General features: G+C 39.7%; 1 protein-coding gene and 1 long non-coding RNA gene across 5 annotated transcripts; both read left to right on the plus strand.

Moving 5' to 3' along the window:
- Positions 1 to 7,866: 7,866 nt before the first annotated feature.
- On the plus strand, positions 7,867 to 41,106 carry DIRAS2 (DIRAS family GTPase 2). Of its 3 annotated transcripts, XM_055091789.2 has the most exons (3): positions 7,867 to 8,224; positions 24,788 to 24,905; positions 37,079 to 41,106. In XM_055091789.2, exon 3 carries the CDS (start codon positions 37,115 to 37,117, stop codon positions 37,712 to 37,714), a length of 600 nt encoding a protein of 199 aa, XP_054947764.1. In that variant the 5' UTR covers positions 7,867 to 8,224; positions 24,788 to 24,905; positions 37,079 to 37,114; the 3' UTR covers positions 37,715 to 41,106. The 3 variants fall into 3 exon arrangements, with proteins under 3 accessions (XP_054947764.1, XP_003808404.1, XP_034823578.1); XM_003808356.6 differs by lacking the exon at positions 24,788 to 24,905 and having other exon boundaries at positions 7,870 to 8,224; XM_034967687.3 differs by lacking the exons at positions 7,867 to 8,224; positions 24,788 to 24,905 and adding an exon at positions 8,342 to 8,360.
- Positions 41,107 to 67,100: 25,994 nt separating this feature from the next.
- LOC117981740 (uncharacterized) lies at positions 67,101 to 188,469 on the plus strand. 2 transcript variants are annotated; one of them, XR_010109029.1, is made up of 8 exons: positions 67,101 to 68,375; positions 69,252 to 70,502; positions 114,252 to 114,410; positions 138,029 to 138,136; positions 141,983 to 142,125; positions 143,583 to 143,665; positions 149,137 to 149,329; positions 187,103 to 188,469. It is a non-coding gene; the product is annotated as an uncharacterized LOC117981740 (long non-coding RNA). The 2 variants fall into 2 exon arrangements; XR_008619672.1 differs by lacking the exon at positions 114,252 to 114,410.
- The last annotated feature ends 99,889 nt before the right edge of the window (positions 188,470 to 288,358 follow it).

Consider the following 288,358-nt stretch of genomic DNA (forward strand, 5'->3'; position numbering starts at 1 on the left):
ATCTCTTTACTGACATTCTAATTTCATTCATATATCATTTTTTTTCTGATTTCCTTTAGTTCTTTGTCCAGGTTTTCTTTGGCTCTTTGAGCATATATAGAACAGTCTTTGTCTAGTAAGTTTTTGTCTAGTAAGTTTGAAGCCAGTGTTTCTTTAGAATCTGTTTTTATAGATTTATTTTGTTCCTCTGAATGGACCATATTTTCCTGTTTCATTGTATCCTTTGTGAATTTTTGTTGAAAATTGGGCATTTAAATAAAAACAGCCACACTGCAGACTTTGCAGACTGCCTCTGTGCAGGATAGATCCTTATTAATCAGCTTGGCATGGCGATGTAAGGTGTTCTGTGGCTCTTCTGGGGATGCATCTTCCCTAGGACTGTGTATGTACCGTTTTCCCAGTACCCCTATATACATGACTATTTTTACATGTCCTAATTTTCCTAGGGGTTTCACCCCTTCTTCTTCCCTGGCCTTAGTTGTCATATTGTGGTCCTCTGCCTGTAATATCTTCCTTCCAGATATCTATGGGCCTGAAGTTCCCCTGTAGTTTTCAGGCATTCCAACACACATCGCTGCTTTCAATATCCCCTGACCTACTATCCAAACTTCCATTATTCTTGTGTGATTGCTGAGTCAGGAAAGACAGAAACCCCTTCCTTGGACGGTCCCCAGACAAGCTAGAACACTGCAAACAAGTTCTACTCTTTTACTTCTTTCCGAAGAAAGATCCCAGGAATTGAGTGGCTTCCTTTGGCACTCTGCTAGGGAGGGACTGGGGCAAGGTGAGCACAAACACATTGCCATTTTCTACTATTTAGAGTTTGCTTTTTCTTGATTGGGCATTCACTTGGTTGCTACAGATCCTTGACTGGTTTCTAGAACTTTCACTGAGCTGTTCTCTCAGTCTGTTATTGCTTGATATTTCTACATGGAACAAGAAACTGGAGTTCCTAGTTTGCCATCTTGCTCAAGTATTTTGATTCCTGTATATTAGTGTGTATATTCTTTATTGCTTTAGAATCTAGGTAGTGAGGGAGGTAGCAGTTATGTACATCCTCCCTCAATTTTTTTTTTCAACCTGACATGCTGAAGAAATGATGAGAGAGACTCATGGTGTCTAACTTCATATAGCTTATAGAATAAAGGGGAAGACAAAAATCAGCATATAAATGATGAATATACAAAAATAAAGATATCATAACCTAGACTATAAAGGAAGCAGAAACTAGGGACTGCATGATCGAAAGTGTCCTGGGCAGTCCAGGCTGCTATAACAGAATACTATAGACTGTGGATTAAACAACAGAAATTTAAACCTCACATTTCTGGAAGCATGAAACTCCAAGATCAATGTGCCATGAGATCTGGTGTTTGGTGAGGGCTCTCTTCTAGGTTTGCACATAGCCACCTTCCTGCTGTGTCCTCATGTGGTTGAGAGAGAGTGTGCTGGTGTCTCTCCTCATATGAGGCTCTCCCATCATTGTCTAATTCCCTTCCAAAGTCCCTATCTCTAAATACTATCATATTGGGCAATTAGGCTTCAAATATATGAATTCGGGGGAGGGTTACAAATATTTAGTTCATATCAGGAAGTATATTCGTTTGCTAGGGCATCTGTAACAAAGTACCAAAACTGGATGGTTTAAAAAAGGTAGAGGTATTGTCTCACAGTTCTAGAAGGTTGAAGTCCAAAACCAAGGTTTCAGCCTTGTTCCTTTTAAAGCTTTGGGGAAAAATCCTTCCTCACTTCTCCCAGCTCCTGGTGTTTGCTGGCAATCTTTGGCATTCTTTGGCTTGTAGATGCATTGCTCCAGCCTTTACCTCCATTGTCACATGATGGTTTTCTCTCTGTGTGTCTCTTTGTCTCTTCTCATAAGAACATCAGTCATGTGTTCTATAAGGTGCGTTCCCTGTAGCGGCACATCCTACTCCAGTATAACCTCTTCTTAACCTATTCTATCTGTAACAGCCCTGTTTCCAAATAATGTCACATTTTGGGTTACTGGGGGTTAGTATTTTATATATCTTTTTTTGGAGGACACAATTCAATCCAAAGCAGAAGGTGATGCAACTTTAAACAAGGTGATCAAAGAATGCCTCTCTGTGGACAAGATTTTTAGGGGTATATTGGAGGCAAGGAATCCAGTGAAACAGCCATGGCCATAACAGCACACAGAGCCAAGTAATGGTATGTGCAGCAGCCCCAGTAGGAGGAGGGGGCAGGGTGAATTTTGAGAATTGAAAGAAAGCCAGGCTCGTTGGCACCTGTGAGTAGGGGAGATGACCTGAGATAAAACTGGAGATGTAGCAAGCAACTGGATCATGAGAGCTTTATAAACCAGATGAAGGTTTGGGCTTGATTCTCAAAGCTCTAGAATGTCCTGCTCTGCTCATCCTGGCTGCTACGGGAACAGACTGGAGATCACATAGGTCGGGGAGACCACTTAGGAAACTGATACTTACCTGGTAATTCCTTCAATCTTTTTGATTTTTCAGAGGGGACAAATGAGTGAGAGAGACAGAAAATGTTTTTGCTACCTCTTATAAAAATGGAGAAGATCTAACAGTGAGAAGTGAGGGTGTGGAAGAGACAGACACTTAGAAAGAAGAGATCCTGAGCACAGGGGAGACATAGGCCTGCTGAAGAGGAGGCATAGCTATGTGACTGGACTGGAATTAGGATGCTTGAAACCCATATTCTATTGTGATGCCAGGGAGCAGGATATGACTATTGGTGGGACAGCTGGACTGTGGTGCAGGAAATGTCAATGAGGAAAAGGAGAACCATGACAATAGAGGCCAGACATGGGGCGAATCTTTCAGGAAGCCAGGTAGAGAGGAAGACCACCAGGCCAAAAGGATGGCAGATGCTGACAGGATGAAGGGAAGAGAATGACATCATCCAAAAAGATGCAAGATTTTGCAGCTGAGAGGGGAAGATATGGCCCAGAAAAGATCATGTATCCAGAGGAAGGAGAACTTCTGCTTGAGAAGTGACCAGAAGCAGGGACCTGGAGAACAGTCCTTCCCCAAAGAAGTTTAAATTTCCAAGGAATTTGATGAATAGGACATAGGCATTCCAGAGGATATAGTGGAAGGTCTGGGGAGGAGGGAAGGAGAGGAGTGAGATGGGTTGGATCCAGGAATGCACAGAGCAATGTTAGTGCACAGAGTTACATTTTATGCATATAATCATCTGTTCGTGCTCACTAATATTTTGAGTAGGCCAGGAAAACTAGGTCAACCTCATATAAGGCAGGGATGAGAAACTCTCTGAGATTACAGAGAACAGATGTCAGCTTTAGCATCTGTGTAGCTTGGGTAAGCTGAAAAGATTAAGAACACATAGAAAGCATGGTGCCTCATTCTTAATGGGGCACACATAGTATCAAAGGAAGGAAGGAAGAAGAATGGTGAAACCTTGTTAAACTTAAGAGCACCTAGTACAGTTGGATGGTACAGCCTGAAGGGATGATTAAAAATAGAGAATCAGGATTGAAACCAATGGAATAACACTAGCTTTATCTGCTGCAAAGAAGACCTACCTCTGAGATTCTTTATTTGCAACAAAATGACACCATCCTCTAAAAGTCACTCTTGGGGACTCTGGGGGATGCCATAGGGCACCACCTTATCCATCACGCAGGACTGAAGCTTTTATTGCACCAGTGGCAATACAATAGAAATACACATTTCAGTCCCACTCCGGACCTACTGATTCAGAAACTCTGAAGGTGCAGCTCAGCACTCTGCTTTTTAGCAAACAATCCAGGTGATTCTGATGCACAGAAGAGTTTGAAACTCATTGCACTAAAATTAGTTTATAAATATATCACACATCTATACTTTTGGAATATCACTGCTGAAGGCTCTCAGGTAACTCCCTTCCTTGACATTACCTTCTACCAAAGACAGCCAACTTGCCCAAGATTACATTCCTAAGGAGTGAGGAGAGACAGCACACAAAAAATGACTGATCCAGAGTGGCTTTCTTGCCTCAATGTGGACTATCTTTGAAGGGCCACCCCAACTTCAGAGCTCTTATGTTTGGACCAGTAAACTCATGGACAAGAATGAAAGGAAAATTTTATTTTCTTCTTCCGTTTTGGGGGGAAGCCTTTATGTGCTTCCTTTCTCCACAATCTGCAGAGCATTTTGCACTTCAGGGCTGTGACCTTAGTTTCCAGGATTTGGCTCCTCCAGAGATTAGGATGGAGTGACCCTGTTGAGGAGGGCAGGGTGACTGGGGCTTGAAGTACAGAGAGACCTAGGCCAGTCCTGGAGGTGGACATCCTGGCTGGTGCCAAGACTGCTGGGAAATGGAGTGTCCTCTGGGCAGCAGAAGAGTGTGCCCCACCCTTGCATGGTAGAACTTTAGAAGGGACAGCTGGGAAGAAACCAATGTTGTGATGTCAGGAAAATCTGCTGAGTCTTCACTACCAGAAACATCACAGCGGATGGGGTGCATTGTTCCCTTGAGCACATTCTACCAGCATGGTAACTTTTCAAGAATTTTACAGGAGATATGTTGATAGGGCATTTGCTAAACATATAATTTAAAAAAATTGTAGTGCAATGAGTTTCAAACTCTGCTGTGCACCAGAATCACCTGGAATGTTTGCTAAAAAGCAGATAGCTGGGCTCCACCTTCAGAGTTTCTGAATCAATAGGTCCAGGGTGGAGCTGACATGTGTATTTATAACAACTTACCAGAATTGCTGATACTGCTGGTCCCCAGAACCACTGTCTTAGGGAGAACAGGATAAAAGTAAGACAAAGAAACCATGGAGAACATAGTCCAAAGGTGTGTATTTTCATTCACTGCATGCTTGCTTGCTCAGCACCTGATCAGTGCATCTGCTGCCTTCTCCCTTAGTTTGTGTCCCCGGTGTCAGAATTTGGCTCTTCCTCTTTGTTGGCAGTGTCTGGCACTCTGTGGACCAAGGTCATAAATGAAGCTATGAGGCATCACACAGACCATGCTGGCCTGGTAGGGGAGCAGAGCTGATGTGTACCTTGAGGGATGTGCAGTTTGTATAACATTCAAGGTGACCAGCAGAGGGTGAGAGTGGCCTGGGGCTCAGCAGGTGCATCCCTCACCCAGCTGGGTATCCAGAGTGTCTGCACCTGTCCAGGAAGTTCTTTGCACAAAGGGTCTTCTGCCCCTCAAGCCACGCACTGTCTGAGCAGAGGGAAGGGTTGTGTCCACCAAGAGAGGGGACATCTTCTCATTTGCACAAGGGCCAAGTGTAAGCTTGCAGAGTCCTAAGCTGTGAGAGCAAAGCAGGAACTCAGCTGAAGAGGCTCTTTTTACAGCCACCTAAAGACTCTGGGGAAAGTGCACCGTGAGACTGTGGAGAAGGATGGGGCTTCCCCAAAAGGAGTGACACTGGATTGATTTACTTTACAAAATGGAGGGCTGTTATGTTTCTTCCACCTGAGGATTGAATAGCCCACCACCATTTGCTGCTGGTCTCTGCATGACCTGAGTGGCATAGCTCATCTGGATTCCTGCTCTAAGCAGCATCAGCATTACCAGGGACCCCACCCTGGACCTACAGAATCAGAAAACCAGGCCATGGCCCAGCTGGAAGTGTTTTAACAAGCCCCCTCCTCCAAGGTGATTCTGATATATTGAAGCATTTGAGGTACTCTGGCTTGGAGCTTCTCCACTTCTAACAAACTTGGGAATCTCTTGGAGATTTTATTAAAGTCAGAATCTGAGATTGAAGTTCTGGAGTGGGGATTGAAAGTCTGTATTCTTAATAAGTTGCTTGGTAATGTGGATGCTGCAGATCCACGAATTCACGTTGAGTAACAAAGGTTTATATTAGATTAATGGTTCTTGACCTTAACCTCTGTTTTACTCTTGGCTGTTATTAAAAAACAAACAAACATAGACTGGGTAGCCTATAAAAAACCAAAATTTATAGCTTACAGTTCTGGAGGCTGGAAAGTCCAAGATCAAGGCAGATTTGGTGTCTAATGAGCGTCTACTTCCTGGTTCATAGACGATGGCTTAGCTCTCTGGGCCCTCTTTTATAAGGGCACTAATCCCATTCATGAGAGCTCTGTGCAGAGGTCCCACCTCTTCAAGTTGGTAACTAGAATGTCAGCATATGAATTTTTGGGGGACACGAACAGCAACGTCGCATAAACACGTTGAAATATATGGATGTTTGCGTCCCATCCACGGAGGTCCTGTGCCAGTTGTGGCATGAGCTGGACTGGAAATTGGACCTTGTTTTAAAATGTATTTATAGCTCCCCTGCTGATTCTAATGTGCAGGCAGATATCAGGAGCCCCTAGCCTAGAAGCAAATGGGTCAGGCTCTTAGAAGGATGTATGTTAAGGGGAAGTTAAAGGAGGAATTTGAGAGCAATCTGCTCCTTCTGGCTGATGAAAGTCTAGGGATTGTGGGGAGTGCCAAAGGGGCCAGAGACATCATAGTAAGTGAGTTGCTCCTTGTTTAAATGAGGTCTTTGGGCCTCTGCTTCACATTCTCAGAACAAATAATGATGGCATGCGGCAAAAGGCAGGCTTCTTCTGCATTGTGGGATATTCAGCATAGAACTGGCTCTCTTTATCAGCTCCTGATTTGCTCTCCCTGCTTCCATGCTAGCACTGGATTTTTGCTTATTTAATCTTTTTACCCTCCTTTGTTTAGTTCTTAAATTCCATTTTGTCATTTAACCTGATAACCTACATTTTGGTTGTCATGGAAAACAACACCCTGACTTGTAAAATTGGAAGGTTGTTTCAGGACCCAGAAACTGCATCAGGCAGTGCTCAGAATCCACTGTCATCATATTTGGAGCCTCCTCTGGGATGGGTTTCTGAGTGGCCATATATTCCTTTGTAATGAAGAGGAGACTGTGGAGGACAGGGTGACCACTCTGCTTTTAGACATCATTAGTGTAGGGGCAGGTTTGTTGAAGTAGCCTTAAATGACTTTAGTAAAAAGAGTGTATTTTTATTTTTATATTCCAATGGCTGTAGGATCAAGGCCAGAATTAGGATGAACTGGGGAATAAAATAAGTTTTCTTGACTATAAGTTGTAAAATGCGTAGTTTTTAAGTATGATTTTAAAAATGCATATTTCCTGTGAATAGCAGGGCAGAATTTTACTTTGGAAATGAACTTCAAAGGTTAACATGTTTTAGTTATTTAGAAAGTGAAGACGGGATTAAAACGGATAAATAGGATTCTACAACAAAAATCAAATGTAAAGCCAACTACAGAATATTAATTTTGCTCAAGTCTTTTAGCATATTTGGTATTACAAAAGAATGAGTAATATAACCAAGAGAAGAAATCTTCCTTCAGTCTGTAGTTTAAATTTAACATGGATCAGTGTTATACTCAAGCACTTTTAAAAATGCCTGCACAGAATTGTTAGCCATTAATCTTTTTTCTTGCTGATTCACCTGTTTTTTAATCAACGCATCTTTGACAAAATTGTTTATCAATGTCAGAAAATAAACGTGGTCATTTGCTTGAAATGCTAATGTGAAACCACTCAGTGAAAAAGCAATTCTAATCCAAGCTTGCCAATGGCGGTGTTGTCATAGGATCCTATTAAATTAGAATATATTAATCTACGCTGTGTGGTTGGCTATGGTATGGGGCAGGGCATTTCTTCTGCCTTTAAATGAGTCGGTTTTTAAAAGTTAAAATCTGGAAATGGAAAAAAAAGTCTATATGGTTAGTAGCGATTATAGTTGGCAATGCGAACAAAAGAATCTGGTTCCCTTTCAATGGAATTATTTTAATTCATTAAATTATCAGAAAATTCCAGTCCTCGCCATCTATTCCAAGAGCATGCAGTAGGTGGCACCTAAAAGCTCTTTGGAGGCGAGCAGGCGCCATTTAAGCAGGAGCAGCAGCCTCTGCAGCAGTTGGCACATCTGAGAAGGCAGAGATTGAAGAGAGTAGGAGGAGCGTGCAGCGGCGGTTACAGTGCCAGGCCGGCGCGGCTCAGGCCAGCGCAGGTGCAGGGGCTGCGAGCGGGTGGAGCGCGAGGGCGCTGGGGGCAGGGAGCACGGCCGGCGGGCGGTGCAGGGCGCACGGCGGGCGAGCAGCTGACAGCATCGTCACGGCGGCGGGAGGGAGTGCGCTGCGCCTGCCTCCGGGAGGAGCCGCATCCACACACCCTGCGCTGCCCTGTCCTGCGCGAGTGGAGCTCTGAAGAAGCTCTGAGCGGAGTTGTGTTCTTCCCCAGGTAACCGATTTCCCCCTTCTGCCGTGGCTTCGCTGCGTCCGCATTGGGGCACGGGCGGCTTTGGCATGATTGTTTGCCAGCCCCTGGAAAGGGATTACCGCTCTCAGGGAGGGCGAGTCAGCGTGTACTGGAGTTGGTAAGAGGGGAAGAAATCTGCATTTCTGTATCCTTGTTAGGGAGGGTGAGCATCATGCTGCCCTTGTCTAAAACATGTTCTTTTTAAAAAATCTGTATCTTACGTATTATTAGGGATTCCTTCCAAAACAGGATTTACCGTTTTGGAAAATTCTACTGTGCAGGTGTTTCTGTTAATGTGGAAGTTTAATGGATTTAGGAAAAGAGTAAGAAGATGTGGTCTAAAGTGAGAAAAAAGCCAAGCACGCTAGAGACTGCCGTTTGGTTCGGCATGCTTTCATCCTCGACTGCTTCACTTCATGCGCTTGGCTGAGACCTGTCTAAATCTTTTGTTTGTCTTCTTAAAGAATGTGTTTCATGATATCTACATGTGCTCCTTTCCGCTTCCTTGTTGTAAGAGCAGAAGATGGGCAAGGGGCTGCATCCAGTCCTTAGTTGTAAGACTGTGGTTTCCCATCAGATGACAATGACTGCTGACAGCACCCAGGCTCGCCTGAAAAGCAGTGCTGGCTTCTGGCGGTGTGGGAAACTGCCTCTCTCCTTCTCTCTTGAAAAATGCTGTTTTTCCTCTTTAAAACTCCAATTCACATTCTATGTGGGTTTGGGAGACTTTTAAACTAGAAGCTCTGTGAATCATCTGTTACATCCATTGAATGCTGGAATACAACATTGTGGTGGAATTCAGTTTCTTCCTACTGTGCAGAGACACAGCTTGCCTTCCCTAGGAATTTATTTTACATATTTGCCCTTGTTATCTTTTAAATGGATCCCTTCAGATGTGAGAAGCTAGTCCAGCATATCAGAACTTTTCTGCTTCAAACTAAAAATTTTCAAAAATATTATTTTTGAGGAAGATTTTCTAGGTAACGCTAAAAGTCTGGAGCATTTTACATTTCAAATCAGTCACAATGCGCTCCATTTCCAGTGACATTTGGATTTGAGGAGGTGGAGGGGGAGGGAGAGAAAAGGGGAGGATAAAATTAGAATAAATTTAACAAATTTGTAGGGGAATCATACTTTTTTTTCTTCTTGGTTGTTGCCTGAAATTGAAAATTGTCCACAATTTTATCTATCTCTGGAAATGCAGGAGGCTTTGTGGGCTGGGGACAGGAAGACACATAGTTCATTTTATAGAAATAAAAGATACAGTGGCAAGGAAACATTTTCATCCCATTTAACATATGGCATTTAATTTGGTAATAGTCCCGGGCAGGCACAGGGAAAGGAAGGAGAAAGGAGGGGGTATTGCTGTCTATACCAAGGCACAGAACTGCTGCTCACACTTCAGTGATCCCTGCAGATGGGAAGTATGTGTTCGTGGTTATTGTAGAAACCTCCAGAATCTTTCTTTGTTACAGCTTTAATAGAATTGTTCCTAAGAGGCGACTCAGAAAACATACAGATTGAATGCCAAGTTGTGGAAGTCACTTTTCAGCTTGTGTCTAACAACCCAGCATTCTCAGCAAAGCAGTTTCCTCATGAGAAGAGTGGAGGAGACCTTTTTTTAAAAAAAATTATTTATTGTATGTTGTTCGTATCCTATACACCACACACGACTTTTACTGTATTGGAAATGTATTATTTCAGTGGTAAATACTGCATATCTTACTGAAAAATTAAAACCTTTTAAGAAACAACTGGGGTGCTTTTGTCAAAAAGAGAGTGTATCTGTGATAACAAAAAGTATTGTTCATTCTTCTTCTAATTTGGAGACCAGAGTTGATATGTTGAAAATTAACCTATTTATTTATGCAAAATCATCATTTCCCTATGACAAATGCCATACATTTTTCCACCAGAGAATTTCTTTGTGAGAGGAGCATTCGGTTGTCTGGGGTGGAGTGGTTGCCTGCCAGCTGTTTTAAGTAAAAAAAGTGTTTGGTGTTGATCTGCAACTTTCAATTCAGATAACAACCATCCCCAATTCTCACTCATATGGTGGATTGCCTCTATCTATCATCAGTCTATCTACCTGGTATAAGTATTGACAGTGGACAGATGTCTTTTTAAGAGCAGAACTGATTTGTAGGACACTGATTTTGGTTATGATTTTTCCAGGAAAACAGCTGCTCAATCAAAAGGGAATACGATGGTTCTTATGTTGTCAAAATTGCTGATGGCTTTTTAAGAGTTAAATTTACTAATTCATACATATTTAAACATGAACTGAAAGTTATTTAACTGGTGTCAAATAATGCTTTAGTTTTCATTATATGATATGGCTTGCAAGCCTCTCCTCACTGACGGGGAAAGGACTCTATGAAGTAATAAAAACAAATGCTCCCTCATTCTCTCCTTCTTTGCTCTCAGCCACTGGCAAATTTAGGAAAGAGATTCCTTATAGCTGTCTCCTAAATGCAGTGAAGTGTTTTCTTATAAATCAGTACTGTACAATAGAATTGAAATGTGTGAGTCATGTGCACAGTTTAAAATGTCCTAATGGTCATAATGGAAAAGAGAAACAGCTGAAATTAATTTTAATGATATACTTAAGCCAGCATATAAAAAATGACCATTTAGATATAATCCATACAAAATACTAGTAAGATATTTTACCTTTTTAAATGCCTGCTGACGACTTACAAGACATCTCAATTTGGATTAGCTGTGCTTCCAGTGCTCAATAGCCCATGCGGCTGATGGCTACTGTATTGTCCAGCGCAGCTATAGATCATTACTCAATTGACGGTAATTTAAAAGCTAAAATGTTCGGCGCCATCACCAACTAAGCGCTATCAAAAATAAATATACAAATGATCTCAGATTGCTGTGAGTTATGTGTCCTTCTCTTTCCTGCCATTAACTGTGGTGCTGTCTTGAACATATTACTTAGTTCTTTATCAGAAAGACAAAAGGATTAGATCAAATAATTCCTGTGATTCTATGAAAAATAACCAGTGAGTAGATATGGGGGATCCAACTCACACGCAGCCTAGGGGTTTATTGTGGCAGAAACAAAGGAAACAGGTATGCCTGATGGGCATCATCATTTTGCACCGCTACTAACTTCTATCCCAAGAAGTACTGCACCCCCCGGTTTGCTTCAACCTTATTCTTGATTGCAGAGGTCAGCAACTTAGCCCGCAAGTCCCATTATGGGTCATTCAATTCTCATATAATTTCTTTTACTGAACAAGCAGCAGCAAACCCATTATAAAACTAATGAACAGCTAGTGGGCTATTCTGTACTATGCAATAAAATATATTTCACAGATCTTTTAGTATTATGCTTTACTGGTATGAGTATTTTCAATGTTTGTCTCTATTTGACACCATTAGATAAAGTTTAGGGTGAAATCTCATGCTTTATAATTGACCCATGAATACCGGATTCTTGAAACACAGAAATTAATGACCTTAATGAAAATATGTCCATTTCTTTATCTAGTCCCTGAACACCTCCATGATCAGTGAGTGCTCGTGGGGTGGGTACAATTTCCATCACATGGTTCTCTGTCTCAGAAATTATGATAGGAGACTTAAAGAGGGCAGCGTTTTGTATGAGAGGATCTGGGGCAATATTTTTCTAAAGCTAATTAATGTCTGCAAAGTGATTATTTTTCTGAGAAAATAAGAACGCAAGAACTTTCCATTAGGCCTTCCCATAATAAACACACATACGCCCTTCCTCCTTTACCATCTTTAGATAATCATCAGAGCTCAGACAAAGGAGCCTTTGAAGGAGGAAGATTTCCTTCCTCTGTCATCCTTACACTCTGTTTTATCGGAGCACTTTTGTGCCTTTTGAGTTTGGGAGTTTTTCTCTAGAAGATGCGGAACAAAAAGGAAAAGTGATCAGAATCCAGGTTTCTTCATCGAGGGCAAATCCAGGTGGAGTCCACTCAGCTCTCTATTTGCATAAAAAAATCCAGCTTAGTGCCATTTTTGAACAAACTTAGACTCATCTCCCCAGCCTTATCACCCAGCTACCTACCACCCCAATTACATGCATACACACACACACACACACATACACATGATCAATGGAGTATTTCATTGCCTCCTTGCCTATAAAACAATCATCTGACACTTAAAAAGGGATTGACTAAGCCTTTTGCTTCCTTCTCTTTACCTTTGTGCTTCTCTCTTGGGACCTCTTTGGCCTTCACTGGGTTCTTATTACAGAAGGAATAGTAGCAGACCACAAAATGTAAAACTGACATTAGCTTTTGAGTAAGGTCTGTGTCAATGTTTGCAAGCCAAGAAGAGATAGAACTACTGGATAATAGAAATGGCTGGGTAACCTAGATTTTGAAAAGAACTTAAATTTCTCTGAATATCATGAAAACCATGTGCTTATCTATTTTTTTAATTTTGCCAGATTTACATATAATGCTTTGTGCCTCTCTTTTTTGTTCTTCCATTCTTTAAATGCTAGTTTAAATTCCTCCACATACATAATAGTTTCAAGATGCAGAAATAAATCAAGTTGTTGTAACAAATATTTAAACATAAACAATGAAGAGGTAAATATGGGAGAATTTTTAGTGGTTTCAGGGTAGGGGAGGACTTTTTAAGGATGAACTCAAACTGAAATACTAAAAAGGAAAAGTTTGTTAAATTGGATATACAGAAATTTTAAATTTCTGTCCAGAAGACAATAAAAAATAGATAACATCAAAGGAAAGATATTTGCGACATATTTCAGATGAGGCCTAATTTTTTAAAATACAGTGGTTCTCAAATTTTGTAAGCATCAGAATCACCTGATGGCCTTGCTAAGCCTGAGATTGCTGACTTCAAACCCATGCGACTCTGATTCAGCTGATCTGACTCAACGGGGAACAGGCATTTCTAACAAGGTCCCAGTGAAGGGGACAGTGCTGCTCTTTCGAGCACAGCTGGAGAGCCACGGCCTTAATCTAAGATAATACCATCCCTGCAAACTACTAAAAACCGAGCAAAGAACAAGAACACACCGGTTTCAAAGATACAAATACCAATCACTTTTAACAGAAAAGATGCTCAATGTCACCCAAATTAAGTAAATGCAATTAATTCAGTAATGAGAAACAGACATCTTGTTTCAATGGAAGGGATCAAAGAGTTTGATAATACACCATATTATGCAAGCTTTGGGGAAATAGCACTCATACACCTTCATGGGACAGGTGATGGAGAACTTGATAGTAATTTTCAACAGCAACAGGCCATCTCTACCCAATTTGAAGTGTACCTACCGTTTGATTCTGCAGTTCCATTTACAGGAGTTTTCTCTACAGATAGGCTCAGAAACATGAAATATTTAAGTATAAGGTTTTCATTGAGCAAAAGACTGAAAATAGCAAGAAAGTGGTTAATAAATGATAGCTTATCCCTCAGCAGAGTCTTCTGAAGCTGTTAAAAAACACAATCTGGCTCTATATATACTAATATGAACAAATCTGTAGATGGCTCCTAACTTGCAATGCTTCAATGTATGATGTTTTGACTTTACAATGGTGGGACTACTACATACATTCAGTAGAAACTGTACTTCAATTTTTGATATTTTCCTGGGCTGGTGATATGCAGTGATATATTTTATGATATTCTCTCACTGTGCTGGGCAGTGGCAGTGAGCCATAGCTGTTAGTTATCCCCATGATCACCAAGGGAAACAACTGATACTCTATAATTGACTATGATGCCAGAAGACTTTGCCCAACTGTAGGCTAATGAAGGTGTTCTGTGCACGTTTAAGGCAGGCAAGGCTAAGCTATGGTATACAGTAGGTTAGTTGTATTAAATGCATTTTTGACATGATATTTTCAACTTATGAGGGGTTTATCAGAATGTAGCCACATGGTAAGTTGAGGAGCAACTGTACATGAAACACTGTGTATACCATGCTTCCATGTATTTGTCTATCTCTCTGACTAAATAGCTATCAATTGATATCTGTCTCTCTTTGACTATGTACCATTTTGTTAACACTTGATCACAATGCTGCTCCCTTAGCAATGACTACTCAAATCATTTAGTCACATGCTAAATGTTCCACTACCATTCAGTTTATGCTTTTGACAAGAGACCATTTCTGGTGACTGAGAAAAAAATCATGTTGAGTAAGTTGCCATTGTGAGTTAATGTGAAACAATGAGCCAATGAAGTTACCACATTGTAGAAATATTCAAGTTTGTCATATTTTGTTGCATTTCAAACAAAATATTGTTGATTTTTGCGTGGTAACTTTTTGGTGATATGTTTATTCTTACAGAGGCATTCTGTAAGAATATTCAGGGCCGGGCACCATAATTGCAAACCATCTTATCCACACACTTGGCTTCCATCCCTACCTCAATGCAGGTAGCTCACGCCTATAATCCCAGCACTTTGGGAGGCCGAGGCGGGTGGATCACGAGGTCAGGAGATCGAGACCATCCTGGCTAACACCGTGAAACCCCATCTCTACTAAAAAATACAGAAAATTAGCCGGGTGTGGTGGCGGGCGCCTGTAGTCCCAGCTACTCAGTAGGCTGAGGCAGGAGAATGGTGTGAACCCGGGAGGCGGAGCTTGCAGTGAGCCAAGATCGCACCACTGCACTCCAGCCTGGGTGACGGAGCGAGACTCCGTCTCAAAAAAAAAAAAAAAAAAAAAGAATATTCAGTTGTATTCTCTATCCTTTAGGACAATTCCAGATTCCACTGAATTGTTCCACTTCCATTATGTAAACAGAAGCTATGTTCGGGGCAGAAGGGTCTTGCCCTGGAATCCTGAGACTGCAGATGGAACCCAGACCTCTTGGTTGTAGCACTCGTACTAAATAGGAAACTTATACTAATTAGAAACTGTGAGTCTTTTACCCCAGCATTGAAAGACATGTAAATACTAAATATTATCTTGTCTTCCATTACCTTCTCTTAAGACCGGCAAAGACTGACAAATGAGACTCCTTATTCTGACTCTAGTCTCCCATGGCCTGGGCCTTCTCTGATCAGGCTTATGAGGACACTTTTGCTCCTAGTGTTAAGGCTACATCCAAATCATGAGTTAAATATCCCATGATGTAAGTATAACCCATGTTTTCCTCCAAACATGTGTTTTCTTGACCTCGTGGTGTAGTTGTTCAGAGTTCAGCTTTTGGTGTGGACCTTACATGAAGCATGTAGAGCATTTCTGATGTGTCAGAAAACATACACAGTTATCCATTATAAGCTGCCTAACATTATCATTGCATTTTTAAATGAATATTTTATGAGTTTCAAAGTTGCTTCGCAATATTTTAGGTTAGTCTGAAAGGCTTCCTTCTGCAACAGTTTAGAATCCAGCGCTCCTTGTTCAGTTCTTACTAATTTGGGTTGGTTTGAGTGCTTTCCCAGATTAGCTATGATTACTATGCTTAGGTGCACTAAAACATTAATGAAGATTCTGTCCCCAGATACCTGCATGGCGTGAAATGTTCATCCAGAGCTTCCTTGTTTTAACCGAAGCCTAGACCACGTTTCTGGTCCCCTAGGCTCTTGTGATTGTCTGCTCCTCTTCCATGTGTGTTTGGACTTACCTAAACTTGAGTTCAAATGTGGATTCTGTCACTAGTTGTGCAACAATTCTCTGTGACTTTAACCATCCAGAGCCTCAGTTCTCTTATCTGTAAAACGGGGCTACTAAGAGCTAAGTAAGTCAAAAGGTGTCTTAAAGATGAAACTTGCCTAGAACCTCTGGATTCTAGCTAGGTAATAAGGATTCAGGCTGTTTGGGTCGTTGCTATCTGATGAATATTTGAGTGTTTCTTCTTTCTCAGTGTCTCAGGTTTATTCCTCTCTTTCACAAGTTGGCACGAAGCCCATTGTCTTAGAGTTGTACTTTATTTCTGGATGGAATTCTGGCTTCAGCTTCAGCCCTTTCTAATTTACCAGAGCTCACACTCTCAAATGAATGTTAAAATGTTCCCTTTTCTCCTATACATCTTTCTGTTTTCATTGGACCAACTGGGACTCTATTTTTTATCTGGTTAAATCCACTTTCCTCCTTTTGCCAATGTTCCTTTCCTCTGTTGACTAGACCCATCTCCCCATAGGAGTTCCTGACTCTGAATTCATATGGTTTTGGATATGAAAGAACATGTCTTGGTTGATATTCTTGTTTTTCTAGCCTTGAGATGTTCATCTGTGTAAAGATCCTGGGCATCCTGGCCTTGACTGGAAGCCTGCCAAGAGCTCCTCAGGTATTAGGACTGTATGAGGTTATTGATCATTGGATTCTAGACACATTGGTAACTATTCCCTCCTATTGCTAACCTGCCTGGTCACCATGGAGCAGACACAAATAAATTTTCATTGATTAATGGCTCCTAGGTCCTTACTGTATGCCGTTGCTCTCTTCTGACCTCCTGGAAATTGCTCTTCACTCAGCAAGGGTGTGGGCCCCTGGTTCATTGTCTTCCTTCTGACCTCATGTTCAGATATCATCCAAGGTCACTTCACTCTTTTTCCATCACTCTTCTTATGCTCCACAGGCACAGGAGGACCTTTTCAGGACTGGACACCCTTGCATTTCTAGGGGGACCAGAGGGAGCCTCCCCACTCTGACCATAGCACTTCCTTTTGACCCTCAGCAGGAACTTACATTTGATCTTGCTAGTAAATTCAGCTGTTACCTTCTCTTTAAAATGTATACACGTCTATATATCTGTATTTGAAAATTAATTTTTAAAAACTTAACAAATCAAAACTGTGTACCATGTAGCCACCAATTCAAATCTTTCCTTTGATTCACAACCAAAGTCTCAGGAAGTGTTTCTGAGCTGCCTATCTCAGTTTCTATGTTTTACGCTTACTTCTCAATCCACTGCAATCTTCTTCTACCCTGTGGTGCCATTGAAGCGCCTCTTGCCAGGCTCACCAGTGACTTGCATTGCTTTGCATCCAGTGGGCACTCGCCAGTTCTCATTTGACTTCACTTCTTAGTGCCATTTCACAAAAGCAGATCCACTGCTTTTACCAAACATCAAATTATGGAGTCTCTTGAGGCTGTGTCCAAGTCATCCACTCCTTTCTCTTTGTTCTTGCAAACGATCTCATCCACACACTTGGCTTCCATCCGTACCTCAATGCAGGTAGCTCCCAAATGTGCATTCCTATCCCAGATGCTATAGCTAGCCCTGGACATGTATCCACCTGTCTACCTGATGTGAGCCCCTGACTGTCCCAAAGGCACTTGGAGGGCTGCATCCTGAAAATTAAGCCAATGATTCCTCCCATAAAACCTGTCTTTTGTCCAGGATTCTCTCAGCAAATCATCTCATCCTAGCTATGCAGTTCTGTAAGTTGGAAACCTTAGGAATTTTCTCTGATGCTTCCTTCTCCTCCAGTCTACCTCAACCCCTTTTCCCACCGACCCATCACTAGTTGCTGTTGATGTCACCATAATTGTTTTCTGCCTCCTCTGCTCTCACCTTAGCCCAAGCTGCCTTTGTTTTTGACCAAATTGTCCACTTGACAGGGAAGCCAGGGCCCCTTCAGTGGCTGCCCTCTGCCCTCTACAAGCCGCATGTGATGTCAGCATGGCCTCTTTTCCAGACTCGCCTCACATGGCTTTCCCCTGGCAACCCACGGTGGCACTCTCCTTCCAGTATGTGAAAGGGTCCGTGCTGTCTCCTTCCCTAGGGCCTGCCTGGGGCACGTGGTCTTGGTCTGGCTTTATTAATCCGTCTACAACAGAGAGCCATGGATATCACCAAGTAGCAGCACTGCCCTGTCAGTGAAATAGCCGCATGTTCTGCACTAGTGTTCTGTGGTTGCAGCCTGGAAGCCCCATCTGAGATCCTGCCCAGCCCACAGAAACACATGTTACAGCAAAGTAGAGGTGAAGCCAGAGATCTTTGCTTACGTTGTTCTGGCCTAAGGCAAGTCGCTTAGCCTGCCCTTCCCAGTGTGCTCATTAGAAGCAAAACACAGATTCATGCATGGACTGAACAAATGCTTCTTGCACGCTTCTTATGGGCCAGGCAGTATTCAAGTACTGGGAGACAGGAATGAATGGAACAGACAAAAAGCCCTTAAGGAGTTTTTAATATAGTGGAATTAAACACAAATTTTTTAAAAAAGGAAATTGCATACTATGTTCTAAAGCAAATGTATGCTGGAGAAAATAAAGTGGGAAGATGCCACAGACTACTGGGTTGAAGATAGGGTTGAAAATTGAGATAGGGTGGTCAGGGAAATTCTCACTGAGCCAGTGATATTTTAACACAGGCCTGTGGGAGGCAAGAGAGTGAGGCCTTTGATTACCTGGGGCAAGAGGGTCTGGGTAGTGGAAGCAGCCAGGGCAAAGGTCCTGAGGCAGAAGCATGCCAGGTGAGTCCAGGAGCAAGGATAAAGTGTGGCTGGAATTGAGTGAGCTGGGGCATAATGGTGGGAATGAGGGTAAGGTGTGGAGCAGAGCCCCTTAGCTGTTACTGTCAGGGAGACAGGGCCAATGATGGAGGGTTTTGAGCATAGGAATGACGTGTCCTGCAGCCTGAGTAGAGGATTGACTGGAGTGGCTCAGGGCCTGAGGCAAACTGATCACCCGGCAGGCTGCTGCAGTCATGCAGGTAAGTGATGATAATGCCTGGAGAGCCTGCTAACAATGGAGAAAGTGATTCATGGTGGAGTCTGGAAGAGTTTGGAAGATATCACTGACAAATGTTGCTGATGGAGTGGACTTGAAGTATAAGAGAACAAGAGGAGGTAAGGAGGACTTCAAGGTTCTTGGCCTGGGTGACTGGAGGGATAATGTTGCTACTGACTGAGGCAAAGAAAACTATAGGGGAGCAGTTTCGGGTGTTACAGGGTGTTTAGACTTGCACATGTCCTATTTGGGATGTGTGCATGGCACCCAGGGGGAGATGTTGAGACAGGAGAGGGGTATATGAGCCGGCAGTTTTAGGGAGAGGTCCTGGCCATGGGTTTGCAGTTGAGGGTGCAGGTATATGAATGATATGGCATCTCAGATGCCCCCACTGACTGAGTGAGTTGAGTAGCAGCGAAGGAAGAGTAGCAAAGCTAGGGTGTGGGCTCTCTCACGGGCGAGCTAGTTGCAGTGATGGTGCTGATCTACCTCTCCTGCTGCCTCTACCCTGGTACAAGCCACCCTTGGCATGTATCAAGATTGTTGCTGGAGACTTCTGACTGGAATCGTGCCTCCGCTCCCGACCCTTGGCCTGCAGGCCCTCAAAGGGGTACTTTTACAATGGAGGTCCCACCCTATCACTTCTCTGCTCAAAACCCTCCAGCTGTCTCCTGTTCTTCTTAGAATAAAAGTTGACCTTTTCCCTGTGCTTACAAAGCTCTACATGACCTGCCTGTCCCGGCCCCTTTACTTTGCTGACCTCATCTGCTTTTCTCTCTCCATTCAAGAATTTATCCGTGTGTCTTGAGCATGTTGGACAAGCGTCTGTGTTTGCACCTGCTGCTGTCTCTGCCAGAAGAACCCCACCACCCACACACAGATTTCCACAGAGTTCATGCCATTACCTCTCTCAAATTTTTACTAACATATCAACTTTTCAGGGAGTCCTTCCCTGGTCTCTCATCAACTTTGATGCTCACTACATATTTTTGATATGTAATAAAAATATATTTTATTCATGTATTTTTGTCAAATGGTTCCACACTCAAGGAAATCCTGCATTTGGACAGCCTTTAAAATTAATTTATAAATTTGATTTTCAGGTTCTTAATTGTGCTGATTGGAGAGTTAATTTTAAGAACACATTTACATTGCTGTGGGCTATCTCATGTAAGGGTGGAATCATTTTTATATGTCCCTTTCCAAAATGCTGTCTCTATAGGATGATTAGGTTTCCAAAGCAGGTACTGTGTCTCTCACCTTTAAATTACGGGGATGAAGAAAGTATGCATATTTTTGGAAAATACCTGCTCTGCTATATAGTATGCTACTGAAGACCTACCTAGCAGAAAACATCAATAAACTTAAAACAGCGCTTTTTGTATAAAAGAAAAATACTCACCTTGATACTAGTTCTGCAACTTTTTTTTTTTTTTTTTTTTTTTGCTACAGAGTAACTAGCAAACCATTGTGTGATAGAAAATACTTTCATGGTTGCTGCACATCTCCATGTAAAGTATTGGAAAGACTCTATTGTATTTTAAAAGTCTGATTTTTATAAATGAAAAATAACATATCCAAGTGCATGCTATCCAGTAGCTCCTGCCTACTTTTGGCTTCAAGATCTTTTCTGCAATAGTGTAGTGATAAATGATGCAGTAAACTCACCTCTATCATGTTATCACATATCTTTGTGTAAGTTTTTATTTCAATTGCCGTTGCCAACCTTTGAGTGGTTTTAAGCAGAGTTTTTCAAAACACTTTATTTACTTTTTTATAGTTGAATTCTCTTCGCTGCTACAACTTTCCTTTGTTGGATCACACACACAAAAATGTATTTCCACAGCAAATAGTCAATATGTGCTGAGTGTTTCTGACGTACCTGACATTGGGCTAGAGGCATGGAAGTGCTGGAGAATGAACCAAAAGTCCCTGCCTTCCTGTTGCTATTGACTGAGACAAAGATATTGATATTCGAGTAGGGAGTAGGAGAGAGAGAGAAAAAAAGAACAGAGATAAGCGCATAAATAAGCACTGAAAGAAGAATATATGTATCAAAGTATCTTATTGTTGAAAGAGAATCATTCTAGCAAATAATAAATGAGCTGAGGTTTATTGGGAACATTTGTACTTTTGCCTAACTATTTAGCAAAGCTCTGTGTGTAACTTCTAATAGGGTTGGCCCCTCTGTATCTGTGGCATCCGCATCTGCAGATTCAATCAGTTGAAAAAAAAAAATGGGAATAAAAGATGGTTGTGCCCGTACTGAAGATGTAGACTTTCTTTCTCATGTCATTATTTCCTAAATGATGCAGCATAACAGCTATTTACATAGCATTTAAGTTGTATTAGGTATGATAAGTAACCTAGAAATGGTTTAAAGTATCCAAGAGGATGTGCATAGGTTATAGGCAAGTACTACTCCATTACATATAAGAGACTTGAGTGTCACAAAGTTTGGTATTCACAGGTGTCCTGGAAACGATCCCTCACAGATACAAAGGAACAACTGTATTGCTTTTTTTCACACCGTCAGCAGTTTTTTTTTTTTTTTCTATATGTCTTCCCATAAGATTTTGAGAAAGAAGTGAATTTTAGTTTGTACCATACATTCCGGTGGATTATTGTATATATTTTACCACAGCGGGAAAATGTTTTTCCAGTGGCTCGTGGATTTTTGCCTTTCACTATTAATAGAAAACCTCAAAAGAGGATTCTAAGCATTTTTTTAAAAATCAAGCTTATTTAAATTTTGTAACACATTGGATTAAGCATTATGTGTTATTAAACTGTGCTGGAAAAAGTGTAGAGATTTGTTTTTATGTTCTCCAGCAGTACCGATCGTGTGAACCACATATGTAATTTTGTATTTGTAGTAACCACATTTTAAAAAGTAAAAAGGTGAAATTAATTTTAAGTAATATGTTTTTGGCCAGGCGTGGTGGCTCACGCCTGTAATCCTAGCACTTTGCGAGGCTGAGGCGGGCAGATCACGAGGTCAGGAGATCCAGACCATCCTGGCTTACAGGGTGAAACCCCGTCTCTACTAAAAATACAAAAATTAGCCGGGCGTGGTGGCAGGAGCCCGTAGTCCCAGCTACTCGGGAGGCTGAAGCAGGAGAATGGCGTGAACCCGGGAGGCGGAGCTTGCAGTGAGCCGAGATCGCGCCACTGCACTCCAGCCTGGGCGACAGAGCGAGACTCCGTCTCAAAAAAAAAAAAAAGTAATATATTTTTAGGCTGGGCAAGGTGGCTCACACTTGTAATCCCACTACTTTGGGAGGCCGAGGGAAGTGGATTGCTTGAGCCCAGCATTTCGAGACCAGACTGGACAACATGATGAAACCCTGTCTCTACAAAAAATACAAAAAGTTAGCCAGGTGTGGTGGCATGAGCCTGTAGTCCCAGCTACTGTGGATGCTAAGGTGGGAGGATCACCTGAGCCCGGGAGATTGAGGCTATAGTGAGCCATGAGTGAGGCACTGCACTCCAGCCTAGGCAACAGAGTGAGACCTTGTCTCAAAAAAAATACGTGTGTGTGTGTGTGTATAAATTTTGTTTTATTTTGCATTTCATATATTATCCAGTTTTACATTCTCACAGGATCAGCAATGACAATGGCCACCTAGTCTCCCCAGTCTGAAATGGCAAGATGATCACAGCTGTGGGTGGCAGTAAAGTACTGATATACTCACAAATCTATGAAAGATGATCATTTCAACTTGTAATCAATATCAGAATTTATGAATGAGGTTAAAAACAATTTTTTATTCTAAGTTTTCAAAATCCAGGGCAGCACATTTCAGTTCAGCCAGCTGCATTTCAAGGGGCCAGTGGCACTGTGTGGGCAGCACAGGTCTAGGGGCTGAGTGTTAGATGCCGTGGCTAATAGTGATGGCTTCACACAGTCAGTAATACAGTAGGAACTTAAGGCCAGCATGAAGGTGTGCATTTTAATTGGTCTTCTCAAGACATTAGTTTTGTTTTGTTCATCTTGTTGGATTAGATGAGACCTTTGCTATTTTTTTTTCTTTTTCTTTTTTTTAAATTTTACTTTAAATTCTGGGTTACTTATGCAGAATGTGCAGGTTTGCTACATAGGTATACACGTGCCATGGTGGTTTGCTGCACCTATCAACCTGCCATCCAGGTGTTAAGCCCGGCATGCATTAGATATTTGTCCTAATGCTCTCCCTCCCCTTGCCCCACAACCCCTGACCCTTGCTGTTTTTACTGTATAGTGTGGATGAATAAGGAGGAGCTGTCTGCCTAGCTAATACTGCCAATTATGTTCGTTATGGACATTATCTTTAATTCATGGTTCGGTTATTGCTAAAAATGTTTATACATACAGTCATATCTTTTTATTATGGTAAAATATATATAACATACAATTTTCCGTTTAAATCATTTTCAAGCACGTAATTAATTCAGTGGCAGTAAGTAAATTCACATTGTTATGCAACCATCACCACCATCCATCTCTAAGAATCTTTTCATCTCACAAAACCCAAACTCCATACTCATGAAACAACAACTCTCCTTCTTCCATTCACTTAGCCCCTGGCAACTCCCATTCTTATTTCTCTCTGTGAATTTGACTGCTATATGTACCCGCTATAAGTGAAGTCATACAGTATTTGTCTTTTTTGACTGGCTTATTTCACTTAGCATAATGTCCTCAAGGTTCATCCGTGTTGTAGCATGTGCTAGAGTTTCCTTCCCATTTAAGGCTGAATAATATTTCAGTTGCCATAGTCCATTCTTGCATTGCTATAAAGAAATCCCGGAGACTTCATAATTTATAAGAAAAGAGGCTTAGTTGGCTCATGGTTCTGCAGGCTGTACAGGAATCATAGCGGTGTCTGCTTCTGGGGAGGCCTCAGGAGGCGTACAATCATGGCAGAAGACAAAAAGGGAGCAGGCACTTCACATGGTGAAAGCAGAAGAAATAGAGAGTTGCAGGTTGGGGGTGTGGGGAGAAGGAATGCCACACAATTTTAAATGACCAGATCTTGCGAGAACTTACTCACCTTTGCAAAGACAGCACCAAGCCGTAAGGGATCTGCCCCCATGATCCAAACACCTCCCACCGGGCCCCACCTCCAGCATTGGGGCTTACAATTCAACACAAAATGTGGGCAGGGACAAATATCCAAACTATATCACCTGTCTATGTATACTGCATTTTGTTTATTCATTCATCTTTTCTATGGACATTTGGGTTGCTTCCACCTTCGGGCTATTGTGAGTAATACTGCTGTGTGAACACGGGCACACAAATATCTATTAGAGTCCCCGCTTTCGTTTCTTTTTCCAGCAAAAATGGAATTGCTGGATCATACAGTAATTCTATCTTTGATTTCTTCCGCAGATTTTCTACCATTTTAGATTACCACCAGCAATGCACAAGGGTTTCAGTTTCTCTCTATCTTTGCTAACACTTTTTATTTTCTGTTTTTTAAAAATAGCCATTCTAGTGGGTGTGAAGCGGTACTTCATTGTGGTACTTCATTGATTTACATTTCCCTAATAACTAATGATGTTGACATCTTTTTATGTGCTTGTTGGCCATTTGTATGTATTCTATAGAGAAATATCTATTCAAGTTTCTTGTCTTTTTTTTTTTTTAAGAAATGGGGTCTTGCTATGGTGCCCAGGCTGGACACGAACTCCTGGCCCAAACCAGCTTCCTGCCTCAGTCTCTCTGGTAGTTTGGACTATAGGCATGTGCCACTGCACCCAACTTCTTTGTTTGTTTTTTAGTTGGCTTGTTTGTATTTTTGTTGTTCAGTTGTAAGCTTTTCTTTATATATTCTGTATACTACATCCTTTTCAGATATATGTTTCCTCCCATTCCATAGGATCTCTCTATTTTTTTTTTTTTTTGACAGAGTCTCGTGCTGTCACCCAGGCTGGAGTATAGAGGCACAATCTCGGCTCACTGCAACCTCTGCCTCCTGGGTTCAAGCGATTCTCCTGCCTCAGCCTCCTGCGTAGCTGGGATTACAGGCACGTACCACCACGCCTGGCTAATTTTTTGTATTTTTAGTAGAGATGGGGTTTCACCATTTTAGCCAGGATGGTCTCGATCTCCTGACCTCATGATCCATCCACCCCAGTCTTCCAAAGTGCTGGGATTACAGACGTGAGTCCCCGCACCCGGCCAAGAAGGATCTCTTTTAATTTTCTTGGTAATGCCCTTTCCTGTACAAATTTTTAAAATTTTGATGAAGCCTAATTTATCTATTTGTATGGAATTACAAGGGGCCTCATATAGATAAAAGATCTTGAAAAAGAAGTACGAAGTTGAAGACTCATACTTCTCAATTTCAAAATCTACTACAAAGTTACAGTAAACAAAATTGGGTGGTGCTGGCATATGCACAGACATATAGAGCAATGGGATAGAATTGAAAGTCCAGAAATAAACTCACCTTTATAGTTGACTGATTTTTGACAAGGGGACTTAGACCATTCAATGGGGGAAGAATTATCTCTTCAACAAATGGTGGTGGGATAAATGGATATCTACATGTAAAATAATGAAGTTGGACACCTACCTCACACCATATATAAGAATTAACTCAAATAGATCAATGACCTAAACATAAGAACTGAAACCATAAAACTGTTAAGAGAAACATAGGAGTAAATCTTCATGACCTTGGATTCAGTAATGGATTCTCAAATGACACCAAAAGCATGAGAAACAAAATAATTCATGATTGTTTGAAAGAATCATTTTTTGTACCTTGCCAATTTTGTAAACTTTTAGGTGGCTAACGCTAGAAATTCACCTAACCAAGAATACATAGGTAGCCCACGGGCTGACAGTGAATTAAATAGTCTGAGCTGCACACAGTAGTGCATCAAGCCCTCATAACTGGCATCAAATACTTTATTTTCCATACACGCAGATTCGTGTGCTCCAGTTGACTTTATCTTTGTGTAACTATTTCCCTGCAGAGGTTAGCATGCTGCGTTGGTCATTGGTCACCAGTCCCTTGACCAAGACAACAATCTTGTTTGTTATTCACATGATTTTCCTTTTTGTTTTCCTTACTCACATAGAAAATGAATAGATCAGAAAATGCCCAAAATGTAGTTAGGCTTTGGGCAGTCTTAAAAGTGTCATTAAGCGGCCAGGCGTGGGGGCTCACGCCTATAATCCCAACACTTTGGGAGGCCAAGGCAGGTGGTGGTGCCTGCCTGTAGTCCCAGCTACGGGAGGCCGAAGAGGTTGCAGGGAGCCGAGATCGCGCCATTGCACTCCAACCTGGTGACAGAGTGAGACTCCATCTCAAAAAAAAAAAAATGTGTCATTAAGTATGTTTTATTTGGCTCTTTGGAGTTTTTGGCCATCATATGTTCCCCAAATGAAATTGTTCTAGACAAATATAAGTGAAACTTATTTGTATACTTAAGCTGTGGGCTTATTGGCCTCTTGGATATGAAACCTTAAAAATAATTTATGCTATCCCCACCATTCCAAGAAGTGCCCCATTTATCTCCACTGACTTCATTCTTGCAGGTAGTATGCATCTTGAAATGAGCAGCTGAGGCCCTCTGGATTTGTCTCTTGCTTCCGTACCTGCCCCACTGCCAGGGAAGATGTCTTTATAACACTACAATACAAGATTCCTGGAAAAGCATTCTGCTTTTCTGGATAAAGTTGAGCCATGGATGTTTAAGTCTCTTTTATGATCAAACATTTCCCACTAACAAATCTATCATTTTTTAGATTCAGCTAAGAAGGAATATAAAGTAAACATTTATTTAAATCAAGATTCTAAAAATATATAAAAGTACACTTTCCTACCTAAAGAATTTACATTTTGTCGATTGTTGTTTCTTAATGACCATTATTCACCTTGTATTATTAAGAGTTTTAAGGGGCTCCCATGTACCAACTTCAAATATAAGATTTGTTTAAAGCTAATAACATTTCACAGAAACCAAGTCAGTAATTGAGCAGAGACAATCTGTATAAACCTTTTAGCTTCGTAAACCTTTTAGCTTTGTAAACCTTTTAGCTTAGGCTGTAGATAGAACATTTAGGGCAGAATAGTACACTAAATTGTCAACCTTTTCCAAACATTTACTCTTAAAGATCCGAATTCTTCCAATCTATAATTTTCCCTCTAGTTTTGACTGTTTGTTTAGACAGGGTCTCATTGTATCACCCAAGTTGGTCTTGAGCAGCTGGGTTGAAGCGATCCTCCTGCCTCAGCCTCCCAAGTAGCTGGAGTTACAGGTGTGTGTCACCATGCCCAGCTCCATAACTGTGTTTTCAAGCAGGATTAATTTAGCGTATAATACAGATAAAGGCTGTGGGTTTGTTTTGCCTGAGATCATGCTTCTATCTCATTCACAAGAATTCAAGTTTCTTCTAAAATATTATTGAATGGGAAACTTGTGTCACTCAGCAAATCAAAATGCATTTTCCCTGAATCTAGGCCCAATAGGCCTAATACTGATTTTCACTGCCTAGGAGGTCTCATTTTGAATTCTTGACATATATTTTTGTATTTTATGCACTTTGGGATGGATTTTTTTTTATTTTCTTAATCCTTTCCTTCCTCTGTCTATGTATAAGCTTTTTTGGAGTATAAGGGAGTGTTGAGACAGTTTAGCTCAACCAAGTTCAAGAAAAGGAAAATAACAGGGGTGTGTATCAAGTCATCCCAGACTTCCCATTCAGGGGATGGCCTGTCGATAAACAGAACTGCACATCTTCAAGAGTACTCACACTCCAGCTACCTCTCCCAGCCAATGTGATGATTCTTTCATAAATCAAATGGAAAACCACAGACCAGCAGACATTTGGGGAAACGAGCAGATGAAAAAAAAGGATTAAAATGAGCAAACAGAGACACAGAGAGCTCAGATAAGCGAGGAGAACAGCCACAACCAATGACAATGAGCATTCTCGTTGAAATTCAGCATGGTATCACAGTTCCTAAGATAAGAAACTACTTCTATGAAAAAGGGAAAATCAGAGTACAAGAAAGGTTATTAAAAATAGAAGATGCTGGAGAAATCGAGAATAGGTACAATCAATCCATCATCTAATAGAAGCTTCAGAAAGAGAAAAGATATAGGGGTTGGAATGTTGTAATTTTTTAAAATAGAAGAAAGTGTCCCCAGGCTTTGGGAAAAATTGGGTTTTTATCCCATCTCTCCCCGCCCAGCCCTCAAAAAGCAATTTCGAATGGATCCTTGTGAATCTTCATAAATCCAAGGTTAGATAGAAAACTCTAACTCTTCCAAAGAGAAAGGAAAAACACAAATTTCTTACAAAGGAAAGATAATCATACTGGCTTTGGATTTTACATTAACAAGCCTGGATGCTAAACTTAAAAATGAAATAACGTCTGAAGAAGAAAGAATTTGAACTTGGGCTGCATTCAGGACTCTATCAATCAAGTGAGAGGCCATGAATTCAGAAATTTTAATACCATCTAAAATAATTTATTAGTATTGTTTATACCAGCACATGAAATGGCTGAAAGGAGACAAATTGAAATATCAAAATTGGCAGCTAAGAGTTAGAGGAAAAAAAAAAAAACTCCAGAAAAAAGTAAGATCCAAATGTTACTGACAGAAAATTATTCTTCAATTAGCAAAGTTTGATGAAAGAAGATTATCCTTCTCTCAGTGGGTCCAGTCCTACTACCTACTCCTGCAGTGAAAAATAGTTACAGAATCCTATTAATGTTCTTTATTGATAGGGTATGTATGTATGTATGTATGAATGTATGTATGTACGTATTTATTTATTTATTTATTTATTTATTTGAGACAGGGTTTTGCTCTGCTGCCCAGGCTGGAGTGCAGTGGTGTGATCACAGCTCACTGCAACCTCACATTCCTGGGCTGAAGAGATCCTCCTGCCCCAACATCCTGAGTAGCTACTATCACAAGTGTGTGCTATCACGCCTAGCTTACTTTTGTATTTTTTGTACATATGGTGTCTTGTTATGTTTCCCAGGCTGATCTCGAACTCCTGACCTCAAGCAATCCTCCTGCCTCAGCCTCCTAAATGCTGGAATTATAGGCATGAGCCACTGCACCCGGCCTTTTGGTAGGATTTAGAAACAGGCTGTGGCAAAGCACAGAACACATATATATTTTGAACAAACTATAAATAACATAGCTGGAAATCTTAAATGCTGATGCAAACTTTATTTTTCTTATAACAAAAATCAGGGTAGTGGAGGAAGGAATGTCATTGTGTTAATTTTGTAGATAGATATGGTCCAAAGTCAGTAAGTCAAGATGCAAAGATCTGTTATTCAAACAATAAGTGCCTGATTTAAAATTATAGTTGTGGACATCAGAAGATGATGACTAAGTTCTCATTCTTTTAAACCGTTGTTATTTCTGAAAAGAGAAACTGGGGGGCTCCTGAATGAAGGGGACTGACTATGCATAAAAGAACATTTTATAATCTCCTTACATTTTTTAACCAAATACATACATTGTGTCAATTTTTTTTTGTTTTAAAGTGTACTTTTATAAAAAATTATTAAAATGCAATCAGGCTTTCTCGTGCTCTCTTTGTGAGTTGAGTGATTTGGCTTGGTCTGGGCAGCTTTAATTTGCGCTTCTGAACTAACACCTGCCCTCTCTTCTCTCTTTCCTCCCCTCCTTGAAGACGGACCTGCTATTTGCATCCTAGACCCCGGTGACTCCTGCTTCCTTAAGATTTGCTCTATCAGTTATCCATCACCAGATCTATACAGAATCTTTCCTACCTCTCTAACCCTGCATTACCTTATACTAGTCATTCTTTCTCCTTTCCTTAATCTCCACATTTATTTCAAGAGAAATCTACATTTCTTGTCTTTCTAGCCATCTCTTCCATTTCCATCATTCCCAGGCCTGTTGTAACATAACTTCTACTCCCTTCACACCCCCCAATGTCAGTTAACTAAAATTTTCTCAGTCTTTATTTAACCTCTGCTTTGTGAAATCAAAGATTTACTTTCTATTTCTATCATACTTGATCTCACAACACTCTTATTCCTCTAACTGGGATCTGAAAATGTATCCTATTGGATTTTTGAGTTTTCAAAGATTCTTTAAATTTGAAATTTTATTTTCATGATAATTTTAAATGAATAAGATAGGATAATCTAGATAATGGTCATATAACAACAATGTTAACATCTGTGTAACCACCACCCACATCAAGATATGTAATATTTCCAGCACCCAGCAGGCCACCGTCAGGTTCAAAGAGGTTGTTGCATGTATCATTTTTTGTATTGTTTTCTCTTTTTTTCTTTCCTTTCTTTTTTTTTTTTTTTTTTGAGACAGCAGAGTCTTACTCTGTCACAGAGGCTGGAGTGCAGTGGCGTGATCTCTGCTCCTGGGTTCAAGCAATTCTCATGCCTCAGTCACCCGAATAACTGGGATTACAGGCACACACCACAAGGCCTGGGTAATTTTTTGTATTTTTACTAGAGACGGGTTTCACCATGTTGTGCAGGCTGTTCTCGAACTCCTGGTCTCAAGTGATCCACCTGCCTCAGCCTCCCAAAATGTTGGGATTACAGGCATGAGCCACCGTGCCCAGCCTGTATTGCTTTTTCTTAAGGTATTAATATGTTAATTTAGGGTACTGCTTTTCATGGTATGAATATTTCAGGGTTTGTTCATCTTCTACTGTGAATATTTGGGATATTTCAATTACTTGCCTAGTAGGAATAAAGCTGAGGTCTGTTACCTTTAACAGGTTATTTCTCATACTGGGGTCTGTGACCTGATGCTCTATATGTGTGAATCATTTTCAGTAGATAATGGACTATATGCAGTGGATTACTGGCCCTCCTCATGTCTGTTTTTAAGTAAAAGCTTTACTGAGATATAATTCCCGCATTAAAGTGTACATTTCAGCGGTTTTTAGTACATTTGCAGGGTTTTACAGTACAGCCATTACCACTGTTTTAGAACACTTCATTTCCCCCAAAGAAACCTTGTACCTATTATCAGTTACTTCTTGTTTCCCCCCAGTCCCTACCCCACCCCATCCCTAGGCAACCACAAATACCCTTTCTGTATATTTGCAATTCTGAATGTTTCATATAATGGAACCATACAGTATGTGTGGTCTTTTGCTACTGGCTTCTTTTACTTGCCATAATATTTTCAGGATTTATCCATGTTGCAGTACGTACCAGTTCCTTTTTCTTGATGAATAATATTTCATGGAATGGATAGATCACATTTTACTTATCCATTCATTAGTTACAAACATTTGTGCTGTTTCCACTTTTTGGCTATTATGCTTAATATTGCTATGAGTATCATTGTATAAATTTTTGTATGGCTATGTGTTTTTATTTATCATGGGTATATACAAAGGAGGGGAATTGCTGGGTCATATTATAATTCTGTTTAACCTTTTGAGGAACTGCTAGAATTTTTTCCAAAACAGCAATATCATTTTACATTTTTGCCAGCAATGCACAATGCACAAGGGTTCAAATGTTCCTACAGCCTTGTCAACATTTGTTATTTTCTGGGTTTGTTTTTTGTTGTTGTTGATTATAACCATCCAAGTGGGTATGAAGCGGTACTTTATAGTTTTGTTTTGTTTTGTTTTGTTTTTGAGATGGAGTTTCACTCTTGTCACCCAGGCTGTAGTGAAATGGCGCGATCTTGGCACACTGCAACCTCTGCCTCCTGGGTTCAAGCGATTCTCCTGCCTCAGCCTCCCGAGTAACTGGGATTACAGGCGCCTGCCACCATATCTGGCTAATTTTTTTTGTATTTTCAGTAGAGACGGGGTTTCACCATGTTGGCCAGGCTGGTCTTGAACTCCTGACTTCAGGTGATCCACCTGCTTCGATCTCCCAATATGCTGGGATTACTGGCATGAGCCACCGCCCCCAGCCTTTGTTTTGTTTTTTGAGACGAGTCAGAGTCTCACTCTGTTGCTAGGCTGGAGTGCAGTGGTGCGATCTTGGCTCACTGCAACCTCTGCCCCCCAGGTTCAAGCAATTCTCCTGCCTCAGCCTCCTGAGTAGCTGGGACTATAAGCATGCGCCACCATGCCCAGCTAATTTTTGTATTTTTAGAGACAAGATTTCATCTTGTTGGCTAGGATGGTCTTGATCTCTTGATCTTGTGATCTGCCTGCCTTGGCCTCCCAAGTGATGGGATTACAGACTTGTTATAGTTTTGATTTGCACTTCCCTGGTGACTATTACGTTGAGTATCTTTTCATGTTATTGACTTATTATTGACTATTTGTATATCTTCTTATTGGCTATTAAATATAGTCAATAAATTCATATATCTTCTTTTGAGAAATGTCTTTTTAAGTCTTTTGCCCATTTCTAATTGAGTTGTTTTGTTGTTGTTGAATTGTAGAAGTTCTTTGTATATACTAGAACTAGTCCCTTATCAGATATATGATTTATAACAATACTCACTTATTCTGTGGGTTACTTCTTTCTTGATTATGTCCTTTAGTTTTGATGAAGTCAGATTTACCTAGTTTTAATCTTGTTGCTCATACTTTTGGTGTCACATCTAAGAAAACACTGTTTACTCCAAGGTCATCAAGGTTTATACCTATGTTTTCTTCTAAGAGTTTTATAGTTTTAGCTCTTATATTTAGGTATTTGATCTATTTTGAGTCAGTTTTGTGTATGGTGTGAGAGAGAGGTGCTCCCCTTATTCTTTTACCAGTTTCAGCATCATTTGTTGAAAAGACTATTCCTTCTGCCTTTTGAATTGAATTTTATTGGCACCCTTGTCAAAAAACAATTGACTGTAAATATGAGGGTTTATTTCTGGACTCTGAATTCTATTCTGTTCATCTATCTGTGTATCCTGTGTCAGTACCACAATTTCTTGATGTATTATATCCTTGTCGTGAGTTTGAAATCAGGAAGTATGGTCTGCCAGCTTTTTCACTTTTAATTTTTCAACATTGTTTTGACTATTCTGGGTCTCTTGAATTTTTATATAAATTTTGGGATCGGTTTGTCAGTTTCTGCAGAGTCGCTAGTGGGATGCTTTTAAGAATTGCATTGAATCTGTAGGTGATTCCTGGAAATACTGCTATCTTAGCAGTAAAATTCCTCTGATACATGACATGGGGTGTTTTTCCATTTATTCGTGTCTTCAATTTCTTTCAACCATGTCTGTAATTTCCAGATATGTTTTGCATCTTTTGTTAAATTTATTCCTAAGTATCTTACTCTTTTGGATGCTATTATAAATTGAGTTATTTTCTTAAATTTCATTTTCAGATTGTTCATTGCAAGTGTATAGAAATACAGTTGGTTCTTTATATGAATGTTGTATTCTGAAATCTTATTGAATGAGTTTAATAGCTAGTTGCCCTCCTGTGAGTTTTTCTCCTTGTCCATCATACTGCTCCTTTATGAACCCCTCATCTGCATGGTCCTTCTTGAATGTAGCCAAAAAACCATGTGCTGAGAGCTGTTCAAGTGCTTGATTGCATTGTGTTACTCCCCACATTAGTCTCATAAACAACGTGGCATTATTATATCCATTTCCTAGCTAAGGCAACTCAAATGCAGAAAGTTTAAGTAACTTGCCAAGTTCTCTCAATAGCATATAACAGATTGGGCATGTGGTATTCTCCTTTCATTCTACCTGCTTTCTCCCTGGAGAATTTTTGTTTATTATAGTGCTGTTTGTGTATGAATGGTATCCATATATTTATCACTAGATGAGTCCTCTCTGCTGAGCTTTCACACTAAATCCCAATCACCTACCAGACATCTCCCCCATTTGTCCCATAAACCTGACCCAGTCACAGCTCCTTTCTCCTTGTTGTTTACTGTCATTTCTCTAAAGCTGCTTCTCTCTTCTGCCTTTTATCTTGATTGATGGTGAGTGCCACCACTCACTTACTCCCCCAAATTCACTCCTGGATGCCAGTTTACACAAGCTGTCTACCATGGCATGAGCATTAGCTCTATTTCCTCCATTTATTCCTTCTTATGAAGTTCTTTCTTCTGACTAACACGCCTTTCATCACTTCGCCATCTGGCAAGTTCCAGCCCTCTGTGAAATGCTTCCTGAGGGCTCCAGGCAGAGCTAGATTCCCCACTAGGTTCTTATCCTGCCTTTGTTGATAACTAGATCACAGCATCTGCGAAGTGGGGCGTAATGTATACTTTCCTATGCTTGTCCCCCCTCTAATGCTATGAGTGCTGTTGGGTAAGCACTGAGTTTGCACAGTATCTAGAAGACATTTTATAAATGCTTGTGAAATAAACGAATGGTTCTGACATGGAAGAAAATAGTTTACAATTTTTTTTTTTTTTTTGAGATGGAGTCTTGCTCTGTCACCCAGGCTGGAGTGCGGTGGCATGATCTCAGCTCACTGCCACCTGCACCTCCCAGGTTCAAGTGATTCTCTACAGTCTGGGTTTTTGTTAGTGAGTTGAAGATCACTATGGAGTTATTGCCCCAGGCCTATCTCATAAATGCACATTGAACTTTATACCCCTTCAACTTTCTGACTCCTGTTCATCTTTCAGATTCATGCTTCCATGCCACCTCCTTAGTGAAATTCTTCCTGATATCTCAAATTTCATGAAATTCCTTCAGACCTCTCTTTTGCAGCACTTGCTATGATATAATTTATTAAATATTTATGAAGTTATCTTTTGGATTGATGTCTGCTTTACTTGATTCTGAGTTTCATGAGAATAGAGATCCTTCCTTAAGTCTGTCCTCTGCACAGTTGTTTTCTGGCCGCTTGTCCACAGCCTGGTTTAGTGGAAGCTCAGTGGATATTTCTCTGGGTAAATGAATAATTGTAGCCATGAATACTTTATTTTATGTTTAGCATTTACTTCCTATGTGTTCGTTGCCAGTTTAATAATGGAGACACCTTAACATAGCTGACCACATATTCAGCAAACTCATAAAGAGTGTATGTGCTGTGAACCAAGAGATCTTTGAGATACATTGGGATGCAGAACTTGTTAAGATATGTTCTCTTCCAGCTAGATGCTTATGCTCCAGTCTGGAGCTACATAACCATAATACAAGGTAAAAGGAGTGAGGAAACTCCCTTCTAAGCAAAAAGAGAGCTTCATTCTGAGGATGTAGAAAGAAGCTTAAGTTTAGATTCCATCGGCCATTTTCTATGGTTTAAATGTGTTCCCTAAAAGTGCATGTGTTAGAAATGTAATCCTCAAATGTGTATGTTCATGGTATTTGGAAGTGGGGCTTTTAGGAATAGATGAGGTCATGAGGAGGCTGGGCAATGCCTGTCATGGCATCAGTGGCTTTATAAGACAAGGAGAGAGACCCTAGCTGACATGCTTGCTCTGTCTTATCATGCCATGCCCTCCAGTATGTTATGAGGCAACAAAAGGCTCTCACCAGATCCAGCTTCTTCATATTGGACTTACCATCCTCCAGAACTGTAAGAAATAGATTGCTTTTAAAATTATTTCATCTGAGGTATTCTGTTATAGCGACAGAAAACAAACTAAGACACGATTGAGTTTTTTTTTAAAAATTGTGGAAAAATTTATCACAATGCTTCACCCTTGAATTAATCATAATTATCTCATAAGCATTGAATAAACTTCATCAAACTCCAAAGCAGACTCTTCTACCATCTTTTGGTGTTAATGAACTTCCTAACAGTCTTTTATATTTTCTGTTAGCACTGATGTTTCCTTAGCTTCTTGGAGGGTTTGGGATTCCAAAGTGCATGCAAGAACAGCTGAGTATTGAATCGAGCAGATTTGTAGGCAGACGCACGAGGCAAAATGAGAAGGTGGAATACCTCAGTCCAGGGCTTTGACCTGATGTTCTGTCTGTCAGGAGAACATGTTCACTGCACAAATGCATTTCCTTCCATTGGTAGTTATGTTTAATATTTTTACTGGACTCTAAAACTCATTTTCTTCAGTAAAGCTTTTTATTGTTTTTCCAAAGTTGCCCTAAAACTAGAAAGGTGAAAAGTCAGCACAATGCCTGCTTGCTGAGAAGAATGAATTCCATGCTTCACATTACCATGTTACTTATCAACTTCAGTTTTAAAAATGTATCCAAATTGTGTAATTCTCTATTTTATTTGGTGTTATATGTCCTTCCTTACCAAAGAAGGTACAGAATGAACAAATTTTGATAGGTTGTAAATTAAGAAGGCACATCTACACATCCCTGAATAAAAATAAATATTAAACTAGGGGTGAAGTTTGTGATGAAGAGTTGCTGCGTTCTCCTCATTTTTAATGACCCTTAAAAGGTAGTTTATGCTACTATCCTGGTAATATCTGATTCCTTATGTTTCTTAAAAATAAAGCTTATATAATCATCTTAATTTTGATGAATGAAATGACTATCCACACTTATTAGTTAACTCTTCATGCTTAATGGAGACAATCTATACTATGGCCTGAGTAACGCCCAAGTCACTGGGACCAGCTCTGTCTACAGACAGCCTTTGGGATGGGCATTGACATCCACAATGCTTTGGTTGTATCCTAGCCCTCCCTCTTATTGCTGTGTAACATCAGAGACATTCCATTCCCGATCTCTTCCTTGTTTCCAGTTTCATCATTGTACAACAGAGCTAATGGCACCAACTTCTGCAGAGTGGTGAGGATTTCATGAGTTAATATAAACACTGAATAAATATTAGAACATCCTTTTCCCTCACTCATCTCCCTCTCCCAGTATTTGTTCACACACACACACACACACACACACACACACACACACACATTATGATGACCAGTATATTGGGTACTCAGTACTTCAGGTAAAACAGCAAAGATATGCTGCTGTTGATGATGGTGATGTGTGTGTGCATATGTGTGTCTGTGTTTTTTTGGGGGTAGTTAATTTATCTTCTCATTGCCTTTCCTTGGTGCTGCCTCTCGGGCTCACTTTGCATCTTTTCCCTGGGCTTAGGGCCTATGTGGGAGCAAAGATGCTCATTGTCATGGTCCAATAAAGAGAAACAGGTGGGCTCCAGTGAGCCCCTGAGTAGATCGTCTGTCCTTTTGAAAACGGCGGATTGACCAAATTTATTGGATTTAGAATTGTTGCTATTTTAAATGTTATCACCTCCCATTTTTAAGCTATCAAAAGAGGGTAGAGTTATCCTTATTAATGTTTTTATATTTTAATTATTAATTCTCTCAAACATCTGGTTCCTTTGCTAGGTGCGTCCTGGCTGAGAGTTGGAGCTCTCCAGCAACATGCCTGAGCAGAGTAACGATTACCGGGTGGCCGTGTTTGGGGCTGGCGGTGTTGGCAAGAGCTCCCTGGTGTTGAGGTTTGTGAAAGGCACATTCCGGGAGAGCTACATCCCGACGGTGGAAGACACCTACCGGCAAGTGATCAGCTGCGACAAGAGCATATGCACATTGCAGATCACTGACACGACGGGGAGCCACCAGTTCCCGGCCATGCAGCGGCTGTCCATCTCCAAAGGGCACGCCTTCATCCTGGTGTACTCCATTACCAGCCGGCAGTCCTTGGAGGAGCTCAAGCCCATCTACGAACAAATCTGCGAGATCAAAGGGGACGTGGAGAGCATCCCCATCATGCTGGTGGGGAACAAGTGTGACGAGAGCCCCAGCCGCGAGGTGCAGAGCAGCGAGGCGGAGGCCTTGGCCCGCACATGGAAGTGTGCCTTCATGGAGACCTCAGCCAAGCTCAACCATAACGTGAAGGAGCTTTTCCAGGAGCTGCTCAACCTGGAGAAGCGCAGGACCGTGAGTCTCCAGATCGACGGGAAAAAGAGCAAGCAGCAGAAAAGGAAAGAGAAGCTCAAAGGCAAGTGCGTGATCATGTGAAGGCCCTTCCTGCGGGAGGAGCAGCTGTGTGTCCCCAGCACCTCACTCCCCCGAAATGACACCCACCGTCGTCAGGGTAGCATGTATAATGCCCACGTGTTAAACATTGCATTTAATCGAGATGCGTCCTATTGTCCTTAAGAGGGCGTTTCACACCACCAACAGTAAGCCACCCACTCTGGAGTCACAGAATCTGCCAGGCGGTTCAAGTGAAAACCAACACGCTCAGCATCCCCGGGAACTGAGAGGTGCCAGCAATTGCTGAAGGTGGCGATGAACACCCGAAGGTGGGAGGGAGGACTGGTACCCACAAAGCAACATGTACCGAGAGTACTAAACGTCATCTACGTGCATGTGAGAGCGTGTTAACCTAGAGTTACCTGCACCAACCCCAGACAGAAGCCAATCACATCTTTGGGGGAGGGGAGGGGCAGGAAGAGGTGAGAAGATCAGATGGTCCAAAGTGGACCACACTTGGTCCATCTTACACTTTTTTAAAGGGGATTAAAAAACACAGCCTCTGCCCCAAAGGGTGTCCGTTCTTAATTCCCACCTGGCCTGTTAGGAGCCTTGCTACCCTGAGAGGATGTGTTCACCTTACCTAGACCTAGTTAGGAAGTATCATTTTAAGTTATTAGAGTATTTATCTTCATGTGCAGGGATAAGTGCACTAATAGTGTGCTGCTCTGTCGGAAGTTCTTCAGTTTTTAAGTGAGGATATCGTGACAGTATTAAAACATCGCAATAATGTTCCTGTGTGTTATACATCGAGGGTTTTAGAAATGTGATTTTCTTCTTTTGACCTGTGAGGAGTATAACTTCTTTCAGCCCTCAGATTTTAAATACAAGCAAATAAACTCACTATTTTTAGACTTTTTTTCCTCCAAGGTGGTTTTCTTCTCTTAAATAACTCGATCTGTACCCAGCTGGGTAGCAGCCAGCAAAGGCCATCAGACAACCAGAAGCACATCCATTTTTGTAGTGTCACAAACATGTATATGCCACACTTTGCACCTTAATGAAATACTTTGAAACAGAAGTTATTCACTGTGTTTTTGATGAACTATCTGTATTGGAAATATGTTCCTGGAAAATGCATTTAAATAATAGTAAATTCTCTTGCATGTTCCATTATACGTGTCTTCTAAGAGCTGTTCAATACAGTATTCACTCTAGAAACAATTATCTTTTTCTCTTAATGATTTTGTGTGCATCTTTAATCTTTCAAGCCAAATTACAGCTATTTCAGGTTTCCTGTGTTAGCTTGGGGATAGGATGGTGGCTGGAGACAGGCAGGCTTCTCTGCCCTGGGAAGAGCCCACTCAGCTTAATTGCTCTGCCATCGTAGAGCCTGGTTGTACTTGGCTTCCTGAAAACTCCCACTGATAGTGCCTGTTAGATCTCCTGTTTGTTTCAGTTGGCAGAACATTTACTGGCCCCAACTGTGGCATCATCCTCTCAGCAATCTTCCTGTCACCCGCCTGGCAGGCAGAAGAAGCTGCAGTCCCACGTGGGCCTGCCTGAGGCGGGGGGGTGCTGCATGGCTGTTGGGTGGCAGTGTCAGCACAGGGAGGGCTTAAGTTGGGGATGTTTGACCAGGCCACCTCCTGCAACTGCTGTTTCTCCTGTCCCTCCTATGCAGGGCTTGCAGCAGCAGCAGTGTGGCCATCTCCATCCCCCAAAGCACACTTGCTCTCTCAATATGTCCTAGTTTTCTTCAGCCTTTTCTGGTTCAGTTCCCTTGTCCTGATCTCATCCTCTCTGGTCTCCCAATAACTCACCCTTGGGATGTGTTTAGAGCATGGGAGGTGCCTTTGAGAACTGCTTGACTCCATGATCTCCTAGAACAAAACCGCCCTGACTTTACAGGGGGAACACTCATGCTGAGCTGAGAAAGCAGAGAAGTGGCGTGGGAGCCAGCTGGGGGTGCAGAGCATTTGGGCCAGTCCCGTGGCCCCCTTCAGATTCCTCAAGCAGGATTGTTCTGTTCTAGAAAGCTGTTGCACAGCATTCGCAATGAGATCTTTAGTTGGCGGATTTTCTGGAACATTTGTTTTTCAACTCGTCCCGACATTTTTTTTCTGTTTCTATTCTGAGAGAGAGATGATCAAGTTTTAATTTGGGTATAGGTTAAATGGAAGAAGAAACAGAACTTCATGGCCAAAGTAGTCCTATAGATTTTGATTGGGTTCTTTGTTAACAGTAGAATGTGATCTTTGCCACTGACTGTAGTATTAATAAGGTTTTAATGTGAGATATTCCTGCAAACCATCCCATTTCTACTGATTGTAAGTCAGAATTTCTTTTATCCCTTTCAAATCAGTTTCTACATGTTTAAGTGTTTAGGGCTTCATCAGCATGAGAAGTTTGTAATTACTGAAAGTCTGATTTCATTCAGGACACATTTTTTTCCTTCATATTTTTTCTGTGAATTTACAGGCTAGGAAGGCTATTGAAGCCTCAATTATGGGTCTTCATTTTGAGATCGTTTTCTATGAGCTGAACTGAGGATATCAATGGTTATCTCAAAATCGTCTTTTAGGAGATCCCCAATTGACTCAGAGTTTGAGGAGTTAGTATCACAGAATCAGATTTTTTTAAAGCATTTGTATGTTTCCATTCCCAAATATGTAGCTGTGGTTCTTGAAAACACATCCTACATTGCATATGGGCACAGCAGTTTTTGACCCAGGCAGAATAGGTTAATATTTAATTAAATATTGCTTTGAAGATGGCGCTCTGGGCATGAGCATGGGGCTCCATGACTTCCCTTCTATCCCCATGAGCCCCTCCTCCATCCAGCGACAAGCCATGGGCATGCATACAATGCAGCAAGACCAACACAAGAGCAATATTGAATTGTTCATTCTATCTAAAATTACATGTATATAAAATATATAATTTATCTTCCTGCATTTTTGAAGTATAAAGTCATAAATTGTACATATCTGTAAGCTAGTATATTTGTTTCACTGTTTGTAATATTTAAGAAATGCTCATTCTTTGTAGAACAAAAATGTATTAAATATTTTAAAAATTGCTCTGTGATACTTAATTTTTTTCCCCAAAATTTGTAATGTGTTGCTTCTACATAAGTTCTCTGGAAATATCTACAACTAATAGGACACATGTAAATCCTTGAAGACACATCCTGGAATTCATACCCCACAAGGACAGTGTGTATATATTTGCAGAGCATGACTTTTATATGTGTGGGATATCAATGTGTATATTTATATTTAAAGTGTATTTATTGTTACAAGTCTATTCTCTATTATATTTTATTTACTCTGCGGTTATAAAAATCACCCTTGCATACAAGTTTCTAGTTGCCAGTGATGTTCTGGAAATAATGGGAGATATTACAATAAAGCTACAGTTATGACACCCTGGCTGGAAGGTGGTGCTATTTCTTAAGGGGTTAGCTGGTCTAGGATGACCTTGACTTGGTGACCCCTCAGCGGCTGTTATGTGCTTATGACCACAATAGGAGGATATCAGGCTCTGTGCAGAACTAGCAATAGGCAACAATAACTCACCCTGGGGTGTCCCGTGAAACTTTCCCATTGCTCCCTGTCTTTGGGTGGAAATGAAGCAGAAGATCCAGACAGGTTAAGGTGAGAGAGGGAAGGAGTAGGGCAGGGCCTTACTTGTGTCAAAATAGAAGAAGTGAAGACAAACTCCATTCTCTTTTTTTTTAATCCTGCTTTCCTCCACAACCCCAGGCTATTAAATTGTAAACCAAATATAAAATTCTAAGTCCCCCAACTGACTGATGGATGCTTCCCTTGGCCAAGGGCATTCCAAAGTTAACTCAAAAACTAGTTCAGGCCATGATGAGAAGTGGGGATCAGACATGCCTCATTATATCCTACTCCTGTTGGAATTCAGGCACAACTGACCAGCATTAACATTAAAACATCTGAAGAATGATAGACTGTTTGGGTCTGGTAGGAGGAATTTCCTACTATTGATTCTTTCTGCATAATAGGAACCTTGGTTTCCATAAGCCCTTATCTTAATCCAGACATTCCCTTCTACTGATTCCAGTCTTTAGATAATAATCTAACTCTTTCAACCAATTGCCAATTAGAAAATTCTTGAATCTACCTATGACCTGGAAGCCCCCACTTTGAGTTATCCCACCTTTCTGGACCAAACCAGTGTACATCTTACATGTATTGATTGATGTCTTATGTCTTGCTAAAATGTAGAAAATGAAGCTGTAGCCAGATCACCTTGGGCACATGTTCTCAGGATCTCCTGGGGTTGTGTCTAGGGTCATCAGTCACTCATATTAGGCTCAGAATAAATGTCTTCAAAAATTTTATAGAGTGATTCTTTTCATTGACAAAATGATGGTGTTAAGTCTGGGACAAGCCAATGCCTGAGACATGGGGTTGCAGCAGAGCAAGAGGTTTAATTGTAGGGTCACCCAATGAGGAGATAGGAGGAAACCTCAAATCCATCTCCCAGAGGGCTGTGGGGCTAGTGATTTTAAGGGTTTTGGAGTGGGCCACAGCATGAAGTGTGGAAATCATTGATTGGTCAAAGAGTTTGGGGTGAAGTCGTGGGATGAGGATGAAGAAGCTGCAATCTCATGCTGATTCCGTCCTTCTGTGGGGTCTTCAAATTGGGTGCTGGAATTTACGGGCTGAAAAAATCTTAAGTGATCCTTAAACAAAAACCTTATGACTCTAATGTCAGAGGTCCTGTCTATGGGAACAACAGGGATGCAGATCAATTCTTAAACCATCTTATAACCTTAATGCCAGAAATCTTATCTACAGGAACAAAGAGATACAAATGGTCAGGATCTAGTGCTACGTGACTTTTAGCAACAAGGAGGTGGGACAAAGTGCAGCCTGATTAATGTTTAATTATTATTCTATTTCTATCCAGAACCTGGCATGCCATTCTTGTCAACCCTGTGGGGACAGTTTCTGCCCTAGCATTGTTGCTGAGTACTGCTTCTGTTTGGTCCTTATTTCTCTTTTTCCACACTAATTGTGAAATAAAGCTTAATTTTGATGATGCAGGGAAAATCCATCAAACACTAAAAACGAAATCCTCACTCTGCCACGGAATGGCTAAGTGACACTGGGGAGGTTCTTGCCCTCTTAGTGCTTCTGCAAAGTGGGAATGATTAACGTCTGCAGGGTGGTGGCCCTGAGGGTTAATTTAATGATAAGCACAAAGCACAGAGCTGGCTTGTCATATATTGAGCTTTCAGAGGAAATATACAAAAATCTGCTGACTACGTAGCATTCTATCTGGAAGGTTGGCGGCAAAGTGAAAATCAAACTACCCAAGTACAAAAACCACCAGAAACTTCCGCTTCTTCCAGCCTCTTTATCAACAGCTTTCCAGGTCTTGCTGTCTGCATGCCCCTCCCTACTCCAACCCTCCGCCCAGCTTCAGGTCATTATTGCAACATTAGTCAGGGCTCCAATTTACGGAGATAATGACAATCAGCCGACCCTATTAGGTACCATTAAAGGGTATTCTGGTGCTTATCAAACTTTAATGTGCAAATGAAGTACTTCAGGGTCTTGTGATTCCATAGCCTCTGAGGCAGCAGGGCCGAGTGGGGCCCGGGAGTCTGCATTTCTATCCGGCTCCTAGGTGATGTCCCTGCTTCTGGTCCGAGACCACACTTTGACATGCAAGGCTGTAATCTACTTGCTCTTTAGTTTTGTTGCACATGAGAATCGCTTGGTAAAGGAGTTTTGCAAACTATTGATAACCAGACCGCCTACCCCTCACAGAAACTGTGTGTTAGTAGGTAATTTTGATATGGAATTGAATTTAAGAATCACTGCTGTTAGCCAAGTTTAATTGGGAATGCCTGCCAGCTCCCTAAGTCTTGGGGCGGGATGGAGATGGGAGTAGGCTTTGTTAAATCAAGTTCCCCTTTAGTGACTTTCTTCAGTCAGTGGTATTGAGGGTCTCGGCTTTCTCTATGTAGAACATTTTCCAAGGTTAGCATTGAGAGAAAATTGTAATTCAGGTATAGAGCATCTGCCCACATGCTCTACCCTGGGGAGTTCCATCAGGGCTACGTGGGCAGTGATGTCCCTGGTTGTGGGTCTGAGCCCCAGCAGCCATCTGGAGCACCCCTCCTTGCCCTCCTGATCTAAGCATGGCACACTCTCTATTCTTAACAACTCCTCAATCTTCTTCAATGCCTGCAAATACTGAAGACAGGTGCCCCTAAAACCATCTTTGCAAAAATTATGACAGTGAGAAAAATCTGACATAGGAAAATTATGAGCGAAAGAAATCTGACCTAAGAGACTCCATCTTGCTTCTAACCTCCAAGCTGCCCTTATTTATTCCTGGGCTTAGGCCAAACTAACTTTGGGATGAATTTATAGTTTAACTTTGAAACATAGATAATAATAGCTCCTCCTTGAGCAAACTTCTCCTTGCCTGGAGACCAGACTTTTGCAAAACTAACAAATTAACCACAAGATTAGAAATTATTATCATTATTATTATTATTATTTGAGACAGAGTCTCGCTCTATTGCCCAGGCTGGAGTGCAATGGCATCATCTTGGCTCACTGCAACCTCTGCCTCCCAGGTTCAAGCAATTCTCCTAACTCAGCCTACCGATTAGCTGGGATTATAGGCATGCACCACCACACCCGGATAATTTTTTTATTTTTAGTAGAGTCAGGGTTTCACCGTGTTGGCCAGGCTGGTCTCAAACTCCTGACCTCAGGTGATCCACCCACCTCAGCCTCCCAAAGTGCCAGAAGATTCGAAATTATTATGGCTCAGAAATCATGCAGCCAAAGGCCACAAGATTTCTAACCTCTCCAATTTTTCCTATATATAATAATTATACTGTAAAACCTAAGATTGATGTTCAAGATATTTTTCAGACCCTGCATTCCCATGGACCAGCTGGTGCCACCCAGACTGGTAAACTGGCTCATCTGGTCTTGTGGACCAGCGCAAGAGGACAGCCTTGACTCCCTGTAATGCCATTCCTAACCCAACCCATGAGTACTTCCCATTCTCCAGCACCCTGTCCACCAAACTACCTTTTAAAAACCGTACCCTCTGAATTTTCAGGGAGGCTCATTTGAGGAATAATAAAACCTCCAGTCTACCGCTTAGCCATCTCTATGTGTATTAAGCTCTTTCTCTATTGCAACTGCCCTCCCTTGATAAATCGGCTGTCCCTGGGCAGAGGGCAAGATGAACCTGTCAGGAGGTTATGCCCCCATCAATTCTGCCTTGGCTTGGCCGACTTGCTGTTGCCCCAGATACTTTGAATGTGGGGTCCGTGGCCGCAGTTCCTTGCATTCAGCACTCCATGGCTGCTGCTGCAGCCACATCCACAGGATTCCTTTAACCCACGGCACTGGCTCTGCCCTGCCAAGGTTGCTGCTTCAGATCTGGGCATGAACTCTCATGCTTTCATTTTTTCACATCTGTGGATTGTCCTCATTCACTTTTCCATTTCCATTTACCTTTCTTAACTACAAGGGGTCTTTGCCTATCCTAGTCTATCACAAGTCACTGAGGGGCCCAAAGAGGCAGGCATCTGCCTAAGACATTTTAACATAAATTCTATTGTCACAATGATAATAATTATCATTATTGTTGCTATTATTTGTTTGCTCTTCTAACTCACAGTCCGCCTCAAACAACATGGAGTTAGCTTAGGTGAGGGAAAACAAAGGAAACCACCATACTCCAACTTAACTTCTATAAGGAGAGATGGGGAGCTCAGAAAAAAAACCTAGTGGAGATAGAGCTGTTTGTCATGAATGTAAGATGAAAGTTACGCAGTTTCTTTGTTAGGGGGCAACACAGTAGATTGAAATGTGTTATTTGCCCTTGCCAAAAATCAAGACTATATCTTTTGCAGTCCTTTTAATAAAAAGTACACATTAGCTTTCAAGAAGTACCTCTCCAAATGTTCTTGTGCGCACACGCGCACACACACACGACATGCACACACCCCAACAGAAATAAAACAGCCCCCAAAGTTAGATACTACAAATATCTCAAATATCCCCATTTCAATCTTAGCATAAGGATAAGGAACTCAGAGTGGGCTGGAGAATGGGCTTTAAGATATCATTGTCACTGTAAAACTGGCAACACGTAATTACAGAGTGAATGTGTCAAAATGTACTGCTTTGATTATGTTATTTCCTCTGCTTGGAAATCCCTTCTTTCTGTCTCCCTGTCCATCCCTGCATATGAACATCTTTCCTATACTAAGGCTGCCCTCAAATGGCCCCCTCTATGCTTTTCCCAGTCATTTAAGTAAAAAAAAAGGATTTTCTCTCTCTTTGAAATGTTTCTTCGGTCTTGCTTTCTTGACCTTTCTGGCTTGTAGGACGTTTTGTTATACAGAAATGATTTCTTCATAATTCTGAGTTGTTTGAAATTTAACCCAAGTTCATTTTTTTTTTTTTTTTTTTTTTTGAGATGGAGTCTCACTCTGTCGCCCAGGCTGGAGTGCAGTGGCGCAATCTCGGCTCACTGCAAGCTCCGCCTCCCGGGTTCCTGCCATTCTCCTGCCTCAGCCCCCCGAGTAGCTGGGACTACAGGTGCCCACCACCACGCCCGGCTAATTTTTTGTATTTTTAGTGGAGATGGGGTTTCACTGTGTTAGCCAGGATGGTCTCAATCTCCTGACCTCGTGATCCGCCTGCCTCGGCCTCCCAAAGTGCTGGGATTACAGGCGTGAGCCATAGTGCCCGGCTCCCAAGTTCATTATTGAACCCTCTCAACAACCTGAACTATGCTTTGGACCAATAAGTATCCCATGCACATTTGCTAGATTGAGCAGCAAAACCCACCTGACTGCTCGCGGTGAGAATCACCTGTGCAGTTCTCTGGGTCTTCCCATTCTTCCCCATTCTGGGCACAGAGTAAGATTGCACTTCCTGGCCCTCTTGTTGGTGAGATTTGACCATTTCTGCCATGGAGTTGTGAGTGAAGGAGGCCCCTGATTTTAGGCTGGAGCATTTCATTGCCCTCTCCCCAAGGAACAGGCAGTGTTCCAGAGAGGGGTTGCTCTCCTGACTTGCTTTTCAGAGTGAGGGCAAAGCTGAGATGGGAGCAGAGGTCCCTGCTAACCTGCGATAGATTTAAAGTCTATGGGAGAAATATACCTTTGTTGTTTTAAGCCTTCAAGATTCTGGAGTTGTTTGTTACTGGGGCATAACCCAACCCATCTTGACTAATGTGTTACCTCTGTTTATAGTCTCAGAGATTAGCATTTCCTTCTTGTCAACTTTTTCCTTCTAAGATTCAAATAAGAAGTTGCTAAAATCTGTACAATGTAAATACAGTACAATGGAGGTTGAAGTTCTTAAGAAATTTAAGAAATGCCAGAAACTCATAAAGTGTTTTTTTTTTCCCATTCCTTTTAGCAGGTTATAAAAAAAGAATATTGTCAAATTTAGGCTGACTAGTGTTAGCAAGAAATAAATTAGACTACAGAAATTATGCAACAAAGTCAATTGGATAAAAAGTACTCAGGTATTCTACACTTTTTTGTCTTTGCCTGGTAAGTCTGTATTGTTCAAGATATTCGGCAATTGAGTAGTCTGTAAGGATTTACATAGTTTCCAAGGAAAATGTAGTGAAGTTTGTTTCTTCCTATAAATTTAAAGATGTGAAATATAAAACTAATTGACATTTATCAAAATTCCATTGAGTCCCTAACAGTAGTGTTGACAACAGCATTTGCAGAGACAGTGGGACCTTTGTCATGTCATTGAGGCAGATACTGTATTAACATTGTGCATTTCATCTTGGCTAGTATATGGCAGGCTTACCTGACAGAAATAATTTTTTTTCTTTTTATTTTTCCTTTTTTTTTTTTTTTTTGAGATAGAGTCTCACTCTGTCTCCCGGGTTGGAGTGCAGTGGCACAATCTTGGCTCACTGCAGCCTCCATCTCCCAGGTTCAAGCTATTTTCCTGCCTCAGTCTCCCAAGTAGCTGGGTTTACAGGCGTGTGCCACTACACCTGGCCATTTTTTTGTATTTTTAGTAGAGACAGGGTTTCACCATATTGGCCAGGCTGATATCGAACTCCTGACCTCAAATAATCCACCCGCCTCAGTCTCCCAAAGTGCTGGAATTATAGGCGTGAGCCACTGCGCCCAGCCTGACAGCAGTAATTTAAGAAATGAAGGTTGTCATATGGAGGTTGCTGAGGAAAGGTGCCCAGTGAGGGTGCTCAATCAACTGCATGCTTTTTGCCAGTGATTGTGGTTCTCCTGTTCAGCCCACCACCACCGGACTGTCCCTGTATTTAAAATTCCCCCAAAAATACCCTATGTCTCATTTGCTGGCTCTAGGTCTCTTTGGTCTCTTGAACCTGGTGCCATCCCTACTGAAGTGAGCAGGGTTTTGACATGACAGCTAGTGTATTTTCATGTTTGTTGCATGTACTTTCTTATGTTTGTTAAACTGCATTTTTCCTTTATATTCCTAACTCATGGTTCAGTGAATCATGAAGGTCGAGATAAAATAGTAGCAAAATACTAAACTTATAATGTCATAAAGCACCGTGAAGCTTTCTGTGCCTACAGTCCATCTGTCAGTCTGTAAGTATGATAATTTTCTAAGTCAAAAAAATGTAAACTAGTACATGACCACAGTGGAAAACAGTGTGGAGATTCCCTAAAGAACAAAAAGTAGATCTACCATTTGATCCAGCAATCCCACTTCTGGGTATCTACCCAGAGGAAAAGAAGTCATTATACAAAAAAGATACCTGCACATGCATATTTATAGCAGCACAATTTGCAATTGCAAAAATATGGAACCAGCCCAAATGCTTATCAATCAATTAGTCGATAAAGAAAATGTGGTATGTGTATGTGTGTGTGTGTGTGTATACGTATATATGTATATGTGTATATATATATATGTATATACATACACCATGAAATACTACTCAGTCATAAAAAGGAACAAAATAATGGCATTTGCAGCAACCCGGATAGAATTGGAGACCATTATGCTATGTGAAGTAACTTAAGAATGGAAAACCAGACATTTTATGTTCTCACTCTTAAGTGGGAGCTAAGCTATGAGGACCCAAAAGCATAAGAATGACACAGTAGACTTTGGGGACTCAGGGGATAGGGTGGAAGGGGGTTAAAGGATAAAAGACTACACATTGGGTACAGTGGATACTGCTTAGGGTGATGGGTATACCAAAATTTCAGAAATTACCACTAAAGAACTTATTCTTCTAACCAAACACCATCTGTTCCCCCAAAACCTATTGAAATAAAAATTTAGAAAAATTTTAAATGTCCCCCATGCCAAAAAAAAAGTGTGTATAGGAGATAAGACACAAATATCTGAAGATTTGATATTTTGGGTCTGGATTCCTCATGACAATGCATTGATCTTTATGAAAGTTTATCAATTCATTAAACTTCTACCACTACTGGTACACCAATCAAGATCTTATTTCTTAACAGAACAAATGCAAAGTAATACTGTGCAAAATTTGAAATAAATGAGTTTTTAAAAGAAGATAAATAACCCAAGTTATACATTTTGTAGCAGTGTGAAATAAATGAGTTTTTAAAAGAGAAAAATAACCCAAAGTTATATATTTTGTAGCAGAAAGAGACATAAGTAATATAACAGAGACCTATGAAACCAAACTCAAAGTTTTTTGCAAAATTTCTCAGAGAGAAAGAACAATTGGTCTTTGGTTAAAATTCCTTTCCTTATTGTTGGATATCATGTAACATTAAAAGCACACAATGTGGAAGAGCACAGCAATAGGGTGTTAGCTGATTCTGTTTCATGCTTGGATCAGCTCATCATATGCTGGTGGACATATGCAGTCAACAGAGAATCCACGCCGTATAAGATGTTCCGTTATTGTTATTTGTTTAATTAGTGTTTATTTTTTAATAGAGGATATGGGCTGAGAAAGTACACTGGGGTCAAGTCCAGTGGGGACTCATGATGACTGGCATGAAAAGGGAGGATTTTACTTAAATGCCAGATCACATGCTGCTTTATTTTGCAGAGCAATTGCTGATTAACAATATGCCTCCTGCCCTTGATGTATTATTTCTTGTTCAAGGAAATAGTGAAAGTTGTGAACATAACTAAATCATGTCCACCAACATGTTGTGGTCTGCTATTTTTAGCAAAACAGGTGGAGGGGCAGAGGATTGATTGAGCACCCTGATTTTCAGCACTGAGCATGATGACCCTTGAAGGGAAAGGCACTTACCATGGTTTTGATGTTACAGATGGGTAAAACTGTTTTCTTTTAGTTATTGATAATATCAGTAGCATGATCAAATGACATATTTTTGAGACACAATGAGTACCTTGACAGACAGGTATTATGGTTTTTCTTCTGTTAAGGATAGTGCATTATCTGTGATGAAGTCTAGCTGAGTACAACAGAAAAACATCAAATAATAGTTACTTAAAAAACAGATTTTCATTATTTGTTCCATGAAAGGAGTCCATGGTTCCACGAAATCATGAGCTATCCGGATTATTTAGATAATTCATCTTCCCCATGCTAGATAGTTCTAGGATGTGAGTGTGGGCTGCATCCTAATGGCCCATGATGACTGCTGGAACCCCAGCCATCAAATCCTCTGCAGCTAAAGGAGGCACTCAGAAGAAAGCATGCATCCTCCACAGCACTTTGGAGAGCACTGTAAGCAAGCAGCTGACCTGATTCACGTGGCCACTGCTAATAGCCAGGGAGAATCAGCAAAGGCTCGGTCTTTTTTTTATCTTGGAGGCCATACGCTTATCTAGAAGTTGGGGATTTTTTATTAAGAAGAGAAATATGGGTATTGAGAGCAACTGGATGTTTTAAAATGTAGGTTTTAGTATTATTCAGGTATGGTGAAACCAACAGATCAGGAGAGGGCTACCTTTGAAAAGTTAGCTGTTACAGTTCCTAATAGGAGGAGGCATGCAATGCCAGGTGGGGCCACCCGGGGAAGTACAAGTCTCAGTGAGGAGGCTGAGAGAGGAGGGGAGAAACCTGCACAAGAGCCTTTATCATGTGGCTTCTGCAGGAAAGGCAAGGCAAGTCAGGGCAAGCAGGTTTAGGATTGGCTATCTTGGATAATTTCAGCTGGCTCTGGGACAGGAGGGCTATCTCTGGACATCTGGTGCCTGGCCCTGGAATGATTAGGGAAGGAAGATGGTGGCCTAGATGGTGAGAACCTGAGAGAGAAGGTGGGGGAGGAGGTGGGCGCTAGGATGGTGGTTTGCATACATGAGGTGTGCTCACAGGGAGTCATTTACTGCTTTTAAAAGTAGGCTAATCTGCATAGGATGCCTCCAGGGTCATCCAGATATCAAAGCATCAGAAATACAGAAAATAAAAAAGCATGATTAGTAAACTGCCAATCTCTGTCTTAGATAGGACATCAAGATTTCATGAGAAGGTAAAATGGTTCAATCATCAGCATTTCCCTAATATTTTACGATTTTTCTAAATTTGTTAGAGAAATAAAACAATGCCATATTGTGAATAATTTAAGAGTGTATCCAAACGCTGAAAAAAAGAGCATGAGGAGACACTTTCTAAAGCCAAATGAAATAAGTGACTAGAGTAAGAATCCATTTGCTGCCATCTTTTCATTGCAATTTTAACCTCTGGCTTTTGGGTATGTCATGCTCTTTGGCTACCATTAGGTAAACACTGAAAATAGGGTCCACTGAGAAGTCTTTCCCCCTCTCTGGGTCCATTTTTAATCATAGTGCCCAGAACTGCCTGCCAAAATAATCAACCACTGACTGTCACTCATAATGAGCCATTCTTCCTTTGACTTAGGAGCTTCTAATTTGGTAGGCATATATTAATAGGACCAATAAAAGACTGTGACTAGGCAATGAGATGTGACAACCTTATGAAAAGATGAGAGCACATGCTAGTGTCTGGGGACACTGCTACCCCCAAGCATATGACATTTTCCCGTGGGGTCAGTTCAATTGTCCCATGGTTGAGAGACCACAAGGGCATCCAGGTCCCGAGACCTCTGTTTAGGGGGCCTTTAAGTGTCCAGACTGTTGCATGGTACTAGTGGAGGAAGGCAGCACACCACATCCAAGGATGCATATTTCACTGTCCCTCCCAGTGGTACCCTGGTCCCTTGCAGTCAGTATGTTCTAGAGGACAGTTCCTACTGGGTCACAAACCCAAAGGTGCGCAGTTTTTCAACTGCATCCTGTGACTTGAAGTGGGGTATAGCAGGACTATTTCCACCTTGGCCAATGCTACAAATCAGGGTTCTCCTTTTCTTCTCTGGAGAACTGGTTGTTAAGATTTCACCAGCACACCGTTGCTTGCAACGCACAAAGCATGTAACTCCTCCCCTTTGAGATGCCGTCATTCTTCATATCCTTCCTCTCCTGGTTCGGTGCTATCCATCTTCATCGTCCTCTCACAAGAACCTTCCTTGCAGATCTCCCAGCTTCTCAGTTACCAGCTGATTATTAAATTCATCCTTAGGAATTATATTTGAAGAGTTTTAAAGAATTATAACCTGGAAACAATGTGGTAAAAATTTGTGCTGCATTTTGGGAACATTTTTGGAAGCATTAAAAAAAAATTATAACCCTGTTGGCCCAGCATCCACTTTAGGCATATCTGAAACTAATGTGAAATATAAAAGAAATAATCTTACACTCAGGGATGCTCTTTGTAGCCTTAATTAGTAGAAGAGCGGAAAAAACCTAACAGTCGGATACAGCACAGAGTGGTGAGAAGCGATTGTCAGTGTAGCCACCCTGAGGCACTGTCAGTGACTTAATTATCAAAAAAGTTTAAATCAGGTTCACTAAGTCAAGAAAGTGCGTGTTTTATATACTTTAAAAAATGCATTTTAATGGGAATTTTTTTTTCCGGTTAGTGCTCAATTAAGCCAGGAAATTAGATTACTCAGATCCCTCAATTAATTGAAGACTCCTCTAATTGAGATTTTTACAATCACATTTAAAACAAAAAGCCTTGTAGTGTCTTTAGAGTAGGGCTGTTTGTTTCTGCTGCAGGCGATGCAGCTTTTTTAGGTAGATAGAAAATAGCAATGTCAAAAGTCATCGAGAGCTATGATTGGGGGCAGATCCACACCCCAGTTTCCTCAACTGTCACTGGGAATTATGGTAATATCTCTTAAGGTTAAATGAAACCACACACAGGTAAAAGACTTGGCACAGTGTTGTCAATGGTAAACACTCACGTGTAACAGACATGATTATATTCACTCAGTGAGAGCTGCTCCCAGGCAGGATGCACAAGATAGTATCCAGCACCTTGCCTGATTCTAACCTGAGCACTATTTCTTTATGTCTTTATTTATTTTTCTGATTGTAACATCATGCTTTCTAATAATCAACGAGAATTGAAATATGTAGTTTAGAACGACTTTGCTATAGTTTTTCTTCCTTAGGTTACGTTTTCACTGTTTCTGTTCACATTCTCTTTTAAAATCTGCTGTTACTTTCTTTCACCCAGAACTCAAACTGGTGCTAAATACAGGTAATTTGAAATAGCTATTTTTACCCTTTCCTTTAAGGTTCCCTTTCCTTCTGAGTTCTTTGAAAAGAGGTGTGCGGTGGGCTCCTGCTCACTCTTCCTGATGGAGACCAGGTGGCCCCTCCTGAGGTCAACAGACCTCCTTCCTCCTCCTCCGCTGCGGGACTGGCCAGGGGCTCCTGGTCACCTTGCTGTGGGCCAAGGTCTTCATGATAGGCCCTGTCCTCCCCATGACGCGGCACCTGATGGGTGTGATGCATGACAAGCAGGGGTGCCCTTCTCCTGAAGGCTTGTGCTCAGTTGCATCTGAAAGAAACCCCCAATGACAGTGGCTTGAGCACAGTTTTCCTCTTGAGTCATAAGGAAGTCTGCAGGAAGCATCCAGGGGTCCTCAGGATTTCTCTAGGCTTCTCCATCCTGGTTACTTGCAAATGGCTGCAGCAGCACCAATTGCTATGCCATATTCTAGGTGGCCAGCGGGAGGAAAGGCAAAGGGGAAAAGAGATCCTGCCAGCCAAGTCAAACTCCTCTGCTTTCTGGAGCTTTCTGGAAGCCCCACCTAACAACCTCCACTCATCCTTCACTGCCCAGCACTGTCTCACAGGGCCACCCACCTACCGGTCTATTTATAAGACTATAAATAATCTTATACTCAGAGATACTCTTTGTAGCCTTAATTTGTAGAGGAATGGGAAGGGAGAGGGTCAGCTGTGAGCTGAGCACATTGCCACAGCTTGTGAAATTGGTATTCTGGCAGGAAAGGGGAAGGGGCCACCACTGCCTTGTCCCTTCATTGTTGACATAATCCCTGACACAACTGTGTGTTTTGATTCCATATCAGACATTATTGAACAATTGGGGCAACTAAAGGAGATTGTTTCATAGAAAGCGTCCTCATTTCCTAGCCTGGCTTGGTTGCTGCCTTTGTCAGAATGTCTCCGTCAACTCTTCATGAAACCCCACCCCATCCACAGAAGGAGGCTTGCCTCTGGACTTCACCCCCTTATTCCCTTACCCTCAGCAGCTGCCCAGTATCTGAAATATTTCCTCCCAAACAGCACTTCTCTACTTTGAGTAATGAACTGGTAACTTTGGAAAAAAAAAAAAAGATCGTGAACCTTGGGTGGAGATCTATATTACGTGTACTTAATGTTACTTAGTATGTCCAAATGCAGCGCTTGCTGAACTTCTTCAGCTTATAGTTTTATGCAACTTTAACACAAAAACAAAATTCCACAGAAGCTTCAAGTAAAACCGTTCAATCAATTAATATAAAATTAACATAATTAGTCTAGTGGGAAATAGATATTTTTCCCTCCATGGCTGCTCTTGGTCAAATACAGCACCAATGGGTCTGATTCTGCAATTGTGCGGTGGCTACAGCAGATTATGCTATGTGCTAGCTCAATTATTCCAGCATATTTCTGTCTGCAAGTCACTGCAAAAAGCATTATTGCAAAGTGTATCAGATGCCATTTGGGCCCCATCTCTTTCTCACTCATGATAAAGAAAGTTAGTTTTCCTTGGTTCAAAGGGTATCATAGCTACAAGGAAGCTTCAAGGTGGGATGCCACATTAGGTGATCCTCCAGTCCTGGCCAACTGTGCTCAACTCCTTCTGTCTTCCCTCCATTTCCCCACCAAAATTTCCCCTAGGCACTACCCAACATTAGAAACTTCCTAAGTACATGAAAACCTGGGAAAATTTAACTCTTGGTTTGATTAGGCTCTCAGTTAAGACCATCATCTACCAAGAATGGGGATGAAGTAGAGAAGCAGGGGAGTGGGGGAGGCCTTAGAGATTAGCAGCTACATGTCACTCATATTTTTGAGAATGAGACAACTCAATTGGGATATCCCAGTGCCTTGGGCCTTGGACATTAATTTAGCATCTGTGATGGTTAATACTGAGAGTCAACTTCATTGGATTGAAAGATACAAAGTATTGGTCCTGGGTGTGTCTGTGAGGGTGTTGCCAAAAGAGATTAACATTTGAATTAGTGGGCTGGGAAAGGCAGACCCACCCTTAATCTGAGTGGGCACCATCTAATCAGCTGCCAGCAAGGCTAGAATATAAGTGGGCAGAAAAACTTGAAAAGAGAGACTGACCTAGCCTTCCAGCCTGCATCTTTCTCCTGTGCTGGGTGCTTCCTGCACTTGAACATTGGACTTCAAGTTCTTTGGTTTTGGAACACAGACTGGCTCTCCTTGCTCCTCAGCCTGCAGATAGCCTATTGTGGGATCTTGAGATCATGTGACTTAATAATTAATAAACTCCCCTTTATATTATATATATATATATATATTCCATTTGTTCTGTCCCTGTATAAACCCTAACTGATTCATCATCTTAATTGTGTATGAAGTATGAGCAAAGCATGGCATAAGTGATCTGAGAAGGAAAAAAAGCCTATTCACTTATCAAGAGTGAAGTCTCAGGAGAGTTTAAGAGAGTTTAGCACACTGGAAAATCTGACCCTATGTATGGCAGTAAGGAACTTATCAGTCTCTTAGTAGAAGTACATTTTTACTATTTTGCTATATAATTTAACACCAAAATTTATTGACTCAAGTGGAGAAAATAATGGCCACACAGCATCCCAGCATTCTATCTGGGTTTATAGTCTCCATTAAGCAGCAACAGGGGACAGCAGGGGAAATGTTGTAGGTGTTGTTTCAGAATTATCTGTGCCATTTTTTGGTCAAATTGAATAGATTCCATTTGAATTCTGATAGGAATCAAACTTCTCTCATCCTCCAGGAAGAAATGAGACTCTAGCTGAGGATCACTGGACCCATGAGTGCCATGAGCCACAAGGCACTGTTTAGGCCTTGGCTGCCCCACTTCATGTAACTGTAATGTGGAGTTGTTCTTGCCTTTAAATGTGACTTGGATGAATTCCTTCTCCTGGCCTCTCCTCTGCTCATTAAATGTAACTAACTCTACCTAGTGTCAGAAAACAATTCTGGAAGTAAGTCTGAAAATAGTTCTGAAGAACTGAACTTCTTTATCATACCAGTCAGCATAGGCTATGTTATATAGTGATAACAAACAGCCCCAAATATCAGTGCCTAAAAACAACAAAATTTCATTTCTTGTCCTGCTGCTTTTCCTCTGTTCCTTAGCTGGGGCACTCCTCCAACAGGATCTAAGATGCTAATGTAGCCTTTATTCTCTGGAATGAAATGACACACATTGTTTCTGTCCGTAAGTAATTGGCCAGAATTAGTCACATGTCTTTGCGCAAGCTCAAAGGAGCCAGAAAATACAGTCCCGCCATGTTCCTAGAGGGAGGAAGCCAGTGAAGAAGGAAATAGCTATGATTAGCACTAATGATCACCCAAACATCCAGCATTCTAGCTGGATACAGGGTCTCCATTGAAAGTCAGTGAAAATACAATGGGAAACTGGAATTAATCCTTCTATTGGTGGATTCCATCCTCATAGAATTTGTAGTTTTTACTGAGAATATGCACTTTCAAAGGAGGACAAAAAACCCTCTCTACTGAGAGTAGAAAATGAGACCATGTACCATTTGGGTAAGATGCTGTCTGCATAGCCAATCACCCCTGCCATTTTGGTCTACATTCACCAGTTATTTTGTTCAATTATGTTCAATTTCATGCAGCATCCAACTGGCTGTGTATTTAGATAAGATCATAATCAAAGTCTCATCAGAAGAGCTTGCTGAAGGAAGTCCCATTGCATAAGATTTTGGAGGCAGAAATATCCCTATATGAGTTAGATAGAGGAAAGATATTTTAATTTCCTGTTAATAAAAGCACCAGCTAAGGTGGGAAAGGTGAGGCAAGGGTAGGTGGTTTTAATGAGGTCCCAGGGTGCATCCAAGGCTGGAGCAGCATCCAGGCGGAGAGTGAATTCTAGATATTGGAACTTGTTGCCATGGTGATTGGTTGGAGGAAGGGGGGACCATTTTTAAGAAAAAGAATTCTAGATCATCTGAATGAAAAGAGACTTACTTAGACTCCACATTGTCTAACTCTATGGGGAAACATAATTAGATGACATTTGAAATTATGTACATCATATCTACTTTATTATGCAGTATCAAGAAAAAAACATGAATGCAGTTAGCAGCCATGGAAACCCTGGCAAAATTTGACAATACTTGTATTTCTACCTCTTGCAACCTCCAAAACAAACAAACAAAAAAATAAAAAGTGGGAAATGGAAACCAGTCAGAAATCAAGTACAGAAAAAAGAAACTTGATTTAAAAATAGAATGGTACTAGTGATACATTGTATTGCATACAGTCATCCTCTGCAAGCTGCAAAAACACGCTCAACCATGGCAATAGTACCCACACTTCTTCATAAATGCAAGTTCCACCTATGTGGAAAAAACAGGTAGATAGGTGAAACAAAATACCAAAATAATCCGCCCAGTTTGAAAGATATTAATAACATGGTGGACTGATAGCACCATGAATATCTGACTGGAAATTCCTTATTAATATTAGTTTCTTATAGAATGTAGTCAATAAATGTGATAGGAATTGGTGAGCTCCTTGAGAAATATGATATGGCTGCAAAGGTGAAAAGCAAGCTTCAGCTATAGTAGTTAGGAAGTTTCAATGGCAAGTGAAAACCACCTTTGAGTTTTATAGAAAATGAATTTTTCTTTTTACATCACTCAAAATGAGTATCTTCTCTTTCTATTTCAAAGAAGTTGTAGTAAATACAAATAATAATAATAATAAGGGAATGACAACAGGTAGGCAACAGAGGAACCTAGAGAAAATAGAGAGGAGTTGTTTGTGAACTTTGAATCTTCGCTTCACCAAATTCTGTGGATCTAGTTAAGAAATGGATCTATGGGCATCTGTCCCATTCTACACACAGTTTAGGTGGAGGAACCCCCAGGGTTAGAGTGGATGATGCCCGTGTTATGAATGAAAGGCAAGAAGATTGAGTCTTGGTTGGGCATGGCAACTCATCCCTGTAATCCCAACACTGAGAGGCAGAGGCAGGTGGATAGCTTGAGCTCTGGAGTTTGAGATAAGTCTGGGCAACATAGTCACACTCCATCTCTACAAAAAATGCAAAACTTAGCTGGGCATGGTGATGCATGCCTGTAGTGTCAGCTACTCAGGGGGCTGAGGTGGGAGGATTGCTTGAGCCAGGGAGGTTGAGGCTGCGGTGAGCTGTGTTCATGCCACTGCACTATAGTCTGGGTGACAAAGTGAGACCCTGTCTCAAAAAAAATAAAAATATAAATAAAAAATAGAAGACTGAATCTGGGTTCCTGTGGTCAGAAGGGATGAAGGAGGGTGCTGGGGGAGGTGGTGGCACTGAGGCATAACCAGGATGTAAAGGCTAAGAATTACCGTAGTTTCTGGTCCTATAAACAGGGTCCCCGCATGAGCACTGGTGAAGCCCAGCTTAAAAAGGTTGGTGCCATCCAGACTTTGTTTCCAGCCATTTAAAAAAAAATAAGAGCAAAAAGATAAGTCTCATTTATTTCCCCAGGAGAAACCCATCAGATTGAACCTGATGGAGTCAGGATGCATTGAGTAATGAGACCCTCCACAGACCTGAGGCCACCTGCAGGAAAGAAGGCTTACAGTCTCACAAAATATGAGAGCATCTTCTTTGTGTCAAGCGGAGACTGATGGGCTTTTCAGCCTTATTTCTGAAAGCATATATGCAACAATCCCTATTTCAACAAGGAGAAAACTCTTCCCTCTCTTTGTTTCTTTCCCTGTCCTCCCACCAACACCAAACACCTTGTTAGAAGGGAGGGGAAGACCCTCTCTGTAAAGTCTATGGATGCGGATAAAAACTTCATACCTTATGGAGAGGTGCCAACGTGCATCCTAAAACAAAGATATTTCTTTATTGCATCTTTTTGAGTTTACCTTGTGAAGACCTGGTGCCAGCAACATATATGAAATTTTTTATATGCTAAAGAATATGAAATAGACTTCCCCTAAGACCCAGCAATTGCACTTTTGGGAATTATCACAGCGAACTGAAAACTTACTTTTATGCAGACACTTGTACACAAATAAACAGAACAGCTCTATTTGTAATAGCCCCACACCGAAAATTACTCAAATGTCCTCCAGGGGATAAATGGTTAAACAAAATGTTCTACTGAGTTGCTGCAAAAGTAATTGCTTTTTTCCTGACTTGCAGTGGCAGAAATTGCAATTACTTTTGCACCAACCTAATACATCCATACCATGAAATACTACCCGGCAATAGAAAGAAACAGGTGAATGATACAATAGCTGAGATGGACCTCAAGGAAATTATGCTGAGTGATGAAAGCCAATCTCAAAAGGATATACAGAGGTGATTCCTTTTAGATAACATTCATAACATAACCATGGACATTGAGAATAGGTTAGTGGCAGCCCAATATTAGAGATAGGGAGGAGGGGTTGTTGTGACTATCAGATTGAGTAGGTTTTTTGTGGCGGTAGTTACGTTAATCTACACATGTTGATAACATTGCACAAAGCTACACACACACCCAGACTCATGTGCGTGGTGCATATATACTTTGTGAAATCTGAATAAATCCCAAGGATTGTACCAATGTCAACAAGTTTTAGTATTGTATTATAATTGCAAAAGATGGGGGAGCCTGGGTGAAGAGTGTTCAGAATGTCTTGGCATATTTCTTTGCAACTTCCCTTATATCTATAATTATGTTTTTAAAAAATGTTAAAGGCAGTGTGAAGTTAACTAATCCAATTGCTGCTGCTCATTTGGTGCTATTTTTCTGTGAAGATGTCTGAGGAGCCTCAAATTCCTGTCATTTTAAAACGTAATAGCGATAATATTTTAGAACACCATGTGAATACAGCTATCCCATGTAAATAACATTAAAAGTTACAATAGAAAATTTAACAGATATCCAAATGTTAAACAATCACTATTATTGAAACTATTGGTGAACCACTAGCCCTTGTCCAACAGACTCAGCTTCAAAATGAAATAAAAATTGTGCCCAGTGTACATTAAAATAAGAACATCTATGATTCAAATAATTACAAATACTTTAGGACGTGATGTGATGTATTGTAAACCTTCTGAAATGTTTCCAACCTTAATTCTTTAAGAACAGTAGTCATAACACTCCGGTGAACTTGACAATACAACTTGGTCCAAAAGTGCAGACTGTGCTGTGGGGGGCAATGGGGGGCAGGTGCAGTTTCATGTTTAAGGTTTTTCTGAGGATGTTGGTACCATCTCATTCAATACCAGAGCACAGTGTACGTCCATGAAATATTCTGGGTGTTAATCTACTGAAGAGAGAGAAATGAGTTCAATAACTTTTTAAGAATGCTAGAGACAGAAGCAAAATTTCCCAAGAACCACCGTATATCCCAGATACAAAAGAGAAATGAGAATAAAAGTATTATTCCTGCAAAGATAAAACATTACTATTTATCTTTAGTGTTGAAGAACAGAAAGAAGGAAATATAATAATTTACATTTGACTTTGGAAAATGGCAAATTCTTTTTTTACATTCTATTTTTATAGTCTTGCATATTTGACATCTTTAATGGAAATTAATATATTTTACTAATTAAAATGATATGTTTCATTATATAACAGAATTTTATTGATATGCTTGTCTCAGAAAGAAGTTAAAATTTGTTTTGTATTCTGAACTTGTTCCCAAATGATCTACTCTATTTCAGCATTAAAAACTCTTACTTTCCAGAATGATGGAATTCATTAAATTAAGAATTATGCCTCTAGCATGATATAAGCAATTTAGAAAGCTGTAACAAATCAGGAAAAGGCACAAGAGACTGTACGTTATTTTAGATAAAAATTTTCTTTTTGTCTTAGGACTACACTTTGAATCCATGTTCATGAATATTTATTGGTTGATATCTTGATGTGCCACACTGTTCGCATGAGTTTCTGCACCATCGTTCCCTTCCCACTGTAACTCAGCCTCCTGCCACATCATTATTCTCTTCCTACCAGTGCCTCTTTCTACCAAACATTTTCCTTCCTTCATTCTGCTTTGCACATCACAGTGGGCAAAACTTTATTTCATATTGGGTAGGTTTTTGAGGAACTGTTCAATTTTGACTAAGTTTAATTTACACCCGTAGGGTTGTTGATGGTGTTCCTTTATTATTCTTTTAATGTCTGTGGGGTCTGTAGTGATATCCACTCACTCCTTCTTGTGTTGGTAATTTGTGTCTTCTCTCTCTCTTTCTCATCAGCTCTTCCAGAAATTTACCAGTTTTATAGTTGCAAAGATCACTGTTTGGTTCAATTAATTTTCCCTATATCTGATTTTGATTTTCATTGATTTCTGCTTTGATCTTTATTAATTCCTTCCTTCTTCTTCACTGGGGTATTTGGGTTTATTTCTCTCTTACTTTTCTGTTTCATAAGGTGGAAGCTTATTATTGACTTGATGCCTTTCTTCTTCTGTAATATAAGCCTTATGTTTATAAATGTCTTTCTAAACACTACTCTTGTTACATCTCACAAATGTTGATGTTGTATTTTCACATGCATTTTATTCAAAACATTATCTTATTTCTCCCTTTAAACATTTTCATAAGGATTGGAAAACTCACTTGGCACCCATGGTAGGCTGAATAATGGCCCCCAAAGATGTCCACATCCTAATCCCTGGAATCTGTGAATGCTAGTTTACATGGTAAAAGGGACTTTGCAGTTGTGCTTAAGATGCGGAGGTTATTCTGGATTATCCAGTAGGGCCCAGCGTAAACACAGGGTTATTAGAAGAGAGAGACAAACAGGAAATGTGATGAGGAAGGGGTGACAAGCAAGGAGAAGCAGGAAACTGCGAGAAGATGGATCTCTCCTTGAGCCTCCAGAAGGAGGGCAGCTCTGCCAACACCTTAGTCTTAGCCCATAAAACCCATTTTGAACTTCTGATCTCCAGAACTGTAAGATAATGAATGTGTTGTTTTAAGCCACTTAGTTTGTGGTAGTGTGTTACAGTAGTCATAGGAAATGAATACACCAACTTTTATTTTGAAAAATGTCAGGTCTCCTGATTAGCTGCAAGAATAGTATAATGCACACCCATGGGCCCTTCCCCTGCATTAACGTCCTGCTGGGTTTGAAACCCTCCATACACATGTTCTGCTGGATTATTTGGACATGAGTTGTACACATCATCATGTTGACCCTGACTATTTCAGCTTGAATTGAAGACAATCACCTCTCCTTTATAAACAGTAAACTGATGACATTCAGGTGATTTAAAGTTGCCGCATACTTTACCTACCACAGAGTTCATGTCCACATTTCCCCTTTTATGCCAACAATGTCTCTTACTACTGGGCTTTTCCCCAATACAAGACCCATCAAGCATCCCACGTTGCATGCAGTGTCGTGTCTCCATATTTAGTCTCCTAAATCGGAGTAGTTCTCAGCCTTTTTGCTTATTTCCCTCCAATGGTATTGACGATTTTGCAGAATCTGGACTGGTTGTTTTGTAGAATGTCTTGCAATATGAGCTGTTTCCTCATGACTAGATTCCTGTTCAACATTTTTTGGAAGGTTTATTACATAACGATATTATGAACTTTTCAGGGTCTTACTTCAGGAGACATTGATACTTTTTTTTATGTATGTGACTTTACATTTTATTTTTCAAAATGTATCATGTAGTGACATTTTTTGGCATATAGTTCTATGAATTTGAACACATGCATAGATTCCTGTAATCCCCATAACAATTGGGACACAGTATAGTTCCATCCCCACAAAATCTCCCAGGCCCAACTCTGCAGCTACTTTGCCAGAATCTGCACCTTAACAGGATCCCCAGGGGATCCTCAAGCACAGTAAGTCTGAGAAGCACTGGTTTAGAGGACTTGAGATAATGTTTGCAAGTTTCATGGCACATAGCAGACTACCACATAGCAGACTATCAATTAATTATGGCTATTTTAAATTATTCTCTTTTATGATTAGAAGGCTTCCAAGCTCATACATTCACGTTCCATTATGTGAGAAAGATCAACAAATTTACGGTTTCAATAAAGAAAATTATACTGTGGTCAAAGCCAGGCACAGTCTTACTGTAATCACAGTACTATATCACTTTAGTGGTCATTAAATAGTCTCCTCTTCACTGTGGTAACTTCAGAAAACTTTCATGAGTTGAGATTGTTGACACCTGCTCCCTATGTGCATGTGGTTGTGCACTAGACCCACAACCCCGTGCACACACACAGACATTCACACCTTAACTAAGGTTACTAGAAATAGCCTTTTGCTTTTCCTTATGGAAGATACTGCTATAAAAGTTAATTCTCCACTTGAGCCTTTTACTGAGAAGAACATTCTGCTGAAACTGAGAAGGCTGCGTGGAATGTCCTGGGTCCTCTGCCCATCGTCACTTCTCCTGTAGGTGATTTTAAAAGGATGGTGTAAAATGGCCTGCTGAGGGTGGGCTGGGCAGGGCTAGGTCATGGTTCATGTCACTAGCCTTTGCATAATTATCTAGAGCCCAGTGTCCTTGACTTACTCTTTCCTAAATCTTGCTCAATTAGGGACTAAGACTCCCACATCTTGAGAGGGCCTGAAAAACATAGGGCATATAAGATTCATGGTCCCTCTAATGTCATATTAATGACCAATTTCAAGATCATTTTAATACGTCAGTCCATTAAACCAAAGTGAGTATTCACATATTTGTGTGCTGTCATATTAATGGTAGGGTTCACAGTCCTCAAATGTCAGCTGTCCAGTCCCCAAAACAGACCACTCTCAAAATTCCTGTTGATCAAGCAAAGCTAATTTTGTTAGATTTATTGCAGTATGGGAAACCACCACCCCGAGAGTCACAGTGTCTCCAAAGGGGGAAGTAAGGGCAAGAGGTTTATTGAGTTTTACAGACTAGGCTGGGTGACTTAAAGGCAGTATTTCAGAAGAGGAACTGGTTGGGGTTGGACAGAGGTTATGACCAATAAGTTGGATTGGTGTGCATAGCCAGGTAAGGGTCCAGAAGAAAGTATTGATATTATAAGAGGCTGGTATTGATAGCTAACTATTTCATCGCTCAAGCAACTACTTTGTACAGCAAGTAGCCATGTTAATTTTGCCTGATCCCAGTATTATTTAGCACAGAAATGAGAAAGTATCTTTGTGCTAGAAATGTTTGGCAGAAAAACAAGAAAATATGTTTGATCCAAAATTATATAGGAACACGGAGAGGAAAGTTGTTGGTTTCAATACTAGCAAGCAACATCTTGCATCCTGGATCAGTATAGAGCAGTCCTGGGCCTCTGCAGTCATCTAAGATCTGAGAGTGATGGGACACTACTGATGTTCTGCCATCCTGCTGAGAAGTACACATGTACATCTGTCAGGGGTGTGTGGATGCCAGGCCAAACAGGGGCATCCCTCTCAATGCTATCCTCCATGCTCTCTCATCTGTGCTTTGCTTTGTTGCTTTGTGGGGCTGTTTTTACGGCTTTGCAAAAACTTGAACTGAACAGCACATCAGAGTGGGGACTTACTGTGTAGACTAGGAAAAGAAAAAAAATTCTATGAGATGAAATATATGAATTGTGAGAAGAATCGAGGCAACATTTAGCATAAATCACTGACAATTTTTGACTACAGTTGCATTTTCCACTTTGAGTTTCATAGAGTGCTATGTCTTTAAAAGAAGGCTTCTGTGGACCAGAGGCCTGGAGATATGGCCTGCATACTCTTGAAAGATCCTTAGTGCTACTCAGCATCTTGCCCCTAAAGGTTCTCTTAGGGAGCCACTGGTGACCCTTGCTTGCTAGTGATGCTCAAATGTATGACCACTAAGTACTTTTAACATTTAACGAATACTCTAGTCCTTCAGAAACCCATTTTAGTAAATGCTGAGCCATATTGATTGCAGAAAGTAGACAAAAGTATCTTTGTAGACCAGAAAGACAGTGAAAAGAGAAAAAAAGGTAAAAAATGAAAGGGAAATGGACGTGATGATGAGTCAACAAATGAGGACTTGTGAATAACTTTGACATTTAGGAATCAGGTTTCCAGCACCACAAGGGCCCTTTTGCTTTACTTTATTTTTTTATATTCAATAATCTTTATTTGAAAAATAGTACCTAAAATAGTACAATTCTAATGCTACCTATCAAGCTTCAACAAGAGCAATTTCAGCATCAACTAATGAACAGTAGCTAAACTAACAATAGGTCAATCAAAAGTGCTTTAAAGGGGGCAGCACCAGCTGATGTTCTGCGGTGTCTCTGGGCGTTCAGGACCTGGCTACAGGGAAAAGAGAATCAAACGGGCAGGTGCTCTGGACCCAAGCCTTCCCATCATGACCTGCCTCCTTCCTGGGGCTCCTGGCAGCCCACTGTCCCCCTGGCACTTCTGGACCCCTGCGGGCTGCAGACAGAACCTCGGGAGCCAAAGGACCTTTCAGGAAAGATTGGAACTTGGCCTCACAGTCAGCTGGCTTCAGCCTGTTGGGGTAATTTTCTTTCTAGAGCACCTGGAGTGCTCTTTCAGGGGATGTGGCCACCATCCATCCTTCCTGGGCCCTTTTCTCTTGGAAGAGGATCACCTTCTGAAAACTACAAGTGTCTTTCTTTGATTACCTGGACCAGGTATTGGGCCATCTTCTTGTAGCAGTTGTGAGTCTTGACACACACAGTTCAAGTACCCGCGCACCTTGGGAAGTCTTTGCTTGAGGTCCAGGCAGTAGGCGTCCTCCCACTGAGGCCCCATCATGCATTCTCAGTGTAGTTCAGGCAGAGCGGGAAGCCTCAGCTGCAGCTTCAGGAGCTCCCTCCATGGCTGTGCCCTTGTCCTGCAGAGAGGCCTGCTCTGGTCAGACTTTGGTCTTGTGTTACGCGTTCTTTACTCCTTGTTAATTCTTCCCACAATTGTACATCTGCTGTTCCAATCTCCCCTTCAGGACATTTGAAGGATGGACCTAAGTCACCATTGTCATCCATACTCTTCAGAGGGACTTGTGGCTGGGACGCTGGGGAACCAGTATGTTCTGCTTTCCTGTTCCCCTCCACTGCTAAGTCCTCATCCTCCACGTGGTCTCTACTGCCCTGGAGCAGATGCAGGACGCTCATCGGGGTGTGGGCTGGGGAAGTCAGTTACCTCACTGCAACATTTGTGGCCTGTTTGATTCCTGCCTTGCCCTGCTCTGGCCTTTCCGCCTTCTCCTTCTTTGACTGCAAGCGTTGCTTCAGTCTCGCTATTTCTTGGTTAAGCAGCTCTGCAGTTTGCTGACAGTCAGTGTGGTCATTCATATCATTTGTTCTTTGCTCCTAAAGATCTTCTCCACCGTGTGGTGAAGGGTGTAGGATGTGCCTTGCATCAGTTGCGCATGGGAGTTCAGGAGGCCTGCTTTTTCATGCTCTTTTCAGAAGCTCTCCTAGATGGGAAGACCATCTTATTGGGATGGGAAGACCTGCTTATTTCCTTTACAACCCTGAAGCAGAGGGTTTGGGGTGATCAATGACTGGCTTCTAGCCTGGGTGACATGAGGCCAGCACCAGCCTGGGGTGCTGGCTGCATCTTGGCTCTGGTCTTTTCATGGACCTCGCCCTGGGCTGAATCCCTTTGTGCTAGCTCCTCCCTTATTCTCACTGAGTGTCCTCTCCTGACCACAAAGGCCACCACGGCAGTGCATACCTGGACCACCCAGGGTATCCACAGGGTCGCTGGCACTAGTCCCAGGATTCTGTACATCACTGTCACTGCTGCCCACAGGGGGGCCAGCAGCAGCTGAACAGGCATTGTGTGGTGGGCAGCAGGCCCTCCATGGCTCCCAAGGGCTCCGCAGCACTGCCTCCACTCGCTAGTGGCCTGTGGGCCACAACTGACCACTTGGAACCCTGCGGAGAGTTCCGTGCCTAACAGAAACAAGGGCCCACCAACAGGGTAGATCGTCCGTTGGGCTGGGGGAAGGGGAGGCATCCCGTGTGTTAGAAAAGTGTGTCCCTGATTTCGCTGTGCAAATTGAAAGTGGCATTACTTTTGCAGGGCCTTAGGGGAGTGAAAAGAGCTCCTGGCAGCCCTTAGCTCAGGGCACTCCAGGCCCCACCCGGCCCTACAGCACAGCTGAGGGATCAAAGTAGCGCCATGTCTAGCCCTAAGTCCGCACACGATCCTCTCAGGGCAGCGTGGTGGCCCATCCCTGGTGGGGCTCATTACCCCAATTTTAAGTTTCCTTCTGCAGCAGGGAAGCCTGGTCCTGCCTGCAAAGAGTTTGTCTCCCTTGCTAGATGGAGCTCCTTGAAGAAGGGGTTGTTTTCTTCATCTACTCTGACTTGGGACTTGTCACTTTCCCCTCTTGACCTCCATATTCAGATCCGTGAATAGGAGTAAGTGGGTAAAGGCCCCTCTAGCTTTAAAACCCCTCCAATACAGAGAGAACTCTGAAACCAGAACCAGAAGCTGAGGCGCGGTGAATGGAGCATTTTCCCTGGCATGATGGATGGGACCTACGGATCTGGCTGTGAAGGCGGTATCTTGTCACTGGAATGCCTCTGCAGACTCGGACCCTTGCAACACACAGTTTGCAAACCCATTGCAAACCCATAGTTTGCAAATCAAACTCAAGAATGATCTTCAGTATTGGTGGTTTTGTGTGGGTTTTGTTTGTTATTTTTATTTGTTTTTGAGACTTCGTTATTGGCACAACAGCTTCTGGAAATCTGTTTCACGGAGAGTATGGGGGCTTCTTTGGCCAAATGGAGTGGGTACTTATGAGCTCGGTCAGTGCCTGAGGGAGCACTCACTTCCTTGCCTGGTCATATTTTCATTGGTGTAGGCTCCGTCTGCTTGGCAGCCACTGTTTGGGCCACAGCCTGTCCGTAGGGTCCTGCTCCTCTCTAATTTGTTCAGACATTGTGGTGTGTCTGGCCATATCATTTGTCATAGGTGTAAAAACAATCACAACCAAAGCCTAAAGCTGTTGGGATGAGCAGCTGCCTGGGAATCACGCTCCTTCCTGCTCTTTCCAAAAAGCCAGGTGCCGCCGGCCAGCATCCCGCTCCCTTTGACCCGCAGTCTGTGCGGGAAGCAGGAGGTGGCCTTAGAAAGGCGGAGACCCAAGGAGCAGAGTGAGTCGGCCTCCAGCTCCACCTGAAAGCGCCATCTTGTCGCCACTTCCCTCAGGAGCAGGTGAGCTCTTCCCCGGGACCCGCTTCGCAGCTTCCTTTTTCCCCCAGTACCACTGGGCAGAGGCCGCGGCCTCTCTGGCCCTGCAGGGGACAGGGCCCAGGGAGGGGAGCCGCAGCCTACGGGCCTGAGGCGGGCAGACGGCCTGCGGCCTCCGGGCGCTGCCTGCTCCAGCCCAGGAGCCTCCTGGATCCGCCCTCGGCCGCCCAGGGCCTCCGTCTTTCACTTTATTGGTGTCTATGAGGCTTTAGAGATGCAACCGTTACAAACACAGCCAAGTACAATAGACCAGAGCGCTTTCCTGTATGAACACCCCCTGGGGCAGATGTCCTGGTTTCATTTAGCGTCTAACACAACATCTTTAGTACCATGGCAAACACTGGAACGCTACAGGCTCTTCGAATTCATAGTTAAATAACTATATATGAATAAACAGGCTTATGAGCTACATTTCCTTGTATTGAATGCCTTTTTAGTAAAAGTGTATTCAAATGATAAAATACACACCATTACATATTATAATAGTACAGATTACGTCATCTCCAATCTTCTCCAATCCCATTCTTCAATTCATTATAGGTGTATATTCTTTTAAACTTAAAAAATATTTATGTGTATTCTCAATATTTTTCTTTAGTCTTAAAGAGATAAAGAAAAAACAGTAATTCATTAAAATCTTAAATTGCCTTTCTCTAATTTAATGAGATCTTTGGTCAGCTAGTATATTTCATTTTATGATGTAAGTTGTTATTCTGAAAAGTATTTTATCAATATTGTTATTTTGAGTCATAATATTAAGATGTTCTCTCTGTGTTTATGATTGACTTTTGTCATTGAGTGACTTATTTTAAACAGTACTTCACTGTTATTTTCCATTAGAAACAGAAAAGAAAGAAGTCAGTTTTGCTGTATTTGATTGAGTCTGAGGATGATGATGGTCTGTAAGGAGGACACTGGTATAAGGAACCTCAAGAAGTTTTTACTCAATGCTATGGCTTGAATGTTTGTTCCCTCCAAAACTCATGTTGAAATTTAATTGCCATTGTAATAGTATTAAGAGATGATGCCCTTAAAAGGTGATTAGGTCAAGAGGGGTGCAGCCCCACAGGTGGAATTAATGCCATTGTAAGAGGATGCATTCAGGCCTTTCTTGCCTCAGCCATGAGATGACGTAGCATAAAGGTCCTTGCCAGATGCCAGCCCCTCAATCTTGAATTTTCCAGCTTCCAAAACAATGAGTCAATACATTTCTATTTACTATAAATTACCCAGTCAGGCATTTTGTTATTGCAGCAAAAACAAACTAAGGCACCCAATATGAGAATTTTATTTCTTTTCTTTTTTCTTTCATAGAGACGGAGTGTTGCTCTGTCACCCAGGCTGGAGTGCGGTGGCATGATAGTAGCTCACTATAGCTCACTACAGCCTCATACTCCTGGGGTCAAGGGATCCCCCCACCTCAGCCTCCCAGGCATGTGCCACCATGCCTGGCTAATTTTTAAATTCTTTTTGTGGAGATAGGGTCCCACTGTGTAGCCCAGGATGTTCTCAAATTCCTGGCCTCATGTGATCCTCTCACCTTTGCCGCCCAAAGCACTGAGATTAAAGGTGTGAGCCACCACACCCAGCCTAAGAATTTTATTTCTTCATAATGTGCCTGTTTTTCATTATGTTAAGCTCTAGTTGGCAGCCTCTAAAATGGCTCCCTGTGATCTCCACTTCCCAGTACTCACACTCTGTGTGATCCTCACCCCTGAGTGAGGACTGGATCACATGACTTGCTTCTGACTAACAAAATATGGCCATAATGATAGGAAGCCACTTCTGACAGCAGCAGCAGGAGACTCTAACCTCTGTCTTGCTTAGATGCTCTCCATGGCTCTTTTCTCTTGCCCACACTGATGAGCCCCAGGCTGCTGGTGTGACTGTCCTAAAGAGAGGCCCATGTGGCAAGGAACTGAGGGATGCTTCCAGCCAACAGCAAGTGAGAAACAAAGGCCATTAATCCAACAGCCTGAAAGGCATGAATCCTGTGAACAACCGGGCCAGAGACTTTAGAAACAGAACCTGAGATGGCCACAGCCCAGACCAACACCTTGACTGCAGCTTCCGGAGGAGCCCTGAGACACAGTGAGTCATGATTGGGTTTTTGAACCATAGAAACTGGGAGATAATAAATATTATAATCCACTCAATTTTGGAGAAGGTGGTTATGTAGCAACAGATAATTAAATACTGGCTAATTGTCCACTGATTGCATATTCTACAATGTGTAGATCTCTCTTTAGTTCACATGTGTTTTTTCCAAACAGTACAGTTGTTTTCTTTTCTTTTTTTTTTTTTTCTTTCTTGTCAAAAAAGTCCAGTTTGGGTCTGACAGTATTTTTGACATGGGGAAAATGGTACAGATGCAAAAGCATCTCTTTGTGCTTTACTACTTGAGATGTTCTGTATACAATTATTAGCTTTGAAAAGACAGGCCTGTGGTTTATCTCTGTAATTCTGAGAACTTTTAGTTCTGGTTGCCCTAGTCAGGCTAATGTAGTTAAAGGCCATGTGCTGTAGTCAAAAAAGTGGCAGGAAAGGCCCTCTACCCTCTGGCTTTAAAAATAGAGCCTAAAACCACTATCCCTAGAACAAGTAATTTAAATTACTCCAAGCTAAAAATGATTGATAGAGGAAAATTTATGAGACTGAATGTGGTAGAAGGAGACTCTGTGGATGCTCTAGATTCTAGAAAAAGAGGCAGAAAAGAAGGGCAGGAGAGTTGAGTAAAGAAATCGCCTTAAAGAAAACTGGCTCCTCTTCAAAATTGTCTCAGGCTTGGGCTGCTGGGTTTGGCAGGGCTATTGTTTAGGGGATCACCTTAGCTGTGTGTCTAGACAAAATGATTTTTCATTTTGTGCTGCGGTCTTGAACTTCAGAATCCATGACCAACTTCTTGAATCAGCTTAGCAGTCCTAAGTGAGCCTTTCCCTTAAAACACACAATTGCTTCTGACAGCAAAAGTCCAATTACAAACAAAAGGGTACATCATGTGAGAATGTTTAGGAATCTTAAGTGACTTGCTTTTCATGATAATAACTGCCTTGTATATTGCAAAATGTCCTCTGGACCCCGTGAGAGCTCTACAGAAAATATTGTAGAAAACCTAAGCATCGTGTCCAATGCTCACAGTGGGGTATAACCAACTATCAATTTAATTACAACTTTATTACTTACTATTCAATTTGGTTCCTACAGAGTGTATGTTCCTTCCGGGAATACAAAAAAATTATGTTCTAATTAAAGTATAATTATCCATCCAGTGCAGAAGGGCAGGTGTCACAATCTCTCTGCATCCTCATTACATCTGAGTATTCATGAAGATACCTCACATTTACATTCAGGCCCCATCACCGGACATTACATGTGGATTTCCAGGAAATACAAGGCTTTAACCAAACTCTTTTATTTCAAGTTAAAGAAAGTACAATTTAAAAAAAAAATCCATAGTAAATGAAATACGGTAAGATTTACAGTGACTTCAAACCCTTTACATTTTTCATTGAAATGCATACTTTCTAGGTTAACATATATTGATTGTTACAATCCTGAAATCAGTGTAATGCAGTTGATAAGATCCAGAGTTTATTACCAACACACACAGGTATCGTTTTCACCTTTTTGTCTCCTAGTGTCCAAACTATTTTTAACGATGAGCATGTCTCAGACTTTCTGTATTCCCTATGCCCTGCTTCACTCTCCCATTTCCTAACCAGTCCTAAGATTTGTGGACATATTTTTATCTTATTGAGCAGTGTCTCTATAGTTTATTCTTTTGTTTTGGTTTTGCTTCTATGTTTTCACTTGGTGTTTGGTAGCTAATAAACAGGTGGACTAAGATTCACAGGCAGATTTTTGGTGTCAAGAATGTGACAAGGTGACATTGCTTGTGAGTTCAGTCAGTGCCTGAGGGAGCACTCACTTCCTTGCCTGGTCATATTTTCATTGGTTATATGTGCTAGAGCTAAGCTTACTTTCTAATTCATTTTTAATTGAAGTGAAAATCACCACCAATTGCCTGGACATTAAAGTGTTAAAGTGTGAGAAAACAGGATGCAACTCTGTGAAAGAGAAATGCCTTACAATACACAGGTTTCCCCAGGGGTCTGTGTCTACTCAGGGAAGTAAGAAAATACAAATGACTGCTGCCACATCCTCAAGTATGTTAGTGGAAATGAGGCGTCTACAAATATTTCTGCTGTTTCACTCATTTTTCACCTGATAGTCATGCCGAGAAATATTCTACACACCTGTTTTTCTCTTGTGCTTAGGAGTTTTAGAACACAACAGACCATGGCCCCTTAAATAGCCTCCAGGGGCTGGATTTGGGGAAAGAGCAGGTTTGCAGATTGTACATGGTGTCTGTGGGGCAGAGACTCCACTCACAGAGACTGACTCTAATGAGCACAGAAAGAGTGGAGTTAAAGGAGGAAGAGAAGGGCAAATCCAAAAACAGGAAAAAAAAAAATGCCCTCAGGGTGTTCCGTCCTTCCCTCTGTCAAGCTTCTGAGCTCTTCCCCTGGGCAACGCAGCGCAGAGGCCATGCATGAAACAGAGGGGAGGCACAGAAAGAAGAACGTGTTTCAGGGGTGCCAGTCTAGGATATGAGATGGATCTCAGAGGGAGAAAGCTGAATATTTATAGCAAAAGCAATGCTAAATGAATTATAGGCCTAGTTTAAAGAAAGAGGCAAAACTATAGATCTAAATGGCAGCTGAATTCTAGGCAAAATTAATTAACTATAAATGAACACAGAAAACTTGAATGTATTTTTCTTTCAAGAATAAAAATTACATTAACAAGCAAAAAAGATTTTCTGTAAAGAAATGGATATCAGGTTTGTCTCAGAATTTTATTGTATGAATTTTAGTGTATAGAAATCAAAATGAAATACCTAACCCATGTAAGTTTTATTATTTACATCCTGCAATAGTGTATTCTAGTTAGTACTCGGCTGGTCAGCAAATAATTCTAATAGAAAAATCAAGAATGGTGAAGATGAAGTTAAACAAACTGATGATAAGTAGGAATAAAGCTCAAAAGATACTATTTCATTTCTTATATTTTTAATAGAAAAACTCTACAAAAATGTTTTCTTTTTGTTTGTTTGCTTTTTTGTTTTTTGGTGTTTTTTTTGAGACAGAGTCTCGCTGTGTTGCCCAGGCTGGAGTGCAGTGGCGCGATCTCGGCTCGCTTCAAGCTCCACATCCCGGGTTCATGCCATTCTCCTGCCTCAGCCTCCCAAGTAGCTGGGACTACAGGCACCCATCACCACTCCCGACTAATTTGTTTTTATTTTTAGTAGAGACACGGTCTCACCATGTTAGCCAGGATGGTCTTGATCTCCTGACCTCGTGATCCCCCTGCCTCGACCTCCCAAAGTGCTGGGATCACAAGCATGAGCCACCACGCCTGGCCTACAAAAATGTTTATGTTTAAAAAAAGAGACTCAAAAAATCAATAGTAATTAAAGTAGCTTCTCATTTATAAGAATAAACCACAAATCATCAGACATTTAAGGAAATAAAAGATTTATGATAAATTAACAAAATAAAGCAAACAAAACCAAACTTTTGCTGAAGGAATAATCCAGAAAAAAAAAGAAAAAAAAATTTAACTAATTTGAATTAGAATCTTCACAGAGTTTTAAGAGGTCTGGTATTACTATTAAAATAATACAAGTTTGCCATGGAAAGAGAACAGCAGGAGAATAAATAGTAAAGTATGTTTGGAGATTAAAATATTGCCAGAATGAAAACATTTGTAAAGGGGCTGCATGAATAAGAGAAAACAGCCAGAGATAGAATCAATAATTGGGAAGATGTTGAGAAACTCTTCAAAGGTGTTAAAGGAAAAAGGAAGAATGAGACAGTAAGGGTGAAAAGCTTAGGAATGTAGATACCCTCATCCAGGAATCCCAGAGTTTATCTAAGAGGATTTCTAGATGGAGAAAACAAAACAAAACAAAAATGAAAGAAAAATTGTAAGAATAATAACAATGTCAAAAATAATAAAGTAAAACATTATCTGATATGTAAAAAGTAACTGTTTACCTGTGAACCTTGTATGAATTAAAAATTGTTGAGACAGCATTAAGGTTAAAAAAAGGAGAGACAATATAAACAATATAACAGTGTAAAAGATTTAGTTAAGGAAGAAGTGAAATAAAGCTAAAAGGAATTTTTTTAAAGGATTTATTTTAATTAGGAAAGAGACAAAACATTGTTTCTTTTCATATCCCTCAAACAATACTATGTAGTTCTACATAAATATTTCTACAGTGTTGATATTGTGATTGCCATGTTTTAGTTTTTCATTCTTATAACTAATCTATAGGCAAATTTTTCAAGAAATAAGTATAGTTTCAAAATGGAATGTATATGTTGGAAACTTTAAAACATAGTAAACAATAAAACCAACAAAAATTGGGATGGCAGGAGAGAGAAAAGGAAGAAAACAGTCAAATATGCTGGAAGGAAATGATTTAATCACATTAGAAAGCTAATAAGTCAGTAAATATAGCTATATGTAATGTATATATACATATCTGTATACATATATTTTTTAAATAAAAATTTTAATAAACATCATCTCAAGGGTACATATTATCAACATGACGTCACTATTGATGTTCACTTTGACCACGTGGCTGAGTAGCATTGGTGAGGTTTCTCCGCTCTAAAGTTATGTTGTTTTTTTTTCTCTCCATTTTCCATATTGTACCCTTTGGAAGGGAGTCACTGTATGCTGCCCACACTTAAATGCAGAGTAATGCTTTATTACCCTGGGGGTGGCCATCTATATACATTATTTGAAATTCTTCTGCATAGAATATTTATCTATTCTGCATGTATTTATTATCCCATCATTTATTCATATTAGAATGGACATGTGGATATTTATTTTATACATTGTGCTATAAGCCAACATCACTTTATTTACTTATTTTTGCTCAAATTGTTCCAGTTTTGGCCACTGGGAGTTTTCAGTTGACTTTAAGATTCATGGACATACTCCTGTCATTTTGTTTTGTTTTTGAGCACTTTCTTACTTGTTTGTACTACAAGATGCTCCAGGCTTGTCTTGTATATTTTCTGTCCTAGTCCTAGGATCAGCCATTTCTCCAAGGATCCCTGTTTTCTTTTATTGAGAATGGTATTAGAAACCAAGATCTGGGCACTATATGTATTCATTGCTACTGGGGTTTGTTGCTTCTAGACCCTCTCAGCTGACAAAGCAAGAAAATACATGTGTGTGTATGATCCAATCTATATATACACATCTGTGAATATTTCTATTTGTAACCATCTGTATTTATGTTAGGCAGAACATAATTTCTGCCTAACATATGCTATATGCCTAACATTTCTGCCTAATATTTATGCTGTGTCCACAACTCTAATGCATTATCAACGAAACATCATTCTAACCTCCTTCTCTTACTTATCTGTAACTCATGGCCCCCAGTTGTGAGCAACCTGGCTCCAGTTGTCTTCTATCCATTTGCTTAATTGTCCCATTGCAGCACACATGTATAGTAGTATCAGCATTGATAATCTGCACCCGTGTGAGAAAAAACTTTATCAGCCACAGTACAGTGTTATGCACAGTGGTTTTTTTTTTTTGCCTTTAGTCTTACAGACTCTATTTTTTTCCCCCAAAGTTACTTAGGTTAAAACTTTTCCCCTAATTCCCTTCAGTGACATTTCCTCATATATTTGTGATAGACTTAGATTTTGGGGGGTCAGATTCTGTATTCTCTCCAGGATCAGATTGAATAAAATTTTAAATTCATAAATCCACTCAGAAGAAACACTAAAAATAAGAATAATATTACCATACAAAAAAATGAGGGTGTCTGGGAAGAAGAGAAAGGATGAAGTAGTAGATAAGCTAAATTTCTCTTTGGTTAGTTATTATTTCTCTTGTTTTATTATTTTATTGCATATTATTAATTATATATATTTCAAACAGGAAAATACAAAAAAAAGTATTTTGATAAACACTATTACCCACCACTTAGATTTAAAAATTGTTAACCTTTAGATATACTTTCTTTAAAACTTTAAAAATTCTTATTACAAAAAAATATAAACATATAAAATAGAAAGCCTCCATATACCCATCACCCACCTTCAAAAATTATCAATTCATGGACAACCTTACTTCATCTATATTCCCACCCATTTCTCTCACCCTGTATTATTTCGAAGCAAATTCAAGGTATCATGTCATTTCAGGTATAACTACTTCCGAACATTTAAAGATAAGGATGGCTAAAAACATAGTGAAAATAATATGATCACAACAAAAAGTGAACAATAATTTATTAATATGATTAAAATTCAATTTGCATTCACATTTTCTATTCTTTCATAAATGTCATCATTATCTAGATTTTTCTTACCATGTTTGAGTCAGGATCCAAATAAAATGCACCCATTGGTCTTGATGATAGGCCCTTTACATATTTTTTATCCTTGATCTTCTTCTCATTTTCTCCCCCTTCCAATTCGTTGTTGAAAAAATCGACCCATTTGTTCAATACCTTCCCACGTTCTGGATTCTGATTATTGTCTTTGGGTGGTGTCAAATTTAACATTTTTCCTGTCCTCTCTACTTATAAATTGTAGTTGGATCTAGAGACTTGAAAAGATTCAGGTTATTTATTTTGACAGACTACTTTACAGTTGCTGATGGACTTTTCCATCAGAAGCCACATACTCTCTGATTGTCTTCTTTTGTGATATTGGCTGTTCTGATGTTTAATGTCTAAATAATTATTAGGATTATAAAATGGCACCATTCTAATTTTATCTTTCCTTCTCACTCATTAGCTGGAATATACACGTAAGGAGAAACTCTGACTCATCTACTCCTTGGCTAGCCAGCGGTAGACTCCGTATAAGAAATGAATGATTTTTCCCCTTTACTTACCAGTTTTCAAAATAGTGACTTAATTTATTTATATGCCACATGTCTTATCCTTAATAATAGCCCTATCTGAAGTTTAAACAAGAAATAACAGAATGTGTATATTGTATTTTATTGAGTTATAGGGATCAACACCAAAAAACTGAAGATAGAAAATGTTGATAGTGGTTGTCTCTGGAGACAGAGGTTGTGAATGGCAGGAAAGAGGCTATTACTTTTTATTCGGGTCCTTTTTTAACATGTGTGTTTTTAAAAGCATATGCAAATTTTACTACTACTACTATTGTTAATAATAATGACAATAATACTTTTATCAGGAATTTTTAATTATGTGGGAAAATACTCATTTATACTATTTAAATGAAAAAGATATATATAATATATAAACTCACGTAATTGCATTAAGATAGGCAATGAATCCAGCTCAACAGAGAAAAAAGAGACAGTTAGAAGGTAATTATAACAAAACTAATGGCCAAGAGCTTTGAGCACAAGATCGAGTTCAGGTCTTACAACAGCTCTATAGCTTAGTATTATAAAAACATTCTCAGGAGTTTAATAATTTGCCCAATATCACCTAGTCTGGCTCAACTTTTAATCTGTATACTCTTGCTACTTGTACAAAGTGTGGGCCACAGACCAGCAGTGACAGCATCACCTGGGAGCCTGTTGGAAATGCAGAACCTTGGGCCTGCCCTAGACCTACTCACTCAGAATCTGATTTTTAACAGAATCCCTCATTAATTCATAAGCACATCAAAGCTTGACAAGCTCTGCTTTATAGTCTACTTATTAGTGAGTAGGGTGAAGGGTGGGACCCTAATTGTCTATTTCTCTGTCTATGTATCTATTTGTCTATCGATCTATCTATCTATCTATCCATCCATCCATCTCCTTTTATCTGTATCTGTGCATCCATCCACCCAGTGTTCAAATTGTAAATTGTCTTACAAATGTGGTTCTCTTACAGTTTGATTCTTTGAAATGGGATCCAAATAATGTCCATTGCAGCTTCCTCCTCCAGTTTTTATTTCTTGTATCTTTTGATATTTATGTGTGCATGAATCTGGATTGTTTCCTGATTGTCTGGGATATCATTTAATATGTTTCTCTGTCCTATGCATTTCCTGTATTAGATAATTGAGTATGGAGGCTAGATCAGATTCGGGTTTGATTTTCTCAGAAAGACTATTTCCTAGCGAGTGGTGTTTGCTCTCTCTCTCCTCTCTTCCTCCCTTCCTCTTTATGTATGTACATATCTTGTTCCAGTATCTACCTAATGAAATAATGGCTGTATTTCAAAAGATTAATAATAGGTATTACAAGAAACACTTTCAAATTGTTTTCCTAAAAATAAATAAAATTTAAAAAGCACTGGTTCAGTGCAAGTTAATATAATATTTGAAGAATCACTTTCAAGTAGTAATGTGAGCAATAGAGCAAGGAGGTCATGTTAGGATAAGAAACTGAAAAAATAAGGCCACAGATTACACCTGGCAGCTTTGCCTCAGCAAAGCTTCACATAGTTCATAACAGCCTCTTCTCCTCTCTCTAACTGAAGATCAAAGAATCATATATTTAAATGCCACATGGCAGAAAATGGACACCATTTAAACCAACAAAGCAACAACAGCATCAGCCCCGGAGTGGAAGAGGCTGAGAATGGTGACGCACACCTCCCTTGCCTTCAGCGCACCTCACAGAGGAATGTAGAGCAGGGACACAGAGGTGGTGTGGCCTGTGACCTGACCTGAAGACCCACCGGGATCATTGGTGTGTGTGTGTTTATGAGAAACCAGGGCAACGTTTATGCAGCTTTCTACCTATTAGGGGGCACATTTTCTTCGAAGTTGTAGAGGAAACTTGTGAAGTTAAATGTAACATGACCTCATTATCATGAGGCAGAAATTCTAATGATTGAAGTGTGGGTGACCCAAATTCTCCTCTCTCCTTCTGTATTTGTTCTCTATTGTTGCTGTAACAAATTGCCACAAACTTAGTAGCTTAAAACAATATAAATTTATTCTTGTACTGTTCTGGAGATCAGAAGTCCAAAATGAGCTTCACTGGGCTGAAATTGGCAAGGCTGGCGCATTCCGGAGGCCATGAGGGAGAATCTGTTTCCCTGCCTCTTTCAGCTGCAAGAGGCCACCTGCATTCCTTGGCTTGAGACCCTTCCTCTCATCACAACAGCTTTTTCTTCTGTTGTAGCATTTCCTAGTAATCACTCTGATCCCATGTGTCCTTTCTATAAGGACTCTTGTGATTACATCAGGCCCAACTGCATAATCCAGGATAGCCTCCCCATATCAAACTCTTTTATTTGAATCACACTTGTAAGTCTGGTCCTTCTTCATTCATCCCACATGGCTGTGCCAGCTGACCTGTTCCTGTGGGCACTGCGAGATGAAAAGGAGTACGCTCACTGACAAACTGCTTTCATGGCAGGGAAAGCATGAAAGAGGATTGATGCCCATTAATAGTGGAATGGGTAGATACAATGTGCTGTACTCCTATGATGTGATAGGATAGAGTAGTTAAAAGGAATACATTATACAAATGCATAAGGATAAATACATAGAACTCAAAAGCCATGATACATAAAAATGTAAGTTGCAGAACAGTATTAGTTATGTATATTATTTTATGACAAAAACATACATATCTTCATACATATGCAGACATAATAATATCATAATAGATTAGGAGGATGAATAATAAACTCATATTAGTGCTTGCCTGTGTGGAGTGAGGGAGATGGATCTGGGAAGAATTGACAAAGGATACAACAGCATTATTTATCATATTTTATTACCTTTAAAAAAGTCAGATATGTGGAAGTACAACATCTCTACAAAACAGATACAATTCATTAAATGTATTGCTCAATGGATTATCACAAAATTAACCCAACTGGTTACAACCAGATCAAGAAATAGAACATTTTTAGACTCCAGAAGGCTTCATCTTACTCCTTCTAATCATGACCCCTTCCTCCTGCTCTGTAATGCCAGAAATTTGATTTGCCTAATTTTGAACAATGTATAAATGGAAATAAAGTCATAGGATATATAGTCTTTTACATCAGGCTTCTGTCACTTAACATTATGTCTGTGAGACTCATCCCTGCCAGTCCTCATGACAGTATTCATTAATTTGCAGTGCTGAGTAGTATTTCTGTACATAAATATCTCACAACCTATTTATTCATTTGTCCTCATAGCCATGTGCTGCTTCCAGATTTTGGCTACTAGGAAGATTTTGTATGCACCTTTTGGTGCACACATGTATACATTTCTTTTAGATATGTGCTTAAAAATGGAATTTCTTGATTATAGGGTGTGCATATGTTTGGTGTCAGTTATTTCCAACATTGTTGTACCAGCTATCATGCTCACTAGTAATGTGTGTGTGCATATAAATACATATATTACATATATACATTTTTTTTCTTAAAGTGAAACAATAAAGAGCGGATACAATGGAGGCAGAAAATTCCTTTAAGAAATGTTGCTGAAATTGGGAACAGATAATTTTTCATCAGGGAAATAATGAATGGATAACATTTCTCTGCTGAGAGAAATGATACAATGAAGGGAGAGAGATGACAATGCAGGCAGAAAGGCCATCTGCAGTAAAAAGTCCTTCAACAGTTAGAGATAGGACCCACAACACAACTGGTGGAAGTTTGCTCTGATGGGAGGAGGGACACTTTCATCACTTCACAAGTGGTTAGCCCTAAAACATGCGTTCAGATTTGGTGAGGCAAAGGGGTTGACTTGCTGGTTCCTGCTTCTCTTTCCTCAATGAATTATGAGAGGAAGTCAAGGAAAAGGTGGTGTTGGCTTGAGGCCAATGGGGAAGACACTTGATTTAATTAAAGTAACACCAGCTGCTGTGACAAAAATAAATGCAATGAGAAAATAAATAATTTCCCTTGTAACAAGAAGTTAGGCAATACACGTTTATATTTTGTTCAGAATTAATACACCTGTTTCTGGGGAGGCTCTGCTCCACACAGGGATTCAGGGACCCAGGCTCGTATGCCTTACTGACCTACAATCCTAAGCACATGTCCTTTCAGGTCACTGAAGAAGAAGAAGTATGGCATCCCACACATGGGGGCTTGGGAAGCATGAGCCTCTGTTAACATTCACAGGGCTTCTCCTGATACCAAGGGAAGTGCCGTGTGAACTCGGTAAAGAGGAAAGAGATGCAGTTGAGCAGATCAGGCTCAACTTCAGCTGTGTCTTCTGGTTTTCCTCCACACAAACACACACTCACCCCTCTCCAAAGTCAAGAGCCAACAGCCCCTTTCTGCTTTCATTTCAGGTTTGCAGCCTAATTCCTGCTCGTACAATTTGAGAAGGCTAAGAGGTATTTTAAAGCTTGAATGATCAAAAACTTCAACAGTCAAATGCTTTTTACATTTTGCCTCCTTTTTCAAAATTTAATTTCCTCTGGAACCAAATAGGCCTTTGAGCTATGTTTTTTTGGGCAGAATTATATATCACACATATCAATAGGTTTCCTAAGCATAATTCCCAGGTCTCTTTTATTTTTCTGTTTCCTCAGCCCTACATCCTTTTTCTTTTTTTCCAAACTAACAGTAGCTACCTGGAGGACGTCCAAAACAATGAGCTTGAGTAGGATGAGAGGCTCTTAATTGGGTCTTTGTCACAAAGTGGAATTGCTTTATGTAATGGAAGAATCATAATGGGCCTGTTTTGTTCAGTGCACTTTACAGTCTACTTTTTGAAATTTGAGTTGAAAAAATAGTTTATTCTCCCTATGTTTCAAGGACCTAGCTTTCTAGATTCTTTCTATTGTAAACTGAATAATCCTTTCCTAAGTCCATTTCTTCCTCAATGTAACTTGCTAAATGCAGAAAATAAAAGTTAATGCATTCTGTCGGCGTGACGCTTCCAAACATGTTGCTGAAGGTCCGAGCTTGATGGATGGCTTTTTAGGAGCCGTACCTGAAAGGGGTGCACATCACCTGCTCATGTTCAATTTGCAGAAGCTCAACCACACGGTTGCATCTAAGTGCAAACCCTTCAGCCTTACAAACACAGAATTTCAGGGTTGCTAGCATGAAAATGAGGCTGCTGTTTGGGTGGGAGAGGTCTGGGGGTGATAAGGGGGGATGGGAGATGGGTTCTGCTCTCAGTTTCCCTATAAGCAGTAGCTTCTAACTGTTGACCTCCTTATTGATTACCTAAGAAGCAAGCAATTTTTCTAAGTGGGCATTACTTTTTCCCAGGAAAAACACAGCTTAGTTGTATACGTGGAAAACATTTTCTTGTTTATATAACTTTGAACTTGTTTCTTGTGAAAAAAGGAACTCTGACATTATTATTATTACTATCGTTAATTATTTGAGGCAGGGTCCTACTCGGTTGCCCAGGCTGGAGTGCAGTATTGCAATCATATCTCAGTGCAGCTTTGACCTCCCTGGCTCAAGCAATCCTCCTGCCTCAGCATCCTAAGTAGCTAGGAAGGTTAGTCTGACTCTCTTCTCAAAAGAAGGAATGTATGCTGTGCACCTCAATCCTGTTTGTGCTGTGGTATTATCTCAGCAAGAAGAAAGGCAGGTTTACAGAGAAACGTGGTATATAGTCATGTGGTATTGGGAGCTCCTTTGAGATTTGTGTTTGTGGGATTCAAAGTGATTGTGTGATTTTCTTTCCAACCTTTCTGTTGTTGGGTTTCAGGCATGGAGAAAGTAGAGAGTTAAGTGTAACCAGTGTTGGGATCTTGGCCAAATGAGTCTAACAAGGTTTCAAGATGGCAATGATGTTGAGTGTCTTAGATTGGTGAGTATACTGATGAATGGAGGAATCCAAGTAGAGAAAGGAGCGAAATGAAGGCGGGAAAGGTGAATAGATTGTGAGTAAACAGTGTGGTTAACCAACTGGGAGTATTAATGGGGTTGAAGAATGATTGCGTGGAGGTGCAGTTATTGAGCACGTGACCAGGGAGTACAGGCAGTGATGGTTTGCGAGTTCTGAGTTGTTGCAGCCACGATGGACCATAGGGAAGAGACAGAAGTACAGGTTTGTTTTGTTGCAAGTAAGACAGGAAATAGAGAGGCCATGATATCAAATGCACCCTCCACATGGAAGCTAAATATCCAAGTTTGTTGGGGTTGAGAGGATTCCTATGAGCCTGGTAGGAGCAGGGAACAGTGGTCATATGAAATTCTATTGACACCGATGACCAGGAGGAGGGGACAATGTTATTTCCAGTGAAACAGGCTTCCAATACGCAGGCAGGTTTGTTGTTTAGTTGTTATTGTTGTTTTGTTTTCAGGAAGAAGAAGAGATTTTGGAGTAGCAGTGGAATAATGACTGGAGACTGCAAGAGGTAAACTGAAGGGAGCTAACAAGAAACAGGACACAGCGGGCACGGTGGCTTACACCTGTAATCTCAGCACTTTGGGAGGCTGAGGCGGGCAGATTGCCTGAGCTCAGGAGTTTGAGACCAGCCTGCCCAACATGGTGAAACCCTGTCTCTACTAAAACTACAAAAGATTAGCCAGGCGTGATGGTGGGTGCCTGTAATCCCAGCTACTCAAGAGGCTGAGGCAGGAGAATTGCTTGGACCCAGGAGGCGGAGGTTGCAGTGAGCTGAGATTGTGCCATTGCACTCCAGCCTGGGTGACAAGAGCAAAACTTCATCTCAAAAAAAAAAAAAAAAAGCAGGACAGCAGGTCTTAGCCAAAAGAAGGAGAGGGCCACTTTCTGAGAAGGCGTTGAAGACGCAGGGTCATTTCTTAAACATAGAGTGCAAATTCCAATGTGGACAGCAGAAAGAGGTGAGGGAAGGCAGGAGGCCTGGGTGGGGTGAGGTGCTGGCTTGGTGGGTAGGCAGAACCCAGATTATGCTGGAGGGGGTCAGGCCTGGAAAACTGGTGGTTACTCATGCAGATGAGTATTATCCCCGAGGTTCTCTTCCCAGTGGGTGGGTAAATGTTCCAGCATATTTCTGCAGTATTATCTTTAAGCCACCTTATCTGAAGTACCATCATGTTCTCTTGGGAAACTTTCCCTTCCTGCTAGAAGAAGTTCTACTCTTCAGCTTTATAAGCAGGAGATTTCAGTGTTGCTAGCATGAGAATGAGGCTGATCTCTGGGTGAGAGAGTTTTGGGGGTGGTGATGGGGGAGGGGAGATGGGTTCTGCTCTCAGTTTCCCTATAAGCAGCAGCTTCTGACCATTGACTTCCTTGTTAATTACCTAAGAAGCAAGCAGTTTTTCTAAGTGGGCATTGCTTTTTCCCAGGGAAAACACAGCTTAGTTGTACATGTGGAAAACATTCTTGTTCATGTGACTTCAAACTTGCTTCTTGTGAAAAAAAAAAAACTCTGACATTATAGTTATTATTATTATTGGAGACAGGGTCCAACTCTGTTGCCCAGGCTGGAGAGTAGTGTTGCAATCATAGCTCACTGCAGCCTTGACCTCCCTGACTCAAGTGATCCTCCCACCTTGGCCTACTAAGTAGCTGGGGCTACAGACACGGACCATCACATTCAGTTAACTTTCTTAAAATTTTTGTAGAGATGAGGTCTCACTATGTTGCCCAGGCTGGCCTCCAACTCCTGGGCTCAAGCAAACTCTGACATTATTATGTCATGAAATGTTTTATTTTTCTTCAGCTTAATTCAAGTTATGAGAAAAATGTATGCACTCCTACCCACTCTTTTTGGCCCATCTTAGATGAGTGATACCAACCTGAACTAAATTCTTATTCTTAAATTGCACCTGTGGTAGGTAGCTTCTGAAATGGCCATCAGTGGTCCTCACCTCCTGGTATTCACGTACTGTATAATCCTGTATAATATGAGTTGGCCTTGGTGACTTGATCGTAATGGACAGTAGTGATGGGATGTCGCTTTGAGATTAGAGTATAAAAGACCGGCTCTGTCTGTGGTTCTTTCTGGGGAAGCCAGCTGCCATGTCATGAGGCTATCCTGGGAGAGGCCCATGTGGCTCAGGACTGAGGCTGAGGCTGGCCTACTGGGTGCAAGTCAGCCAGGAGATGGCTCTGTATGACAGCTGCACTGCACCATCAGGAGAAACCCTGGGCCAGAGGCATCCAGCTGGGCCATGGCCAGATTCCTGACTTATGGAAGCAGACAGATAATGAATAACCATTCAATATTACTTTGTTGAGTGCTAGGTAATTTGTTTTGTCCCAAGAGAGAATTAATATACCATATCTGATACAAAGGGATTCAGTGGAGTAGGGAAGGGGAGAAGGAGGAGGGAGGAGAGTGGCACATACCATAACAATACTAAGAAAGTTAAATGATAAGTGAAATGCCGGTCAAAGTTTAACTTTTAGTATATAATCAGAGGGTCTCATGACTGGAAGTTTCCCCATGGTCATAATACTAAAGGATTATTTATGCAGAGTAAAACGATGCTCCAGGAAGTCTCCATGGAACACAGAGGTTTACTTTGACCCTAATTCCGACCTTTGCTGTTTCCTGTCATTGTAAAGAACTGTTTTTTTCCAAAAAATATTTGGAGCACCTATATTGTGCATGTACTGTGCTAAGCTCTAGTTATCAAAAAAAAAAAACAAAACTTGATATGGACACTTTCTTTGGAGAACTAAAGGTCTAGTGTGAAAGATGGAAATTAATTAAACAAACCCCAAATTAAATGTAAAATTACAACTATATGCTGTGTTAGAAAGGAGAGAGCCATGGCATTCCAAAGAGCTTGAAATGAGGGGAGTTGGGAGAATGGAGCATGTGCAAAGGCCCTGAGATAGCTGTATGACATGGAAGGAAATGATGGCATGCAACAATGACACAGAGAAGAAAATAATTAATTAAATAGAAGGGGCCTGAGAATTGGAGGGGGCATGCAATTTGAGGTCTTGTGGCTTACAGTATGGGACATAGGTTTATCTGAGTTTTTTTATTCCATTGCAGATTAAACAGCCTTTGGAAAAGTATAACAGTAAGATAAATCTGACAGAGCTGACTCCATCTTGCCTCTAGCCTCACAGGCTGGCTGTCTTTGCTCATTTCTGGGCATGGGCCAAGCTCACTTTGGGAAAAGTTTCATTTATGGTTTAAATGATAATAGCTCTTCCCCAAACCTAAACTGCTCTTGTAAAACTAATGAAAGACCATCAAGTAAGGAGGATGAGAGGGGCTTGAGTTCTAAATAATTACCAGCCATTTTTCCAGAGTTAATAATATTTGCAACTTCCCCAATCACTCTTGCAGATTACATTACTTTTATAGAACCTAAGATTGGCCTTTTGAGATGCCTTTTCAGGCTTTTGCATTTCTGACAACCAGATGACCCCACCTGGACCTACCAACCAGTCCTATCATCCCCACCCAGGAACTGACTCAGCACAAGAGGACAGCTTCAATTCCCTATAATTTCATCTCTGACCCAAAAATTCAGCATGCCTCCTACCTTAGCCCCCTGCCCTCCAAACTATCTTTGAAAAACCCCTAACCTCCCAGCCTTCAGAAAGATTGATTTGAGTAATAACTCTGTCTCCTGTGTGGCATGGCTGGGCTCGCATCAACTAAACTCTTTCTTTACTGCAATGCCATGGTCTTGGTGAGTTGATTTTGTTTGTGCAGTGGACAGAAAGAACCTATTGGGTGGGTGGTTACACAGAGGTGGGAGCAGGGAGTGACTTGGCCAGATTTGCATTTCAGAAATACCACTGACAACAATGTGGAGAATGCATTTGAGAGGGGATAGTCAATGCCTGTGGGCGAGTTGCATCATAAAGCACTCGACTCTCTGGTAGCATAAAGCAGCAACAATTTTCTTATGTCCATGCATAAGATGGACCCACGGAAGTGGGTCAGGAATTCAGATAAGGCAGAGTGGGCATGGTTCGTCCTATCTGTCCCCCATAGGTGGTTGGAGATGGAGATAAGGGTGGTTTGGGTATAGGCCTACAAAAATAAAACAGTTGGAATAGGTAACGGATTTGCTGTGAAGGGGCATGGAGGGAGATTAAGAGATTGCTGGTTTGCATGGCTGGATGATTGGTGATAACATTCATTAGGATGTAGAACACTAGAGAACAGGGTTTTAGTAGGAATGGAGGATGGTTATCAAGAATTTGGTTTTGGGTAAGTTTTAGCTATCCAAGTTGGCGGAGAATGATAGCTAAATGGCTGACCCCCTGGGTTTTGAGCTTGTAGATTGTGGGCATTTAAATATAGCATTGTGGTTCATTTCCATTAAGATGAAAACTGCAGTTATGAGTGTGAATATGATTGACTAAGAAAGTAGAGTAGGATGAGAAGCCAAGAGATTCATAGGCCTATTATTGGGAAAATCCAGTATTTAGTCGACAGGTAAATAATGAGCCTGGGAAGATATGTCCAGAGTGTCAGGAGGAAAACCAGGGTAGCATAAATCACAGATGCCAAAATAAGAGAGGCTTACTCAAAGGAGGACGTGGTCAACTGTGCTGCCATTTTGTAAAAGCACAAAGAAGATGACCTTTGAAACAAGGAAAGTTAGGCTTACCAGTGTTGTTCCATTGGCCTGGTGGAGGCAAGTGAGATTGCAGATGGCGGAGGAGTGCACATGAGGGGAGGAGCTGGAGGCACTGAGTATGAACACTCAGGAGAAATTTGGTGCAAAGGGAAAGAGAGAGTAGGCTGGCAGAAAAGGAAGATCGAGGGATTTTATTCTAGATGTTTGTTGTCTAAAAATTCAACAGAGCTTCATTTAAAAGCTATTTTAAAATTTTGGGAAAATATATTGCAAATATTAGAGAGAAACAAGACAATGATAAAATGATAGTTGAGAAGGGAGGGAGAGAAGAAGGAGGAGAGGAAGGAGAAGGAGAGAGAAAGATGGGCCTTATGTAGAAAGGAGCAGCTGCTGCAAAATTAAAGAGGGAGGGAGGACTGGATGAGGTTGAGGGCCGTGTGAGTGACAGCAGGCTCTGGAGACATTGCCTTGCACACTCTCTTGGGCACTGAAGGCAGTGATACCCACCCATTACTGATGGTACAGCCACCTGCCCCCACTGAAAATGTCAGGTCGTTTAGGTGTGGCTTCAATGTCCCATTGTCATGATCCCTCACCTCTGGCAGTTGACCAGTCATGTGCTGCTGTGGCCAAATATTTGGAAATATTTGTTAGGCAGAGAATGATTCACCTGGCAAATCCAGTCTGAGCAAGAATAAACTTTGATTAATAATGCTTTAATTAGATACGGCAAACTCTGAAAGGAGCCGCAAAGATGGTTAGAGAAGCAGATGCTGGGTCCATGTGCTAAACAGGGAAACTGGTTTGATCTTTATCTGAAAGTAATGCATCTGAAATATCATTTTGCAAGCAGTATGGAGGATTGATCAGCTGGCCATGGCATCCTAAACCTGAGACAATATAGGATATGAAAGACGAATATATGATATAAGTGGGAAAGCTGTGAAGCCTTGAAATTAAGAGATGAGAATCATCGTTGAGGAAGTATTATTTGTAAAGAAGTAGAATAGAATATATATATATATAATCATGTGGAGGGTGAGTAAAATGAGAGAGTTTGGATGAGCTAATTGATCTGGCGAACACACAGGTGCATAACCTTCACAGTGATGGGGAATATAGGTAAGGCGGTAGGTTTGGAGGGGGAAGGATGAAAGGACTTAAGTTTTAGGTGTGTTGGGTGTGATCCCCTTGAAGTCTTCCATGATGGACTGGGCAGTTTGGTCTGTGGATCTAGGGCTTTGTGGTAAGATCTGGGCTAGAGGTACGTCAAGGATTATGGACAGCGGATGTGTTCATTTCCTATTACTACTGTAAAAAATTACCACAACATTAGTGGCTTAAAAACAAGACACATTTATTCTCTTGCAGCTCTGGAGGAGGAAGTCCAAAATGGGTTTCACTAGGCTAACATCAACATGTTAGCAATATTGGGTTCCTTCTGGAAGCCATAGGAGACGATCCATTTCCTTGCCTTTCCCTGCTTCTAGAGGGTGTCCATGTGCCTTGGCTCATGGTGCCCCATCACTACTGTGTCTCCAATTCTATTGCCACGTGTCCTTCTCCAGCCACTCTGACCCTCTTACTTCTCTCCTATGTCTGTGATGACATTAATACTCTCCCAACCTCAAGGTTCTTATCTTGATCTGCAAAATATTCTTCTACCATGTAAACTAACATATTACCAGGTGCTAAAAATTAGGATGAGGACACCTTTGGAGACCATTACTTTGCTTGGGATTCAGTACTACAAGATGTGCATTTTATGCCTGATACACTGTAACCCTGAGTGACCCTTATTTTCAATTAGCCTCCAGTTTTTCATATGCAAAATAGAGATGACATTTATATTTGTTACACTTCTTTCGACAGATCAAAAGGACCTAATGAAATGTTTGTGGAACCTGTGTAAAACATGCTGCACAAAGATGTAAATAAATAAACCCATGAACTCCTAGTACCCTGACCGCAGCATATGTAAGATCAATAAATAGCTGTTGTCATGAATGCCACCTGTCGAGAGTTGAATCTAACATTCAAGTGAAACAGATCACATGATACAAGATAGTTTCTTGAAGCCAGCACTTGGCATCAAATTGAGGAAAATGGACGTGATGACACAGAGCCTCTGAGGCTGTGTCCCTATTTGCTGGTTATTTTCTGCCATCAACACTGAGGAGTTGGGTGCACATTTGCCTGTGAAGAGCCTCGTGTGACAACTTGCACCCTTTCCGGTTCTTCTAAGTAGAAAATGTCTCCATGTCCAAATGCAGATGTCATCTTATCCTCAATGAAAAGAAAAGATAAGCATGCTGGAGGCCCAACCACAAGCCAAGCATGGAGACAACGTGGCAAGAGAGGACACACTGAACATCCTGGGGTGGACACGTGCAGAGACGGGTGTGGACACTTGCAGTCCTTATTCTGTTTCTGGAGACACATTGAGATTCTTTCTCCTGGTCCCTTTCGACCCTCTAAAAAAGCAGGCCATATCAGGAAGAATTTTTTTTTAAAAAAAGACCCACCACTACTTTATTTTATTTTTATTTCAATAGTTTTGGGGGAACGGGTGGTGTTTGGTTGCATGGATAAGTTCTTTACTGTGATTTCTGAGATTTTGGTGCACCCGTCATGTGAGCAGTGTGACCTGTACCCAGTGTGTAATCTTTTACCCCTCACCCACTTCCCACACTTTCCCCTGAGTCCCTAAAGTCCTTTATATCATTCTTATGCCTTTGCTAGGAAAGACATTTTTGATGCAATTTCTTTTAGATTTTTACCAAAATCATATTCCTAACAATTTGAATTCTCACTCATTTGGGAAGTGCGATAGGCAGATAATGGGCCCTAAAGATGTCCGTATCATCATGTCTGGAAGCTGTGAATATGTGGCCTTGCATGGTAAAAGACTTTGGGGATGTGATTAAGGTAGGAGCCTGGAGATGGGGAGAGGATCCTGGCTTATCCAGGTAGGCCCAATCCAATTATCAGTGTCCTTAAAAGAGGAGAACATTTCCTGGCTGTGGTCAGAAAGAGATGTGACTATGAAAGAACAGTGCAGGAGATGCAACATTGCTGCCTTTGACGACAAAGGACCAGGCCATGAGCCAAGGAATGCTGGGGCCTCTGGCTGCAGGAAATGGATTCTCCCCTAGAGCCTTGGGAAAGTACGAAGACCTGTTGAACCTTGATTTTAGCCCAGTGGGAGCCTTGTCAGACACCTAATCTACAAAACTGTAAAACAATAAATGTGTGTGGTTTTAAGCACTAAGTTCGTGGTAACATGTTACAGTATCAATAGAGAAGATACGCTGGATGAACAGCTCCGCCCATCCCTGCTCTGGGTGGGGCCTCTGACCACCTCCCTGAAGTCCATGCCCAAGCTCTAGCAGTGAAGCCTGAGTTCAGCTTTACCTTAGCATTTCTCAGTCCTATTTCTCAACACTTAGGACTCTTGGTGAGGCATCACCTCTCATCTTAATAGCTCTCCATCCTGATTCTCTATTTGAGTGCTTTCTTTTCGTTTCACTAAAATGCTCTCTGACAGAAATATACTTCCATGCTTTCACTCCATTACCCAGTGTTCATCTCCTCTGCCTTGTGGACCTCCCAACTAAAGGACATGTTCAGCAGGGCAGGGCCATAGGGGAGGGATCCTGGTGGGATGCAGGCCAGGTCTTGGTGGGCAGAGATCCCACCTGTGTGCAGCACTGTAGGGGAGGTGGCAGGGAAGTGGTCTTCTGGCTAGCGCTGACATGCACAGGGTTGGCGTTGGGCCCTACCCTGCCACCACCTGCAGGTTCACTCACTGTGAAATGGTGGAGAACGCCAGCTCACCTAGGCTAGCTGAGGTTTTCCATTCCAGGAGCCTTCCTTCCAGCTCCAGCCAGTCTCCCGTGGGCAAGGGCAGCCCCCTGACCCCCAGCCACCCTCTTCACTCACAGTTCCTTAGGCAGGGCCCTCCCACAGCCCACCCCCGGACCATGCCCGGTTAGGGGACCTGGGACCCCATGCACATCCATGGTTTTCCTATGCTCTTTCCTTTCAGAGTCATGTACAACCCATCACAACTATCTGCACACTTCCCCTTTGGATTTCACAGCCATTCCTCCTTTCCTCTTCCCGCCTGGTCAGGATGGCCACACTCCCGTAGGTGGGATTTATAACCACAATGCAGCAGAGCATGTTCAAATTCATTACATTTAAAAAATTTTCCCTGAAAACTATCAAAGTGATGAAAGAGTCCGCAGTTTCATCTTTGCCACCCCCATCTCTCTCTTCTGATGTTGATCTAGGCTGTTCCTGAATCCAAAATTAGATGGGGAGAGATAGGAGTTTCAACCACACTGAACAAACTTAGCTAAAATCTTGAAGTGAGAAACTTGCAGCATTCAGTGCATCCGGAGGAAATAAACTAACTTACTCTGTCATCTTGCCAGCTTTTTATCACTCCTCTGTCAAAATACTGCAATTATTGCCAGAGTAGAATGAAATAAAACTGAAAATCTCATAAGAAAACTCTGTAACAAGAAATTATTTTCATGGTGCTATTATTCATGTTAACTAATAAAATGACTCTAAATTACTTAAACAATAAAATATTCTCTGCAATATATGACAACCTTTTGCTAGAACCAAATAGATACCCAGAATCTATCCAGGCCCTGCACTGCATTCTGCCCAGCAAAGTAAATGGATGTGACAATTTTTAGAATTTATTTCTATTCCATCTAGTTTTATTGCCAAATGGATGTACAGTAGCTCTTTCTCTCTCTTTCCATCTCTCTCTCTATATATATATGTATATATACATACATATATATATATACATACATTCACAAGTAGACACATTAAAAAAGCAAAATGACACTCAATCATACAATATCATCCATAAAGATGTGTGACTTCCAACAGGATATCTTTAATAACTAGATGATTTTTTTTAGCAATTATTATTCCACATTATAAGCTTATTTGTGTCACCGAAGGTTTAAAAAATAAAAATGAGATCTCTGTGGAAATCATATGTTTGAAAACTGTGCTGAAATTGGTATTGGAACTTCTAAATTCCTGTCATGAGAAAGAGGTAAAGTCAATTACCTTTATTAAGATTAGGGTGATGCAAAGACGAGCAGCCTGGAGTAGAGAATTTGTGCTGTAAAGGGAAAGCTGGAACATTTGATTGGAGTAATTTTACAGAACCCAGGCTTTTTTTTCTGTGAAAATGGAAAGGCATTAGTGGTAGTTGGGAAAATAATGTGACATAATTATTGTGAAGGTTTAGGAACATTAAATTGATGATCTCAAGCATGATAAAATAGTTAGTTGCTCTATCTGTCAATGTTTATTTGGAAAATGTGGTTTACTCATTAGAGTAACCAACAATGGAAAGGTATGGAGAGATTCTAAAAGAAGCCTTTACTGAACTATGCCTAAAACAATTTTAGTACCACAATCAGCTAGGCAAACAGTCCCATCTTTGCTGATTAATAGTCTCACGACCTTGAGAAAGTTAATTAACCTCTCTGAATCAATCTAGAATTGCCCCTGGCACATAGCAGACTTTCAATAAATTGAACTCCTTTCCCCCATCTTCTTCATGAATTCATAAAAATTTTCCATTCCCTTAGAGTATTAGGCAACTCTATCTGTGTCAAAGATGGCAAACCGTCTTTAACTCACGAGGCAGCTTCACTGTGAACCAGTTCATAATGGACCAAGATGGCAAAAATGATGTGCTAGAAACATCATTTTTATCTGCTATCCATATTTACTCAAGGAGAGAAGATGGGTTTGCTTTACCTATGCTTTCAGTGCATTTAGCCTTAACAGTGCTTCCTGTAGCTCCTTCCTGTAGCATTGATGAAGTGTCCCTGAATACCTGGACCCCTGTGTACTCAGCATGACTCACAATGTTGTGCATAGATCATGTTCATTGTAGCAGTAAAACAATACAATGACCGTAGGAAAGAAATGTAGAGACCCACAGAAAGGTTAAGCAATTTGACATTAGGATTTTATTTCACCAAATTATTTTTTCCTGATTCCTGTGAAAACATCTCCTTTTAATTCATATGGCTGAAAAAAAGTTTCTCAAACGGATTGAGTTTTATGTTAGCAATGTTAAATTTTTTCATGGTAAAAAATATATTCATTTTTAATTTTAGAAAAAAGGAAGTATAAAGGAATGCTTAATTCAGTGAATAGTTATAGGTTACCCAGTACGTGCTAAGGCCTATGTCCAAGACTCGTGCTCTTTTTGCCCCTCTCTAGACACAGTGGATGGTGGGTGAAGATGGTGGCTGCTTTACCAGGTAGAAGGGTTTGTTAGGCCAAGTACAAGCTTCCAGAAGTGCAGAGGGAAGTTGTGGAGGTTGGATGGTGAGTGTTCTAAGGGCTGATACCTGAGTCTAGCTGAAGTTCAGCCAGATGTGACATTGGCTTTAGGACAGGTGTTCCAGAAAGAAGGACCTACATCATCCATCTTCTAGAGACATGAAACATGGCAATAATTCATGGAAACACACTGTCTATTTTCATAGACATGTAAGGCAGTGAGACTATGGGGCAAATACACCATCAGAAGCCAGGACCTATAATAGAGCCTTAGTTGACACAGTATGGACTTTAGCTATTAATGGATTTTCAGCAAGATTGAGAGTTGAATTTTAGATTGGTTACTCTTTAGGGAAAGAGGATTAGCTTTTAGGCTGGGCAAGACTGGATTTAGAGATCGGGGCAAGGGTCTGGACTAGCACAATAGATAGAAAAGGAAGAGATAGCTTCAAGAAGCCTTTGGAAGAATGATTTACAGGATTTAGTGAATGACTGGTGATGTGGAGGGTGTGGCAGTGAGGAAGAAGCTGGAGTTCAGAGATTGGGTGGGTGACACACTCTGAGATCAGTTTTGGACACGGAGATGGTGAGGTGCCAATGGTGAAGTCTCAGAAGCAGCCTGCTTTGATGCTCTGCCCTCGAATGGGTGGTCTCAGTGGTTGTTTACTTTTGTTGATGTTGCTTTAGTTTGAGTGTCTAGAGCTATATAGGTTCAAATGTTAAAATTTTCTTCCACTCAATCCTAGTTCCCATGTGTGATGATTAATTTTATGTGTCAACTTGGCTGGGCAGCAGTGCCCAGACATTTTGATCAAACACTATTTTGGATGTTTCTGTGTTGGTTCAGAATTTGCTAACCTGGTGTCCATGGAAATTTTATAGAACACAACTATTGCAGATAGTAAGAATCAAGAGTACTGTATTTATTTAGTGATTTACTTATGGTCATATATTTAAAAGTTTTCCCTGTAACAAAGCAAACATCTTTGTACATTTATTATTGCACGGTTGAACAAATATTTCTGTTGGTTAAATTCCCGGGAGTGGAGCTACTTGGTCAAAGTATGTGTGGATATTGAACTGTCATGAATGTTGACAAATGACTGTCCAATGAGGTTGTACTTCATTGTTTGACAAACTCCCAAGGAAACTCAGGCCTTGAGTTCCAGCCACGCTGTGTTCACTGGGCCATGGCCACGCCTGGGAAATCTCTCCATACTCTCCTTTAGTTTGATGGCGGCTCATTTGTGTTGCAGTTCACATTTCACAGTGAGTTGACAAATATTACCACAACCCTTACACCTCCATGACAAAAGAAGAGAAATAACGATGCCTCCTGGTGCACTTAGGGAATGAAGGCACAAAGTGATGGACGTCAACCCTGGCCTCCTGCCACGCTCTCTCATAATAAGAGTTCAATTTTTCAACACTCGTGGGAAAATAATGAAAGAAAATACAGAAGTTAACATTTCTTACACAATAGTTCATGTTTAATGTGTTCCTCAGAGACTGTGAGCAGCCTATGTGACCAGAGGAGAGGGTCATCCTCCACTGGCATTTATCAAATACTCTTAGTGGTTCAGGTGGAAAACAAAGTTCTGGTGAACCACGTGCTTATGCCAACAGGCCCCACATTCGCTTCCTTCAGCATTGTGTTTCTTTGCCTCAGCTCTCCGTCCTGCCACCATGGCCTATGCTTGATGCCATGCAGAGTCCATTCCAGACACCGTCCTTTCCTCCTTGAGGGCAGAATGCCTCAGTGCCCAAAGCACAGGGCTTGTATTTCAGTCATTCATCAAATATGGAGAACCCAATGTTGAAGGAAGAAAAAAAGCCTTGGTTGATATTGGTTGATAACCTGCCGTGTGTACAAAACAAAGTGGGGCTCAGTCTGGAACAGGGTGGGCCAGTTAGGAGATTTCTAGAACCTAGAAGTTGAACTTGGTTTCAGAGACAAAGCAAGTGGTTGCGGCAGTCCCTGGCGTGGGAAAAGTGAGGGAGACATAATCAGCAGGTAATGGAAATCTGTGTGTATGGTCTGGATTTCAGAGACAGAATTTACATGTCTGGAAGGCCAGACCTTAGCTCTGGAGGAAGTGGGTTACTAGAAAGAAGAGGTAAGCAACTCATCTACTTGAACAGTAACTGCTAGCATTTGTTGCCAGCACAGTGCAAAGCTATTCATGACCACAGATAGACAGGAGCTTCATTACAAGGAAAGAAACATAACAACTTATTATTGCAATTAGGATTCAGCATCGGACTGGGACAAATGGAAGTCAAAGGCACCATCTCCATCACTTTCTCAAGGGACATGCCAGTTCTCTAATCAAGGGGTGTGTTGAACAAGGAGGTGAAATAAACAGGCCCCTGACTTAGAGAGCAACAGTGATAAGGGCTCCAGCAAGTCACATTGTCTTTATTTCTTCAAAATACCAATAACAATTCTCAGCCAAACTCCCACTCAGGTCAGAGGAACTGATGAGCAACACCTGGGAAAAACAAATGACAACTCAAAAACAACGTTATCACCTAACACGGGAAGAACTCCCACAAAGCTGCTACATAAAAATAATGATTCTATTTTTTTTTTGAGACAGAGTCTCACTCTTGTCACCCAGGCTGGAGTGCAGTGGCACGATCTCGCCTCACTACAACCTCCGCCTCCAGGGTTCAAGCAATTCTCCTGTCTCTGCCTCCCAAGTAGCTGGAATTACAGGCATGCGCCACCACACCCATCTAATTTTTTTTGTATTTTTAGTAGAGATGGGGTTTTACCATGTTGGCCAGGCTGGTCTTGAACTCCTGATCTCAGATGATCCACCCACCTCAGCCTCCCAAAGTGCTGGGATTATAGGTGTGAGCCACCACGCCCGGACAAAAATGATGATTCTTGAACACAAAAGGTTACAGAAAATGGTTTTCCACTGTGCTCAGCCAGTTCTGATGCTCACCAGCAAATACTTGGTTCAGTTAGGAGGAGGAATGATTAGGTATAGGAAGAAAAGCCTTTCTAGCCTTCAAATTAAAAATTAAGACCTACATTTCTGAAAAAAGAAAATTCTCTTTTCCCAATTTATAAACACAAATCACTATATAGTTTACAGGTATGCATGTATAAATCCATATATATATTTATCTGTTTATTGTCAAGAGTTGTCTGGTCAACTCCTTGAGCAGGGAAGGGGAGGAAGCCCACATGTGTGGGGGCCCAGACCAGGTGCACCCTCTGTGGGCTGTTAAATCAAGTGTGGTAAGCTGAATAATAAGCCCCTAAAGATGCCCAGGTCCTAATCCCTGGAACCTATGAACCTTACCTTACATGGTAAAAACAAATTTGCAGATGCGATGAAATTAAGGATTTTGAAAACATGCTGGGGAGATTATTCTGGTGGAAACTAAATGTAATCAAGAGTGTCCTTATCAGAGAGAGGCAAAGGGAGCTTTGCCTACATAAGTAAGAGATAAGCAAGAGGTTGGGGTGAGGCAAAGAATGGGCCACCAGCAGAGGAATACAAATGGCTTCCAGGGGCTGGAAAAGGCAAGGAAACCATTCTCCCATAGAATGAGATGAGCCAGCCATGAGAACATTTTTTTATTTTAGTACAGTGAGACTTCTGGTTGACAGGTCTGTAGGAGAACAGATTTGGTTGTTCAAAGCCACTGATTTCGTTTGTTGCAACAATCATAGAAAACTAATAGACCAGGGAAACAATAGAAGTTCTCCTCCCCCAAAATATGAATTGTTTCCAATAGCAGATATATTCAGGACATCCAAGACTAGCATTAAGCTTCGAAGACTTACTTTTATCATTAAAATCCTTCATCCAAGGGGATGGTAATTCACAATGCAGAAATTTTGTAACCCTCTAGGCACCTGGGACTTGGCTTCTCCCATCTTAGGTGAGTGTCCTTAGGCTTAATCCCAAACTCTTCACTTACCTGTGTGAGATCAATCCTTGCTGCCATACTGAATAGTACCAGGCATAGAACTAGAAGTCCAGGCAACGAAACTCACTAATAAGATGACGAACCTCACAGGGTGCCTAATTCAGCCCACAGTAATGCTTGAAAGAGTGGCTTTGTGGAGCTGCCACAGGGGCTGTGGCTGAGAACATCTTCAGGCTGAGCTGACCTCCAGCCTGAGCTAGGCCCAGAAATGCTGAGCTGCTGCCTGGCCCCAGCTGCAGACACGAAACCTTTTCCTCACCCACCAGCACCGTTCTCTTGTGCTTTCATTTCCTTTCACAACAGAAATCACATGGTTGATAATTTTCCCATAAGGAGATACTGCTCCTAATGTGTGTATGTTGAAAACTAAATTCCCCTTCTATTCTGACAAATTCCAGAAAAAACTCTCGGTTCCTATGACTGCTCTAGGGTGAGAAGATGGGGAGTTTTAAAAGAACCTGCCTTCAAAATCATTTGAGCCTTCTTGTTGAACTAACATGCTTATATAGTCCAGTCTTCATCATAGACCCTAGGAGAGGATCCAACACCAGGTAAATCCTCAGGAGAACACCTTATCTAGTTCCAGCCCTCAGGAGGAACATGGTCAGTTCTTAAGATCAAATAGAGAACTCAATAATATACAATTCCTTGCAGGCACACAAAAACTCAGAGTGTCTTATAGAGTTCCCTACTGGGGCATTTTCCTTGTATTTTGCCTGAATCCTTCATAGCACAATTTATGTTTGAATAGTATTAAGTTGCTGTATAATTATCTCAGGTATAGGAAATAAGGCATTCTTTTCTAATTCACGAATCTTGACTGTGGCTGGGTTTTGAACTATCTCTCAATGTGTATGTGTATGAGAGTCTATCTACCTACCCATCTATTGTTTATCTATGTCTATCAAATCTATCATCTATCTACCTACCTAACTATCCATTATCTATCTATCTATCTATCTATCATCTATTATTGAACTAATCTATTCTCTATCCATCCATTTAATCTATCCATTATCTATCTATTCATCATTTATCTAATCTATCCATTATTTATTTATTCATCATCCATTTCATCTATCCATTATCTATTATCTCTCTATCTATCTATGTATCCGTGTATCTATCTATCTAATCTATTCATTATCTATCTACCTGTCTATCCGTCTGCCCCTGGCCTCCACCCTGGCTGTAGAGCATACATGTGGATAGATGCCATCATCTGACTTAAGGATGGCCAGGCTTAGTGTGGTCCCATGATGACATGCTTGCTCCTCTGTTTCAGGAATCAATTAATGAATTCTAGAAGGACTTACCTCCTAAGTGGGAGGATTTAGTTTCATTTGATGATACACTTTGTGCCTATTTCTAGTTAACTTATGCCCAGATTTATTGTTTAACTTTCATTACTAGAATTTATTAGTCTTTTCTTGAATACAGCCATGGCTTTTTGCTTTTTTTCCTTTCCTTTTAAAGTATACATTTTAAAAATTTTAAAATCACACACTAATAGAAAAATGCATAATCCATAAAGAGCATTTTAATAAAATTAATAACCTTGTTACTTCAACCTAGGTCAAGAAAGAAAAAATTGTGAAGCCCTTGCCAGAAGCACTGATATTGTTTTTTGTTTTTTTTTGTTTTGTTTTGTTTTCTGAGATGGAGTCTCATTGTGTTGCCCAAGCTAGAGTGCAGTGGTATGGTCTCAGCTCACTGCAACCTGCACCTCTCGGGTTCAAGCAATTCTCCTGCCTCAGCCTCCCGAGTAGCTGGGATTACAGCACCTGCCACCATGCCTGGCTAATTTTTTGTATTTTTAGTAGAAACGGGGTTTTACCATGTTAGTCAGGCTGGTCTCGAACTCCTGACCTCGTGATCCGCCTGCCTCAGCCTCCCAAAGTGCTGGGATTACAGGCGTGAGCCACCACGCCAAGCCTCAGCACTGGCATTGTTAGTCACACACCCTTCTTTCTGCCTTCAAAGATAACCACTGTCCTCTTTTTTGTATCAGTCACTTTTGTGCTTTTATTTTTAGATATTTCATCTAAGTACTGCTAAGCTCGAGAGTTTACTTTTGCTTGTGTTTGGACTTCATATAAGTGGAATCAAATCATATGCATTCTTCTTCTTCTGTTTTTTTTTTTTTGAAGAAATTGGTTGCTTTTATTCAAGATTCATCCAGGCAGCTGTGCAGTGAATGCTGTAAGGGCATTAGTTTTTATTGCTGTAGAGTCCTTCATAGTAAACACATATGACAAGATAGCTATTCATTCTAATGCTGATGTCCATTTGTGCTGTTTCCACCTCAGAACTGTTAAGGATGATGCATATATATATATATGTACTTGAATGTGTCTTTTGGACCTTATGTGCTCCATTTCTGTGGGGTACATATGTAAAGGTGGAATGACAGGGTCTTCAGATGTGTGTATTTTCAATATTTCTAGATAATGTTGGAGAGTTTCCCCAAAGTAATTGTTACAATTGAAACTCCCACCAGTAAGTAGTGTACAAGAGTTACAGTTGTTTCACATCTTTACCAAAACCTAGCATTATTAGTTTTTTAAGTTTTACCCATTTTCTGTGTATATAGTGGTATCTTACTGTGGTTTTAATTTGCAATTCCCTAATGACTAATGAATTTAAATATCTTTCAAGTACCTTATTTTTAAATTGTTTATTTTACTTTTGCAACTGACATCCAATAAAATGGACTTTTGTTTCTAATGTGTGTATCAACTTGTGCAACCCCCTTCATAACTAAGATACAGAATAGTCCCATGATGCCAAAATAGTCAGTCATATTACTCCTTTGGGGTCATATCTTCCCCTCACTTCTAACCCCTGGCGGCCACTGATTTATTTTCTGTCAGTATAATTTTGTCTTTTCCACAATGTCATATATTTAACCATAGCCAATGTATTGCTTTTCTGTCTGCATTCAAGTTTTTTCTTGTCTTTAGTTTCCAGCAGTTTGAACATAATGTGTCTGAAATGGAAGTATTTCAAATTTGCTGAGCTGAATTCCTTAAGTGTGTGACTTTTAGCCAAGTGCTCACTATTGCCCATTTCTTAACCTGTGCATTGTCTTGACCAAGCTTTAGTAAGGCTTTTTTCTTTCCTACAGGCCCAGGAACTCTTCTTGCACTGAAGCCTGAGCAAGCACAAAAAAGTGTGGTGTGACACCCCCGCCCCATTAGTTTCTCTTGGGAATCAGCTGACTACAGTGAGACTCTTCTCCTGTCAGACTCAACTTTCCCTGCAAAGATGCTGCTTATCTCTACCCACATACTCCCTTACCTATGAAAGAAGAATTTTTTTTCCCACAGGATTTTGAGATATCACAGATTTTTGAGCTTGGAGTGTTCTTCCTATTGAACTAGTCTTACTTTCTAATTAAAACCTCTCCTTTTGTAAGTCCACCTTGCTTTTATTTGACACTTTTGACAAATTTTTTGGGGGGGAGTTCAGTTACTAGTTCTTCAAATTTTAATTTTCTACATTGCATTCTTTCTCCTCTGCTGTTGCACTCCTTCTCCTCTCCTTTGCCCTGGCTTGTTTCTTACACTTAAGTCTTACTTTTAGGTTTCTGACAGCCTCAAGAGAAGCAAGGGGAATGTGAATCTCATTGTCTAAAAATATTTTGACAGTTCTATCAAAATACTTTGCATCAAAAACATTGCAAAATTAAAGTTATACAGCCTTATATATATTTTCAATCTTATATAGCTACATAGGTAGATGGGAGAACTTGGAGGCAACACAGCTTGACATGAATTTTAAACCTCTTGGTATTTCCACATAGATATCTAAGAATCTGTTTAGCTCTCTCTTTAAATCTTTTCTCTTTCTTTTGCACAATTGGTTAATTTCTATCTTCACATGTATTGACTCTTTCCTCTGCCATCTTCATCTGCTGCTCTTGAGCCTGTCCAGTACATTTTTAATTTTGATATTATTTTTCAACTTTAAAATTTTCATTTTTTTATTATATTTTCTATTTTTTCCTGTTATTTTCTAACTTTCTATTCATTTCAATAGTATTTGCCCTTACACCTTGAAGCATATTTATAACAGTTGTTTTGAAGTTCGGTTTTCAAGTGTTTGCAGTGTTCTTGGGATAAGTCCCGCTCTTGGACCACCAGCTAGTTGACAGTCTGGAGCAGCATTGTACCTTGTAGCTCAGTTCTCAAACTCAGGGGTGAGACCAATATTTTATATGTGGTATTATGGGATCACTCTCTCAATCTCCCTTCTCTCTGTGACCTATCTGACAGTTTCCTGTTTCCGGGAACCTTCTTTCCCTGTTTTCTCACCAGACGTTTTGGGTTTTATTTTTCTCATTCTTCCATAAAATTGCTGTGACTGTCTGTACTCTGGGTCAAGCAATTAGAGGACCAAGAGAGAAAAATGAACAAAATGGCCTTGTCCTATATTCTTGAGATCTTAAGTCTCCAGTTGCAGGAAAAATTTATCCTCCCTTAAAGTTTTAGGGACATGCCTGGCTACCCTTGCTGTTGTCATGCTGCTACAGCAGCTATGATATTGCCTGAGAGTAGGGTTGGGAGGCAGAAGAGAAAGGAACAAAGGCAAAAAAAACCCTGAAGGATTTTTTCAGTCTCTGACCATTAGGTGTCCCCTCTCCCACTCCTTAGACAATAAAGAGAGGGCTTATCATGGAGCTCATCTGCCCACATCCAATCCATACTATTGGCATTCTGTCTGTCTCTGAGTCCAGATCATGTTATCTTGGAAGAAAAGAAAATGATAAAAAATACCCCTCAGTTTGGTGATGTTTTTAACCTTGCTTTCCTTCCTCAATTAACCTGTGACCATTTATTTTTCAGAGTTTTCAAATAGCTGTCCTATGCATTCTGTCTAGGATGGAAGTGATACATCCTGGACAGAATGCATAGGACAGCTGTCTGAAAACTCTACATGAGAGAAACAGGGTAGATTGTGGTTTTTCCATGTTTCCTGGAATTGCCACCAGACTTCGTTATTTGTAAAGTATTTGTTCAAGTCTTTTGAGTATTTTTTTCTATCAGATAATATTTCTCACTCAGTTTTTCCTTTTCACTTAAAAATAGCTCCAAAATTAGGTGAGTCACTTTAACTTCTAAGGGTGCTTTTGAATCCCATATTTCTCAAACAGAGTCAGAGTAACATTGGCAGGATTTTTTCCTTCTACTCTGGATTCTTTTCCACTTTTAAATAAATTATTTTCAACACATATCTTATTTTCAAAAAATAAAAATTAGATATTCTCTAACACTAAACAGAAAAATGAGTCCCCTAGAGGGAGACTTGGGATAATAGCACCAGGAGACCAATACTGGCTTGTTTGCTGTACTTAAGCCTTACTTGTAGGTTTCTGACAGCCTCAAGGGAGGCAATGGGAATGTGAATCTCATTGACTAGAGATATTTCTACCATGTTAGTCAGGCTGGTCTTGAACTCATGACCTCATGATCCACCTGCCTCAGTCTCCTAAAGTGCTGTGATTACAGGCATGTAATATCTGAATATTTGTCATCAAAACATTGTGAAATTAAAGTTTGTACACCCTTGTACATTTTTCCAATCTTACACAATTACATACATAGATGGAAAAACCTGTAGACAATACAGCCTGAAAAAAATCATTTAAAATAGCTCTGACCTTCAATAGGAAGGCAGTGTATATTGTAATGCCCTTTAATGTTATTGAGAAGTGAAGTGGATTATTATTTACTTCTCCAATATTTGTTTCTGAGTTTATTATTCTTAGCAAGTGTTAGACATATTAACAAATGGACATATTTCTTATTCAATATCTTCTCCAGTGGATTCAATAATATCTTTTCTGTATTATTGCTCCAGGGAAACTCTAAAAATTGCAGTGGCTTCTCTTCTTATTTGAAAGATATTAGAATCTTATAAGCATCATTTTTTTGTGTGTGTAGTACTCATCATAAACTTCCTTTATTTGGAATTACATGTGTGATCAAGTCCATTAGCTGTGGTAATACCTCAAGATATTAAATACATAGTGAGGGGTATTATTTTTAGTTATCAGTATTCTTATGTCTAAATACGTAGAGTTTTTATAGCAGTACATATCATATAATTACACTGTATTGGTTATGATGTCAATACTCTCTTATTTACTTTAGAGTATTTTAATTCAGGCCAAAATTGCAGATCTTTTCCTTCCTAATCTGCTTAAAGTGGACATAGCAATTATGATGTATGATAGAATTCTCCACCTGGCAACTGTCGTTGCCATGGTGATGACCGTGTGGGCAAGAAGCACGGTGACTCACTGCGTTTTCTCTGCTTGACTTCATCATCTCCAAAGGGGAAGAATGTGCATCTGGTCGAGTATTGCCTTTTAGGCCCTTTTGTTATCTTTTGAGCTGCCAGTTAGGAGGGGAAAATGGACAGTGTGGAGTTGCCTTATTAAAAACGGTTTCTCCCCATAAAAGGATGGGTAATCTGTTTTGCTAAAACACAATCTGCAAAAAAACAAAAAATCTGATTTTAATATTATGGAGACAACATGATAATTGTGGTACAGCTACTGATGCATGATTAATACTATGTTTTTGATGATAAAATAAAAACAAATGTGCGTGATTTATGTTCTGTGCCATGTTTTGGCCACTACAGCAATTGCAAAAAGAAATAAAATATATTATTGATAAATTTCAAGTGTACTTTGTAGTTTGATTCCCTAGCTATGTTTGAAATATATGTTTTTTTAAAATATCCTTATCAGCTCAGAGAAGATGTGCATTTAATTTAAAGTTAGGATTTAGGGCAGAAGGATGGTTACTAGGGGCTGGGAAGGGCAGTGGGATGGTTAATGGGTACAAAAAAAAATAGTTCTAATGAATAAGACCTAGTATTTGATAGCACAACATGGTGACTGTAGTTAATGATAATTTAATTGTACATTTTAAAATAACTAAAAGTATAATTGGATTTTTTGTAACACAAACGATAAATACTTGAGGGGATGGATACCCATTCTCTCTGATGTGATTATTACACATTGCATGTCTGTATCAAAACAATTCATGTGCCGCATAAATATATATACCTAGTATGTATCCACAAAAATCAAAACACAAAATTAAAAAAAAATAGAGGATTTAATGGCTGCATCCTCCACCTAACAGCTCTGAGACCTTCAAAATGTTATTCAACTTCTTCTGGCTTGGTTCTCTCATATGTAAAAAAGAAACAAATTATAGTAGATTGGAATGTGGGCTTTATGTGAAAATATGTTAGTATACTTAAATTAGTTTCTGAAATAATATTCATAAGGTGAATATTTGTCATTTTCACTGTTATTAAGTACCATAGTTCCTTGAGGATTAGAATGCCTACATTTCTCCGGGTTCCCTGAGGAGCGATTTCCACTAGATATGAAATCTCCTGACCCATGTCTTAACTCTCCCCTTGACATTGGATTGAGATACAGACGGAGAAGACAGCTGTTGTTCCCAGTTTCTCACTTAGATGGAGCTTATCCGCCAACAATACTGAGCTGGGGGCTTTCTCCTCTAATGGTGGGAGGAAGAAACATGGTAGGTGTGTCTCTCCTATTGCCTGGAGCTTTCTCCTGAGAGACTGTTCCAAGATCCACCGTGGAGAGAATACTAGCCAGCCCATTGATCTTAAGCTGAGGTGCCCTGCTACCCAGATTAATCAGTAATATGGAGGTCATTTGGCTTTGCTCTTTTAGTTTTTATGAAAGGCAGTGCTTAGGTGGAAAGATAACTATTTATTGGACGCTTTCAAAAACCTACCCTTGTTAAAAGCTTAATTGACTATTGAATACATATGCAAATTTATCAGGACAGGCTATAGAAATTCAGAGTTTGCTACACAAAATTATACAGAAGATTTTTTTGTAATGAAATTATGCTATTTTATTTTATGGAGGTATTTTAGAATTTTAGGCATTGAATTTTATTTTTCCATTTATAATATAGTTCAAGACAGTCAAGGACTCTGAATCATACCAGTTTATTTAGTGATTGAGTTATACCTTAATGGCCCCAGGGAATTTATCTCATGTTGTAATAAGAGAGGATAAAGCATTTAGGTCGGTTACTGGGTATGTTCATCAAAGAAGAGAGATGCAATTGCAAGAACATGGTGTTTAAACTGCCATAGACTGTCTGGGAAATTTAGAAAGGCTCTTATATAAAGCTTATAAGGTGAATTGAATCTAATGATCCTAACTGCTATGGATTCTAGAAAAAGAGAATTTATCAAGGATTGATCATGCTTAAAAAGGAAAATGAATGCTCGATATATTTTTTTATCCCCTATGCTTTCTTCATTAAGCTGATGATATAGAGTAATTTCATATCCTCCTAAAATGACAAGTGTTCAGTGTTCTTAATTTCTTTTTTTCTTAATGTCTTTGGTAGGCACCAGTCTAATATGTTTGATATTTATCATTAAATTGCATACACTTTATACAATATATTACTTTGATAACATATACACTTAAAATTTTTTTCTAGTTGGTAACTTTTTACTATTTTTTGTTTGAAATATATTTGTTATTAAATGTACATTTAGTTGAAGAAGTCTCAAACTACTTGATGTCTTAAAATTTTTAATATTCTCTTAGAAATTATTGAGGATTCCAAAGAGCTGCTTTTCTTTTACTGTTGTATTACATCTATCCATAGTTATCACATTCTCAATTAAAATTGAGAACTTAAAAAACTATTAATTTATTTGAAATGACAATAATAAACCCACAACACATTAACACATATGTTTAATAATGTATAATATATATATTTAAAGATATTTTCTGGAAAACTTAGAAGAGTGGCATTCTTTTTCATTTTTGCAAATCTCTTTAATGTTGGTCTTAATAAAAGACCCTTGGATTCTCACATCTATTTCTGCATTCAATTTGTTTCAATATGTTGCCTTATTTGAAGAATATGGAGATATTCTGGCCTCAATTAGCTATATAACTGGACAAAAGATGAGTATTCTAATAGCCTTGTCAGCTGATTGTGAATAATCTAACAAAGCTTGACAGTAGTAGTTTCTTAAAGGTTAATTGCAATATAGAATCTGAAACCATGTCAGTCAACCTTTTATACTTATTTATATCAAAATCCATTGGTCCATCTTGGGCTTTGAATGGATCGTTTGCCCAAGGGTGATATTGTAACATCATACATTGGTCACTTAACTAAACACTGATTCACTGACTAATGCAGATCTTCCAAATTATGACACATTTAGTTCTATAATATCACAAATTATATCCATTGATATCTCACTACAAAGCTCATCAGAAATGACTTTAAGTTTGGGGAAGCTGTCAAGCTCACAATGGCAGATATAAGTATTCAAAAATTCTAATTTTCATTTTAAAGCTCAAATCTCATCATTGGCAACAAATGTCAGTTATTTTCCCTGAATTGACAGGCTTACTTTGTTAATTTTTGAGAACATGTCTGCAAAAATCTAAGCCTGAATAACCATAACTTGTCTTTCAGTTGTTCTATCAAGTATACAAATAGCATTCCAAGAAAAATGTGACTATGTCTTTCACCTCACAACTCAAATAACTGTGCAAGTGATTTCCTGGAGCTCTCATGCCACAGTGTGCAGAAGACCAGTTCTATGAGCACTTCCCATTTCGTCAGACACAACAGACACAATATTAAAGAGATGTGTACCTATAGGTCAAGATTGTATAAAATTATCATCTTTTCCTTTTATTAAGGTCATTCTTTTTTTTTTTTTTTTTTTTTTTGGAGATGGAGTCTCGCTCTGCTGCCCCGGCTGGAGTGCAATGGTGCAATTTTGGCTCACTGCAACCTCCACCTCCTGGGTTCAAGCGATTCTCCTGCATCAGTCTCCCAAGTATGTGGGACTACAGGTGCACACCACCAAGCCTGGCTAATTTTTTGTATTTTAGTAGAGACGGGGTTTCACCGTGTTGTCCAGGCTGGTCTTGAACTCCTGAGCTCAGGCAATCCGCCCACCTCGGCCTTCCAAAGTGCTAGGATTACAGGTGTGAGCCACTGTGCCCGGCCCATTAAGGTCATTCTTAAGCAACACTGGCACTTATTTCAATGTCAGTACACGGTAGTGGTGAATGTAATCACCACTCATACAGTTTGGTGCCACTGCTTGATTTAGTAAATCAAGTAAAGTAAAACTTGATTTAGCATTTTTACCTCACACTGCATCACACCACTGTTGCAGGTATCCGTGCAGTGAGAAGAGCACCTAATACCATCACATTATTATGAAAATAGTTTCGACACCATGAACTTTTGGAAGGGGTCTCTGGAAATCCCTAGGTCTTCATTGAGAACTGGTGATTTATCCCACCTACTTAATATTATTAATACTTTGACTACATAGTTAAACCAATCCACTTCAGTAAAGGTGATGTTATTAGATGAAGTCAAGAGATCTTAGCATATCATCATAGTTCTTGGGTGCATAGTAAAAATTAGATTATTTTACAATAAATAAAATAAGTAAATGTTACTTCCAATAAACAGATACACAGATGAGCCATATAAATTAACAATGAACCGTTTATATCAAAAAAGTAGGATGTCTTAGGATGACTAGAATAAATGACCAAAATTCATGTTACATAACACAGAATAACAATGAATATGACCAGAAAGGACTCCCACCCTACATTTGCTTACTATTGTATTATTAGTATGTTCAAGGTAAAGATCTTTAATATCCAATTTGACAAATTATATTTTCAAAACCTCTGTGCCATCAGTCTTCACATTATTATTGAAAGGCTTTCCATTAAATGTATGGCTTATGATTGCAACGATAACTTTAAGTCTCTCAGGCAGAATCAAAGAATTTGGGCTGTCATTTTTTTTTTTTAACCAATGGCCTTATCTAGTTATCCTGGTGTCATAAAATTACTTGAGCAGCTCATCCTCTTTCTCTTTCCTGGAACAACCTGTACGTGAGAGGAATTACCTATTTCTTTGAAGCCTGACAGAACTCATCTGTGAGCTTCCAGGACCTGGGCCTTGGAATATCTTTAATGAATCTCAATTTCTTTAAATATTATTGGCCTATATTAGTTCTACTAAATTTCATTATGTGACTATTTTGTCTTTTTACATTTTTCCAGAAAGTTATCAATTTCTTCGAGGTTTAATGGATACTTATTCACAACGTTAAAGCAATTATATATCTGTTATCTCCTCTTTTATTTTATAGTATGTTTGTTTGTTTCCAATATGTTTGTTTGAATTTTTAACATCAATTAAAGATAATGTACTCTCTTTTCAATTGATCAGTGTTGTTAGGGCTTTGCATTGTTGATATTTTCAAAGAAACAGTTTCAGTTTCTAGTAATATTTTTATTATATGGTTCTTTAATCCATTGATTTCTTCTTTTTCTATATTTTCTCATTTTATGGTATTTATGTGGGTTTTTTTCCCCAACTTTTTGAGTTGAATTTTTGCTACTCAACATTTCTGCTCTTCTGAGTTGAAAGTTTTCTTTTACTATTTCCTTAGCAAACCTCACTGCTCTTGATTCCTCATGTCCTTATTGTCATTGAGTTGTAGGCATTTCATAAGGTCTCTGTTAATTTTCCACCCAAGGGGTCATGTGTGTTTAGTTAATTTTCACACACATATTCACACATACACAGAAATACAGTGCCAGTGTTTTTTTTTTTTTGTCTTATTGAAGGAAGCTATACCTACCTTAAAGTCATGAAGATATCCTATATTCTGCAAGCTTGACAGTTTTGTAGATTTTTTTCTTTGTGCTTTTAATCTATTTGGAGTTAATTTTATGTGTGCTTTGAGGTATGGATCATTTTATTTATTTCCCTATGGATACATAGTTGTCCCAGTACCATTTATTGGAGAGTCTTTGGCCCCAACAAATCAACATGACATGCCATTCATTGTACATGAGGTCTGTTTCTATGGCATTTATTCTGATTGGTCTGTTTGACTCCCCCCTGCACAAATACCACACACTCCTAATTACTGCAATTTAAAAATAAGTTTTGATATGTGTTAGAATAAGTCCTCTCAGCTTTTGTTAAGAGTATCTTGACTGTTCTTGGCGTTTCGTATTTTTATTTCATAAATTTCAGAATCAGCTTATGAAATCCCACACACAAAAATAGAGATTTTCATTGGGAGTGCAATTTGAGGGAAATTGATATATTTAAAATACGGAGTAATCCAATCCATGAACTTTTTATATCTTCTCACTTATTTAGTCTTACTATTTCTCAATAAGATACAACTATGAGAACCCTACTCCTAGAGAGTAAGATATTCTAGTCCTCCTTGATCCAATAATTTTCTATCATATTCTCATTTCACAAAGCCAACCATTGCTAAACAACATCATTGTCTGTGGTAAAAAGGCATTGTCCATGGTTCAAGTCTTCAGAACATTCAGCATTTTTTGACTTCCAGTACCATATTATAATGAAACTCTTTGGGCTGGAACTCTCCACCAAGGAAGCTGCATATCTCTGAGGCATCAGTTGTTCATTACTCCAATGAAACATTTACAGAACTGTTCATAAATTTGCCAAGAAATCCCAGAGATTGTAGCATAAATGATGAAATTTTACCTTTATTTTCTATATCCTTTGCAGCATTTTTCTAAACACCATTTACTCTGAATAGTGATACCCCTGTGTGTGTGCTGGTTAAGACCTGTGGTCTGTGCTTATGATCTAAACCTAGAAGAACAATTCAACACTTGCTCTGAGCTGCAAATCGTAGATTAGTGGGCACTAGGGGTATCATCTGGTACTGGTAGTCAGGTGAGACACTGCTTGGAACCTTCAAATCATTATCAAACAAGGGTATAGTATATCAACTTATAAAGAGTACCTTTGATTGGAACAGAATCCTGCATTTATTTTTTTGCTGATAGTTATTATGATATACATGATATATTGCATATTCAGGGATTAGTACAGAGATGGTTGGAATTATGAAACTGAGTTTTATATTTAAAACAAAACATAAAGGACAGTTTTGCATACCAATCTCTAATTGGACTTATAGACCTTTTTCATGCAAAATACTGAAGGCAAATAAACTGATGTGGTATTACCATATTTGTCAGTATTTTTCCCCAGAGTGACTCACTGACATGAGAAATACATTTTTTTAATGCCATCTGTTAATGAACATTTTGGCAACATTTTCCTAAACACTCAACAAAGCCACTGTGAAGGAAAGGCACTGTTCTTGGCTTCTGACAGCATTGCTGAAGTGGGTCACCTCATATTAACCAGTCCTGCCCTTCCTACTTCCTCTTGTCACACAAAGGCAACTCTTAGAAAGGGAATTTGGTCACTATTTAAATTTATTAGTTCAGGGCTTATGAGAAAAGTTCTGTTTGTAGGGTACTATGTTTTGTGGGGCAACATCTGGGACTTATTGATTTAGTGACCTTGTTCAATTTTTACAGTTGGGAAATGTTTTACAATTATAAAGACCGATTGTTTGAAGACCTGCTTATTCTTTGATGAGATGGTACTATTATTGCTTCTTTCCACTTTTATTCCAGACACAGAAGCTATGTGCAGAACATAAAGTACAATGAAAGAATCATCTCTTTGCTTGGGGAAAGTGGTAGAAAGATAACAAATGATGAAGAGAAAGCAGACGCTCTTAAATTCATTTTTCTTTCATATAAGAGTGAATGCACATTTTATTTGGATGTTGTAAGCAAAAGAAATATTTCCCTAATACGTGTATAGACTTTGTATATGATAGAAAACTAAATGGGTCAGAGCCTCAGGTCAAGATTGTTTTACTTTGGAAAAACCATAGACATTCAAAGCTCCTGAAATCAACAAGATCATACTGAGAGCAAAAAATAAATTTTCCTGGCTGAGTTGACATTTACAGAAGATTTTGCTCATGGCTGCAACAGAAATTGACCGAGCCCAGTGCCCAAATCCAGAATGAGTGCTTTGGGCCCTTTCCTGTTTTCTAGTCTTAAATTGTCTTCTAGAGCTGGAGCTGTATTACTATCAAGGTAGATTTCAAAGTAAGGAATAGACCAGGAATAAAGAAGGTCATTTCATGGTGATAAAGGAGCCAATTCGCTAAAACACATAACCATCTGTATTAGTCCATTCTTACACCGCTATGAAGGAAGACCTGAGACTGGGTAATTTATAAAGGAAAGAGATTTAATTGACTCACAGTTCCGCATGGCTGGGGAGGTCTCAGGAAACTTACAATTATGGCAGAAGGCAAAGAAGAAGCAGGCACTTTCTTCACAGGATGGAGTGAGTGCAGGTGGGGGAAATGCCAGATGTTTATAAAATCATCAGATCTCATGAGACTCTCATTTTCATGAGAACAGCATGGGGAAAACTGCCCCCATGATCCAATTACCTCCACCTGATCCTGCCCTTGACACGTGAAGATTATGAGGATTACAGTTTAAGATGAGATTTTGGGTTGGGACACAGCCAAACCATATCACCACCCTAAATATTTATCAATGTAGTAACAGTGCTTCTAAATACATGAAGTAAGAACTGATAGAAGTGCAAAGAGAAATAGACAAACCCACAAATACAGTCAGAGATTAAAAATCCCCCATGGAAGATGTGAAATATCTTTACATTCAATACCAATGTAAAAAATTTGTTGAAAAAAATTAAAGATGACATAAATTGAGAGATGCACTTTGCAAAAAAAAAATTCTCCTTCCCTAATAACACCAGTCTTGCTTTTACCCATTTGTAATTCAAGTGTCATTAAGAGAAAATCTAGAAATAAAAATTGATAATAATAATAATGGCTGACACTTATTGAATAGTTAATATATGTGTTTCAGGATCAAACAGGATAATTTATGGGATGGCTTGAAATATAGCATCTCGCATATATTTAGTGATAAATAAACATTAGTTCTTACTGTGCTTCTTAGCTTTTGTTTACAAACAACCTACTTGATAAAGTTAAAAATGAGCTTACCTTGGTATTCAGGACACAATAAAGTCTCTCTTTACCTCTCACATTTTATCACCTTTATTTTACCTCTTTTAAAGTGACTTATTGACTTCAGATTGGAGCCCTCCTGCATGTTCACACTATGACACTCTTGTTTCTGTATTTAGCTACACAGACACTCTCTCCCTCAATTTCTACTCCCGGAATTGGATCCATTCTGAGTACTTCTCCGCCTTAATCTGGTGCTTCCTGTTCCTGTTGTTTTATTTCCTGGCTTTACCTGACCCATGGCATCTGCACCTTTAGTGGTCCTGACTTTCCTTGTGTCCGTTTCACATGTGCACACTTTGTAAGACTGAAGTCCCTTGAAGCAATATGATTTATTTTTCTTTTTCATGCAGGCTATAGCCTAGCAAAAAGTCAGATATATAATTTATGATCAAAATCACTGAGTTTAATTTTGTAATGGATTCCTTTTTAGATCATAATTGTGTAATTCACAACTATTTTTAAATTTTCAGTCTTTAAGATAATGATATTTTATTTCACAAACTTCTTTGGAACGACTTCTCTGTTGTGTTTTCTTTAGGCAGGATTTATGTTTGCATTTGTTTATTCAGTCAGCTATTCTGAAAAACACAGTGTCTGACTCACAGAGAGGTGTTTAGCTGATTTTTTTTAGAATAAAATGAAACAGGGCAAAGATTCATTTTGGGGACCTTAAGGTAAAGATGCACGCTCATCCAGCTCTATCCTTTATCCTAAGAGTCTTCTATTCATAGAAACAAGCACATTCATGAGAGACACAGTGCACTACCTGCTTAGTTTTCAATTCTGGGAGGTACCTTATCAGATTCTTCATATTTTAATTATTATATGCCTCATTAGCTAGCAGAACAAGCAACTATCACATGCTAGCCATCAAAAAAGATGCCAACACATCTAGAAAGATTATATTTATCACTAAATACAGTATGTTAGATTCGAGTTCTTAAAGAAACTTGAATTTTATTTTTATATTGTAAACTTCCAGTTTTGCAGTAAAACTTTAAGGACTATTAACACGGCAGCTTCTGGGCTCAGTCCTCATGTCCGGAATTTCTTACTCACCCTGGATTGATTCTTTTGAATTCTAGAGCCAGCTGGAAGTTGCCTAAATGTTGAAGCTACATTGAAGAGGTAATCTACAGAGAAACACTTTAAAAGCTATAAGCTGTGAAGTTCCAGATAGATGTCAGACTTTTTAAAAATTGTCTTTTGTAAGGTCCCATGCACCTTCATAACTTCATACATAGGTAAGAAATGAAAATCATGATTTACAAGAACCTTGAATAATTGAGTTTTGTCTGCTCTCAAACCCTGTCTCCTGATAAGATGTTATCAATGACAATGTGTGCTGGAAACTTCATTAGCAATTTAAATTTTGCCCTGGTCCTATGGTCCTGTGGTCCTGTGATCCTGTGATCTCGCCCTGCCTCCATTTGCCTTGTGATATTTTATTACCTTGTGAAGCATGTGATCTCTGTGACCCACACCCTATCCATACACTCCCTCCCCTTTTGAAAATCACTAATAAAAACTTGCTGGTTTTGCGGCTTGAGGGGCATCACGGAACCTGCCGATATGTGATGTCTTCCCCTGACACCCAGCTTTAAAATTTCTCTCTTCTGCACTCTTTCCCTTTATTTCTCAGACTGGCCAACATTTAGGGAAAATAGAAAAGGACCCACGTGAAATATTGGGCACTGAATTTGCCCCAGTAAAGTTCAGCAAAAGATGAGAAGAAAACATAGCAGAGCAAATGATATGAAAGCTATTTGCTCTGATAGCTTTGATCTAGTGATATAGGAAAACCCCAAGCATATCAAAGTAAGGATAGACAAATGAATATCTAAATTATCTTACTATATCATACAGCCTTAGTTAAATCAAAAGTAAGATTGGGGGATTTATTTCCTTCTGTAGGGACACCACTGGCAGGTTAGTATCTTGATGAAAGCCAACAGCTCCTTTCAGGCAGGTTTTAGTAACTGCTTTGCACCTTGACCGTTTAGGCAGGAATAACTCTCTCCAGTTACTAGCTTTAGGTTACAGCACTATCCTTCCACCCAACTTGAGTATCAGCTCTTTCTTTCCAGGATCCTGATAGATTTATGGAGTCATAAGACATGTCAGCAGAAATGAACTGTAAAATTTGTAATTTTCTCACTCCTATAAAGGGGATATAACCACAAGATATTATTTCTTAAAAGAAATAAGATAGACATGTTAGAGCATCTAACACAATTTCTGTTCCATAGAGAGTATTTAATAAATTTGACTAAAGCAAAATATCAGTTAATAAGTGCTTTAGGAACTTAAATTAATCATCTTAAACGTGCTGTTCTATTCACATATTCTAGTCTTTTCTTTCAAATGTTCTCATTTCTTTTTTCCTTTTCTGCAATTTAGAATACATGTTTTGCTCTAAAAATTTTAAATTAGTATTTTAACTAACCTGTGTTATCATTCCATGTCAAACTCTAAACAACACGGACATTTCTGAACAGGGCCACAGGAAAATGCAGTTTAATGAAGAATAAAGGTTTGGGGTCCTTCTGCAAGGCAGAACATAGAGTTGAGAAAAATTAGAAAGTACATGGTCATATCCATTGAGTATTAGGAAAGGAATATGGATTTAAAGAGATGATGACACAGTATGTTTTATGAACAACCCAGCTAAGCTAGTTCTGCTTAACCCATTCTTTTTATTTCAATCATGTTCACTTTTACTTGTATCTTTGGTAATAAGGAAAACATTGCAAACTAGATTTCCCGTGAAGATGTTTATGGCACTCTCCAGGTTTCCTTGCCCTTTGTTCAACATGTGGATTTCATGAACTAATGATGCTCAGTGATGAAAATCTAGGTTAGTGGCCATTGCTTTGGCAAACTCTCTGACTCCCATTGTTATTCACCCCTAACCCATAGGAGATCACATCATCCTCTCTGCTGCTTAGACCTCTCCATACCCTCTATTACATTGCAGTTGTTCATATGATGTGACTTCTTTATTGGACCGTGACCCTTTGGACAGCACTTAAAGCAAGGCATATAGGAAGAGCTTCGTCAATATTTATGAAATTTAAATAAGGTACCTGCAATGACAACAATAAAAGTACTCACGAACATAGACTATTTAATGTCAGGGCATCATCTTAAATAAGATTATTGACATTTGCTCTGATACCTTTGACCTAGTTATATAGAAAACCCCAAACATTTCGAAGTAGGGGTAGCAAAATGAGTACTTAAATTACCTTATTATATTGCTTGGCCTTAGTTAAGTCAAAATTCCTGGAGAACAACATGGCTTCAGAATTCAAAGACCTTGGTATCTTTCTTGTGGGAGCATATGTTATAACAAAAAGATAAAGAATATAAGCCAAGTAAAAAATAAAGTATAAGCCTGGGAAAAATTAAAAATCCTATTTTAATTTCTCTGGGATAAATACCTAAGAAACTAATTGCAGGGCCGTATGGTATTTGCAATTTTTTTTTGTAAGAAATTGGCAAATGATTTTCTAGAGTGACCATACCATTTTATATTTCCACTGACAATGTATAAGTAATCCAGTTTCTCTGCATCCTCACCAACATTTGGTGTTGACATTAATTTTATTTTAGCCATTCTCCTGTTAGGTGATGATATCTAACTTTGATTTTAATTTGTACTTCTCTGATGGCTTGAACATATTTTTGTGTGCTTATTTGCTATCTGTATATTCCTTCATTGAAATGTTGTTCATGCCTTTTGCCTCTTTTATAATTGGGCTGTTAGTTTCCTTTTTTAATACTACATTTTGAGAGTTCTTTACATATTCTAGATAATTGTTCTTTATATATTCTAGATAATAACTCTGTGGTTTATGAATATTCTCTCCCAGTTTGCAGCTTGCCTTTTTATCCTCCATACCCGGTCTTTCAAACAGCAAAAGTTTCTAATTTTGATGAAGTTCAATATTTCAATTTTTTCTTTTATGGATTGTGTTTATTACGTCAAACCTAAGAACTATTTGCCTAGCTCCAGATCTTGAAGATCTTTCCCTATGTTTCTATTTTTTCTAAAAGTTTTATACTTTCATGTTTTACATTTAAGTCCATTATCTAATTTGAGTTAATATTGTTGTAAGGTGTAAGGTTTAGGTTAAGGCTTCTTTTGGTGGTTGTTTTTACTATGATTGTCCAATTGCTACACTATTTGCTGAAAAAGCTATCCTACTTCCATTAAATTGCCTTTCCACTTTTGGGCATATTCATGTGAGTCTATTTCTTGGCTCTTTATTCTGTTTCATGGATCTATGTGTCAATGTCTCTGTCAATACCACTTGATTATTGTAGCTATAAGTCTTGAAATCAGGTGGGGGGGGGAATTTCTTTTATTTTATCCTTCTTTGTCAACATTGTTTTAGCTATTCTTATCCCTTTGCCTTTTCATATGAGTTTTATAATAGCTTCGGTTATATCTACAAAAACTCTGACAGGGATTTGATATGAATTGCATTAAAATTGGATGACAATTTGGGAAGAACTGACATCTTTACTGTATTGAGTCTTCCAGTTCATGAACATGGTTTGCTCTAGGTATTGTATGAAATATATACTACTTATTACAGTTTACTAGTGTCAACATTGTAGCAGTTCATATGAAGTGCAGAAACTTTACCCTTCTTTATGTCCTTTTACCCTCTCCAACTTGTAATTGTCATACATAATTTCTTTACACACATTTAGGACCATATAAATGTTTTATAAATTTTTCCTTGATCATCAATCATAGTTTAGAAAACCCAAGAAGAGTTTAAAGAAAATATATTGTATTCACTGATACTTTTACTCTTTCCATTGCTTTTTCTTCCTACGGATGTTTCAACATTTCTTTTACTATTTTCCTTCTGTTTAGAGAGCTTCTTCTAGTCATTTTTTGTGGATGTATACATGTGTCATATGTCAAAATGTATCAAAGTGTACACTTTAAATAGGTGCAGTCTATTGTACGTTAATTGTACCTCAATAACTTTGTCCAAAAGAATATATTTGAAATGGCATCAAAGATGCCTAGGGATAAATTTAATGAAATATGTGCGTGATTGCCACCATTGCTGATAGAGATAGTTATTAAAGTAGAAGTAAATGAATGGAAAACATATCACAGTCATGGATATGATGTCAGTGTCAGTTCTCCCAAAATTGATCTATTGCTGGATGCAGTCTTACTCAGAATCACTGTGAGACTTAAAGAACATGGATAAATTGATTTTAAAATGTATATGAATATTCAAAGGCTAGAGTCATCAAAACTTCGAAGAAGAAAGCAAGAGAGCTCACTCTACTAGATATCGAAATTAATAATAAAGTTCCAGTAATAGTGTGTGGTATTAGTGCATATATAGACACACAGAATGGAAATTCTAGAAATAGATAATATGTTACACAGATATGTAATTTATGACACAGTTGGTGCTGCAGAGCCACAGGACAAGAATGACCTTTTAGTAGTGGTGCTGATTCTTATACACAAAACCAAAACCAAGTTGTATGTAGATCAAAATATTAAAGGAAAAATTTGAGATCTTTGAAGATAATATAGGGTAATATCTTCTCAGTCTAGGGTGGATTAATATTTTTAAAACAAAACACAAAATTAACTACCCATAAAAATTGATACATTGAACACAAAAAGATTTCAATAAGACAAGAAAATCACTAACTATAAGGGAAGTGTGAGAAATTGAACTGTATTAGATTTAGAAATCTTGATCCATTAAAGATTGTTTAATCTGAAGATGAAGAGGCAAAGGTTGAAGTGAAGTGCTAAACAATACTAGTTTTGATATGATTTGTATGTGGAAAATAGTTGTTACCCTATTTTCCGATGGCCTATGACGATAGAAAATCCGTTTCTGAAACTGTAGTAGGAGACACTGGATAAAATTTTAGGTGAACTTATTAAAAGACTCCAGAAAACTTACCCAAATATTTTTCAAAGTTAAAAACCGAACCAAGTAAAATGACAATTTACTTCTCTGGAGCAGTTTAAATGACTAAACCCACGATAGCCTGTTACTGCTAAAAACAAATAAATTCATTTGAAGTAATGGGTTTTTCACTGATCTCCTGATACATTCTCTAAGCTGTTGCCAATGTTAACCAGACATATTAAAATTCACATCCATATTCCTAACAGAATAATAAACCTAATAGCATTTTCTGTCAAATGACTATGGTTGAGACAGTAATCTAATCCAGTTTCCCAATGAGTCTCAAATTGGAGAAGACAGCAATGGGAAAGTGACCCATAGCAATGTAGTGGCATTAGGGAGTCATGCATTTTTGCCAAACATTTGTTTGAGTTAGGAAACATTGACAGCATGGGAGTTCAGCTTTCAGTCAAGAAGAAGTAACCATGAAACCAGACGAAATATGTGAAGTAATGCCTTTTCAGAATGGATAATGGAAAAGAGACACAGAAGGTTAGATTCAGAATGAATAATGGAAAAGTGACACAAAAGGTGAGATTCCCACTCACTTCTTGGAGGCACCATGAGACTGTGGGAGAAGATGGAGCCCAAACAGCAAATGGTGGTCTCGCTCAACTGAGGAGGTAAAGATTGAAATTTGGGATGGCTGAGGTAGCTGGCAATAGTAGCACAGGGAAGTGGAGAAGGAGCTGTTTAGAAGCCCTTACATGAGTCCTCATAATAAGTTCTTTCACGCCTATAATCCTAGCACTTTGGGAGGTTGAGGCGGGTGGATCACGAGGTCAGGAGATCGAGACCATCCTGGCCAACATGGTGAAACCCCACCTGTACTAAAAATACAAAAATTAGCTAGGCATGGTGGTGCATGCCTGTAATCCCAGCTACTCGGGAGGCTGAGGCAGGAGAAATTGCTTGAATCAGGGAGTCAGAGGTTGCCGTGGCTGAGATTGGGCCACTGCCCTCCAGTCTGGTGACAGAGTGAGACTCCATCTCAGAAAAAAAAACAAAGAATAAGTTCTTGAGTCCAGGCACAGTGGCTCAGGCCTGTAATCCTAGCACTTTGGGAGGCCGATGCGGGCAGACCACCTGAGGTTGTGAATTCGAGACCAGCCTAGCTAACATGGTGAAACCCCATTTTCTACCAAAAATACAAACATTAGCTGGGCATGGTGGTGGGCGGCTGTAATCCCAGCTATTTGGGAGGCTGAGGCAAGAGAATCATTTGAATCGGGGAGGTGGAGGTTGCAGCGAGCCAAGATCGCACCACTGTGCTCCAGCCTGGGCGTTAAGAGCAACACTCTGTCTCAAAAAAAAAAAAAAGTTCCTGAGTGAAGGCTTGGATGTGTATGTGTAGGGTAAGACTCTGACCCCTAAGGGTCTCAGAGAAATATTAAATTTAGTTAAATTAAAATATTAAATGGAATATTACATTTTGTCAAATAATAATATTCAATTAAACAAAAAAGGAGGAAGAGGAGGAACAACAATGGAAGGAAAACAATAGCAAGAAATTGGGTATAATCTCAACTACATCAATAATAACATTATAGTAATATAAGCTAACCCCTCCAAATGAGAAGTCATATATATATAAAGCCAGGAATCTAAAAATCTGCACTTAATAGAAGTTTTTGTTTTTATAAGTTGTAATCATAGACACTAAACAAATTTGTAAAAATTAGCATCATAATAAAGAATAGATGGAAAAAATGATACCTAATTTTGTGCTTTCCATAGGAGATGCATTTTAACTATAAAGACACAGATAAAAAATGACGGAAAAAATTTTATGCAATGGTAAGTGTAAAATTGCTGCTATGATCTTATTAAAACCAGATATGAATTTCAAGACAAGCAATATGACCAGAGATGAAAAGGTGTCAATTTATCATGAAGATATAAAAATCTTAAATGTTTATGCACATTTAACTTCTAAATACATGAAGCAAATCCTGGTGGAACTAGAGAATAAATAGAAAATCCATATTAAGAAATAGAGATTTCAATACCCTTTGTCAGTGATAGGCAAATTAATTTGAAAAAAAAAAGAGTAAAGTTTATATCATGTAACCCACACAATGAACAAACTAGACCTAATTGACATTTGTGAAATATTTTACCCAAGAGTAGTGAATATACATTCTTTTCAAAAGCGCATGTTATATTCACCAGATCGGCTATATGTTGGGTCATAAAGTAAGTGTTATTACATGTCAAGATTGATCATATTACTGAATATATTCTCTGACTGCAGTCGTATTAAATTAAAAGTCAGTGACAATGAGATATCCAGAATATTATATAATATTTGGATAACACACTTATAAAGTAACACACTTTATAAGTAACATACTTATAAAGAACAAATTAATCAAATAAGAAATAAGAAATAATTAATCAAATAATCAAATAAGAAATCCCAAGGTAAATTAGAAAATGCATTGAAATGAATGAAAATGAAAACAAAACATGTAAAAAAAACTTATGAGATACAATTCAATCAATACTTAGAAGAAAATGTATAACTTTAAAAGCCTGTGTTAGAAAGCAGAAAAACTTAAAATTAATAACCTACATTTCTAACTTAATACAAGAGTCTGTTCATGTATTTGCCCACTTTTTAATAGGCTTGATTTTTGTTTATTCAATTGTTTAAGTTCCTTATAGATTCTGGATATTAGACCTTTGTCAGATGCATAGTTGTGAGTAGTTTCTCTCATTCAGTAGGTTGTCTTTTTACTCTGCCAATAGTTTCTTTTGCTGTGCAGCTCATTAGTTTAATTGGGTTCCACTTAGCAATTTTTGTTTTTGTTGCAATGGCTTTCAGGGACTTAGTCATAAATTCCCAAGGCTGATGTCCAGAATTACGTTTCCTACATTTTCTTCTAGGATTCCTAAAGTTTGAGGTCTCTCATTTAAATATTTAATTCATCTTGAGTTAACTTATGTTTATGGTGAAATGTAGTGGTCTAGTTTCATTCTTTTGCTTATGGCTAGCCAGCTAACCCAGCATCATTTATTGAGTAAGGAGTCTTTCCCCTATTGCTTATTTTTTTTTCAACTGTGTTGAAGATCAGATAGTTGTAGGTGTACGGCTTTATTTCTGGGTTCTCAATTCTGTTCTATTGGTCTATGTGTCTGTTTTTGTTCCAGTATCATGCTGTTTTGTTTATTGTAGTCTTATGGTATAGTTTGAAGTTGGGTGATGTGATACCTCCAGCTTTGTTCTTTTACTTAGGATTGCTTTGACTATTGGAGCTCTTTTTAGGTTCCATATAAATTTTGGAATAGTTTTTTTTTTTAGTTCTGTGATAAATGACATAATGACATTGGTAGTTAGGTAGGAATGGCATTAAATCTGTAGATTGCTTTGGGGAGTATGGCCATTTTAACATTATTAATTCTTCCATTCCATGAGCATGGAATGTTTTATCTATTTGTTCATGTCATCTATAATTTCTTTCAGAGTGTTTTGTAGTTCTCCTTACAGAGAACTTTTACGTCCTTGGTTAGGTGTATTCCTAGGTATTCTTTTTTTTTTTTTTTTGCAGCCGTTGTAAATGGGATTGTCTTCTTAATGTGGCTCTCAGCTCAAACATTATTGGTGTATAGTTTTTTGTACATTGATCTTGTAATCCCAAAACTTTACTCAAGTTGTTTGTCAGTTCTAGGAGCCTTTTGGCAGAGTCTTTAGTGTTTTGTAGGTATAGAATCATATTTGTGGAGTGAGGTATTTTGACTTCTTCTTTTCCTGTTTGTATGACTTTTCTAAAAATCAGAAAAGTGCACATCAAAATCACAATGAGATACCATCTCATATGAGTCAGAATGGCTATTATTAAAAAGTCAAAAATGGTGGTAAGATGCTAGTGAGGCTGTGGAGAAAATGGAACACTTATACACTGTTGGTGGGAATGTAAATTAGTTCAGCCACTGTGGAAAGCAGTCTGAATATTTTTCAACTATCTTAAAACAGAGCTACCACTAGATCCAACAATCCCACAACTGAGTATATATGCAAAAGAAAATAAATCATTCTATCATATATCATCTATCAAAAGGATGCCTGAACTGATATGTTCATCACTGCACTATTAGCAATAACAAAGATGTGTAATCAACCTAGGTGTTCATCAATGGTAGACTGGATAAAGAAAATGTGGCACATATACACAATGGAATACTATGCAGCCATAAGAAAGAACAAAATCATGCCCTTTGTAGCAACATGGATTCAGCTGGAGGCTATAAGCCTAAGTGAACTAATATAGGAACAGAAAACCAAATACCACATGTCCTCACTTCTAAGTGGAAGGTAAACATTGGGTACTCATGGGCATAAAGATGGGAACAATAGACACTCAGGACTTCTAGAGTAGTGAGAGGGAGGAGAGAAAAAGACTGAAAAACTAATTACTGGGTAGTATGCTCAGTACCTGGGTGATGGGATCAATCATATCGCAAACCTCAGAATTATGCAATATATTCAGGTAACAAACCTGCACATGTATCCCCTGAATCTAAAATAAAAGTTGAAATTATAAAAAAAGAAAGAGTAAATTGTCCCAAAGAATTAGTTCAAAGTAATAAAAAGAAAGATACATAAATATAGAGCAAAAAACTATGATTTTGAAAGCCCAACATAATACAAATCATTAATATCAGGAATGAAAGAAGGAATACCATAACATTTCCAATAGAACATTGAATTTAACAGAAACATTGAATTGTGCACTTATGTCTTGTCCATTTCCCTATACCTAAATGCTCCCTTGATAAAATTATTAAAAACAACATGAGCTGATATACATAAAAGACATGCCTGTTACATGTCACATAGCAGATACATAAATGGTGCATAGAGAATGCACAAGTTTTACACAGAAGATGTGCACAAGAAGTTAGGTTCTACCCTCCATTCCTAGTTCATCTCACAGAATCATGACAACAATAGAGTCATCTCTAGTGGTAAAAAGTAATTTAATAATAATCATATAGTGCAAAAATTAAGGACACAATTATACAAATATATAATGGCCCAAGCAAAATATCAGTCTATTTCTCACTCACATAATTTCCAAAGTGGTACTCTTCATTGGCAGGTGCATCCCCTCCAAGTGGTCATTCAGGGACCCAGACTCCTTCCACCTGTAGCTCTGTCATTTTTCAGCACACAGCTTCCAAGGTTATATTCCATGTTGTCTCTATGCCAGTCAGCTGGAAAGGAAAACAGCTTGGAGAGTCATGCCTGACAAGCTTTAAAGTGCCAGGCTAGCAGGAGTACATACCACTTCTATTCACATTCCATTTGCTGGGACACAGCCCAATGGCCACATCTAATTGCAAAGGAAGAATGAAAATACAGTCTAACTATATTATCAGAGAGAAAGTAAGGCTGGTAAACAGTCTCTATCACATCTATGAAGAGCTAGGATAGTAAGAGGGGATTTCTCTTTCTTTCTTTCTTTCGTTCTTTCTTTCTTTCTTTCTTTCTTTCTTTCTTTCTTTCTCTCTCTCTCTTTCTTTTTCTTTCTTCTTTCTTTCCTCTGTCTCTCTCTCTTTCTTTCTTTCTTCTTTCTTTCTTAATTTTCTTTCTCATTTTCTTCTTTATTAGTTTATACGAGGAAAATATGCAAACTGTCCCTTGTATAAACCTGAATGCTGACTGCTACTTATTCTTAAGTAATACGCTGAAAGCCAAATTGTAAGGCATATGCATGAAACCGTCACATGTTATGTTTGCTGGGAACAAGAGCCCAAGAAAAAGGTCTCCCTAGTATGACCCAGAGGGCCCTGGGATCCTCAGAAAAATTTTAAAAATGTCCATGAATCTACATGAAATCGAAGTAATCATTGTCTGCAGAGTATTTAAATGACATGTTTTACACATTCAAGTCTTATATTTTTAGAAATAGTAGCGCATCCTAATTAATGTCTTAGTGAAATCAAAGTAGTTTTTGTTTTGGTCACTATACATTCTTTCAACTGCTTTTTTTCTACTTTAGAATGAGGTTCTTAAATAGATAAGTTTGTAAGTCACATTTTTCTAGACGATTAGCAGTTGTCCTCATTTTGGGGCCAAAACAACAGAGTGTTTTGAGACATGAGTTAATTCAGATTTTTAAAAAGTCAGTCACATTAGTTCCCAGTATTAAAATATTTTGAATTCTTAAGCTCTGAAAAATTATTTTTTTCTGGATTTTTTAATTTCAAGAATTAAAAGGCATCAAAGAAAAGTTCCTTTTGGAAAGCATCTAACCATCTGAGAGCATCATACCAAGACCTTTGACTTGTTATAATTGCAAATTTACTCTCTGGCCGGGGACTATTCCTCTCTATCACTCACCATTCTTTTTAGTTCTTTCTTGAGCCCTGAGATAAATATTGCACAGTGCATCCAACCTCTGAGCCTTCTCAAATTGACCTTCATACCAATAAAATCATCTCACAATCTGGTATTCACGATTCTACCTGCTGTTTACACAACACCAACCCACCAACTCTCACGTCTTTACAATTGCCGTGTACAGTTATGTTAGTTATATTATTAACCCTGTATAAAAATACAACTTCCCTGAACTCACATTCACATCTCTACTGAGGGGAGGAAACACTGCCTCCTACACATGATTAATAGGCAAAACTGGGAATCCAGAAAGTTATGGCGCCTTTGGCTTCTCATCCAGCAGCTAGCATTTCATGTAAAACTGAGAAATTAGGATCTGGCTTTGAAGGCAGTAGACATGGAAGATATTTCCCAAATACTAGGATTTTTAAAAAAATCTTTCTCCTTTTGTCCCTGGAGTAAAGTAAACACAAATTGCTATTTAGTTGTAAATGAGTGCAAGATTAGTGTTTTGGCATCTTCATTAATAAAGGAACTAGTTGATGAAGGCAGAATATAAGATGTCATGAAGCCGGTAAGTGGAACTGAGGAGAAACATTTCAAGACCTTCAGTGCCAGGCACTGGAAGTGCAGACTCTTCTCATGACAAGTGTATGATGTTCAGAGAGGGATGGCAGTATTTGAATAAAAGAGAGCAAGATAAGTATTAAATGAACTAACAGAGAGTCATCCTGAGTTACTTCGTTATTAAATAATGAGCTCAAACCTCCATTAAAACATAACCAAAACAGGGGTTTCTAAACGGCTCCTATCTAGTATTAGATAGGTAGTATAATAGATATCAAGTTTGTTTTTATGAAGTTCAAAATGCAGTATATTAAAAAAATCACAAAATAGTTCATGACCACCAGACATGAACCCCTTTAAAAAAGTTGAAAATTTTAAAAATCTTCCAACTCCAACTCCTCCAGGAGCCGCGGCTGCCGATATCATTAACTTGCCCGCTTGACTCTAAGTGAATTACTCTGGCATGAAAGTTGATTTTGTTGCCTGAGTGGAAATGAGAAAATGCAAAATCATCAATGACAACTCTTAATAACAAAATGCTAAAATGCAATGTCTCCTAACACCCTCACTAAATTACCTCTTCAAAGTCATTACAAGTATTCTTCTCTTCCAAGTGCTGGGTTCCCTTTTGTGTCTCCAAATAGATTATGGGGGAAAAAAATCTGCCAGCATTGCTGTCACTGTTAATTAGTGTCTCCTGAGCAGGGCTTCCTGCCTGAGGTGCTCACCAGACCTTGCCAAGCCCTACAGGGACTTCCAGAAAAACCTTGTTTATGACCCAGCCCCAGCGTGCCTCTCCTGCTTGTAATATTTTATGGCATTATAGAGAAGGACTCATCAACAATCTCTCTGTAGGAGTGGAAGTCAATTTTATATGCGGTGAGAAGTTCACCTAAGCTAATCTTGGCATGATGAGTCCTCAGCTGAACATAAAATTTTACCAAAAAAACCCCCTGTGAGGTGAATTATCAATCAACATGAATTAGAAGCAGTGAAAACCCTTCTATTGAGTTATCTTCATAAATCTATTTTTATTCAATGTCATCTCACACATTCTTTATTTTTATTTGTTTTCACTTCCTCAAATATCGGATTGCTGCTCATGAGAATAATGGCTGAGGGAGCTGGTACGGCAGTCTTCTCAGGCTCCCTGGATAGCTAAATTTATGGGTATAATTATTGAAATTCTTTCCCTGCTTTCTTGTAAACTCAGACACATACTATATTAATAAGCCACAAGTCAGACACATACTATAGTAATAAGCCACATTGATCCATGTTTTCCACCCAGGGTGTTTGAAGGTGTCTATTGTTTGTGTGTTCTCTCCATTCCATTTTTCCTTCCCCTGGTAACTGCATTCACCCCCAGACATGGGTGTGAGACCCATCAAGGCCCTGTGACCTTAGCCAGGGCTTTTCCAGCTGCAGTGGGGAGGGAGGAAGCATGTTTATCCTCTGGTTTCAAACCTGAGATGTGGGGAGCTGAGGGCTGCCCAGTCATGGTCCCTCCTGAAGGAGATATGATGTTAACCAGGGAAGAGGCTCGGATGGAACAGAGGAAAGAGGCTGGGCTTGGTCAGTCAGCATTGTGGGTAAGGCAGAAATTCCCCTTCTAAAAGTACCATTATATCAGGTGCTGATCCCTTCTTTTTATTTAAGAATATTTGAAGTGGGTGTTCTACATGCTGCCTTGTTCAGCCTGAAAACCCAGTGACTTTCAGGGGTTTGGAGATGAAAACTCCCTACCAAGTCTTTGTGGGAGTCCACCTTTCTAGTTCCTATCCCTACCTGCTTAATAACTATTAGAAATAAATCATTGCTCATATTGATTGAATACTTGCCATACTGGTGTGGGAAAGAAAAGAAAATTTTTGTTGAGTACTGCGAGCCCCTTTAAATGATCAGGCACAGTGAGGGACTGAAATGTGACAGCAGTCCCATCACTCTCCCTTGAGCTGGGGCATTACCTCTTGAAGCTACTTGCTATGTGGGCTCTAGACTCTAAGCCAATTGCCATAAATTGCTGTATGCTGGACGCCATAACTCACAGTTCGACGATGCACAGCCTATCACAAATCAATGTTATCCTTGTAAATCAATGGGAATCCCTGTCAAACAACTCTGTATCAATCAGCCCACTCCTTGTCCCTTTTTACCTTTAAAAACCTGCATGGAACAAAGGTCAGAGGGAGCGCTCCCCAACGCAACTTGCAAGTATGTCCCAGGCAGCTGTCCTCACTTTGACTCAAGTGGACTTTTTAAAATTGTATTTTGTGCCCCAGCATCTTCCTTTAGGTCACCAGTAGTCACTGTGCTAAGTACTTTACAGGCATCATCATATTTAATTCTTACATTTAATTCATTCCCTTTTCAGAGATGAAGTTATGCAAGGCACACTACCAGGAGGTGGCTAAGCCTGATTCAAACCCAGGGGACTAAGTGCCAGAGTCTGTGTTTCTAATTTCCCCATTGAGTAAGCCTGGAAATCTCAACTGTAGGCTGTACTAGCGAGGAGTCCCCCTAAAAGGAGAGCAGAAGGTCATGCGGCTTTCCTTATTCATCTCGTGGTCTGTGTTTCTCTGATTTCATTAAGACCAAACCACTGTCAGGGTGGGTGGCCTCTGACTTATTTCCATGGCTTTCTTGTTCACAAAATGTAATTTGAAATCTTTTCTTATGTTATACCTAGAAAAAATAAAATTCAATTTTTTGAGGACCAACTACAGATTTTTCTTAGAAAACTGAATATTTATTGCTTTGCAGAATGATAGGTTTATAGTTTCCTGTATGCTCAATATTTCTGGGAATTGACATAAAGAAGTGATTTCTCAAACACCCACGGACGCTATGTGCACAGTGATATTTACAACATTACTAACATTCACACTCTCTCCCACTTCCTGAGAAGGAGGAATGAGAAGCCTGGTGCATCAGTGTTAATAATTGAAATGACTTGAGATTTTCCTTTTGAGATCTCTGGGTGCTTTGTTTGGAATCCATAATTCAGAAATTTCTTTTGCCAGATAGTTAGGCTCCTGGCTCTGCTGCATGGCCTTAGCAAATTTCAGTAATTTTTCTGAGCGTTTGTTTCTCTACCCATAAAATGGAGAAAACAATGAGTATTCACATTGCATGGTTGTTGTGAGGATTAAAGAGTGACATCAAACATGCAATAACAGGTGTCTGGCACATTAGTAAAATACATAAAAGCTGCTGTTGCTATTGTATTATTAGCTTCCTCGGTTTAGGCTTACAGACCTTGTGTTGGAGGATCGGTGATGGCTTGTGGACATTTTGCCCCACCAGCTAAACAGTGCGAAGCTGTGGCCTTCAGGGAGATAGATAGCTGGAAAAGAACACAGTAACAGATCTTTGTGCTTAGGTCCTGGGAAGAGTAACTGAGAGCTAGTTCAGAGAAGGGAGTAGGAGGAGGTCTCCAAGGTGGGACGTACCTGCTTCTAGAGAGGGCTGCATGAATTGTCTATGAAGTTATCCAAGCAGTGTGGACAGTTGGAACTCATCTGAGACATTGCATTGCCAACTCTTTCTACAACATCAACAAATAGTTTGGGCCAAGAGCAGTGGGTCACACCTGTAATCCCAGTGTTTTGGGAGGCTGAGGTGGGAGGATCACTTGAGCCCCAGAGTTTGAGGCTGCAGTGAGCCATTATTGTGCCACTGCACTCCAGCCTGGGAGGCAGAGCAAGACCCGGTCTCTCTAAAAAAGTAAGTAAATAAATAAGTAATATAAAAAATAAGCAAATAGTTTGCAGCTCCCAGCACTAAGGACTTGGAAGTCATGCCATGTCTGGAAGACTCAGGGGGCCTGGCATGGCATGGTGGCCAGAAGGGTCTCTGAGAGAACTCAGAAAAGGAACGACTTAGGGGAATGAATTCAAAGATCGAGATGGAGTCATATTTTTCAGAAAATAATGTAACCAAAATCAACTCAAGGGGTAGAGAATTTTAATAGAAATTATAAAAGTAGTCCAGGAGCTCTGCAAATGCACCAGGTGCAGCTGAACAGGTGAGTGTTATGACCTTTTTAAGAAAGAGTGGCGTCCAATGTCATGAAGCTGTTCTATAGTATGGCAGAAAAAAAAATGAATTGACTCAGCTAAGTTTGCCCCAAAATGATAATAAATCTATACTATGTAAAAAAAAGTGATGTATCTTTTAATGATACAACAAATACAAAGACAGAAAAATAAGGGTCTTATTTCTGAAAGGTACATTCAAAACTGGCAATTCTCAAACTGTTACATTTAATGTAATCCTAAACAAAATTCCAAGAATATTTTTACAGAACTTGACAAGTTTGTTTTAAAGTTTCATGTTAAGGAGAAAATATAGAAGATTAGCTAAATAAATGATGGGAAGAGAAGAATGAGGGGTACCAGCCCCAGAAAATATCACAACATATCATGAAACACATAAATAAATAGGAATAAAAATATATGGATGATAAGAGTAAATGAATAATTTGGAGAACTGAATAGAGAATTCAGACAGAAACACACATACATGGTCATATTGCAAACATGAATGTCGTGGTGTTCAGAGTGAGTGCTGATTATGGAAGTATGGTAAGATGCACCTGTCACCTGATGTCAGCCATCCTTTGGGGGAGGGTATGAGATTGGGGGACAGTACTGAAAAGTCCCCATGCACTTCTAAGTGTTTGAATCTTTCATACCAATAAATATTATTTAATGAATTACACAATTTTAAATATTCTTTTAAAGCTTTCTGAGATTTTGTGTATTTTCTGTTTCATTCACTTGTTTTGCCATTAAGTTCATTTTGTAAAATAGAACAAAGAACTTTAAGAGCAGAGACTTTCCCTATGTTGAAACTGCCTAGGTTTAAATCCTGGCTGTAGGATTTTCTAGTTGTGAAATCCTGGGTAAGTTGTTTAATCTCTTTCTGACTCAGGTCCCTCACCTGTAAAATGGGGCTATAATGCTTTACGTGGCTGTTAGAGAGGTAAAGGAGATAAGATAAGCTATGTGCTTAAAATGGCTTGTTCATGAAGCTCCTTGGGATGTTAGCATGATGCAGAAAGAAGACAGGCACAGCTGGAAGGTATGGAGTTTGTGAGGGTAGTGCCAAGAGAAATATTTCAAATTTTAGAATGATTCTTAAAGGCAATGGGAAGCACTGAGATATTTCTATGCAATAAAACTATGCTATCAGCTTTGTTCTTTATAAAGAGTCCCTTCACAGATGAAGTTACTACATTATAACTTATTTTATATCTTAATTCTGAACTATATAATTAAATTTACTGCATCCTACACACCAAAAACCTTAGTTTATAGTCACTAGGAGCACTGACATGTGAAATAGTACATGTTTTTGAAAACTTATGAAGTATAACTGTGATCATGACCTCTCCCAGGAATCTGAAGGTCTTGCGGCCCACCTGATTGTTTGTGATCAGGAACAGGATATTTATGCTACTGGTGAGCTGTGGGAATATCAGCTCCTCGGGCAGCTCAAGAAAAGTCTCCAGAACTCAAGTTTATGACTTTGTGATGCTTTAGTCTTGAAACAGAGTATACATTTTGTACTTTGTTATTCTAATTTTTAATTTTGTTCTTTTTATTTTTCTAATTAATTATTTCAAGCAGCATCTATTTAAAATATATCAAATACACATAAGTGAATATTTACATAGATATGTTAGGACAGACCTAGTTCTCTGAATAGATACTATAATAAGTTGCTATGAAATAATTTTATATTATCAGAAAGTTTAGAGAGAATTTTAATGTGCATTCAAGGTTTTGATAGTATATAATTGAATACTATAGATATTGTTGGTCTCTGAATGCAGCATAAAAGCTTTAAAAAGACAACATTACTAATATGTTTCTTTTTCACTTATCCTGAATAAACATATGTAAGTCTTACATCATGGAGGGTATTGAATGAGGCTGTGTTTGTTTCCAGTGACTCTTGTTCCCTCTGCCTTTGACATTTTAATCTTTCCAAACATTTGTGGGATTGGCAGAGAAAAACAATTCCCTCTTATAGTCCTAGGAAGAGGGGAAAAAAATCTCCTGAATAAAAATCTTGATGTAATGGGTATTTGTCTACAGAATGTAAACAGAGAAATATTAATGTAACTATTGAACTAAGGGAACAGATAGGGTGAGGTAGGCTGAGTACTTTGTTCATAGTTTTGATGTTAAGATAAAGATAGATGCATGTAACAGAGCATTCGATTAAAGGTTCAAAAATACATTTTCCAGTTGTTTTTAAGAAGAACAAGGGGATTATAAGGCATATCATTTCTACATTTATGTTAGATGACACAAATATTTTGTCTTACATTAGAATTAAAATGTTCATTAAGATTCAGAGCTCTGTTTTTCTGAGATAAATTATGGTCTTAAGCGTGAAATCTCTCCAGTCAGAGTCCTGGAAGAAGAAATTGCTTCTGCCTAGGCAAAGATGCAAATGCAACCTTCGTTTAAGTTTTGTGAAATTGAATGAAATAGAATGACATGCAAGATAGTTCACTAAATTCAATCATTGAGGCTTTTCATTTCTGTGAAGTACTGGTCTTTGACTGCCAACATTGTTAGTCATTGGAAGATCAAGTAATTTTTAAAATTTTTATTAGAATTTTGAATATTTTTAGCCTTGTTAATGCACCTTAAGTACAGACATTTAAAAATTTGTAAAGGCATATTTGCTAGTTTACATTTAATATATAAAATTTCAAAGGAAAAATCAGAGCCTAACCAAATCCCAGTGGCACCCACGGTTCACTTGCCGGCCTCTATTCACTAACCCTCCAGAGAAGAGCCACTGGGAACATCATGAAGAAGTTTTACCTGTTTTCAGTCTTCATATCTGCTTTAGCCAATGAGAGGTACATAGGATAAGATGGAAGAAGAGGACCATGGCTATTGATTTAGACCTCAGGTCCAGTGTCAGACAAGAATGATAGCATCTGTGTCATCTTCTCCTCACATGCCTGGAGGATCCTCATGACGGCTGAGTGTCCAGGCATTTGGTGAGAAGGTGTCCAGTAGCCCTTTCCTGTCAGTGGTTACGTTAGCCAAGGACGTTCATGTGCTCCCTGCTTGGTCCTGACAGTATCTGAGAGCGGAGGCGCAGGAGGAGGAGCTGGACATTCGTCCAGTTGCCCCTCAGTCCACTCTCCACCACACTTCTCCATCCCGCTCCCCGTCACAGGAGCTGATTTTACGAATGGACCTCATCAGCAGGCTCCCAGTCTGGCTCCCATGTATGTTTGCCTAGTGGGAAGGGCTGATGGGAGACTAAGAGGCAGAAGGACAGATAAGTCAGTTATTGATTCCCTGACAACTTTCTCTGCAGAGATGCTGTTAAAGAAAAAATTCTTCAAGCACTTGTTAAGATGGTAAAGAAGATTTTATTCAGTACTATATCAATAGGTATCCAGGCTACGCCAGTAGCAGAGAGAAATTGGGCTCAATGCCAAAGGCAGCAAAGACTGCTAGATATTTATAGCTAAGGAACAGAATAAAGTTTGCAGATTCTTGTTAAACTCGTCTATCAGGATTTTCAAAGCAGGCCAGGGTGATCAGATATCACCTGCAGGATGGTGGGGGATGAGGAATTCAATGGATTTGGGCTGGAAGGAGGTGATCAGATATCAAGGGTGGTGGGAGGATTCTCTAAATTGACTTAGGAGGATTCTTGTTAACACTGGACTCTGCAAGGACAGGCATGCAAGCCCAAGGTCAAGGCCTAGTTGGGAAGAGGGCCTGGGGAGCCTGTCCAAAGCTTGGTTAAGGAGGGTCTCTGTTCAGGACACCAAGGGCCTTATCTTCAAGCTACTGTCTAACCCCCCCAGGCCTGGGATTCAAGGTGGGTAGTGTCAGAATGGAATTGTCAGGCCTGGGATTACAGGTGTGAATAACAGTTGGTATCTGCAGAGGACTGGAGAATTGCGCAGCAAGTGGAAAAGCCACACATTTGATGTCAGAAGTGTTCTGTGGATAGAAATGGATGATAGTAGTAGAGTAGTAAGCAAGTAAGCACTTAGTAATTTTCACTTATGCCCAGCTAATTCACCGAATTCTTACCTGGAGTGTCTTGGCTTATCTAGGATACTCTCATATCATCAGAAAAGAGGAATACTTTTACCTCCTGTATTCCAATAGGTATATAATTTTTGTCAGATTCGTTGAAACTGACCAGACAATGTTGCAAACTAATGGATAGAGTGACCTTACACGTCAGTTATTTTTCCATTATTTAGGTATACTATTTACTTTTGATTTTTAATATTTATCATTGTCATATTTAAGAAGTTTTTTTCTATTGTCAGTGCTAACATATTCTTTAGAATTTTTACATCTATGCTCATTTTTTTCCCTTGTACTACCTTTATATTTTGGGCTTAGAATTATACTAACCTTGTCAAATAAATCTTAGGCCTTCTTTCCTTTCCCCTGTCTTGTCTGTGGAAATATCCACAAAGATGAGAGGGGATCTATAGGCCTTATTTGTTTGTAAAGAGTTGTCCTCATTTTTTTTTCTTCCATGAAAATTGGTCTTCCTCTTGGGTCAATTTAAGTATTTTATATTTTGCTAGAAAATTGATTGCAGAATGTTGCCTGCAGAATAATTCATTTATAACTCTACTGACCACCTTGCCCGTCTCCCCCCTTATTTAAGGTAAAGGCTCTTATATCGTTCCTAATTTTGCACAGTTTTTGCTAATGTTCTTTTTTTCCTAGTTGGGCTCATGTAGGGTTAGCCTCTCCTATTTGACTTTATAATTTTTTTTCATTTTATAGATGAGATTATCCTATTTTACAACATCGATGTAACATATGTTTGGTCTTAATTTATCACCTGATTCTAAGCTTTCTTTTATTTCTGTCTCTTGCTGTTGACCTATCTTTACTATTTTAGGGTTGTTTTGTGTATGAATATGTGTACATGTATGTCTGCCTCTTGGTAATTTGGAAGTCATATATTTTGTTTTTGGTTTTTGTAGTCATTCTTTTTATAATCCTTTATATTATACTTAACCCTCTGTTTCTGAATTTAGCACTCTTACAGAGCATCTGTTGACTCTGTTATGACTAAGAGAAAATTACTGCTCTTGCACTTCCTCTCTCTTCCCCCTCCACCTCCAGTCTTTTCTTGGTTTCCTTCTTATTTTAGTTCTTCTGGTGGTTCCCTTTACAGCTCCAAGTAGTCCTCACAAGGCTCGGTTCTTGGTTTTCCCGCTCGCCCCGTGACAGATGAGGAAATTACAGCCCTCACATGGCTTCTTCCTCCCTTGACTCTGGTTTGTTTGATAATGAGTTGTACCTTCTTGAGGTTCATAAAATGTACCTCTTGGAACCAAACTGCCTTTGGAAATTTTGTTTGGATTTTGTGTTTCAATGTTTTTCTGTTTGCTACCACTCCTTTTACTGGCACTTCTTCTGTTACTGAATATCCAGATTCAAGCTTTTCTTTTTACAAACAACACGCAATGGTAATTGCTATGGTCTGAATATTTATGTGTTTTCCGAAATTCATATGTTGAAACCTCACCTCTAAGGTAATGGTACTGGGAGATGGGACCTTTGGGAGGTGATTAGGTCATGAGGGCCAAGTCCTCATGAATGGAATTAGTGCCTTTATAAAAGAGGCCTGAGGGAGCCTGTTTAACCCTTCCACCGTGTGAGGACACATACAAGGCACCCTCATGACAACAAATATGCCAGTGCCTTGATCTTGGACTTCCCCGCCTCCAGAATTGTGAGAAATGAATTTCTGTTGTTTAAAAGCCACCCAGCCTGTGGTATTTTGTGATCACAGCCTGAACAGACTAAGACAGTCATAATTCCTAAGACAGAAATTACCTCCTGTGTGAGCTGACCCACATTGTGACTTGTCCTTAAATGACAAATTGCCTGCATGTGGCACCCCGGATCTCAGCTTCCCCCCTGCAGCATGCAGAAAAAGCTGCTGCATTATTTTCTGGGAGAGACTGTTGTTTGGTCCCTGCTCTTACCAGTTATTTTGTTTTGTCCTACCAAGAGGTCTGAATTGTTGTATTTTAAAAATTACATTTGAAAACTTAACTAGTCCTTGTGCTTTTGTAGATCATTTTGTGCTGGTTTGGGAGGGTTATGGTTTGCTGTTTAGATTTGCAGACTCTATTCTTCCTCAGATCTAGGAGAAACTTTTCCATTGTACCTTTGAACATATCCGTGTTCCCTACACAGGGTCCCCATGCATGGACAACAATGACCTTTGTATTAGATGTGCCAGCTCTCCATTCATGTTAGCTTCTCTCCAATTGCATGTGTCAACTTGGCATTTTCCTTCTGTATTCATGGGGAAAGCCTCGTACCTTTCCTCTTCATAAACGACTTGGCTTTGCAGCAAGCCTATTATACTCCTTACTATTTCATTAATCAAGCATACTTTGGGGATGTTTTGATTCAAAATTTTTATCTCAGCTGCCTCTTTCCTTCTGGAATAGATCTTTACATATACAATTTTATATTACATTTTCTTTGCATCACTTTTTTTTCTTCTTTTAATCATTTATGTTGCACTATAACTGTGTAAATACCATTATTTCTTCCATATTGCCCATGCTTAATGTGGGTAGTTCTGTCTCGGTAAATTTTTCCATCCAGATTCAGTGTAGATGGGTTTTCCCACGTGCCTTCTCTACCCTCTCTGAGACCTAGCTGTCTTCCTCTTTGAATTTTAGGGTTTCTCTGAGATTTCCCTGGCCTTTCTGGGTTTTCTGAGGTCTCTGCATCAGAAAAGTGCCAGTGTGGATGGCCGGGCTGGGCTGGCTTTGGGTTTTCTGCATCAGGAGGATGCAGGGATGGATGGCTGGAGGGTGCAGGGGAGGATGGCTGGGCTGTGCTAGCTTTCCTGAGGCTTCCTTCACTGTCTCTCATCCAGCTTCCTGTAGCCTGCTGGGGTCAGAAACACCATCAGCACCTCTCTTCTAGTACAGGATACCTTCAGCTTCTGATGGTTCTTTCTACCCAACCCCAGTTGTCTTAAGGGAGAGCGAGGTTGCTGGTAGTGTTTCCCTACCTAGCTTCTCTCACCTCTCTCCAGCATGACCTTAGATCTACTTGGAGCAGAAGACTGGAAAGGCTTATGGAAGTAGACTGGGGCCCCAGTGATAGGCCCACAGAGCCTGCAGGGGTTTTACTTGCTTCTTTCCTGGTCCTATTCTCCCATTTCCTGCTGACAGAGAATTTTCCTGTTCATTTTCTCTCTGACTAATTGCTATTTAATTTTAGGAGATAATTATCTCTGCTTTTGTGGCCTTTCTGCTTGTACTCCTCTGCTCTGATGGGAAATGACGAGGGTTGGGGAAGTTTGCCCAGTGTGGACATTTTCTAGTGAGTTCTCAGTCCTGCCTGAGCCACACCTACATGTCATTTCTCCAAGGTGGGGGTTATTTATGATTTTCCACCCCCCAGAATTTTGCTTCTAACCTCTCCTTTGTAGTGGTCCCTTCAAATGCAGAGTTGAGACTGTGGTAAGACGTTAAACCAACCTGAGGGAAAGCCTCAAAATTTCTGCCTTTCTATGTGGTGGGGTAGATGCCCTTTCTTTTGTTGAGTTGCTATTGTTGGGACTGGCTTCTGATTTTTCTTATTTGCCATTCTTTGTTTTAGGTTTTGTGAGAGGTAGATTTAGATTTCTCACTTCATTCCACCATCTTAAACTTGAAGCCCCTAAATCTGGCTTTTGGAGAGTCACAAGAGAACATTCTCCCCCATGACGTTAGGCATCTTGAGATTGCAACTCTCCCTGTGTCTCCATTATGGGACTTTATACTGAGGGGATTCAGCAGAAAATGCAACCCAACAGGCATCTCTCAAAGCAAGTGCAATTTTAAAGACACCATTGAACAGATTTATTACTCACACATTGTTATGTTATGTGCTGTTGTTAAATTGTCAAAAAATCAAAATTCTTAAATTATGTATTTTTAAAGGAATTGAATAAAGTTGAATAACTCTTTAAAAGAATAGACAAGATGGTGCAGATTCCAGAAACAATGCTGCAGAAGACCAAGGGGTCACCAACCCAAATGCCTGGAAGGGTAAGTAGACCAATTGACACTTGTAAGTGACCAGGTACAAGGCAAAAAGTAGGGGTAGCGAAGTGCAATGAATTGCAGTACGCATGCTGCTCCTAAAAGCATTCATACTAAACAAGCTCATTTCTAATCACCAGTGTGGATTAAGGTTTGATGAGCCAACTTCATGCCCTGGATAAGGCTCCCACAATCATGTGGTTGATAGTTTTGACAATATATCTCTCAAAATTTCTTGTATAACTAGCTAGATGATAAGATCATGTATTTTACACATGCATTTTAACCACAAATATGTTGAAAAAAAATCACTTTTTATCCATAAATCATTTTCTTAGGCTTTGTATTTATTAATTGATTTAATATCCACAACTAATTTTTCAGCTGCCCCTGGAAAGAGGTGTTGTTTCCCCTTTGTTTTGAAAATGCTATTGCGGATAAGTGGAGGTTTTGGAAATGACACACTGAGAAGCTTCTGACTCTAGCCTCTCCCTGGTGGTGAAGGCTTCACTTGTCATGTCACCAAGGAGGCTGGTAATATGGTCAAAGTAGTTCCTTGTCCACAGAGATTCCCATATAGACATTCACTAAAGGGATTGTTAACAGATGTGCAAATAAAATTTAAAATATGAAAGGAAAAAAATAGGCCTAGAGGGAGGAGAGAAGAGAGAATTTTCTTTAGGGAAGAATTTCTTTAAAGAAATTCATTAAAGAATTTTCTTTAAACCTGGAAACCCCTTTGGTTCACCAGGTTGGTTTTGTCTTCTGCAAACAAAATACAACGAAATGGCTATTATCCTTTATTAGGTGTGAATAGTGGGCCTGTTTGTCAACATCGTGTTAGTCTGTTCTCACATTGCTATGAAGAAGTACCTCATTAGCAAAGCTGGTGGCACATACCTGTAGTACCAGCTACTTGAGAGGCTGATGTGGGAGGATTGTTTGAGCCTGGGAGGCAGAAGTTGCAGTGAGCTGAGATCATGCCACTACACTCCAGCCTAGGCGACAGAGCCAGACTCTGTCTCCAACAACAACAACAACAACAAGAACAACAACAAAAACAAAACAAAACGAAACAAAAAACCACTACCTGAGACTAAGCAATCTATAAAGAAAAGAAGCTTAATTGACTCACAGTTGTACAGGCTGTGCAGGAAGCATGGCTGGAGAGGCCTCAGGAAACTTACAATCATGGAGAAAGGTGAAGGGAAAGCACGCACATCTTACATGGCCAGAGAAGGAAGTATAGAACAAAGGGAGAGGTGCTACACACTTTTATAAATAACCAGATCTCATGAGAACTCACTCATTATTATGAGAACAGCAGGGGGAAATCCACCCCCATGATCCAATCATCTGCCACAAGGCCTCTCTTCTAACACTGGAGATTACAATTTGAGATTTGTGTGGGGACACAGACCCAAACCATATCACACATTAATCATTTTATTTAATGCTTATCTTCGGCCAGAAGGTGAGGAGTTGGGATCCTCATTGCACACAGGGCAACTGAGGCTGAAGCATAGTAAGTTCATTCCTTCACTCTGTGCCAGTCACTGGCCACTATGTACTGGGGTGCCTCTAATACCTAGCTGGGTCTGACACTGATTTGATCCTTTAATTAAAATTTTTGGTTGATGAAGAATATAGCTAATAAGCAGCAGAGGCACTATTCAAACATAGGACAGTCTGACTCCTAAAACAGTGATCAGCCGAGTGTGGTGGTTCATGTCTGTAGTCCCAGCATTTTGGAAAGCTAAGGCAGGAGGATTGCTTGAGCCCAGGAGTTCAAGATCAGCCTGGGCAGCACAGTGAGACCCCCCATCTCTACAAAAACTACAAAAAATTAGCCAGGCATAGTGGTACATGCCTGTAGTCCCAGCTACTTGAGAGGCTGAGGTGGGAGGATCCCTTGAGCCCAGGAGATTGAGGCGGCAGTGAGCCAAGGTCACGCCACTATACTCCAGCTTGGGGCACAGAGTGAGATCCTGTCTCAAAACAAAAACAAAAACAAAACTGTGATCTTATGATAGTGCCTGGATGTTTCTCCCAAATTATTTACAGATTGTCTCCATGAATTTTTCTTCGGGCTCCAATGTTGGATAACTACAGGTCATCATAATCATACAGATTATGTATGCAATCATACAGTTTTTGAGTTGACTTCAGCTGGGATACTCTGCCTTGGAATCTCTCATGCAGTTGCAGTATTTAGAAGAAATATATTTGAATACAGGAAGACACAACTAAAGAAGTTGAAAGGGTTTGCTCTAGTTCTTTGATATGTTGAAATAGCATAACTTATGGTATGCAATATAAAATATCTCTCCTTTTAAAATTTATTTTCTGGAACAAGTTTTTTTCCGGCCTTTGATGAAAACTTGAGCAGGCCCACAAATTTGTTCTTTCTTGGGTAACATGAAATCCTCTGATCAATAATTAACGTTGTCAGTAACATGTAACTAAAGCATTGAATGTCTGCTGCTGATAGGGCAATCCAGTCTTTCTGGGAATGAGGTCAGGTTCATTCTCTCTGTGATAATTTAGAGCTTCTACCTCTCTTTGGAGATGGGAAAGAGCATGAGACATTTTCACCTAATTGGTCTTATTATTATCTGGGCTCAGGCCCTGTGTCTGGCAGATGTTTTAAGTTAACTTCATCTCTAATGATTGTTTTTAATGGTTCTTCAAAGTGACTTGTTTGATGTGTAACAAAACATCTCAGAATATAACTGCTTAAAATAACCATAATTTTATGATATCTCATAGTTTGTGGGCCAGAAATTTGGGCAGTACATGCTGTGATGACCCCTCAGCTCATGTGGCATGGATTGGGGTCAATCTGTATTTGCCAGATCACAGGTACTCAATCTCATGTCTCTGTTTGAGAGATGCACACTCCTACCACTCTTCACTTCCTCCTGCCCCACGCTCTAGACATCCTGCAGTATCTCTCTGCTGAAATCTGACTTCCTTTTCCTCTGACCCTCGTGAGCAGGACCTATGATGATCCAAGCTGGTACTCTCTTCCATCTGGACAGTCCAGAGGAAACATTTATGCAACTTTTGCCTGGCAGTTTTCCTGATGCAACTGTTACAGGAAAGGGGTCTCGATCCAGACCCAAAGAGAGGGTTCTTAGATCTTGTGCAAGAAAGAATTCAGGGCAAGTCCATAGTAAAGTGAAAGCAAGTTTACTAGGAAAGTAAAAGAATAAAAGAATGGCTACTCCATAGACAGAGCAGCACTGAGGGCTGCTGGTTGTCCATTTTTAATGGTTATTTGTTGATTATATGCTAAACAACGGGTGGATTATTCATGCCTTCTTTTTTTAGACCATATAGGGTAACTTCCTGGCATTGCCATGGCATTTGTAAACTGTCATGGTGCTGGTGGGAGTGTAGCAGTGAGGACGACCAAAGGTCGCTCTCGTGGCCATCTTGGTTTTGGTGGGTTTTAACTGGCTTCTTTACTCCAACCTGTTTTATCAGCAAAGTCTTTAGGACCTGTGTCTTATGCCGACTTCCTATCTCATCCTGTGACTTAGAATGCCTTAACCATGTGGGAATGCAGCCCAGTAGGTCTCAGCCTAATTTTATCCAGCCCCTACTCAAGATGGAGTCACTCTGGTTCAAATGCCTCTGACACAACCACTTCCCCTTGGCTCATCCATTGGCTATTCTCCAGACCTTCTCTAACTCTTTAGATTTTCCAGGCTGGAGTCAGACACCAACCGCAAAACATTGTTAAGCCAGAAGGCAAAGGCAAGCCCCTACTCCATATCTGAACTGGGAGGAGGGGAAACCCCAGCCCTGCTCTAAAATTCTTCTCCTCTGAATTCTTTCCTTTTGCAGCATGCCCAGCCTCTTGCATAGGAAGAAGTGGTAAGCTAAGGAGAGAAATGCAGGGTTCCTAGTACACCAATTTTGCAACTTTTTCATCTTGGCCCTGCTTTAAAATGATGCATCTACTGTCTTCATGCCTCAGCACAGCAGAGGTAAGAAAATTCCCATTCAGTTTTTATTCGTGTTTTTTAAAAAAATTGTGTGCATGGTTGCTTCAATAAAATTCGAACTAATAAGAAAAAAGCATAGCTTTGTTTTATAGCCATGGCTTGGTTAACACAAGGACATTTGGGCCACATAAATGCATAACACATTTTATAACTTCTTTAGTTCACATTTAACACACACGTTGGGGCTGCACTGTCCATAAATAAACAGCACATTGTAAGTTTGAGATGTAGCCTTTGGAGCAAAACATACCAGGATTGGATTATCATGTCTGACACTACTGGCTTTGTGATCCCTGATCCTACAGTTCCTTTTAACTTTCTCAGCCTCACTTATCTCATATGTAAAATTGAAAAAGTAACATATGCTTCATAAGGATTAAATGAGGGAGATATGAAAAATACTCTTGTACTTGATGCTTTCTTCTAAATGGGGCAATAATGATAATTAGTGATTGCATTTAATTAACTTTTCACACATTATCAGTTAGAAACTGCTTTTAAAATCTTTCTCTGGAAATTATCTTGTTTCAAATGCAGTGTTATGTCATTTTATCATATTTCACATGAAACTTCATTGTTGGCAATTAATTAGGTGTTTTGCGTTGAGTTGCCCAGTCTGTCTATCAAGTTGATTTAATTTATATTTTATCAGTATCATTTTCCTAGTAAAAGCAAGAGGAACTTGTTTTTGAGGGGAATTATGCAGTTTTTAAACATTAAAAGGTCACATTAGCAAAATTAGTTCAACCTCAACCTGTTTAATTTTTCAAACCTCACAGCCAAAAAAAAATCACAATTCTGCAATATCACTGTGACTCATTATCAGTTCACAAAATACAAGGAAGCAATAAAGAGTTGTGCAATTAAAATAGTAGTGATTTTTGTATCCAGTGGCTTTAAGTCCATCCAAGAGAACATGTTGGGTTTGTGAAATATGGTCACTGTAGTGTGGACAAGACTTCCCATATTAGAAAGTGCAATAGTCTGTGTGGGCCTCAATTTCCTTCCCTTCAAGGAGCGGTTGGGATGGCAAAAGATCTTTAAGGCCAAATCATGAGTCCATTTATTAATTTTGGATTCACCTATTTATTTAATCAAAAGAGATTGGCACCAGCAGGTTCTAGTGGAAAAGGCTTGTCTCTGAAGTACACAGACCTGAATTTTAATTCCATCTCTACTATGTATTAGTTATGTAACCATACAGGGCATTTTTTCCCCATTCTGAATCTCAGTTTTCTTTTTGTAAACTGGAGCACTGTTACTCTGAGGTTGCAAAGATATGAGTGGTTGTGAGATATCAGTGGTTCCCATAGGAGGTAATATCTCCTCTTCAGGGAATTTTGGAAATTTTCTGAGCATTTAGAGAATGAGGACTGGGACTTTTAGTCAGTCCACATCTAGAATTCTCCAAAATCGAGATATACCTTTCTGTACCCTAGAAAACCATGCTGTGTTCCAGTTTACTTTGAATGTTTCAGTGAAAATGATGAAGCTGAAAAAATGATGGAGGCCTGTTTTACATGTAAGTATGATGCTTTCACACAATTGTAATATGTGTTGAACGTCACACAAATGGATCTACCATAGAAATTAAGGGAAAATTACATATTGCTTTATTTGGCACTTTACCAAGAATTGTCCATTATTTTGGAAAAGCATGCTGTCATCAAGAATTTTATTCCTGGTATTTGACTTACTGATAAAGCACTCTTTATCAATTTGCACTTGTAACTCTCCTGATTACGGTGATCTACCTATACAGGAAAATATGCAAATTTAGATTTTATTTAAAATGTTAAATATAAGAATAAATTACCAAATAACATTGTTAGATTCTCAGTAGTGGTTTTGTTTCAAAATTTATTTTAAAAAAACAGAATAAAACCATAAATTAGGCAAACATTTTCCAAAAATACTTTGATAAAGAGAGATGTCAAGTATCTATTGAACTTACAAGATATGAAGACATGATTTTGTCAGAGACGTTTGAACCAGAGCAACTCTATCTTGAATAGGAGCTGGGTAAAATAAGGCTGAGACCTATTGGGCTGCATTCCCAGACAGTTAAGGCATTCTAAGTCACAGGATGAGATAGGAGCACAAGATACAGGTCATAAAGGCCTTGCTGATGAAACAGGTTGCAGTAAAGAAGTTGGCTAACCCCCACCAAAACCAAGATGGTGACGAGAGTGAGCTCTGTTTGTCCTCACTGCTACATTCCTACTAGCGCCATGACAGTTTACAAATGCCGTGGCAATGCCGGGAGGTTACCCTATATGGTCTAAAAAGGGGAGGCGTGAATAACCCACCCCCTGTTCAGGATATAATCAAGAAATAACCATAAAAATGGGCAAAGCAGCCTTCAGGGCTGCTGTTTCTATGGAGTAGCCATTCTTTTATTCTTTTACTTTCCTAATAAAGTTGCTTTCACTTTACTGTATGGACTTGCCCTGAATTCTTTCTTGTGTAAGATCCAGAAACCCTCTCTTGGGGTCTGGACCAGAACCCCTTTCCTGTAACAATTTGACAAAAGTAATAATGTAACTAAAATATTGAAGGCATTTTTGGATCAGAAAGAAAGAAGATATTTCATTGCTTCTTAGGTAAAACTAAGGTAAAAAATTAATGTAAAATATGGCAAACTATATAATACTAGAGAAAAGTTATCATATTAGCTGTATGAATGATTATTAATACTAAATGGAAATAAATTCCAAGGAGATAATTGTTTTCTTTTTCAACAAGCAACTTTCATGCTTCAAAAAAATTTTGAGGTGGGGAAAGATTTAAATACAACTTAATAATGTACTGCCATTTAGTAAATTTGCATTGTAAGTGAAGAAAAAGAAACACCTCAGGTGATAATGAAGGTTTACTGCTTGCATATGTCAAATTTGTAAGGGATGAAAAGCCACAGAGGAAATGTTGCTTTCAAAATTACTGACAATGAATATAAACACATTTCCATTGCCTGAAACTCTTAAAATTTATTAAAACAGTGCATTTCTCAGAGTCATCGCCTCTGCTGCAGATGGAACAGCAGCCATGGAGAATAAGGTGAGTGGATTGCAGGAGGACTTTAAAAAACTGCACCAGGTTTTTAAGCACTTGCTTATCTTATGCTCATCAACACAAAGATGTCAAGAATCCTAGTGAAAGGTCACAGGAATCTCCAGCGTTGCTAGTGCACCCAGTAGCATGGAAAATGCACCTCCGAATGACAGATTATTTTATGAACTTGCAGTGACAATGAAGACGTATTTGGATGTCTTATTCTGTATAGCAAAGGAAGTAGCTCTGCTAAGGAGAATGCTTAAAAAACGGATCTTGGCTGGGCACAGTGGCTCATGCCTGTAATCCCAGCACTTTGGGAGGCCGAGATGGGCGGATCACGAGGTCAAGAGATTGAAACCATCCTGGCCAACATGGTGAAACCCCATCTCTACTAAAAATAGAGACGGCAGGCGCCTGTAGTTCCAGCTACTCAGGAGGCTGAGGCAGGAGAATTGCTTGAACCCAGGAGGCAGAGGTTGCAGTGAGTCAAAAAAGCACCACTGCACTCCAGCCTGGTGATGGAGTGAGACTCCATTTCAAAAAAAAAAAAAAATAAGATCTTATTCACTTTTTGTTGCTATTGAATAACTTTTAAATTTGTCTTAAAAATTATATGTTAAAGCTGAATTATTGAGAAAATATAGGACATATTTCTCAGGCATATTTAAAATGTTAAATAGATCCTTCCCAAGTTCTAAGGAAATTAGATACTTCAAAGGGGCTATCAATATGTGTATTGTACATAACCTTGTTCACTGAGAATTGCATGAAGATACACTTAATGGTTTTTATTTGGAAATATATTGGTTATATTACTTAAAATGTATAATAATTGATTTAAATATTTCTATTAGCTTAATATACTAGACCTGATCATTAATTCATTTAAAATGGCCAAAGAACGTGTTAATGATTTACAGGAAGTTAAATAAGTGACTTTGAGACCAAAATATCTTTCAACTAGTATAGTTAGAAAAGATTTTGCATTTAAGATATTCACACCTACTCATTTGGAAAGAAGCTAAATTACTTATTTAGCCCTATTTCCAACTCTGTATTTTGCTAAAGATGGTTTCAGTGCAGTAGGGTGGTTACTAAAAACAGTGATGGAACCAATTGCAAGAGCTGAGAGAAGATTTGAGACTTCTTTTAACAAATGGAGAGTCAAATGTTACCAAGCTACTGGAAACACATGAAACATAGGGATATCAGTGAATTCCATCAATGCAGCTTGCTTTAAAGGTTTTCACATTATTTCTATCACGTATATGTAATACGGATACACACAGCTGTATAGCACAACAATAACAAATATATGTTTTGAAAAGTGAGTACTGGATTAGGTTAAAAGTTGTGCTACTTGTCAGTCCTTCTCTGACTTGTCCTCCATGTCTTTTGCACCATCTTTCCATATACTCTTACTTAACTATTTCTCTGTCCTGTATTCCCTGTTACTCATTGAAGGATATAGGCCCCAAAACATAAACACCAAGCAGGATAAATAAAAACAACACATCTAGGCCTATCTTAGTCAAACTGCAGAAAACCAAAGACAAAATCTTGAAGGAAAAATACATATTATATATAGTGAAACAAGAATAAGAATTACAGCAGTGTTCTCATCAAGGTCCATGCAAGCATGAATAGAGTAGAATGAACCACACAAAGGTTTGAAATCTTTTTTTCAGCAGCCTAAAATTCTATATCCCAGAATTCTATATTCTAGATTCTATATCCAAAAAGTAATTTTTTTTTTTTCAAAAGTGAAAGAGAGAGTGCCATCAGCAATATGGTGGAACAGGAAGGCCCCACCCCTAGTCCCCTCACAGAAACACCAACTTAGCAACTATCCATAGTTGGGAATGCCTTTGTGAGAATCCAGAAGCCCAGTAGAAAGGCAGTAGCATGCCAGTGGAGCCCAAAAACTGCATCAAGTAGGGTACAATAAGCAGATTTACTTTGTCTGTGTTGCTTCTCCCCCAAGATGACACAGCCACACACTAAGAAGGACTCCCTTGACCCTTGATTTACCAAGTGGGAGAAAGAGAGACTAAGGCTTATGTTCAGTTCTCCTAGCATTTGGTGGCAGTAACTAAGAGGTGCACCTCTGACTTGCCTCATGTGAAACACTGGGAGAATTGGCATGACTAGAGCGTGGGGTTAGCTACAAATGGGGAAAGAGGCAAGGACTCATAGTGACAGTTGTGCAGATCTTAGCAGTGGCTCTGCACCCCCATCAGCAGCCTTACCCATACAGGACCTTCTCTAAAGGCATTGCTAGACTGAGGAGACAACCTAACCAACCGAAACTGACCATGGAGTATGGAAAGTGGGGAAAACTAGCATTACAGTGGAGAAATCTGACAAACACTTTGTTGGCCAGGTCAACATCAACAGTATAAGTCATGTTGATAGCATGTATTCTTGACATGATGTGTTGAGAATAGCAATTTACCTCCATGGTTTTCCTTTAAAAACTTCATAAGCCTAGTCTAATTATTTTAAAAATGAGATAAATTACAATTGAGAGACATTTTCCAAAATATCTGACCAGTATTCCTCAAAACTGTCAAGGTTATCAAAAACAAAGAAAGTCTAAGAAATTATTACAGCCAAGCAGGGCCTAAGGAGACAGGACAACTGCATGTAACATAGAATTTTTTTTTTTTTTTGAGACGGAGTCTCACACTGTCACCCCGGCTGGAGTGCAGTAGCACAATCCCAGCTCACTGCAACCTCCGCCTCCCAGGTTCAAGCGATTCACCTGCCTCAACCTCCCGAGTAGCTGGGATTACAGGCATGTGCCACCACACCCGGCTAATTTTGTATTTTTAGTAGAGACAGGGTTTCTCTATGTTGGTCAGGCTGGTTTCAAACTCACAACCTCAGGTGATCCGCCTGCCTCAGCCTTCCAAAGTGCTGGGATTACACGCCCAGCCCAACCTGATTTGACATTTTACCTTCTTTAGGTTATGTCCTCCTTCCTGGGTAGGAACTTGTACCTGCAGCCTCTCTCCAGCTGAATGGACTGATCCCTGCCCTCACCTGACTGTTCCATCCCCACACCTATTGCCCCTCCCGGAAGAAAAAATGGCTTTGATGGAAGGTGACTGGGCCCCTGTGAGAGGACTCCACAAGGCCTTTCTGAGATGTTCTCTGTGTGTGTATTTCTTACCTACAATCTATTCCCCTAATTTTTAATTTATTACTCAAGATAAGTAGGCCTTTTTGTTCCCTTTTTTCCCTGTTTTCTCCCTTGAGGAAGTCACCAGTATAGACTCCCTGAGGGCTGTGTTTTAGTTTTGCGGTTGTCGTTCCTATAGAATGAGGAGTGTGGAAAAGGTCACACGCACCCCTCTCCTGTTACTTCTCCCAGTCCAGGGATCACATGAGCGGGTCAGGACCGTCTTAGCTCTTTCCAAGCACAGCCAGGAGCACAAAAAGAAGAGCTATGTGGAGCTGCATCATGCTGTGTTTTGAATATTTTTAGATAATTCGTTGTTCTGCTTAATGGTGAGCCACCTATTCATCAAACAATTCATTTTAAATGCGTGCTGGTGTCCTTTCTCCTGCCTTCTTTCACTGCCTCTTCTTTCCTCTCATTTCCATTATAGCTCATTCTCTGTTCATGTTGTGAGGTTCTGGGATAGGAAGGCTTTCATGTGCAACCTCACTTTACCAATTTAAGTGTGAAATCACACAATGCTTCCTGGAATTCCTCAGGCTGCAAGGCCGGATGGCAATTTAAATACAGTTACCGAAGTTAAAATCCACACAACAGTTCTGCTTCTCCATGTGGCCCAAAGGTACTTTCAGAAAGCTGATAGTGAGCATGTTTATTTCTAGCCATCCCTGGAGAAGCAGCAATAGCTCTGGAGTGTCACTTTTAGATTTTTAGAATGCACTTTTAACAAAAGCAAACTTTTTGCATCCTTTCAGGGTCACCTGAATGTGGAAAAGTTGAGTTGGAGCAAAACTGGCATGGCCGTACTGGATGGACCTCAGCATGACCAGGACACATTTCAGCTCAAATCCCCTGTGCCAAGAACACATTCTGCCAAGGACCACCACCTCTTCCCACAACTATGAGTGGATTTATGTCATCACAGGAGGTGCAAAAACGTGTGGTGAGGTAAGTGAATTGGATGTCCTTGGCTGCCTGAGCAAGAGGGCAACTTTCCTGCCTTTAGAATAGAGAAAACACAGCAGGATAATTAAGAGCATGAGACTTTGGTTCCAACAGACAGTGGCTTCTCCTTCCCTAAATTGCCCTTATTTTGTAGTAAGTTATAACATGTTTATTTTCTACCACCTTATTACTTCACTACGTGAACCAAAAATAAAATCCTAAAGCCAACCATCTGAATGGACCTCTCCTTTCAGCCAGGGTATTCCAAAGTTAACCTGAAAAACTGGTTCAGGCCAGAATGGGAAGTGGGGTTCGGGCAGGCCTCATTATACTTTCCTCCCTTTTGGAATTCAGGAAAAGCCAACCACCATTTGACATCAACACAGACCTTAAGTCTGACAAGAAACATTTACAATCTATTCTCTCTGAAGTCTGCTACGTGGAGGCTTCATCTGCATGAAAAAACTTTGGTCTCCACAACCCCTTATTATAATTCAGACATTTATTCCTTTCTATTGCTAATAACTCTTTCAATGAGTTGCCAATCAGGAAATTTTTAAATATACCTATAACCTAGAAGCACTTCCCCCAGACAACACTTCAAGTTTTCCTGCCTTTCCAGACCAAGCCAATGTATATCTTACATGTACTGACTGATGTCTCATGTCTTCCTAAAACGTATAAAACTAGGCTGTGTCCTGAGCACCTAGAACACATGCTCTCAGGATCTCCTGAGGGCTGTATCACAGGCATTGGTCACTCATATTTGGCTCAGAATAAATCTCTTTAAATATTTTACAGAGATTGACTCTTTGTTGACAATTACATACATGATGCTACTATGTATCATATACTTCTTGTGTGCCAGGCCCTATATTAGATGTTTTATCAACACAATTTCATGTCATTTTCACAACAACCCTACGAATAAATACCATGTATTTGGTTGTGAGACACTGAGGCACTAAGTGATTATGTCACTTGTCTAGGTTCACTTATCTAGTGTTGGGGCCTGGATCCAAGCCTAGGCAGGCTGACTTCAGAGACAACCCCACGCTGGGCTATATTCTTAGAAAAGTCACAGCTCTTAGCACATGGAACACACTGGAATCTGAAAGACCCAGCATGGCAAGCCTTCAGCTTCATGGGAATGAGCCTATCACAGTTTCTCTGAGACTACAAAATGGCACCATCCTATCCACATTGCAGGGTTGAGCTGTGAATTCCAGAGAATCTCTGTGGGGTATCTGTGCCCAGCACCTCCTAAATAGTTGCTTATTCATGGACTCTGTGTAGGATTTACATCATCTACATTTTAAAAAAATACATGAATCCCCAAAGAAACAATTCTCACACATATTTTCCAGATGTGAAACAACTGAAGAGGAACGATTGCAGTAAATATAGTCAGCAGAAAATATTTTAATATATATTTCAGAATAATGCTGGAAGATAAATGGTATTCAAAATGTAAAGGATACATTAACATTTTCAAATGGTATGATCTAAACTTGAATTATCCATCCACAGCTTTGGTAATTACTTTAGCAAATTGCAGCCCTTTCCTCTGACCAAATTTCCAGTTAGGGAGAGCAGGAGGCCTGGTGCCTGAGGAAATGAGTTATTTATAGGGAACTATGAAAGTGAACTTCAGCTGTTCCTGCCTCTGTGCAGATGAGAGAAGGTCGCACTTGGGTTTCAGTCCTGTAGACAACGCCTATTGACATTCTTCTTAGTCAGTGAGAAAAGAAAATTCAGCATTCTTGACCACAAAGAACAAAAATGGAGTGGTCTAGTATGGGATGAATTTTGTCATCCCAAAAGATATTAAAGTTCTCACCTCCAGCACCTGTGAATGTGACCTTATTGAGAAATGGTCTTTTCAGATGATCAAGTCAAGCTGAGGTCCTATGGGTGGGCCCTAATCCAGTATGACCAGTATCTTTATAAAAAGGGAACTTGGACTCAGAAATAGACATCCATACAGGAGATGTGCAGATGAAGACAGAAGTTTGCAAGCCGAGGAACACCAAAGGTGGCCAGCAAAACACCAGAAGCTAGGAAAGAGGCCTGGAGCAGTTTCTCCCTCATAGCCTTGCAAGGAACCAACACTTTGGACACCTTGCCTTCAGACCTCTGGCCTCCAAAATTGTAAGAGAATCCATTTTTGTTGTGGAAGTCATCCAATTTGTGGTGCTTTGCTACACGAGCTGCAGGGCATTAACGTGCAGGCTTTGACAATGAGCTAAATTCTCCTCCCTCTTGCACACTGCAGAGGTCAATGCAATAAATGCTTGCAATGCTGGGTCTTTCAGATTCCAGTGTGTTCCATGTACACTAAAATGCTGTGTCAGATTCTGAACTTCAAAAGACTTAGTTTGGAAGAGTTTCAAATGCAGATATGAAAACATAGCTGAAGGGCATAGGCTAGAAGAGCTGGAGTGAGGACAGACTGAGGATGGCAGTATTATTGTATTCTTGAACAGTTGAGAAGCTAGTGCTGGGTAGTTAGGAAGGGATTAGAACTAGAGAAGCCAAGGAAATGTCTCCAAGTCTCCATTTCCAGAGATTCCTCATGGATTCAACTCAACCAAACTTATTCCTCATGTGCAAGACCATCAAAGGTTGACAGAGAAAGAAGCTGCACAGTTAAAGCACACATTTGAGAAAGACAAGAAATGCATTAAGAAAAACTTGGGGCTGGGCACAGTGGCTCATGCCTGTAATCCCAGCACTTTGGGAGGCTAAGGCAGGTAAGTCACTTGAGATCGGGAGTGTGAGACCAGCCTGACCAACATAGAGAAACCCCATGTCTACTAAAAATACAAAAATTAGCTGGGCGTGGTGGCGCATGGCCGGAATCCCAGCTACTCTGGAGGCTGAGGCAGGAGAATCACTTGAACTTGGGAGGGGGAGGTTGCGGTCAGCCGAGATTGGACCATTGCACTCCAGCCTGGGCAATAAGAGTGAAACTCTGTCTCAACAACAACAAAAAAAAAAAAAAAAAAAAAAAAAGAAAGAAAGAAAAAGAAAAACTTGTAGAAAATTGTGGCAGAGGGGCAGAAAGGTGACCTTTTCTGATAATGTTGAATTATTCATAGGTTTTGGCGTATTCTCCCTGAAAATTCAATGCAACTTAAAAAACTGCAGAAATTATTATCCACATTCAATCAAAAATCTTGTTACAAGGAAAATAAGAGAGTGGGTATGAACCTACAAGGAGATATCTTGCAAGTGGGAGGACTTGTAGAGAAAAGTTTGAATGATACTGACAAATCAAAGGACATCAATAAAGCATGAAAGCCAATTCCTGCAGGGAAAGAAAGAAGAAAACTAGCCTTATTAACATTAACCAGGCCCATACATAGGATGATTATTTAACTCTCAGGATAGAAAGGAATATACAATAATAGCATAATAATATAATAGCAAGAAAAATATGAATTATCTAAAAGAAAACTGATGCTCAGAGATCTTCAGTGATTTGCTTCAGGTCACAAAGCTAGTGCGATTCAAAATCCAAAAATGAACACCAGTAAGTCTAACTTTAAAAGCCAGGATTTTGGACTATGAGAAAATCACTGGAAAGAACATAACTTCCACTTTTGAATCAATAATTTATATTGCATTGAAAGCTTTGTCATTTCTGTCTGGAATATCCTTGTATCTACACATTCTGAAATCCATTTTTTTTAATAAGAAAGATGAACTGTGTAAAAATAAAGTTTGAAATAAAGACTGACTCAAAGTCATTGAGTTCAAGGGTATTTCTTGGAAAAATAAATCCACTTCCATCTGGGTCCCACACCATCTGCTTCTCTAGCTATGGTCCAGGACATCAGATAACCAATGGTTTAAAGTTATTGCCAAATCCAGTGAATTTTAAAGGACATTTTAATCAGAAATAGGCTTCCAAGCAGCTGTCATATATTGTCAATATGATTAGAAGCTGGCAGGCAAGAGAATGTCTTGAAAATTGACAGAAAAACAACCTCAAGTAGAATAACACCAGTGCCACAAAATGGTTGTGACTTGGAGGCTGGCCAGGCGCAAGTGCCTATGTTATGATAAGAACTCTAGAACTGGTAGTCACCTCTCTTTATAAAATTGCCAATAAGTTTATAATAAAATATTGTTTTCAAGGATGTTACAATATTTTAATCAATTGGCCAAAAGAACAAATTGTTGAGGAAACAGAATAGTCTGACAGAGAATTTTGCTGAGTTTTATTCTCATGTGTGCAGTTGACTTTCAGCCTTATAGTTGGAATGGGATTTTCTTTTTTCCTTTTTTCAACTTTTATTTTAGATTCAGGGGTACATGTGCAGGTTTCTTTTTTGTTTGTTAGTTTTATCAACTTTTATTTCAAGTTCTGGGGGTACATGTGCAGGATGTAAAGGTTTGTTCATAGGTAAATGTATGCCATGGTAATTTGCTGCACAGATCAACCTATTGCCCGTGTATTAAGCCCAGCATGCATTAGCTGTTCTTCCTAATGCTCTCCCTCTCCCCAACCCCCTGACAGGCCCCACTGTGTGTTGCTCCCCTCCCTGTGTCCCTGTGTTCTCATAGTTCAGCTCTCACTTATAAGTAAGAACATGTGCTGTTTGGTTTTCTGTTCCTGCATTAGTTTGCTGAGGATAATGGCTTCCAGCACCACCCATGTCCCTGCAAAGGACACAATCTTGTTCCTTTTTCTGGCTGCATAGCATTCCATGGTGTATATGTACCACATTTTCTTTATCCAGTCTACTGTTGATGGGCATTTGGATTGATTCCATGGCTTTGCTATTGTGAATAGTGCTGCAATGAACATACACATGCATGTATCTTTACAATAGAATGATTTATATTCCTTTGGGTATAAACTCAATAATGGGATTGTTGTATCAAATGGTATTTCTGCTTCTAGATCTTTGAGTAATTGCCACACTGTCTTCCACGGTTGTTGAACTAATTTACATTCCCACCAACAGTGTAGATGTGTTCCTTTTTTTCTGCAACCTTGCCAGCATCTGTTGTTTCTTGAATTTTTTAATAATTGCCGTTCTTACTGGCGTGAGATGGTATCTCATTGTGGTTTTGATTTGCATTTCTCTAATGATCAGTGATGTTGAGCTTTTTTTCTTATGTTTGTTGGCTGCATGAATGTCTTATTTTGAGAAGTGTCTGTTCATGTCCTTTGCCCACTTTTTAATGAGGTTGTTTGTTTTTTCCTTGTGAATTTGTTTAAATTCCTTGTAGGCTCTGGATATTAGGCCTTTGTCAGATGGATAGATTGCAAAAATGTTCTTCCATTCTGTAGGTTGTCTGTTCACTCTGATGGTCGTTTCTTTTGCTGTGCAGAAGCTCTTTGGTTTAGTTAGATCCCATTGGTCAATTTTTGCTTTTGTTGCAATTTCTTTTGGTGTTTTGTCACAAAATCTTTGCCTGTGCCTATGTCCTGAATGGTATTGTCTAGATTTTCTTTTACCGTTCTTATAGTTTTGGGTTTTACATTTAAGTCTTTAATCCATCTTGAGTTAAGTTTTGTATAAGGTATAAGGAAGGGATCCAGTTTCAATTTTCTGCATATGGCTGCTAGTTCTCCCAGTACCATTTATTAAATAGGGAATCCTTTCCCCATTGCTTGTTTTTGTCAGGTTTGTTGAAGATCAGATGGTTGTAGGTGTGCACTCATATTTCTGAGTTCTCTATTCTGTTCTTTTTGTCTATGTGTCAGTTTTTCTATCAGTACCATGCTGTTTTGGTTACTGTGGCCTTATAGTATAGATTGGAGTCAAGTAGTTATCTCTTAATGAGCATCCAACAACCAGGTACCTGCACACATTCTCGTCAACTGTCTTATCAACAATGGAAGGGACAGGCATCATTTATGACTTCCTCAATGTAGAAGAAATAAGAGTCTCTGAAATGAACAGTTCGCAGAAGGACAAATATTACCACGAAAGATGGAAGAGAGTTATTTTGGAGGCAATGACTTTGTGTTCATATGAGTTCTCAAAGTCACCAGCAGTGACAGTTCTGAAATGTGGTTTAGGTTCCAGTTCACAGATAGACTTTGCTTCCAGAAAAGCCGGTCTGATGTTGAAGTCTCAGCTGTAGGTGTGCATGGTCTTCATTGTGCCAGGTGCACCATCTTGCAGAATAAAGGACACATATTATTTTATTATGGAAATCACACACACAAAAGCAGAATGTAATGAGCTGCCATGTACACATCACCCAGCTTCAACAGTTATCAACTCATGGCTAACTCAAAGTGTGATGGTTTTATTTAAAGAAAAATCTGGGTGCTCGCCTGTCTCAATTTTTCCTGTGTGTTAGTTCACTCACATGCAGTGACCAATATTTTTAGATTTAGGTTTAAGGGGGAGAAACTGCTGATTCAGAAAGGTAGAAGTTCCTAAATTGAGAGTTAAACCGATCATCTTTACTAATAATAGGCTAATATGGACAAAATATAAAGCATGTAACAACTATATACATTTGTCCAGATGTATTCAGATTGGATACAAAAATTGAACATAACTTTTAGCAAGAAATAGTCTTCCTTGGGCAGGGCATGGTGGCTCATGCCTTTAATCCCAGCACTTTGTGAGGCTGAAGTGGATGGATCACATGAGGTCAGGAGTTCGAGACCAGCCTGGCCAATGTGGTGAAACCCTGTCTCTACTAAAAATACAAAAATTAGCTGGGCATGATGATGGGTGCCTGTAATCCCAGCTACTTAGGTGGCTGAGGCGGTAGAATCACTTGAACCTGGGGGGCAGAGGTTGAAGTGAGCTGGGATCGAACCATTGCACTCCAGCCTGGGTGACAAAGCAAAAAAAAAAAAAAAAGTCTTCTGTGTTATTTCTTCATTTTACACTCTCTCATTACCTCCCTTCACACCATGGCCATGACTTGCTGAATGAGCCTGTCAATTCATCAAGGTTCTTATATCAGATGTTTAGACATATCCAACAAACAAAACTGAGGGTCCTAGGTGGGGTACTGCCTCCTGGGGACCATAGTGTTTCTTGAAAATGAATGTTTATCTCACCTTCCAAGCCAAATCCACTGTGCAGGCTGCATTTGTCCTGCAAGTTGCTAGTATGAGACCCTGCCTCACCTCAGTCTTCTCATTTATTACTCATCACAATTGTGCATGCATGCATTTTTGTTCCTATTTAACAGATATTCCAGTGGAAGCTCAGCCTCAAATCTGATGACACAAATCACTTTTATGTCCTTACGTCCTTGTCACCTCAGCTATTTCCAAGACCGCAACCTAGAAATTGTGAGAAGCCTACCCAGGACCACAGTGACAACGCAGTCTTCAGTGGTTCAGCCTCCTGCCCCCTCCCAGTGCTGGTGTTCCCAAATGCAAGGGGATTTCAGACATTCAGCTTTTCATTTACCTCCAAGGCACAGATGCCGAGATGTCCCCATGTCTGTCTTCAGAGTCTCATTTGCAAATTGGCAGCTTCATACCACTCTCGCTATCTGCATTGCTATATTTACACCTGAGCTGATGTGTACCCGGGGAAAGTGTGCTATGAACCAGTGCTTAGGTGGCTCATCTAAAGCCATCCAGAGTCTCTGACTCCTGGTGCATGGGGAGCCTTTCTGGGTCATCTTCTCAGCTCTGCGCAGCCACTAATGCTTGCCTTTTAAGACTGTAGATGAAAAGGGTCAAACTCTGAAAAATATTTGAAGAGAATTCTTCTGAGCCAAATATAAGGGACCAATAGCCTGTGACACAGCTCTAGGAGATCATGAGAACACGCACCCAAGGTAATTGGGCTACGGTTTTGTTTATACATTTTAGCGAGACATAAGACATCAGTCAATACAAGTGAGATGCACATTGATTCTGCTCAGAAAGGCAAGACAACTTGAAGCGGGGAGAAGGGCTTCCAGATCATAGGTAGATTCAAAAATTTTCTGGTTGGCAATTGGCTGAAAAAGTTCATCTAAAGACCTGGAATCAATAGAAAGGAATATCTGGGTTAAAATAAAGGGTTGTAGAGACCAAGGTTTTACCATGTAGATAAAGCAAAATGAAACAAAAGTAAGAATTGAACTTGAGAGGCTTTGAATATGGAAGAGGCCCAAGCCCAGGAACACAGGAGGCCCCTAGAAGTAGGAAAAGGCGTGAAAATCATTTCCGCCCTAGAATCTCCAAAAGCCCTGCTGACACCTTGACCGATAAGAAATATAATAAATTTATTTCATTTTAAGCCACTGAGTTTGTGATAATTTGTTACAGCACCAATAGGAAGATAAAACATCCTGCCCCATCACCCCTCTTCGATTAGTCCCCTTTTAACTCAATTGCTCTAGCAATAAAGATTTTAAAAAAGCAACAATAAATTCAATGAAGTATTACATGCATTTATGTAATCACAATAGCTTTTTCATATATTTGAAAAATAATATATTTATATAAATGCATATGTATAAGAGTGTCATTAGAGTTAGGATAAACCATATGAAACTACTATCTATATAGGACAGGAATGGAATATTAGCAATCTGATATACTTCAATCTTATATATATGTGGTAGACAGCATTATTTCATGTATCAATAATGGCTGGTGCATACTTGGTTGTGAGGACAGCTGTTAGGTACTCTATAGCCCCACCATAGTTTTGGTCCATACTTTGGTCCAGACTTTGGGAATCATCTCTCTGAGGATAAAGATAGCTAGAAGATAAATATATCTATAAACCTATGTTTATAGTTCCTACTGCTTCTTCCTAGAGCATATAAGTGATCAACTGGACTGTGAGGGAAATAAAAAGCATGCTTTATGACAAGTGACACCACCCCTTAGCGTGTCAATAGATTTGCCTTAAGAAGAAATGTTTCCTCTCAAATTAGTGCAACTGAATCTTAATGTTCCTATGCTGATATGTGTTCATGTGTGTGCACATATGTGTGAAGTCAGTGAATTGGAATCCACCTGCAGAAAGCCCAGAGTAAGCCTAAGGAAATGAACCTTTGGGAAAGTCAAAGCTTTCTCTAACAAGACATCTGTGTGTTTAAATAAACCAGGACAATGAGACAATCCCAACCACTTTCATTTTCCCCTAACTCAACAGGAGAAAAAGAAAGCTAGTTAAGGGAGAAAAGAAGATGATGTGAGAGAGAAGGAAGAGAAAAAGGAGGAGGTGGAGGAAGAGGAGGAAAGGGAGAAAGGAACAAGAGGAAGGAAAGGAAGGAGGGAAGGAGGGAGAGAGAGAAAATATAGAGATCAAAGAAGAGAAGCTGTTAGTGTCACACATTCCCTTCAGATATATTGTTCCTTTTGAAAATAGGCTTGTGATTCCCAGATAATAATATTTGATATTATTAAATCACCGATAATGATGTATTAAATTATTTGTTTTGCTACTGCTATTGAATACACGTTAGTTAACTAGTGCAACAGCCTAAAACTACAGTAAAAGCCATTGGATCTGACTAAGTTTACTTTTTAGCATTATCTGAGAAATGACTGATTTAGCTTTGGCAGTAAAGTATGTGTCTAGTTTGTCACTGTCAGATTCAGAAAAGCTGGGTTGTTCTTTGATTTATAATATAATAAAGGACTCTGTTTATCATTGATTTTAAAAACCTGAACTGATGTGCCCCTGAGGAAAGTGTGATATGTCCCGCTACTTGACTCAGTTTCTTTAACAAATCAATTTCTTCAAAAAAAAAAAATAGGAAATACGCTGAATTAAAAAGAATCAATGGGATAAAGCAAAGAAAGTTTGTGGAATATTCTCCATTAAGAGTCCACAGAATCATTCTGCTCTCAGGTTCAGTAAATAACATGACTATTAACTCGCTCAGGCACCTTCTCTCTCCCTTTCACTGCCCCTGCTCATAGGCCTACTCTTTAAAAGCTGAAGCTAATAACCTAATTTATTGAGCACCTACTATAGTCCCAGACACTCTGTCAATCATTTTATATGCCTTATTTCACTAAATTCTGATAACAAAACTACATGGATGATTTTAACATCTCCATTTGCATTAACTGAGGATTAAAGAAGTTCAAGTGACTTACCCGAGGCCACATAGCCACATAGTAAATAGTAGCAGAATAAAGATATAAATCTATGATAAAGCATATACATACACATACACACATACATTTACATATGCATACATATAATATTGAATTATGATTAGGAAAAATAAAGTAAGGTAAAGAGAAAGAGAGTGAAAAGGGATGCTATATTTAGAAGTCACAGAAATCCTCTAAACAGATGATACCTAGGCTGAAAGCTCAATAAAGTGAGACCACAGGCCATTTGGCTGGCAGACTAAGAGTGGCCCAGGTAGAAGGAACAGCAAATGATGATGCCTCAAGATTACATTAATTATAATTTATTGAGGTAATATTCACATAATGTAAAAGTATGGTTTTTTTTTTTTTTTTTTGAGATGGAGTCTTGCTCTGTTGCCTAGGTTGGAGTCCAGTGATGGGTCTCGGTTTACTGCAACGTCCGCTGCCCAGGTTCAAGTGATTCTCCTGACTCAGCCTCCCGAGTGGCTGGGACTACAGCCATGCCACCACGCCCAGCTAATTTTTTTATTTTTAGCAGAGACGGGGTTTCACCATATTGGCCAGGCTGGTCTTGAACTCCTGACCTTGTGATCTGCCTGCCTCGGCCTCCCAAGGTGCTGGGAATATGGGCGTGAGCCACCGCACCCAACCAAAATAACCATTTTAAAGGAAAAATTTCACTGTCATTTATTAAATTCACAGTATTATGTCACCACCACCTCTGTCTAATTCCAAATAATTTTCATCATTCCAAATAAAGCCTCTTGCTCATTACACAGATTTTCTTCAGTACCCCAGCCACTAGCAACCACCAATCTGCTTTCTGTCTCTATGGATTTATCTATTCTGGATATTTCATTAAATGGAATCATGTAATATACACTTTTTGTGTTTGGCTCCTCTAATTCAGCACAATGTTTTGGAGGTTCATCCACACTTTAGCACTTATCAGTTTGTCAGTCCTTTTTTATGGCTAAATAATATTCCATTGTATGGATATGCTATAATTTGTTTATCCATTCATTTATTGATGGACATTTGCATTGTTTCACCTTTTGGCTATTGTAAATAATGTGCTGTGAACATGTGGGTACATGTACTTACTCAAGTTCCCATTTTCAGTTCTTTTGGGTATATATTGAGGAGTGGAATTGCTCCTCAATATATACCAAAATCATATGGTAATTCTATGTTTAACTTTTGGGAAATAATGAAGTTGTTTTTCCCAGTGGCTACACAATTTTATATCTTCATCAACAATGTATAAGTGTTCTAATTTCTCCACATTCTCATCCTGAGATTAGATTTTTATTGATGTTTTCAATGAAAAGATAGGAGTTCACTAAATTGGAACTGAACAAATGAGTAGCAGAAAATTGGAAATGAATGTGGAGAGTAGTCTGGGCCAGAGCTCATTAAGGCCTGAGTGAGGAATACACAAGAACTAATTGTTCAGAACAATGTCAAGAAGCTTTTCCACTGTGTTTTCCTGTAGAAGTAGTTTTAGATCTTACATTTAAGTCTTTAATCCAGTTTGAATAGAATTTTGTGTGTGGTATGAGATAATGGTCTAATTTCATTCTTCTGCATGTGGATATTCAGTTTTCCCAATGCCATGCATGGAAGAGACTGTCCTTTCCCCATTGTGTGTTCTTGGCCCCCTCCTTCAAGTTTAGCTGATTGTATATACATTGGTTTATTTCTAGGCTTTTATTTCTGTTCCATTGGTCTGTATGTATGTCTTTATGCCAGTACTATAATGTTTTAATTACTGTAGCTTTGTAATATATTCTGAAATCAGGAAGTGTGAGATCTCCAGCTTTGTTCTTCTTTCTCAAGGTTGGTTTGGCTATTTAGGGTATTTTGTTGTTCCATATGAATTTGAGGGATGATAGGGAGCTAAGTCAGGACGGTGAATCAGACAGCAATATATGATTCTGGCTGTTTTATGTAAATAGAATGTAGAGCGGCAAATTTAGAAGCAAAGAGACATGGTATAAATCTATTACAGAAAGCCACGTAAGACAGAAGGGCTGCTCAGTGCAGGCTGGTAGCAGCAGGAGGGGTAAGAAGAGGTTAGATTTAGCATGCACTGGAAGTATCTTGTAGCAGCAGACACTCATGACTTTCACACATATTCCTCCTGTTCTGATCTCTCCTGTCAACTCATACTCCTACTTGCTATTCACCATCTCCACCCGGAAATTCAAAGGGTGACTCAAACTAAAAGTTGTTTTTCTGCACCACTCCTCCCACCCTCTGCCTCCCATCACCTTCCTCCTCTATGGCTGTTGCTCCTCATCTCACCTCCTGGCATCCGAACCTTGCAGCTGTCATTGACTCTTCTTTTCTCCTCCACCCCACTTCGAGTTCATTCACAAAACATGCTGGCTTGATCTTCAAAATACATTCCCAAGTGTATACAGCCAAGATTTGGGTTGCTTCTTATGACCTGTGGGAGTGACATTTAGAAAGGTAAGCCTGGTTATGCCACTCTTCTGCCGACTATGGAAGCGTTTCTTTTTTCTCAGAATGATGTTCAAACCTGACCCATGATCCGTAAGGACCTTCCTTCTGACCTGGGCCTGGATTCCTCTCTGATGCCATCGTCCCCCTCCTTGCTTCCTGCTCTCTGGCTTCCTGCTACCCTGGGCATGGACACCTCTCTGGTGCCATCTCCCCCATCCCTGCCTCCAGCTCGCTGGCTTTGGACAGGAACCTGCAGCCCTCCTCTTACTGTTTCCTCCCGCTGAAGCATCGTACCCCGAGACAGCTCTGTGTCATGTCCTTGCTCACATGGGACATTTTGAGAAGTGCTTTTCTGTCCTCCATCCCCTTACCCTCCTTTATTTTTGTTTGGGTACCTATAAACTATATATTTTTATTTTCTATTTCCCTCTAATAGCGGGTAAATTCTATGAGAACAAAGTCTGTTTTAATCACAGCCATGAGAGACTTACAAGAGTGTTAGGTATAAAATAGCTACCCAATCAATATCTGCTGAAGGAATGGATAGATTAGTATACATTTGTTTTTGGAAACCCCTCAAACCATGCTTTTCCTCTGCCCTCACACCAACACAACAAAAAATCAACACAGAATACTTCTGTGACTAATGTGGGCAGGGGTTCCCCACCAAGTAGCTGGGTGTTGTCCAATTCTGTTCTGACAGTGGCAGATTCCACAGATTGAGGGCTCAGTCCCCAAGACTGCCCCCCTTCAGACAACAGTTGCGATTCCAGGCCTCCAGATCTGACCAACAGACTTCAGGCTGGGGTTCCCACCATCCCCTCTTTGGGTTTGATTAATTTGCTGAAGCAGCTCACAGAGCTTAGGGAACCACTTCCATATATCCATTTACTATGCAAGTTATTACAAAGGATACAGACGAAGAGATGCATAGGATGAGGTATAGGGGAAAGGGGCACAGAGCTTCCATGCCCTCCCCAGCTCCACCCTCCAGGAACCTCCAAGGGTTCAGCTCTGCATAAGCTCCCTCAACTCTGCCCTTTTGGGGTTTTGAGGAGCTTCCTTACACAGGCATGACTGAAGCATGGACAACTATGTCAAAATGTGATTGGACAAAAGGGTATGATCTAAACCCAGCGAGCCCTGTGAGTTCAGATTTTACTTGGCCTCTCTGTGCAGCCTTCCTTCCTCCAGGGTATGGGGCAGGACCCTCTTTGGAATGAGGATTTCATGACCCACAGAGTCCTGCCTCAGGCAGGTGAAAGGAGGGCAGGAGACGTTCAAAGAGAAATTCTGTTTATTGTTGCAAGGGTTGTGGTCTGTCCTCCAGCTCCTTAATGTCCTTTATTTTTCTTTGCATACCTACACATTTTATATTTTTATTTTCTATTTCCCTCTAATAAGATGGTAAATTTCATGAGAACAGAGTCTGTTTTATTCATAGCCATGTGAGACTAATAAGGGTTAGGTACAAAATAGACACTCAAATATCTGCTAAACAAATGCATGAATGTACAGTGTTTAAAACCATGGGACCAGATGAAACTTACACTAAGTAGTAAGTATAAATAGGAAAAAGAATAAGGCCAAGGACAGATTCCTAAAACATCTCAACATTTAGAGACTGGGAATAGAAGGTGGATCCGGAGAAGATGGAGCAGCACTCTGGGCACAGTACGGAATCCAGACAATGGTCTAGGAGCCCAGTGGACAACTGTTCCCAAGAGAGAGTGATCGATGACTCTATCAGGTGCACCTGAGATGACTGTTGAGAAAAAGGCTGAGAATTAGCCCTTGAATTAAAGTATTAGAGCATTTTCTGAATAACCTACACCGGTGTTCTCCTACTTCTGCTATACACAGTGTGTCTGGGGGAATCTCTGCTTTGCCATGTCCTAAAACTCAAGGTTATATCTGTGGGAGCAGCCTCTCTTCAGCCTGAGTACACAGGCCTGGGTGTTCTGCAGGTCTTCACAGTTAGTATGGCCAGAGCCATAGTACGCTCTCTGCTTCCTCACTTTTTTTGCTCTCTGATTCTTGACATCATTTAGCAGAATTTCTCTCTCTCTCCCATGTTAGAAATCCCAGTGTCATCCCCACCTTCTCCCTTGAGCCCCCACCGGATCCCAGCAGTTATTTACCAGATCCTCTTCGGTGCTTCTTCTAAAACTTGGCTGTGATGCAATGCTTGAGCTCAAACTGTTATTATTTCTTGCTTATGTTATTACAGTAGGCTCTTAACTGATCTCTTTGTCACCATCTTCTTCTCACTCTGGCTTATCCAATACATCACAATCATCATTATATTGATGAAATTTAAAAAGAGCTAAAACCTGATGGGTTTATAATTCAAGTTTCTAAGATAAATCTTTTTTTCTGGTGAATTTTTGTATTTTTAGTAGAGATGGGGTTTCACAATATTGGCCAGGCTGGTCTCGAACTCCTGACCTCATGATCCGCCTGCCTCAGCCTCCCAAAGTGCTGGGATTACAGGCATTAGCCACCGTGCCAAGCCGATAAATATTCATAATTAAAAGTCATATATGTTAACGACTAAGTAAAAATTTAAAAGAGTGCATTTTGTAATTGATAACATTGTAAATCTTTAGCTACGTGTGCCAGGTGCTTCACAATCCTGGCCATCGTATTATCTGACACCATCTTCAGTCTCACCATTGCTTCTTCCCCATATGTCCATGACCCTGAACCAATTATGGAGAAAGAAGAGGTGATTTTCATGGAGTTCCTCTGCCTGAATGTCACTCACTCTCTCTTTAATTGCTTGGTAAACTCCTACTCCTCGAAGAGTCAGTTGAAATAATATCTCACTTGCCTCCCCCAGTGTCACCAATTAACTCTCCTGCCCTTGTTGCCATGATGACACTTTACCTGGGTCACATCCATTTAGGACGTTGCTCCTCAGCATCTTTTTATCTCACCTTGTCCTCAACGAACAGCTGAAATTTTCTATTACCTGACTTTGTTTCACCGTGCTGGCCACAAACACTTTATATGCATTTATTCCATGGGTGGAATGTTGGCGAGTAATTTATCATATCAACTAATGAATAATAACTATGACATTACAGTCCCGATCTAGGAGACACCAATAACATCTCTGAAAGTATAGGGATTGTGTTGATACAAGCACTTAATCCACTGCTACCCAACGACTGCTCACAAAAAACAAAGCCAGAAACAGCGAAACAACCTATGTGTTGTCTCACAACACTTATTATTATTTTTTATTATTATTTTTTCTTGAGATGGAGTCTCGCTCTGTTGCCCAGGCTGGAGGACAGCGGCGTGATCTCGGCTCACTGCAAGTTTCGCCTCCTGGGTTCATGCCATTCTCCCGCCTCAGCCTCCCAAGTAGTTGGGACTACAGGTGCCCACCATCATGCCCGGCTAATTTTTTGTATTTTTAGTAGAGACGGGGTTTCACTGTGTTAGCCGGGATGGTCTCGATCTCCTGACCTCGTGATCTGCCCACCTCGGCCTCCCAAAGTGCTGGGATTATAGGCATGAACGACCACGCCCAGCTTCACAACTCTTTTCTGTCTTTCTTCTCAACAATTTCCAGGTCTGCCTGGGGTTCCCACTTCTGTATTTTTCTGGAAGAAATGGTGGATTTCTGGATCATTGATTTCCTCTTGAATAATTGAATACACTTTTGAGAAATCTCTCAAGAAGAGGATAAAATTGTGTGAAGCTATTATCAGACAATTGTTAGACTTTGACTCAGTAGATAGTAACTTGCCATGGAAAAATCAGGATGTGCTTAATACAGATCCCACTCATTGCTTTTATGGCAAATATGTATTTTAATACCAAGCTAGCATCAAAGTAAATAGAAATGCAAGGACAGCCCTTTATTGACAAGCTCAAACTCTTGGTTCATATTATGTATATCTTAATGGTCTAATATTACATACACTGCTGTGAAAAACAGAAAATAAATGCACACACATTTGTGTTTATGGCACTGATGTTTGTCATTGACTTATATCTGAGCTAGGATACACACCATTCCAGGAGGATCCCTGCTAAGTAGGAACAGTGGTCAGACTCTGGAAGAACAGTTCTATATCAGAAAATAGAGGTTATATGAAATATATAGAAAGATATAGTCACACTGCCGATTTTAATAAATCCAAAGAAAATATACATGGGTTGCAAATATAGTGCTCTAACATTTCCTGCAATTCAGTAATTATTTCAATCCATCTCATAAAATAATCTTGGGAAAATGGTAAGTAGCCAACTAATGTGTGATAATGTTTGTTGTTGTTGTTTGTTTGTTTTGAGACCAAGTCTCACTCTTGTTGCCCAGGCTGGAGTGCAATGGCACAATCTCGGCTCACTGCAACCTCCACCCCCTGGGTACAAGCAATTCTCCTGCCTCAGCCTCTGGGGTAGCTGGGATTACAGGTGCCTGACACCACGTCCCGCCAATTTTTTTATTTTTAGTACAGATGGGGGTTTCACCATGTTGGCCAGGCTGGTCTCAAATTCCTGACCTCAGGTGATCCACCTGCCTCAGCCTCCCAAAGTGCTGGGATTATAGGCACAAGCCACCGCACCTGGCATGTATGATAACTTTATTTTTGAGATATTATTAATTAACTGTTCTGTTAATTCTTTTGTCTAAAATTATAAATTATGTATCTGCTATCCACCAGGCATTAGGGATCGATACAGCAGAAACAGAACAGAAAAAGCCTATTCGTGGGTTCATTGATCTTGTGCTCTGGCGAGATGATAAAGTCAATTGAAGGTACAAATAAGTAATATATCAGAGGGTTGTTAAGTGCTATGAAGTACAATAAAAAATTAAGCTGTGTAAGTCAGGGTAGTGAATTCTTAGTGCTATTTGCCCACAATTTGGTTGAAGAAAAAATTAAATAAGTCCTTTATGAAACCTGTGACCAGTGTCATGATGGAGAGGTGACGGGGGCCAAGGGAAAGCACTACAAAGGGAAACACACAATATTAAGTGGAGACCCAAAAAATAAATTCAATGTATTTAGCAGAGGAAATACCACTTCTGAAATATCATCTAAGGCAGGAGGGAGCTTGTGGTGAGAGACTGAACATTTAGGCAGAGGCTGATTATATTTAATGATCTGGTGAGGCACCCTGTTGGCTTTGTTCCATTTGTGATTGCCTCCAGGTGATGGGCATCAGAGGGAACCCTGGAATGGAGCCATGTATTTGGAGATGGCAATGAAGGTATTGGACTAGATGAAACACCTCCCAGGGAGAGGACCATGTGTGAGAAAAGAAAAGGGACTGGGCAGGCTTTAGCTAACTTTATCATTTGTGGCACACAGAGGAAGAAGTCTACGCAAAGAAGGCTGATAAAGGGCCGCAGAGTAAGGAGAGAACCCTGAGAATACTTCATGAGAAGTATTTCATGAGAGTACTTCTAGAAAGAGCTGTCAGCATGGCCCAATGCTTCCTGGAGGTTAAATAAGAAATAGGCTGACAAATATCTATTTACCCAAAAGAGGTCTTTGGTGACTGCTATAGTTTCAATGTTTGTCGCCCCGCAAAGTTTATATGTTGAAATGCTAACCCCTTAGGTGATGTTATTAGAAAGTGGGGTCTGGCGGGCGCGGTGGCTTACGCCTGTAATCCCAGCACTTTGGGAAGCTGAGGTGGGCAGATCACGGGGTCAAGAGATCGAGATCATCCTGGCCAACATGGTGAAACCCCATCTCTACTAAAAATACAAAAATTAGCTGGGCATGGTGGTGCATGCCTGTAGTCCCAGCTACTTGGGAGGCTGAGGCAGGAGAATCACTTGAACCCAGGAGGCGGAGGTTGCAGTGACCCAAGATCATGCCACTGCACTGCGGCCTGGGTGACAGAGCGAGACTCCATCTCAAAAAAAAAAAAAAAAAAGAAAGTAGGGTCTATGGGAGGTGATTGGGTCGTGAGGGTGGAGCCCTCATGAATGGGTTTGGTGCCCTGTCTATTGAAGAGACCCCAGAAAGGTCATTGGCCCCTTCTACCATGTGAGGGCACAGCAAGAAGGTATAATCTGTGAACCAGAAAGCAGGCCCTCGCTAGACAACAAATCTACTGTACCTTGATCTTATACTTCCCAGCCTCCAGAATGGTGAGTAACACATTTCTGCTGTTTCTAAGCCAACCAGTCTATGGTATTTTGCTGTAGCAGCCTGAATGGGCTAGGACAGTGACCATACAGGAGAGCCAATTTGACTGAGAAGTTGAGTGGAGGTCAGATTGCTGTATAGAAAGAAGTAGCTGGTTAGAAGGTTAGAAGATGAAGAGGAGATCAGGCTCTCAAGAAGTTACCGTGAAACTGATGGACAGGGAAGGCATTTAGCTATGTGGGCATGAAGGACAGGAGGTCAGGGAGCACAGCCTGCCCTCTTAGTATTTTTAAACACTGTACATCATCCTTCCTACATCTGCCAGACCTGTAGGACCTAAGTTCTCCCTAATTACCAACCTTATATTGAATTAAGAACCATGAAAAGATCTAAGCTGCAGCTGTCGCTAAATGAAATTGCCTTCTCTGGTACTATGCAAGGTGCTAGAAGAGAGATTCTCACCTGGGCAGTCTACCAGCCTCTTGAATGGAACTGTCCTTTAAATTCTGGCAATCCCATGCTGCTGGTGCCTGGTTTTCTTATGTATGAAATAAGAAGGCTTGATGAGTGGATTGATTAGGTTTCTTTTAGCCTCAAAACTCTATGCAGATATCACTATTTTATACCAGTTTGACTGCATCAATACAAAATAATTCAGTTTCCTCAGAACATAAATTAGAACTCATTATTTATATTTCAGAAATGCTTTAAGAAATGCTCTTTCAGATAACTTGAAAAAGGCATTAATTGTGTGTGTGTGCGCGCGCGTGTGCGTGTGTGTGTCTGTGTGTTTTAGGGAGATTGGAAGTAGGAGGAATAAAGAAAGACCAACTTAAAATATTAAGAGACACTACCCATTGAAACATAATTTAGGAGAAAATAAGGTATTAAACTAAATTAACTAGAAAATATTCCAGTTTACATAATTTTATTAACACACACCTATGTGAAGATATATTATCCTTGCATCATGTGAAATATGTGTCAATTCACACAAGTTTCTCAAAATAATTACATGGATCTTTGCCATGAAAAAAGTCATATATAACAATTTAGCTTACTCTTCTGATAAGATAAAAAAGCACAGTCTCTGGAGTACATTAATAAGATAATAATTTGAACTGTAATTTCTCATTCAAAATTTGTGGCTGTTTTGGCATTCTGAATGTTCAGCATAGATATTTAAGTAGTTATTAAGATTTTATCATGACAAGTGTTTGCAACATAGACAAAAAAACTATTAGTGTCATGCAGAACTTCAGGTTACAGAACTTGGTATTCCAGACGTGTTTTGATGGTTTAAAGTACTTTTATCTGAATGCTGTAGGGCAGTCTTTTAGAAGCATTATTGTTCTATTGACAGTGGTCCTAGAGAAATGGCCAGTCTATTCCAGAATTTCACAGGGTTCTGAGAAGTACCAACCTTTCAACCTGAGAGTGCCCATAGTAGAAATGAATTGCCTTATACAAGGTATGTGTAAATAACAGACACGTTTGACTAGCAATCCTAGATTTTTGAGATCTGGGGATATAATTTAAAAGGAGAAATAAAAACAGTCCGATCAGGTATTATAACTTGAGGTTTTTGAATTTTTCTATCCAGGCACTATCTTTGGATAATAAGCCCTAACTCTGAATTCCAGGCTAACTTTTGGACAGTGAAACATATCCAGTTGGATTCATTTCCACTTAGTTTCTCTAAGTCTTAAAGAACTTTTCACCGAGAGTTTATGACTTGTTTTTATAAAATATAAAATGGATATAGTTAAAGGGTTCTAGATGTGTGTTTGTTTATTTTAAACTACAGCTTCTTTGTTTCTTTTTAGAATTATTTATTATTTTTATTTTTAGTAGTTGTGGGATCTCATTATGTTGCCCAGGCTGGTTTCTAACTCCTGGCCTCAAGCAGTCCTCCCATCTTACTCTGTTTCTTATTTGGTTATTTTGATTGATGTCTAATGGGCTGTTTTCATCACCAAGATGTTGCAGAACTTTTTCCTTAGTTCAGCTAAAACTGGGCTCTTGTCACACAACCAGGAAAGATTAGGCTTGCAGACACGCAGAAGGGTGAGGAAAATGGAATTTATTGAATGAAAAGGAAACAGGAAATATAATTCTCAGCAAAATGAGAGAGAGTCCTGCTAGCAGGTTTCCCACCTCACAGATTGACTCCCAGGTCACCACACAGGAACAGGACAGCCCAGGCTCCTCCCCGCCGCAAAGGGCACGAATTTCGCATGGCTCCACTCCATCCTCCAGCGTGTGGGTGGGCATTATTCAGAAAGAATCAGTTGGGTGGTCGGACGTGGTGGCTTGTGCCTGTAATCCCAACACTTTGGGAGGCTGAGGCAGGTAGATCACTTGAGGTCAGGAGTTCGAGACCAGCCTGACCAATATGGTGAAATGCTGTCTCTACTAAAAATACAATAATTAGCTGAGTGTGGTGGCACGCACCTGTAGTCCCAGCAACTCAGGAGGCTGAGACAGGAGAATCGCTTGAACCCGGGAGGTGGAGGTTGCAGTGAGCCGAGATTGTGCCAGTGCACTCCAACCTGGGAGAGAGACTCTATCTCACAAAACAACAACAACAACAACAACAACAACAACAACAACAACAACAACAACAAACTCGGGAAGGGTAGGCTTCATCCAGAACCAGCAGTCCAGTTTTTCAGCCTTCAGGTTGTTTTAGGCTTGAAGGCAGGGTTTCACCAAGGACCCTTTACTCTCTCCTGTCTCTATTAAAGAGAAATTCTGAATTACTATTAAACACACTATTCTGTGTACCACCACATTCAGTTAAGTGAGAATAGACACTGTGCTTACTTCTCAAGGCTCCTGAGAGGATAAATATAATAAAATCAGGACCTGTCATATAAGAAGCCTTGGGCAAATGTTAGCTACTTATAATGCGTAGGCTTTTATAATTATTTCTTCTTTTGCTTGTGATTTTTCTAAGCTTTATTTTGTTTTTCAAAGATGTATTGGTTGTTTCTTTTCTTTTTGGCATCACCAATTGCAGATGACTAGTGGGGTCATGTTACTGTGGTCACATAGCCCTTTCCTCAGAACACTGTAGATATCTCTCCATTGTCATCTAGCATTAAGTAAATATTAATATAACGAGTTGTGAGAGCAGCCTGATTTTTTTTCTCTTTAGATGATTTGTTCCATGATTAGCAATTTTTGTTTTGTCAGTCTTGAATTGCAATAAGTTAGCTACATTATGTTACAGTATTAATCTTCCTGTTAGAGAAAGATTTGGTTCTTCTAATTCAACTCAAGGAAATTTTCTTGCTTTTTATCTTTGAAAATTTTTTCTTCTCTGTTAGTTTTGTTCTTTGTTTCATAGACTTGAATTATCCTAACATCAGATCAATTTTGGTGTTTTGGGGTTCTTTTCATTTTCTTCTAGTTAGTTAAATTTCTGTCCTTTTCTTTTACTATTATCATAATAGGCCTCTCTGTATGGCATTGATTCAGTTTTCAGGATTGTTTAGTTTGCTCTTTGCAATTTTTAATTTTGGTTTCAGTTTGTTTTCTTAGCTCTTTATTGCCTCTTAAATACTGTTTTGTTAATTGTTTGGCCTTTGAGCACTCCTTTAAAAAATATGTGTTCATTCTCATTAAAGTGTTTGCTGGATTGAAATATTATCAGGAATTCATTTCTGTTCCTCAGGTTAGGTTTTCTTCTATAAACCCAGAAAATTTGAGACAGGTCTCAGTTAATTTAGAAAATTTATTTTGCCAAGGTTGAGGATACATACCCGTGACACAGCCTCAGGAAGTCCTGACAATATGTACCCAAGGTAGTTGGGGGAAAACTTGGTTTTATATATTTTAAGGAGACATGAGACATCAATCAATATATGTAAGAACTACATTGGTTCCGTCAAGAAAGGCGGGGACAACTCGAAGGAGGGAGTGGGGCTTCCAGGTTACAGGTACGTGAGAGACAAATGGTTGCATTCTTTGGAGTTCCTGATAAGCCTTTCCAAAGGAGGCAATCAGAATACACATCTATCTCAGGGAGCAGAAGGATGACTTTGAAGAGAGTGGGAGGCAGGTTTGTATTGAGCAGTTTCCAGCTTGAATTCTCCTTTTATCTGTATGATTTTGGGGGCCCAAGATATTTTCCTTTCACACTTCTATACCAAGCTCCTAGGAACCACTTTACGTTTTTGCATTTTTATGCTGTTTCTCTCACCTGCCTTTATGGCTGTGCTGCTTCTGTTTTGCAGTCATGCTGGCTCTTTTTCATCAGACTCAGGCTGGGGCAGCTCTGTCCAAGGTGAATGATATGGGTCTGGCTGGTGACCACTAACTCATTTAATTCTTTTCTCTCCATCTTTCAGCATCAAGACCAGATACTGCAAGTTGTAGACACTTTTGAGTGGCCGGAGGGAATGAGAGTGGAGTGCGGGAGAGGCTCTCCTCTCCTTTCTAGTGAAATGTTGTTAAACGTCCTGGACCAGAGTTTACAGAAACCACCACAATGGGTTTCCTAGAGCCATGAAATGGATCCTTGGACTTTGCACACTCCCTAAAAGTCAGAACCTTTAATAACAATCATATCCACTACCCTGAACTCCAACCAAAAAATCTACCTTCTTTCCAGAATTGAGGGATGGGTAAGGATTCTTGGGGTTTTGTGTCTACCTCAATGTGCACCTGTGCACCTGAGGTGTGGGGAGACAGAGCCTGGGGTAGGACTGACAGCAAGGCATGCCAGAATATTCTACATTATTACATTACATTAAACAATGGCATGTTTTTTCCCCCTTTCTATATGTATTTGCTGCTGCGGTTTGCTTCCTCTTTGTTGGTTTTTCTTACTTGGGTCATTTTATTAGGGACTGGGTGCCATGCAGGCAACAGCTTGGTCTTCAGCTTCAGCAGGAATGCGAGGGATGGCTGTGCTGGGCATCATCTGCCCACCCCCTGCATCTTTTCCACCCTTTCCCACCGGCTCTTGGCTCCAGTTATCTAGTGCTGCATAACAATCCCCCCAAAACTCAGTTGTATAAAATAACCATTTTATTTTTCCTCATGATGTTCTGGGTTGAGCATTCACACAGGTCACAGTGGGATTGGCTAGTCTCCTGAGCTTCCTATAGGGCAACTCTAATGGCTGGACAGGGCTGGGATGCTTGACTGTGGCCTTGTGCCCGGTACAGGACTAGGTTCCTTTAGTACTCTCCATCTGTCACCTGCTGGAGTTGGAATGTTGGAGACAGCTTTCACTTGCTTCTGCACTCTTCACTGAAGAGGGTGGTTGGGCTGGGAGGACAAGGACAGCTGGGGTCTGGTCAGGCATCTGTCTCTCCATGCAGCCTCTCCAATGCTCATGCCTTGGCAGCCCAGGAATGGCAGCCTCCATGGCCCTACTTCTTACCCTGTAGCTGGCTTTTCCCAGAGTGAGTGGCTCAGAACAGGGGGTGGAAGCTGCTGATCTCTTATGGCCTTAAACTGGAAACCTGCACTGTGTCACTTCTGTTTGGTCAAAGTCACACAGACACAATCATCAATCCAACACACTCCCCTTAAATCCAGGAAGACATACTTAATGAAATGGAGAGAGGTCCAAGACATGGCTGGAGATGACATACACTTTTTCCACTCCAGGTGCCCTATTATCTCAAAATGATTCAAAGTTCAATACTTTTTAAAATGCTGCACATATTGAGACATACAAAAGACAGTAGTGTAGGTGAATTGCTCAGATATTGGATTATTTGGGCTAGAAGTGGTTTGAAGAGCATATGCTGTAGCCCCATTATTTCAGAAATAAGTGAGCCACATTCATCTAACTCTCGCTATGTTTAAAGTCTTGGCAAGATTCGCTGGTATTTCCATTACTTACAATAGTATCAAAAAGAGAAGCTCCATTTAGAATGTGTTCCATGAAAGAACCACTGCATTGTGATGCTCAAAGGCGTCTCTGGATGATGCTTATTTTATTCTTCAACAGTTGACTTCTCAAGTGTACAAAAGGATAAAAGTCCTAATAATAGTGTATACCCTAGAAAATATATTTTCCAAAGGATGGCAAGAAGTTGTAAAAATTAGCTGTCTGTTACAGGAGGATCTTCATTTTTATCTGGAGTGGTCCATGTAACTAAAGCATCAGCGGAGTACTTTTCGTAGCACCTGCAAAAGTGGAAGTTTAGTGTGTACCATGGACTTTTTAGACTCTGCTGCACGTATTTTGTTTGTTCTTTTATTTATTATGAAAGATTATTTCTTCCTCTTTTCCTTTCTTTCCTCTTTTTTAAAGTTTGGACTGAACTGTATTTATTTGTTTGTTCTTTAACTAGTTTTTCTTTTTTAACTTGAGAAATAATAAGTGAATATAATAAAAGGAAAATGCCAATGTTAAAGATAGTTACCCTGTAACAAAATAATTTTTTCACTCCCCAGAGGCAACTATAGTTGCCAATTTCTTGTGGGTCCTTTAAAAACATGCTGTTTCTGATTGGTATCCAGACACTAGACGTGTGTGTGCATACAAATGTGTGAGTATGCCCCTCCAATTCCTTTTCTCAAAATTTGGGGACTAGATAGAACAAAACACACAAAATTGTGTACATTACTTTTTAAAATTCTAATATTTGTTGGATAAACTGCTGTGATCACTGTAGAAGCAGGAGGATTCCCACACAAAATTTGGTTCAAATATTGACATTGATGACACCATCACACCCTAGGCCAGGAGCATGTGAAAAGGTTTATCACTTAGATAACTGCTTTCTGGGGAGAACAGCGCAGACCTCTCAAGCAGATCCTGGCCTGAGAGAGCCAGGAAAGGACATTGGCCTCAAAAATTAAATTATCTTTTTCTTAATGATTTAAAAAACGTATTCTGAGCATTAGTCTTTTGCCACCTACATATAATATGTATCACAAATCTCTTCTACTCTGCAGCAAGCCATTACTTTTTTATGAGATATTTTGATAAATAATGCTTGATTTTAATGATTCTAATTGATCAATCTTTTCCATTATGTTTTTTATCTTGTTTGAGAAATATTGTCTTATCATAAGACCATATGTTATTTTTTGAAACGTTGTTAATTTATTTTTCACATTTAGACCTATAATCTATGAAGACAATTTCTCTGTATCCTGTGAAACAGAGTGACCATTTTTATTTTTTCTCTATTTATATTCACTTTACTTGGTACTGTTTTTTTTAAAGAACCATACTTTCCCCTGTCCCATGGTGTTACCGCTGTCCAAAATCAAGTGTCTTTTTATGCTTGGGGCTGTTAATAAACGTTCTATTGTGTTCCATTGGACTATTTATCTATCCTTGTCCCCACACTACACTGCCTTGTCAAAAGACAAAATGCAACAGATTTAGTTTAAGAATCGAACTGGCTTTTGTTAGTGAATCTAGAATGGGACAACATCTCATTTTACCAAACAAAATGAATGCTCTGATGAGCTGAGCAGAGAAGTCTGGCTTTATTGGCAATAAGAAGAAAGCTGAAACAGGAAACGAGATGGAATTCGTCTTTTCAAAGTTACGTTCTCTGTAGGGTTAAACAAGCGGGACTTCTTGATTATGCTGGCTCAGGTAAACTGGGCCCCTTTTGACAGGTGAATCTCCCATTTCTCAGAAAACTGGCCCATTTCAAAGTTCAGTTTGATCATGTGGTACCTAGACTTGTGACTCCATTCTGATTTGGTCTGATCAGCTGGGGTCTAGTGGAGGAGTTCAGTCCAAAACAACTGCTTCCCATGAATTCTATTTAACAGTCTTTACAATATCTCATATCTGATCGTATAAGTCCTCAAACTCTGTTTTTCTTATTAAGATTATTTAGGTTATTTCTGGCCTCTTATATTTCTGTATGGGTTTTTAAAATGAGCTTGCTAATTTTTGCAAAAAACGAAAAATGTAAACAAAACAAATCAGGGAAGATCTGCACAGGACCAACACTGATTCCTTAGTCTCAGTACAGGGAGAGCTGACATTGCTACAGAGTTGAGTCTTTTAACCCTTAAGTACTATATATTCTTCTATTGGTTTAGGCCTTGCTTAATTATTCTCAATAATATTTTTTTAGTTTTTTTGTGTAAAATTCTCATGATTTTGAGAGTGTTTTATGCTTAGGTATTTGATTTATTTTATTTGTTATTGTAACAAGTAGAATTTTAAAGCAGCATTTTCTTATTTCCTCCTGTTGGCATGTAGCAATACAATTTAGTTTTGTATAATAAATTTGTATCTAGAGACTTTGTTAATTTCAATGATTAACATGCTAAATTTATTTGTGGATTCTTTTGGATGTTTTCCTTGCACAATCATGTCATCCTTTCTCAGAATGAGGACATTCCTATCTGTTACATGTGAGCTGAGAGTTTTAATCATAGTGAAGGGTTTGTAAACCAACCAACCAAACAAACAAAAAGAGACTGAGGCCAAGTCTCAACTGGTTTTGAGGTTTATTTTGCCAAAGTTGAGGACACACTTAGGAAAAAAGAAACACAAGTTACGGTTGGTTTTGTGACTTGTGATTCTTCCAAAGAGGGTTTTGAGGACTTCAGTATTTAAAGGGGGAAAGAGTGAGCAGGTGGGAAAAGACAAACGGCAAAAAGAGAGTAAGAGTATAGGCAATGAGGAAGTGGTTACATTCTTGTTAGGCTTTTGTTAGCACTCACTGAATCCACATTTTACTTATGGAAGGAGGGGATAGAGCAAGCTTGTCCAACCCACAGCCTGTGGGATGCGTGTGGCCCAGGACAGCTTTGAATGTGACCCAACACAACTTTGCAAACTTTCCTAAAACATTTGTGAGATTTGTTTGTGATTTTTGTTTTTTTGTTTTTGTTTTTGTTTTTAGCTCATCAGCTATTGTTAGTGTTAGTGTATTTTATGTGTGGCCCAAGACAATTCTTCTTCTTCTTCCAATGTGGCCCAAGAAAGTCAAAAGATTGGATATCCCTGGGGTAGAGGAACAGTCTACTATGCATTCCTCCAGTGCTTGGTGACTGTACATTTCACATAAGATAAAGTAAGCATATGAAGTTACAGCTATCTTTCTGGGAACAAAAGGAAGGCAGTTTTTGTGTGACTCAGTCCCCGACCTTAACATTCCCTTTGGTGTAGTGAGTTGGGAGTCCTGAGATTTTATTTTCCTTTCACAGGTTGGATTTTAATTCTTTTCCAGCATTTTTAGGATTATGTGATTTTTCCCCTTTATTCTGTTACTATCGTGATTTTATTTATTTATTTTTGAGACGGAGTCTTCCTCTTGGTGCCCAGGCTGGATGCAATGGCGCGATCTTGGCTCACCACAACCTCCACCTCCCATGTTCAAATGAGTCTCCTGTCCCAGCCTCCCGAGTAGCTAGGATTACAGGCCTGCACCACCAGGCCTGGCTACTTTGGTATTTTTTTTTTTTTAGTAGAGACGGGGTTTCTCCATGTTGCTATGTTGCTCAGGCTGGTCTCGAACTCCCAACCTCAGGTGATCCACCCGCCTCGACCTCCCAAAGTGCTGGGATTATAGGCTGAGCCACCGTGCCCGGCCTATAGTGATTTATATTGATTAATTTTCTAATATTAAACTGACATTGCACTGCTGAAATAAACAAAACTTGGTTATGATCTAGTATCATATTATGCATCTCTTTATTTTCTTTGCTACCATTTTACTTGGAATATTTGTATCTATGTTCACAAGAATGATTGGTCTACATTTTCCTTCCTTTTAATGATACATACATATTTTGATCATCAGATTATATTGTTCTTATTATTTAGTGGAGAACCCCCTTTTGCTATACTCTGAAAGTATATGTGTAAGGTTTATGTTATTTCTTCATTAAGTGGTTTTTTTTTTTTTTCCTCGAGGCAGGGTCTCAAAATAATTATCTGCTGAAGCCATCTGGTGTGGAAGTTTTCTCTGTGGAAAGAATTTTAATAATGGGTTTCTTTAATAGTTACAGGACTATTAGCACTTTTGACTTATTGTCACTTATGTTTGGGTTAGTTGTGTTTTTCTAGAAATTTGTCTAAAATTATTGCCATGAAAGTTTTATAAGGATCTCTGATTATCATTTCTGTCTATATTTGTAGCTTTGTTCCCTCTTTCACCCTGAAGTATTTATTTATTCTTTCTTTGCTGTAATCAGCATTGCCAGTCATTTATCAATTTTTTAATCTTCTGAAGAGCCATCTTTGTCCATCTCTATTAAGTATTTTTTCTTATTTCATAATATTCTGCTCTTGTTTTAACAATTCATTCTTTTTACTTTATTGGAGTTTAATTTGCAATTACTTTTTACTTTCTCAGCCCTTACGGATTTTCCAACCTTTCTTCTTTTCTAATATGCACTTTTAAAGCTACACATTTTTCTCTAGACACAGCTTCAGAAAAATTTCATGTTTGATCTATTGGATCTTCATTATTATGAAGCCATTGTGATTCTTTTGACTCATAGACTATATCCAATGTCATTGCTTAATATTTCCACATTTAGAGATTTTCCAGCTTTCTTTTTATCATTGACTTCCAGCTTCATTGTGATCACAGAATCATACTTAGTATAATTTCAGACCTTTGAAATTTATTGACTTTTATGGCAGATCATATAGTCAGTTTTGACAAATATTTAATGGACGCTTAACAAGAATTAACATCCTTTTCTCTGTGTGTGTGTGTGTGTATGTGTTTCTTTTCTTTTTTTCTTTTCTTTTTTCTTTTTTTTTTTTTTTGACACGGTGTCTTGCTCTGTCACCCAAGCTGGAGTGCAGTGATGTGATCATAGCTTACTGAAGCCTTGAGCTCCTGGACTCAAGCAACCCTCCCATCTCAGCCTCTCAAGTAGACGGGACTACATGTGAGCACCACCATGGCTGGCTAATTTTTAAATTTTTTTATAAAGATGAGGTGTTTCTATGTTGCCCATGCTGGACTGGAACTCCTGGAGTAAACTGATCCTCCCTTTTATTTGTTCCAATACTTACAGCTTTTCTGTCTCCTTCTTAAGGCTTCTCAAAGTGCTGGGACTACAGGTGTGAACCACCCCACCTGGCCAAGAATGAATATTTTATGTAATGGCTTATTTCCATCCTTTGCTTTCTTTCCTTGATTTTGGAGCCTGGTTGCCCTTCCCACTCTTTATACTCTTTTGGTTGAAATTTTTGAGATAATTGTTAATTCATATGTAGCTATAAGAAATAAAACAGAGAAATTTCTTGTACTGTCTGCTCGGTTTTCCCAAACGATGACATTTTGCAAAGCAGGACTATGTCACAACCAGGAATGACATGAGTGTGGTGCTACTCCCCCTGCCATTATCCACAGGCAGACCTGCTGTCTCTGGGCAATGGAGGAGAGTCTCAAGGCCAATGGGGACACAGCAGCTTCCCCAGTCACGCACATTGCTATGGCTGTGCCCCTCCTCCTGATTTCACCTGCCTTCCCAGTTATCTTTCTTCAGAAAAGGGAGTTTCAGGCCCAGATTGGGAGGAACATGTCTCCACTGGGCATGTATTTCTGGTGGGTCCCCAATCCACTCCACTTGCCAGTGGTGTCTGATGGAGTCTTCTTCCATTGGTGTAGGAATAAGCCTGCTCAGATGGCCTCTGCTGTACGTGGGAGTTGGGAAATGCCAGGCCTGGAGGGCCTTCTTCTTTTAGAAGATGCTTATGCTGTTGGGCCAGTCCTGGAGTCCCCAACCAGTCTGCTGTCCTGTTTCTCCCTTTCAGAGTCCTGCCTTGCTTGTCTGGTGTCATTTCCAGGGTCTACGGTTGTGCATTGCAAGGAGCAGGGGGAGAAACCAGTCTGTACCATCTTGTCTGGACCAGAAGTCTCTGATTTTTAAAAAATATATTGTCTGGATTACTAGTTGGTTTCAAAAAGTCAGAGAGGAATAAAACTAGAAAGCCAAAAACAGAAGAAAAATGGGAAAATCCACAAGTATGTAAAAATTAAAAAGCATACTTTTAAACAACAAATGAGTCAAAGGAGAAATCATAAGAGAAATTAGAAAATATCTTGAGATAAATAAAAATGAAATGACAACATGACGAAACTCACGGAATGCAGCAAAAGCAGTACTAAGGGGGTAATTTATCACCATAAATGCTTACATTTAAAAAAAAGGTGTTAAATCAACAACTTTAAAATGTAAGGAATTAGAACAAGGAGGACTAACAGGGGCTGGGTGCGGTGGTTCACGCCTGTAATGCTAGCATTTTGGGAGTCTGAGGCAGGTGGATCACTTGAGGTTCGAGACCAGCCTGGCCAATACGGCGAAACCCCGTCTCTACTAAAGATACAAAAAAATTAGCCGGGCGTGGTGGCGTGTACCTCTAATCCCAGTTACTCGGGAGGCTGAAGTAGGAGAATCACTTGAACCAGGAGGTGGAGGTTGCAGTGAGCCAAGATCGCTGCCACTGCACTCCAGCCTGGGTGACAGAGTGACACTCCATCTCAAAACAAAAACAAAAACAAAAAAACAAAAACAAAACAAAAAGACAAACAAAAAACAGAGGAGAGAAAAACAATAAAGAAAATAAGTGAAACCAAGGGTTGGCGCTTTGAAAAGATCAACAAAATTGACAAATTTTTAGCTTAAGCAAACAAAAGAAAGAAGACTATTTAAATTCTAAAAGGCAAGACTATCATGGCTTGAGATGCTCTGTGGAGTCACTCCTGATCCGTTCCTATGTTATCCTTTCCTTTATTATCTCTCTTTGCTACAGTCCCTGTTTATACCTGGTCTTCCGCAGAGTCTCACTTCAGTCTGTCCCAGCAGCTTACCAGAGGGTTCTCTCAGCACAGGCACTCTCAGTACTCAAATCTGCATTATTCAAACACGCTTCAGGAAAAAAAAAATGCGTTGTATCTAGAAACCAGGGTCTGAAGCTGTGAAGGCAAATGAAGCCATGGAGGATTTTTAAAAGGATCTGGAAGTAGAGGCCCGGGGCACGGTATGAGCCGTTCTGTACAGGGCTGCCTGAAACCCAACCCTCTGCAGAAAGGAGCCTCCAAGGTTCTGCTGCTGCTCCTTAGCCTTGGTAAATTTCAGATGGCTGAGCATAAACAACCAGGGATGCCCCAGGCCACATTTTGCCTTTATATTTTTTCTTGGGGGAAACCTTGTTTTAAAGGCACTGTTAAATTTCTTTAGTCCTTTCCCTGTAATATTGAGCTATTATTAAAATATCCCCAAATCTTGATAAATTTTTTAGAATGTAAGATGAAGGGTTTTTTTGCCCTTCACCATTAATGATTCTATAAAATTGAATTGCAGAGCAAACTGATTTTGAACCTCCCAGACTTGATGTACATGTTAATGTTCAGCTAACTCAGCGTTTCCCGAGATACCCCCGGAATTGAGAAGCTGCTGCTGACCAACATTTCTGCTGCTCACCACGTCCCTTTGCCTCATTAAGAACGGCCTGGGAGACCCAGGGGAGTTCTGAAGCATAGGGTCGCAACTGAGTTGGACTTCAATTCATGTAATTGCTTTACCCTTTGGTGGTTGATTTAAAATTTTTTACAAATGGTAAATAGTAGCCGTGAATTCCTTCAAATGACATTTTTTTGAGTACTGTTCTAAGCATATCTCTTATGTGTAAATAATGCTAAAGGTCTCAGCCTTTGATTCTATTAATACGGGATATACTTGCGGAGAAAAATGAATGTGCAGTTTGTTTCAAGATGGTGGAGGCAGCGGGAGGTAGGGTTTAGGCAATTAAAAATGCCAGGGAAGGCTGGATGTGGCGGCTTACACCTGTGATTACGGCACTTACGGAGGCCGAGGTGAGTAAATCATTTGAGGTCAGGAGTTCGAGACCAGCCTGGCCAACATGGTAAAATCCCATCTCTACTAAAAATACAAAAATTAGCCGGGTGTGGTGGTACGTGCCTGTAGTCCCAGCTACTCAGGAGGCTGAGGCATGAGAATCACTTGAACCCGGGAGGCAGAGGTTGCAGTGAGCTGAAATGGCGCCACTGCACTCCAGCCTAGTAGACAGAGCAAGACTTTGTCAAAAAAAAAAAAAAGCCACTAAGGAAGTTTGTCAAAAAGTCCCTCACTTCTTTTCAAAATCTACTCTTGTAATTTTTGTAAGAAAAGTTCCATCTCATATAAACTAGGTGTTTTTGTCTTTAAACCTACCATTATTCCTCTGAACTTTTAATATTGAAGCAGCTGGCAGAGCTCTAAAGTACTTTTGATTATTTAATGCAAATTTTTGCAAGAAACCCCAGCAGGCTCTCCACTTTAGTGGAACACAATTCTTTCAAATTATTGCTGAAGCTGCTCACATTTAAACTAAATGTGCATAAAATTTAAGCAAATGCCACATTAAAGAGTAACTGCACATTGTCAATCAGGGCAGGGTAATCACGCTGCTTGGGGAAGGGTGATGGGGTGGGCCTTGGGGAGGGACTAGGCACAGGCCCTGGGAGGATTAGTTGCTGAATATACTCAGCAGGTGTGGGCTGGGAAGAAGTCCAGTTGTTGGAACTCAAGATGAGCCCAAAACTGCATACTGGGGGAGGAGTGTGTCCTTATTGGTCACAGATCTCCTTTGGGGACCAAAACAGGCTTCAAGTGCTCCGCCCTTGTCTTCTGGGCATTCAGTTCTCAGCACCTGGGGCTCCTAGTGAGAGCTTTGTTTTGCTGACTGATCCCCCTCCAACCCATCCACAGCAAGCTGGAAATGCCCTCCAATAGTGCAGGGCAGGAACTGTATCTTGCTAGCTCCTGGCTGGGATCAGTCTTACAGGTGCTCCACAGCCCCCACAGCCCTAAAATGTAACTTTCTCATTAACTTCCCCCCGCAAGTCTGGGCTTCCTACTCTGCCCACCTCTCAGAACTTCCTGGGCTCATCTCTCAAATACGGTCCCTTGAAAACAATTATTCCCAACCCTTGTTGGAGATGGTAAGACAGACTTGATCCAAGCAGGCCACAGTGATGGGGAACACAGCAACACGGTTGTGCAGTGGAGGAGAGATTGGACTCAACTCCAACTTCAACAAAGACAAGGGGGGTTTTAGCCAAGCAGCAGGGTGGGGTCAAGGGGTGGGAAGTGATGTAGAAAAACACCAAGAGTAAGAAGTTTCTGGCTACATCGACTCAATGGGATTCTTGCTGAAGGCAGGCCAGGGTGATCAGGTACCAACAGTGTAGTGAGATACTAAGGGTGAGGTGTCTTTATTGAACTGACTTCGCAGGATTCCTGATCAAACTGGATTCAACAAGACAGAGAGGGAAGCCCAAGGTCAAGTCTCTTGGAAAGAACTCACAAGGTTGACTCAAGTTCTGGTCAAAGGAAAGAGTGTTTGCCAAGTCACCTGTGCTTGCCATGAAAGCTCAAATTTGTGCCAATGGGACTGATGTACAGTCATGCATCGCTTGACGATGCAGACACGTTCTGAGACATGTGTCGTTAGGTGATTTCATCATTGTGCGACCATTGCAGAATGCACTTACACAAACCTAGATTGTGTAGCCTCCTACACAAGTAGGCTACATGATGTAGCCTCTTGCTTCTAGGCTACAAACCTGCAAAGCATGTTGCTGTACTAAACACTGTAGGCAACTGTAACACAATGGGAAGTATTTGTGCATCTAAATATATCTAAAGATAGATACAGTAAAAATACAGTATTATAATCTTATGGGACCACTGTCATATATATGGTCTGTCATTAACCAAAATATGACTGTGAGGTACACATGGTTAGGCATGTTAGGTAACATTTAGGTAACTATGAGGTATACAACTGGGTGTAAGTGGGCTTGGAATTTGCTTTTACTGTGATTTACAAGACAGATGCCAGAAACAAACACCAGCTGACTGGCACTGAACAGGAATCTAAGGCTCCTGCCTGCATTTCCAACACACCCTGGCTCCCTGAGCACTGTGCACCTCCGGCCTTGCAGCTCGGGGCCACCAGTAGCCCTTCATTACTGCTCAGTGGCTCCAGGCTGTAGTCCACACCCTCTGCCCACTCTAATTTTCCCTCTTTCCTCCTGTCCTAGTTCTATCCATCCTCTGTTCTTTCTTGCTCTCTCTTTTGTTTTCTTCCTCTGGCACACAAGACATAAGAGCAACATAGCCACAAGCAAGGCTTAGTTAGGTCTTTTTCAAGGTGAGATGCCATGGGTACTATAACGCTTTTGTACATCTTAACTGTATAGCATGGAAAAACTGTGTTACTATTGTTATTAGCTTTCTGTCTTTTTATGTGTCACTGGCAGTCATGGAGTGTTGTGCCAATAACCCCATTTTCCCATCTGCCCTGCAGCTTTCACTTAGTGACTTTAGGAAGGCATGTGTGCATTATGGCAAAAGTGGCTTTCAACTTGGCGACTGAATTTTTGGCTCAGCCTCTTCTCAGCTAGCTCAGTATGCTCCATTACAAGGGAAGAACTGATAGGCTAATTGGGCTAAATTATAAATGTCTGCTAAAGATTTAATGTCTTCTGTCCTCTGAAGGGTGTTTGGAGACTCCCACAGAGAACCATGGGAAAGCATAAGCAATACATTTCTGAGATTGGGAAGGATACTTGCAAATCATATATAGGAAGCATTATGTTCTATAACCTCTGTACCAGGAGGAAGTCCTTTCAGATCACTTACTTGGAAGTAGATCCAATCTCTCCATGCTCCTTCTCTCCCTTTTTTTAATTTAGGTGTGCAGGAAAGCAGAAGGAAGGAAAGCCAAAAGGAGAGATTCTCCAACCACAGAACAAATCCTTAAGCCACATGGAGCAAATATCTGATAGTGAATAGTCTAGAAAGCTGTTGAGGGGAAATAAACAGAACTGAGCTAATGCTGGCTGGAAATAAGCATGAGCAGTGTGTTTCAGGGCACACTGGGAAGTCAGATTTCCTGTGGTCCTGATTGAATGGACTTGTGCAGTAGTGAACCAGGAACAAGAAACTCTATGGAAAGAATAAGACTTTAAGAACTATTTTTACATGCAATTTGGAAAGAATAATACTTTGAGGACTATATTTAAATAAGTATGGCCCTTAAGGAATCACAGGTAGAGTTACCAAGACTACCTTAGAATAGGCATGGGAGCATTGATATCATGAAGTCTCCTGCACACTGTAGGGTCGCATGGGCATGAACATGGCACTTCTTGGCATTCAACACAGAGGATGTGAGTAGCATAGGGATGGAAATCTCTTCTGATCATATTTAGCTCAAGTGCTTCATTTTTATGCTCAGTCCTCAGGCAGACAATATTAATCCCAGGAAAACAAAAGAGATTATATATGATTTGATTTATACATGTTAATGCTGCTTTTATCATTTTAGTAAAATGCATTTACAAGTTCTCATTTAAAAATATAGGTTCAGTCTAGTCATTCTCATTCTTTTTGATATTTTTACAGAATAGATTATTAAGTATTAATGATTCCTGAGATTCTGGTGTTCAAAATGAACATAATTTATGATTCTGCCCTAACATATTTGTTTTAAGAGGACAGCTCCTTGATGTGTGTGTGTGTGTGTATATATATATATGTATATATATGCAAATGTATATTTGTATATGTATATGCTTGTGTTTATTTGCTCATGTGTATACCCCCCCCACACACACATATGTATTTGGTTTTTAGGCATAATTTGTTATATAAGAAGGGTTTGCTGTTTTGTTTGTTCTGTTATTCTTGTTTGGTTTGCTTTTTCTTAATGAAGGACTCTGAACACAGCATGGTACAACAGAATGCCTTAGGGAATTTTAGCTCCACCAGTGTCCATCAGACCTCACCAGTCATTCCAAATAAATCATGAAGAGGAAACAGTGCAGCTGCTATGCAAATATGATGTCAAGAGAAGAATTCTCCTCTTTCACACACCCAATATGCTGCTACTGCCCCAAGACTTCGTTAGACAGAAATCCCTGAGCCATTGATTGCATCTGCAAATGATGTAATAATATTATTTCTAAATAATATTTGAAGAGTACTTCATATTTTACAAATTGTATTCATGCATCACCTTTCTGAATTTTTACAACAGTCTTGTGAATTAGATAATATCAATGCCATTTTACAATAGACTCTGGTGCCTTTGTGCTTTGATGAAAAGAACACGTTTGCAGGCAGATAGTGAACTGGAATTGGATGTCATTTTGGTCACCAATCCCACTTATTTTAGGATGAATTTAGAATTCAAAGATTGGAATAATGCATGTATAAGAAAGGGATCTTTCTCAAGACCCATTTGCAAAACAGACATGAATGCTGATTATTTTGAGGGTGGAAAACAGAGGTGAACTATTACTTGTTGCAAAGTGTTAGGAATTTTATGTTTATCTGAATCCTGTTAGCCTCTGGTTAATGGGGATCCTAGTCATTTTTTCAATTTGCAATTTTTTCAGTTTGTATAGGAGTTGCCAGACTGTAAACAAAGTGAGAGTGGCTGTGCCAGTGCTGGGCTCGGCAGTGTGTGCTGCTGTCAGGTTGTAGCAGCTGGCTAAAGCTAATGTTAAAGGAGTTTCACCTTCTTCTCATAAAACCACTAGTAGCTAGGCCAGGCACGGTGGCTCAGACCTGTAATACCAGCACTTTGGGATGCAGAGGGAGGCGGATCACAAGGTCAACGGATCGAGACCATCCTGGCCAACATGGTGAAGCCCCCATCTCTACTAAGATACAAAAAATTAGCCAGGCATTGTGGCACGCACCTGTAGTCCTAGCTACTCGGGAGGCTGAGGTAGGGGAATCACTTGAACCCGGTAGGCGGAGGTTGCAGTGAGAGGAGATGGCGCCACGGCACTCCAGCCTGGGTGACAGGGCGAGACTCCGTATCAAATAAATAAATAAGTAAAAATAAATAAAAAATCCCTCTCTACTAAAAATACAAAACTTAGTCGAGTACAATGGCCCACGCCTGTAATCCCAGCTACTCAGGAGGCTGAGGCAGGAGAATCGCTTGAACCCGGGAGGCGGAGGTTGCAGTGAGCAGAGATGGCGCCACTGCACTCTAGCCTGGTGACAGAGAAAGACTCCATCAAAAACAAACAAACAAACAAAGAAAAAAAAACATTAGTAGCTTGAAGTTGGCCATAGTGGGAGAAATTACATCATGAAAACTGGCAAATTCTTCAAATGAGTGCTTTTTATTTTTATTTATTGCAGAGAGCTGGCTTACCAGAGCACCGATGGACTTGGATACCTGAGATATCTGCTTGGGATCCCACACTTTCAAGGTCTCTCCTCTGGCCTTCTTCTGGTTCTGCGACTCCTTACAGTGCTGGGAGTTGGTGATGCCAACAGGACATACGCTCCCAGAGCCTACCTCTCCCAGATCACTTTAAAAGGCACCCAGGACCCCAGAATTCTCATCCTCAAAAGCATGGAGCTCAGCTCTTGGCCCTCAACAAATCTCTTCCCCATAAAGATCCTTTTGAGAGCTTAGGATGTCCCCTGGATGGTTTTGGTTGCAGATTGTGGTGGTGGAGGGAGCTATACAATTTAATCTATTACCATTAATTGGATGCGCTAATGGCAGATTGGGTAGTGATAATGCCATAAGAGGTAGTGTGTGAGCCGTGTGCTGCATCTGTGCTAGCTCAGGTAAGTCAGCACACAGCACCTGCAGCCTCCTCTCACCTCTTCCCTGAGCAGCACCTTTTCACCTGAACATGCTGATCCCCTAGTGCTTCATCTTGACAGCAACTTAACAAGCCCTGGGCAGCTTTTTAAAATAAATGACTATGATATTGACTATGAATCTACATAAAAGCCACTTGTTTTTTAGTCATAATCTGTGTCTAACTGCAGAAGAAATTCACACCTTTGAAAAACAAAAATGTAAAAAGTGAAAATTGTTTGTAACCACAATATTCTGAAATAGAACCTTTTTGTTAGATCATTTTCAAGAGGATTTTTCATACTTTCCTACAATAATACCAATGTATATGCACTTGTATAAATTCATGGTTAAAATATTCATAGGGTGTATGTGTCTAAATATAGAATCATACCCTATTGTACAGTTCTAGTAAATAGCTATTTTTTTGCTTTTAACTCAGAAAATATGTATTTTTATTATGCTTTACGTTCTGGGATACATGTGCGGAACGTGCAGTTTTGTTGCATTGGTATACACGTGCCATGGTGGTATGCTGCACCCACCAACCCATCATCTACATTAGGTATTTCTCCTAATGCTATCCCTCCCCTAGCCCCCACTCCCTGACAGGCCCCAGTGTGTGATGTTCCCCTCCCTGTCTGTGTCCATGTGTTTGCATTGTTGAACTCCCACTTATGAGTGAGAACATGCAGTGTTTGTACCTGTGTTAGTTTGCTGAGAATTATTGTTTCCAGCTTTGTCCATGTCCCTGCAAAGACATGAACTCATCCTTTTTTATGGCTGCACAGTATTCCATTGTGTATATGTGCTACATTTTCTTTATCCAGTCTATCATTGATGGGCATTTGGGCTGGTTCAAAGTCTTTGCTATTGTGAACAGTGCTGCAATAAACAGAAAGTATGCATGTGTCTTTATAGTAGAATGATTTATAATCCTTTGGGTATATACTCAGTAATGGGATGGCTGGATCAAATGTTATTTCTGGTTCTAGATCCTTGAGGAATTGCCACCCTGTCTTCTACAATGATTGAACTAATTTACACTCCCACCAACAGTGTAAAAGCATTCCTATTTCTCCACATCCTCTCCAGCATCTGTTGTTTCCTGACTTTTTAATGATCGCCATTCTAACTGGCATGAGATGGTAGCTCATTGTGGTTTTGATTTGCGTTTTTCTAATGACCAGTGATGATGAGCTTTTTTTCATATGTTTGTTGGCTGCATAAATGTCTTCTTTTGAGAAGTGTCTGTTCATACCCTTTGCCCACTTTGTGGTGGGGTTGTTTGCTTTTTCTTGTAAGTTTGTTTAAGCTCCTTGTGGATTCTGGATATTAGCCCTTTGTCAGATGGATAGATTGCAAAAATATTCTCCCATTCTGTAGGTTGCCTGTTCACTCTGATGCTAGTTTCTTTTGCAGAAGCTCTTTAGTTTAGTTAGATTCCATTTGTCAATTTTGACTTTTGTTGCCATTGCTTTTGGTGTTTTAGACACGAAGTCTTTTCCCATGCCTATGTCCTGAATGGTATTGCCTAGGTTTTCCTCTAGGGTTTTTATGGTTTTAGGTCTTAAATTTAAGACTTTAATCGATCTTGAGTTAACTTTTGTATAAGATGTAAGGAAGGGGTCCAGTTTCAGTTTTCTGCCTATGGCTAAGCCAGTTTTCCCAACACCATTTATTAAATAGGGAATCCTTTCCCCATTGCTTGTTTTTGTCAGGTTTGTCAAAGATCAGATGGTTGTAGATGTGTGGCATTATTTCTGACGCCTCTACTCTGTTCCATTGGTCTATACATCTGTTGTGGTACCAGTACCATGCTATTTTGGTTACTGTAGCCTTGTAGTATAGTTTGAAGTCAGGTAGCGTGACACTTCCAGCTTTGTCCTTTTTGCTTAGGATTGTCTTGACTTGACATTCATGCAAAATATTGTATATTTAAGTTCTTTATTTGCAAAGGATACATAAATTTCATTTCAAAAGCAATACAACAAAGTGTTCCATTTGACAAAAACAGGGTAACTTAACTTTTCCAGGATAAATGATTCATGCTTTTATTAATTTATACATTTTCTTCTGAGAGCAGCTTCACATAGTCAAGTCTCCTTTTCAAGGCACCTGTTGGTTATATTGCTATTTAACCCTTAACCACATGCTCCTATGGAATATTTTTTATGTGATTGACATGCACTTTTACTTGACTTTAAGGAATTTTTCTTGCTTTTCTAACCAGATTGTGTCATGAGGTCAAGAAACTTGTAATATCTTATTCTATTATCTATGGAGCTTAAAACTCTACTATGTGATGGTAGTTTTATTGGATAGGAAACATGTGAGGGTAGGGAACAGTATAAACACTCAAAAGTTTCCAAATAAATAAATGATGGGTGCTCTATAAATGAGCACCAGATATGAGCTGCCATCACAGGCTGTCTCAAATCTGGAGGTCATTTCAAAGCACAAATAGACCCAGTGCCCTTAGAGATCTTAGTATGACCAAGGGTTGTAGGAAAAAGGAATCTGTGTTTTGAAAAGTGTTTTTGGGTCACTGTCATTTACCTGTTTTTTGCTTGTTTGTTTACTTTATTTTTTATCTTATTGAGATCAATGAGCTGAGATTATCACCCGCAGTTAGACCTCAAAGGGACTTCAGGGATCCCTCAACATTTCCCAAACTGGTGAATAGTAAAAATGTCCACCTTGAATTCTCCGGTCCTTCCCTGGAGATTCTGACGTAATAAGTCCAGGGTGGGCCTGGGTCCATCTACTTAAATAAGGACTTTGGCTGCTCTGTTTATGGGGCATTTGAGGCATGTGAGGAAGCATGTCCCCAGGAGCACTGGTAGAACAGACAGAAGGCATGCATGGCAACAACAAAGGTTGCTCTGGCGTTTGCCAAGGTTTATTGTGTCACTGTAATTACAGGTTGAGCACAGCTACATTCCTCAGCACAATAAAGTTGTCGGAGCCCACTCCGAGGCAATTGTTTCCCATTAGGGAAACGTTGGGTTTCCTTTAGTGATGAAAGGCAATAACACAACATGTAATTCCTGTAGCTGTAATATAATGCGTCCAGAACCAAAACACAACCCTCCCGGGAGCCACATCTACAGAGTGCCCAGAAAGGTGAGATTTTCTCTCAGATTGAGAGGTGACCTCTTTATCTTTTGCTGATGTGAATTGACATCTCTACTCCCCAGAAAGCTGAAATGTGACAGTCTTTGGACCTCATTTTCTCCCTCACAGCAATTAAGCAACACGTACATGCTGAGATTCACAAGGCTTCAGGCTTAGCTATGCTAAAAGAAAAAGATGGTTTTTGTCGGATTTTTTTTTTTTTTGCTGAAATCTTTATAAGTATTGTAGATAATTCTAGTCCTAGAGGTTTTGTAAAAGTGATCTGAAATTTCTCCTTCTGAAGCTTTCAGTATTATAGATAATTATAACTCTGCAGTGATCTGTAGAAATGATCGTGGACACACAGCATTTTCCCTGCCTCTCTCTCTCCTCTTTACGGCGTACTCTTTCTTTGGGAGCTTTAGCCTCACTCAAAAAGACTCAGGCCTATATCTTCTTATAGACTCTTACAAAAAGAGTAATGAATCAACAAGTGGACATAAATTAATAGTAACTTAGGCCAGCTTAAATATAGAGAGATGCAAACTTTTATGTTAGAATCCTAGTATACCTTTGTTTTATGTTTGTGGGTAAACACGTTGTAATAAGAGGATAACAAGGGAAGTTGTTGAAGGTGGAAGGGAGAAGATAGTAGATCTTAGGGCCTTTGTCAGTGTCATCTGCAGACAGCTGCACACACTGTAGATGTTTGCATAAACTTCTGTTTTCTGATCTACATGTGCCTCGTGGGCTAGTTTCAGAAACTCATCTCTAACTGAAAGCAGTTTCACAATTTCATGTTGTGTTCATGGACAAGAGACAAAATGGGAGTTGTTTGCCTCGGATTTGTGGGGAAAATTGTTTTGGAAAGATCTTTGTCAACTATTTAAAAAATTGATTTCCAGCCAGGCGCAGTGGCTCATGCCTGTAATCCCATCACTTTGGGAGGCCAAGGTGGGTGGATCACGAGGTCAGGAGATCGAGATCATCCTGGCTAACACGGTGAGACCCTGCCTCTACTAAAAATACAAAAAATTAGCTGAGCGTGGTGGCGGACGCCTGTAGTCCCAGCTACTCGGGAGGCTGAGGCAGGAGAATGGCATGAACCCAGGAGGCGGAGCTTGCAGTGAGCTGAGATCGGGCCACTGCACTCCAGCCTGGGCAACAGAGCGAGACTCTGTCTCCAGGAAAAAAAACAAAAGAAATTGATTTCCAAGAAAATTATATTGTGATTTGACCTGGCAAGTGAGGGTCAGAAAGTGTCATTTGGAGTCTATATAAAAAATAACTTTTGCTTAAATTGTTTCCAGTCCAATCCAGTCCAGTCCAACCCAAGTGTTACTGAAAACAAAATATCTCTTTATGAAAACCTCCACAGAATACTGAGAGCAGAAGGCCACGGCAAGACTGGCGCCTGCAGCCTTGAAGGGTTGTACCCAGCAGCGGGGAAGGGGAGGCAGGGATGGTGCTGCTGACATCCATCAGCAAGCTAGCCCAGCTGTGAGGTCTTCCTTGGTCACCAGCAGGTGGCCACAGGGACTCTGGCAGTACACAGGAAATGACCCTTGGACTCCATAGCTATCAACGGGCAATCACTGCTTCAGAGAGGCTGGGAGCAGAGCCAGGGAAATACTATGGACATGCAGGACTGCTCTGCACACCACGTTGCTGTGTCATGGAAACAGTTTTAAAATTTTGAGAAAATTAGATTTTCTATTTTGCAATAAATACCAAAAATAATTTCTGCAGGAAATAAACCTTTTTTTTTTCTTCAAAATATTTACCAAGGGCCTTCTTATATGTGCCTCATATGTTTTGGGCTTAAATTAAAAAAAAAAAAAAAAGAACCTCCTTATTAAATACTGCCTTACTTAATTTTTATTCACTTCTATTTCAGAATTCTTCTGAGATTATTTAATATAACTTATTACTTTTGCAGAATTGTACAGTCTCCTAGGACAATGTAATAGCAAAACCTAAAAAATAAAAATAAAAGTCAAAAACAAAAACCCAACCCAATCCATCTTCTACTAGCAGCTGATAAAATATACACTGCAGAGACTTGAGTATTATTTATCACTTCTTTCTCCTAGATACACATCACAGTGCACACACACACACACACACATCCCCCCTACAACACACATATTCCCACACACACAAACACCACATGCACATCCCCCACACAACAGAATCTTATAGACAGGCATTAATCAAATAATTCTAAATTGCATGGGAAATTTCCAGAGTGATCAGTGCTATATAAGGGAGACCATCGTGCCCTGAATACATGCAGTTGAGTCATCTAATTCAAGAAAAATGCCTCAGGGAAGGTTTTCCTGAGGTAATGAGGAATAATCTGGAATACAAAGGATGAGCCTGGATTTACTAGGAAAACAGAAGTGAAAAGGGCCTCTGACCACAGGAAAAACAGCACGTGTGCAAGTACAATGGCCGTGAAGGCTGACCAGCTCGTGGGGCCCGAAGGGTGTGGACACATGGCTGGAGAAGAAGGCATGGGCTGGTCCTGGACCAGCGGGTCACATGCTGCCAGGGTAAGGACATTTTTCCCTAAGAGCAGTAGCAACACAGAGCCATTGGGTGTTTTGACAGGCACAGCAGGAGGACCTGGAAACTGATGGAATCAGGCTTGCATTTCAGAGCATCAGCGCAAAGGATGCAGTGGATGTGAGTGGGAATGCATCCTTGTAGACCCATTAATGGGGCTAGGGAAGGAATGATGGTAGGTAGAGGTAAGGTGTCAGCACCTATTCCCTCTACCCGAAATTCCCAACCAGATCATCACATGACTGTCTCTTTCTCATCATTCAATCTTAGTTCCAATATATTCACCTCAAAAAGACCTCCTTTCACCACTCTATATATTGTTGCTCCCTCTTCTTCTCATGGTGTTGCCAGACCTTTGGTCTTGAATTTCTTATTCATAGCACTTGCCATGATCTGATTCAGCAGGGCCTCAAACAGCATGGTTTTGTTACAACATTGATAAGAAAAACAAGTGGCTCCCGATTTCCAAGGGCCACTGAATGTGTGGCGTTTGCAAGTTCTCCCTACAGAGAAAGTGGCTCTTCTCAGGGTACTCTGGTTTCTCCCATATCACAAAGGTGCGTCCGTTAGGTGGATGGGTGTGTCCACACATCCCAGTGTGAGTGAACGGGTATGGGTGGGTGTGAGTGCACCCTATGATGGATGGCATCCTGTCCAGGGTGGGCTCCACCTTTCACCCTGCATTGCAGGGACAGGCTCTGGCCACCCACTACCACAAATTGGAATAAATAAGAGGACTCAAAAAAGGAATGAGAGGATGAATACAAATTATTGTAAAATAAAAATGTGCAAGGTCTATGATCATCACGCAGATGTGCGACAAGGACCGATGAGGTACGAAGATGCTCAGCGGGCCCGTCAGATTGGTTCTTGCTTGCTTTTGAACTGCGTTGTGGTAGGAGGTGCTCCTGACAATTTTTGCCTTGCAAACACTTATTGCCTGATTTAACCAACCACTACTGCCACTGCAGTCCCTTGCTGATTCACCAAAAATGGAATAAAAAATTATCTTAAATATATGTATATCTCACATGTATTTCAGTGTTTAATATTACAAGTGTTTGGGTCTTTTTATTATTTTTTTCTTATAGAGTCTCGCTCTGTCACCCAGGCTGGAGTGCAGTGGCACAATCTCCGCTCACTGCATCCTCCGCCTCCTGGGTTCAAGTGATTCTCCTGCCTCAGCCTCCCGAGTACCTGGGACTACAGGTGCCCACCACCATGCCCAGCTAACATTTTTTTGTATTTTTAGTAGAGACGGGGTTTCTTCATGTTGGCCAGACTGGTTTCAAACTCCTGACCTCAAGCGATCTGCCTGCCTTAGCCTCCCAAAGTGCTAGGATTGCAGGCATGAGCCACTGCGCCAGGCCATGTTTGGGTCTTTATTTAGAAATTTGGTGATGTTTTTGTGACTAGAAATGTGTCATGGGAATTTAACTCTTGTTTACATAAATTAGCTTATGGCAAAATTGGTTTAGTTATATATCATTTTGCTTAAAGTCACAGTTTCCAAGAACCAGTTGATGACATTAAGTGAGGACTTACTGTACTCAAATGTTTGCTTCTGTGAGTTCATGTTTTTCTCCTCCCTAGAATGTAATCTCCAGGGAGCATGAACCTATTCTTCTTCCTGTATCACTGTGTCCCCACTGCGTAGTAAACCCCTGGGACATGAGAGATGCTCACTGACTTATATTTTATGAATAAACAGAGACAAATAAGCATATTCTAGAGGTACCAGAGAGGCCACACAGGCAGGTGTCAGCAGTAGATTGGCTGCAGTGAGGAAGGAAGGCATTGGGGCTACTTTTAGGCTTGCATCGCTGGTAGAAAGAAAATGTTAAGATCATTTAGGGGGCCCGGGGGACAATGAGTATTTGGAATAAACAAACAAATAAATAAATAAATAAACGAGTAAATCAATCAATCAATATTTGTACCTTATGGCAAAACAATGGCAGTTCAGAATTGATGGAATCGTAGGAGCTCTACTCTAGGCCAACAGTTTTGGGTTTTGGGAGACCTGACGTTCCAGTTTCAATCAACCTGCCCAGCAAAACAAACAGGAAGGAGAGCTGAGGGCCCTCATATTTTGCTGCTTACTGGCTGCGTTTCTATCTCTGGCCTTGCCAGGGCAGCCCGCTGGAAATGATCTAAAATAAGTCCTCTGTGTTCTCTAGGAAGCAAGGTCTCAGAAGCCACTGGATCCTGGAACACCTCACTCTTGCTGATTAAATTCTGCAGCCTGCAGAGAACCCCCTTGTCTCTGGCAAGCACCTTCTGAACACAAAATAGAAAAGACCTCAAGCAGAGCTGTGGGGAGAAAAATGTTCTGCCTTCAGTGATGTGAGAAAAGAAAACACAGTGAAGCCCAGGGTAAAGGAGAAGATGGAGTTGTTTTGATTTTCCCACAGGGGATATTCAGCAGATGAATTTGCCTATTTTCTTTCTCCTAAACAGCCAGGCTACCTTGAGAGAAGCAAGAGATCCTCTCCCTTTTGCCAAAATCTGCCTCCCCCAGGAGACTGTGCTTTGCTCATACACATCATTAGAAATTATCCTTAAATATTAAAACATAAATGAATATTCAGTGAAAGACTAAAGTTTCTCTTGTTTGAAAGCAAAGCCTGTAAACCTTTATATATTCGATTATACAACGAAGATGAAAATGAACTGATTCATGGGCAACCCTAATTAATAATGAAGAAGGCCAGAAAAGTGGCCCTGTCATTGGGGGTGGCTGGAAGTGATGGGGAAAGCCTAAGGGAACTTTCAGGAGTGATGGCAAAGTTCTATATCTTCATGTGAATTCGGTTACACAGGTGTATACCAAATGTGTCAAAACTCATTGAATGGTCCCCTCGAGCTTTGTGCATTTCCCTCTTTGTAACTTTAACTAGAAAAAAACATAGAATAGGTACATCTTGAACTCAAGTCAATGATATGTACCCCAAAGTATTTAGGGTGAAGAGGACTGACCTCTACAACTTACTTTAAAATGTATTAATAAGTGAGGTGGCCTGGTGGTGGCTAGAGGGAAGGAGGGATGAATAGGTAAGTCAAAGCAAGGGTAGTAACCTGAATGGTTGGTTCTGAGTCCTGGTCATGTTCGTGTTCACACTGCCATGGCTTTTCTGTGTTTGAACACTTGCAAAATGAACTGATGGGAAAAAATGAACTAGTTAGAATTGTGCCCAATGACCATTTCCCACCATACGAAATATCTCTTTTCTTAGAAATGCAGGAGTATAATCACAAGGGGTATTTCTGCTTTGAACTTCTGACTTAGATATTGAATTTGTATGTTACCCCAAATCCAATCAAATGCTAACAAAGGCAAGTTCCTTGCTGCAGAGAGACCAGATAGTATTGTTAAGGAACATTATCCTAAACTAGTCTACAGCAGTGGGTTCAAATGACAGTGCTGTGGTGTTTACAGTTTTAATTCTGCTCTCTTCCCTGAGTTATATTTATCCTCACTGAAACAAGTTTTGCAGCATGAGTCCTCATGTTCAGATGCATTGTTTTGATTTAGTGAAGATATATTCCGTGTATCTAAAAGTATCATGCAAGTATCTAAAAATATATTTGAAGAAATGCTTATTATTATCTCCAATTTATAGATGTGTTTATACTGGACAACAGCATCATTACCATTAAGCGGAATGAAACTTTTTAGCAGCAGGTCATATATTAACAAAGAAGCTTGCATAATTATCATGTAGACAGTAAAATGCACAAATATAATTCATCTTTATAATTTTATGTTTGTAACTCTGATTTGCCTATAGTAGCCCTGAAATGGACCTGTTCACCCACCCATATGGTCGTAATGGCTATTTCCTGGTTTAAATTTATTGTCAGAAATCCAGGTTCCCATGATAGGTGGTTTCAGGCACAATGTGTGCAAAGTGGATGCAAAGGAATAGCAGTTAGACTGAGCACTGATCTTAAGCACATCTTAGCCAATGTTTGAACTAAGGTGTCTGGAATGAGAAAACTAGTAATGATCCTCCAAGTATGAGAAGGCCTAGAATTCCATGAAGATAATGTGGCAAAATTCAAAGTAACCTTTATGTAAGCCCTTTTTCATGCAAGCCAGGAGTGGTTGAATAGTGACCTGTGCAAGAACCCACACAGCATCTCAGATGGATGTTCAAATAGTCCAATGCTCTAAAAATCTATGCTGAGTGGTGGCAGGGACAGCTTCATGGGCTTACAAATTGTGCAAGCATCATAGGCTTGCAGCAGGGTCCTGCTCTCGGGAGGGTCCCCGTGTTGGTTTAATGATTTGCTGAGATTCATTGGAACTAACTTAAACTTTTACCTTTAAACTCACGTTTTTTAAGTGAGGCATGGACATTGGAGAACACACATGAGTGAAAAGCTCTGCTTGGGGACAACGCTTCCACACACAGGCTCAGGCTTAGGAACATGGCTGCAGTGTGTGCACCAAGCAGTTGCCCTGAGCACACCTGGGGCAGTCCGGGGAATGGTGGGGCCTCAAAAGCACAGGCCGGTCTGGGATCTGGGTCCACACTGCTGGGGGGTACTGTGGCAGTAGACAAAGGAGGAATTCTTCACGGGCAACAGTGGACTCAGAGCAGGAATCTCCGGGGCTCAGGACGTCAATTTTGTCAGCAAATTGTTACCAAAAAGTGCACATATGGGGATTGCAGTAATGCATATCAGAAAGTTATGAGGTTCCTTGTAAGGATTTAGAATCCATAGTTTTAAAAATTGCTGCAACATTGCAAAGCAAATACTCATAGTACCAGAAATAAAAATTACATTTAAAGTTTATCACATTGAACAGAAAAAGCCACATTTCCATAAGGGGCTTCTGATGAATCCATTATGAAGAAGAGAACAACGTTGGAATTAACTTTTCCCTGTAATTGAAGTTGCAAGGATAACTTGCAAAACAGGCCTTTGAGTTATATACAGATCACAAAGCCACTTAGCTCTTCTTGTACACCCTCCGCAAGCTATCAGAGAATGTTGCCATTGCATTTACATTTGAAGTTAAATTCAGAATTGCATGAAACCTGTTTGTGTCAAGAGTTAAACCATTTTAGAAAATTTATTCCATAGGAATCGTCAACTCCAGATGGCCTAAAATTAATATATTGAAATCAGTTATAAGAAATTTATCCCAACATTTTATGGAAAATTTCCACAATTCCCATAAACACGCTTAACAGCCTCACTAATGTTTTCATTAGCATAAAGGTCCTTCTCACTTTAAGCCATGAGTAAAAATTATTTGCAACCTTGTATTTGCCAACATTGACTGACATTGCTTTCAGTTATATCAATCATAAACAAGTTGTAAAAGTAAAAATTTTGATGAGATAATAAATGAATTTCAGAATAACAGGTCAGGAAAATCTTACAATCAATCAAAATCTCACATTAATGATTATTTATTATATTATATTAAATTATGACACCATTATGTATAATTTTTTCATATGTATATATATATATACATGTGTATGTATGAATTTGCAAGTGAATTTTGTTGTTACTCAGGTAAAACTATTACCCCTTGTGAAGGTTAATTTTATGTTACAACCCAACTATGCTGTAAGGTGCCAAGATATTTGGTTAAACATTATTTCTAGGTGTGTCTGTGAGGGTGTTTCTGGATAAGATCAGCATTGGAATTAGCAGATGACCCTCCCAGGTGCAGGTGAGCATCGTCCAACCTGTTGAAGGCCTGAATAGAACACAAAAGGTGGAGTGACAGAACTTGCTTTCTTTGCCTGTCTTTGCACTGGGAGATTGGTCTCCTTCTGACCTCAAATTCAAACTTGGATTGGAACTTACATTGTCAGCTCTCCTGGGTCTGTAACTGCTGACTGCAGATCTTGCAACTTCCTAGCCTCTGTAATTGTGTGAACCAATTCCTTATTGTGTATCTCTCCTCTTCCTCTTACTATTTATCTGTATTACTTCGTTCTCACACTGCTATAAAGAGCTGCCCGACACTGGGTAATTTATAAAGGAAAGAGGTTAAATTGACTCACAGGGCTGGGGATACCTCAGGTAACTTATAATCATGGCAGAAGAGAAAGCAAACACATCTTTCTTCATGTGGCGGTAGGAAGGAGAAGTGCCAAAGCAAACGGAGAAAAGTCCCTTATAAAACCATCAGATCTCGTGAGAACTCACTCACTATCACGAGAACAGCATGGGGTTAACCACCCCATGATTCAATTACCACCCACTGGGTCCCTCTTATGATACATGGGGATTCTGGGAACTACAATTCAAGATGAGATTTTGGTGGGGACACAGCCAAACTATATCACCATCTATCTTCTATCTATCTGTCTACCTATTTATTATCTATCTATCATCTACCTATTAACCTATTGGTTCTGTTTCTCTGTAGTATATTGACTAATCACCCTCAAGTTTTATCAGTAATAAAATAGTTTTAAAAGAAAATGCTTTACATTTTAATACCTTTAATTATACCTTTTTCTATTTTGTGAATGAGGAGCCCCACATTTTCTTGCATGGAGTCCCCAGTCATGTAGCAAGCCCTTGGTGGAGGTTTGAGAATGGCTTCTCAACACTAGCCCATATTCCACTTTGTTCAGTTGCTTGTCTGGGTGGGCTGGGATGGAAGGCAGGACACTTCATATTCTGAGGCTGTTGGAATAAAGAAAGAGGTTCTTGGTTTTGTTTGGGATCAAAGCGATTGTCTAAAAGATTTCACAGGACTAGGATTAAATTCTTAAAGATTCTGTGTCTATTCTGGTAAAAGTATCTGTCTCCTTCTCTGCCTTGAGTTGCATCATAGAAGAGCCCTCTCTCCCATCTTCTATTTCCACCAAATGCATCTCATTTCATCATGACTGTCTCCCCAGATCTTCCCTGGGTCTGAACAGATCTAGGTGAGGAATACAAGCCCCTAGAATGATTTTCCTACCATCTCTGTGCTAGGCTGGAAGACTTTTTTCTGGACATATACGGTAATCATTGCAGCAAATATATTTTGTTGCTTTGAAGTCAAGCTTTGCAGACAAATGACAATGGGGGTTATTTTTCTGGATTTTCTGGTCTGAATCAACTTGGCATGGGTGGATTTTGTGAGAAACACTTTCCACCAAATACGGACGGTGCAGGGGGTCAAGTTTATTTTCTTCTCTATCTAGCTTCTATCCCTAAAGAACTATATCCTATTTATCTTTAACATCAATCCTTTCTATTTTCTAAATTAATTAGCATTGTGGGGTGGTATTTCTCAGGCAGCATCCACTATTTCCAGAGCAGGTGCTGCAGTAATCGCCATAGCATTCCCTTATTATCAGTGTTTTCTGTGGGCAGAAGCTTAATGACTGGGGAGGTAGTCTGGATCCACCCTCTTCAAGAGCTGTCTGTCTATCCCACAACTGGTCCACGGCAGCAGCAATGGGCTCAGTGTGATGGATCCAAGGCCAGCATCTGAATAGCCTCTGGGGAGGGCCCAGGCTCTGGAATTGCCCTGGGTCAAGGTGGCCCCTCTCATAGCTCAGCAATATCCATGCCGGCCTTCAGGGGGACTTGCATGGGGAGCTTGCCATCTTACATGGCTCTTCTCTTATCTGAGTCATTTTCAGTGCTAATATATCTACTTTACGAGAGAGAAGCATTGGGCCTCTCTGTTAGACAGGCCCCCAAGTGGCCAAGGGCTTTTGCTGTTATGCGTTCTTATGACACATGTCAATGATTCTCCAAGTATGGTCCCCAGACCAGCGACATCCATGTCACCTGGAGCTAGTTAGAAAAGCAATCACTTGGGCCCTCCTCAGGCCTTCTGAGTCAGAAGCTCTGCAGATGGGCCTCAGCAAGCATGTTTTCACAAAGCTTCCAGATCACGCTGCCACACAATGAGGTATGAGAACCACTGAACCACTCAATGCCCACACACCTTCCATCTATCACTTTGTACCTGAAGAACTGGAGTCACGTGTCAGCTCTGCAGCTGTCAGAACAATTTCCCATGATGTCAGCCCCCTGGCTTCCTCTGACCTTTCCCCAGATAAAGTCAGGGCTGATGGGATCAGCTCTCCTCAAGATCCCAGTTCATCTGAGGCCAAGCCCCAGACCCCTGAAGGGTTGCTCTATCAACCAACAAGCTGCCCTTCCACATATCAGTAGCAGGTTTTCCTGTCTGCTGTGTTTACTCTGCAAAATGATGGCATGGATTAATGAGCAATTCCTATCTAAAAGTCTAGGATAGACTAAGGACCCAGGGCATTGGTGTGCTATGTGCGGTTGGTTCACAGTCTGACATTCCACACTCATCACACTTGTTAATGTTTCCTACCACAGGCCCCTCACTGAGATGTGGTTGGAGTTTTTTGATGTGATTGTTTGATGTGTCTGTATCCGACAGCAGACTTCCTAGGAGGTTCCCTAAAGCACTGCTCATGAAGGAAGAGCCCTCAGGTCATCGTATGTAGTTTTCTTTTCATATCTCCTTTCATTTCTCAGACTTCAGGGAGCATGAAACTTCTGATGACTTCTCCCTCCAGATACCCTTCGCTGAAGAGTCATGAACAACCCATGGGGTGAGCAGGCCTCCCTCTGATGGGTGCACTCACATGGATGCCTGTGTCACTAGGAAAGGGCCAATGTTACCCCCAGCAACCCCAAGAAGGGGATCCCCAAAAAGTCCTTGCTCCAGTTGGGCAACAAGGTCCAGAAACACCACCAGAGCAGAGGCTCCAGTTACCTCAAGGCACCCCAACATGGTAGCTCTGCACCGAAGCCGCACGGAGACCCCTTGTGAGTTTGCAGAGGGTGAGGATCACAAGTTGCCCCATGGACTGACTGAAAATTGGCAATGATATGAGGTTCCAGTTTTCAGCATCCCAGGGGGAGGCTCCTGCTTAATCTTAGCTGGCGTGTGTCCCTGGGGCCTCACCAATCCCTGTATCGAGAGAGCTGGGAGCTGCTCATGACCATTGGGGTTGGGGATCGTGCCTGGACAGGGTTAAGCCCAGGTCAGCTGGGGGCAAGCTCTCCTGTCTGAAGCCCCAAACCCTTTCCCTGGCAGGTCCCACCCCATCTGAATTTCTATCCAGGAGGAATTATCCCACTGAGGACAGAAGTGTGGGTCAGTAGAGAGCACACGGCTCATCCCCTGGAGAGGGTGGGGACTTGGGGAAATTCAGTGTCCCTTGTCTGAGAGCATGCTCCTGCTTCTCACCATGGCTCTCTGGTGACACTGCACTGCCCACCACTGTGGCAGATGGCAGCCCAGCTGCACAGGACATGTATACAATGTTAGCACCACTGGTTTTCTCCTCTTTCCCTCAGCCACAAAGGCCAGAAAAATTCTGAGGGTTCTAAAGGAGATAGCATGCAGCGTGATGCTGGTCAAGAAAGCTGGGTAGGAAATTACCCCAGGGCAAAATGAGCTGGGAACATAATCAGGGATTGTGAGTGGTGGTGTCCACTGCTTGGCCTGTAGCTACCAGGTGGCCAAGGATTCAGCAAACGCTTTTTGGACATCCTGCGCCCTCACCAAGTCTTACTCTAGAAATAAGAACCATCATGCATCAAACAGGTGCTTCCTTCCTGACTTTCAACCTTCGTCCCATGCAGCTCTGAAGCATTCTGCCTTGCTCCTCAGCCTCTGACCTTCCTCCTCCATTCTGGGCTGAACTCCCAACTTCAAGTACCCCAGTGGAACTCACATAACCATCTCAGGCCTTTGGTACTTGACAGCACTCAGCAAGGGCTGCCTCCTCAGACTTACTGCCGACCCAGGTCCTCGGGCCATGGTTTTTGAGAAGCCACCATTGAATCCGATATCTGCCTGAGTCCTTCTGCCAGCTCTTCCAGGGTATGGCTTATCATGGACCTTCTCTTTCAATACCACATTCTCTAAACCATTTTCATAGGTCACTGTGGGATTATAAGCTGCTCTCTGACGCTTCCCCCTCTCCTACTTGCTCATGGGATCTCATATGGAAATTGACCCAGTAAACAAACATCTTGCTCAGCTGTAAAAACACCTTCTCTGCTATCCACTGTATCCAGTGGCTCTCGCGTGGAGCATACATCTCTTCTTGATCCTCTTCACACCCTCAGTCCAGCACTAAGAGAAAATCTAAGCCTCATTATTTCTCTTCTGGGGACGTTGTCACTTCTCTTCTTAACTGTGTAGACATCCGGCATCTAAATATTCCTTGACTCATCTCTAGAAACCCTTTTTTGGTCCTCTAGCAGGTGTGTTGCAATCAGTAGTCCTATCCTAGATGAAAGCCTCATATCTCTCCTCAACATAACCCAGCACAGAGCTCAGGATCATCAGGGGAGGCAAGACCCCTGAGCACTGGCCTCAAAGTGGATTATTTCAGACAGAACCAACTTCTTTACACTTCCCAAATTAAAGACTGTTTAGTCTCTTTTGTTCATTTTTGTGCAAAATAATGTATCTCTTTCCCTGCCTCAAGTATTATTGATAAAGAGCCCTTCTGTCGGCCGGGCGCGGTGGCTCACACCTGTAATCCCAGCACTTTGGGAGGCCAAGGCAGGTGGATCACAAGGTCAGGAGATTGAGACCATCCTAACCAACATGGTGAAACCCCGTCTCTACTAAAAATACAAAAAATTAGCCAAGCGTGGTGGATGGTGCCTGTAGTCCCAGTTACTCGAGAGGCTGAGGCAGGAGAACGGCGTGAATCCAGGAGGCGGAGCTTGCAGTGAGCCGAGATCACGCCACTGCACTCCATCCTGGGTGACAGAGCAAGACTCCATCTCAAAAAAGAACCCTTCTGTCATCTGCCTGTGCTGTGTACAAGGCCAAGGGGTGGCAGGGGAGCTTTCTGTCTGACAGACAATGGACATGTGTTTAACAAAAAAGAGACAGATGCTCAGTCAGAAAGCTATAAAGATAATTATGTCCTCCAGGCCAGGGTCACAGAGCTGCTGCAAGTGATTCACAGGTCACTTGGGAATGTTCTCAACAAAAGCTTGATGCATTTCTGACCTGAGAAAGCAACACAGCCTGTGCCCTGTTGGCATTTTATATGATTTAGGGCAAGAAAGGAGATTCAAATACCATCACCAGTGCAGCTCAACTATAGTCAAATTAATTAACACGACTGTGAGAACATGAGGTGACATGAAACATATTTGCAGGGGAGCCACTTTTTAGTGATAATTAAATAAGAGGAATTTAACACATTACAAATCAGAGACGAAAAATGTCAGAGCATAGCTTGCTGACTCCTGGAGAGAACACGTTTGCAGACACCTGGTGAAAGGCCTGATGATCCTGTACAGAACAGGAGAACCAGAGTGAGATCTCATAACGTGGGCATTACTGTCATGATGTGATTTTCTGTGTCACTACCTTAGTCATGCCATGTGGCCTGTCAGTGTTTCCTGGTGGGTTATATTGCTTGATTTTTATAACATTTAAAGTAAATGAATGCTCTTCCCTTTAGATGAATTCTTACAAGGTTGAGTCTCTATATAAAGACACAAAACAGAATTGCTGCTAGAAGGAAACCGGGTTGGGGAAGGAGGACCCAATCTGCCCTGGACCCATAGAGTAGCCCCTAAGACAAGAGAGGTAGGGGCCGGGCACGGTAGCTCATGCCTGTAATCCCAGCACTTTGGGAGATGGAGGTGGGTGGATCACCTGAGGTCAGGAGTTCGAGACCAGCCTGGCTAACATGGTGAAACCCCATCTCTTCTAAAAATACAAAACTTAGCTGTGCATGGTGGAGCACACCTGTAATCCCAGCTACTCAGGAGGCTGAGGCAGGAGAATTGCTTGAACCCAGGAGGCGGAGGTTGCCAAGAGCCAAGATCATGCCATTGCACTCCATCTCAAAAAAAAAAAAAAAAAAAAGGGTGAGATGTGTGTGTGCATGCTCAGGTAGGGTTGTGTGCATGAACATATGTGTGTATGTAAATTCCAAAACAGAATTGCATTAGCTGCAAAACTTAATAAAAATTTCTACCGAGAGTGAGGTCATGTCTTCCCGGACCTCTGCTTTAGAGGCTGCACAAGGGAAAAGGTGTAGAATTTAAGTGACTAGGACAGTGATTCACTGCTTGGGAAAAGGGCGGATTGTAGGTTGAGATAAGCTCTCTCTGGTCTGCAAAGCTGTCTTCCTCCTTCCTGCGTTTGAACAGATCATTTTTTCCCCCTTGAATATCAGCAGTGAGTGGGTATGTTTTTAGAAGCCATGTGGAAAGAAAATAATATATCTTCAAATCCTCTATTCACACATAACAGGGAAGTTTATGCTGAAATCCTGTAAGATGCACGGGAACTGACAGGTATAAGTGGCAGATCCCCATCTGGCTTCTCACAATCCTTCTGTGCAGACACACTCTGGGTGGGACGGGGCAGAGCAAATCTGCTATGTTGCTTCCCACTGCCCAGGGGTTTAGCGATTGTGTGGCTTCAGTGGAATTCACAAACATTGAATCCACATAGGGATCCACTGTGCAAATCAGTCGCGTGCCCTGACTGCTTTGGGGACTCTATTCATCTAATTCTTTATTTTAAAAAGTGACTAGGTCCACAAAAATTCTACTCCACAGCTTCTGAGCATAAAATGGAATTTTAGAAACTTGAAAAAGAGCTGATTTATGGTGTCTTGCAGTCTGTTTCTTTCAAATGTGCATAACTTATATTAAGGAGCATGCTCACAAACTATAATAAAATCTGATTCAACACTTCTGAATAAACATTCATCCAAGAGCCCTTCAAAGGCAGTTTTGAATCTGCAAGTCTTTCTCTGTCTTCCTTATTTATCACACAGCTCCAGTGGGGACCCTAAGACTAGAGGCTGGGGCGGTCTAGCAGTTGACATTCTGCCGAGCATCCTAAGAAGATCAGAGAGGCTCAGAAGCACTTCAACAGTTGATGATCTCAGTAGCATCTTTGGATTTTTCATTTGCTAAGTGTCTGATAAGGAGAATGGATAGCAGAGTGTTGATCTTCTCTTTGCATTTACAAAGCAGATAAGGTGTTAATGCTTCCACAAGTCAATGAAAATTATGTCAGACAAACTTCGCTTCAGGTTCTCCAGCATTAAAGAATATGGTTCAGAGCTGTGCCTTCTCCGTATAAGTAGTGATGTTTGGAGCCTTGCAAAGTCCATTGGCAAAAAACAAACCTTGAAAAGGTGTCGAATGCATCGGGGGCTTTGTAGCTTCCTTGAAAAATAGGCCGCTGACTTCCATGACACTGATGCACACACGACACTGTCCTGTAGACCCAGCTTTCACAATGTTCACCAAACTCCTTAACACAACCAAGCAAGCACCCTTATCTTACTAATCCTGACACCCACGTTGCAGCTCTCATCTCTATCTGGGGCAGCACCTGGACTCAAGTGTGCCCCACCTGCACACAGACTCTACCTGCACGGAACTCTAGAGTTACATGGTGCACCTGCTTGCCGTCACTAAATTTCACTAACACTGCTTGGAACAGCTAAAGCCTCTGGGATGCCCTCGGGTTGTAAAGCGGAGGCTACCATATTCTCAATCTCAATTGAGCAAATATCCTGTGGTCACACATGGAAGCTGGACCAAGAAGAAGTATGTTTTCCATCAACAAAAGCTGATTTGTCTGCCATATGCATGTCCAAACATATGCTGAGAAACTGGAGACATCAAATTTGCTTTAAATATCCATTCTGATTTTCCCCAATATTAGCACCATATTTCCAGAGGTGCCAGACTTTGTCATTTGTTGCCTTAAGAACTTTGACCTGGAAGAGAGCACAACAGCCTTTGGAAGCCTACGTTGGCCATAAGGTTCAGGTCCAGAGGAGATCATACATACAAGGACCTCTAGATGGGAAAGGCGGAGCTCTGGAGCTAGGAGTCAAGAAGCAGAGAGGGGCCTGGGGAACTCGAGCAACAATAGCACTTGTAATTACTTCTGCTTCTCTTGGTAGAGGTTAGATCTCAGAGAAGATGCTGCTGTTGTGATGGTTTTACAGGAGTCAGAGCACTAAGAGTGGGATTTCCTGGCTCATAAAAGATTATTAAAAGCAACAAACAAACAAAAAAACACACAAAACGTATTTCCAGCCAGATTGAGTGCAGAAATGGTGTGTTGTCCTTGAATCGAGTAGGCATCTAGAGGTGGTCTCTCCATGTCATGGGTGGCGTTTGCGTAGCCCGCAGCATCGCCAAACTGTCAGTGCCCAAATATCACACACACACACACACACACACACACACATACACACACACTTCTGGGATGTAACTGACCACACAAGGTTTTTGCAGTGCTGATGCCAGTAGCAACCAGGATATACTGGAGGATGGAAGCCTTCTCTCTTCATCTGCAGGGACCAAGGAAGCCTCCAGGATCTCATGCGTCTCCTGGGAGAGACCCTGGGGAGAGATCCCAATTGTCATGGGCATAGAATCTTCTCATGAGGCTGCTGGGACTTAGCATCAGAATATAAGCTGATTTAAGTGATCGAAAGAAGAGAATATTTCTTGCCTACTGAGTTAAGAGTTAATCGTGCCCGGCTCATCATCTTTTTTAAAAGCCGATCTTTTTAAAGTCAGATAGCTAACTATAATCTCGTCATTTCCAAAAGTTCTCTTCACAGGCTTAGCACCAGGAATGGCTTTTGGCAGATGTTGTCAGGTATTTTCTAACTTTAGTTGGTTGTCTTTCTAAATCAGGGTGGTGGTAAATTGCTCTCAGATTAGAAACAAAGCCAAAGAGTGAAGACACAGACAGGAACACACTTAAAATAACAAAAGCCTGTTTGATGTTACAGCAACACAGTTTGCCTCAGGCACTGAGGGTGCCTAGCTTGGACTTTTGATTTTCCAGAGGATAATTTAATTCCAAAAGGGTCTTAGTTTAATCTCAAATTCTTTTGATAAACACCTACATGGAGGGAAAATGTTAAATGATGGGGTGGCGGTTGGTGGACAGAGCTTCCTATTTTCTAACAGGGCAGGAGGAAAAGAAAAGAACATAAGGAAGGACATGGGAAATATATTCCCTGGACATGAGGCTGGGAAGCCAAGCTTCACTCTAATAAAAGAAAAGGGAGAACAGTCCACAGTATCCTTATGTCCTCATTTGAAGCAACCAACACGCCACTACATTTTGCTAAAGAAAAACCAGAGCTAGACAGTAAAGTGGTGAGAAAGAATTATTCAGGAACTACTGCAGTCAGGGAAAAGACACCTCAGTGCAAAACTGGGCTTAATTCCAAATACAAGGAAAAGTGAGAATTTATAGCTGAGAAGCAGGATGGAGGGGTCGGAGGATGAAAAATTACTAAGAGGAAACAGCTGGGGTTGGAAGAATTCTATTCTCTAAAAAGATCTAACAGGATTCTTGCTGAAGACAGGCTGGGGTCACCAGACATCACCTGGGGGAGGGGGAGGATGAGGAGGCCGATGAGATATGGAGGGTGGGGGGTTCTCACCGCACTGACTTGGCAAGATTTCTGTTGTAACTGAGCGACTCAGTCCTGACAAAGATGCACACCATGGTAGAAGCCTGCAGTGCTTAGAGGATGCTGACTAAAGTTAAGTCAAGCAGGTGCGGGGTCTTGTTGATTAATTCTTTGTTTGTAGACTATAGTCATCTACTCTGGTTAATTATTACAAAATAGGTATGTGTCAAAAATATCAGAGATACCTCACAGAATGAGCCACAATCTGGAAATCCACCCTGGCAGAACACAGGGCAGTGCCAGGGGTGTAAGTGGCAGGTGCCAACACTTGGCCATCTCCTCACGGCTCATTTGACAATTGCATGAGCATTACCTCTTGTCCTTGTGTCAATCCATTCAGCATCTGAGGGCCTCACCCAGACCTTTGCTAAGAGAGAGGAGGGCATCTTAATTACACCCCCACCAGACAGTGCACACTGGGAGGAGATGATCCCACAGGTGTTCTGAAAGATGAGAAAACACTCGTCCTGGAAATGGGCAAAGGGGTGCTATAAAGAAAAATAAATAAAACAAAGTAAGATTAAGTCTCTGAAAGAAGCCTTTAAATCATGACTTCTCTGCAGAATAGTCTAATTTAGGGGCTAGACAAAGACCCAGATTCCTGAACCCTCAGGTAACTGTTTACAATGTGGATGATAGAATCAGCTACAGCCAACATTAACTGAGATATGCACACTACTGGCTTTTGCTAATTGCATTTAACTTTTTTTTTCTACAGACTAGTAAAAGAGAATATCAGCAGAACTTTAAAGATGCAGACTTGAGCTTGAATCTCAGCTCCATCATATACGATTTTTTGTGAGTTTAGGCAAGTTAATCCGAAATTTTGAGACTCAGTTTGTTTTTCTGCATAACATGATCCTGCCCCAGAATCATGGGGATTAAATGTAATAATGCATGTGCACTGCTGTATGTCTGGCACCTGGTAACAAATTGATACATGTTAAAGGTTATTAAGGTTATTTTCCCCTCTTTTATAACTGTTTGTCAATAATATGGTTTAAATGTGCCCCCTCCAAAATCCAGTTGATGCCAATGTGGTGATGTGAAGAGGTGGGACCTTTAAGAGGTGATTTGGCTGTGAGGGCTTCTCCCATGTGAATTGAATTAGGGCTTGTTAAAGGGAGTCCATCTCTTCTCACCTTTCTGTCTGCTATCATGCAAGGACACAGTGTCCCTCCCCATTAGAGGACTCAGCATTCTAGACACCATCTTGGAAGCAGAGAGCTAAGTTTCTGCAGACCAACGAACATGCTGGTGCCTTGATCTTGAGCTTCTAGCCTCCAGAATTGTGAGAAATATATTTCTGTTCTTTATAAATTACCCAGTCTGACATCCACCATCCCAAGACTGAACCAGGATGAAGTTGAATCCCTGAATAGGCCAATAACAAGTTCTGAAATTAAGGCAGTAATAAATAGCCTACTAACCCAAAACAGCCCAAGACCAGATGGATTTACAGCTGAATTTTACCAGCGGTACAAAGAAGAGGCAGTACCATTTTTTTCTGAAACTATTCCAAACAATTGAAAAGGAGGAACTCTTCCCTAACTCATCTTATGAGGCCAGCTTCATCCTGATACCAAAACCTGGTAGAGATACAACAAAAAAGAAAACGTCAGGCCAATATCCCTAATGAACACTGATGCAAAAATTGTCAATAAAATACCAGCAAACTGAATTCAGCAGCACATCAAAAAGCTTATCCACCACGATCAAGTTGGCTTCATCACCAGGATTCAAGGCTGGTTCAACATACACAAATCAATAAACATAATTCATCACATAAACAGAACTAAACACAAAAACCACATGATTATCTCAATAGATGCAGAAAAGGCCTTCCTATTTTGAATAAAATTCAACAACCCTTTATGTTAAAAACTCTCAATAAACTACATATTGATGAAACTTACCTCAAAATAATAAGAACCTTTTATGACAAACCCACAGCCAACATCATACTGAATGGGCAAAAGCTGGAAGCATTTCCCCTGAAAACTGGCACAAGACAAGGATGCCCCTCTCTCACCATTCCTAGTCAACATGGTATTGGAAGTTCTGGCCAGGGCAATCAGGCAAGAGAAAGAAATAAAGTGTATTCAAACAGGAAGAGAGGAAGTCAAATTGTTTGCAGATGACATAAACCTATGTCTATAAAACCCCATAGTCTCAGCCCAAAAGTTTCTTAAGCTGATAAGCAACTTCAGTAGTCTCAGGATACAAAAATCAATGTGCAAAATCACAAGCATTCCTATACACCAACAACAGACAAGCAGAGAGTCAAATCACGAATGAACTCCCATTCACAATTGCAACAAAGAGAATAAAATACCTAGAAATACAGATAACAAGGGAAATAAATGACCTCTTCAAGAAGAACTACAAATCACTGCTCAAGGAAATCAGAGAGAACACAAATGGAAAAACATTCCATGCTTATGGATAGAAAGAATCAATATTATGAAAATGGCCATACTGCCCAAAGTAATTTATATATTCAATGCTATTCCCATTAAACTACCATCAACATTCTTCACAGAATTAGAAAAAACTATTTTAAAATTCATATGGAACCAAAAAAGAGCCCATATAGCCAAGACAATCCTAAGCAAAAACAACAAAGCTAGAGCCATCACACTACTTGACTTTAAACTATACTACAATGCTACAGTAACCAAAACAGCACGATACTGGTACAAAAACAGACATATAGACCAATGGAGCAGAATAGATAACTCAGAAAGAAGACCACACACCTACAACCATCTGATCTTCAACAAAGCAAGCAATGGGGAAAGGATTCCTTATTTAATAAGTGGTGCTGGGAGAACTGGCTAACCAAATGCAGAAAATTGAAGCTGGATCCCTTCCTTATATCTCATACAAAAATTGATTTGAGATGGATTAAAGACTTCAATGTAAAACCCCAAAACTATAAAAACTCTAGAAGAAAATCTAGCAATACCATTCAGGACATAGGCACAGGCAAAGATTTTATGATGAAAATGTCAAAAGCAATTGCAACAAAAGCAAAAATTGACAAATGGGATTGAATCAAACTAAAGATCTTCTGCACAGCCAAAGAAGCCATCATCAGAATGAACAGACAACCTACAGAATGGGAGAAAATTTTTGCAAACTATGTATCTGACAAATGTCTAATGTCCAAAATCTACAAGGAACTTAAACAAATTTACAAGAAAAAAACAAACAACCCTATTAAAAAGTGGACAAAGGACATGAACAGGTACTTCTTAAAAGAAGACATTTATGTAGCCAACAAGCATATGAAGAAAGCTCAACATCCTTGATGTGTTTTCATGTACCCTCTTCCACCCACTGCTTCAAGACTTATCTGTTTTTCATGTCTGTGCAGGGGAAAGCTGGGGGAAGAAATAGAGTGTCTGATTAACTTGCAAACAGGAGAACACCAAAGAGTCAAGAGGTGTTCACTGCAAAGAGAGGATGGTGCTAAGAGAAGGAGGCATCCATCACTAATTTGGAAAAATCCTCGGCCATTATAAATTCAAATATTTTTTCTGCTCCATTCTTTGTAACTTCTTTTATTCTAAGAAGGCATATGTTATACTCATGTCTTTGGAAAATGTCCCACAGCTATTGAATATCTGTTATTTTACTGTTTTATTCTTCTTTCATTTTGCATTTTAGTTTGGGGGAGGTCTCTGTACTATCTTCTTTAATTTCAAAATATAAAGTTATATAAAATAGACTCAGTTTGAACCACAAAGTGCCAATAAAAAAAGAAAGAAAAGAAATGATGAAAGATGTAAAAATCTTTTGAGAAGGTGACATAATTGAATGTAGGCAAGTAAGATGTAACATAGATGTAATAAGAATCCTTTAAGAAAAAACAGAAGCAAGAACAGAGCAAATAGTAAACACTATAATTTAAGACATTTTTTAAAAATTGAAAACAAAATGATTTTAACCTAAATAATGAAATACTACATATCTGCAAATATTGACCCAGAATGACCAACATAAAAATATTCTAGTAAGACAACTAAAATTTAGAAGCTTCTAGTCACAAAGAGTCTGTGACTTAGAAGAAAATGTATTAGGCTATCATCAGGCTTATGAACAAGAATGCCAGAATAAGACAGACTAACATAGTCAGGATGGTCAGGGAAAGAGAAAACCGAGCTTCCAGTGTCAAAGGCACAAATTATAATCAACATATAAGAATCTGGGGAATATTATTTGTGTGAGCCTTTCCTGAGAATTCTACTAGAGAAAGAACTTTAGAAAACCTGTGTAAGAGTGTTAATGGTGGTAAACATTGAATGTGTAATTATTTGTGGACATCTAAATGAAGGTTAAAAGTGAGTGATTAGATGTCCAATGAGACTGTGGTGTGACAATGCAGATTTAATATAGCCATTTAAAAACTATGGAAAATGGAGATATCTATTAAAAACCAATGGTTTCCAGGGATTATAATCAGTAGTGGGAGAATTAGCAGTGTTATTTTGAGTTTATTATATGTGTAATGTAGAATTACAAATGGTAATTATGAGATATTCTAATTCTGTTGTCCCCTGTGTCTTTGGGCACCAAGGTTTTCAGTGTGGAAGAAAAGAAATGTTAATATAATATTAAAAAGGTCAAATAAAGTCCTGCAGTCCTGAATTTGAATTGGGAATGGTAGTAGGAATTTACAAATTGTTTCAGCTTTATGTATAACAACAATAGATTAAACCGTCAAAAACTTAAATCCACGAATACATAATGATATTCCAAAATAAAATCAATGACTTCCTGAAGATGATAAGGAATCAATTCACTAGGTTGAAAATGGGGAAATGAAAGGATCTGCCTTCATCCTCTCTTTCCGCTGTGCTATCGATTAAGCAAAGTATAGAAGAGGGACCGCAAGCCCTAATAATGTCATTCATAAGGCTCCTGATGAAATGAAACACCACCAACCCTGATACTCTGATCATCATCTTCCTAAAGAGGTCCATCCCGAGTCTATTTGAGCCTCCAGATCTAGAGGCCAATGTGCAAGGAATACAGAGGGCAAAGGAAATGCTGAACTCAATTTGAGTTTGAATTAACCAAGCCAGACCGTGGGAGAGTACAGGTTAAGTAACCTGGATTTTCCAACACATAAATTCTAAGAGTAAGAGTAGATTGAAAGGCTCGAGAACAAAAAAAGACATTTTGAAAATCAACTAAGCCATAGAGTGTACAGAAGTACACCAGAGTGAAAAAACTGGGAATGGACACACTAACTGTGAAATTCTTATCCTTGAAGTTCACATGAGCTCACTTTGGCCAGTGGAAGTATCTGCCAGTGGCTCCTGAGCCTTCCTGACACGAGCTTGTGACCACTTTCTTGCATTCTGATGAGACAAGATGCTCCAGGTTCAACTTGTAGAGATCCTGGTGTAGACCTAGAATCAGCCAGGTCTCCAAAGAGCCTGGGTGCCATTCGGTTGGCAATACTAGTTTAAAATCACAAGCGGGGTGCTAGTTTTCTAGTCCTTTACTGTGAAGAGGGCTAGGCCTTTTTAGAGATAAATACATCATGAGTTTATACTAGTACTTTCAATTCAAATTCAGGACTATAGGTTTTTTTATATAACCTCTTCTGTCTTATATTTTTATCTACTTTCTCCCATGCTGAGTACCTTATGAAGACCTATTCAGATGCTAATGAGCCTTGTCTGATAGAGACAGGAACAACAGTGTGGGGGTTAAATTCACAGGCTTTGGATTCAGAATGAACTGCATTCAAATACTCCACTTGCCCAAGCAAGTTACCGAAGTATTTTAAAGGATTCAGCATTCTGATCCATAAACAATAATACTTCCATCATAGTGTTGTTATGAAAATTACAATTAACCTGGAAGATAAATACTTCCTTTAAGGGCATCTTGAAGGATCATGCAGCTGGATCTAATGATTGCATTCAAATTATTGCTTGGACTGTATGGCTCTTCCCATTTTAAAATGTCCGTAGGAGGTTACCAATGATTTCCTAGCAAGCAGACAATCTTGGGTTAAGTTTGAACTTCTGATGTGAGAGAAAATAATTCCAATTAGCCAACTCCTAATTTTTCTATTCTACTAACTTCAAAATTCCAGCTAAATTGTAACAAAATAAAATTGCACACTTAAAATTTGTTAAAATGTTACATTTTATATTATGTATATTTACCACAATAAAAAATATGTATGATAAATATTTAAGTGATTGGAAAGTAAATATCTTTAAAAAATGAAATAAATGATAAAATTTTCTTTTTAAAAAATTTAACTATTGGATGCAAAAGTTAGGGATCAGATCTGCATTAAATATTATAAATATAGCTATTGTTAAGACAAGATAAATAATCAGATTTAGGATAGTAATGTTTGGGTTATACATTAGAATTGCAATTATTCATCCTATAAGAAAGAAAATAGTGCAAATAAATTAAATTTTTAACATGCAAAGTATTGCCATTGGACCTCAGTCAACTTCTGCCTCCATCTTTTCCTTGCATGAAACATAGCTGATAGTATTTTCTGTTTTTTGTTTTTCTGGTGGCCCTTCTCTGGATGGGGGATGTTAATGGGAAAGCCTGTTGAGGAAAAGCCAAAAGGTAGTTTATGTGCCTGCAGATAGGAAGAGTAACTGCTGCCCTATGTGCTCCCATTCCCAGGAGAGCAGTTGAGTATTTGGAGAGACTCAGGACCATTCTCCTCTGCCCCACTGTCTCTGCGGGAACTCATACATTCCAGGGAGGAGAATAGCGGACTCACATTAACCCCAAGAAACTCTTCTGTGAAAGCGAAGCATATCTTCTTGATTTCCAGAAGGCAAGCACAAGCTTAGCCTTGGGAAAGACTTCTGCAAGATGCTCCCTTTTTGAGGACTGGGAAATTCATGTGTGGGAGTAGGGGAGAGCAGGACACCAGGTGCTGCTTGATCAAGATGGCAGTAAACAGATCATCAGAAGTGAGATTTTATTTTTCCATTTTAAGGAGTTTCATGTATGTTATCTTTCAATAGCTCTCAATTCCGGGATGCTCTGCTGCTCAGGGAGCACATCAGATTTTTGGTTGTTTCAGTGACTGGAGAGAAATTCCTGGCATATACTGAGCAAGATGTTTGCTAATAAGGCTTCAGCATAGAAAAATAGTCCTGCCATAGAAAGACTACTGCTGCCCGAAATGTTTCCCTCGACAAACTCTGATAGATGAACAAAATTTAATTTCTTTTAGTTGCTTGACATAAACCTTGATCTTTTAATGGTCTTTCCTGCTGTCAATTGTTTTGAATAACAGAAGACTGAGAGTATTTATAGAAATATTTAGTTTTATGCAGGTCAGAAGCACTGTGCTATGGCAGGAATCAGTGAAAAATGAGAGAAGTACAAAGCCTGGTGCTTTTGCTGTCAAACACAGGTCCTCAGCTGAAGCATGAAATTATCAAAATTGTTTTTTTCCTCTTTCATCTTCATTTATTTACATCTTCAGAGAATAGAGACAGTTTCTGAAATTTTCTTGTGAATACCAAAATTTTATGTTAATAAATAAATAATACGCAAATAAATAATATCCACAGTAACCATGCATATGGCAAATTGATTAGTAACTGTTTTCACATTGAAACCAGCTATAATGAAAGAACTGATTATCATTAAGTATTCAATTGCTTTTAGTATTTGAGATATCGGATGTTAGAACTAAGCTTAGAAATCTAGTTTGGTAAAGATGAATCATTTTTTATTCTTTCACTTGCTGTTTTCCCTGTTTATAACAATTTATTTTCCTATTCTTCTTAATGTTCTTGTATGTCTATGATCGCTTGTTAGTGTGCTGTAAATTTTTAAGAGTGTAAAGAATATAATCTCATATTCTAAGGAAATGAGGAATTGTGTAAAATTGGTTTTAAAAACTCATTGACCTTTCAAATTACTTTTGAGCTCAGAAGTAGAATTGGCTATAAGCGTACACTCCTTTTGGTCCATTACTGAACCACAGTGATGACTTGTGCAATAGAGTTTTAGTTCCGGGATGACCGTTTGAAATGATTTTACCCATCTCCCTCATCGCATGTGTGATATCATTCGTTCTACATGGAAAGTTGTGTCTAATCAAACTATTGGATTTCTACTTTCCTGATTGGTAACTCCAGGGAAGAGATTTCCCATGGAGCTGGGTGGAGGTGAGGATGGGGGGATGTTTTCAGGATGAAACTGTTCCACCACAGATCATCAAGCATTAGATGATTCTTAAAAGGAGCACGCAACCTAGATCCCCCGCGTGTGCAGTTCACAGTAGGGCTCCGCTGCCATGAGAATGGAATGCCTCTGCTGTTCTGACAGGAGGCGGAGCTGGGCGGTAATGCTGGCTAGGCTGGGCTGCTCACCTCCTGCTGTGCGGCCCGGTTCCTATCAGGCCACAGACAGGCCCGGGGTGGGGGAGGGGGATCCCTGCTTTAGTTGAAAGGAGGTGAGCCCTTATATAAATAGAAACTAACAAGAGGAATCTTCAGAAAGTGGGAAAGCCAGTGAAGCTCGACAAATGACCTCGGGGAAAACGTCAGCATTCCTCAAAGCCCCTCTCAGCACAGTAGGGCACTCCCAGCTCCCTGAGGGCCTGGCTCTAAGTCTGAGGAAACACACTCTCTCTCGAACTTGAACTTGCCAGACAGAACTGAGGCACTGACTGTAACGACGCGGGTGGGGAGAGACTGTGCACCTACACGTGTCACTTCACAAAGGCCTCCAGGTAACAAGCACAAACCTGAGTCCCAGGAGGAAGAAGAACGGCCCCTGGGTTTTTTCGTTTGTATATTTGTTGTTGTTGTTTGCTAAAGAGCATGTGATTCGTGAATTGGCAGTAAGAGAGACGGAGGATTTCTTTTCGGAGTTCCACCCTGAATACAGTCCTCTCAGTGGATGACTTAGACTGCTGCTGTGAGAGCTTGAATTTAATCACAGCCTCTGTCATCCTACTCCACCTTCAGGATGAGACCAGGTCCTTCTGAGCACATGCAGTGCCGTGCATGTGTGTGCGTATGTGTGTCTCAGTCATACAGGCATAAGTCAAGGGATAACATTACTCCTAATCTGCATGTACACCTCCGCCCGCCTCCTGACCAGCGTGGTCTGTTTTGCGAGTCTAAATATCCACAGAGAAAACTGGTTCATGAGGAAGAATATCTGTTTAAGGCAAACCCCTCTCCACCCCCATATCAACCCACTCAGCTTCTCCGCTTTATGGATAAAAACTTAAAATGGAGGCTTTCTGTTAACTGCTTTCAGTCTTAAGGCAGAAACAACTCCATTTCATACATTTGGAACTTGGCACTAGCATCAAAACTGGGTCAGGGAATTTAAGCCTAAATCAAGGACCCAGCTCGGAAGCTTAATTTTAATAAATCCAGATTATGGGAATAAATATCAATGTGTATTCACTCAAAGATGAGTGTCTCTTTATAATTAAAAAATATCAGATTGTCACAATACATAGTGTTGTTTGATTTGCTATAGGTATGTTTGTATTTAGGAAAATTATAAAGTCATGGACAAAAAGAATCCCAGCCAATCTGCGATATTTATTACATCTCAGGGGAATGGGGAGTGTTCACCTAGTTTTTAATTTTGAGAAGATTTCTCAAATGCTGTTATTGATGCATCAGATCTTTGTCTAATGCAGGTATTATGTGACCTGATTGCATTACTACTAGTATGACATTAATTTGGGGAAGAGAAAATAGACATCAGATTTTTGTCTAATCATCACCTATGAGAAACTTTAATACCATGAGTACACTGTATATCTGCTTATGTAGTGTACATGTCTGTGCTTCATACGAAAAGAAAAAGACTAAATACAAACCTTACTAATTTTATTCATTGCCAGGTTAAGAATGACTAAATAAAATGCTTAAGTTAAAACTTAAAATTAAAAGCTATAACATTTAACTTTCTCTTTTTAGCCTAATAACTATTAATGTAATTTATTGCTTTATACAAACTGCAATGGATCACATTGTTTATAAATATATAATAATAGCAATGTAATATACGTTTTAAACATCATTCATAACTGCTTTTTCCCATCAAAGGTGAATAATTGAAAAATTAATTTCTTCAAAAATTTAGTGAAGTTAACTTTTGCTTGATAAGAAAAGATACTTTTTAACTATAATTCATCACTGCTTTTTTTTAGCACTTGACATAGTCAACAATGAGTTGAATAACATTTTTATAATTAAATGATAAAATACAAACAATTACATTTAATTCCCAAAGCCTAAGTCACACATAAAATCACTGAGATCATATGAGAAGCAATGCTTACAAGGTGACCAGGGCAGCCAACAGCACAGGCCAGCTCTCCCCATGTGACTTTGAAATGGAGCAAGGGATGGAGAAGAAGCCCCCTACTCGTGGCCATTTGCCACATTTTTGTAACATGACCTTGGATACATTTTGGGTCTCTGCCAGGAACTCAGTGTCCATGCTGCTTTGTGATATCTAAGAAAACTCAATAGGAGAAATTAAATACTAGAGAATAAGGTCGGTTCTCCTGCCTTAGTCTCCTGAGTAGCTGGGATTACAGGTGCCCATAACCACGCCCAGCTAATTTTTGTATTTTTAGTAGAGACGGGGTTTCACTAAGTTGGTCAGGCTGGTCTCCAACTCCTGATCTCAAGTGATCCACCTGCCTCGGCCTCCCAAAGTGCTGGGATTACAGGTGTGAGCCACCACACCCTGCCAGAGAAAATAAGGTTTTGTTGGGTAAGGTTGAGCTTTGGAGAGCCACAAATAAATATCATATCTAATAATTTTTTTGCTTCAGGAATTTTTACCTCCTAGGGAGTGATATTGCCTCTATTGAAAATGCATGCTCTAGTTATATTTATGTTATAAAACTGGAGTATTTTGATTTCCTTCTTTTATTTATCACATAATTATATTACCACTATTCTTAGATCAAAAGGAAGATTACTTGAATCTTCTATACTTTTCTACCTCAAAAAATGAAGCAAACAAACAAATTAGATCTGTTTACTTAAAAAATACTGTTTGGGACCTTGAATTCTGTCTTTTTCTGAATTACAGTCTATTGATTTAAAGCACAAATCTTCACCTTTACTTTGGAGTTGCCAACTACTCCCTAAGAATTCTGGAGCATCTCATCAAACCATTCCATTTCCTGAACTATTAAACTCCAGTGCCTCTCCTAGAATACAAACCCTCAGTTTTCCAACCTTAAGCTCACTTATTCTCCCTGTCCTTTTGTTCAGAAGGCCCTGGACAGCCACATTTCCCTCCTGCCCTGATCCCATTAGTTTAACACTGGACCTGACTGTTCCCAGAATCCTTAACTCCCTCAGCACCTTATTTCTGTACTGTGCTCAATTCTACAAATCCTGATTTCATACCAGCGCTATCATCTGTTGCTTCATGGCAGTTAATCCCGAGAGAAAATTCTACAACTCTACTAAAAATTTACGTTTCTAGACTTGGTTGGGGCCTCAAACTACTAGTCCATCTCTTTACTTGTCCATGATTCTAAAGCTTTTTTACTCTAAAACCATCCTATTATAAATGGACACATGTATAAATTTATTAGATTCTCACTACAATTGTTGAGACAGATACCATTTTAATTGCTTTTTACAATTTTTATACGGAAGCTGGAGCACAGAAGGTGTGATTTACCCAAGTTCAAACAGCAAGTGACTGCCTAATGAGACTGGACTCCAGGCAGTCTAATCCCAGAGTCTACGCACTTAACTACATTGCCTCTCTAGCTACTGTTTGCCCAACTTTTAAGTAAATAGATCAACATATGCAACAATTTATTCCTTACAGGATTTATAGTCATCTGCTGCTTGAAAGTTTAGGCAATGGAAAACTTAAAAGGGGAACGAGGACTTTTGAGTTATGCTGGTTTAGATTCCTACCTTTTTTATCTCTCTTCCTTAAAAAGCTATTATTGGCTTTTAAAATCTTGTATTTTCGTGGAACCTAGATTCTGTAAAGGAATTTTGGAAAATAAAAGCACAAAAGTCTTTGCATGGAAATTTAGCCTAGACATTCCATCTGGGTGAGGTGGCGTATATTCTCTGACATATTCATTTCCAATTATGAGATGAAAATAGGGAAAAGGGGATCTGGTCAGGCAATGGCTTCCTTATTGGAATAGAGGGAGACCCTTTCTTCCCCTGTTTCCTTAGCAATCGTTGGTTTCTGATATTGAGAGGATTTCATCTCCACTGGCATAAAGCATGGTTGAGGTTTTGTTTTTCAGATAATGAATTGCAGCCTTCTAGCCTTCCAAGAGACTTACTATTACCTTGACAAATTGCCCCATATGCTGCGTAACATAAAGAAAGCATGTTTGGCTGAACTGTGAATAGATTTTTTTCACCGTTATTCAGAAAGAGCATATTGAGCAGACAGAAGTAGCTAGTGGTGGAGCGAAGTCTCCTTAATGGTCCACTGATACCATATGGGAAGTCTAGGACCTATACAGTGTGTGGGTCAAAAGAGAGCATCACACAGGGACACTGTGACAGGGCAGGAGATTGGAGTTGGATCTGTAATCCAACTGTCTTCAAATGGTATAACAAAAACTCTCCCAGGTATGAAACAGGCATTAGGGACTGCGCAGGTGAAAAACTTCCCTGCAAAATGTGGAGAGTTTGACTGAAATGGTGAGTGATTCAACGAAATCCATATGCAACTGGATTGGTAGATTTTCTTCTACTTTACAACCTTTATTCCTCCCTCCAGAGAAGTCCCTAAGTCTGCTGTATGCACATTTTATTCATATATACATTAAACATATATAACTATATACATCTATGTGCAAGCAGATGTATATACACACATGATGTAAACATGCATACATTGTCTCAGCTGGATTGAAAGGCAGGAAAAAGAGAGGTCATTAGAATAAAACAGGCCAAGGGTAAAAATCGAATACAATTTTTCTACACCTGTGAAAACAAAGTATTGCAGAATTCTATTTTCTAATAGTCTTAGTTTTCTTCTGAGAAGAATCCAGGAACCCAGGCTGGTTTTCCCATGTGAAGAGCTCACCTTTGGCTTCGGGCTAGTGTCCCGCTCTCAGATTCAGAACTTGGCTTGGACAAGGATGATGAGAACAGCGGCATTTTGCAGAGAATGCTTTGTCATAATTAAACAAAAGAGACCAAGATATGATGTCAGAATAGCAAGTGACATCTTAGGAGATGCAGAATCTTCTCAGCAGGCTGGCTGGTATAGCTGCAGGGTGACCCCAGTCCTCCATCTGCACAGATGTCGGGGGCTGCCCGCGGAACATGGGCTCAGAGTGGGAGTAGTTAGTTGCATAGGCCCAGTGTCCAAGGGCCTCAGGCCGAGGCGACAGCTGCAGCCACTGCATTCCAGGCTGGCTTTCCTTGCCACTACTGCTCCGGGAGTGGGGTCTAACCAAGTGATGGAGCTGTTTGCTGCTGTCTCTCACTTTTTCCTGGCTTCCAAACCTGGCCAGACACTTGACTGACACACATACTCTTCAGGTAATCTGGTGTGGGCGACCCTCAGGTAATCCGGTGTGGGCGACCAGTTAGCAGCTCAGCCTGCCGGTCTGTCTGTCTTCAAGACGGTCTCGAGGTTCTTTCTTCACCTTGCCTGATCTTTAGGGACTTTAAGAGGCTCATCTGATGTCTCTTCTTTTCAAGTCTTTGGGAAAAGCCTGTCTATAGTCTAAATGCAAACACCACAGATTAGTTACTAGTAGATCATGTGCTAAATTATTCAAGTAATTTAATTACTTAATGGGAAGAATAACACCCTCCCCCTCTTTTGGGAGGGAGTAGACCTTGAGGAGGTCAGCACATACCCAAGTCTGATACATTTTTAATGTGAGAGGTGTGTTAGTAGTGAGAGGTGAAGCCAGCTGGACTTCCTGGGTCGAGTGGGGACTTGGAGAACTTTCCTGTCTCACAAGAGGATTGTAAAACGCACCGATCAGCGATCTGTAGCTAGCAAGAGGTTTGTAAAATGCACCAATCAGCGCTCCGTAAAAATGCACCATTCAGTGCTCTGTAGCTAGCTCAAGGTTTGTAAAATGGATCAATCAGCGCTCTGTAAAATGGACCTATCAGCACTCTGTAAAATGGACCAATCAGTGCTCTGTAAAATAGACCAATGGGCACTCTGTAAAATGGACCAATCAGCAGGACATGGGTGGGGACAAATAAGGGAATAAAAGCTGGCCACCCCCAGCCGGCACAGGCAACCCAGGTCTTCTTCCAGATTGTGGAAGTTTTGGTCTTTCATTCTTCACAATAAATCTTGCTGCTGCTCACTGTTTGTGTCCGGCCCGTCTTTAAGAGCTGAAACACTCACGGCAAAAGTCCGCAGCTCCATTCTTGAAGTCAGCGAGACCACGAATCCACTGGAAGGAACCAACTCTGGACACAATAGGTAGAGGAGAATTCTTACCACTGTATGTTTATAAGAGTGCATTTAATTTTTTAAAACATTTTTCTTCTGTTTCTTCTTTACTGTTATTGCTAATGCTCCTTCCTGTGGGCTTTTTCTCAAGCCTTTCTAGGTTTTCAATATTCTTATGACTACTATTCCCACTCCCTGAAAAAAAAAGCAGGACTATCTCAGAGCATTTCCCCTAGCAGGTGTGCAGTCCATGGCGAGGCTGGGCCTCGGGCCAGTGGAGTAGCCATGTTTATGACATGGTTTCACTTCTTACACCATCAGGCTCTCTTGGTCCTGCGTGTCTTCTGCTTTTTAATCTGTGGAGACAAGTGATCTCTATGTTCTCATGCCTTACCATGCCCCACACAGAGCCTACCATCGAAACAGATCACCCTGGTTCATGTAACTACTAAACATCAGTGTTTCCTTAATTAGCACAGCTATAAAGATTTATCATCTCTTGGGAGAGTAAGAGTGAGTCTGATTAAATAGTTCTTTGCAGAACAGCCACGTATGACAACTGAGCTTTTGAAAATGTGTCTAGTGCCACAATTGAAAATGCTATTACATTGAATATATTGGGACAAATGAAATAGCTTGTAAAAATTAATTTTACTTGATTAATTTTACTTTATTTTTTAAAAATTGGGTCACTAGAAAGTTTTAAATTGCACAGGTGGCTTAGAGTGTCTTTCTTTGGATGGCCCTGACTTAGAAGGTTGTAGTTAATTCTACCTTTGGAATTTACTGGTGAAACCCATTTGGTTACTGGACGAGACCACTGAGATATGGGTTCTTGTGAAGCACCCTTACTGGTACCACTCTTTGCTCTGATCTAAATGTTCTGGCTGGGTGTTTGTTTCGCAGGGCTACCTGGTTAATTGACAGTTCTCAGTCATTGCTTATTCTTGCTCACATAGAAACTAGTACAAATAAATTCCTTACACACAGACATATACTAACTAGATGCAACCAAAAACGCACATGCACAAATAACTCTATAACTTACTAAAATCAATAATGAATTAAAAATGTCTATCATACTCATCTTTTTTATTATAATTATCTATTTCCTTTTTCTTTTCTTTTCTTTTTTTTTTTTTTTAAGATAGAGTCTTACTCTGTCACCCAAGCTGGAGTGCAGTGGTACGATAGCCCACTGCAACCTCTGCCTCCCGGGTTCAAGTGATTCTCCTGCCTCAGCCTCCTGAGTAGCTGGGATTACAGGCACCCGCTACCATGACCAGCTAATTTTTTTGTGTGTGTGTATTTTAGTAGAGACAGGGTTTCACCATGTTGGCCAGGCTGGGCTCGAATTCCTGACCTCAAAGTCCTGAGATTTCAGGTGTGAGCCACCATGTCAGGTATCTCTTTACATTTTTAAATCAATAGTTCTCTTTTGTCATTATGAGATCATGCCTCATCAATTTAATTAATATAAGTTAATATGCCATTAACTATTATTATTTTGATGTTTCCTCAAATTGTCCAAATTTGGCTGTCTATTTTCAGCTTTTCCAGTAATAGTCTTAAAGGGCGGAAGCTCCAGATTTTCTGGAAACATCTTAAATTTTTACATGAATTATGTAATTATGAATTATGAGATAAATACCCATCAGGAAGTCCTGATCTCTTCCAGGGGAGGAGAGGATTAGAGATCAATATCTGGGCTCATGAGAGCTGGTATTGGGTAGAGAGCTGTCCTTGCTGCAGCTGTTATATTTGGAAAATATATTTTGTGTTAATGACTTGGAAAAGACCATTTCTTTTACATTTTTATTTCACATTGATTTTCCAGTTTGATATGATATATCTATTTGTTAGAGAATAAATGGAATAAATGGTTTCATCTGTAGAAAAGACTGCGTTCTCTACTAATTCATATGATGACATTGCTCTCTTCTCCATATTTGTTCAAGTATAGAGGGAAAATGGAGAGGCAGAGAGTTGAGAACACACACACACTCACACATGCTCACAGTCATATACATGCAATGCTCGTTTGACTCCACTGCCCCAAAAAGCAGGATCTAGGTCTTTCAAACACCTGTAAGGAAAGCCTCAGCAACTTGAATTTATATTTAAGATTCAGTGGATCAAGATTTTCACAAGTCAAATAGGTGCTGCCTGACTGCAGAGTGATAGTCACGTGAGTAGTTCCTATTATTTTTTCAATTGTGATTAGGAGCACTTCCTGGGATGTGTCTAATTTTACCACAGATCACCTCCTGTCACACTGATTATGTAAAACTTCCAGGATTTAGCTGGGACTTGGGGAAATGTATCTCATTGTGGATGAGAAAATGACTTCTGTATTTTATATACATATATCTCTTCTCTCTCCATTTCTGTCATATTGAATCTTTGAATCTGTATAACAAAATGCAACTTCCATACTTTACTTCCTTTAATTTTCTTGACTCTCCTCTGAGCCAGATATTACCCTCTCTGTTTTTTGTGTGAGAAAGCTGGGGCCCAGATTGGTTAAGGACTTGCTCAAGAACTTACAAAGAAGTATCAATTCTCTTTGAAGTTTCCTCATCCTAATCTTTTAAGAAAAACCATAGAACCTACCAGAAAACTACTAGATGTTGACTGGTTCATACCTCCAGAGTTTGAACCCTAGCCAGTTGCTCCTTCTGAAAACTGAATCATTTCCAAATAATTCACAACACACCTGTAAAAGAAAGGGCACACACGAAAGGGTTTCTGGACACAGCCCAGAAAATGTGAATAAAGCAAATTTTTCAGCCATCTACTGAGGCTACTTGATTAGCTTGGCTTGGAGTGAAGTACTAAGAATCAGATATGTTGGAACTCAATATTGCTGCCTGATAGTCTAGCAAAAAAAGGTGTGTTGATCCCAAGAAGATGGAATTCCCAGATGAAGATGGTTAAAAGCATCTTATCTGCCCAGAACAAGTGTGCTTGTGGATGGGTTTCGAGTTGTTTCTGAAATTAGCAATTTTTCAAGGATTGCACTTTATTTTTACTTCTTCTCCATTATATTTACTAGTATTATTTCATTTTTCAACTCATGATTTTCTTTTCTCAATGGTAAATCTAAAGTAGCTGTCACTCCAAACATTGTTAGTTTTCTTCCATTAAAGGATATTAATAAAGAATTAGAGATAGTGTAGAAGTGAAAACAGTGTAGATTCAGATTTATACACATATTCATTCATTTGACAAATATTTCTTGAGTCCCTGCTATGAGCCAGTTATTATTTTAGATGATGCACACAGCAATAAATAATGAGACAAAAATCTTGTCTTTATGGAGTTGTCATTCTGATAGGGGAAGTGGACAAAAATGAGATAAATAGGTAAAAGATGTAATAAGTGAAGTTGAGTAAAAGTAAAGCAGTGGGAGTTTAAGGGCATTGAGAGAGTTGCTGCAGTTGTGAAAGTTGGCCACAGAAGAGACTTGTTGTGAACATGATGCTCAGACAAAGGTCGGAATGGTGAAAGGGAGCCCAGCACATGCACGGGGGAGAAGCTCAGGCAGAGGGAACAGCAAATGCACTCTCAAGGCAAGCGGCTGCCTGTTAGGTTTAAGGGTTAGCAAAGAAACCAGTGTTGCTGGAGCAAAGCAAGCACGTAGAAGAGAAAGTAAAAGAGCTAATGTGTGTGAGTGTGCAGTGAAGGGGGAAGGGGGAGCCATAAGGCTTCCATATTTACTTTGAACGGGGTAGAAAGGCCGTGGGAGGCTTAAGCAGAGAAGAGAGTGTTGAGTCAGGAACTGTGAAGGATCTGAACTTTGACCCTACTCACCCGCCACGATGTTTTACATGTATGCTGACCAAAGACGTGCACCGTTAATTACTCACAGCAAAGTCAGCGGCTGCAGAAACATCTTGCCCTGTTTCCTATGCCCCAAGCTCTGCAAGGAGTGTAGTGAGGACCTCACATCACTTGTATGGGTGGTGGGATCTAACGGGGCATCATGGCAGAGGAACCACACAGTTAGGTGGCTGTGAGCTTTTATAGCGCTGCTATGTTTGCTTTTTTGCCTTTCCTCCTCTCTGAAGAGAGATGACTTACTACCCTGGAATGTAAGCGGGTATCTCCGGGAGGAAAAGAAGAGAGCTTTATTTTTACTATCGTGGATGTCTCTGTGGTGGTAGGTTCTTAAAATTTCTGTACAGGGATACACCACCTCTAGCTTCCAAAGCTGTCTACTATTTAAACACGTCTTTGCTCAGAAGGCCCAATCTTTGCAGAAACAAAAGTGATCCATGGAATTGTCTCCCAACAGTCAACTCTCTCAGCACAACATGACAAGTTTTTAATAGCAAGCTCAGTGCTGGATGGAGAACAAAGTGGCAGGGGTGAGACAGAGTGGAGAGGGGAGACCAGTTAGGAGGCTATTATAAGGACTCAGAGCAGGGATGATGGTTTCTTTCAACTTGTCTGTCTACTGTTCATGTGAGATTGGCCAAGTGTCTTAAGCGCTTTGACTCTCAATTTCCTTGTGTGTACCATGTGGACAAGAGTACTTTCTAGGGCTGTTGTCGTTTATAAAGTAATGGACATAAAGTAATCCTGCATCTAAAACTTAGTATTTCTGTCCCTATTCATTTAAAGTAGCACCACTCAGATTTCACTTTGGAAAACAAGCTACATGAAAAATGTTTGAATTGAAAATTAATACTTATTCTGGTAACTCAAGCATTGCATTAAATAAACAATACTAGACTTACCCATAATTACTTGATAAATCTTTACCACAATTATGATTCTCTGTGAAATCATAATGAATCTATGAATTTTATAATATAAATTTCATAATTAATCTATGAATTCTATGAATGAATCTATGCATTCATATGAATCTATGAATGAAATTCTATAAATGAATCTATGAAATCTATGAATTTTGTAATTTATGAATTTTACATTCATAGATCTCTACAAAGAGTAAATTAAGCAGTTTTCTTTGCAAAAATAATTTCATTTGCATCTTCCTTTATCAGAGAAATGTTCAAGAAAGATAAACCAAAATATTTTGGTGTATCTTTTAAAAAGAAATGTCTGAACATTTCTTTTGAGGTAATTATTATATTTCCAAGTTTAAAATATGTGATGTTTTGAAGGTTTATTTAAGATGGAGGAGTAGAAAAGATTCATCTACCCTACGTCTGGAAAGCAACAAATAACAAACAGAAAGTATAAAAGCAGAGGAGACATAGTTCAAAAAGCAGGAAACAGGCACAACACAACCCCAAATATGAATAATGAAGAGTGCCTGCCAACTATGTGCAATTTGGACCAAATTTACAGTATTTCCTCCTACCAGATGCATTGCAATACACCAGAAATAATGGCGGGTACAGATCTGAACACCCCACAGTGCTTCCCTGGTGGCCAGTGGACCTGCTATTTGCTCATAAAGGGTGAACTACTAAGAGTTTGAAATGCTGAGGACAAAAGGTATGCCTAGATGTGCCTCGGACATCATGCACAGCATGGACCAGGAAATGATCAGACATAACAGCATTTCATTGAGATGGCTGATACACCTTGTCATTCCCTTGACACTTATTTTTCACTCTGTTTTCTGAAAATGCAGGTCCAGAAAGAAAAATTTTTCCTCTGAGTACTAGACAGAAGAGTGCCACTAGGAGATAGGAGTTTACATGCTGATCCATTAACACAGACAAAAAGCAAGAACCTAATATCCAAGTAAAATTCCTGCAAGGAAAAATGATTAAGGAACACAGTGCCTCGTTCCAGAAGAGATGACTGCCAAGCATTTGGCCCTCTCTGCCTTGACAAATAGAAACAAAGCCCAGTGATTACTGAGACCATCTGGCATTGGCACTCTTGCGCACCCATGCAGAGCTCTTGATGGGACCCGTCTACCTTTGAGTGGAGCCCCCACCAACCCAGTTTCCTAGAGCCCCTTCAACCGGCCACCAAGGCCACCTTCCCCGTGAGCCCCACTTTACCACTTAAGTTACAGGTCTTGGTAACATCCTTCCCAACTCCCCATTTGCCAATTAGACCCTATGGCAAAATGCACGACCACTGGCCAGAGGACCCTGCTGCACTTTGAGACCCATAAGCTCCCAGCATTGGCTAAAAATTATACACCCTTTCAGAGAAAATTACTGTCCTGTTCTTGGGCTTTTGTAAATATTGAACACATAATCCATGGTTGTAAAATAATCTTAAAATTCCAAATCCCTATTATATTGTGAGTCTAAAAAAAGTCTCAAAATACTAAGTGGGAACAACTCAGATATCTTCTACAGTAAAACAAAAATGATACCCACAAGAGCAGGCATGACTTAGGCTAGCTGGGATACTGCAACTTCATGGAAAGATCTCAGGAGTGTCCCTTCACCTCCGCTGCACATCACCTAAGGAGATGCTGTCTCCACTGGCTCAGATATAGAGACCTCTCTTACCACATGTGGGCCTGCTTCACTGATGACTCCTCCCAGGTAACCTTTGCTGGGCTGGAACAGGGTGTGCCTGTCATCTGCCCTAAAAGAAGCCTGTCTCTTACAGAGCATGGTAAGGGATATTCAGCTCCATGGCAGAGCTTTGTGGGGTTCTGATGGCTATACAGGCCACCCACAAAGGAGCCCTGTTGTGGTTTCGTGGACTCATGGGCTGTGGCTCAGCCCCAGACTGACATCAAACAAGCCACCCTGTGGGGATGAGACATTTATATAAAAATTAGCTCCACTCCTAATAAACGTTTTGTTGCCAATGTAAATAGTCTCTAAAAAGGCTGCTGAGCCAACAAGAGAAAACATAAGCAATGAGCAGACTGCTTGCCAAGGAAATGAGGAGACTGAAGTGTCTGCCCCAGAGCGAGCAGATGTGTGACTGTTCGCCTCCTGGATCCACAGGAAGGTGGCCCAGGCATATCCAGACACTTGCTAGACTGGGCATCCAGCCACAATGGCCACTGTCCTCAGAAGCTGCTGGATCAGCATAGAAAAGCCATACTCCTTGCCAGACTCTGGCCTAGGCTACAAACACGGCCCAGGCATTCTTGGCAGGTGGATCCCACTGGGCCCTTCTTCCCACCTTTGGGGCTCCTCTGGATGCTGACTGTGGTTGACACTTTCTCCAAGTTCAGCCTCACCATCTCCAAACGTTTCACTGGCCTGGGCCACACTATTCAGGCCCTACAAGATCACGTTTGTTTCCTAATCAGGTTTCCTCAACACATTGCATCTGATGATAGCCAATCATGGGGCATGGAGTGGACTGTCTTATCTCCACATCACTCCCAAGTTGCAGAGATGATGAAATATTTTAATAAACGATTTACAAACAGGCTTAAGTGGCTGCTAAGAGGAGACTAACCCCAACCTGCACTACACATCTCAGGTGAGCAGTGCCCCAAGAGGGCACTTCTCAGCTGTGGCACGTAGTTGGATGGGCCTGGCTGCCCATCCTTTACCTGTGTGCCCTCCTACAGTCACTGGCCCTGTGGTTTCTGTGGAAGACCCAGCAGGGGCCTTCTATCCCCTTTGACCCATTTCTAAATACTTTATATAAATTTTTTAAAAATGTTTTTTAAACAACAGAGGGTGAGAAGTTATGGAAACTCATTTAAAAATTTTTTAAAAAGTGAAACCTCTGTGCTAGCCAATTCTTAAACATGGTGTGTTTTCCTACTTAAGTTATATAGAAATATTTTCCTGTGAAAATACTTTGTCTCTATGACAATTCTCCCAAACAAAAAAATCTAAATAAAAATTAAAAAATAATTTTAAAGAATACGAAGTTTTTGTTAAAGAAGACACACTAATGACAGCAACAACCAACACCAAAGGAAACACAAAACCCCAACTCCTAGAAAGGTACGGGGGAGAGAAAAGACGTTAATAATCTTTGTTTTGTCAAACTACATGCCCTGTAAAGCTTTCTCCTCATTCCCATGCCTCCAAAACAAACAAAAACCAAAAACCTTGCCACACTGCCTCTCCCAGCAGCGGTGAGTGCTGTGGGTTCAGACAGACTGCTGAGCCTATACCCACGCCTGCAACCCTGACCCTGAGAGACAGTCTCAGCTGCCATGCAAAACATCTCCAAATGACATCTACACTCCCAAGGCTGATAAACTGATGTCACAGACAAACAAAACTGTGAAACCTACTGCCTCAGGCAGTTCCTCTAAAGCCAGGGACTAAATTATTCAGATGAAACTAAAAAGCCCAGGATAAGGGGCCCCGTGATAAAAGACTCCATTCAAAACCCTGTTAACTTAACTACTTCATTAATAAATGTCCTACTTGGGGTGCCATGACATTACAAACTCTTTATTTCCAAGCAGAGGAACCATGTGTGCCCTCTGGGATTACATTTCTCCTGTATGAATCTGATTTTCATGACAATGCTTCAGCCCTGGGAGACATACATGACAGCTTCATCTTACTGGTCAGAGCTCACTTGCCTCAGGCCAGCTAAAAAGGTTCATATAAAAACTTTTTTTTTTAAGCTCTTAACTCTCTAAAGCAGAGCCAGATAGTCCAGGAGACATCTTTCCTGGTTTGGTAGACACTGTATTGAGACACAGAGCTCATACTGAGACCCAGTCCTCCAGGTGGGCCTCATCATCCTACGTAGAGTGACTGTGATCCCAGTCTGGGTCTTTGGTCCCCTGTTGGCTCTAATTAATTACCCAGCCCTTGACAGAGCCCCTCAAAGTCTAACCTATTCCAGTCCATGATAAAATAGCCCATGTTTCTCACTTCAGTCCTAAAAAATCCAGGAGTCGAGTGGAAGAGGTGAGGCCAGAACCCTCTGTGTCATCTCTCGGGTCCCACGTGGGCAATCACAGAGGCACTGCACAGCAGACTTGGGAACCCTGCCCTGCCCACATCAGACTGGGGGGCCTGCCAGGGCATGGCAGGCTCTGCAGGGAGCTGCAGTCAAGGACTCACGCCTCCTGCCCAGCCATGCTGTCATTCATAGCTATATTTCCAGCCCAAGTGGCCATATATGGAGGCCAGCTGCAGAGGCATCCTCAGGCATTTTGAACAAGACCTTCTTCCGAGGGGAGGGGTGACCTGAAAGACACTTGCCCTACTCCAACTCAGAACTCAGTGCTCTTCTACTACTAGGCTTCCCCCAAGCCCTGCTCTCAGCCCCCAGGGCCCACAAAACTGCAGAAGCCTTTTGTGTGGGGCTCCCTCCAAAGTGAGATGACCCCCTAGACCCTCACGTCTGGGCTGGTTCACCTGACCCTCTACCCACAAGCTGTTCTATGGGAGACAAAGAGAACGAGGGGAGGATCAATGCCTTCCCTGATTTAGCCTCTTGGATGGAAAATTCCAGAGTCTTAAAAAAAACTCAGTTGAAAGATGCAAAGTCAACATACAAAAACCAGTCATCTCTGTATATACTAGCAGTGGAAAATTGGAAACCAAAATTAAAAGCACCATACCATTTATTTTCATGCGCGTCCCTGTGAAGAGACCACCAAACAGGCTTTGTGTGAGCAATAAAGCTGTTTATTTCACCTGGGTGCAGGCGGGCTGAGTCCGAAAAGAGAGTCAGTGAAGGGAGATATGGGTGGGGCCGTTTTATAGGATTTGGGTAGGTAAAGGAAAATTACAGTCAAAGGGGGTTTGTTCTCTGGCAGGCAGGAGTGGGGGTCCCAAGGTGCTCAGTGGGCAGGAGTGGGGGTCGCAAGGTGCTCAGTGGGGGTGTTTTTGAGCCAGGATGAGCCAGGAAAAGGACTTTCACAAGGTAATGTCATCAGTTAAGGCAAGGACCGGCCATTTACACTTCTTTTGTGGTGGAATGTCATCAGTTAAGGTGGGGCAGGGCATATTCACTTCTTTTGTGATTCTTTAGTTACTTCAGGCCATCTGGGCATATACCTGCAGGTCACAGGGGATGCGATGGCTTGGCTTGGGCTCAGAGGCCTGACATTCCTGCCTTCTTAATAAGAAAAATAAAACAAAATAGTGTTGAAGTGTTGGGGCGGCGAAAATTTTTGGGGGGTATGGAGAGAGAATGGACAATGTTTCTCAGGGCTGCTTCAAGCGGGATTAGGGGCGGCGTGGGAACCTAGAGTAGGAGAGATTAAGCTGAAGGGAGGTCTTGTGGTAAGGGGTGATATTGTGGGGATGTTAGAAGAAACATTTGTCGTATAGAATGATTGGTGATGGCCTGGATACGGTTTTGGATGAATTGAGAAACTAAATGGAATAACAGAAGGAGAAAAACAGGTATAAAAGGTCTAAGAATTGGGACGACTGAGGATATCTGATTAGAGAGTGCCTAAGGAGATTCAGCATAGTCCTGCCAGCAAAGATTATTTATTTACTTCAAGAGTTAAGAGTGGCAGTTTGGGGATAGCACCAAGAGATATCAGCTGTGATGGCTTGGAAAAACAGTGTAAACCGGCAGTGTAAACAAGAGCAGGGCATGTATGAGTAGTTGAGAACAGTGAATAGGAGTATGACTAGACAGAAGGTAACAGGGATGACGAGTATTTTTTGGGGCACAGTCTAAGTTGGTCTGGTGTCTGGAATGAGACTGGGGCCTAATAAAAAGGAGCGTCTATACGGAGCTTAAATGGGCTGTACCCTGTAGCATTCCAAGGACAGGCCTGAATTCTGAGAAGGGAAAGTGGTAAAAGTATTGTCCAGTCCTTTTTAAGTTGGTGACTGAGCTTGGTGAGGTGTGTTTTTAAAAGACCTTTAGTCCATTCTACTTTTCTTGAAGATGGAGGACCGTAAGGGATATAAAGGTTTCACTGAATACTAAGAGCCTGAAAAACTGCTTGGCTGATTTGACTAATAAAGGCTCGTCTGTTATCAGACTGTATTGAGGTGGGAAGGCTAAACTGAGGAATTATGTCTGACAGAAGGGAAGAAATGATTGCGGTGGCCTTCTCAGACCCTGTAGGAAAGGCCTCTACCTATCTAGTGAAAGTATCTACCTAGACTAAGAGGTATTTTAGTTATCTGACTCAAGGCATGTTGAGTAAAGCTAATTTGCCAGTCCTGGGTGGGGCAAATCCTCGAGCTTGATGTGTAGGGAAGGGAGGGGGCCTGAATAATCCCTGAGGAGTAGTAGAATAGCAGATGGAACACTGAGAAGTTATTTCCTTGAGGATAGATTTCCACGATGGAAAGGAAATGAGAGGTTCTAAGAGGCAGGCTAGTGGCTTGTACTATAGCATAGCCTGCCTTTGCTGGTGTGTGGCCATTAGGCCTGGTGGAACCACCATCAATAAATCAAGCGTGATCAGGGTGAGGAACAGGAAAGAAGGAAATTTGGGGAAATGGGGTGAATGTCAGGTGGATCAGAGAGATACAGTCATGGGGGGTCAGGTGTGGTATCAGGAATAATGTGGGAGGCCGGATTGAAGTCTGGGCCAAGAACAACGGTAATTGTGGGAGACTCAACAAAGAGTGAGTATAGCTGAAGGAGCCGGGAAGCAGAAAGTATATGCGTCAGGTATGAGGAAGAAAATAGACTTTGGAAGTTATGAGAACTGTAGAGAGTGAGTTGAGCATAGTTTGTGATTTTGAGGGCCTCTAAAAGTATTAATGCAGCGGCAGCTGCTGCACGCAGACATGAGGGCTAGGCTAAACAGTAAGGTCAAGTTGTTTGGACAGAAAGGCTATAATAGGGTGTGGTCCTGGCTCTTGTGTAAGAATTCTGACCACGCTAACCATGCCTAGGAAGGAAAGGAGTTGTTGTTTGGTAGAAGGTGCTGGGGTTTGAGAGATCAGTAGGACACAATTGGCAGGGAGAGCACGTTTGTTTTTATGAGAATTATGCTGAGATAGGTAACAGATGAGGAAGAAATTTGGGCTTGATTGAAGTAATGGGGGCTGTCTGTGAAGCTTTGCGGCAGTACAGCCTAGGTAATTTGCTGAGCTTGATGGGTGTCAGGCTCAGTCCAAGTGAAAGCGAAGAGAGGCTGGGATTAAGGGTGCAAAGGAATAGTAAAGAAAGCATGTCTGAGATCTAGAACAGAACAATGGGTTGTAGAGGCAGGTATTGAGGGTAGGAGGGTATATGGGTTTGGCACCACGGGGTGGATAGGCAAAACAATTTGGTTGACAAGGAGCAGATCCTGAACTAACTTGTAAGGCTTGTCTGGTTTTAGGAGAGGTAAAATGGGGGAATTGTAAGGAGAGTTTATAGGCTTTAAAAGGCCATGCTGTAGCAGGCAAGTGTTAACAGGCTGTAATCTTTTTAAAGCGTGCTGCAGAATGGGATATTGGCGTTGAGTGATTAGGTTTTAATGAGATGGTAAGGGGTGCATGATCGGTCGCCAAGGAGGGAGTAGAGGTATCTTATACTTGTGGGTTAAGGTGTGGGGGGGAATACAAGAGGACACAAAGGAGGCTTTGGATTGGGAAGAAGGGCAGCAATGAGATATAGCTGTAGTCCAGGAATAGTCAGGGAAGCAGATAATTTAGTTAAAGTGTCTCAGCCTAATAAGAGAACTGGGCAGGTGCGGATAACTAAAAAGGAGTGCCTAAAAGAGTATTGTCTAAGTTGGCACCAGAGTTGGGGAGTTTTCAGAGGTTTAGAAGCCTGGCCGTCAATACCCACAACAGTTATGGAGGCAAGGGAAACGGGCCCTTGAAAAGAAGGTAATGTGGAGTGGGTAGCCTCCGTATTGATTAAGAAGGGGACGGGCTTACCTTCCACTGTGAGAGTTACCGGCAGTTCGGCGTCAGTGATGGTCTAGGGGGCTTCCGAGGCGATCGGGCAGTGTCCGTCTTCAGCCGCTAAGCCGAGAAGATCTGGGAAGGCGTCAGTCAGAGAGCCTTGGGCCAGAGTTCCAGGGGCTCTAGGAGTGGCTGCCAGGTGAGTTGAATAGTCCGATTTTCACTGGGGTCCCACACAGATGGGACGTGGCTTAGGAGGAATCCCGGGCTGCGGGCATTCCTTGGCCCAGTGGCCAGATTTCCAGCACGTGTTGCAAGCTCCTGGGGGAGGAGGTTCTGGAGGAACACCTGGCCGCTGCGGTTCAGGCGTTTGGAAGTTCTTGTGTGCTGGAGATGTGGCTGGGGTTTGTCTCACAGTGGAGGCAAGGAAGTGCAACTTTTTTCTATTATTGTGCACCTTGAAGGCGAGGTTAATTAAATCCTGTTGTGGGGTTTGAGGGCCGGAATTTAATTTTTGCAGTTTTATTTAATGTCGGGAGCAGATTGGGTAATAAAATGTATTTTGAGAATAAGACGGCCTTTTGACCTTTTAGGGTCTAGGGCTGTAAAGTGTCTCAGGGTTGCTGCCAAACAAGTCATGAACTGGGCTGGATTTTTATATTTGATGAAAAAGAGCCTAAACGCTATCCGATTTGGGATAAAGAAAAAGGAGCATTAACCTTGACTATGCCTTTGGCTCCAGCCACCTTTTTAAGAGTAAATTGCTGGGCAGGAGGGGGAGGGCTAGTCACAGAACGAAACTGTAAGCCAGACCAGGTGTGAGGAGGGGAGGTGATAAAAAGATTATAGGGTGGAGGAGCGGAGGCTGAGGAAGAATTGGGACCTAGCTCGGCCCGGTGAGGAGCAGCCTGGGGAGGAAGGGAGAGGTCAGATGGGTCTGTAGAAAAGGAAGATTAGAAAGACTCAGTGACGCTTGGGGTTGGTACTGAGGGGACAGGCGGGAGGGAAAGAAGATTTGGGACAAGTTGCACTGGGCACAGAGACTAGGAAGGGACTGATGTGTAAAAGAATGCCTGGACGTCAGGCACCTCAGACCATTTGCCTATTTTACGACAAGAATTATTTAGATCTTGCAGGATGGAAAAATTCAAAGTGCCATTTTCTGGCTATTTGGAACTACTGTCGAGTTTGTATTGGGGTCAAGCGGCATTGCAGAAGAAAATAAGGCATTTAGGTTTTAGGTCAGGTGTGAGTTTAAGAGGTTTTAAGTTTTTGAGAACACAGGCCAAGGGAGTAGAAGGACGAATGGAGGGTGGAAGGTTACCCATAGTGAAGGAGGCAAGCCCAGAGAAAAGAGTAGAGACACAGAGAAGGGGTGGGGGGTTCTTGCCCTCCAGAAAAGCAGAGAAGGGGTGGGGGCACGGAAATAAGGGATTGGGGTACAGAGATAAGAGGTCAGGTGCAGAAATAAGGGATTGGGGCACAGAGATAAGAGGTGTTGGGGTGCGGAAATAAGCGATTGGGGGCTTCTCGCCCCCTAGGAAAGCGGGACTTGCCGCTAAGGGTGAAGGAGAAGGGGTTGAGGGGTACTTGCCCCTGCCCCAGGAAAGCAGGACTTGCCGCTAATGGTGAAGGACCAAGGCAGGCGTCCCTGCGTGGTCTGACACCCTTGAAACGTGAGTGTGTAATCAGAGAGGTGTCCCTGCAATGATTAAACACCAAGGGAAGCCTGCCTTCCCAGTCCGGGACTGGCACTGGAGTTTTGGGTTCATGGATAAAACATGTCTCTTTTGTCTCTACCAGAAAATGGAATGAATTGAAATTAAGAGAAGGGAGAGATTGAAGTGTGGTGCCAAGATTGAAAGGAGAAAGAGGTTGAGGGATAGTGAGGGAGGTTGGAGAAGAGAGTAAAAAGAGGCCGCTTACCGGATTTGAAATTGGTGAGATGTTTCTTGGGCTGGTGGGTCTGAGGACCTGAGGTCCTAGGTGGATCTTTCTCACGGAGCAAAGAGCAGGAGGACAGGGGATTGATCTCCCAAGGGAGGTCCCCCGATCCAAGTCACGGCACCAAATTTCATGCGCGTCTGTGTGAAGAGACCACCAAACAGGCTTTGTGTGAGCAATAAAGCTGTTTATTTCACCTGGGTGCAGGCGGGCTGAGTCCAAAAAGAGAGTCAGCGAAGGGAGATAGGGGTGGGGCCGTTTTATAGGATTTGGGTAGGTAAAGGAAAATTACAGTCAAAGGGGGTTTGTTCTCTGGCAGGCAGGAGTGGGGGTCCCAAGGTGCTCAGTGGGCAGGAGTGGGGTCGCAAGGTGCTCAGTGGGGGTGTTTTTGAGCCAGGATGAGCCAGGAAAAGGACTTTCACAAGGTAATGTCATCAGTTAAGGCAAGGACCGGCCATTTACACTTCTTTTGTGGTGGAATGTCATCAGTTAAGGTGGGGCAGGGCATATTCACTTCTTTTGTGATTCTTTAGTTACTTCAGGCCATCTGGGCAAATACGTGCAGGTCACAGGGGATGCGATGGCTTGGCTTGGGCTCAGAGGCCTGACATTTATAGTTACTAAAAAACCCGAAAAGGACATAGCTAAAATAGATATTCTAACAAAGCCTTCTCAGATTCTGTTTAGTGAAAACTACAAAATATAAATGAAACAAATCAAAGAGTAACAAAATAAACGGACAAACATACTGTGTTTATCTTCATAGTAAAGGTGTCAGTACTTCCCAAATCTGTAAGTCTAATGTAATTCTTATCCAAATCCCAACAGAATTATTTGTAGATATAGAAAAGCTTATTAGAAAATTTATGTGGAGAAGCAAATGAGAGAGATCAAATAGTTTCAGAAAAGACTAATGCAGGAAGGATAACACTATGCAATTTTTTTTATTGTGGTAAAATATATATAACAAAATTTGCCGTTTTTAAGTATTTTAAGTGTATAACTCAGTGGCATCAATTATATTCGCAATGTTGTACATTTATCAACACTATCTACAGTTATTTCAAAACATTTTCATCACTGTAACAGGAACTTCACACCTATTAAGTGATACATCTCCATTCCTCCCTATCACAGCCCCTGGTAATCTATAATCTGCCTTCTTTATCTATGAATTTGCCTATTCTAGGTACCTTATATAAGTGAAATCACATAATATTTCTTCTTTTCTATTTGGCTTTTTTAACTTAGAATAACATTTTCAAAGTTCATCTATGTTGTAGCACATGTTAGCATTTCATTCCTTTTTAAGGCTGAGTAATATTCCATTGCATAAATAGATTGCATTTTGTTTACACATCTGTTAATGGACACTTAGGTTCTTTTTACATTTTATAATGCTGCTATGAACGTGGTGTACAAGTATCCATTTGAGTCTCTGTTTTCCGATCTTTTGGTTATATTACTAGGCAAGGAATTTGTAGGTCACATGGTAATTCTTTGTTTAACTTTTTGAGAAACTGCCAAATTGTTTTCCACAGTGCCTTTACCACTTGACATTTTAATCAGAAATGTATAAGAACTTCAATTTTATTGTATCTTTGTCAACGCTTGTTATTTTCTGTTTTTGCTTTCTTTTATTATAGTTGTCCTTGTAGTTGTGAAGTGGTATTTCATGATTTTAATTTGTATTTTCCTAATGGCTAATGAAATTGGCAATTTTTCATTTGCTTATAAGCCATTTATTTCTTCTTTGGAGAAATTCTATTCAAGTCCTTTGCCCAATTTTTAATTGAACTGTTTGCTTTTTGGCTGTTGAGTAGTAAGAGATTTTATATATTTTTGGTATTAGGTCCTTATCAGACATGTGGTTTGCAGTTTTTTCCATTCTATGGTTTGTCTTTTCACTCTCTTCATAGTGTCCTTTGAGTCACATAGATGTTTAATTTTAATGAAGTTTCATTTATCTTTTTTTTCTTTTGTTGTCTATGCCTTTGATGTTGTATTTAAGAAAACATTGCCAAATCCAAGGTCATGAAGGTTTGTCCTTGTTTTATTCAGAGTTTTATAATTTTAGCTCTTGAATTGAGGTCTTTTTATTTCATTTTGAGCTAACTTTTGTATATAGTTTAAGGTAAGGTCAAACTTTATTCTTTTGCATGTGTATATCCATTTTTCTAGAATTATTTCTAGAAGACACTGTTCTTTCTCCGTTGAATGGTTTTGGTATACTTGTCAAAAGTCAATTGCACTTTTTTTAATTTTTTTAAGACAGGGTTTCATTCTGTCAACTTAGGCTGGAGTGCAGTGGCACAATCACAGCTCACTGCAGCCTCTGGTTCCTGGGTTCAAACAATCCTCCCTCCTCAGCCTCCCAAGTATCTGGGACTACAGGCACATGCCACCAAGCCTGGCTAATTTTTGTATTTTCTTTCTTTTTTTTTTTAATTGTAGAGACAAAGTTTTAACATGTTGCCCAGGCTGGTCTCGAGCTCCTGGGCTCAAGAGATTTGCCCTCCTTGGCCCCTCAAAGTGCTGGGATTACAGGTGTGAGCCACTGCACCCAGCCTGAACATCTTTTAATGGTCATTATAACTAAGTTTTGTCAATTTTATTGATCTTTTCAAAGTACTAATTTCTAGTATTGTTTATGGTATGCATTGTTTTCCTACTCTTTGTATCATTTCTACTATAATCTGTATTATTTCCTTTCTTTTATTTTGATTTAAGTTTGTATTTTTTTTTTCCTTAAGGTGACAATCTAGACTACTGATTTGAGATCTTTCTTCTTTTCTTAATGTAAGTGCTTTGGGCTATACATTTCTCTCTAAGCACTGCTTTAGCTGCACTCCAAAATAAGGATTAACTGCTTTCACTTACGTCCCAATTTTTGGCATTTTGTGTTTTTCATTCATATCAAAGTATTTTCTGAGTTTTTTTTAAAACTTCCTTCTTAATCACAGGTTATTTAGTAGTGGGTTTTTAATTTTCACGTATTTGTAATTTTAAAAAATTTCCTTCTGCTGTTTATTTCTAGCTTTATTCCACATGATCAGAGGAGACACTTTATGTAATTTCAGCCTTTTTAAATTTATTGAGACTTGTTTCGTGGCCTAGCACATGGTCTGTTCTGGAAAATGCTCCATGCATACTGAGGAGATAATCTATTTTGCTGTTCTTAGGTAGACAGTTTTAAAAATGTCTGTTAAATGGTGTTGGTGCCCAGTGTTGTTCAAGTCTTCTATTTTCTTCTATTTCTGTCAAATTATTCTATTATTAAAAATATGATATTGAAGTTACTAACTAGCATTGTTGAACTATTTCTCTCTTCAACTCTATCATTTTTCTCTGTGTATTATGGGGCTCTATTTTTAGGTTCATATATACTTATAATTGCTATAATTTCTTGATGGACAAATACTTTTATTATTATAAACTACCTCTCTTTATGTCTATTGACATCTTTTGTAAAAACTCTATTTGTCTGATATGTATAGCTATTCCAGCATTCTTATAAAGTTTGCATAATGTATTTTTCCACTTTTTTACTTTCAACTTGTATGTCTTTGAATCTAATGTATGTCTCTTATAGACAACATATAGTTGGATCATTTTTGTTTTGTTCTATTTTATCTAATGTTCTCATCTCTGACCATTTAGACTTAATGTAACTTTTAAAGTATGTTTTGTGCCTGTCATTGTGTCATTTAGTTTCTCTGTGTAATATGTGATTTTTGTTCATTTAATACTCCATTACTATATTCTTTTGTATTAAATCAATATTTCTACTGTATCATTTTAATTCTTCTGGTTTTTCTTTTACTACATTTTTCAACTTATATTCTTAGTGGTTGCCTTGGTGATCACAATTAACATCTTAATTTATAACATTTTGTTTTCATTAATGCTGACATAATATTATGGGTATATAGCAGCTTTGCTCTTATGAAGCAAAGCTGTGGTGCCATTATCATACAAATGACCTCTTTATACATGATAGGTCCATCAACATAGTTTTGTAATTATTACTTTATTCAGTTGTTTTTTAAAATCAGGTAGAAAAAGAAAAGTTACAAAGAAAAACAAAAATCTATTTATACCGTCTTTTGTATTTACCTATGTAGTTACCTTTAACGGTATTCTTTATTTTTTTATGTGGCTTTGAGTTACTGGCTAGTGTTTTTTCTTTTGAGCTAGAAAGAATCTCTTCAGTATTCTTGTAAAGCAGGTGGTCTAATGATAAATTCTCCAGTGTTTGTTTATCTGAGACTATCTTAATCTCTCGTGTTTTTGAAAGGTTTTTTTGATGAATATAGAATTGTTGTTGATAGCGTTTTTCTTTTAGTGCTTTCACTATGTCATCTACTGCTTTTTGGACTCCATAATTTTGAATGCATAATCAGCTGTTAATCTCATTAAGGAGCCTCATGGTGCTATTTTGTTCTCCTCAGTTTACCTGTTGCCACAGGGGCTCCCTCTAGTTACCACTGGTCGTGCCTAAGGGGCCATATGGGGTTTCCCCTGGCTAGGCCACCAGTGTCTTTCTGTGAGGGATGGGAATCTTAGGCCTATGGAGATAAGGAGACATCCCTAATTTGGGGCTTGCTGTGGTAGGATCCTCTTTGTCTGTGGGGCATGGAGAATGCATCTGTGCTCTTGTGCTTGTTCTGGCAGAATACTCCCCGGTGGTGCCCGTTGGCTACTCTGATGTCTCTAGGTGGTGGAGTGGCATCTCAGGTCTGTGAATACAAAGCAGCTTCCTGGGCTAGGCACTTGTTGTAGTGTGGTTTCTCTTTCTAGTGCCATCTGGGCACCCTGTATCTCTTAGTGGTAGAGGGGAATCCCAGGTTCAATGGTAAAAAACACTACCCCTGGCTGCTTAATGTTAGCAGTGGTGCTGGACTGACTTGCCCTTGTATTCAGGACTCTCATTCAGTTTTGGGAGAAATATGCAAATAGGGGCTACCTTCATATTGGTAAGAAACACCAGGGTTGGACAGCCTGTGTTCTTGTGTTGGGTGAGGAGATGAGAGACTCCAGTTGTCATGTTTCTCCTTCAGTCTTGTCATTCAAAGCAGTTCACCTTCCTCTTTCTACCCCTCAAAAATCACATGTAGTCACATCTTGCATTATTTCCAAGGTATACAGTTGTAACTGCTGGAGAGAAGAGGGTAAAGGAGTCTTCAGAATCTTATCTGGACTGGAAGTACCCCAACTGATTATTGACACTGGTGCAAAAGCAATTCAATAAAGAAAGGGATGCTTACTCAACAAATGATGTTGGAGCAATAGGACCCATAGGTATAGAAAGGAAACCTCCAACTAAACTTTGCATCCTATATAAGTATTAACTCACTATGGATCACAGACTAAAATTAAAATATAAAACTCTCAGTTTTGCAAAAAAGATAAAAGAAAATTTGGGAATTTGTAAAAATAAATGAAGAGTACTTGAACTTTACTCCATATGTGTGATTCATATAAAAATATGACAAATTGATCTCATCTAAATTAATAACTTTTGCTCAGTGATAGCCAGTGTTAAAAGGATGAAGAGACAAATTACAGAGAGAGAGAAAATACTTGTAAGCCACATATCTGACTAAGAACTGGTATATAAAATACATATAGATGTATTTTATACATTTTATACAAACTGCACTCTTTGGCATGTATTCCTGAGTAATGAAACTTTATGTCTACACAAAACCTGTGCATGACTTCTTTAAGAAGCTTTATGCAAAATAGCCATATCCAGAAACAACCTGAATGTCATCAATAGATGAATGATCAAACCATGATTCATGTATACCTTGGGATAGTCAACAATAAAAAGAAACAAATTATGGATACACAACTTGGAATAATCTTCAGGGAATTATGCTTTGTAAAGAAAGCCAATCCCAAGAGGTTACATACTGTATGATTTCATGTATTTAGCATTTTTGAAGTGATAAAATGTTATAACTGGAGAAGAGATCAATGGCTTCTAGGGTTTAGGGGTGGGTGGGGGTGGGAGTGGACATGAGGGAGGTTAGCATTATTATCCAAAGGCAACACAAGAAATCCTTGTGTTGCTGAAACTTTATCATGACTGTAGTGGTGGACACACAAACCTACACATATAATAAAATTGCATAGAAGTAAACACATACACATATGCACACGGGTAGTATGAATAATACTAGGAAAATCTGATCAGTGGATTCTATCAATATACTGTTTGTGATATTTTACCCTGATATTTTGAAATGTTAACATTGTGAACAACTAGGATAAAAATATATGGGACCTCTATTATTTCTTCACTTAATCACAGTAAATGAGCTTTGCGTCTCTCTGGAATTTGACCTCAGAGGTCCTGGTTGACTGATACAGATGTTTTGTGTATTTTCACCTAACTCTTCTAGTTGCTCTCAGTGAAAGTATTGGTTTACTATAAGTTACTCTATTATAGTCCTGTTCGATTGATTTTTGCAAGATGATTAAAATAGAAAACTTTAAAAAATGACACTGTTAGATGAAAATCTATGTTTTTGCAAAATGGCTAATTGTCTAAGAAGTAAAGCTACCTGGTTTCATTATCCTCATCTACCCATAAAATTTGAGGTTTTATAACACAGATGAAATAAGGCATAGGGATTATAAACATTATTTTATCTTTGCCTAATTATGTTCAAACTTCTAGTGCACAAAGGACATACCACACCACTTAGATGAGATCATTTCCAAAGTCCCTTGGAATCTTCTTCCAGTTTACAATGGGATAAGATCAAACTGGTCTTCACATGATTGATTTTAGTTTTTTCTGTAAAAACAATAAAGTAACTACTCTTTAAAACACACACACATGCAGGCATGCACACACATTTTGCCCACTGACAAATATTTTTATGTGAATAACTTGTTATTGTAGTTTTTTCAGATGACACATTCAGCAACCATATTTAAGCACATGCAGAAGACTTAATTTAACTGCACCATCTGTCCATACAACTTTGAATAAATTTCATTTGTTCAAAATATCTTTAAATATAGATTATTTTAAACATAGATTATTTGTCAGGATCCACCCATTCCTCTGGTCTTTCCACTCACATAAATTAAAATTTTTCGCACATTCTCTTGTAATATTTTTGAGAAGAAGAAGTGTAATTTACCTCCTGTTGTTTGACAGCCTCCTTCCCCCAAATGCTAACTACATGGAGGTCAGAGTGAACACATTCTATTTGTACTCATGGGCCATCTATCCTACAAGTTTCACTTCACAAAACCCTGCATAGAATCATCCAGCAAAGGCAGAGAGTTAAAAAGATCTGATTGTCATGGTAAGTCTAGGAAGATTGGCCAAGAAAATTTGGGTTAGGCTGTTATGAAAATGCACCATAGAGTTCTCTTATGTACAAGAGAGTATAAAAGCAAAACTTACCATTTTCTTCCTTGCAGCATAAAGCTGGGTGTTTAAACAAAACAGTGGGAGGGGATTCCAAATATATTCTACTTGAGTTAATTGTTTAATAATGGGCCAAGAAGTATTCTATCTTGCTTCCAAATATTTAAATTAGAAAAAAAAATTCCTTTCAGCTATTTAACAAACATTTTACTAAGAATAGTATGTAATTCAAACGATGATGAATTGAAACAGCTCTATGGAGCCAGATAACAACAGCAACAACAATGAAGGGTGAATGAATGCGCTGCATGAATCAGTACTAAGTAGCATTTGGGGAAACAAATAAAATGTATTCAAAGAGCATGCACTTCCTAAAATAAAAGGATGTTTCACAGAAACATAGCAGCTGATCTGTCTATACCATATAATCTGTTTAACATTAGTGCAGGACTTCTTCAACCACTATTGTTTAAGGGGCTATAAAATAGCCAATGAACTGTTCGCATTGGGAAAACATAGTGTATTGATCCAGGGGTCGGCGTTTCTGGTCAGACCTCCTGGGTCCAAGTGCTGTCACTAACATGGTTTCCTTGCAAGAAGGGCTGCTTCTCTGCCTGACCCCTAGATTCCCTATCTGTAAGATGAGGAATCTTATGAAATCTTTATGAAAAGTCACTGAGACACTGTAAACAAAGTGCTTGTCACAGAGCCTGACAAAGTGGGGCAAGATGGCCCCACAAAATTTGGTGCTGTGGCAAATGTCAAGTTACTTTGGTATCAGTAGGTGTCATCATATAGACGTTCTATCTCTACAGCCTTGGCTACCAAGAAGTAAGTCACAGTGGAAGCAGGTTTTGGTGCACATCCTGCCAAACACACACGTGCAGAAGCAAGCACGTGTAGGAGCCATGCCCACTGCCATCAGAACCTCAGAGGCACTTGGCATGAAAGGCTCTTCTCAGAGAAAATGTCCTAGATGCTAATGTCAAGCTCAGCAGGCAGGACCTACACCTGGGTCTGGTGGCAAAATGCAAACTGAAGTGGAAGCAGCAGGGTCAGCCCGGGACCCTTGTTTCTTATGTCCTGTGTAGGCGAAGGTGACAAGCTCTGCCATACCACTCTTTCCAGTCACGGGTGCAAAAGGACAGCAATTGCACCAACTAAGAAATTAGTTTGAGCACCCCTATGTGAATTATCTAAGCTTAAGATATTGATTCAGAGAAAGGATACTTCATAAATGGATTAACCACCACTAAAGTGTTTATTAGAATGCCCTTACACACATGCATTACAGAGTGTTTTCAAGTAATTTACTCCACAACAAATATTAATATAATGGAGGGTAACAGAAGGAATAGTGTAAGTCCTTACTGTGTACTGGGAATCTTCTAAAAGTTTAACATGAACTACTTTATTCAAGCCTCACCATCCCCTACTGTGCTAGATATGTTTATTCACATTTTACCGATGAGGAAAGTGAGGCTAAGAAATTAACAACTTTGCAAAGTCGTGAGGCTAGTGAATGACAGAGTCAGGGTTTAAATGCAGACAGCTTTAATTACATCTCTCCAAATGACTTTCTACTTTACTAAACAAATAGCAATTTTATCACACTGAATCATATATCAAAGTAGCTTGAAAGCTATAACTGTTATATGAACACAAATTGTATGTATTGTTATTGTTATTATTAATTTTACTATTATGGACATCATTTTATTGCCATAATATAGTGCCAATTAATAAATGGTAGCTATTAATACTTTCATCAATCTAACTTGTGTTCCAAATCTCAAAAGGCAGAAAATATCAAAATATAAAACAAAAATAAAGAAAAAAAAGCTACTAGTTTGGCCCAAATACTTGTGGAATACTCTGTACTTTTATCTTCCAAATGGACAAATTGAAGTTATTACCTAATGATAGAAAAATACAATGGAAAATGTATCCCACCGCTAACATGGGCCTCATCAAATGACTGCCACATTAATTGCACTTGCTTGGAAATGTGTATGTATAAAAACAGTGAACGAACCCAATTTATGTAAAATTATGTTCTTAATAGTAAAATTAATGATAACACATACAATTTGTATTCATATAACAATTATAGCTTTTAGGCTATTTTGATACATGATTTAGTGTGATAAAATTACCACTTGTTTGGTAAAGTAGCAAGAGTGAAACATTTGCAGAGATATGCTTAGAAAGCAGTCTCATACCTGCTAGCCAAATTCCCTTTCTACTGTTATTATTAGTAGGTTAAATACATTTTCAAACAAAATTGTGGTCATATACAGTGAGCAAACCAAAGCTAAATACATAGTTTGGATTATGTGATTCAGCTTACCAATAGAATAGCTTAAACATTATTATAGTTGGCTGGGAGCAGTGGCTCACACCTGTAATCCCAGCACTTTGGGAGGCCGAGGCAGGCGGATCACTTGAGGTCAGGAGTTCGAGACCAGCCTGGCCAATACGGTGAAACCTCATCTCTACTAAAAATAGAAAAATTAGCTGGGCGTGGTGGTGCACACCTGTAGTCCCAGCTACTTGGGAAGCTGAGGCAGGAGAATCACTTGAACCCCAGAAGCAGAGTTTGCAGTGAGCCGAGATCACACCACTGCACTCTAGCCTGGGTGTCACAGCAAGACTCTGACTCAAAAAAAAAAAAAAATATATATATATATATATATATTATAGTTGCCATTTAAAATTTTAATATAAATTTAATGTCATGCACATCTTATTTAACTTAACTTTCCATATTCATACCATTTAATATAGCAGGGTTATCATTTTTGTGGTGAGAACATATTACACCCCTCTCAGCATTTTTCAACAATACAATCTATGGTTAACTAACTATAGTCAGCATATGGTACAATAGTTCTCTTAAATTTATTCCTCTTATCTAAGTAAAATTTTGTATTCTTTGACCAACATTTCCTCATCTCTCTGACCCCAACACCAACCACTATCATCAAACACCCCAGATCCTGGTACCACCATTCTACTCTCTACTTGTATGAGATTAATTTTTTTTAGATTCCACATATAAGTGAGATCATGCAATATAAGTGAAATTTGTCTTTCTGTGCCTGGCTTATTTCACTTAACCTGATATCCTCTGGGTTCATTTATGTTATCAAAAACAACAGGATTTCTTTCCTTTTGGTGGCTGGATAGTATTCCACTGTGTATATATACCAAAATTTCTTTTTTTTTTTTGAGATGGAATCTTGCTCTGTCACCAGGCTGGAGTGCGGTGGTGCAGTCTTGGCTCACTGCAACCTCTGCCTCCCGGGTTCAAGCGATTCTCCTCCCTCAGCCTCCCGAGTAGCTAGGATTACAGGCATGCACCACCACGCCCAGCTAATTTTTGTATTTTCACTAGAGACAGGGTTTCACCATGTTGGTCAGGATGGTCTCGATTTCTTGACCTTGTGATCCACCCGCCTCAGCCTCCCAAAGTGCTGGGATTACAGGTGTGAGCCACCGTGCGCAGCCCACAATATCTTTATCCCTTCATCCGTTGAAGGGCACTTAGGTTGACTCCGTCTCTTGCCTTTTGTGAATAGTGCTGCAAAAATATGGGAGTGCAGATACCACTTTTATGTACTGATTTCCTTTCCTTTGAGTATATACCACGTAGGGGAATGTCTGGATTATATGGTAGTTCTGTTTTTAATTTTTTTGAGGAAACTCCATACTATTTTTTCATAACGAGTATACTAATTTACATGCCCACCAACAGTGTGTGAGGCTTCCCATTATTTTTGCTTTAAACAATTGCCTTAACAGAGATTTTAAAATGAGAAAAAAATTGTGTATTTAACCATATACTTGTGATTTCTGATTTTCTTCATTCTGTCTATTATAATGTCTTATGACTTTGAAGGGCTTCCTTTAATATTTCTTGTACTGCAGGTATGCTAGCAATTAGTTCTCTCAGATTTTGTATGTCTCAAAAAGGTTTTATTTAGCCTTTGTGTTTTAAAAATATTTTTCTAGGTATGGAATTTAAAGATCATGTTCTTCCTTTGCTACTTTTAAAAGTTGCTTCATTTTCTTCTGCTTTACATTTTTTCTAATGAGACATTTTTATTTCCTGTTATATAAAAAATCTTTTTGCCTGTTTATGTAATATGTCCTTTTTCTACAGCTGCTTTTAATATTTTCTTTTTTTAAACCAAGTTTTCAGCAATTTTATTATGAGGTGCCTGGTATGACTTTCTTCTTGTTTCTTCTGCTTGGATGCTTTTGGGTATCTTGGAACTTTGGGTTTTAACAGTTTTCATCATATTTATAAAAATAATTGGCCATTATTTCTTTAAATATCCTGCCCCCAACCTTGTCCAGACTCTAGTTACTCACATGCTTTGTCACTTTTGCTGTCGCACTGCTCACTGATATGCTTTCTGATATTTTATTGATCTCTGTGTGTCATTTTGGGTAGTTTTTATTCCTATGTCTCTAGGTTCACCCATCTTTTTGTCTATAATGTCTCATGCTGTTTATTCCATCAAGTATACTTTTCATTTTGGATATTGTATTTCATCTCTATAAGTTTGTTTGGGGCTTATTTTACATGTACCATTCCTTCCCTCATGGTGCTTGTATTTTCCAACCTTTTTGATCATATGGAACACATTTATATCTGTTTTAATGTCCTGACATGCTAAGTGTATTCTTTGAATCACTTTGAGATCTGTTTCTGCTGATTGATTTTCTCAAATGTATGAGTCCTGTCTTTCTAATATTTGATTCGTTGTTGAACATGAGGAATGTATGCTGTTGAGTGGCTGGTGTTGTTGTTTATAAAAATATTTTTGAACTTTGTTCTGGGATGCAGTTAAGTTACACCTTTTAAGTGGCAATCGCTTTGTCCTTTTTAAGATGTACTTTAAATTCTACCTTTTCTATAGACGGAATTTAATGTCATTACTGACTCACATATTCACATCGCTAATACTTTCTGTGCATAGCTAAATTCCATTTCATTTTCCTGAATTTTGCTTTTTTAATAAATTTTCTTTTCTTTTCTTTTCTTTTCTTTTTTTGTTTTCGTCACTCTGTTGCCTGGGCTGGAGTGCAGTGGCTTGAACCTGCCTCCTGGGTTCAAGCCATTCTCCTGCCTCAGCCTCCCAGTAAGCTGGGATTACAGGTGCCCGCCACTATGCCCAAATAATTTTTTGTATTTTTAGTAGAGACGGGGTTTCGCCATGTTGGTCAGGCTGGTCTCAATCTGCTGACCTCATGATTCACGACCTCAGGTTATCTGCCCACCTCGGCCTCCCTAAGTGCTGGAATTACAGGCGTGAGCCACCGTGCCGGGCCAACATTTTGTTTTATTTTCTAACTGTATTGGTGATATGTAAGAAACTTTGAATTTTATGTATTAATTTTGTCATGTTATAACCTAACTTCTGGCTTATCACACTCTCAGTGGTTTGAGATTTCTCCCCAGTTATTCCATTCTTTCATTTGCAAATAATGGCCACTTTAATGTCTTCTAACACTGCCCCCTGTTTTTTATTCTCTTGCTAGAGTTTACTGGTATGTGGCTGGGAATCTTTGGGTTGCTACTAATGACAGTGGAAAAGCATTTCATGTTTAATAATTAAGTATAGTGCTGACTGTTGATTTGTGCTGGTGGATGTGGTGGAAAACAGAGCTTCAGATCATGGCCTCTGGAGCCATATTTACAGCATTCCATCCAAGCTTCGTTACTGCAACTCTGCGGCGTCACAGAAATTATTTAAATTCTCTGTGCCTCTGGCTGGGCGCAGTGGCTCACGCCTGTAATCCCAGCACTTTGGGAGGTCGAGGCGGGCGGATCACGAGGTGAGGAGATCGAGATCATCCTGGCTAACACGGTGAAACCCTGTCTCTACTAACAATACAAAAAATTAGCTGGGCATGGTGGTGGGCGCCTGTAGTACCAGCTACTCGGGAGGCTGAGGCAGAATGGCGTGAACCTGGGAGGCGGAGCTTGCAGTGAGCCAGATTGCGCCACTGTACTCCAGCCTGGGCGACAGAGCGAGACTCCATCTCAGAAAAAAAAAAAAAAAATTAACTCCCTGTGCCTCAATTTCCTCATCTGTAAAATGGGACAATGACACTTACAGAGTTTTCAGAAATTAATATTTGTAAAACACAAAGAGTTCCTAGCACATAATAGGTGCAAAATAAGTTTGCTATTTATTGTAGCTTTCTACAAAGTATTCTGTTAAAATAGTTTAATAGTTGCTGAACTTTAGGTATTTTAAATTTTAAAATGTTTTAGGTTTGTTATTTATGTTTTGTATATTTTTATTATCTTTTATTCTGATTAGTATTGTGATTTGTTTTATTAGATTTTGAAAAAAAGAAGTGATGAATTTGTCAAACCTCTTTTTCTACTGTCAATTAATTTCTGTTTTTCCCTTTTTGTTATAAATGTCATTCATAAATGTGTTTTAGTTTTATGAAATACGCAAAAAATCCATATACAAAAGAAAAATACAGAAAAGTAGAAATTTCCTCTTCAACTCTCAGTTTTAGTCTGCCTGGAAGTTTCCATAGCCACAAATTTGGTTGGGATCACCCTCTTTTACTCTGATGAATGTGCGTACATATTTATGTATTTATGTATCTACAGATGCATTTTACATGAATATATATTATTCTAAAACTCTCCAGTTTACAATATGTCTTAGCAAGATACTTTGTTTGATATAAAAATATCTGCCTGTTTCTCTCCAACAGCTACCTAGTATATTCCATAGACAAGATGCAGACTCTGCTGTATAAGCACTTCCATATTCACAGCTGCAATAAGTATTCATGCACTTGTTTCTATTAACTCATGTGCAATTAATTTCTAAGGGCAATTCTGGGAGTGAAATTATTCTATAAATGGCAAGCCTGTTTCATGACGTGGTACCCAGAGTAATACTACTTCCCAATGAGTTTCTACCATTTACAGAACCACCAATACTTCGTGAAGAGAGTACCAGTGCCTGCATCCTTTCTATTATTAGGGCTTATTAATGATTTTAATTTTTGCCAAGGGATGGGTGATAAATGTTTCCTTCTTACTTAGGTATCATTTTCTGTAAACACTGGAGAGTCTAAGCATCTTTTGGTATAACCAGTTGCTTTTGGGTGTGGGCTCTTTTTGACCCCACTTTCAGTGGAGCAGGTTGCATGTGTAAAGTCTAGTTTACAGCAATTGATCACAGTTCATAGGGTTTTTGCTGAGTGGGTCAGTGAGCGCTTTCTTTTGCAGGGCCGCCTTTGATCAGCAGGTGGATTGTTGACTTGGCTCCAATCACACTTTTCAAGTTAATTTTAGGAGACAGACTAACTTAAAATCGCTCCTTTCCTGGTCCCTCTCTAAGTTCACTCGCTGCCAATCTGAACTAAGGTGTCCTTCTCTAATGGGTGTCCATTCCGTGTTCATATATTGCACTTGACCCCTGACAAAGATTCTCTTCTTGACCAAACTCACCTCAGGGTCTTCTCTGCTCATTTTCAACTGGACCTCATCTTTGGCTATGTTCTCAATAGCCCAGTGTTAGCCGTAATTCTGTCAAACCCATTTAGCCAGAATCTGCCACCATCAAAATCTGATCCCTGTGAAAAGAGAGTAAATCTTGGGACCCCAAAAATCACTAAGCCGAAGGGAAAAGTCAAGGTGGGAAACACATCAGGCAAACCTGCCTCCATTTTTATTCCTAAATAACATAATTGCAAAGGTAAAAAAGCTGCATGTCTCCCTCACAATTTGCCCACAATGAAACTCCTTGTGGGCCTCACAATCTTTACCCTAAAACAGTTCTGTTGAATGTCACTGTCAATGTAAAAAAAATTTTTTGTGAGACAGAGTTTCTCTCTTTTTGCCCAGGCTATAGTGCAATGATGCAATCTCAGCTCACTTCAACCTCTGCCTCCTGGGTTCAAGTGATTCTCCTGCCTCAGCCTCCCATGTAGCTGGGATTACAGGCGCGTGCTACCACACCTGGTTAATTTTGTATTTTTAGTAGAGATGAGGTTTCACCATGTTGGCCTGGCTGGTCCCGAACTCCTGACCTCAAGGGATCCACCCACCTTGGCCTCCCAAAGTGCTGGGATTACAGGCATGAGCCACTGCACCCGGCCTGCCAATGTAAATTAATAGCTTATCTTCACAGGTATGGTACAAAGGACATAACTCAAAGTCATCTTTCTGCTCACCTGAGACAAACGCATATCTGATTGTTCCTCTGTCCTATTGTTTATGCAAAAATGCAGATTCACTGAGCCAGACTAAGGCATAAGTGACTATTTCTCTACTCCTTCTCTCACACATAAACTGTGATTCAGCGAAAGGCTGATCAAAGACTTGAAAGAATGCAAGTGTCTCTCATCTATCTATCCCCTGGAAGTTCCCACTTTGAGTTTTCCTGCCTTTTCGGACTGAAACAATGAACATGTTATAATTTATTGATGTCTGCCTAAAATGACACATAATTGATGTCTCATGTCTCCCTAAAATGTATAAAACCAAGCTGTACCCCCAACTTGGGCACCAGTCGTCAGAAACTCCCGAGGCTGTGCCACAGGTACATCCTTAACTTTGGAAAAATAACATTTCTAGACTGATTGAGACTTGGCTCAGAGACTTTTGGATTTACATCACTATCCACATCTGATCAAATTCCTCATGCTCACTACCCCCAGGTGATCTCTGGTTACCCTGGGCCTGCTCTCAGATAGATCCTGTTAGATCAGTTTAGCAAAGCATTACCCCACCCTCTTAATAATTTTTCATTCACCCCCACCCCCACTTTGATCCTTGTCTATACACCCCCAAGTTTTCCTTGTTGTATTCATAGTTGAGTCCAATCTCTCTCTTCACTGCAAAGCCCCACTCACTGTAGTAGTTCCCGGAATAAAGTTTGCCTTTCAGTCCCTTAACAAGTGTCAAGAATAATTATTTTCTTAAACAGAAGGTCAGCTCCCACTGCTGGGGTAGGGGTGCCTTCAGGGATCCATTGAGCTTATGCTTGGCATCATGAGGATTTTATCAGCTCCAAACAGTTTCTTTCAATTTGCTTCAAAACATTATTATATCAGGTGCAATGTGCTGAGAAGTTGCCAGTATGAAGTTTTAGTCATTTCCTAGTTAGAGTAGAGGAAATTATCTTCTTCAAAATTCATTTTAAGGAGATTTGCAAGCGGGCTTCTGTGTTGGTATCCTTCCTAGAAGTCTGAAGTCAATTCTTTATCACTGAGGGTCAGATTTTTATTCTATCCTAGGCTAGTGGGTTTTCCAGTAGTTTTGCTACTTACCAGTTCCGATGAGGTGTTAATATTAGTCAGAACCAGGCCTAAAACAAGGAACACTGGTATATTGCCCTTTGGTTAGTAGAGAAATCTGTAAATTTATACTTTTCCTTTTTTCTTTTTTTAGATGGAGTTTCATTCTTGTTGCCCAGGCTGGAGTGCAATGGCGTGATCTTGGCTCACCACAACCTCCTCCTGGGTTCAAGCAATTCTCCTGCCTCAGCCTCCTGAGTAGCTGGGGTTACAGGCATGCACCACCATGCCCAGCTAATTTTTTTGTATTTTTAGTAGAGATGGGGTTTCTTCATGTTGGTCAGGCTGGTCTCGAACTCATGACCTCAGGTGATCTGCCCACCTCGGCCTCCCAAAGTGCTGGGATTACGGGTGTGAGCCACCGCACCAGGCTATATTTTTTCATAGTAGTAAGATGATTCAGAAAAGTTGTTCAGTGATGTAACCATCAGATGTCTGAGTAAATCAAGCCCAGATGGGAAGTCTGAGTGAACTGCCTGCCTGCTGGCAAGGCTGGGGAGGGCACAGGAGAGTGGAGGAGCAGGACAGGTCCAGATGGGGTCTGGGAGAAGCACAGGTCCAGGAAGGGAGCTCGTCTGAGCAGAAAGGGCATGGAAGTGAGAGGAGATATTGGAGTGAGGACGAAAAGGGGGTGTCAAGACTTGGGAAGGTGAAGCAACAGCAGGGAGAGGAGTCCCAGGAAGGGCAGCTGGGAGTGACAGTGGGGAGGAGAAAGAAGGGGTACTAGGGGAAACAAGCATCAGACTGAGGGACAAGGAAGAGTGCAGGTGGTGGAGGAAGGCAAGAGAAAAGGGATGAGAATGAGAGATACAGTGAGGGAAGTGATGGTAGGTGAGGGTGTGGTGGGGGGTGTCTGTCAAAAGAAATTTGGGGCTGCTGCTGAAATACTTCTATTTAAGTCCACCTCACATTAAGAGGAAATTCTCCACTTTTTTAGCTTGCAGTGAGTCTCCATTGTTAATGAAAAAACCAAACACTGAAATATTTTAAAAAATTTATTCTGAGCCAATATAAGTGACTGCAGCCTGGAGAAAACACAAACTCAAAAGCCTTGAGTAAGTGTTCCCTAGGCAGTGGGGTTACAATTTGGTTTTATGCATTTTAGGGAGACAGAAATTGTAGGTAAAATTATAAATCAATACATGAAAAGCATACTTTGGTTAAGCCCAAAAAGGCAGGGCATCTTGAAATGGGGGCTTAGAAGGTATAGGTGGGTTTTAGAGATTCTTTGGTTGACAATGGGTTGAAAGAGTTAAGCTTTGTCTGAAGACTTCAAGTCAGTAGCAAGAAGTGCTTAAGTTAAGATAAGGGGGTCTGCTATCTGCCATATGATGTTATACTAGAGTCAGGTTGGAAAGTAAGCCATATTATACTCGGTTAATTAAAAAACCCATTTAACAAGATTTTATGGTTTGCAGGGCATGACTCAACTCTTTCCTTACATAGCTTTAGGTCTTTTTTATGATTTGCTGTCTTATTGCCACAAAGAGTCTGTTTAATATTTAATTTTAGTGGTGTAAGCTAAAAATAAGATCCTAAGCCCCCAGCCAACTGAACAGACTCCCTGTTGGTCATGGAGATCCCAGAAAAACATTAAAAACTGAATTCCTGGCCATGACAGGAAGGGCGGTCAGACATGCCTCGTTACACTTTCCACCTTTTGGAGTTTAGGCACAAGCTACTATCATTAATGTTAACATAGAGATTATAAGATTTAATTCACCTTAGATTTTCTGGGGTCTCCTTGTCTGTTCAGTCTGTTGGGGGCTTAGGATTTTATTTTTAGCTTACACCATTAAAACTTCATATTCACTGTGGGGCAATGAATAATCTGCCCCTAAGATGAATTAAATCAATAGGGATAATGCATGCAAACAGTAAGTAAAGAGTAGGTTGGATGAAGTTAAAAAATAAAAGCAGGCCGGGCGCAGTGGCTCATGCCTGTAATCCCAGCACTTTCGGGAGGCCGAGGCGGGCAGATCATGAGGTGAGGAGATTGAGATCATCCTGGCTAACACGGTGAAACCCTGTCTCTACTAACAATACAAAAAATTAGCTGGGCGTGGTGGCGGGCGCCTGTAGTCCCAGCTACTCGTGAGGCTGAGGCAGGAGAATGGTGTGAAACTGGGAGGCGGAGCTTGCAGTGAGCCGAGATCGCGCCACTGCACTCCAGCCTGGGAGACAGAGCGAGACTCCATCTCAAAAAAAAAAGAAAGAACAAACAAACAAACAAACAAATACCCAAAAATTAGCCGGGCGTGGCGGCGTGCACCTGTAGTCCCAGCTGCTGGGGAGGCTGAGGCAGGAGAATGGTGTGATCCCGGTAGGCGGAGCTTGCAGTGAGCCGAGATTGCGCCACTTCGCTCAGTCTGGGCAACAGAGTGAGACTCCGTCTCAAAAAATAAATAAATAAATAAAGATAAATAAATAAATAAAAACAAAAGCTACTCTGATCCTGAGTGTTTAAATTATCTTTAACTCATACAGACTGTGTAAGTGCAACTTAATTAATTAATAAAGTAGTGTTTGAGACTAAGGAAACTGAATTGTTTGGGACGCCTGTTGCTCTCCCATCGGGAAGCTTGGAGTCGAAGGCTCGCTGCAAGCTGATTGAGAGTCTGGCATGTTCTTTCTGCTTCCTCAGTCTTTTGAGCCACATAAAGCAGGAGGAGGTGGCTCTTGGAGAACTGAGGAACAAACCTGGAATTGTCTCCCTGAGTTCAGCACTTATAGGCATGAGCTTTCTCAAGTTGAGTGGCAGCAGGAAGAAAGTTGCGTCAGCTCCATTGAACTCCATGTGACACCAGGAAGTGTTTCTACCGAGGAGCGAAAGCACACCTTAATACTCACACGGAAAGGTTAGGTCACCTGCGCCCAGTCTGATTCGTGTTCGGTAGTGACTTTCTTAGGCTATGCTGGGAAGTTTAAGGCCAAGTCAGGACCTAAAGGGAGAGAGGGTGGTCCTCACCTAGCGATGTATGAGTATCTGTATTTTAACTTTGTAAAATGTTTTCATTTAAAGTTGCTTAAGGAAAATATAGTTAAGTAGTGGCTGATATATAGAGTATTTTAAAAATTACTTACAACATGACCATAAGACAAAAATGCAAGTGTCTATCTCTCAATGTCCTTTGGGGGCAATTTAACAGGCCCAACAAGGGCTTATTTGGAGGAATAGGCCTTGTGTGACTCATTGCTAGCTAATGGTCCCCAGTTAAATGAAGTTACACTTTAACTTGTAGATTTTTGGCTGATAGAGATACAAATAGTTTCTGTCTGGTAGAGAACATATGTCCCAAGGTGTTACAGACTCTGGACCAGTAGGATTTTAGCCAGTTTTCTATCCAATTTAACAAACTTAGAATACCATTACTTTAAATTGGGTATACAACCTACCTCTTTAAGGCCGGGCACGGTGGCTCACGCCTGTAATCCCGGCACTTTGGGAGGACGAGGCGGGCGGATCACGAGGTCAGGAGATCGAGACCATCCTGGCTAACCGGCGAAACCCCGTCTCTACAAAAAATACAAAAATTAACCTGGCGTGGTGGCGGGCGCCTGTAGTCCCAGCTACTCAGGAGGCTGAGGCAGGAGAATGTCGTGAACCCGGGAGGCGGAGCTTGCAGTGAGCCGAGACTGCGCTACTGCACTCCAGCTTGGGCGTCTCAAAAAAACAACAACAAAAAAACCTCTTTAAATACTCTTTGAACCAGCTTTATAAGCTTACTGACTCCCTCATTAATAACTTGAATAAAATCTTTGATATCCTTTCATGTCTTTGAGTGTATGTTTGTGTTTTGAGATAGGGTCTTGCTCTGTTACTCAGGTTGGAGTGCAGTGGCATGATCACAGCTCACTGCAGCCTCGACCTCCTGGGCTCAAGCGATTCTCCCACCTCAGCCTCTTGAGTAGCTGGGCCTATAGGCGTGAGTCACTAAGCCCAGCTATTTTTTTTTTTTTTTAATTTTTTGTAGAGACAGTGTCTCACTATGTTACCCAGGCTGGTCTCAAACTCTTGGGCTCAGTAATCCCCTGGCTTCAGCCTCGCCAAGTGCTGAGATGACAGGCATGAGCCACCTCTCCTGGCCCTGCATTCATTTTATATTTGTATGATGGTCATTTTTTTTTCACTTTTGAAAGTTATACTTTTAACATGAACATGGTATCAAATTGTGCCTAGATATTTGCATATCTCTGAATCTTCCTTAAAAACAGTTTTGCAAATGCTTAATTTTTATTTTAACAATTTTTCAGCTGAAGCATGATTATTGACAGAAAAAAAGTTTAGCATGTTTTATTCCTCTTAGGAGAAACCTGGTTATAGACTATATGGCTATTGACGTATATAACAGAAAATGAGTGGTAACTTTCTAATGCGTCTTCATAAGAAACTACAAGGAATAGTGAAACATCCTGCTGCTGGGATTAGGAGACAGGATAAAAAGTTGAAAAAAAAATACTTTTTTAAAGAGATAATTTAAATATTTCTATTTGCACTGCATTGGAGGTAGATAAGCCTTCTTGTCATTGCAACCCAAACTATAGTTTTGGCATTTAAAAAATGTTTTTGAACCAGTATAATGATTATTAGTCTTTGTGAAACCCTGGAATCACTTGAAGGACTTTGAAACTGCCAGTGCCTGGTTCCGTTCCCAGCACATCCAATTTAATTGATGTAATCATGGCCTGGACACTGAGATTTTAAAGATATATTTAATTCACAAATAAAGAATTGTATATATTTAAAATGTACAACATGATGATTTGATATACATGTACATTGTGTAATGATTAGCACAATCAAATTAATTTACACATTGTCTAGGTGAGAACCATGGCCAACATAGACAATCACCAAGATGTTCTCAGGACCTTATTAAAAACCAAAATTGGTGGTTCCCACCACTCAGAGGTTCTCATTCAGGTAGTTTCAAGTGGCGACAAAGAATCCTCAGTAAATGCTAATGATCAATCAGGTCTAGGATTTTAGTAGAATTGGTAACAGGATTGATTACACAAACCAGAAATTTTTGCCTTATCATATCCAGCTCCAGCTATTATCCTTAGCTGGCTTTGTTCATTCACATGTTGGAAATTTAGTTTTCAGTATTTTAGTAGGGAAATCTTATTTTGGGAAAGGAGGAGGTTCAATGTAATATTGACAGGAGACAAGGTATTTTCATAGGAGGAAACAATAGCTCCATAATTGAAGTACAAAAATTCTATTTTATTGAACTTATGTAATTTCCACTGGCGAATATTTGCTAATTGGGGAAATGAATTCAATCACAAGGGGAGAAAAATCATTTCTCGGTTTTCTAAATTGAAATCTTCCAGAAATACTGAAGACTGATAAAACCTTGGCGCCACTACAACATCCCGATGTGGAATGGGGCTGCTGCTGCCCTAACACTGGATAATTATAAACATCTCTCTGAAACGCACAGAAAGCTTTCAGCATAGGAACCTGCTGTCTCTAAATTGGGCACTAAGAAGCACACTCCAGCTGGTGAGCGGCAAGCTCCATCTAGCCCTCTCTTTACCTGTTTGACTGTTTCTCTCAAAGGGGATGAACATGAAAGTTTACTTTCAGAAACAATAAACATTAATCGAATTTGTTCCACTTTTTAAATTTTATGTTCTCCTAATGGTATGGGAACTCTGTTGTCCCCACCCAAATCTCACCTTGAATTATAATAATCCCCAAGTGCCAAGGGTGGGACCAGGTGGAGATAATTGAATCATGGGGACGGTTTCCCCCATGCTGTTCTCGTGATAATGAGCAAGTGCTTACAAGATCTGACGGTTTTATAAGTGTCTGACATTTCTCCTAATGGTTCTCTTTCTCTCCTGCTGCCCTGTGAAGAGGGGCCTTCTGCCAGGATTTTAAGTTTCCTGAGGCCACCCCAGCCATGTGTAACTCTGAGTCAGTTAAACCTCTTTTCTTTGTAAATTACTCAGTCTCCAGTATGTCTTTATAGCAGTGTCAGAACAGACTCATACACATAAGGAAATTAAAACAACATTAGAGTTGCATGCTTAACATTGATGCTGGTTGGAAAATCAAATTTTCATTCAGGTAGAGATAGAGGATATAGAACTTGGGATTCACTGAGTTAAACAGAATTGCAAAAAGTAACTAAGTTAATCATTCAAGGTCAGATATTTCCTTGTTTGCAAGATAGTTTTTATTTTTATCTTATAACTTGACCATTTCAGGCTTCTCAAGGAATTTTTATGATAAGCATGCATTTACACAAGCATAAATAGTATATAATGAATAGCATAGAATTATATAAGTATAAATGCTGTTGAGGCGAACATGAATAGAAAAAAATAAACTTATATCTACATGCCACCAAACTACAAAATCTTAATATAAAATTGTATTTGTTTTGTTTTAGATTTTACAAATATTAAAACTAGATATAAAATTGAGGCTCACAGTGTTTCTATCAGAGATCCAGTTCCATTTATTCTATCCCCATGTATAACTTCATGCATATATGTTTATATAAACATATATGTTTATATACATCTATAGGCATACACACATACATGCACATATATATGTATATGTATACAAGAATGCACTGCATTCTTTTGCAGGCTTTTATCTTTTATATAAATAATATCATACAGTGTGGACAAAGAAACTTGATCTTTTCTCTTAAAATTGTTTTTGAAATTTGTACATGTTGATCCAGGAATCTCTAGCTTATTCATTTTAATTGCTCAGTTAAGTTTCATTTTAAGAATATTTTGCCAATATTTATAAAAAATCTTTACATACTTAAAATATTATATATTTTCATTTATTAGAGTACTTTGTGATGTACATTTTCATCAAACCAAACTTATCGATTTTGCTATCCCAACAGTCTATAGTATTTCCAGTGTATTCTGATTTTTCTACCCATTTCTGAAATTAGTCCATTAAAAATCTCCTATTATGATTGTGGGTTGGTCCATTTCTCCTTAAATTTCTGGCAGGTTTTGCTGTATGTATTTAAAGGTTGTAAATATTAAGTGCATATAAATGTGACTAACACGGATACTGGGCGGATTTTTCCATGTATTAATATGTACTGATTGTTATTGCTTTTTGACATAAAATCTATTTTGTCTGTTATTAACATTACCATACTGGTTTTTTGGTCAATACTGATATAGTATTTTTTATTCCACCACTTTATTATTTTTTTCCTCTGTGTGTATATATAACAGGGCTCCTTCAATCAGCTTATAGCTACACTTAATATATCCAGTAAGATATTGTAAGTGTGCAATTCAGTGACTTTAGTTACTTTAAGTTGTTTAGTCATCATCACAGTCCAGTTTGAGGCATTCCTTCACTCTGAAAGTGGCCCCTGCTCATTTGCAGTCATTTTCTGCTTCCACACCCAGTCCCGTGCAGACACTGATCTGCTTTCTTTATATATAAATTTGACTGTTATAGATATTTCATATAAATGGAATGTATAATAAGTAGTCTTCCTTCTTTCCTTCCTTTTTTTTTTTCTGAGACAGAATCTCTCTCTGTTGCCCAGTCTGGAGTACAATGGCGCAATCCTGGCTCACTGCAGTCTCCAATTCTGGGGGTCAAGTGATCTACCCACTTGAGCCTCCTGAGTAGCTGGGACTACAGGCACATGCCTCCATGTCTGGCTAATTTTTATTTTTCATTTTTAATTTTTTTAGAGATGGGGGTCTTACTTACTATGTTGCCCAGACTAGTCTTGAACTCCTGGGCTCAAATGATCCTCCTACCTCAGCCTCCCAAAGTGCTAGGATTACAGGCATGAGCCACTGCACTATGTCTGTAGTCTTTCTTATACAGCTTTTTCTGGCTGCAGTTAATGGAGCTTCCTGTATGTGTAGATTAATTCATTCATCAAATTTGTGAAGTCTTCAGCCATTATTTCTTCAAATAACTTTTCCTCCTCTTAGAGTCCTTTTTCTGGGACTCTCATATGCTTATGTGGGTATACTGGGTATATTTCTATAGGTCTTTGAGACAATGTTTATTTTTACTTTCAATTTTTCTGTCTCTGTGCTCTTCATATTGGATACTTTCTATTAATCTGTCTCTAAATTTACTGATTACTTCATCTACCATCTCAAATTGCTGTGAAGTCCCGTCTCTAGGAAACTTCATTTCAGGTTAATTTACTTGTCAACTCCAAAATTTCCATTTGGTTCCTTTTTATAATTTGTATATGTTTATCGAGACTCTCGATTTGTTAATTCATTGTTATCATACATTAATTCTTTAAACTTGAATAACTTTAATGCTATGAATGTATTTATAATAGTTACTCTGAAGTCTTTGATTACTAAATCAAAGACTGGGTCAAAATAACTTGTCTTCTGTGATGTGCAGCCATTGATAATTCAGCTTAAGTGCTTTTTGTTGCTGTTCTTGAATTTTTGTTTTCATACTTACTTCCTAGGGTTTGTATCTGTGTCAGCCTAGCTTAGTAGTCTATTGCTCAAATACTTACAGCCAACAAGGCTTCTATCCCCTGCTCATGGATCAGAGATCAGGTCATTTTCAAGTTGCCAGGCTTTGGCTTTCCATGGGGCCCTAGAGAGTCTCCTGTGTACGCATGTGTAGCCCCAGGCTCAGCCAGGAGAGTGTGTATAAACTGAGCCCTCTGTTCTTCACTGCATACATGTGCAGCCTGAACCAGGAATATGTGCTTTCCAACCATGACCACAAACTCAGGCTCATAGAGACAAAAGTTAGACTCCCACTTGCCCCCCACCTCTCCAAAGTCCCTTCCCCAGAGGACAACTTGGCAGTGGGCATCACTGCTGCTCCACGTCAAGTGGACTTCCTTCCATCATGGCAGAAGACAGAGAGCCCAGTCCTAGCAGAATCTCCATAGTGACTGATCCGGGGCTGAGTCCCCCAGGCCAGAATGCCACACATCACCACTGTTCTTATTCAAAATTGAGTAGTTCGCCAATTTCCAGAGCAACAAATGGTGGTTATTGAAGATTTTTTTCACCTTATATTCGCTTTTTGGGGAGAGAATTCACTGATCTTTCCTCTTGGCCATGGCCACTCTCCTTACTATTTTTGCAACTGCTCTGGACATCTAAAGTTATCTCAAATAAAAAGTCTAGGCCAGGTGCAGTGGCTCATGCCTGTAATCCCAACACTTTGGGAGGCCAAAGCAGATGGATCACAAGGTCAGGAGATCGAGACCATCCTGGCTAACACGGTGAAAACCCGTCTGTACTAAAATTACAAACAATTCGCTGGGCGTGGTGGCATGCACCTGTTGCCCCAGCTGCTTGGGAGGCTGAGGCAGGAGAATCACTTGAACCCGGGAGGCAGAGGTTGCAATGAGCTGAGGTCGCACCACTGCACTCCAGCCTGGGCGACAAAGTGAGACTACATCTCAAAAAAAAAAAAAAAAAGTTCAATTAATTATGACATTTCTTCCTTCCTTTCTACTTTTTTTTTTTGTCATGAAATCCTGGAACGAAGGAGGCAGAAGTGGGTTAATAATTCTGTATAATTCATCCTCTGCAAGTATGAATCTGGTAGAATTCTCTGGAACACTGACTTTGCTAGCCATTAAGAGTCCTAGGCCCTGTCCCATCGGCTGGGGGTGGGGAAGTTGGAAGGTGGGAAATATCTGCTGGAGCCCTTTCCCCACAGCAGAGGTAGATTAGTAAGATGAACCTTTCGGTCATAAATTTGGGACATCCTTCAGCATGTCTAGCAAAAATAGTTTAAATAGAGGAGATAAGGTAAAAACTTAATAAAACTTCTTATTTGGGGGATTATAACAAATGGGTGGATATACAAAAAGCCTGCCACATTCTGTAGATAAATGTCCAACTTTAGGGACACCCAGAATTCAATAACATGACATGAAAAAAAGTATCTGAAGTGTATAAAGCAATGATAAACCGCACAGAATCACTTACTGTCTCCTAGGAGATGAGTCCTGGTCCAGCCTGTAATAAGATGGAAATGAAGACAGCTGCCGAATAATGAAAAATCACTCAAAAGGGGCAGATTCTGATGACGGCGCAGGGGCCACCAAAGACTGGAGATATGAAGGGTGGCTGTGAGCGTCAGGGAAAGGGGGGTGTGCCTGAGAGCCCCGTTCATCTCCTTGCTCGCCAGGGCTCCACTATCTGACTGCTGGGTTTGAATCCCAGCTTTGCCCCTTTACTGGCTATGTGACTGTAAACAAGCCACCTGAGTCCTCAGTCTAATCCTCCATGAAAATGGGGATTAAAATGGTACTTTTCTCGGGGGTGGCAGAGTGTTGTGCAAATTGATGATTTAATACATGTAGTGCCCTTTGAGGTAGAGCATGGTGCTTAATACATGTTCCACAGCATTTGCCATTTTGTGATGAGCCAGGCTGTGTCCTGTGTGTTACCCAAAGAGCCCCATCCTCAATCACAGCTTACATTTGAGTCACGACCACCAACCAGGCACACCCAGGATGACATGCTGCAGGGGGGTGGCTGCCATAATAAGGTCCAAAAACTGGCTGGCTTAAAGCAATGAAAATGTATTGTCTCACAGTTCTGGAAACTGCAAGTCTGAAATCAAGGTGCTGGCAGGGCTGTGCTTCCTCTGAAAGCTTCCTTGCCTCCTCCTAGCTTCTGGTGACCGGCCAGCCATGTTTTGGTGGTCCTGGCTCACAGTTGCGTGGCGGTATTCTGCCTTCCTGGTCACAGGGCAGTCTCTGAGTGTGTCTGTCTTCACTTGGCTGTGTTCTAATAATGACTCCAGTTACATTGGATTAGGGGCCCCCCTTACAATACCACCTCATTTAAACAAATTATATCTGAAATGACCCTATTTTCAAATAAAGTCGCATTCTGAAGTACTAGGGGTTAGGACTTCAACATTGATTTGTGGGGGGCACAATTCATAACGTGTTGTTGAAGGGACTAACAACTATTACAGCAGATGTAGAAAGAGATCTTAAATGAACTTCTCCTGTCAGACTAGAGCGGAGACTCCAGAGAATTCAGCTGCCATAAAGCCCGAAACCAGGGTTTCCAGTCAGGGAGACAAATGAGTCCTTTAACATCATGACATTTCAAGTCAGTGGTGTCGGTGTCAGCAAACCTCATCAGAACCTTCCATTCTTTCCCTAACCCTCTCTGCCCTCCCTTCTTCAGTCAAGCTCCTATGTAAGCCACAGTCCCTAGCTGTTCAGAGATGCACTTCTTTGGTGTGCTGCTACATGTGTGCAGAGAAATTTTGTCTTTTCTGCTGTCAATCTGTTCATTGCCATTTAATTCACAGGCTCCTGACCACTGGGGTCTAAACTGATAGAGGAAGATCTCCTTCCCAACATGGTAAAGAGAGAGCCAAAGGGGACATTTGAGCAGAGGCCTGAAACAGGGACAGCTGGGCATCAAGAAATACTCACCTTGTGCTAGAAGCCTTGTGCCTAGACTTGTGATTCATCCCAGGTTTCCTAGGTTACAAAAATACATGCTAGTGGGACTAACGTGGAGATTAAATTGAGGGAATTTTATTTTTTTTGACATGGAGCCTCGTTCTGTTGCCCAGACTGGAGTTCAGTGGCACGATCTTGGCTCAGTGCAACCTCTGCCTCCTGGATTCAAGCTATTCTCCTGTCTCAGCCTCCCAAGTAGCTGGGATTACAGGTGTGCACCACCATGCCTGGCTAATTTTGTATTTTCAGAAGAGACGGGTTTCATCAGGTTGGCCAGGCTGGTCCTGAACTCCTGACCCCAAGAGATCCACCTGCCTTGGCCTAACAAAGTGCTGGGATTATAGGCGTGAGCCACTGTGCCCGGCCCACTAAATTGCAGGAATCTAAACCCTGAGTTGAAAGAATCTGATTATCTCAAATGCAGAAATTTAAGTCGCTGCAAACATCTTGCTTGTACCTAGCTTGCTGAAAGATGCTGATCAAGAACAATTATGAAAATACAGAGTGTGCAGTATTTAATCCCTTTTATCATTTCATAGTTGTGTGTCAATTAGATTTTGTTGCACAATGAACCATCTCAAAATTTATAAGGTGTGAAACAATATATTTTTATGATTGGTCATGGGGTTATGGGCAGCGGAGTAGTTCCTCTGCTATGGAGCTACTTGGGTAGTTAGCTGTGGGTCTGGTAAATTGGGTAGAGGGTGGGTCTGTTGAAATTGCTTAGACTCTGTTGTGTGTTTGGGGTTCATTTTTAAACAGGCTGGGGTCTCAACTCTCCTTTTCTTACCTTCCAGCAGGCTAGCCCAGGCTTGTTCTTATGAGATGCAAGAAAAGGAGCCAAAATGTGCAAAACCTCTTCAAGTGCAGGCTTAGAACAGGCATGCCATTATTGCACCACATTCTATGGGCTAAAAAAATAAAAATAAAAAGCACGAGGACAGCCAAATGTAAGGGCTTGGGAAATAGACTCTACTTCTTGATGGAAGAGTTACAAATTCACTTTGTAAAGAGCATAAATATAGGAAAGAAAGGTGAGCTCTCTTTGCAATCATTTTACACCAGCGATTATAGCTCCAAGTGTACATCAGGAGTTGACAAGTGTTTTGTGTAAAGCGCTAGAAAATAAGCATTTTAGGATTTGAGGGCATATATGTTCTTGGCTGCTTATAATTATTATATTTCTGCTTTTTCTCCTCTTTTTTTTTCTTCTTCTCTGTTTTCTTCTACTTCTTTACCCTTTAAACTTGTAAAAACATTCTTTGCTCAATGGCTGTACAAGAACAGGCTGTAGGCCAATTTTGGCCTGCAGACTCTCATTTGGAAACCATTGTAGATAATTAAAAAGGCAACTGGCAAGGCAAAGTTTAGTTCTCTATGTATTTAAGAATTGTGAGTTGAAACTGGTACAATTTGAAGCAAGAATTTTTAAAAATTTTATTCTAAATATGTGCTTATATTCAGCACTGAGAGAAGACGCTTATGTGAATAAACACAGTGTAATTTCACCATGTGATATGTCCATTTGCAAGTCTTTAGTTGAAAAATCGTTGCATGGATAACACCTGAGGAAGAAGACTGACAGGTCTTTGTTCTGAAAAAATCCACTGGTGTTATGCAGGTAAGCACTTTGATTTCTGTAGCTTTGTAACAGGTTTTGAAATTTGGAAGTATGAGTTTTCCACATTTGTTCTTTTTTCAAGATTGTATTGGCTATTCCAGATCCCTTGGATTTCCATATAAATTTGAGGATAGATCTTGTCAATTTCTGCAAAGACTCCAGCTGGGATTTTGTTAGTGTTGGTGTGAAATGTGTGTATCAGGGCAGTATTGCATAGAAGTGCCAAGAGTGGACAGCACTGCCTTGTTTTTAACCTTAGTAGGAAATCCTTCCATCTTTCACCATTAAATATAATGTTAGTTGTGAGTTTTTCATTGATGCCCTTTTTAAGGTGGAAAAAGTTCCCTTGAATTCTTAATTTGTTGGGTAAAGTCTTATCAAGAAAAGGTGTTGGATGTTTTAAAGTGCTGTTTCTTTGTCTGTTGGGATGATCGTGTAGTTTTTGTTCTTTATTCAGTTAATTGATTTCTGAATGTTAAATTCGTCTGACATTCCTAGGATTAATTCCATGTGGCCACGGTGTATGTTGTTGGATTCTATTTAAAATTATTTCTGGAGAATTTTTGTCTGTATTCGTAAAATACATTAGGCTATAGTTTTGTTCTCTTGTGAGGTCTCCATTTGATTTTCTATCTAAATAATACTGGTCTCAAACAATGAGTTAGAAAGTGTTTCCACCTCTTATGTTTTAGAAGATTTTGTAAAAAAAAAAAAAATTGGTACTAATCATTTTTTAAGTGCTTGGTAGAATTCATCAGTAAATTCGTCTTAGACTGGGCTTGTCTTTGTAGGAAGTTTAAAAATTACAAATTCAATCTCTTTACATGTTATGGTTCTTACTGAGTTGGTTTTGGTAGTTTGTATGTTTCTAGGAATTTGTGTAAGGCATCTGTGTTATCTAATTTGTTGTCATTGATTTTTCATAGTATTTTCTTATAATTCTTTTACTTCCATAAAGTCAATATAATGTCCCTTCTTTTGTTCCTAATTTTAGTAATTTGAGTCTTTTTTCTTTTTCCCTTGATCATTATTGCTAAAGGTTTGCCAAATGTGTTGAACTTGTCATTGGTTTTTTCTACTATTTCCTCATTTCAATTTTATTACTTTCCACTCTAATCTTTATTATTGTCTTCATTTTGTTTGCTTTAGATTTAGTTTACTGTTGTTTATCCAGTGACTTTGCAGGAAAATTATGTTATTCATTTGAGATCTTTATTTTTCTTTAGCAGAGGCACTTACAGCTGTAAAATTTCCTCCAAATTCTGCTTTAGCTGTATCTGATGTATTTTCATATGTTGTCTTCATTTAATTTATCTTAAAGTATTTTCATCAAGACCAGCCTGGCCAACATGGTGAAACCTCGTTTCTACTAAAAATACAAAAATTAGCCGGCATGGTGGCAGGTGCCTGAAGTCCCAGCTACTTGGGAGGCTGAGGCAGAGGAATCGCTTGAACCCGGGCAGGGGGAGGTTGTGGTGAGCCGAGATCATGCCACTGCACTCCAGCCTGGGTGACAGAGCGAGTCTCTGTCTCAAAAAAAAAAAAGAAAAGAAAAAAAAAAAGATATATATATATATACAAATTTCCATTGTGATTTGTTTTCTGATTCTTTGTTTAGCAGTATCTCATTTAACACATATGTTTGGATTGCTCAAATTTGCTTTTGTTATTGATTTATGTAATTCCATTTTCGTCAGTACACTTTTCATTATTTTAATTCTTTTTCATATGTTGAGGCTTGATTTGTAGCCTATTGTACGGTTTGTCCTGGAGAATGTTCCATATGCTATTGAGAAGAATGTATATTGTGCTGTTGGTGGGTGATGTGTTTCACAGATATCTCTTAGGTCTACTTGCTTCATGGTGCAATTCAATTACTCTGTACCCTTTTTGATACTTTCTTAGTTGTCCTGTTCATTGCTGAAATTGGGATATTGAAGTCTGCAATGATTATTATTGAATTGTCTATTTTCCCTTCATTTCTGTCAGATTTTTTCATGTATTTTGGAGCTCTGTTATTAGGGTACATATATGTCTATAATTCATTTCTTCTTGATTGATTCATTCTTTTATTATTACTGTGTGTTCCTTTTCATTTCTAAACACAGTTTTGGTCTGTTTTAAAGTCTGTTTTGTCTGATGTTAGTACCACCATTGCAGCTTTCTTATCTTATGGATGCTTTGGCATGACATATTACTTCCATTCTTTTACATTTTTTTTTTTTTTTTTTGAGATGGAGTTTCACTCTTGTTGCCCAGACTGTAGTGCAATGGCGCAATCTCGGCTCACTGCAAGCTCCACCTCCCGGGTTCAAGCGAGTCTCCTGTCTCAGCCTCCCATGTAGCTGGGGTTACAGGTGCATGCCACCATACCCGGCTAATTTTTGTAATTTTAGTAGAGACGGAGTTTCATCATATTGGTCAGGCTGGCCTCGAACTCCTGATTTCAGGTTATCCGCCCGCCTCAGCCTCCCAAAGCGCTGCCATTCTTTTACTTTCAACCAAAAATAAAAAGATAAAATGTGTCTTCTATAGACAGCACATAATTGGACTTTTAAAATCAAGTCTCACAACACTGTCTTTTCGTTGGGTTTTAAAATCCATTTAAATTTAATGTTCTTTATATGCTTGAATTTACACCTGCCATTTTACTTTTTGTTTTCTATATTTGTATATTTGCTCCACTATTCCTCCTTTCCAGGCTTTTTTTTTCTTTGCATAAAGTGAATATTTTCTAGTGTAATATTTTAATATCTTTAACAATTTTTTCACTATGTTTTTGTTATTATCTTATTGATAGCTCTAGGACAGACCATATCCTTCTTAAATAATCAGAATGTATTTTAGATTTATACTAACTTGATTCCAGTGAAATACGGACATATTACTCTTCTGTAGTTTTCGTGTCTCTTAACCATCCTTTGTGTTGTCGTTAGACATATTACGTTTATATATTTTGCAAACCCCAAAATACATTCTTCTAATTATTATTTTTTTACTTTTACAATTTTATGTCTTTTAAATAAAACTATGAGAAGGAAGATAAGTAATACATACTTAGATAGTTTGATGTATTGATTTTCTTACTTTCCATTTCTGGTTCTCTTCATTTGTTCCTTTGGATTCTAGTAACTATTTGCTGTCACTTCCTTACCCCAGTTCAACTTTAGTGCCACTAATGTCCTCTGTACTGAGACTGTAAGGTACACATACATACCCAGAGATATTGTAGGTTTGGTTTCAGACCACTGCAATAAAGCAATATTGCCATAAGGCAAGTAACACACTTTTTATTTTATCTCCCAGTGCATATAAAAGTTACGTTTAAACTACACTTTAGTCTATTAAGTGTGCAATAGCATTATGACGAAAAAAGTATGTACCTTAATTTTAAAATACTCTGTTGCTAAAAAATGCTAATGATTATCTAAGCCTTTAGTGAGTCTTAATCTTTTCGCAGGTGGAGGATCTTGCCTTGATTTTGATGGCTGCTGATTGATCAGGGTGGTGATTGCTGAAGGGTGAGGTGGCTGTGGAAGCTTCTTAAAATAAGATAACAATGACATTTATCCCATCAATTGACTCTCCCTTTCACGAAAGATTTCTCTGTAGTATGCAATGCTGTTTGATAGTATTTTACTTGTAGTAGAACTTCTTTGAAATTGAGGTCCGTCCTCTCAAACCCTGCCACTGCTTTATCAATTAGCTTTATGTAACATCCTAATCCCATTATTGTCACTTCAACAATGTTCACAGCATCTTTACCAGAAGTAGACTCCATCTCAGGAAACCATTTTCCATGCTCATCCCTGAGAAGCAACTCCTCATGTGTTCAGGTTTCATCATGAGACTCAGCAATTCAGTCACATCTTCAGGCTACACTTCTAATTCAAGTTCTCTTGCTATTACTACCACATCTGCAGTCACTTCTGCTGAAGTCTTCAACTTCTCCAAATTATCCATGAGGGTTGGAATCAACTTCTTTCAAACTCCTATTAATACTGATATTTTTACCTCCTTCCATGAATCATGAATGTTCTTAATGGCATCTAAAATGATGAATCCATTCCAGAAGATTTCCAATTTACTTTGCCCAGATCCATCAGAAGAATCACTATCTATGGCAACTATAATCTGACAATATGTGTTTCTTAAATAATAAGACTTGAAAGTCAAAATCAGTTCTTGATCCATGGGCTGCAGAATGGATGTGTTATGAGGCATGAAAACATTAATCTCTTTGTACATCTCCATCAGAGCTCTTAGGTGAGACTAGGTGCATTGTCAATGAGCAGCAATATTTTGAAAAAATATCTTTTTTTCTAAGCAATAGGTTTCAATACAAGGCTTAAAATATTCAAGAAACCATATTATAAATAGATGTTTTGCCATCTAGGCTCTATCTTTTTATTTATAGAGCACAGACAGAATAGATTTACCATAAATTTTAAAGATCCTAGGATTTTCAGGAGATAAATAAGAATTGGTTTCAACTTAAAGTTACCAGCTATATTAGCCCCCATCAAGAGAGTCAGCCTGTGAACCTTTGTAGCCAGTCATTTACTTCTCTCTAGCTATGAAAGTCCGAGATGACAATAGCATATATAAGGCTGTTTTGCCTACATTAAAAACCTATCAATTATCTTAGCTAGATACTCTGGATAACTTCCTGCCGCTTCTCCAGCAGTGCTTGTGGCTTCACCTTGTGCTTTTATGTTATAGAGGCAGCTTCTTTTATATTAAACCTCATGAACTAACCTCTGCTAGATTTAAACTTTTCTCGTGATGCTTCCTCAACTCTCTTGGCCTCCATAGAATTGAAGAGAGTTAGGACTCTGTGTGAGACTTTGGCTTAGGGGAATGTTGTGCCTGGTTTGATCTTCTATGCAGACCCCCAAAACTTTGTCCATATCAGCAATGAGGCTGCTTTGCTTTCTCATCATTCATGTGCTCACTAGAGTAGCACTTTTCATATTCTTCAAGAACTTTCTCTTTGCATTCAGAACTTGGCTAACTGGCACAAGAAACATAACCTTCAGCCTATGTTGACTTTAAATGTGCCTTCTTCACTAAGCCTACTTATTTTCTTATTAAAGTGAGATATGTGTGACTCTTCCTTTCATATGAACACTTAGAGGCCATTGTAGTGTTATTAATTGGACTAATTTCAATATTATTGTGTCTCAGGGAATAGGGAGACCCGAGGAGAAGGGAGATGGGAATGGCTGGTTGGTAGAGCAGTCAGAACATATACAACATTTACTGATTAAGTTTACCCTCTTATATGGGGGCAATTTGTGGCACTCCAAAGCGATTACAATAGCAACATCAAAGGTGACTGACCACAGATCACCATAACAGATATAATAATAATGAAAAAAGTTCGAAAGTTTGCAAGAATTACCAAAAGGTAACACAGAAACACAAAGCGAGCACATCCTGTTGGAAAAATAGCAATGATAGATTTGTTCAACTCCGGCTTGCCACCAAACTTCAATGTGTAAATACCAAGATATCTGCAAAGTGCAACAAAGTGAAACTCAACAAAATTAAGTATGCCTGTATTACATTTCTCTATATTGTAGACCTAACGATGAAATTATAAACATATTGTTTTATACAACTGCTTTATAAATAAGTTAAGAAAATGGAGGAACAGAAATATGCACTTAAACTGCTTTTCATTATTACATTTATTGGTGCCCTGTGTGTGTGTGTATGCATGTGTGAGCACATGTGTGAATTTATGTTACTACCTGGAGTCACTTGCTTTCAGATTGCAGGATTTCCTTTAGGATTTCTTGTAAGGCAGGTCATATAGTTACATATTCCCTAAGTTTTGTTTATCTGAGAATGTCTTTATTTCACAGCGATTTTGGAAACTTACTCTCATTTTCATGTAAGAATCTTGATTAAAAAGACTTTGTACGTGATGAGTTCCTTATCTTTTTCTGCTTTAAATATTTTTCTTTTAAAAAAAAGTTTGAGTGTGAAATCATTACATTTCTCTTACTTGGAGTTTGTTGAGCTTCTTGAATGTGTAGATTCATGTTGTACATCAAATTTCAGAAAATGTTAGCTATTTTTTAAAAATATTTTTTCTGCTCCTTTTTCTCTTTCCTTCCTTTCAGGTAATCTCATTAAATGGTCATCTGCTTAAGGGTATCCCACATTTTTCTGAGGCTTTAGTTCTTTTCTTTCATTCTTTTTATTCTCTGTTCTTTGGATTTTATAGTCTTTATTTATCTATTTTCAAGTTTATTGATTTTTACTTCTGCCAGCTAAACCCTGCTTTTGAGCCACTGTAGTGATTTTTTAAAATTTCAGTTACATTTTTCTATTTTTAAATTTCTATTTTGTTATTTTTATATTTTCTATCATTGTATTATCTTCTATTTGATGAGACATTATCATTATACTTTTGTTTACTCCTTTGAGAATAATTTCCTTTAATTTTTAAATTATATTTATAATGACTGCTTTGAAATCTTATAGTAAGTCTGTCATTTGGCCCTCTCATGGGAAGTTTCTGTTTCCTGCTTCTTCTTCCTGTATGAGTAAAATATTTCATATTTTTTGTTGAAAACTGGGAATTTTAGGTAATTCACTGTAGCAACTTTGGATATTTATCATACCACATCTTCTAGGACTTGCTCTTGATGGCTTCTGCTTGTGTATTGTTTAGCAACTTGGTGGAATTATTTTAGTGATGTCTACTGATCTCATTATGTGGAGAATCTGATGTCACTTCTCCAAGAGCATACACAACCATGGACATGAACGCAGCTGCCCTAGGATGGCAGTGTATGGATGTGGGCTCTTTCTGAATAGCGCTTTCCTTTGTCCCTCTGTCAAGCTGTCTGCCTCTACTGGTTTTGAGCCCAGGTTTACTAATTATCAAGTAGTTACTCATTTTTTTTTTTTGAAAATTCCCTGGAACATAATTTTCTCTATAGCCTGAGTCAATTAAATATTGTCTCTTTTTAGGGATAGTTTTTGAGACCAATCTTTGAGGTTTGTTCTCAAAGGACAGTAGGGAAAGCTGTGTCATTCTCTGGTTCTCCCTAGTAAATTAACGAGCTTATAGTTTAGCCCATTGCTCTCCTGGAGAGAACAGCCTCCTCTTCATTGCTTGACAACAAAATCACCTTTGGTTTTAAGAGAACACTTAGGCATGAATTTCTCCATATTCTTTTCTAAATAATGTTAGTCTCTTTGTGGAAAGCTTCGGAACTCTGTTCTGTGACCTGCCTCTCCACTTGGGCTAAGTTTCTGAGCCCCTGCTCAGGGATTGAGCCACTTTTCTCAGAGTGGCCACTGCTTTGAGTTGTGTGCTGGACTGTGGTGACAGCCTCTGGTCCTCTTGGATTAACTCTACCAGCAAGAAATGTTTGCTGTGTGACTGAAATGTGCCAAGGATGATCAGGGCCCTAATATTCTTGGCCTGTCATGCTCTTGGCAGAACCTTCACACTCTGGTCTAGGAGTAAGAGGGAAGCCCCAACCCTCTCAGTCATGCTTGCTTGAAATTTAGCCTCTACAGCACAGAGCTGGCGGGGGATGAGTGATGCTGTCAGACTCCCCGTCCAAGGAGGAGACCGCAGCCCTCAACTTGGAGCCTGCAGGAGAGGGAGCCCCATCTCCTTGGCCACGCCGACTTGTGGTGGAATTTCCATTATGCTAAGTTGGAAGATGAATGAGGCAAGAGGTGGGCAAGTCTCAGGAACCACAGGAATCTGCTGTTTCTACTTAAGATTTGGTAGATTTTATTGAATAAATGTGTATTTTCACTTGGTGTTGATCTGAGAACAATTTCCAGAGATTCGAAATAGTTAAAAAACATGTTTTCATTGGTGATAGTTGATTTGATTGGGAGAGTGTTCATGCAGTTCCTCATGCTGTCATTCTAAGTCTTGTTCTGTAAATAAGCATTTTAAAACTGCAAAGAAGAGAGAGAGAGAAAAATCAATAGTTTAACATTTATTTGCTTGTAGCTACAGTTGATTTACTTAGTTGTCTTTATCCCCTTGATGTCTAAAATTCTTCAACAAAAGGCTCTTTTATACCTGAGTACTAAATATAATTAAGAAATTATTGTAATTGATGCTTGGCTTAATAAGCACTTACTAAATGAGAAGCTATCCTCTTAGACAATGCAAATCCACACATGAGTGTAGGTGAAGAGTGACAGGTACATTCTGTAAACAGTGGGAGTGAATAATTTAGCCAGAATCTGCATACTTTGTGGGAACCTGAAGCTGGCAGTTCTTTTTAAGAAATATCAGGCTAAGAATTCTAGAAGAGATAAGCAGAGTTATTAAGAACCTTGTAACAGTTGAAGCTGTGCCACACACATATTTGCATTTCAGTGATGTCAGCCCCTGGCTCACATTCCTATTTCATATTCACCTGCCTACATTCTTTTAATACTCTCATATTTTAGTCAAAATCCACTGTGGTCTTTGATTTGGAATTTTTCTTTAGAAATATCTTAATATAAAATACAAACAATATTATAATAATCATCCTTATACCTCCACCCAGAATAATTTGTTTTAGATCTTCATTTTTAAAAAGGGATATTAGCTTATGTATACTTTAAGATGCCTTTGTTTTTTTCTCCACTTCAATTTCCCTCTTCAGAAAAAAGGTCAATATCATAAATTTGATATGTGTTCTTTCTATATATATCTCTACATACATACATATGCACAAGTAAGCATGTGCATACACACACATGCATGCACACACACACATAGAGGTTTGCTTCAATGTTACCTGTTTATAAATGTGCTTACCAAATTTCTGTCAACAGTCTAATGCCTTCATTTCTTTCTAAATGAATGAAAATTTAAAGTTAATGCCTGGAATTTGGCATGTGTGACAGGGATATGGTAATTCCACTACTGTGAGCAGAGAAAGTAACAGGCAGACATATTTAGAAGGAAGATATTAAGCCTGGGTTTTTGTGTTTAAAGTGCTTCTGAGGCATTCAGCAGGTTATCTATGAACATATGCACACATGTAAATCTGGGAAAAGAGCTCTGTCTAAAAAAATCTCAATTTTGGAGACAAAAAATAAGTAATTATGAAAATAATTAGTGTGAAGGAAAACACATATGGGTGAAAACTTTTCTAAACCTCAGAAATGCTTGTACCAAACACCTCTAGCAAATGAAGTATTAATCATAAATCATTTAAAATACTCTATTAGAAAATCAAAATGAACAAGTGAGGTATGGTCTCTATCCCAGCTAATGGTCAACATACACCCCACTGAAGAAGGTAACCATGACAGTAAGACAAGAAATGCCAGCAGAAGAGTAAATATTGCGCGAAAGAGACAATAGCACTGTCATTATTCATAGATAATGCAACATTCTATGAGAATAACCACCAAAAAACGAAAAAGTGTTAGTCAATAGGATAATTAGTAATCCCAGCTTCTTGGGAGGCTTAGGCAGGAGAATCGCTTGAACCCAGGAAGCGGAGGTTGCAGTGAGCTGAGATCGTGCCACTGCACTCCAGCCTGGGTGACAGAGCAAGACTCCGTCTCAAAAAGAAAAAAAAAAAAGAAAAAAGAAATATGCAACATCCCAGTTTCTTGTAACTCAAGAGCAACACGTTTGAAAATTGACAATGTGACAAATGAACCATATTTAAAATAGAACAAAATGTCTAAAGTACCTAGAAATATGCTTAACCATAAATTTTAAAAATTGTAGGGAGCAAATTATGAAATTACACGGAAAGACAGAAAATATGATTTAAATAAATCTAGAGGCATAAGCATACCCTTGTTTTGGGAGGTGACAGTTCTCCTCAAATTGTCTTACTAAGTCAATTAAGTATAATTCCAATAAAAGTCCCAACAGATTTTATTCATGGATCTTAGAAAACTTTTCAGAAAATTAACAAAGTAAGGAAATGTACACACTTTTATTTAAAACAATTTTATAAAAGTAATCAAGAAGGCAAGTATATTTGCTTTTTTAGATAGCAAAATGTACTGAAAACAATTCTAAGTAGACCAGTGTGGGTATTGGTGACAACACTTTACAAATAGAGAACAGAGTAGCTGGGACTACAGGCGCCCGCCACCACGCCTGGCTAGTTTTTTGTATTTTTAGTAGAGACGGGGTTTCACTGTGTTAGCCAGGATGGTCTCGATTTCCTGACCTCGTGATCCGCCCGCCTTGGCCTCCCAAAGTGCTGGGATTACAGGCGTGAGCCACCGCGCCCGGCTACAAATTCTTAAAAGGAAAATTGTTCTTGCTTTGATAACAGTGTGTGGAAATGCCTTTTCCAATTAGCAATGCTTTCGGGAAAAACAAACAACACATGATTAGGAAGCTTACTGACAGAACATTTCTTTGTTTTTGAATCGATATGTTTTTTGCAGTTTCTCACGTAATGCAAGTGTAGTACACCTCTATTTTCTTTTTTAAAAAAAGAAAAATATGGTTTAGATTACCCTCAAATGTTACCATTTTAACACAATATTTGTCCCCAAATTCTTCATTCTTTTATCTATATGGATGTTTTTCTAGATACTTGAAAGGAAAATAATTGGGAATGTAGAAACAATGCAAACAGTCTGCGGATAATGACCCACAGAGAATCTTAATAAACTAGATGGCATCATGAAATGTAATTTCCAGCAATAATATAATGATCATGTAAACTATAAAAATAATATCATGTTCTAAAATGATATGATAAATTTTGAGTAGAAAAGCATAAATAGGATAGCAATAAAGTGGATATCATGACATCTTATTGGGAATATGAAAATTATTCTATTGCTTAACTTAATTGCATTTTGGTGGTGTGCCAGGAAAAGCTGAGTTTCTGTAAACATGCCTGGGCTAATATGAGTTCAGGCTGCTTTCACTGCATTCAGCACTGTAGCATAAGGGCACTAGATAGCCTTGCCCCCACAGGCGTTGAAGGAGGCTTGTCTATCTGTCTGTGACAACATCTCTTTCGTCTATAGACACATGGTCTTCGTAAATTTTCCCCAGGAGAGTTCAGCATTAATGCACTTCGGCCACTCTATTTCCACAAGGTCACGTAAATTATTTAAAAAAGAAAAAGGTGGGAACGGGATGGTCTTGGGCAGCCGATTAGCATCTTATGCATAATAAAGAATTTTGCATGTTTGCGGCCAGGCACGGTGGCTCACACCTGTAATCTCAGCACTTTGGGAGGCCGAAGTGGGTGGATTACGAGTTCAGGAGTTCAAGACCAGCCTGGCCAAGATGGTGAAACCCTGTCTCTACTAAATATACAAAAATCAGCCAGGCGTGGTGGCAGGCACCTGTAATCCCAGCTACTCAGGAGGCTAAGGCAGAGAATTGCTTGAATCTGGGAGGCAGAGGTTGCAGTAAGCCAAGATTGCACCACTGCATTCCAGCCTGGGCGACAGAGCGAGACTCTGTCTCAAGAAAAAAAAAAAAAATTGATAAAATAGGATACTGAGTATCTTAATATAATGTTCAAAATGTGAAATATATAATACAACAAACACTCATAATACCAAGAACTAGGAAAATCAGAACATGATCAAGAAAAGACAGCCTTACAAAAACAACACTGAGATGAATTAGAAGCTGAAATTATCTGAAAATGTTTTTAAAGCCACCATTATAAAAATGATTTCATAAGCAATTATGACTTCTCCTGAAACAATTTGAAAAGTAGGAAATTTCAGCAAAGAAATAAAAACTAAAGAGAAGATCCAGTTGGAAAGTATAGAACTGAAAACTTCAATCACCGAAACAAAATAACCAAACAAAAGCTCACTGAATAATTTTAATATAAGGTGGAGAGATGACAGAAGATAGAATCAGTGAACATGAGAACAGATGAATAGAATTTGCCCAATTTAAACAATAGAAAAAAAACTGAAAAAAATTATAAAGTGTCAAGTACCTGAAGTACTATAAAGAAAAAGCTAACCTTTGTATTATCAGAGACCCAGAAGGAGAGAAAAAAGAATGAGATTGAAAAACTTCATCCTAAAAAGTAATGGCTATAATTTCCCCAAATTTGAAGACATAAAGTAGTAGATTCAAGAGGCAAATACACCACAATGGATATACCCAAAGAATCACATAAAAAGACATCATCATTAAGATGCTGAAAATTAAAGGCAAAAAGAAAATCTTAGAAGCAATCAGAGAAGTAACATATTACCTATATGGGTATGCCAATTCAAATGTCAGTAAACTCATTTGAAATTTGGATGCCAGAAGAAAATGGCACATTTTTCAAGTCCTGAAGGACAGGGAGTGTCAATTGTGAATTCTATATCTGGTTAAAGTATACTTACTTCAGGAATAAAATAAAAATAAACACATTGTCAGATGAAAAAAACTAAGAGAGGTTGTTGCTGGCCAACCTACCTGTAAAGAATGGCTAGAAAAAAAATCATAACAGAATAAATCATATAACTTCAGAAAGAAAATAATAAAATTAGCATGTATAAAAATAGAAATAAATATACAAGAATGTGTGTGAGTTTTTAAATCATATTTTATGGTTGAAGTAAAAGTTATAATGTCAACTAATGTGATTCTCAGTGACCGTAGATGAAATACTTAAGATAATTACATTTAAACATTGTACAGAGTAGAGGGACTTAAATGGAAGTAAGCTTTCTATGCCTCACTCAAAGTCTAAAATGTTCATACCTGTCTCTCTCTCTGTGTCTGTGTGTCTTTGTGTGTGGTGTGTATATACATAGATATAAATACAGGGTGATAATTAATAATCTCTACAAGAACTCTCCAAAGAGATATACATAAAATCATTATAAATAAATGAAGATTGAATCAATTAAAATGTTTAAATAAACAACAGAAAGGCAAGAAAAGAGAAAGATAGAGGCTACCAACAGAAAACAAATAAAATGGCCAACTAAAACCATCAATAATTACTCTTTGTGTGTGTGTATTAGTCTGTTCTCACAATGCTATAAAGAGCTACCTGAGACTGAGTAATTTATAAAGAAAAGAGGTTTAATTGGCGGGTGGTTCCTACAATCATGGCAGAAGGCAAAGAGGAAAAAGGCATGTCTTACATGCCAGAGAAAAAGAAAGATAGAAGGGTGGGTGCTACATACTTTTAAACAGACAGATCTTGTGAGAATTCACTCACTATCATAAGAACAGCAAGGGGGAAATCCACCTCCATGATCTAATCACCTCCCAGAAGGCCCCTCCACTAACACTGGATATTACAATTTGACGTGAGGTTTGGATGGGGACAAATATCCAAACCATATCAGTGTGGATGGGATAAATACATCAATTAAAAGACAGAGATTGAGTGCATAAAAAAAAGATGCAACAATACATAGTCTACAAAATAACTCACTTAAAATACATGGTTATATTGAGTAAAAGAATAGAGTAAAGGAATAAAAAAAGATATGCCATGTGTATTATTCAGGGTTCTCCAGAGAAACAGAACCAATAACATAGGTATGTATATTGGCTCAAGTGATTATGGAGGCTGACACATTCCAAAATCTGCAGTTGGTGAGCTGAAGACCCAGGAGAGCCAATGGTGTCATTCTAGCTCAAGTCTGAAGGCCTGAGACCTAAGAGAGCTGATGATAGTTTCAGTCCAAATACCAGCAGGCTTGAGATCCAGAAAAAGCTGATGTTTCAGTTTGAGTCTGAAGAAGGGAAAAAACTGAAGTCCCAGAATGAAGCAGTCAGGCAGGAGGAGTTCTGTCTTACCTGTGGGAGGGTCAGCTTTGTGTTCTTTTAAAATTTCCAGCTGATTGAATAAGGCCCAACTACTTCAGGGAGGACAGTCTGCTTTACTTGATCTACTGATTCAACTGTTAATCTAATTTAGATGCACTCTTACGGAAACACCTAGAATAAGCTTGTCCAAATGTATGGTCACCCCAGTTAAATACCTAAAAATAATCATTACACCATGGATACTTTAAACAAAAAACATAAAAGCGGTTATGTTAATATCAAGCAAGATAGATTTCAGTGCAAAACAAAAATGTACTGGAGACAAAGAGGTACATTATGTAAAAAAAAAAAAAAAAAAAAAAAAGCTACATCTATGTGGATCCTAAATGTGTAGGTGCTAAACAACAAAGCCTCAAAATATAAGAAGAAAATACTGAGGGCTGAAAGGAACAATAAAAACATCTACAATGATGGGTGGAGGCTTCTACAATCCACTCACGTCAATTAAGATAAACATTGAACAGTAACGATGAGGAACTAAACAACACATTCAGCCAAAAGGATTCCATATATAGAACACTCCTCTTAATAGCAGCAGAGCCTACAGTTGACTCTCCAACAACACAGGTTTGAACTGTGTGGGTCCACTTACGCATGGATTAAAAGTGACACTGAGTGTGCTTGCCTTTCCTGCCTCTCTTTATACTTGCTCCATCTCTTCTGTCTCTGCCACCCCTGAGACAGCGAGACCAACCCCTCCTCCTCCTCAGTCTACCCCATATGAAGATGAGGATGAATACCTTTATGATAATCCACTTCCCGTTAATGAATAGTAAGTAGATTTTCTATCCCTTATGATTTTTAGTAACATTTTTTCTCTAGCTTACTTTATTAAGAGTACAGTATATAATATATATGACATATACAATATTTGTTAATTGACTATGTTATTGATAAGGCTTCTGATCAACAGTAGACTGCTAGTAAAGTTTTTGTGGACTCAAAATTTCACGTGAATTTTCTACTGAATGGGGAGTTGATGCCTCTGAACCTTGCATTGTTCAAGGGTCAACTATATATATATTTTTTCAAGTGCCCATGTAACTCACTAGATAACTCATAGCCTTGGAAATAAAATGAACTACATAAATTTAAAAAATATGAAATCATACATTGTATGGAGTGTGTCCTATGGTTATATCTGAATCAAATGAGAAATCAATAACATAAAAGGAACAAATCAATAACATAAAAGGAACAAATCTCTAAGACTTAGAAATTGAACAACACATTTGTAAACAATACATGAGCCAAAGAGAGAAAGTCCCAGGGGAGATAAAAATGAAAACATAAAACTAAATAAAAATGGAAATATTACATTTCAACATATGTGGGTACAGCTAAAGCAAGGCTGAGAGGAAAATGCATAGTACTACTTGCTTTTATTAGAAAAAAGGACAGGTCACCAATCAGTCATCTAAGTTTCTAGCTCAAGAAACTAGAAAAATAATAGCAAAGTAAACCCAATGCAAGTATAAGGGAGAAAATAATAAAAATAATTACATAAATCCATGCATTTGAAAATATGAAACAGTAGAGTAAATCAATAAAACTAGAAGCTGGTTCTTTAAAAAATCAACAAAATTCAGAAGCCTCTAACAAAACTGACAAAGAAAAAAGAAGGCACAATTACTAATATGAGAGATAAAAAAGGAAATATCAGCACAGGCATATATCAAAAAGATAAGAGAATACTACCAATTACTCAGCACATATAAATTTGACAACTTTCGTAAAATGGAACAATTCCTCAAAAGGTACAAACTTCCACAACTCACCAAATATGAAAAAGATCTGGACAGCCCCAAAACTATTAAGGAAATTAAACTTGTAATTAAAATACTTCTTCAAAAGAAATCTTCAGACCCAGGTGATTTCACTGAAGAATTCTATCAAACATTACATGGTTCAACATTTAAAAATCAATGAGTGTAATCCACAAGATAACAGACATTGATCAAAAATTAATATATATAAATAAACACAGAAGAACATTTGACAAAATCTATGGTAGAAAATTCTCAACAACTTAGGAACAAATTTACAGAGTTCCTAAAGCACCTTGCAGTAGCATCATTCTTAAAAGATTGAAGCTTTTTCACTAAGATTAGAAGTAAAAGCAATTTTAATTCTCACTGCCCTTATTAAGCATAGTACTAGAATTTCTAAAAAACCCATTAAGACAAGAAAGGAGAGAGAAGGAAAAAAAATTGGGAAAGAAGAAATAAAACTTTTCCTATTTTCAGGTGGGCATGATTGATGCAGAAAATTTCGATGAATCTCCAAAAAAAACTCTCGTAGAACTAATAAGTGAGTCCAGCAAGGTCATAGGATATACTATCGACATACAAAAATCAATGACATTTCTTTATACACAATGAACATGTGAAAACTGAAATTGAAAACACAATACCATTTAAAATTCCTTCAAAGATAACAAAATATTTAGGCATACACATAACAAAAGAAGTACAAAATCTGCATTTTAAATATAAAAAAACTAATGAAAGAAATAAAAAAATACCTAAATAAATGGCGAGACATACTATGTTCATAGGTTGGAAGACTAAATATAGTGACAATGTCGGTTCTCTTTAAATTGATCTAAGATTTGATGCAATTATATCAAAATTCCAAAAATGATTTTGGTAAACACAGACAAGCTTATTATGAAATTTATATGGAAAAGTACAGATCTTAGAATAGCTAAAACAATCTTGAAAATGAGGAATGAGGTGGGAGCGTAGCCTCCAAAAGGTATATACAGATGGCAAATAGCATCTGGAAAGATGATCAATTTTATTAGCTATCGGGAAAATGCTAATTTAAACCACAATGAGATATCACTATACACTTACTAGAATAGATAACATTTAAAAAATAGGGAAAACATCAAATGCTGGCAAGGTTGCAGAGAAACTGCACCACTGACACATTGCTGATAAGAATGTAAAACCATACAGCCACTCTGGAAAATGGTTTGTCATTTTCTTATAAAACTAAATATGCACTTATCTCGTAAGCCAGCAATTTCACATTGGAGCATTTATCACAGAAAAGCAAAGATTCATAGTCACTGAAAAATTTCTACAGAAAGATTCATAATAGCTTTTGATTCATAACCCTCATAAACTGGAAACATTCCAAATGTCATTAAATAAATGAATGGTTAAACAAACTGTCATGCATATACACCATGGAACACTACTTGTCATTAAAAAGAAAGGAATTATTGACACATGTAATAATTTGGATAAGCCTCAGAGAACCTCAGAGAAATATAGTACATGAAAAAAGCCATTTCAAAAAGGTTATATAGTGAATGATTCAAATTATATTACATTTTTGAAATGACAAAATCTAGAAATGGAGTATAGATTAGTGGTTTCCAGGATCAGGGATGGCTGGGAGGTGGTTGGCTATAAAAGAGTAACACAACAGATCCTTCTGTGGATGGCAATGTCCGTACCTTGACTCTGAATGTCAATATCATGGTTGTTACACTGTGGGATAGTTTTGCAAGATGTTATCATTTGTGTAAACAGTGCATACGATTTCTGTATTTTTTTTACAACTGCATGCAAATTTACATTTACCTTAAAACAAAGTTTGATTTTAAAAAGGAAATTTGAAACAAAACAAACATAACTTCTTTCCTGGGGATTTTGTTCCTGTCAAGCAGCAGGAATTTTATTTTATTTATTTTATTTTTTATTTTTTTGGCCAGGATACACTTTCATTGCCAATGACAAGTACATGCTCATCCTTGTATCCTTCCCAGGTTATTTTGAATAATTGGGTCTGGGCTGGCACAGTTGTGATAGGACCACATTGTTGGTTATGACAGCTGCTAAAATGGTACTACCGCAGAATGGACACAAAAGATTCTAGTGATGGGCACCGTCACATCAACAATGAACATCGATTGAGTATTGGATTAAAAAGAACATATCATGAAATTCAGTAAGGACATTAAAGATCATTTTGTCTTTCCCTTTAATATTGCAGAAGATTAAACGGAGGCCTAGATTATCTCGTCCAAGATTAAAGCACTAGGTATTGGCAAACTCACAACTAAAAGCAAAGTTCGGGAATCTTAATGTTCCCATCTTTAAACCAGAAAAAGATGAATTTCTTTGCTCTCTCTCTTTCCCATCATCAGTGCATTCTCGTTTTGATAAAGAGACCTAAGGATCTGTAAGTTTCCCTCTCATCACTATATATCTACAGTAAGGATCCATCTTGTTGTGTTTTCATCTGTAAGTTTTATACATGCTACTAAACTAAAATTTTGAAACACATAGCATAATGCATTGTAAATTGTTTACAGAGATAAATGGAACAAATATTTGTTCAATGATTGAATTATCTTCAGAGTTCATCTATCCTTTGCTTTACTGTTTTGTCTTTTTACTATGTTTGTCTTGGCTGCTTTTCTAATTTTTCAATTTAAATAAATTTTACTATTTCTTGTGCTTCTATCTCATCACTATCTTGAAGTCAACTTTGAACCAACCAAATGCATTTTCTATGTCATCATCTAGATCACTAAACGAAAGGAACATGAATCGATCTTTCAGTATTCTTAGGATCACTGTGATCCAGACTAGTCTCTGAACCATCTAGGATGCACTGTTCTCAGTCTAGAAGTGTCTTTCCATGAGTATAATTTTTCAAGGAAAGAGTAAGGAATACTTCCCGGTTGTATACAGGGAGATGAATTAATGATGGTTTTTGTAAAGACTGCTTGACTGTAAGTTCTGACTCTGATGAACTATAAAAAATGAAATCATCGGATACTAAAATAGGACAATTAATTTTTTTATATCTGTGATATTTTAACACCTTTATGAAGTGTAAATCCTAGCTTTACTTTTTGCTTTAAAAATAATTTAAAAGAGATTCTTAGGTCCATCCTAACTAAAATAGTTACAAATGACAAATAAAGATAAGTGTATTATTTTGTTTTTTAAAAAAGGTCTGGCAGATGGAGTGAAAAAGGATAGAAGTTCTCATTTTCTCACTTACCTCCTTCCCCTTCACTCCTACTTCACCTCCTACTTCTCATGCATAGATATTCATAGACATTTAGCAGAAAACTAACACGCATTCTAGGCTTTCTTCCTAATTCAAGCAATGCCATCTGTACAATACATACAGAGGTATAGGTGTCTTCAAAATGAAATTTATCCTTATTTTCATGAGCCAGGGACACACAGTTTTTTAATGACTGCTTAATACAATACAATTTAATTTGTTGAAAACAAGAATGTTGCGGATACGTGGATTCAAACAGACAAACATTTTTTGCACCCCTTTGCAGTCAACCCCTCTCTCCACTCCCAGCCACTCTGCACGCTGCTCTGTTTTCTATCCCTATAGTTCTGCCTTTTTTTGCAATGTCGTATAAATACAATCAATTTGACCTTCATCTATGAAGTTGTGTATCAGTAGTTTGTTTATTTTAATGCTGAGTAGCATTCCTTTGCATGGATATACAACAGTTTATTCACTGGTTGAAAGATAGTTTCAGTGTTTCCAGCTTTTGGTAAGATGCATAATGCCAATAGAACTATCATACAGGTTTTTTAGTAAATATAAGTTTTTGTCTTGAGAAAATATTTAAGAGTAGGACTGCTGGATCATATGGTAAGTGTGTGTTTAGCTTTATAAAAAAAAGTTGCCAAACTGTTTGCAAAGTAGCCGTACCATTTTGGATTCACACCAGCAATGTATGAGAGTTTCAGTTGCTCTACCTGTTTCTTGTCAACATTTGCAACACTTGATAGTGTCAATTATTTTTTGCCATTACACAACACATACAATATTTGTTTTTTAAATTTGCATATTCTTAATGCAAATTTAAATGAAAATATTTTTGGGTACTTATTTGACATCCATTTATCTTCTTTCAAAGATTCTTTCAAAGTGTCTGTTCAAAACCTTTGCACATTTTATAATTGGAATGTTTGTCTGATAGTATTGAATTGGAGTTATTCATATATTCTGGATACAAGTCTTGTATATTTGGCAGATATTTTTGCTTAGCCTCTGCCATTTTTTATTCTGTTAACAATGTCTTTCATAGGGAAAAAGATGTAAATTTTGTCCATTTATCATTTTTTTCTTTTCTAAATGATGCTTTCAATATATGCCAGAGAAATCAAAAATATGTTCTCCGTTTTCTTTTAGAAGTGTTTTTGTTTTAAGTTTTACATTTAAGTCTGTAATCTACTTTGAGTTCATTTTTGCATATAGTGTGAGGTGTGGTTCAAGGTTTGTTTTTATAATTACATAGAACTTTTCCATCACCGTTTTTTGAAAAGATTATTTTTTATAAATTATGTTTTCAATTTGTTTAATACCAGTTGACCACATATGTGTAGATCTTCTTATAGACTCTCTATTCAGTTCTATTTATCTGCTTGCCTACCCTTTCAAAAATACCAACTGTCATAATCAGTGCATCTTAGTATGTCTTAAAATTATGTACTGTGAATTCTTCAACATTGTTCATTGTAAAAATTATTTTGGCTTTTTTAGTTCCTCGCATTTTCATATGAGTTTTAGAATAAGCTTATTGATTGTTATCACATTTTCTACTGAAAATTTATTTTGTGGTTTTCTTTAGTTTGTAGCTCAATTTGGGATAATTGACATTTTAACAATATTGAGCTTTCCATTCCATTTACATGGTGCATTTCTCAACTTTAGGTCTTCTGTGATTTCTTTCATCAATGTTTTGTAGTTTCTAGTATTTTGCACGTATTTTATTAGATTTATATTTAAGTATTTCATTTTTTGTGCTAATGTAGATGATAATTTTAAGAATAACTGTCCATTACTAGAATATAGACATACAATTGATTTGTATATATTGACATTGCATCTTGCAAACCTACTAAGCTCACTTATTACTTTCAGTAGCTTTAGAGAAAGATTTCATGGGATTTTCTCCATGATAATTATATCTTATATGAATACAAAAATTTTTATTTCTCCCCTTCCAATCTATATTCATGTTATTTCTTTTTCTTCTCTTGTTGCACTGG

This window comes from Pan paniscus, chromosome 11, assembly GCF_029289425.2.
Source record: "Pan paniscus chromosome 11, NHGRI_mPanPan1-v2.0_pri, whole genome shotgun sequence".
NCBI lineage: Eukaryota > Metazoa > Chordata > Mammalia > Primates > Hominidae > Pan > Pan paniscus.

Coding starts and splice junctions, on each gene's coding strand:
- DIRAS2 (XM_055091789.2), top strand. CDS start 37,115: ATGCCTGAGCAGAGTAACGATTACCGGGTGGCCGTGTTTGGGGCTGGC.